Source organism: Drosophila nasuta, chromosome 3 (genome assembly GCF_023558535.2).
Source record: "Drosophila nasuta strain 15112-1781.00 chromosome 3, ASM2355853v1, whole genome shotgun sequence".
NCBI classification, from domain to species: Eukaryota; Metazoa; Arthropoda; class Insecta; order Diptera; family Drosophilidae; genus Drosophila; species Drosophila nasuta.
Window position 1 is genome coordinate 32,844,423 of NC_083457.1, and position 234,368 is coordinate 33,078,790.

The window sequence follows — 234,368 nt, forward strand, 5'->3', positions numbered from 1 at the left end:
TGCGGAACAACTCAATACATACTTAAAAAAAATATGATTCGGTTTGCGTATTAATGTATTTCTTAAATCATACTAAATTGGCATATTACAAAGTAAAATTATTTTATTTTTAATTTGATTTACAATTTACGAATCTGTCTATTTCTATTTGATTTTATTATCAATGATAAAAAGCATACAATTCTAACAAATTTTCAAAATCACGGCTGTTTCTTTAAAAGCTCTGTCAACTGCAGCCATTATAGGTATTTATTTGACCTTCGGTATATTTAAAGAATAATCTGCAACGCATTTAAAATTTTCGTTAATTGACCAAGTGCAGCGACACGGTAAATTCCGCTGAAAAACAAAATGCATTTATTCGGCAGAAGATGACAAATGTTATCAAGGGAAAGGGCAATAGATCAGCACGCGAAGTGACAATAAATTTGTATTAAAACGCAAAAGAAATAAACATAATTAAATTAAGCAAAATGAGACAAATCAAGAATAAAGCATAAAGATTAAAGAACATTACAATCTGTAGCAAGAAAGAGGCGAATGACAAACAACGCGCACAAGCAATTGCTACAGAAAGAGGGAGAGAAAGAGAGAGAGAGAGAGAGAGAGAGACAGAGGGAGATGCACACAGACAACAATTTATTAATTATAGTTGTGGAGTGTTCACTTGTATAATAATAATAAAAAAGGGCCACTCGTCAGCGCTGCTGGGTCAAGTTCAAGGACAAGCAAAGCGACGACGACGACAACGTATGGAAATGAATGGGAATTCGAATGAAGGAAGGGGAAAGTGCGGGGCATGTAAGTGCTCCAATGAATGGACGGCTGTGTGTATGAGTCTGTGTCTCATTCTCTGTGTGTGTTTGTAATGTAGGGCCGCTGCTCTCATAATAACCATATGGAGTAGATTATGTGCCGATTCGTGTTGAAGTAATCGCCACTGATTGATTTCGCTTTTCGCCGCTTATCAGCCGCTTCCTTTGCGCTGCGCCCGCGCCCTTTTGTAGATCATTGGGTCACAAACACACACACACACAGGCTTTTTGCGATGGCCCTCAACATCGATTTACCGCTTACAACTGGAACACACACACTTGTACACAAACAACTGATCGCTCTTGAGGATGATGCCACAGACAAAAGAGAAGATGCATCTTCGGCCTGCTCTGCCCACTTTCAAGCATGCAACAATGTAAAGAGGAAGGCAACAAGGCAAAATGAATTTGCAGCTCGTGTTAATCAAGCGAAACACTCGCATCAACACGATTACGACTACAGAGACTTTGCAAGTGCGAGTGTGAGTGCGAGTATGAGTGTGAGTGCGAGTACGAGTACTCGCTTTTATGCTCGATGCACTCAGACTGCGTGGAGCTGATTGTGAGTAGTTGTAGTTGCTGAGCACCCTGCAATAACATTTGATGGGTAAGTTGACACATCAAACTTTAAATATTTTTATAGAAATTATCAATAATAATCTTATATATACTTAAACATTTAATTTAAACATTATTGAACTGACAAGTATTTTTCTATTTATTATCACTTTATCATTATTTGTCATTAGAAATTCTTAGCTCTATCGATCAATCGATAATCACACTATTCATTTCTTTTGAAAAATACTTAGTACTTAAAAACTCAATACATATTTTGTAAACCAATGAAATATTACTTTTAACTGATAACATTATCCATAACTTTAAAAAAAATTGAATGAAATATGTTATACATTTTATCGATCACGATCGCTGTTATCGATTGCTAACAGATACTACATTACCTAGTCAATAGTAAACAATGCGAATTGAAAAGATCCATAAGATAATAATAGATCATTTTAAATCTCAGCTATACTTCAACAAATGAGTGAAATATGTTATACATTTTATCGATCATGATCATTGTTATCGATTGCCATCAATCGAACAAATACTACATAACCTAGTCAAAGCTTAGTAAATAATGCGAATTGAAAAGATCGATAAGATAATAATAGATCATTTTAAATCTCAGCTATACTTCAACAAATGAGAATCGCAGAGAAGGGCGTCGGTTGATCGTCTTAACCCTTTTGCTCGCTTCATTCTCTCCTCTCCAAATGGAGCATTCTTGCTTGTTATCAATTGTTGTTGTTATTGCATTTAAGTGCAGCTTGTTAATGCTCATTAAATGTTAAGGGAACGCAGTGCCTGAAGCTGCTGAGACGGCAAAAGGGAGGCACTGAGACTGAGACAGAGACTGGGAGTGAGCTGCATCCAGAGGCAGTTCCCCCAATTGCAATTGCTCTGTTGTGTTGTGTTCTGTTCTGTCCGAGAGATGCAGCAACTCGATGCAAAAAAAACTCGATCCAAGTCTTACGCTTTAGTCCATAAAATGAAGTGAGCCGAAAGTGTCGCGGCGGGCGCGTTGAGAAAGAGTCGGATAGCCCTCATTTACATATATAAACATAAACTCTGAGAGTCTCTCTCTCTCAGTCTCTCAGTCTTATGCATTCTCTCTGCGAAGAGTTGAGAAAAGTGATGGAAAAAAAGAGAGAAAAAGTTCTAAGCCCCAAAGGTGGAAACTTGTCGTAAAATGAAAATTCAAATGAAAATCTTGGAAACACAAACCACAAGGCATAGAACGTTGGCGTCCTCCACAGCGCGTGAAAAACCTGTTCGTTGAAAAAGAGGCTTGTTGTTGTTTGTTTATTGTTGTTATTCTGTGTGCGAGTGTGTGTGCGTGTGTGTGTATGTGTGTGGAGCATCCAGAGCTAATTGAAAAGAAGTATAAACAGTGTTTTTTTGTGTTGCCTTTGATTGACTGACCAACCGAGCCCAGATTGAGACCGAAACCGAAACAAGACAAGATCAGTTCAGATGAGCTGAGTTGAGTGTGGAGTGAAGCGCAGGGCGAGGGGAGACACTGCCGCAGCAGGCAGGCAGTCTGGTATGGCATAATTGTGGGATCTTCAAGAACAACAACAGTCGAGAGAGTTAATTAATAATGCAAAGCCCATGCGCTTGCATTCACACACTCATTCATTCATTCACTTGCTCACTCGCTCACTCATTCACTCGCTCATTCATTCAGTCAGGAAGGCAGGCAGTAGGCAGGCAAGTCAGTCAGTCAGTCAGTCAGGCATTCAGTTATTCAGTCGCTGGGACATAATCATAGAGGAATCTTAACTTTGTTGTCGTTTCTACCAGTTTGTTATTGTTGATGTCGATCTCACTGATCGACAGGATACATGGCCAGATGTGGTCATAACACAAGCGTGTGAGCTACTTAGAAGTCAATGAATCTAGATCTAACACAAAAATGGAAAAACTATTGAATGCATAATTAAGGTTAAGCCATAAACTGAATCCTTTCTCAGCTTATGCCTTAAGCGGATGGAACTGAAATTGAAATCGAATAGATGTGATGTTAGGAGACTTTCTATGTTAGTACAACTTTTTCTTATAGGAAATGTTGCTATAAGTGCATTATTAAATTGTGCTTACATTAGTTAGCTAACTGCCTTTTAATATCAATTTTCTTTCATGTATAAATTAATAATATTAAAAAAAATACTCTTTTTAATTGATCTGTTTACTGTTCCCCTCTTTTTTTTAAGAGATCTTTCCTAACTTTATTATTACTTAAAAGCACAATCAATTATTCTTACTCATACTATACTTTATTCATTTTATATTTATGTTCCATTAACACAACACTCTACATCTTCTAATAGGCATATTAAATATTGTTCTTACATTATAAATCGATCTTCATCTAGTAATATTACATTTACCTTGCTTAAAATCTTTTTATTTTAAACTTTTATTTAAAGTAAACTGTTTACTATTTCCCTCTATTAGTTTGTAGATCTTTCCATCTTTCCTATCTTTATTACCATTTAAGCATACCATGCTTTATTCATAGTACTAAATACTTTTAGTACTTGTGTTCTATTAGCAGAACTCCCCACATACATATAAACAATATGAATGCAACCCTTAACTCTAGCTGATCCGATCTGATCTGCTCTATTAAATAATACCACGCACTTAATTCGCAGTACACAAGTTGTACATATAAATAAACGCATGCAAGAATCGCGTAGATCGTGTGACTTAAAACAACAACCACAACTTCCAACTCAAATTCGCATTAATTTAAAACTCAATCAAGGCAATTAGCGCGCACACTCGTCTCACTCTCTCCATCTCTCCATCTCTCTCAATCAACAGCTCCCTATACATATTTCATACACGATCCCTTCCTTCACCTTGCCCTCATTCTCCATCTCCTGCTACTCCCCCTCCTCTTCCATCTATTGCTCACGCAACAAATCACAGTGAGAAGCGACACTAGGCGGCAACATTGTTGCTGCAGGTCGGTCAGACGCTCAGCACAGCTGATTCGATGTGCCTAGACGAACCAGTTATGCAGTAGTCGTAGTCGTAATTGTAGTTGTAGTCGTAGTCGAAGTTGTTGTAGTAGTCCAACCTACCTCACGCCAAGCGAAGCCAAGCCAAGCAAACTGTGAGAGGCCCCTCTCACACGCTGCCACGCATTGAGGTAGTTGCTGTAGATTGTTGTCGTTGTTGTTGTTGTTGCTTCTGTCGTCATGTTGCATAAATGCTCCTCGCTCGATGTAAACATTTCAATAAGCCACCAACAACAATAGCAACAAATCGCCTTGGGGCCCATTGTTTCTTGGCAAACTTTCATTGAGATTTTATATGCAAAAAAAAAACACAACACGAAGAATAAAACGAAACAAATCCAACACACACACACACTTACACACACATACGCAGCAAGCAAGCAGGCAGTCGGAGGCGCACTTGTTGTTGTTGTCCTCTTATCAGCGGGAGAGCAAATAGGAAAAGAGAGCAGAGCACAAAACGAGACCAAGAGCACGAGAGAGCGCAAGTGCGTGACTATGACTGTGTGTGTGTGTGAGAGAGCGTGCGTGAGTTGCTCAGCATGTGTGTGAGAGAGCGCAGTTTAGGCATGGATGATGCTATCATATCATGCGGCATCGCCTGCCGGGAGACCAGACCCCACACACACACACACACACACACAGACACAGGCAAACAAGTGCACACGCAAAGAACCTTACCTTACTCACACAAAACGGATTCGAACAGCTGGTCGGACGATCGTTTGATTGCACGATCGACACGATCGATTCGATTCGTAGCCACTTGTTGCATCTGTTATGGTTGTTGTTGTTCCTCTTGTTGTTGTTGTTACTGTTGCTGCTTGCTTATTAAATCAGAGTTGAAGAGTTGCTCGCGTTCGCTTTACCGACGCGCTCAAAAACGATCGTTCATCGTCGTTTCTGTCGTCGTAGTCGTCGTCGTTGGCGTCGTCGTTGGCGTCGTCGTGGACTGTGGGCTCAACATTGTATTCCCATTCATATTCAGTCAGTCTTTGACTAAGCGTCGCAGTTGTCATCGCAGCGGGCACTGTGGTAGTTACTCTTGCTTACTGATATTCATATTCCGTCGTCAGTTGTGTGTTAGTTCCTCCGGTTTTTGGTTTCGATTTCGATTTCGATTTGGACAACAAGAGAATAAAAAACGCTAGAAGCTACTCACATCATATGTAATTTCTATCAAACGGATACGGATGCGGTTTTTGATTACACCACGATCATACTAGCAAATGCTGGCAGTCGGCAATTACGAACCTCCATTCATCCATCCATCTTTCAGACGAGTGCAAAAGTGCAATGTCTGGTCGTGATTATAAATGTTTAGCATAGCATTCTATTGTTTTCGGTACCATGACGACTAACAACAACAACAATATCAACAACAACAAGAGCAGCTGATTCTGATTAGAACCGCAGAAGAAGATGCAGCAGTAAATAAAGCTTTAACAACAAATATTATCAATGTGCAATATAGCTAAAATATTTATAAAATATTCTAGAAAAAAGAAATAATCAATAAGTAATACATAATTTCGATTAAATTAAACGCCGGTTAGTGATAATAGCTGTTATATCTCAATACATAAATGCAGTGCAATGTTCTCTATATAAATAATTGAAAATAAGTGAATTAATTTAGTGAAAATATAATGCCTGAAGTGCGAGCTGAAAGTCCACAGACTTAGCAACGATAAAAACAAAAATACTAAGGAATTCACCAAGTAATAAATAAATTAAATAAGGTGAGTTTAACGAAAAAGCTTTTCAAAATATAATAATGAAATAAAGAATTAAATGAGAATATGTTTTAATGTGTCAAGGTCGATTTATTTTTATACATTAGAAAATTGGGTTTCGATTTCAGTTTCTAGATCGGTTTTATAAAAGTTGTTGAAGCAGTAAAATATTTCTTAAGTATTTATTTTCCTTTTGTGTATACCTTTTCTTCTACTCATTTTTATGGCGAATCCAATGTTAAATTTTATACTTTTCGCATTAAATTCAAGATCTTAAAGATTTGCGCTTGAACACCCCACGCTTGGAGGCAGTCAATCACAAAATGCAGCACAATTGTAATTAAATGTACGCAACTTCAAAATGAAATCAGCAAATAATTACAAGTACATATTATATATTTTTTTTTTTTTTTGTTGTTGTATATACATAAATGTATTTATTTTTATTGTACTTTGGCAAACAAACGCATTAAATTGCAATTAGCTTCTTAGCTCTTCTCACGGCTGCTGCTCTTGTTTATCGGCTCTGTGTGTGAGTGTGTGTGTGTGTGTGTGTAGTGTGTGAGTGTAAGCTCATTTTTTTATTTATTTATTAATTTTGTATTCATTATTATTAATCAGACAGCAGCACGCGGACTTTAAGAGTTTGCAGCTCTTACAATGTGAGAAATGCATAATAAATACATCAGTATTAACATCAAGAAGCTGTACTTGAAGATACCCTGCAATAGAATTTACAGAAATATTCAAAACATTATACTTAAAGATACCTTTTATTATATACTATAACTGAAATATTATAATTATATTCAAAATATCATACTTCAAGATACTCTGCAAATGAATAAACTAAAATATTTAAAATATATTCATAAATATTCTAGTTAAAGATACCGTGCAACAGAATTAACTAAAATATTAAAACTATATTAAAAATGTCGTTCTTAAATAAACGATAAATAGAGATCTTCAATTTTTTTTCATAAATATTAGACTTAAAGATACCATGTAACTGCAGTAGTTTTGAATATTAAAATTCTATTTAGAATGTTGTACTTAAAGACATTTTGAAATCGATAAACAGAAATATTCAATAATGTTATACTTAAAGATACCCTGTAACTGGATAAACAGAGATATGCGAATTCCCCTGCGTTTTATGATTATTTTGTGTATTATAATTCCCTTTTGTTATCAATTATATTCGCCTCAAGTTCATTATCATCATTAAAAGGCAAAAACTCCCATCAGCTGTGAGCACACAACACGCACACACACACTCACACACAACACACACACTCACACATTGCGTAATTGACACCCGCCTCGTGTTGTTGTTATTCTGATTTGTAATAAACGCAAATAAATGAGTGTAAATTTTTAACATTTTCAAAGTGAATGTCAGACATTATGTTTTTTTTTTAAATTTTTCAATTTTTGTTTCATTTTTTTTTGGGTCTTTGGTATTTTGACCGTACATTGACCACTCGTTTTGTATTATTTATTCTTTTTTTTTTTTGCTTTTGAGGCGATGATACATTTTCGTTTATCGGCACGATTATTGTGCTCTGCTCTGAACTGGGTTTCGAGAATGAAATATGAGGTGCATACACTCCCATTTCCATTCATTCATCGTGTTTATTTATAGTTGACATGATCGTTTTAAATGTCAATAATTAATCGGTGTTTAACTTGCATTTTGAATTCTGCTAAACTTTCTTGTGTTGAATTTCAGTAGCTCTTAATAGCATTCATTTATCAGAGATTAGCTTACTGAACTTTGCTTGAATTCACAGTCATTTAACGCTGAGTTTATAATCTATAATATCAATGAAACAGACTAAACATGAGCTTATGATATTTTACTTAAAATCAGAATTGTGCTTGGATTAAGTTTATTAGAGTGGATTTGAATGAACTTTTGTTTTCCATTTTTAAACTGTAACATATGAATCGCCATACAAGATGATATATCTATTCTGCCTTTAAAAATGAAATATAGAAATAATAATACAAATCAACAACTCGATACATAAATATTCCGCCTGAAATATGAAAAAGAAATATGGAAAGAAATCCGTCACACTAAAATTCCAAAGAAAGAAAATAGAATATTTCTATATTCAAATATTTCATTACATTGTTTTTTTTTAATACTTAAATACATTATCTCATTTCATTATTACCTTAAGTACTTTAAAATTCCAAAGAAAGAAAATAGGAAATTTCTATATTAAAATATTTCATTACATTGTTTTTTTTTTGTATACTTAAATACAATATCTCATTCCATTATTACCTGAAGTACTTTGCAGATATCAATCTTAAAGAATGCTTAAATCAATTTAATTTATTTCTTCAACAGTCTTCTTCAATATCATGTTCTTATTATGTTATACTTTAATGCTTGCCATTCCTCCAGTTGTCTTCTACTTTCATTTATAGAACTGTTAATTTCTACCATAGTTTTGGGTTTGGTTCTTTAAATCGCTTTTGTGAGAAGAATTTTGAAAACGAATTAATACTGCCTACTCATTGTTATTCAATGAATGAATCTATAATGATCTCAAGACGATAATCTTTTCTATAGGCAATCCTCAGGCACTCAAAAGTTCTTTCACTTTTCTTCTCTATTGCCTTTCTAACGAGTCTTCAGCGTGTGTGTTGATGCCGGCTATTGAATAACTTAGGCCAAAAAAAAAGTAAAGAAGAAAACAGACGAAGCTTGTTTGGTCATGGACAGAGCCGGCTTTGGCGCTTTAGCTTTAGCTTTGGCTGTGGCTCTTCTGCAAAAATCTAATGCGAAATTTCTCTATTACCATTCGAAAGCAATGAGTAGGAGGAGTAATGCAAAGAGAGAGAGGAGAGGGTGGCAGTTGTTTGGTAGTTGGCAGTTTGTGGTTATCTCACGCGCGTCGTTGGCCGTACATTGAACTTGGCCAAACGTTGCTTGGAGCTTAACTAATGGGCTGAGATCTCGCTGGCTCGCTGCTCGTATCTTTCTCTCTTGCTTTCTGTATCTTTCTCTGCAGCCATCCATCTATCTATTCATGGAACAGCTGACAAATGCTATGCGCGAAAAAAAAAAAAATAGTAAAAAAAAATATTGTTAGCCCGCTGGCTCTTAGCTTGTTGCCTCTCGGCTCGGCTTGAGGCTTGGCCGTGACCATGAAGCCATCGCCATCGACATCGGTTGGTTCGGTTGGGTTCCGTTGCGTGTGCAATGTTATATGGTCGGGTCGGTAGTGACATAATCTGCTGATGTTAAGCGTTCTACGCTTTGAGCTGAGTGAGGTTTCTTCTTCTGTAACTGCGCAGCGGATCGCGTGGCTTTTATTATTTCTGTTTGTGTATTTCTGTATTTTTTTGTTTAATTTCTTACTTATTTTCGACTTGGCTTGGCTTGGCTTTGATTTGCATAAAGGTGAAAAATGTGCCAATAAAAATAGCCGAGAATATTGTATGCTCAAAACTGTATGTAAATTCTGATGAAAACACAAACTTGTTTATTTCGCAAAATAAACAACAACAACAACAAGAACAAATCGGCTAATTGGTAGAACATTTTCTGCCTGTATTTATTTAAATCATATCATATCAATTTATTTCTTTTTTTTTTGTTTTGTGTCACATTTTGTTGGCTGCCGTCTTTTAGCAAACGTTGTATAAGTGCAATATGAAGGAAGACGATTTTTTTTTATTACTTTATTTGGTTGGTTTTATTTTATTGTGCTGAATATTTTTATGTAGGTGTCAACATTATTTTGGCCAGTTGCAGTTGCACTTGGACTTGGACTGCCTGACGCCACAGAAGGAATTAGTTCAATGCGATTGAATTTTGCTTATTGAAGTACTTTTGGTTGGACTTATTTTGGGAAAGCATTAATCAAAAGCTGTAAACTAAAACCAAATAATGCAGAAGAAAGTTGAAAAATGATCAACGAATTAATCGCAGGAAAATAAACAAATGCGTTTACAATTCGCGTGCAGCTCAGAGTGAGGCGTGCGCCTCGCACAGTGGTTCGAGAGCTAATGAAAATGTATGAAATTAGTATTCCAATTAGAAAACAATCCATTAATAAAAAGATTATATAAATTTATGATCAATTAACAGAATGTGAAACGAAATATATACATTGATTTTATTTTAATTATTTTCTTTGAATATTTTTGCATAAATTTCATGAATAGGACAAAATTATACATTTTAGCTATGCAAAAATTCCATTAATATTTAAAATCGAGCTCAACTCAAAGCTGTTTCTACAAAGTTGTATTGTTTTCTACGTTCTTTTCTAAATTTAGCACAATCCGAAATGTATGCGAATTTATTTCCAGTTTTAAACACAAAATTATTAATAGAAAAACTTGTATCCGTGTTTCCTAATTCGTATTATATTCTTCCACACTTATATAAATATATTTTTTGATTATAATCATAAAATACGAAAATATTCAATCAATGCGTCGATATCTTGAGGGCATATCTTGAAAATGATTAATGTTCTAAGAGCTCAACATAGATGATATAAACCTTATTTGTCCAGACCACACATGGCAACGACGCAATCGTATCGTGTATATCAAATAAGACCACACGATCATGATGAGGTAGCAGCCCAAAAATTTATTTGCAAAGAAATTAAGATAACACAAAAAGTGTGTGATGTTTTTTTTTTTTTGGGGAATATCTACGTGACATTGCGCTATTCCTTAATGTCGTGTTGAACACATGTAGCCTTGTATATTTTATTTTTTTATAGAGGAGGGTCTCTTGTTCGTTATGTGATAGGCTTGTTTGCAAAAAGTGGAAACACAAGAAATTGAAATCATAGCCAGTTCAGCACTTCCTTCTTTGCTGTTAATCACTTCCTCATCTCTTGGAGCGACGCGTGCGCCGTTCTAAGCGCTTCTCACTTTTCCAAAGCAGCCATGAAGCGAAGCGAAGAACAAAAATATAAAATGAAAAAAAAAAAACTCGCTTTTAATAAGAATTCTTGCGAATTCTTCTCAGCAAACTCTGCGGTTGCCGGCACCGTGATTAATATGCAGATACAACATCGACTAGAAGATCTCTTTCAGTTGGTTTTGTCGCCGCGCGTTAGAGCCGCGTTAGAAGCCCAAGTCCAAGTCCAAGTCCAAGTCTCTGGAAACCAAACTGAGAAACCGGCTCTGGAAACCAGCCTCAGGCCAAACCGAAGAAAGCATCTTCGTGTAGAATGCGACATTAGAAAGCATATTATGTAATTTATTATTATGTAAATCGAGACGATGGGAAAGTTTTTTTCTAAACTCTCAGTTATTTCATTTTTTTTTTCTGTCTCGTCTCGTCTCGTCTCTCCACTTCTACTTCTTGCGCTTTTTGTTTTGGTTTAGAATTTCACAATTTCTAGAAATTTATTGGGCTAATGCGCATATAAGTATTCCACTTTTTTGTATTTATTTATTTTTGTTTTTTTTTTATGTTTTTGTGGTTTCTGTTTATCACATCGTAGTTTATGGCAGTTTCGGGAAATGACGCTTCAGAAATTCGCTGTTTCGCCTATTAAGCGCCAATACTCGAATTCGGTTGTTTTGCCATTCAATAAATAACATATATACACAGACATGCAAATATAGCTCGACTCTTATATAATACAAGATAAACGTGAAATTAGAATAAATTGTTTAACGATTGCTCGATAATTGCAAATCCGTGAAAGCAATGATAATCTGGATTTTAACAACAGCAAAAAGTTAAAGTATATTTATAAAGTTATTTTATACATAATTATAATTGACTTTGGTAGTGTGAAAGATTTAGTATAAATTGCCATGTGTGGTATTTATATTTCTAAATGTTTAATGTATTACAAATAGAACAGTTTAAAAGAATAATTGAAATGGGTTGAAATCGATTAAATTAAAATAGTATAAATTATCATATTTAGTATTTCATTTTCGAAATGTTTAAGACCTTTACTCAAAGAACTTATTAAAAAGATTTATTTTTTAAGAAGTATTTTAATTGGTTTTAAAACACTTAGTATATATTTGTATTACTTTATGTATTTAATTACTAGTATTTAAATATACCATAAACAGTATAAATATTCCATATACTATATATAAATAAATATTAAGTATAATGTCTCTATTCTATATTCTTTAAAGACTCATAAAAATAAATTTGATACCCATTATATGTATTTTGACTATGACAACAATCAATTTTCGCCATATGTTAGGCAATCTATATGACCTTCAACTTGCCCGATATTGAGTAATTGCCAGAGCAATTTAAAACACATTTCGCATTATCAACCTACATTTTATACTCTTTGGCTGTCTAGTTTCTTTTTTTTTGGCAAGTCACAGTGGAGTAGACGAATTTTGTATTTTGGGCAACCTTGAACTGTATCGTTGTTGTGTTTATCTTATCTGAACAAATACGTACTATATATATATTTCACATAAAGCTCGCTAATTTTCATAAAGACATTTGCCATTGTTCTGTCACAAGAAAAGATTCTACTAAAAACCAAACACTAAAACCAAAAAAATCGTAGCAACAACAAAAACTTGTTTGTTATCTCCAACGCAATTACAAAGCGAAATCAATGATTAGCAAATTCGATTGGCGATTTTGGAAAAAAATATAAAATTTGAAGTTGCATTTGATAAACGAAACTGGGAGAGTTTAGATCAGAGACCGGTTTGGGTTCGCATTTTCGATTTTTGGTCTAGTTTCGATTACGTTATTGAGGTCTGTTCATGACTCCAATTAAAGGCCTACAAAAAAAGATTTGCATAAAAGCTTTTAAAACACGATAAGCAACTACTACTGTACAGAACTAACCTCCCTCGCTCTCGCTCTCTCGTTCTAAAGTTCTAATGCTGTCTCTTTCTAGCGTCCAATGGTAATGGCCGTGATACTGTTGCTCGCCCTGGCACTTTTAGTCGGTTGCTATTGCGCGATTCACAGGCAAAAGATCAGTGCAATCTATCTGAAGCCATTGCTGAAGAATACTCCATTCGAGGACGTCTATCATGCCACGCCCATCGAGCAGCGCAAGCGTCGCGGCATCTGGGATATACCCGGACCACAGCGAATACCCTTTTTTGGGCACCAAGTGGATATTTTTCGTCTTCTTTCGACGCTACAAAATGACCAAACTGCACGAAGTCTACGCAGGTGAAAGACGCTCAACACTCGAAGGAATCCATCATCAATCTATGTTTACTTCTCTATACAGATCTGAATCAACAGTATGGCGACATTGTGCTGGAAGTCATGCCCTCCAATGTTCCCATCGTGCATCTGTATAAGCGCGAGGATCTCGAGAAGGTGCTCAAGTATCCCAGCAAATATCCATTCCGACCGCCCACCGAGATCATTGTGATGTACCGCCAATCTCGGCCAGATCGTTATGCCAGCGTTGGCATCGTCAACGAGCAGGGTCCGATGTGGCAGCGGTTGCGCTCCTCGCTCACCTCCAGCATCACCTCGCCCCGCATCCTACAGAACTTTCTGCCCGCCCTCAATGCCGTCTGTGATGATTTCGTTGAGCTGCTTCGCGCTAGACGCGATCCCCACACGAATGTGGTGCCCAACTTTGAGGAGCTGGCCAATCTGATGGGACTCGAGGCGGTCTGCACTTTGATGCTGGGCCGCCGCATGGGTTTCCTGGCGGCAAATGCCAAACAGCCGGAGAAGATCAGTCAGCTGGCGGCGGCTGTTAAACAGCTGTTCATCTCGCAGCGGGATTCGTATTATGGCCTGGGATTGTGGAAATACTTTCCCACCAAAACGTATCGGGACTTTGCCCGTGCCGAGGACTTGATCTATGAGTAGGTATAAGCTATAAGGTGCAGTCTATCAATTGCCTAGCATTCCCTAGCTAATGCTCTGTTTTAGTGTCATCTCCGAGATCATTGATAATGAACTGGAGGAGCATCGAAAGTCTGCTGCCTGTGAGGATGAAGATTCCGCGGGCTTGCGAAGCGTCTTCCTCAACATTCTAGAGCTGAAGGACTTGGATATTCGTGACAAAAAGTCCGCGATCATAGACTTTATTGCAGCGGGTATTGAGACGGTAAGTCCGCTAATTGTTTTTGAATAATAAACGATTTTTTTATATATTTGAAACGCTTTATTCGAAACGCATTAAACGTTTCCAATTGAGTCTGAATGGACTTTTAACATATTCCTTTTTAGTTTTTATTAAGAACGATTGAAAAGTCTTTTAAGTCTAAAGAGAGTGAAACGATAACTTTTCCCTTTCCTTTTTAGAGCTATCCGTAAACGTGATTAGTATTAGGTTCATCAATTGCATAAGCTTTCGCAATTCCTTTTTGTGCTATATTCTTAAACGTTTTATTCTTCATCTCCTTTTCTAGCTAGCGAACACGCTGCTATTTGTGCTGAGCTCCGTGACAGGGGAACCTTCGTCCATGCCCCGCATTCTCAGTGAGTTTCTTGAGTATCGCGACACCAATATCCTGCAGGATGCGCTGACCAATGCCACATACACAAAGGCCTGCATACAGGAATCGTACAGACTGCGACCCACGGCTTTCTGTTTGGCACGCATCCTGGAAGAGGACATGGAGCTGTCCGGCTATTCACTGAATGCGGGCGTGAGTATAGAATGGTATTCATTCCCTATTCGAATAGTTTCTGATTTGTTCGCTCTGCTTTTGACAGACTGTGGTGCTCTGTCAGAATATGATCGCGTGTCACAAAGACAGCAACTTTCAAGAGGCCAAACAGTTTACTCCGGAGCGTTGGATCGATCCTGGCACGGGAAATTTTACAGTCAACGTGGACAGTGCCAGCATTGTGGTGCCCTTCGGGGTGGGACGACGAACGTGTCCTGGCAAGCGATTCGTCGAAATGGAAGTCGTCCTGCTGCTGGCCAAGGTAAGTCCTCTAAGATCTCCGTATATTTAAATTATTAATCCATTTTTGATGTGCAGCTTGTGCTGGCATTCGAAGTCAGTTTTGTGGAGCCGCTGCAAACGGAATTCGAGTTTTTGTTGGCACCCAAAACACCATTGAGTTTGGTGCTAAAAGATCGCGAATTGTAAAATATCCTCCTCGCAGTTTAATGTATCTAATACAAAGCCAGAAGGTAAACAAACTAATGCTGTATATACGAGAAGGTAGAGATAATAGAATTGTACACTATTTGGGTATAAACGCTTGCAAATAAGAGAAGGTTTAAACGGGTTATTACAAGTTAGAAAAACACTGAATAAAACATGCGTATGGGTTTTTTTCTTTGAGAGAAAATTGTCAAAATACAATATTAAACATATTCAGAAGTCTGTTGAAATAGATAAGTTAAGATATCTTTTATAATAGACTTACAATAACGTTTTTCTCCAAGTCATTTGTTAAATGCGCCGAAAAGTATGCTTTAAAAATTATAACTTGTTTTAGTGTTTTTGAAATTACTTCTAATTGGTAATAATCAACCGCTTAATAAATCTATTTAAAATTTCTAATTGACAAGCGTTTGTAAACAATTAATATTACATATCGTGTGGGAAGCGGGAGATTATATGGAACCCAGAAATTAAACTAAATTTAAAATAAAACCAATCTGTATATATGCAAAATAATTAGCTTGTAGCTGCCGTATGATTGATGATGCATTTAATTGTTCAAATGCAATTTGCATTATGTTGTTGTAATTATTACTATTTTTATTATTATTGTTAATCTTAAGTAGCGGCAATTATTTGTGTGCGTGTAAACGGAAAGACTGTGTTTAAGTTTTGTTGTTTAAACGATGTAAAACTAATCCCATAATTTTGTATGATACAAAAGACAAACTAATTCATAATGCTCTGTACAGTTAACAATTTATTATATTTATTCAAGTTTTTCTATTATCTTAGTTTATTATCTGTGTATATTTTTTGTTAAATGAAAAAGAAAACAAAACAAGAGTTAAAAACGATAAAAGAGAGAAAATGAAAATAAAGCAATGCTTTTGAACTGTGTTCCCAATTGTTGTATTATTTATTATTATATTTATATCTTAATTATTAATTAATTCCAATTCAAGAGTTTCTGATTTGAATTCCTTGGGCTATTTCCAATTTCCCTTCTCAAAATATCCCTCGCTTCTTGGGTACATTTTATTTGGTGAGGGAATTTCCCTCATTTTAGTTTGGTTTACAACCTCTTGGTTAGTGCTTTAGCAACCGTAACACCCTGTGCGGGTTGTGTCTTGACTAATTACTGAACCAGTTTGCCTACAGTGACGTCCAATCAAACTACCAAACGACAAGTCGAAAACAATTTCTTAAAAATATTTATAACAATTTGCTCGCTACATTTATGGATATTTGCAATTAGTGAATGTGTTAATGAGTTATTCGCAACTTTTGTTTAATATTTGAGCTATTTATTTAGCAGTTATTGGTTGTGCAAACAGCTTGAAAAACACTTGGCTCGATTTAGGTTTTTAAACATGTTTTAAACGCTCTCTTCTCAGCCAGTCTCTCTCACTCAGCAGCTAGTTCTCTCTCTATTGCGCTCTTTAGCTGTGGGCTTGGGCTGGTTGGCGGGCTTGGACCTCAACAGTTTGAGTTTTGGATACGTTACAACAGTTGACGTTGGCTTCTTGTCGGTTTCAGTTTCGAAGTTTTCCGATTGAAAACCTGAATAAAAAATTAATACAAAAATTTAGCGCGCTTGAAAAATCTGACTCTATCTGTGTCTGTATTTGTATTTGTGTCGGTGTCTCGAAGAGTCTCTCCGTCGTAGTGTGTGTGTGTGTGTGTAAAAAATACTAAAAACTAACGCAAATTGGCTGCACTTTTCTGCACTTCTAATAAAGTACGTGTGTAGTATTAGCCATGTAGGCAAATGCAAAACGATGATGATGATGATGATGTTGTAACTAAAAACCTGTTTATAACCAGTCAGCAAAAGCGAAACCATCTCATAGAATTATTATACAAAAAAAATTGAGTTTGTTATCACCCAAATGCATCTTATACAATGAGTTAATTTCGACGCTGATCTCAAGTTTACTCACCAAAGATCGTCGCTCTCGCACAAGCCCCACCCGAAAAAAAAATAACTGACAACACACAACTGAAAACTGAAAACTAATTGTCGTCGGAGTACAGTAGCAACAATAAGAGCGTAACATATTGTCGACTACATATGTTTTTCATTTCTGTTAGACTTGCTAATTATGCACAATTTACACTTACTAACACATATTGTTTATTTGATCTAATGATTCACAGCGAATTTCACTCGCAACACAAAACTGGGAAATCAATTTGGGAGGCAATAAATTCAGCAAAATACAAAGTGACGGGGGAATTAAAAAACAATTGTTCACAAAATTGGCAACTATTTGGGAAAACAATCTGAAATTATGATAATTGCGATTATTGTATTTTGAAAGCTAGCTGAAGCTGTTAATGGCTGGTAGTTTTACAGTAATTATATAGCAATTGTCTGTAAATTGAGGCAACGCTTGTGTATTTCAAAATGTCCCAAAAAGACGGGTTTGAAAAGTGACTTAAACAATTTAGAAAACTTTTATAGAACACAACAATATTTGAAAAGTTATAGACTAGTTAAAAATGCATTAAATAATAGTATTATTTATACATATACTAAAATTAGCAGCTGAATTGCAAAATGTAAAAAATACATTTATCAGCTTGGACATTTTGTGTGATTTTAAAAAAGGTATTTTCAAAGGGTTCAATAAATAGTGGGGGAAATTTTTAGTTGCTCATAGAAAAGCAAGCAGAAGAATATCTTTTTTTGAAATTCCTGATTTTTCGAAATAAATTACCAATAAAAATACTATCGACTAATACAAATGGCATGAAATGCTGAAACCGCCAAAAATAAATAGAAATACTATTTGTGCTTTTATAGTCGTAAATCGCGTTTAGTTGGCCAACTGACACTGACCTTCAGCTCTAGCTTTGTCATTGAATTGTCCAACCCGTCGTCACCCCCCCACAACCAAAGGTGGAGAGTGGAGAGTGGGGGCTTCCTAGGCAACAACCCCAGCTGTTGGTATCAAATTGCATGACCAGAACGAAGCTACCCACATGGCGCAAGCCTTCGCCTTCGTCTTCGTCAGGTACTCGTTGAGGGTGTGGGTCCAAATGAGGTCAACAAACAAGCGCGTTGGGAAAAATCGCAAAAAACGTTGTTACTCAGTTGACAGCGGCGCAAAAGGGCCAAGCACACCAGGTACAGTCAGTAGGCGCCTGTGTGAGCCGCCCCTTTTGTCCACAGCCACATCCACACACGCACACACAGTCGTATTCCAAGCCCAAGCCAGTTTACCAGTTGTGCATATCAATGCAACGCGGAGGGGGGAGTGGAGGGGGGAAAGGGGGCGTAAATATTGCGCTGTAAAACGAGTTTTGTTATGTTTTTCAATGAGCCAAGCAGCGGCAGCATCAGAGATGCTGATGTGTTTCTTAAGCTCTATTTGCAGCTGCAGCAGCCGGAAATGATCAACTAGATTTAATTAAATTAAGCTAATTAAGCGAGAGTGTGCGAGACAGAGAGGGAAAGAGAGAGAGAGAAGGCGCACATGTGCTGAAATAATCACAACAGTCAGGAGAATTAAACGTTTTGTGGTCGCTGTAAGAATGGCAGAGCAAAACAAAACAGCAAAGAACAACAACAATAACAAGTTGGACATCAACACAACATCAGCATAACTGGCGAGTCGATGACCCATTGCGAGCAGTTAGTGAGACGAGACCACAGCACCACAGACCAGTTATAGGGCTGCCTGCCCCTTGCCCTGGCCCTTTGCCAAAGATCTCCTTCCTGCCCCGAAAGCGAAACGAGGTTAAAGCACAGTGCCGGCCAAACTATTAGGCAGAGTGCACTGCATAAATATGCAGAGAGAGCGAATGAGAGCGTGTAAGTTTTGTGGTTGCGCGAGCGCAAAACAGGTGTGGCTCGCTCTCTCGCGCATTTGTTCTCGCTCTCTCTCCGTCTTACTCTCCCTCTCACTCTCGCTCGCTCACGCTAAAGTTTTCTCACAGTTCTCAAAACCCGTTCAACTGGTCATGCTGTTTGTTTACATTTTTTCGTGGTTGTTTTGTTTTCTTTTTTTTTTTTGAAGCGTATTTATTTATTTTTTTTTTTGTAGGCTTTCTTCTAAATTGTTTTGGTTTAGTCAAAAAAAAAAGAAAGAGAAAAACGTGAAATATTTGTTGGCAACAACTTTAAAGCTGTTGTCGTGCCCCGTTTTGAGTCGAGTGCCACTTTTTGAGTACTCGCATAAGTAACTGACTTTACCACAATTCCCCAGATTTTATCGCCTTGTTGTGTAGCCCAAATAGTTAACATATTACGTACTTCTAAAAAGTTTGGCTTTATGAGATTTGAAGTAGCACAGTTTATAAAAAATACTCAATAAATAACTTTCATTTGTGGGCAATAAGCAGAAATTGCTGAACTTGAAATTCTTTGCCAATATACCCATTTTTTTGTGATATAGGAAATGATGGCAACATTTTATGAAAGCGGAGTTTTAATAAAATATTATTTATTTCAATCAAATCTAAATTCTATCGAAAGATAACTCCTAATACCTTTTATTATTTTTACGATAAAATAGGAAAAATGAATTCAAATATACAAATATTCAAATATAAAGCTTTTTCGAAAATAATTAAAGATAATTAAAGGGTTTTGCGAATAAATTATCATAAATAAATATAATATAGAATTTGCTGTAATTAAGTGCATTGTTATCGAGTAATTATCATAAATGAATTTAACATTGAATTTACATTAATAAAGTCCATTGTTATTGACTAATTTCATTGGGCAAATATTTCAAATTAAGCAATACTAGTAGAAAATACAAATTTAATTAAGCAATAATAGTAGAGAACACTATTTGCATATCGCATAAAATTTATTAGTTATCGTTGGGTAAAATTAAAAAATATTTTCCATATTTGAGAGATATTTGAAGTGCACTTTCAGAAAATACAAAAAAATATTTTAGCTTGATTTCTTCAAATCAAATTTCGTCAACTTTTCGTTTAGGGTATTCCGCAAATCAGAACATCGATCGCTTGGCCACTTCGCTGTTTACTTCTTCATAATTGCCGCAAACACGCAACAGTTAAGCACCCTTTGGGAGTTTCAGACCCCAGACACTAAAATGTGTATTAGCTAAAGCTAACAACAAAAGGGCGTCACATGCTATCTCGCTTACATATTCGCTCTCTCTCTCTTTTGCACTCACTCGCTCGTTCGGAGGGAAAGTCTTATGTTGTTCTGCTGCTTTGCAGTCTGCATTTTAATTGCTTGTGAGCAATGCCAGCGGAGGTTACGTGGGTTAACTATGTAACCTCCCCCTAAAGACCACTCCTCCTCCCCGCCCGACCACTTCTCACTTTGATGGTATTTTATTATTGTACGCTCTGTAATGCAATTAGCCCTAATCAATGAGAGGCGACTCCAATGGCGCATGAATAATATGAATGGGCGAGTGAATAATGTAAAGAGAATTATGAATATGATGGTAGAATAACAAATACAATGAAAGTTTGAATCGGACGGTTAGTATTGTTGTGATTATTGGATGACCTGTAATTACAAACACGTCACAGAATTACAAACAACTAAGAAAGCCACATTCGAGTGTGCTCGACTGTGAGATACGCGCTACGTATTATTTCTAAAGTCTACTGAATGTACCACATAAATGCTCAAAATATACTGAATATCATATTTGGTATATCCATGAAGTATATAGAGGTCAAAATATACCAGATTATGAGCCAAAGCAGCTAAGACCCTAAATTCGCGACTCAAGCTTCAAATATTCGCTTGATATTCGATTTTTGTCGATTAACGGGGGCGGAGGTAGGCGTGACAAAAATGTAAAAGACAAACATTACAAGTGGTGTCAACAACAAATTTTAGCTCTATCTCTTATAGTATCTGAGATCTAGGTGTTCAAAGGAACGGACAGACAGACAGACGGACACACATCTCTTCTGATCAAGAATATATGTATATACTTTATAAGGTCGGAAATGCCTGCTTCTTTTATAATACCCTTCTTCCTCTTGGTAGCTAGTATAATAAGAGACTATTCGAATAGGTTTATCGAATGGATAGCGACAGCTGTTGACAGATTTGATCAGCAATCATTTGGAATGCCAGACAGGGAAGTTTAGCACCCACACCCAACGTTTTTATGTTCGTGATATCATCAGACCCTTAGATACTCGAAGTACCTCAAAAACGACAATCAATTAGATGCCCATTTAGAAGTTATGTGGGAAGCGAGCGCCGGCAAACAATTGACACAAATTCCTCAGCACGCTCCACTGCGCACTCGAGCTAATGAGTATAACGAATAACCCAGAGACAAATATGGCTAATAAACCCCAGAGACCGAGACAGAATCAAAAAAAAAAAAAGAAAATAGTAGCAGAATCAAACATAATATTTAACTCAAGGCAAATGTTTCATTGACAGGCAACTGCCCCGAAAATAGACAATAAGACCAAAGATAAATCGAGCAACAATATGAGTTACTTGCGATCTATAGGTACTTTGTGATTACTCTATAAATGGAGCATTTTGTCTGACTGGTCGACTTGCATTCAATTGACCGTATCATTAATTAATTGTCATGTTCCCATTCTTCGCAGAAATCTCACGCGTTGAAATGTCGCCAGCGGATGACAACTCCTTTGCCACAACAAATGGCAGCAAGAAGGCAACCTACACGCTCATCTGCGTCAAAGTCGTCGAACTGGTGAGTCACAAATATTCATACAACTCTCAAAGCTAATGCTAATTGTTAAAGCATCTCACAGGAAATTAACAAATAGTTGAAGCAGCTAACATAAGAACTGAACTTCAAATTCGTTAGAAAAAAGTCAAATACAATATTTCAAACCAAATAACTAGAGAACAACATAAATAAACAAATAGCGAATGAGTATGGCGTAATTCTGTTGAGCAAAATCTACATATATTATATATTATTATGCAGAAATGTGATAAACGCAAATGTCAGTTGAATTGAGAGAGTGAGAGAAGTTGAGAAGACAAAAGCAGTTATTTCATAGCACGAGAGGAATTTTAATTTTATGCTAATTTTTGTCAATACTGCAAAGAAAAATGTTAATACATTTGTAGCAACAAAACAGCATTTGTGTAATTAAATATATTTAGCATCCATGAGCTAAGCAAAAATTGAAATATGACATAAATTAGACGAGAAACGGGAGAGTAATGCATATACAAAATAAATAAAAAATGCAACACATTAAAAGTAATGAAAAAAAGAACAAAATAAATAAAACCAAAATAACCCAAAGAAGCAACAATAATATAAACAAGTTAGACAAGGAAGTCCAGTAAATTATTCTCGTACAGTAGAACTACGGTAGAGTTGACACACATATAAATATATCAAGTATACGTATATCAAGAAATGGTAGGAAAGATATGTATTAAAATATTAAGTATACGACTACTAATAAATAGTAGCAGACAAATATTAAGTATACGAAGATAACACTAATCGCTTATCGCAGCTATCATTGGGAAATATTATTTTCTCTTTATTTGTCAAAGAATATTAATAAATTCCCAATAAATCTAAAAACTTAATATTGGATAGTTAAGGGTAAAATAAACGATTTATATTTTTTAATTGATATTTAATAGATTTATTTAATAATTCGAAAAAGTTTCACTTAAGAATTTAATGGAGAAATGGAATTTTAAAAAGAAAGTACACACATATGTATATTATCATAGTAATTTCAATAATTTCTCTTACTTACAGTGCCTGCTAATATGTTGTCTCGGCCTAATCGATGAACCGGCGACCAACTCGCATTTGCGTGTCTTCATCACGCCTCGGGTGATGGCGCTTTGCTACGTGACCTTCGGTGCTTTGGTGATCCACACGGGCATTTATCTGATCATGGCGATCTTTGGTGACTTGTGAGTAACCTATACATGTGAAAGATAGTTGCTAAACTCAATTTAATAAACATTTCATTTAATAGAACGCCTTGGCGCACTTCGGTGTTGTGGGCTCTGGTTGGATTCGTCCTCTACATTGCTGTGACTGCGCTGCTGTTCCGTGACTGGAGCACCACCAAGGATCGCAATTACTGGCACCCGAATATGCATCGTCTGGATCTGGTTATGGCGTCCGCATCCATTTCACTGGTCACCGGTTTGGTCTTCCTGCTCGATGTTCTTCTGACCGTTCGCTTTGGGGTGCATGGCGATCTCGAATGACATGATCGAGGACTGTTCCAGGCATTGACCTAGTTTGTGTGACTTTGTAATATTTACAGAGCAAATAGTTGATAAGCAACCTCCCTGCCTCCCTGCTAATTGTAACAAATTGTTCAGAAGCACATATGAAAGTAGTATATCATAAAAACAAAAAACATAAAAAAACATCATAATTGCCATCATTGAAATTGAAAATGTACAAAAATCGAATTGTAGGAAATTTTTTGGAGAATGAAGAAGCGTCGCTTAAAGTCCCTGTTTCTGTTTAAGAATACGAATCACTATAACGTTTTTTTTATCTAACACTTAACATAAGATTTACACCGAATATTTTTGTAACGAATGAAATAAAATTTTCACTAAATTAAATACGAAGAAATCGAGACTAACAAATTTATTCATTAGCAAAATTTTGAATTACAAATATTTCGTGTTTGTTGTTTAGTCACATTGTAACTATTGTATCTCTATCTCACTACAATCAGAAACTGTAAATGTTTAACTTGATCTTAAAACGATCATTATAATTTAAAGGTTGCTCCAACGTTTTCGACAGAGCGAAGAAAAAACGCACACTTAACTCACAAGTTCAAAAACAATATTTACAAAGAGCAACAAAAAAAATATGTACTTAATAGTTAATAACATTTTCGAGTTATTGTCCAACTCTAAAAGAGATTTTCCAATCATTTAATGGCAATGGTAAAATGTTTCTCAATGTCCTGATCGGTCTCAATCATTTTCAGGCTATGAAACGTATCCTTAATATAGTTTTTGCAAGCATCGCCATTGCCTAGAAAGGGGAAAATAAAGTTGATTATCATTTTGAATTGCAAATTCTGGTGAAATTCAATCTTACCCAGACTGCCGTCGCAAATGCGTTGTGTAATCAGCTTAGCGAGCGCCTTGAACAACTCTTTGGTTGCTATTTTGCGCTTGTAATAGGGATTGAGCCACTGCACCACAGATTTACTCACATCGTTCTTTTGCTGATTGGCATTCGACTTGTCCTTGCCGTGTTCCCGCGAAGACTTCTCTTTATTCTGATCTCTTGAAGACCTTTCCGTGTTGTGATCTCTTGAAGTTTTGTCTTTGTTATGTTCGGCTACAGAAATTTCTTTGTTGTGTTCTCGAGGTGGTTTCTCTTTGCTGTGCTCTGGTGGACTCTTCTCCTTTCTGTGGTCAGATTGTGACTTTTCTCTGCGGTGCTCCGACTGTGATTTTTCTTTGTTGTGTTCACTAGAAGATTTTTCTTTACTGTGTTCAGATAAAGGCTTATCTTTAGTGTGTTCCCTTGAAGACTTTTCATTGCTGCGATCTCTTGAAGACTTGTCTTTGTTGTCTTCTGACCTTGATTTTTCTCCCCTGTGTTCTGAAGAAGATTTGTGTTTACTATGCTCTTTGCTGTGCTCCGATTTGTCCTCTTTTACTCTCTTTTCTTCCGATTTTTCCTCCCTTAACCTCTTTTTCTCTAGCATCTGTCGAGCTGTCATAAAGCCACCTGAAAGTGTTCTATCCACTTTATCTTCGTCACCCTCTTGTGTTCCATTCATTAGGCCAGAAAGTTTCTTTTCCTTTTGCTCCAACATTTGACGCGCTGTTGTGAAACCAATGGCATCAATGCTGTGCTCTTCATCGACCTCCATTGGGTCTTCTTTGGCAAACATCAATTTGCTGGTTGTGGACTTTGCTGGCTGCTTTTGTGTCTCCGGCTCCAAATGCGAAACACGTGTCTTGCGATGCGTATCGTAACTGCCGTCGCCATTTGACATTAGTCTGTATTTTCTTTCGCCAAACTCGAGCTCCATTTGCGCCTCCTTTTCCAGTTCAGCTTCCTGCTGAAGTTGCGCTTCATGTTCTTGGACCTCCCTCTCCAACTGCGCTTCCTGCTCCAGCTGTGCCTCCTTCTCTAGTTCGAATTCCTTTTCCATCTGCTCCTCTTCAGTGAGTTCTGGTTCTTCTTCACTTGGTTCTGTTTTGACATTCACTGGCTCATTTTCTGTTGTCTCTGTTGGTTCTGTTTTCACTGGCAGCAGTTGGCCAGTAGTCTCATCTTCCGGATCCTCTTTAATCTCTTGTTTCACTTTGGTAAAGAAACTGGCAATTGAGGTTTGTTTGCTCTGCTCCTGCTTAAAACCCTTGCGTTCACGCAACGCTTTTGGTGGCTCTTTCAAGGACTGCGGTTTCTGCTCCTCCAGCTCCTTGAGTTTGCGCTCAAAATAAGCCACGCTGCCTCCCGTCCAAGCGCCTTTTGCACTCGTCTCCGGTCGTGGCACATAGTCGAGTATCAGCGGCATTAGCGTCTCCTTGGCAGTTTGTTGTTTGATGATAGCCAGCTGCAAAAGTAGTAAGTTGTTAACAAAATGTGTAGAGTAAATATTCTGCTATTCACTCACCTGCTTGGCCATTGCATGTCTGTACATGTTGACCACGCGCTGCTTCTGGAACACCTCGTACTCCATATCCACGCCCATGGCTTCGTAGTCATTGTGTCTCAGCGAGCTGCGTGGCTGCTGATCAGGTATCTTCTCGCACTTCTTCACATTCGCTTTGAGTGCATCGATCATCGCATCTAGATACTTTTCGCGTTGCGTTTGATGCAATCCAGCGATTTTGGTTTCTGTGGATTGAGCCTGACGCACTCGCGAAATCTGTGTACTTGTCTCCTGCTCCAGCTGTCGAGCAGCGCTGATTTGTTTGCGCAGCTTAAACTGCTGGCGTATAAAGTCCTCGGCATCTTTTTTGGCACGTTTCGATTGCGAGGCGTGACTTTCCCCACGGCTATCCGAATCGTCGCTGGCGTACTCTTGGGCAGCACGCTTGGTGCCTGCGCGTCCTCCTGAAGGGTAGAGAAAATCATTTATTAGTGAAATAATATATAAAGTAAGAATCGATCTTACCTTCATATAAGTCCGCACAATCCTGCAGCGACACCTCCGACTTAAAGGTGGCATCCATGCACAAACGCTGAAACATCTCCAGCGCCTTCTGCGCCTGCTTAGGTCGCTTGCACACATCGCACTGAGCTGTGCAAGCAGGCGCCGGGTCACCAAAGTAATCAGCAAACAGCTTGTGGCGACAACGCGTCTGCTCGCAGAAATCCACAATGCGCTCGAACTGCTTCAGAGCACGTTCCGTGAGCAGCTCCCGATCTCCACGTCCACGAGCACGCTGAGCATCATTCTGCAGCAGAAAGCGTATGGAGCGCACATCCTCCCGTCCATAGTAGAGACGGCAGAACGAAGGCAGGCCATCGCGTCCAGCGCGACCAGATTCCTGATAATAGGCGGCCACATTCTGGGGCACATCCCAATGGATGACGAAGCGTACGCTGGCCTTGTCTACGCCCATGCCAAAGCTGTTGGTGGCACAAATTATGGGCTTCTCCCCACGCATCCAAGCCTCCTGGACTTCAGTTCGTTCAGCTGTCTTCAGCCCAGCATGATAGGCGACCGCTGCCACGCCTTGTTTGGACACGCCCACAGCTACGCGCTCCACCTGCTCTCGAGTGCGACAGTAGATGATGCCACAGCCACGTTGTGGTTTAGGCAGCGATTTGAACTCCTCGGCATTGCCCAAACAATGCTGGGCAAACTCTGCCAAGTGCTGGAAGTCATCCTCAATGGAGTTCTTATACACAATGTCGTAGTACAGATTCGAGCGGAAGCTGGGGGTGCAGAATTGCGCCACAGGCTGGCGCAGATGAAGCTGTTTGTAGATGTCCTCGCGCACCTCCTTGGATGCAGTGGCTGTCAACGCCAGCCAAACGACATCCGGGTACTTGGACCGCAGCTCACCTAGCTTTAGATAGTCGGGTCGAAAGTCATGACCCCATTGAGAGACGCAATGCGCCTCATCGACAGCAAAGTACGCTAGCTTCTTGTGCTTGTAGAGCGAATGGAGGAGCTCCTGAAAGAACTTTGTGGCCGCCTGCTCGGGTGTGATGTAGAGGAATTTGATGTTGGTCTTGATAGCACGCAGATCCATGATGACGCGTTCACGTTCCTTGCTGCTCATCTTGGAATTAAGTGAATCCGCCTGCACCTTGATCTTGGACAAATGATCGATCTGATCTTTGATCAACGCCAAAAGTGGCGAGAAAACAATTGTTAATTGATTTTCGCACATTAGGCCGGGCAATTGGAAGCACAACGATTTGCCCGATCCTGTAGGCATGGACACATACACATCCTGTTTTTCTGTAAGGTAAAGCATAGTTAAATATCTCATTGATATTGCTTGCCCTCTGCTTACTTTTTACGGCGCATTTTATGGCCTGCTCCTGCAGCTGTGATTTGAAGCACTTGTGGCCAAAATGTTTTCCTAGCGCCTCAACTATAGAACTTTTATCCGTCATTGCGTGATTGACACTTGACACTGATTAAACTTAACAATAACACATCGTACAAAAAGTTGTAGTAAAAATGTTGCGTATTTTTCTCGAGTAAAGAATGCCGCCAAAAACAGCTGCTATAGCGATGGTAGAAGCGACTTTAACGGTCCGATTGTCAGATTGCAACATCATGTGCTACAAACAGCTGATTGGCAATCGATTAAGGTAACAGAACCTATCGATAATTACTCACGACTGTTACCCAATTTTAAAACTAACATTGCCGCCAAAGACAGCAAGTCTTACTTTTTTGAAGTAAACGGACATATTCCTACATTATGAAAGCAATTATGATTGCGAGTGCTAATAATTGCCTAAAAATATCATAAGCCAATTTATAATTCCGTGAGGGTATATGATAAATATTTTCATTAGCAACAGATGGATAGACTGCTGCTGTTAACTTTAGCATTGATAACGTTTTTTAAAAGGTGGAATAAAATGTAAAGCAAACACATATAAAAAACTAGTCTGGCTTTTATGCCAATATTAGCCGTTTAAATCGTATCTAGGAATATTTGGTACTATTAATTACCTTGATAAGATTTATTTCCAATTGTGACGTCACAGGCAGCGCTCTGTTAAAAATCGTATGTAAAATATGAGTTCTGTTATCAATCTGTTAGCGGATTATTGCCTTAACAGAACGTTAAAACTTCGAAACTCTTTGCTGTTAGTCATATTTCCGCGCTCGATTCGTACGCACGTTCTCTCCGCGTTGCGTTTCGCTTCGTCTTCGTTTTCGTCGTGTGTGTTGCGCGACTACGATTGCGATTGCGAGTGTGTTTGTGCGTGTATATTTGATGCGTAACGTATACGTTCATTATTGTTGATTTTTAAATATACGATTTGTAAACGAAACCAAAGATCATATGGCCTGCACCTGCACCAGCGACAGCCAATCATAAAATGCACATTAAAAACAACAAAAGTAGCAACAACAACAACAACAGCAGCACGCAAGTGCAATGCCGGCAAAAACAAAGTAACGCATAAAGTTGTCTGTGTGTAAGTTTTATGCTTACGTCTGTCTCGCTCTCCCTTTCGCGTTGGCCAAAAAAATATTTACCGTAACACGCAAAGCAAAGTGCAAGAAAATCACCAATAACAACAACATCAACACGAGAAGCAAGCAAAAGCCGGTAAACGCCACAAAAGTCGTATTCTTTGTCTGCGCCCGTGTGTGTGCGTGCGTGAGTGTGTGCGCAAATTTATTCGTGTGTTTTGCGATTGTGACAAACGTTTGTAACAATAATAATATTCAATAATAGTAACAACCACCACAACAACAACACAGCGAACATGTTCTCCAAACAAGTTCACACAGAGCTTCTGCCCTGGCGAAGAAGAGTAACAGCGACAGCTACAGTAACAGCAACAAATGCCGCCCAACTTGTGATATTTAATAGTCTGTTGTTCGTGTTGTTGTCACTAACGGCACCAACAACAACACATGCTCACCCCCAGCCCCAGCCACAAGAGGGCGCTGCCTCATTAGCCGGTGCTCAAATTGCGGCCTTGGCTGCCCCTGGACCAGTCGCCGGACCAGCTCCCTCTAGCGGCTCATCGATCATCGATCAATTCAGCCCCAATTGCACCGCTGTGACACACATCTTTCAAGCGCGTGGCATCGATGCCAATGAAATACCGCAAAAGCCCAGCAATGGTGAGTACAATAAGAATGGTCAGTGCGTACAATTTTATGCAGACAGGGTGCATAAGACCATGGGCACCCTGTAGCAAAAAAAAGATGGTTAATCTTTAAAAAAAAATAACTGATTAGACTTGATGAAATTAACTTTATATTGAAAACAAGAATATTAATAACTAATCGTCATACACATGTCAGGAGGCTGAAGTATTAGAAATTATGACGAAAACTAAAAGAGCTCAGAAAAGAATATATAAGGCCCAATTTTGATTATTGTTTTTTTTTCACAATTTTTAAATTAATATATTTTTTTTATATTCTTTATTTATTTACAATCTATCTATCTAAAGATAATAAGTAAATTATATAACAAATAGAATGACAGAAAACTTTTAATTTTTGACGAGATTTTTTAAATTAATATGTCACTTATTTTAATTACTATAAGTAATGCATTTTTTGCGAGATTAAATAGGTATTTTTATTTCCGAAATCTTAGTCATATTCTACGAAATTCAATCAGTGTTCTTGCAACCCCAGGAATCTGAAACATTTGGGCACCATTTCATATATTTTCACGATTAAGAAATTAATATGTCATTCACTTTAATTACACAAAGCACTGTATATTTTGGTAGATTAAATAAGTATTTTCGATAGCTCGAAATTGTATTCATATTCCACAAAATCGAATTCAATTCATTGAATTCACCCAGAGTTCTTGCGTCCTCAGGGAACCGCAACATGTGGGCACCGCTCGGTCTAGAACACTGCCGGTTGTACGTCAATTTGCTTATCAATAGAGCTTATCGTATAAATAGCATTCTCGACTCCACTACGCCACACGCAGCCTCACAAGTAACCTAGTTCCATACCTGGTAAATAGAATTTGGTTGGGCAACACAACAGAACACAACAGTTGTCGATATTAAAGAGGCAAGAAATTCTCAGCTTTATCTAAACGCTGGCGCTTATCAGCAGAAGGCAGCACAAGACGACGACGAAGAAGAAGAGCAAAAGACGAAGAAGAAGCAGAGAAGAAGCAATAAAATTTATGACTCACGCAACACTCGGCCAACAAAAAGAGGCTGCAACTATTTATTTGGCTAACTTATCTAACCAAGAAACAAAGAAATGAAAGACAAAGACAAAGCATTCAGACAACGACTGCGAGTGCAAGAGAGAAAGGTTCACAAGGGCCGACAAGAATGAGAGAAAAAAAGGCAAATCCAGAGCTGGACTGAAGTGGACTGCATTGGATTGGGATTGGAGTGCATAATTTAAACGATTTCAATGACACCTTGATTAATATCAAGCCCGAAACAACTGCCTCGGGAGTATACCTGTTGTGATCCCGCTCCCCGTTTCGCTCGCACTCACTCTTTCTATCTCTGTCCCGTTCTAGCTGCATTTCCATGAAATTATGAACGAAACGCAACGCAACGCGTTGCATTTGACCAAAAGATAAAGAAACATTCGAACATCGCAGGGAAGAGAGAAGAAAAAAAAAACAAGTAAGCAAGCTAATATGGATTTTGCTCAGCTGTCAGATACCTGCTAAATCGTTTTCGGGATTGCCCAATAAAATTGGCCATAAATAACGTTCAATTTAATTATCGAATAATAATACCATAAATATTATAATTGCCAAATTTAAGAAACAAATTTGATATGAGTTGAATTTTTATTGCCAAATTTTGGTTCTCAGCTGATAATGTATGTATTATCTATGTACGTATTATTTATGGAATCAAAGTTAATAAATTGCATTTATTACTTGCCTTATTAGTTGGGTATAATACCCTTCTATCTTATGGACAGCGGGTATCAAAAAAACCAATCAAGCAACGTTGAAAACCAAAAATAAACAACGCCAGGTAAAGAGCAAGGAGAGTGAGAAGCGATATAGAGACAGAGAGTGAGAGAGAGAAAGAGTGCAAGGGGAGCAGCGGTAGGGCTAACGCAAAGGGAAGACAAGCAAAAGGCAGAGGCTGCAACAGTTTACCTGAAAACAAATCAAATAAACGTAAAATCCAAAGCGAGCTACACAACTGAGAGAATGAAGGAGAACGAAACAAAGAGAGCGATCGTGAGAGTGAGACAGAGACAGCGACAGCGACAGAGAGTGAGTTGAGGCTGGCCAACTTATTGCAATTAAGCGTGATTAATTCAGGCTTTATACAAATTAACTAAAATCTACAAAAGGAGCTCACGTCCCAACGTAACCAACATACAACTTGGCCTAGGCCCAAGCGACAGCAACAGTAACAACAACAGCATTGAGAACAACAACTGCTGTTGGTCAGTGTGTAAAAGCGGTGTGACAACATTTTTTGCCTTCTGCGCTCCGAAACAGATTTCTTTGATTTCGTTGTTGTTGTTGTTGTGCCAAAGGAATTTTTTGAGAGACTTTTCGTTTGTGGCTTCTGCTGGGACTGGTCTTGAAACTGGTACCCTTTTTTTTTGTGAACCATGGGAGCGCAGCACAGGAGAGAAGAGTGCGAGAGTGAGAGAGAGTCATCGCCGTAACGAAGGGGTGGGAGAGCGAAAGGGGAAGGGAGCAAGCGATGAGCAGTCGACGCATGCGCCAATCTCGCTGACTGGACAGTGGAACCATCCAGCGACGCGCACTGCTGAAGGAAGCAAGCATGAAGCGGGGGGGAAAGAGAGTGGGGGGAAGAACGTCTGTCTGTTCCTGCTCTGCTGTAAAGTTATTTAGAGTTGGCATTTTTATGCGTCTGAATTGGGCATTTTAATATTGGGAAATGATTTGTAACATTGTAACAATATGTAGATTTTTCCTCAAATATTATTAACATAAAGGTTAAATAGACCCCATTTCCTTTTTTTAAGTAAAGGGTCTAAGAATGGAAAATTTGATGCATTGTTGCTTAGTATTTCTTATTCCAAAATGAAATTAATGCACTATGAAAAATTGAAAAATTTCTTAAGTTAGCTAGCCATTACCTGAATTGTTTTATATTAATTTATGATACCCATAATCTTCAATCAATATCTTAGCTACACAACTTGGTTTTCTATATCTGCAATATCTTAAATTGTAATCTTTAGTTAACAATCTCAATTAAATTTCATTTTTGTCTGCTCCTTTATTTAAAAATTTGGCATCAGCAAGGGTATCAAGTATTCACCTACTTTGAGATGAAAGCGGATCTTTCTTGGTGTTTTATTTTGTTATATCGCTTCGTTCGTTTTCAAGTTGATTTGCGTGGAATTTTATTTCCTTCTCTGCAGTGTTTGTGTTTGCTGCTGATGGCGTTGTTGTTATTGTTGCTGTTGTTGTTGCCTTTATTGTATTGCGTTGGAGTTGCAAGCATGAATCATGTTGTGTGAGAGGATGAAAGGATGGGAGTGTGAGTGGTGTTTTCTTTGTCTGCTCGAGAGATTCTTGTCGAGTTATTAAATTACACATTTGCTAAGAGCAGACAAAGCAACTGAAATCAATACTCGAATTTGTTTACTTCGCAACATTTAATATATACATTTAAGGAGAGGAGACAAGTCAATAAAGCGTATGTGTTCTCGTAGTTAATGCAATTTAAGCAGCTCATTTCGGGCAACACTTGGCAAAAGCGATTCCCAGGGCATGCCTAACATTCCCAGAGCTGCTTCATTGAGCAGCAGTTGCAACAACAGCAGAGGCAGCTGCATAACACCTTCCCTTCCGTGTGCCCAAAATCGCTGGCATCATCAACAGCAGCAGCAGCAACGGCAACAACAACTGCCACTTAAACGCTTCATTAAAGTTGCACTTCCTGTGCGCCGAGGTCCAAGGTACAAGACGGTGCCCCAAACAACATCAAAAAGCTTTGTGCAACCTCCTCTTGCCTCGGTCTCTGCCTCTGCCTCGGCTGCCGTTGTTGCTGCTGATGTTGCCTCAGCTCATTGTGGCACTTAGTTCAAATTGTTTGCACAATTTAAGCAGTTCACAAAACATTAAATCGTTAAAAAGAGCAGGAGAGAGCGAAAGAGGTAGTAGCATGTGTGTTAGAGCGAGAGGGGGCAAGTGTGGCAGGCAGGCATAAAATCTTCACTCACACGTACAACATTCTCACAGTCAGAGATACAAAATCAAACACGGCCTGAGACCAAGCAACACATCGCTGCTTGCCTGCCCCATGGACACTGCGCTTCCTCTCTCTCTCCCACTCTCTCTAGCTGTCTCTTTCACTCTGACTGCTGGGCCGAAGGAAATTTACAGCGCCGCTGATTTTTCGTTTGCTGCTGCGGCTGCTCCACTTAGCCGCCGACTGCGGGAACTGCGGTGTTGCATCCGTCCTCCAATGCTGTTGGTGTGTTGCTGTTGCTGTTGCCAGGGCCAAGCCGAGCAACCGCACGACTATTAATCATTTTCCAGCGACCAAAACTAAATGGCCCTCTCATTCACCTCATGCCACATCTGTACTTCTCTCTCTCTCTCTCGATCTCTGAATCTCTATCTGTTGGGCTTTTTTTTTGGGGCCCTTTTTGCATTGTCGTTGTTGCGGCTGTTGGCTGCTGGCCGCATTCTTCAGCTCAGCTCAGTTCAGAGTGTGTTGCACGGGGCCACAGCCTATGCGGCACTATATCATCATTATGCGAAATAATTCCTAAAGTTGTTGCATTGTTGACCATTGTGAGATTTGGCTGGTGTTTTGTGATCCTTCCTTCAGTCGCTCAGTCGTTTTCCTGCTTTCCTGTTTCCTTGCACTCGACATGAGAACGCCGTCAGCCAAGAATTTTGTGGGCTTAGAGCGTGGCTTAAATCACTTGATGGCCTGCTGACTCCACCATCAAAGCGCAACGCTTTAATCGACTTTAAGCGTGTTGCAATACAATTAGATAAGTGCTAAGAAAACAGGTGGTAAATAGTTGCGTAATATGTTATGGATATAATACGATAATTCAATATAGAGTTTTGCAGATAGATAATCTGATATTATTTGTTTAAAATATTGAAGATTATTATCCAAAACAATGTAAAGCCTTTGTAAATTCCATTTATTAGAAACTCGCACTTTGTAAACTTACTTGAGTAGAATATTAAAAAATAATAGTTTGCCCAGCACTAAAAAATAATTGTGTTTGCACATATTGAATATTTCGCCTTGTGAACAATCTGCACTTAAAAAAAAACTTGCTAAAATCAAGAATAATGTATTGAACCAAGATTGTATGATATCTAAATTGAACTAAGAAGGTTTAATCTCAAATCAAGATCGAAATTCTACAAAAACTCCAGATTGATTAATCTTCAAATTAAATATAATAATCTTGTTTGGAGAAAGGAAAAATCTCGGATGAAGAAAATCTTAAATCAAGATTTGCAATCAACTTTTCAATCTTCATGTTTTCTTTCTGTGTACTCATAAATCACGCATTAGTTTTTGTAATTAAATTTTTTATTATAGTTATCAAATTATATTTACCCATTCTGTTTTTGAGTTATGTAACAATAGCTTATACGTAATGTTGTTAGAAACTCTTCCATCTTTTTAGCTTTTAATTTATTTCTAACATAGTTTGCAACATAATTTATGAGTTACATTTATGTGTTCCCTTGCTAAACTTCTACTAACGATAGTTGTATAGACATTCTGTCAGAATATCTTAAAACTTTGGCAGCATAACTTTTTCATAACTTTGCGCAACATAATTTTCCGCATGCTTTGCAGACACACATTATGGTGGCATAAATTGTTGGGCTTGGGCTTGCCGCGCACTGCTTTTTCTTGCAACACTGTTGCACGTTGCAGTCGTTGATGGCTCAGGCCGCGTCCTTTGTTTAGATGTCATAACAATGGTGGGCTCCAGACCAAGACCAGGCCACACCCCCTTTTGGGACGCAACTAACTCTCACTCACCCTCTTCAGTCATCTAGTTGTTGTTGTTGCAAGTTGGGCGAGAGTTGCAAGTTGCAAGTTGTTGCTTTCTTGGCATTTGGCAAGACGCAAAACGCAAGTCTCTCAAGACTTAACCCCGACATGCTCATTATGTAAATGCTATGGCGCCCGTTCAAAAACCCGCCCGCTCCCCGCCCCGTAGTGCTTCACTACAAAGCTCCCCATCTATGTATTTTGCGTAGACTCGGACTATTATTATCTAGAGTCGGCATACAACTTTGTTGTTGTTGTTTTTGTTGTTGTCGCTTGTTTGTTTGCACGATTTAATGCTTCATTTGCCTGAAGTTCCATTTGGTGGTAAAGTGGACAGCAGAGGAGGCGAGGCGGGGAGTGGACGACTTGAAGTACTGCGGCGCTTAACTGCTTTCAAGTATGCCTAACAAGGCACTAGATGGAGAGTGGAGTGTGGAGAGGGCAGAGTGGAGAGCGGAGAGTGGAGTGTGGAGAAGTGGAAGCAAATAGTCTAGTCTAAGCTCATAACTACTTAATTATCAGTGTGGACCAACGCTTCTGGGCAGCCTTCCCTCTCTCTCTGACTCCCTTCTATATCGTTCTCTCTCTTCTCACTCACTCAGTCTAATGCTCTTTTGCTTATTAATAAACATGTAAAATGTAATTGTTATTTGGAGCTGCCGTTTTGGGGCGTGGATAATTGCCATGTTGTGTGGATGGGGAGCACATTATGAAATTGCCCAAAAACGACGAGACGACTACATAATCTCTCTCTCTGTGGCAGAGCGTGAGAAAATGCCAAGATGCTCTACCGCTCTCCCTCTCTCTTCCTCTCTCTTTCTCTGCTCTTTCAAATGCAACAATTAAAATGCATTTTATGCGCATAAAACATGAAACATGGACATGGAATCCAGGCGACCGCCCAACCGCCACTTCACCTCACCTCAGCTCACCTCATCTTTATTTCTCGATCCTTGCATGTTTCGGAGGTGTTAAGGCAAGCAACCAAATTGGTATGCTGGTAAACGAAACCACCGCAAGACTGGGCAAAGAGATCGAGATGAAGTTTGAAGCGCAGAGAGGCTGCCCAAATCGGCAAAACGCCGGCATCCCGCAACAGTCCATATATGAAAGTCACTGCAAATACGCTGCCCGGTTCGGAATGAAGGAATGCGCCAGCTTCCAGCTACAGAGCGCAGCTCTAGAAAGAGAACTTGTTTAAGGAGCTGTGGCTGCTGTTGTTGCTGTTGTTGCTGCTTCTGCTGACGCTACAGAAAATTTTTACATTTCAGACGTTGAGACCACACAGACCTCAGCGAGCAACAACACAACTTGAAACAACTTTGGACATTGGGACAATGGTCAACTCCTGTGTTTCATTTTGGTATCTGTGGCAAGTGGCCACGCTTGACCTTTTTGCTGTTGCTGCTGCTGCCGCTGCTGCTCTCACACTGGGCAACATCAACACAACACACGCGGGCCCTTGAGAAATATGCCGACCGTGTAGGTTCTTTATGGTCATCGTCTGCCAACTCGTATCTCCATCTCCTTCACAGACGTAGTCTCAGTCTCAGTCTGTCTGCCTTGATCCGTTTGGCTCGTAACTATTTTTGGGCTCCGACACTTGTGCCCTGGGTCTGGGTCGAGTCTGTGTGGCAATTAAGTCGTTGCTCAACCGGCTCGAGGAGATCTCTCTCTCTCAGTTTCAGTCACAGTCTTTGGTCTCTGTTCTGGTTTTCAGTTTTGCGCATGGCGTCTACTCAGCATGATTCATTCTTAGAACTTCACTGCCAACTTCGAAGACGACGACGCTGACGAGGCTGCTTTGTTGTCATCTTTTGTTTTGATAGCGCACGCGGTTTTCTTTCTTATTTCTTTATTTCAGTTTTTTGTGGTCTTCTCTCTAAAAAGGTTAAGAAATACTTTTGTCCACAGCGGAGAGATCTGTCAGCGTCATCTACTAATTGTACAATATTGCGAAATTTAACAGTTGAGGGTGTGAACCGAGACAAGTTTCGGGCTATGTAGTTTTTTTTTTTGTTGGCCAATTTATTACAATCGGGCAACTGATCTACATGATTATGCATGAATCACCAGCTACCGCTTTACGTTGAGGATAACCGAGCATAAGCGATGGGAGTGTCCCTAGATGTTCTGAGAAGCCAGCTGAGATTTATATCTTAACTGGACAAGGATCACAAAAAATCACTTTTTAAGTGTCTGTGAATGATCTGAGAAATTTATTTAAAAAAGACGCACAAGTTGTTTACCTGTTGGATAAACGGAGTGTGATCTTTTAAGATTAGAAAATAATACAGAGATCATTGATCTTATAAATGTTTCTATGTTTATTTATTAAGATGATATTAGTTGATTACCAGAAGATCATTGATCAACTTTACTTGAGAGATCGGCAACGATCATTCTCTAGGACGGATATCTCTTGATTTTTTTGTGGCAGAGAGTTTCCTAAGAATGTTCTCTACAACACAGCTTGTAATTATTCTTCTCAATGTCTCCTCCCTCACTTAGTTTCTCAAATATTAAGTTTTCCTTTCACATACGCAGACGATCGTTAAACAATTCCCTTAATTCCCAATCGCAACTTTCCTCATACTGCTTCAACTTAATAAAAAGTGAAGTTGTAGATTTCCTCGACTGCTTGAGGATCATCATAATCATGTTGATCATCTTCGGTGCCATGACGATCCGCATTAAACGAGTTGCACTCGAAAGCTTACGAAGAATCACTTGTCTCGCTCTTTAATGCAATTCAATGTGATCACTTTTGCTTATTGCCAAGAACTACTCACTCATACTCATCCACATCCATTGCATTGATGGCACTCCTGACTTTATAGACATTTCAGACATCAGACATCCCTCTCTCCTACTATATATAGAGAGAGAGATGTGGTGTCTGTTGCATGTTCTTGCCCCACTTGGTCACAGCAACTTGAGGCTTTGGACACAGTTCTTTCCTGCCTTACCAGTTGCCCCCAGAGCAAACAAATTTGATGCCGCTGCTGCTGTTGCTGTTGCTGTGTTGCTGAGGAGATTTCCCAAGATGTAAGCTGCTGACCAATCGGCCACTTAAATGAGCTGAATGTTGCGATGAGTGGACTGAAGCTGAGTTCCGAGTTTTGTCTGCCTTTTGGTTATTTTGCTTGGCCGTGAGCATGACGAATGTTAAATTGCTGAAGTGCTGGGGCAACAAATCAGTAACTGCAGCAACGCCTCATCAGCACAGCAGAGGGAGACGAGAGTGACTCAAAAGACTGACTGTAGTTGGAACATTGGTACGACCTCGCGTTGATTTAATTAGGTCACATGAAAGATTTGTTAATTTACGCCACCTACTTTGATGGCGCGTTTCTTGATAAGCTCCGCACGCCAGGGAATGTCTTCGACTTGCCCCCAACCCCAACTCCAACCTCTTCCCATCCCATCCAGCTTGGCCCCAGAGTGTAATTAATGCATAGCATATCTGTGCGATACGTGCGTAGCTAAAAGTTCATTAAAGGCCGCGGCAAAAGTCTTATCCCAACTCACCCATCAAAGGTCGTTTGACACAGTCAAGTGTCTTGCTCTGGATGTGGGATAAGGGTATAGGAAATACGGGTTTCTCTCTCTACAAAACTATGTGATGGGAATGGAATGATGAGCCTTGGGCCTAAGCCTCTCAGTTAAAATAAAATTGCAATTGCTTTGCTCGGGTTTCAATTTTCTACAGTTCGTTAAGGACACACACACACACACAAGGCTTAAGCCTTAGGCGCGGGGAAGCGTTCATGCAAATCTCGCGATTAACCTTGGCCATTTGTTTTGGCCTAATCTGGCAAATAATGGTTTTCAATTAGTTTGCCACGGTCCAGTTTCACTTTCTCTAATAGGCAGCTGCTGTTTTTCTTTTTATTTTCATTTTCATTTTATTCTTCCTTTTGTTGCTGCCAACATTTACTCAAGTGGAAAAGCAGCTCAGCTTGAGCACCGAAAATTGAGCTCTATTTGTTATCAGTTTGAATAGAAAACAACAAACTCTTAGAGGAAAAACTCTTGACCTTACTCTAGCTATAAAGCCAATTTTGGGTATGTGTGTGTGTGAAATGCGTAGCTGGCCACAGGCTATTAAATTTAAGTGACAATTTCGTTTGGCAGCACATTAAATCTACATAAAATAAAGCAAACATGAAAATTAATTTTTATAAATAATGTGAATATCTCTCGCTGGTTGGGAAAAAAAATTGAAAAGCCCACACAGAGAGGAACAAACAAAAGAAAAAAACAAATGACACAAGTGCCAAAGCGTCAGTTGGTCATAAATTTGTGGGTTTTATGAGCCAGGCTACCGGAAAGCCGACAAACCCAACAAAACCCCAAACAAAATAACGAAGAAAAAAAATTCAATAAGCAAGAGAGCAAAAGGCTGAAAGAGCTCAAAATGTCGCTGGTCGACATCATCCAAACGATGATGTGCGGATAATAAAATGAAAACTAATTTTGACAAGCGACTGCGACAAGGTAAATTTCAAATAAAATAGCCAACATAGAAAAAGCAACAACAACAACAACGACGATGAGAATAGATGAAATCAAATGCGTAGAAGTCAAGAGCGATAAATTGAACAGACAACAACCCACACGATGCAGGGCGCTTAGAGAGCATAACCATGTGGATGTCTATGATATGAATGTGGATACTGATATGAGTGTGGATATGAATATGTGGATGTGGATATGGATGCTGATGTGAATATGTCGTTGTCGTCGTCGTCGTCGTTGTCTTCGTTGTCGGTAGCTCAAACGATGCCACAACAAGTTTTAGACTTTTTGGTTTTTTGTGATTTTTTGGACTTGCTGCCCACGCAGATGGAACTGGAAATGGCATAATGCGAACGAGGCGGCAACAGAGATCTCTGTTAAGCTTTTATGGCGGCGTCTGGGAAGCGCCAATCATAATCAAGCCATAAATTTGAATCTTATAATCATCTGATGACTTTAAAGGCTTCCTGACACTGACAACAACAGATGAGACCGTCTGCTCAATCGCGTGTGCTGTCGTTTATGAGCTCATAGCTTAAAGAGTCCTTAGACTCTTTTAATGGGCGCGCTTCTTTAATGTCAGTCCATTAGAAGAGCTCTATTTTGTTATTTCGTTGCTGGCTAGGCTTATAAATCAGCTAATAGTTAAAGATACAAGATTATTTTTAATCAAATTAAGCTCATAGTTTAACGAGCTATTATTGTGAATTATTGAGTCCATAAAAACATTGAGTCTTTTGAGTAATTGGTTTTCTAATTCAAGTTCTTTCAACACTACTTTCTTAGCTTTCTTATTACTGCAGTAATGGGTTATTAGGAAACTCTATTGTTAAAAGTATTTGTACATAAAAGTCTCTGACATTTCTGTTACCTTTTTGTAATGTTCAAAATACATATTTCTTTTATAACGCAACTAAAAAAGATATGTATATATAAACGTTGCTTTATCTGATTAATTAAGCTTTTATTTAAATATCTCAGACGTGTTTGTAATGAAGATATAAACTTGTGTGCATCTCATTATTTTAAGTAACTTTGCCATATAATTGTTGTTTCTACATTATCCAATATTAAATCTTTTTTAAACTCCGCTGACTTCATTTAAAAATTAAAATCTATACTGTTTGGTATTTTTACAGTACCTACAAGAATGTTTTTCTCTGCTGAAACTGTATATATTCTGTAATCTTCTGACTCGCATTCTATTTTCTTGAGATTCAACTTTTTTAAGTACTGGTTTAATCGATTAGATTTAAAGCTCTTTAATTTGCATAATTGCCTTTCCGCAATGTCTGTTAAAGATTTCTTTTCTCTAAATTAAAGAACGGCATTAGTTTCGGCTAACCTTTCTCCATTTTTGCATTCTAAACTGAATAGCAACTTGAGCTGTGCCAACAACAGAGCCATTTATCTGTCTGCCTTTTCAGTTTGTTGTATCCCAAGCATGGGTTTTAATAAACTTTCAATTGAGTCTATGCCAAATCCAATAAGCAATCGAACACATAAATAACCATTGAGACGACAGAGAACTCCAGACGCAGCTGGCAAATAAAGACATTTCCGGCATATTTGGATGCTGTGAGAAACAGAGAGAGAAAGAGACAGAGAGAGAGACAGAGACAGTCAGAGAAGTCTTGGCCAAACAGGGAAATTAGCCAGACAAATAGAAAAGTTGCTGACAAATGGTTAACAATTACAATGCAAAGGGATATTGAATCGATAGATAAAAGACAAAAACCAAAAAAAAACAGACGAAGAAAATTGAAAGCAACGTCAGGGAAATTGTCCTTGCGCAGATCCACACGTAATCTGAAACCGAAAAGTAAATGTAATGATAGTTTGTCTGTCTCGGTGTGTGTGTGTGTGTGTCTATGTGTGTGTTCAGTATCAGATGTCTGTCTATCAGAGACAAATCCCGTACGATTGTGTTTGTATCTCATGGATACTTGTATGTACATGTTGTTGTCGTCTATCGCATTTTTATCAGCTGTTTGTATTTGTTTTGTCTTTGCACTTGCAACATTTGCCGAGTTCATTGAAATCGAGTGAAAAGGAACCTACAAAAAACGAAAAAAAAAGAAGGAACGTCAGTCAGTTCAGTCAGGAACCGGGACGGGGGAAAGGAAGAAAATCTCTTTTCTCTCCTTTTCACCCCAAACGCCGCTTTGTACTTTTGCCGACTGTTTGCCAACCGTTCTTTACCTCAGCACTCTGTGCCTGTGCCTCTGCCTGTCTATGCTTGTCCATATCCTGTCTCGTTCTCTGTACCTGTTTCACAGTTGAGTGGACCCAACTGGCCTCAACACAACTCGAGACGCGTCGGCCCAGGTCGTAGTCAGAGTCGGAGTCGGAGTTGAAGTCGTAGTTGTTGCCAGGAGTGTCGGGGTCGGTTGTGTGTTATGTTGGATTCTTTATGGCCGGCATACATACCACACTTCTCTTCTTCTTCTATACCATACATACATTTGTACATACATATCTTTTGTCGGCATCAGCGTAGTAACTCATTTCATTCATGGCCGTAAATTGTGCAACGCAAATTCTATGCAAAAGTCTTAAAGCCCGCTAACTATTTGCAATGCTATATAGCTTTGGCACTTTAATAATAAAGCCCAAACGCAAAGAAAGAAAAGCAAAACAGAATTCCCCAAAAAGTAAATTAAAAAGTATACATAATTTTTAAGTAAACTACAGACACTCACGATCGATGGAACGACGCAGATCGTTCTGATCGTCTGATCGTCCAATCGCACTTTAACTGCACTTGAGGCCTTTGATGGCTCACCCAAGTGGAATCTCATCTCGCCATTGGAATTGAGGCGAATTTATGTGTTTCATTAAAACCGTTATGAGACGCGTGTTTCATAGCCATTAAGCCAAGGCGCTCGACCGCTGAGAATCGCCGAGAAGAGCTGAGGAATACTGTACAATGCCCAAAATTTAATAATGAGCATCGTTCGAGGCACAAGGCTTCACAAGGCTCTTGGGTTTGAGTGGAATGGCATGTTCCAGATTTCAGGCCAGGCATTTTTTCAGCACTCGTTTTTTTTTTTTTTCTCCTCTCTTTTTTTGTGGTGGCCTGTTGAAAGGCGTCTTGGACAATGCTAAATGCTGGCGATTTGTGCTCCACTTTTTGGAGTAAATTGCCAGAGATTTGTAAGATTTTTCGCTACAGCGGAGAAATCAGAAGAGTGGAATTTTCGAAAAGGACGTTCGGGGTGCTGAAAACTTATAAAAGGCGACCAAAAAATATAAAACAAATTGGCTTATATAACGTAATTAAATACGAGTTGCAAACGAAATATTATATTGCTGATGGAAAGGGAAGTTATGAAAACTTGAAATGTTATTGAAAGAGTTGAATGAAATTGTATGAAAATATTTTGAAATATGGAGCAAAGAAAGTTGGAGGCGGTAGTTGAATTTTATTAAATTAATTTTAGAATTATATAAATATAGAATGAAATAATTATTTATAAAATATGCAGCTAATAACTAAGCAACATTTAGTTGCATTAAAAGTTAACAAGTCTCAGAGAATCCTTAGACAAAATTTCTCATGTGAACAAAAGTGCAGCTTAAGTGGAAGAGCAACATCAAAGTGCATAAACAGCCGGTAATCTGTCTGCTTCAATGTCTGACTGCATTTGCAGTTGTAGTTGTAGCTTTACCCCCAATCCTGAACTCACTCGCACCTCAAGAGTCAAAAGGCAACTTCAACGAAATTCACAGACAAACCCAAAGCAACAGAGAGTTGGAGGAGCACTTGGTAGGGTGTTGCGGTAAGGAAATGTAAATCCCATGTGTATGCTTGCCATGTATACGAGTGTGTGTGTGTGTATGTGCACAACACCTTTTACCAAGAAACAACAACAATTACAGCAGTCATCACCTTTGGTGGTTTCAGTTCTTGTCGGCGCCTTCTGAACCTGCAACAAGACTCAACAACGTCGCCGTCGTCGAAAGGTCTACAAACTACCTAAGCAGCCCAAAAGTGCAACGAAGGCAAGAAGCCTTCTTCTACCACATGCGTATGAGATGGCAATAGTGTGTGAACGAGATAGTCATATCGAAACTGTTGTTTATTATCTTATGGCTTGGAAGTTATAAAACAAAGCGTCAATTGACTGCCAGGCTCTTGGTGCCCTGATGCAATCATCTTGCTAAAGTATGACTGTCTTGCCATGTCTCTTGAGTCGGTCTCTCTGAAATTTACATTACTGTTTACACACACACACATATGTATAGAGAGTACAGCTCCTGTCTGTAGAAGCCGCTAAAAAGCAAAGAGTAGAAGGCGGCGGAGGAGCTGCTAATAGAGGAAGTGCAAAGGGGCAAAGAAAACCGATAAACTGCGTGATGTATAAATTATTTTGTGGGTACCAATGAACACAACACGTGAGTTAAATATGAGATAAGTTTTGAGTAAGAAATCAGCAAAAACACAAACCTTATAAAAAAAAACTCAAAAGTTACCAACATTCCATTCAAAACAAAACCGAAAACCGAACAAAACAAAAAAGCTCTTCAAACCACAAAAGATTATCGAAGATCTTTAGTCAAAGACCCAAAACATAGCAACAATAGAAAGTAAGCAGTGAATAGAATGAATACAAACTAAAAAGAAAAAGAATCAAACAGCTTCCCAATGTCTTACGAGTATACTGAGTGTTTATGATATGTGGCTTTTATAACCTCAATTTAAAACAATTTTCTTTTGCTCTCTTTACAGGTAAGTCTCCCAGATTGCGTCCATTTAACGTAACGTACAGAGTAAGTTGTTTTTTCGTTGTTGTTGTTGTTGTTGAGTGTTTTCCATTTCCTGTTCTCCATCCTCTCTGCCATTAGCAAATCAAATAAATATTTTGGCCTGCGGTTGAATGGAGGAGACTCCTCATAACAATTACCCGACCCGCAACTGGCCACGTCGGCGGCGTCTGCAAATTAATAATAATCAAGCCAAATTACACAATGACACGCACTTGAAGTCTGAGTTGAGTCGAGTTGAGTTGAGACGCGTCTTCGGGGTCTTGAAGACTCGTGCGAGTGCTCGACTATCAATTAGGCACATCTTTCAATCAAAAAAACGACTCTGAAAACAAAAAGCAACTCTCGAGAGATTTGTCTGTCTGTCCGTCCGTCGGTCTCACAAAGAATTAGCGCTAATAATTAGAGACGCGACTTGAGGACTTGGAACTTTGGTCTATAGATAAATATCAAACAATTATTATTATCATCGTACGCCAACGCTTCACACGATCTCTTCAAGTGATCTTGCCTGTGTTTTGTCTCCTGTCAAGTGCATAACAATCATAATAATTTATAATTTTGTTTCTCATTTGTTTTTTTATAACACAACTCGTCGAACTTCATTTCGGGACAGGTGTTGGCCACTTTTTCATCCACTTTTGTTGCGTACTTTGTTGCGCCCCATAAAACTTCACTCTCTGGAGTTGGAGTTGGAGATGGAGATGGAGCTGGAGAGTCTTCCATCTAATGACGTCTTAAAATTTATGTTAATCTGCCGCTTGTTGCATGTCATGCCGCAAATGTCGCTTAATTATGAGGATCGAGGCAGCTTGTGCTACCCTCAACTTCGCCCTTCTGCTTCGCTTCTACGAGTACTAATCATAATCAGTTTTGAGTTTCGTTATTTCTTTTTTTTCTTTCATGTTTTTTATTATTTATAGCACTCTTGATAGTTTCTTGGCTGGGCTCCTTTTTTTTGCGCGTGGCATGTGGAAAATGTTAATTAAATTGTAATTTATGAGACTGCAGATAAGTTAGTTCAGCAAATGAGTCAGGGAAGGCTGCTGATGAGGGAATTTCTCAGCAATTGGTGGCAGGAAAATGAGCTAGAAGCTCTACTTAATTAATAGAGAATCACTTGCTGAGATACTTTTTAAGACAGTTAAGTACTTGATTCATGCTTGCCTGTAATGATCTCTGAATCAGTTCTAGTTGACAAATAGGTAGCTTTTCCGATAAACTTCATTTATTTACTCAGTTGTTGAAAGAGAATTATATAGATTACAAGCTTAACAAGTGGTCTACACTCATAACTACGAGAACACCTTGATAAGATTGAATGATTAGTCATTGAGTTCTTTGACTTCTTCGTAATTTCTTTTGCAATAAATTTCACCGAAAATGTCGAGCAACATTCCTTTCCCACGTACCACATCTTGGACACAAATATTTTGGCGGTGTGGAACTCCAAGCAGCAATTATGTTGCTAATTTGTCATTTTTGGTTTTTTTGATTTTTGTTTTTTTTTTTCTTTTTATTTGCCCTCGGAGCGTGTCATGACTTTCCATTCATTAACAAATTATGCAATAAATGCAATCAAACAGCAGCTCGAGCTAACGATCTGCCAATATAAAACTTGTTCTCTCCCCTCCCTCGAACTTGAGTTCGCAAACTCACATAAAAAGAAAAAAGCTCGATCTCATCCCATTTTAATTTCAAGGCAATCCTTATTTCTTGGTTCATTTTGTGTTTTATTGTAAGAGCTGCGATGTTGCTCCTCCTCAGAACAGCTGCCACTCGCACTTAATTAAGAACTTCATTTAGCACCTCTTTGGAGTCGTCTCTTGATCGGAAGCCGGTTTTTCGGTGCCCTGGCATTCTGGAATTTAATCGCGCTTTGCATATCGCCAGCGACGTCGTCTCTGAATCAATATTTTGCTTTCTCACGCTATGCTGCGGAGTAGGAGTCACAGTTGGAGCTGAAGTTGGAGACGGAGACGGGAGGCGGGAGTCGGTGAGTCGCCTCTGGAATGCAGAACAGAGCACTGTCGGTGCCACAGTTGGCAACAATTTTGCCTGATTGCACCAGCTTTTTGGTCCAAAAGGCAGCCTCTGTTCGCAGCTCAAGCTAAATGGTATCACATGTCGACGATGGAGTTGTCGTCGTCGTTCCCTCCGTCGACTGCGTTGCAGTCGTTAGCTTGCTATTCGAGTGCATTTGCATGGCAACTTCATTTTTAGCCGCCTCTTATGCCACTTTGACTTTGCATATACCCTGTAGGCGCTACAAGAAATTATCATTAGGCAGCTACAAATTGAATCAATTAGGATTATCATATAGTTATACGAGCCTTATACTCTATAAACTGCTTAGGGCATTGAAAGGAAATTAATTGAATGTGTAATTTCAACAGAGTGCATTGAGAAATAAACATTAAAAAGTATACAAGGATTTTCTATTGATAATTCTATCAATCGAGTGCATAATCCATAAAAATGTATAAAGAAATATTCTAAAGATTTGCTATTGACAATTCAATCTTAGAACTCACATGAATGTCTTACGATATATTGTTTATTTTCTATTTTGCATTAAGTTCTTAATATTAATGATGTTAATTTAATGTTTTAATATTCTTGAGATTTTCTTGAAACTTGAACTCACAACTTCTATTTTCAATTCGAATTAAATGCAACTATTACAAAATGCCTGAATGACTATGAAATATAGTAATAGTCACTTAGCCACTTCTTCATAATTATTTCCAATTTGTGTTAGGGAATCTAGTGTTCGTCTACGCCTAGTCTAGCATTCCTTTCTTTAGCTTCCTTTCAAGCAGCTGCCGCCGTGGCAGTCAGGCTGCATTTGATGATAAATAGGCGCAAAGGTAAAAAAGCCAAAACGTGAATGCGAATTTCGTATGGCTGGAGAGTTGGCGTTTTGCTTTTGCTTTTTAGCTTTGCCTTTGGCTTTTCGCTTTGGCCATGTCTGCCATACAATTCTCAATGGTTGCCCCCAGGGGAGTGGGCTTTGGGGTTGCTGTGTTTAGGCAGGTGAGCTGAGCTGAGCTCGAGCTCGAGCCTCGAGCCTACGGCAACAACAAACTGCGGCAACAGCAGCGGAACTTGTGCGCTGCTTTCAAGTGCAATCCCAAGGAGGCAGCATTCAAGTGCCGCCTCGCTTGACTTTGCAAACGGCTTGCTTGGCCTCTTGTTCTTGTTCTTCTCCAGTTTTTTTTCTTATATTTTTTTTGTTTTATGCGCTGGCATGTTTGTTTGTCAACCTACACCAACAACAACGGGCCAAAGCAACGCTCCGCGACAGCAGCTGTTGCCGGCAAACATTTGCCCAAAGTTTGGGAAGAGGGGCGAATAGATGGGTGTTTTGGGGAGGCAGCAACTGTCGCCAGGAGTCAGCAGTTGCAGTCAGTCAACAGCCAGAAGGCAGCGCAATGGAAGCAGCAGAAACAACAACAGCAGCAGGCGCAGGCGCTGGCACATGGCAATATTTCATTACCCACGGCTGACACTGAGACACTGAGAGCTGCGACTTGCACTTGGTCTGGTCTGGTCTGGTGTGCGACTCCTGCTTGCTGCCTCTTCATATTTCGTATTTTTTTTTTTATTTCTGCATTCCCCTTTGTGCTGGCATTTGAGGCATGCCATGAGCACCCGTTCTAGACGCACTGCTCCGCTCTCCCTGTCTCTGTGACTGTCTACCCTAGGCCACATTATCTACCTTGGCCATAAAGATAGAATGGTTGCGTGTGCGTATGTGTGTGTGTGTTTGTGCAACGCACACAGCTCGTTGAATGCGCTACTTGGTGGGCAGTAACTTGCTAGAATTGTAACTGTGTAGGATATGCCACTGATAGTGGATAGCGCGTTACATGGCTTGTAAATGCCCACAGAGATCTATTGCTCACTCTCCCAGATAGCTGGAGTAGTCTACAAATACTTGAAAGCTATGCTTAATCTCGCCATGAACTCGCTAATCAATTGAACTTTTATTGTGCTGATATTTTGTTTGTGATATTTACAGGAAGTTGTACTAAAAGAAATGAGTGTAAAACGGTCTTTATGTTCTGTTTGATAATAATATAAATTGTTTATTAAGGCAACTATATTTACTACTGGTGGAAAAAGTAATCTTTTTATTGTAATACTTTTTTTCCTAGGCATATATGCAATTTCTTTTATGTTGCATTTATTATTTGCAATCAATTTTGCATCTATTCCGTATTTCAATTTACAGAACTTTATTGCTATAATTAGTATTTTGTTTTTCGATTTTAAATTCAGTATATCCTTAATTTTAGTTCATTTGATTATTGTAATTTTAGTATACTCTTTTTGATTTTAGTTTCCTTTTATTCTTGTTTTACTTTAGCATAGTTGAGTCACGCCATTTCCGTTTTTATAATTCTTCCATTCATTTCAAGTGTTACCAGTCTTTTTGCTAAAACTTAGCATTCTCTTACTTACGCCTCTCTCTGCAATTCTCATAGAGTTGCCTTTTAGTATTTCGCAGGCAGCGTATTAAGGCTTCGACTAGGCTTTGCAGCAGGTTAATCGTATCTGCAGCTGTCTATCTATGAGTATGTTGTACTTTGTGTTGTCGTCAGACAGCGGCAGGTGGTCACGGTGCAGTGTTGAATTCCCTCTCTTCCCCTCATCCAGAATACCTTTTGCCACTCGCAAATAATTTCCATACCATCGCGGCGACAATAAAAACGAGAAACATGCCAAGTTTTTTATATGTTCGCTCACTTTTTTTTTTTTGCTTTACGCGCATCTGCAAATTAAAAACGCATTTTATTTTATACTATGTTGTACTCGTATGATGCCGGCAATGGGAGCCTTTGGCTTTTACAATGGCACCACACACAAAGTCTACTACACTCGCTGTTGCCACAGTGCAACACACAAAGTTGGGTGACAGATGTTGTAGTCGCACTCACTTCTATATATCATACATTCATACATATATAACTTTATGCAACATATGCTAGCATGTTCGCATTTTTTCTTTCTATGCGTAATTATTGTGAAATTTGTTACAAAGTTTTCTTGTCGTCTGCTCGCTACGTGTGTGTAGCTACACTTTAGACTTAATTGTTAGCTGTAGGATACATAACAACAGCAACAACAACAGCGACAACAATAACCACAAACACACTCGACACAAGAACAACAAGAGCGAAAAGAGCGAAGAGAAAGAGGAGCCCTGTTGAAATCAAAGCTTTGATGCCGACACGACAACGACAACGTTGAGTATATGACCAAGCCTGATGGTGATGATGATTATGATTATGGGTAGTGGATGGTGATGATGATGATGATGACAGGTAGCAGAGTGTTTAATTTATGTCTTTTTAAGCACTTGCCTCGCCAGTGTTGCATAGACAACGCAGCAACCAGAGCCTCCGGAATTCCAAACGAACAAATCTTCACTCGGGAATGCAACTTTTTTAAATTGCAGCTTTTGTGTGCAACAATATTTATTAAGTCATTTTCATCCTGGAAGCGAATAATATATAATGACTTAATCGCTACTTTATATACGTACTATATGCTTCTAACTATAAATCTTGTAGTCCAAAGGGCGCCAATTGATTAAAGCTTTCACTGCAATTGAGAGCATAGATTGCTTTGTATCTTTGCATCTTTTTTTTGGGTGCGACAGGCGCCTCGCCGGCCCAAGTGTATCTCAAGTGCTTTCCCTTCAGCATTTAACTCGCTGTGACAACTTGTTTATCAGCAGCACGAACTCGAAACTCTCCCAAAAAAAACTCCAAAAGTCTGTTATCTGATGACAAACAGAGATCTGTAACCCAAATCAGGGCAAAGTTGTTGAGACTTCCGTAGAACAACGTACAGAAACCATTCGATGATTTATGTGTACAGCTAATTGGGGAATATTTCAAGTTAATTCCCCACCCCCTTGAGGTCTCTGTGCCACTTTCCCTTTTTTGTTGTACTGTTTTTTTTTACTTTCTGTGTGATCGATTTGTACAAACAAAGAGATAACAATATAATATATATAATTGATTAAATGCAGTATGACAGTATGGCTCGAATAATTCATTGGAATTTCCACACACGTTTCTCCATTCAAGAACTACTACACAAACTACTCCATATACCAAAACGAAACGAAACGAAACGAAGCGAACACAGACCGCACACAGATTAGATTACTGCAAATTGACACATTTTCTGTTGTCTTTACTGGCCCCGGACTGTCAATCAGCGAACCAAAGGCTCTTTCTCTCGTGTCTCTGACTCTCTGGAATAATTGTCGCATGGGGCGCAGCTCTTGAGTTTGATTCGTTGCGCTGCATTTTTCGGGGCACATTAGCTGCGGCGAATGGAACAAATACTCTTAAGTAGTATCCGCAGCCACACGCTTCACATCTCATTCTCATTCACCCGATTTTTTTTTTTGTTATTTTTTCTCACTCTCAATACTCTCATTATGCGTTACGCATTATCCTTTGAGGCCATTGTTATGGTTTTAGCAACGCCTCTTCCTGGTAACCCGAACTACCTTTTCCAACATTCCTTTTTTTTGTGTTACAGATTTCTGTGATTAGCACACACCTTTTCTCTCTCCCCCCAGCTGGCCGGCTTTTCATCAGCATATTGCATGATTAGGACTAATAATAATCTGTGTGCGCCTGTTAATGGTTTTGGATTAGTTGGCGTTGTTTCTCCTTTTCTCGTTTCTCCCACGTTTCGTTAACTCTACTATTTTTGGGGCAGCAGCGGAAATGAAATATATATGAAAAATGCTTTTAACAGCGATATGATAGACATTTGATTAATGCTTGTTAGATGGAGCAGGATAGCTTAATGGTTATATAGATTGCACAAATATAAAGTGGATTTGCTTGTAACCTTGTTAAGAGTGAAACTAGGTCACAGATGAGGATGTAAAAAAGGGAAGCTAAAGAATATATTTATATCCAGTTTAAGCTGCAAATCGAATGCAAACTGCAGCCACACAGCTGCGAAAAGTATCTTTGAATCGTATCGAGCTGTGAATCTCGCGTTGTGCTAATTGCAAAAAATCAGCTGTACATGGCTAAGTACTCATCATATTGTACAGCGTTTGATTGTACACTTTATTTATAGCACACACAAATGATCGCTAAAATGCAAAAATCATCAGTGTGTGATGACAGCTTCGCCAACAAACCGAAGGTCAACTGAGCAAAATCAGTTGTGTGTGAATTGATCGCTCAAATGTTGTTGTGTACCCTTTTTTTGCTAGACGAGACTTTACTTACAATTAAATTGTTTACAAATATATTTATAAGAAGTGGTTTTTTCTCGTTGGATCGTAGATCAACACCCACACGGGGCACAGCTGTTTCCCTGTTTATTGAACTCGAAGAAATTATTTGCCGCCCTGTTGATATCTCAAAAAGTGTTAATGAATTAATTACCTATCTATGTCTATGTCTATGCGCAAATAAATTATTGAGAAATATGCACAACAATACGTGAAGAAGAGCAACAAATACTTTTTGGAGAAATATGTATAAAAAACAGCTCTGAACTGAACTCTGTTTACATTTGACTGACTGCGCAGCGACTCATCTCGTGAAGAACAAAGAGTTTTTATTTGATTTTATAATTGTCGACACAGAATTTATTTCTATCAAGCGGCTACAAAAAGTGTTAATGGTTTTAATCGGATCTTAAAGATCTCTGGGGTTCGGCAATGTTCTGTTAATAACACACACAAACACAAACACACACACACGTGTAAATTTGCCAAGTCATATCCTAAAGCATCATTGGCTGTTATTAGTGCGACGGCGATGATCTTATCAGTGAACTTGGCCCCAGTTTGTAGACCAGACTCTCTGCTCTGCACTGAATTGGTCTTCGAGTCGGAGTCGGAGTCTGATCTGGTCTTGGCTGAGACTCAGGGTGAATCTGAGGCTGCTCTTCGTTTCATCTACAACTTAATTTTTGTTTTTGGTTGCTTGCTCTTGCTCTCTCGCTGTGTGAATTCCACTCTGAATAGCCCATTGATTGTGCTACAAAATAGTTGTCTATCATCCAATCACGTCCGGTATTTGTTTCCAGTTCTATCTTTTGTCTGTCGTTGGTAGCCTGCAAATTAGACTCGTTTTTAATGGCTTTTCAATTGAGGCATAAACTTGTTTATTTATTGCCTACGTTTTCAGTCTGTCTTCTATGTTTGTTTTCTGCTTCGATTTTTGTTGTTGTCGAGCATAGATTTTGGGTGACATTTTTATCGTGAGAGAGTTGAAATACATATTTATGCTGTATATTGATCGATGATCAGCTCGATGAGCTTGCAAAATGAGCGTCAAGCTGAGGATTACATGGTTAAATACTTGTGAGATACTCTGAATGGAATTTTAAAACGGAAATTGTGAATGAATCTAACAAAGGAATTTTCATTTAAGTTTCACGAAAATGTGCTAGAAACATAATTGGAATAAATGAATATGCTTTATTATTAAATATTCATATATAATGCTTGTATATTTTGAGATTGGCTTCTGAATTATTTTTCAAAAAATATCTTGCATATTTATGAAAATATTTTTGCCGTAGCTGGTTTCTCACACTATTCATAAAATATTTCAAAAATATAGCCTCATTCTCTCAGCAACTGGTGAAATATTCTTGGAAAATATCTTGCATAAATAGAAATATCTGCTGCAAGTTTTTTCCTGTAAATTGCCATTACTCATTTTCCTAGAGAACCACCGCAAAGTGCTGCTGCTGCTGTAATAGGCATTGGCCCTAGCACATGTTTCGCATATTTGTGCCTATTAAACACTGCACTGCAGGCTTAATAAACTAACACCCAGGCAATCCATTGGCAACGCCTCGAAGAGTCAGAGAGCGCGAGAGAGATGGAGCCTAATTAGACTGCCAGCACGTACTGCAATCCAAACAGTGAAACACGTCAATGGACGATGGCGATGTGGATGTCGATGGCGATCTATTGCCCCCACATGCATGTCCAGCAACGCCCAGATGCAGTCATAATTGCCCCAAAGCCTGGAACGGATCTCTACACTCCATGTTCTCAGTTCTGGTTGTGGGCTTTCGATCTGTGGCTATTTTATAATACCAACACGTTCAAACGTCAATTAAATAAATACAAGATACCAAAGCGTTGTAAACGCCCCAAAAGCCAAGCCACAGATCTCGTCGCCTGGCAACACACACAATATAGAGATGAAGAGAAGGAGGAGGAGAAGAAGTTGCAGCTAGTGCACAAGTTCGAGTTCGAGTCTGCAGTCGAGGTAGACACCCAAGCAAAAGATTCATTCAGGCTGAACGATTCATAAATTCACGTTGCACGTTGCACGTTGCTGGGCCAAGAAGGAATGCGCTGCTGGCTCAAGTTATTTTTGGCCTAGAACGAACTCGTCTTCCCACCGCACAGTCCGGTTGTGTTGCCTCTTCACTCGTTATTGCAAATATTTTAATGGCTGCTTCCTGTGGTCAAGCACTCCACTCTCTAGTTCTCTCTCTCTCTCTCGTTCTCACTCAATATTTTCGTTGCAAAGATCTTCTCTAAACTCAATATGCCGTTAATTGGTTGAATAGCATCATCATTATCATCATCATCGTTTGATTGAGGAGGATGTCATCCAGCGCAGTCGAGGGGGAAGAAATTAATCAAAGTGCTAGGCACCAACCACAAGTGCCCACTCCTCGAGTAATCTTTCTTATTTGCGCACTCAATTAGTGAGTGGCGAGGGGGATCTTCTTCCTCTTCTTCTTTTGCAAGTCTTTGTTCTTCTTCCTCCACTTCTTGGCACAGCTTGTTTATTTGGTTTGGCCAGAACCAAGAAACGTTGCAAGCATCTCAACAACGTTCACGTTCCCATCATGAATTTGTGGGCCGTCTGTTTTGGTCGTCTCTCTCTCTCTCTCTCTCTCTCTCTCTCTTTCTCTCTCGTGTATTTGCGCATTTTCTTATTTCTGTAAAATGATAAATTAACGTTTTGGCCCCGCCTTTGCCGCCCACTTTGGCCTAATGTCCGGAACGCGTTCATTGATTTTATTTTCATCGATTTTCTACGTTTCATCTCTTCAAATCTCTCGAGCTTATTAATTGTTTATACGCTCACTAATGAATTTTTAATGTTTTCTCTGTTTGTATTTCTTATTTCCCCCGTATTCGACATTTGTTCAATTTATGCAAATTAATTTGACACAATTTGTTAAACTTTGATTTGCCTTGTTGACGTCACAAAATGTTCAAATTTTCAGACTACAAATTATTGTAATTAAAAAGGTTAATGGATATCCCAAAATTTGAATATTTCAAGCTGATTTATCTTTTAAAAAAACTGCAATACATTAAAAATTGGCTATGGATTTGCAAAGATAGGTAATTAAATTTAATTATATGCTTTGGTTCTCCTAAGTTAAATAATTACATTTTATTATATGGTCTTCTACTATTCTATAGTAATTACTGACCTCATGTAACTCGACTTCTAGCAGTGCCATCTTTGTGAATTTAGGTTTATAATAAATAACGACCTTCTATGTATATTTATAAATAACTGACCCTATACAATATTCTGACCTCTTGTAACTCGGCTGCTGTCACTCTCATTTGATTGCCGCTACTTTTCCTCGTTTCCACTTGAGCTATAATTGTTGCATGTTGTGAAATTTAAGCTAAATGTGGAAATTTTGGTAGCTGGTAGGCAAGTGCAATCTCTTCATTTCGTTGTAGACGGGCACGATTCAATTGAAATCAATTGGCTTTGATTGAAATCGACAACACGAAGCAGCTGCCCCCAACTGACTCCCTGACTCGAATGACTCTCTCTCTCTCTATAGCTGCTAATTAAAGCCTAAACACTGGCAATTTTCTAGTAATGCGCTATAAGAAAATGCTGCCTGCGCAAACTAACAATTTATCAGCAATAAATTTGCGTGTACACAGTGGCAACGCTTTATGCATGTAACGCACGAACGGGGACAACACCAATAACAACAATAAAAGCAACAATGAGGCTGCCTTGTTAAATGGCAAGTGGCAAGTAGCAAGTAGCGATTGGCGAGTGGCGAGTGGGAAGTAGACATCAACAACACAACACAAAGAAATGGCAATTGGTATTGTAGCTGGCATGTTGTCTGCCACAAGTATCTTTGACTTCGCGAACTGCATTTTAATTTAAATAAATAACGCTGCTCAAGAAGAGCTTTATGAAGAGGCGTCTCCAGACAATTGCTAAAACATTTCTCTTAATTTGCAAGTTGTCAACGAGAATATGAAAGAAAAAGTTGCCACAGCGTAATGAGAAATAATGCAATTCTGTAAAAATAAATGCATAATTTATCACTATTAATAGAGTGAGGTTGAAGGTGCTTTTTATACTAGTAATAATTGCGCGATGTTGGCATATTATAAATTGTAAATGGCGGAGAGTGCTTAAAATAATAAATAGAAAGTGATTTTTTTATTTCTCTTACCCAACTTTAAACAAGTAAAAAACATACAATTTAGTGTGCTTGAATAAAAGCAAAACAGTGCGGTATTATTCCTAAAATATACCAAATTAATATACTGCAAAATTACTGAAAAATGTCAAAGACGATATTTTCAGTATATTGTTAAAGTTTTGGATTCAAAATATACCACAAAGTGCAAAAAAAATACCAGATTGTCACTAAAATCTTAGGTCCTGTATTTAGTAGACGTACAAAAGTATTTCTTAAATAACTTCTACAAGTGGGTATAAAAAGTACATATAGCTAAATTCTAAAGTGTAAACTCATAAATGGAAAGTACTTATCATGAGAACTACAACACGATTTTATTCTTCTTAGTGTAATTTTCTACAAAATATGTACATAAAGTGTATAAATTATTAGAGCAGCTGTTGATGCCACAATTAAAGCATCTCTTTCCCTTTGCCCCATTGGGGGGTCGCTGCTGTGAATGCAATGAAGCCATTCACCGGGACACATTTGTACATTGGCTACATTAAATTTATTAATAATTTTTACTACGAAACACACACAGTGCGTGGATAATTAATTAAATCAATAATCGATCGTAGCCAAGCGAGCAGCACAACAAAGGCGAGCAGAGGGGTTGAGCAGAGACACACAACAGAATGATATTTTTGAAATCCATGTGGACATAATCAAGCGAAAATTCCAACAAAATTAACACACGCTGTGAAAAACGCTGCGCTTGAAAAACAGGTAGACGACGACGACGACGACGACAAATTAGGCAACGCTTGAGAAAAGAGCAGCAAAGGGACAAAGTGTGCAGATGGAGAGAGAGATGGAGATGGAGAGACACAGACAGGCAGCAGGTAGACAGGATTTCGGTTAGTTGGGAATCGTCGCTAATGTTGCGTGCGACATAATCCTGTTAGAGACGCGTGAATGAGAAGCCCAAAAATACAAAAAATGAAAAATGTACAACCCAAAATAGCCGAGAAAATATGATAATAATAATAACAAACTGCGAAGTGGAGTCGTGGGCAAACGTGGCGTATGCGCAACTTTTGCATGTGACAACATAATTTGTGGGATTGGCTTGCCAATGATGATGATTATTAATCATATTTTTTTCTTGTTGGTTGTTGACTGTATTGAGTGTGTGTGTGTGTTGTTTGCCGATGAAAAGGTTTTTTTTTGTTGTCATCTCGTGACAGACTATCGACCATTGGCCATTTGGCCGGTCAGCATATTTAATGAGGTTTATTTAGGCAAATTAACAGCAGAGAAAGAGCATCGGCATTGGAGTCGCTTAATGGCCTTTATTTGACATTTTATGGCCATTGAATGGCATATTAGGCATTCGAATTAAAATTGGAATTTGAATTGATATTCTCTCTCTTCATTTTATTTTTTCGCTCGCATGTCAAAAGTCAGAGCAACTTCGACACAATTTTTTTTTACAACACTTAAAAAGCCATCTCGTTGTAATCTTTATGGCATTGCAACAGCAACAGCAACAACAACAAACAGACATGATGACATTCACGAGCTGCCCAATTATATTTACACCGAACTGAGACCTTTTGATCGTCGTCGCCCACGCGTCAAACATAAATATGATTATAGCATGAGAATGCTGCTCTGTAGATGATAGCTGAAACTGAAGTCTTTGCTCTGCCATCATTTATAAATTATATTTAATGGCGAGTGCACTAAACTAAATAAATTGTTGCCGACTTAATAACATAATTTCTAGCATTCAACAAGTGGGCGTCGCTGAAAATTTAAACGATTTATAGCCCAGATGGAAAGATAGAGACAAAGAGAGAGAGAGAGACACTCATAGAGAGGTGCTGTACTTTGAAGCGTTGTAAGTTGACAGATGAAATTTGTAAGGCAACCACAAGTGGGACAGACTGGAAACTGTCAGCTGCATTAATCTATTGTGGTTTATGGCCTCCTCGCTGCAGATGTGCGGATGATCCCAACGAATTGGGGTTGAATGAATCATTAGCCAAAGGCAAATGCAAATGCTTCATGCTGTCAAATTCTCAGCTGTTCTGCTAAAATTTCGTTTGGAGACAGTTCAAATGTTGTCTGACGAATTTTGATATTTTAAAAGGGCAAAGAGTTGCCATATGATATAAATTTAAGAGTTTAGTTATCAAAAATACAAACAGTGCTGAAAAGATTTTTATCTTACTATATATATTATATGGTTTTATATTTAAATAGTTTTCATATTTCCTACCTTTATATTCTTTTGAAAATGTTCTTCTCTTATTAAATATGAAATATTTTATCTTTTCCAATATAATCAATAGATTCCCGTCACTCAATTTTCACGCTGTTAAACTCTCGTTCTCTCAGAGAACTTTGCGCAGTGAGACTTTCCATTTATAGAGCCATTAAATGCGGGGTTAACAAGCCACCGAAAAGCCAGTGAAGCGTACGAACTGCGAGCTATAAGTTGCAAAAGATACAATATCTTTGCACACATACTGTCAATTGCAAATGGCAGACTGGAAACCGCAGCCAGACGCAGGCATTGTTAGGCCACATTATTTAAACCGTTTTTTTTTTTTTCTCTCTGATTTTTTTTGCTATATTGATTGCAATTTTTCGCCGTTTACTTGTCATTTGACTTCGATTTTCTCATCGCTGTGTTTTCTTCATTTTACAGACGATTAATTTCAGAGACAGTCAGAGAGAGAGAGAGAGAGAGATGCAAAAAAATGCTCGTAAATTTATGAAATTAATTCATTTTAAGTAACAGACAATTTCCCTGAGAGATGCCTGCACTGATGAGTTTTCTGGCTTTTCCATTCATAATTTTTATTTTCGTTTTTGTTACAAAATTGTTTTGCGGTTGGCAGCAATTTTTTGGATAGAGAAACCCCCCAGGAGAAAAGAAGAGGAGGAGGAAGAGATTTCGCCTGCTCTCGCATGGCAAATTGAGGAAATCTCTGCTTTTATGGCTTTTGCGGTTGCCAATGCGGTTGCAAAGGGTTTCGTTTACTGCGCTGCGGTTGCGAATGCTGCTCTGGGTGAGCGCTGAGCTGAGCTGATGTGAAGCTTACGCAGATACAGACTCGAGCCTAAAGCTGAGCCTCGAGCTGAGGCTGAGGCCGCCACTGTAAATGGCCTAAATGCTTTTTATGGCCAAGTACAAGCACATTTTTCAATTGTCGTCGCCGTCAACTTAATTGGGCCAGAGAATTAAATAAAAAATGCTGCTCATGTTGCATGCTGACTGACCAAGAGAGTTGACAGCAACACGTCGTCGTCGTCGTCGACGTCGTCCTCTCCGACAGCAGCAGTCGCCCTCTCTCTCTCTCTCTCTCTCGCTCTCTGTGCAAAAATACAGAAAAAAAAAGAAGTCCATAACACGGGAACGTGCTTTGAATAACTCGACTGCGATTTTTTATTGTGGCTGGTTGTGTTTTTCACCATTCGCCGCTGTAAATCTCTGTCGCGCGTTTTATCTCGCGTCCAAAATCGAATTTAAATCCGAGCTGCCAACAGACACAACTTGTTTCGATGGCTTTCGATCTGGCTAAGCGGCGCTTTTGATTGCCCACCTCTTCTCCTTCTTTATATACATTTTTTCCTACTTATTTGCTTCTTCTTCGATGGCCCGCTGTCTTTCAATTTGATTTGTTTGATGGCGTGAACATTTTTGTTGTACTACAAGTTTTATGAGCTGCAAAAATGCTCATTTGATTTCTCATTGCATTTTATTTCATTTTCGGGGTTTTTCTTTTATTTTTGTATCTCAAAAGTTGGCTGCTATTTTATAAACTTTTGGCGAAAACATTGCTAGAATATTAAGCTGCAAATGCCAGACAGCTTTTTGTTGTATCCAAAACAGATGGCCAAAGGATGCCACTGGCATTTGTGATTGATTAGACGATGATAAAGTTGTTAAAGTCAAGGATACTTTAGCTTTGCTGAAGCACTTGCAAAAGATTCTTTTTGTAAGTTCGAGCAGCTCTTGTGCATTTTAATTAGATGCGAAGCGTTGATTGGAATATAAAAACTTACTGAATGTGGCTAATAACTGACTTAAAAGAGTGTCTAAAAATTAAGGTAGTAAATTATTAAAGTGCTTTAACAGCACTTAATACAAATGCTAAATTTGTATGCTCTAAATTGTGAACTATTTAAATTGGAGACTTGATCTTAACTGCTGCAAGATAAACTTAAATTGCCAGTTAACTGTTTAGCTACTTAAACATAAGCAACAGCAAAGCAATTTAGCTATTTGCCTATCAGATTCATTCAATTAATCACTTGATCAATCAGATCTGACCCATTTGCGAACACGACTTTTGCCAACTGCTCCAATTAACAACAATTCGAGCAGCTAGAAAAATAATGGCCATTCTGGCCGAGACATTGAGCGCTTTTGTACACATTACATGACTTACATTGCGCATACGAACCGTTGGCCATTGTGTGTGTGTGTGTGTTTGTGTGTAAACAAAACAAAGTCGCGAATGTAAACAGCAAACAGGTTAACAGCAAAACTGACGATCAGCCGATTGGACACGTTCTGCATGCTCTCTCTCTCCCTCTTTCTCTCTTACTCCCCCCGTCTCAAATACCATTAATCAATTTTTATTGTTTAATTAATTTCGCTTGAATGAATACGGCGCACAGAGTTGGAGCTTGAAGCGAATCAAGGGGCAAACAAGCGAGAAAGAGAGAAAAACAAAAAACAAACAAATCGCCAAAAATAGCTACGAAAATGGCATTAGAAACATTTGCGATACGATATCAAAGGAATCAAACCGCATTATGTTGTCATTTCTTCACTTGACAATTATTTTTTCTTGGCGTTATTTATGTGCAATTCATATTCATAATTCATAAATCGTTTGCTGGCTTCACATGATTTGTCATGGTCATGAATTGTTCCAGATGTGTGATTTAATTAAGTCGCCTTGACTGGTTGGCTGAGTAAACAAATCGTATAAAAGAAATGCTATTTTAATAATAAATGAACTAATGTTATATTAATTAATTGCAAGTTTATTCAATGGATTATTTATGGATTATACTGATGTATGTAGATTAGAAAGATAGCAGATGTTTCCGTCAGCAATCTTTATTTATTTTTTGGGATTTGTTATGTCGACACTGTCAAAAGGGGGGCATGTAGGAAATACATCTAGAATAAAAGTCAGCTGCAGTTTTCCCAGCTAAGGCTAATTACGCCTCATAAATATATAGTAACAACCGAGCTACACATGGCAACAACAAAACAACAACAACATTTTGTGTAGTCGCCTGCTGGGCTATTTTAGTAATCATTCTTTCTCTGTCTGTCTGGATGAATTTTCGCACATTTGCGCATTGAAAATTGAAAAGAAAGACCGACAGACAAGGAAAATGCGCTGATTGCCAGATTTATGCATCTCCGAGGGGGGTAGAAGGTGAGGGAAAGAATAGAAAGATAGGGGCCAAATCGCAGACAGCTTGGCAACAACAAATGAAACAAATGTGAATGGTGTGGAGAGGGGGGGAGGAGGAGGCAACGCCAAAGTTCGCAGCATTCGTCACTTCATCATGCAAAAAGCCTCAACTCGCGAGTCGCTTGAGTCGACCCCGGGACCAGGAAGGATCCAAACAACAACTCGAACATCAACTCCTAACTCTTCGCTGGCGTTGTGTTTACATGAAACGTGTTGGCAGCGTAAACATTTGTTTCTCTTTACCCTCTCCCTTCCCCTCCCCGTCCCCGCCTCGCCCATCTTTTTGCCTCTTTGCAGTCGAGTAATTTTAATTACGCCTAAAAGAGCCGCCTGTACGTGTAGAAAGCAAAAGAAGCAGAAGAAAAAATAAGTAGAAAGAAAGAAAAGCAGCCAAACCAAAGCAAAGCAAACTCAACTCAACTCCAAGTCAACTCCAACTGTGCCGCCTCCCTCTGCATTTGGCATTTATGCAACGACCTGGCACGACACGTAATTACACACAGCACAGTTGACGGGGGGGAAGGGGTGTTGACGCAGGGGGTGGTGGCAGGCTGGACAGAAGGTGGAGCATGCTAAATGTTGCATGCACCCGAAGCACATTAACAGCGAACGCCTTCCACAGTTGCCAGCAACAACAGCAGCAGCAGCTCACTCAACTCGAGTTTGTTCAGCTGCCACCAGAAATGCATATCGAAATGGCAAAAAAAAAAAAAACCATAAATAAAACAAAAAACGTCTCCTACATAGAGAAGAACATTACCTGACTGCAATGATTTACCTCCATATTAAGCCACAATGCCTTACGATGCTTAATTCTAAAATAAATACTTAAATGTTGATTCTATTAGCTTCGAGATCGAGTTTATATCTCTGTTTATTCAGCTGTGAGCATCAGAATGCAAAAAATCACGCAAAGATATTTTCATTAATTGTTGTTTCAACTGAAACTTGCAGGTAAACAGCATTTATTTACTTTATTAGTTAGTTTCTAGTCGTGCGTTATGGAAAATATTTTTATAGACATTCCTTAAGATTGGCAACATTCCAACGCAATGACAGATTGAAGAAGTTTTTGGTATCAATATTCGAACACAATAGCAAACTACATCAATATAAGTTTATTAAGTGAGAAACTTTATTCATTTAAACTTAAATTTTGAGTTTGAAAGAATAAAAACTTAACAAACTTGAGAAACAATTTATATGTTTATAATATGAGGATATTACCCTAAAATATACCGAAAAAAAGTATCATACAATTTATACAAATTTCTAAAATACTATATACTATATTGAATACTAAAACATGCCTTCCAAAGATTTCATTTAAAATGTTTTTCTGAATGATTTTTGCGCAAAGAAAATCTGCTGAAAATGTCGGAATAAAAAGTACAGCAATATTGAATAACTAATTGTGGGCTGGTGAGCTCGCAACGCTTAAAATGTATTTATAGACTTCTTTCTAATGTTGTTCTCCCACTTCTTGGTTGGCTCCTCCAGACAATATTGTTGCTGTTGTTGTGGTTGTAGTTGTTGTTTTTGCTTTCGCGCGTGCTTCCTGTGCTCGATGTTATTTTAAGTATCAATTAGTATGAATATAAACCAACTAATGCTTAGTACTAGGTGGATATTGGGTAAGGCTTCCGCTCAACTGAACCAGACAGCGGGAGGTCCAAGGGCTGTAAAATTAATTAAGTGCCAAATACAAGTGCGTTAGTTGCGGAGTTGTAGCTTTATCTTTGCTGCTTGCAACACTTGACGACAGCGGGTGGCAATTGAGTTATGTGTTGGCAATTGGAATCCACATGCAGTCCCGCCTGATCTTCGATTAATGTGCAACAACTGCAATTGTTTGTGTTAGATGTATGTCCAACAAACAATTGCTAAATTCTCCTCTATTCCTATGATGGACGAAGGGCCCAAAAAGATTTGACCCAATTCAAGCGCAACTGTTGCCTCAGCTGTTGCCACCCATTAAAAATTTTCAATTTACAGATTTACGGGCGAATTAAAAACACTTTTTTTGTAATTTCTCTTTTTTTACACTTTATAAAAGCCTATGGGCAATGAATTTGCGAACCCAAAAACAGACCCAACCCAACCCCTGACACCATAACTATATTCCCAACATCCAGGGGGTGGTTGCGACTCGCTGCGACTCAAACGGGCTCTCGGTTTTGCTGTGCGCCTAATTAAAACTCATTACCATAAGCATAAAGTTGAGCAAGGAACTTTTAAGCACAACAACAACAACAACAACAACCACAACAACAAAACGGGAAAATGGAAAATGAAAAAGCAAGCAGTGCACAGGCGGAAATTGAAGTTAAATGAAACGAGCTCTGGGAGCTCGAGGCAAAATGCTCACAGGTTGCTTAAACCTTTTTTTGCCCTGCAAATGCTTCATCTTGGCTTAGCCAAAGTTTATTTAATGCAATTTCCCAGCCAGACAGGCAGGCGAAGAGTAGAGGGATAGGGACTGGAGAACGAAAATGGTTCTTGTTGTTGCCCGTGTCAACCATTTTGTTTGCGTTGGCCCCGCACTACCCCCGCCCACTGTCCACAACACAAAGTCGCAACGCATAGTGCAACCCCAGTCGAAAGTGAAAGCTTTTGCTTTTGACGCGTGCATCGACCCCTTTCTATGTCTCTCTCCTTTTTGCTCTCTCGCTCGTCGCATGTTACACATACTCTCTCGCTCTCTCTCTCTGTCTCTCTTTCAATGTGAGTTTGCCGGCTGTCTGGCTATTCATTTCCCTTTTGCACTGAGCTGTTTTTTCGGCCACGTGTGCAACAGTTGCTGCCCTGCTGTTCATTGCTGTGCGCCTGCTAAAGCTGCCGCGTCGCATTTTTGTGCCAAGCCAAAAAAGGACGAAGCGATGAGTGAGATTTTGCCACTTCGCTTGCTCTCACTCGCTCTCTGGCCATTGAAACTCGACTCAAAAGTAAAGTTTTGCTCTTCGTCGCAAAGGGGGAAGAGGACAAAACGCAACTTTTGTTTTGCTGCATGTGTGTGTGTGTGTGTGTATGTTTTTTTTGGGAGCGGTGGCGCTTTTAGTTCTTTCTGGCCTTTGCTTTTGTCTCGTGTTGCAGTGTTGTTTTTGCTTTTTGTTTTTATTTGCTTTGGCTTTTCACTCGCAAACTGTGTTTCAAAATTTTTGCCCGTTTGCGCTTTTATCTCCAAGTGGAGCGCATAGAATGATAGAAAGCAATAGAGAGAGAGAGAGAGAGAGAGAGATTTAGCGACAGAGAAATAGAGCACGCGAGTGTGTTGGGGAATTTGAAGAGTTTGAATGGGAAAACTTTTTTGCTCTTATGTTGGAAATGGGACAGTTGGGCAAATAAATTCGTTGAAAAGTTTCAAGCATAAATAAGTACGTATTATTTATATTAAATGAAAAGTTTTCATGAAAAAGTTTGCATAATTAACTTATAACTATTTTTCACAACATATCGATAATCAACTTAGCATATATATTAAGTAAATATCTTTTAACTCACTAAGTTTGAGGAATAGATTATTACTATAGTTGGTTGACTAGCTATATAATATTATATCATATATATTTATTATATTATATTATATCATATTATGTAAATACACAACTACACTTATGAACAAGTGTTCAACTTTCAGAAGTATTGATGACGTTATAATAAAACTTAACCGATTATTTAAATCTAGTCAAATGTTTTCTCGTTAACATATTACCTTTTCTTATAACATTAGTGCTATATTTATATTCATATTATTCTTAATATTCGCTTGAATTATTTTCGTTGTAAAAGATTTAATGCAAGAACTAAAGTAATTATATTCAAATTAATGAGTTTCAAAAAGTTAAACACAATTCTTTGCCATCTCCCCATGGTAACGGTGTTGCTCTTTTTTTGCCATGCCAACGTCGCACATTTTTGTTGGTTGCATTTTGGTGTCAAGCACCCTGTTGAGTGTCAGGCTAAGGGCTGCTTCAGAATTTCAAGGGTTTGTGCATCAGCGTAATAGTACTTACTACTTCTGCTTATCACATTTCTCAGGGACAACATCCGAATAAACTTAAGGCCTAACTCTCTGACAGCCAAACTAACCGTAGACACCTGCTAGACACTCTGACTGCCCAGCACAGTCACCACCCCAACCGTTGTGTGTGTTCTTCCCACACTTTCGAGTTTCTCTCTTCCTCTCATTCTCTGTTATCTATTTTGGAGAAGCGTTGCTAAACTTTCGCACCCTTTTAACATTTGCTTGGCGTCGTCGTCTGTTGCCTTAAGGGTGGTTGCCGGCTGTGGCTGTGACTGTGGCGTGTGCTGTATGGTCGCCACAGGAGTCGTTTGTTGATCGTTACAGTAAATCATTTGAAATGAATTTCGCTCCACTGCCTTTCACTTGGGCTTGGGCTTGGGGTACGCACCCCGTGCCGGCTTAGTTGGGCCACGGCAACTAAGTAAATAGCGTGTGTTTTCCACAGAAGAACATGTGAGACCCAGAAGGGTGGGTGGTACTTTAGTTGCTTGGGTGGTTGGGTGCCCTCTACTGCTGTTAGAGAAATTGCCTGACGTCCGTCTGTCTGTCCGTCCGTCCGTTCGTTCGCCTGCTTACATTTTATCAAAAAACCCAGAAGCAAGCTGGAGTTTTCTATTAGACAACAGGGTGCTTTTTGCGTAGAGTCAGCGTAAAAAAACCAAAACCAAAAAGAAAAAAAAAGAAAAAGTAGCATATCGGTAAGTTAAGGTCATTTATTATGTTCATGACACCTTCCTTCCATCTCGCCCGGCTGGCAACATTTGTTGTAACAACCACCCGCCCGCCCTTCTATTGTTGTCTGTGGAGAAATTATGTAGCAATTCATAAAAATGGCAAGCGAGGGAACTTTAAGACTCCCTTCCTCATTCATACTAATGTTATTTTAACATAGATTTTACGCCACGCTTTATCGATTCTCTATGTGGTTGGGTTTATGCTATGTGTGCGGACACTTAATGGGTTTCCTTACATCGCATAAATCCTTTTCTATGTCCTTAGTTATTGTCACTAGGCTGTAGAGCATGCCTCCTCTATTGTTGATGTTGTTGTATCACTTCATCAACTGGCAACTCGATTTCAATTAACTTGGCTATCAAATCTCTTGGCTAAACCGCATTATCCATGCCAGTCACACACACAAAATAACACTGAGAGCTTAGAGACACTGGCTGTGGCAATTAATGTTGCCACAATTGTTGCCGTTGGTAACGAGGCAATTTAGATAAGCAAAAAGGCTTCGCTCGAGTTTGCCAGCAAACAACAATTTCGTTGTACGCGCCACACTTAGTTCATATCTTGTGCAACATAACAATTAGTACAGCTCATAAAAACCCAACGAAACGATGAGAATCATGAGTTCCAGCTCTGTTTGTCAGACATCGTTCTGTTTACAAATTTTGTGCACTAAAGTAGCTAAATTTATATTAGAAATAAACAAAATATACACACAGACTCCAAAATGCATTCGTCTCTCGTCTATGCACTCTGCACTCTGCAGATGATGCATTTAACTGGGCAACACAAATTTATGAGGCCCCAAAACAAGTCAAGTACGAGTTGGCAGCTACAGCAAGAAATACAAATTGTATTAGACACTAAACCAAATCGATTCACCCAAAAATTTCTATTACAAATATTCATCTGCAATGCTTTTTACACTCACTGAAAGTATGACTAAATTGTGAGTTGAAATGTTGCATAGATTAGATGCATTTTTTAAGAGTTTAATATTGAATGTTTACTTTTAGAATGTATATTTATTATTCAAGTATAAACATCAACCTCTATTTCTATGATTCGGAAAATCAGAAAAAGTTCCAACATACAAAATTTACAAATGATTTCGAAAAACTTTTATAATCACCTCAATTATTAACCAAATTCTTTACAAATTGTAATAATTATTATTGACGCAAATCAAAACTATAATCCATAAGAGTATTTCCATGTTCGGTAATTTCGTAATACCTCTAAAAATCTTGATTCTTGTTTGCTTTCAATTAGTGTTGGAACTTTTCGATTGTATGCAACGCTCGTCTGCCCATTCATGAGAATTGTCTAAATAAACAAAAATGCTGGGCCATAAAACACCCAAAAAGAAATGCCAGACGCATTCAGTAGTGGGAGTTTGTTATTTGGGGAGACTTCAGGAATGGGGAATGGGGAATGGGGGCAATATACCATGATTATATCGTTGCATGGAACTAATGCATAATTTTTCTCGCTTTTTTAAATAGTTTTCCTCGCATTTGCGCCTCAACTACCTGATCGACTATAAAAAAAAAACAAAAAACAACAACACAACAACAAGTAAACGTGTTAAATGTTTGCGTAAATATGCCCGGAAAACATTTGAGAATCTCAAAAGGGGGCTGGGGAGAATGCCACGCCCGTATCCGTGAGTTCGTTCAGGTTCGGGTTACGGTTACGGTTACTCGTTATGCCATTATGGCGGTAGCAAACGCTTCGTTTGTTTTCTTGTGAAAAAAAAGAAAACAAAATAGAAAATCAGACAGAGAGAGAGAGAGAAAAGGTGACTTGACCAGCCTTTGGTTTTGGGTTTTTGGTTACCATGTCAAGTGGCAACGTCGAGTCAAAGTGCCACTGCAACAGCCGCGGCAGCAGCAGCAGTGGCAAGTTCCAATTCTTGGAATGTTCATCAACTGCTATTTGTAGTACCTTCTGGTTAGTTGACTGACCAGCAAACAAATGAAACGCATCCAAGCAACAGCCATCAACAGTGGCTCTCTAATGCCCAAGCAAACACACAAACCGAACAGCGAACACAAAACGCGGCAATTCATCGTATTGGAATTTGTGACTATTGATGCGGGCACTAATCAACAAACAGATTCCAGACTCTAGACAGCAGACAGCAGACAGCACACAGTGTAGAGAGCAGACAGTAAACTCCAGTGGCGCTCTATGGTGGTCCTGATGTGCTCCAAAAGATTACGGAACCAGCACATTTCTGAGCTCATTAGATCAGCAGCATGCGATCATTTACATATCGGCAAATTGTCGACTAAATTATCATCTTTCGAATCTTTTCTCACTTTGTGTAAACAAAATCAACTACTTAGCAGCATTTGCTTCTCTTCCAGCTTTTATTGTTATTACATTAACATATGAAATGTGCAGTTGATAGTTTATTTAGGACTAAATGTAACGATAATTTTGACTTCTCTTATAATCTAAATTATTGTTATAATCTAATTATAGTTTAGTTGAAAACTACAAAACTTTTTTAATTTGTGTATCTGTATTATATAATATCAGTTATAAAATTGTCTCTGTATTATATCACAATGAATGACGTATTTCTCAGTGGTTTAAATATTTAATTATTTATTTGTAAATTTAACTTTTTAAAAAGTTTCCGACATTAAGTTACTTTTATTATTATTTGAATCTGATTAATGAAATGAAATCCTAACAAATATATAGCTGTACAATATTTATTGAAAACTGTTTGATTATGTTAACATGTATTATATTACAAAACAAATATTCATAAAAATATAAATAGAACTTGATGTCTAATCGATAAATTATTTCATGTTTAACACATATGTATAAGACTTGCGATATGATTAAAGGAAATTTATAAGAATTATATCCAAGTTTTAATCGTCTCTGGACACTTTGAAATGCTGTTTTGATTTATATATTAAACACATTATACAATTTAAATTAAATTCTGAAATAAACTGTCTAAACATCAACATCTTCCCTTACTTAATAGTACGTCAATACCAAAAAGAAATTGTTCATTTATTTTCATAATCTGAAACTAAATTGTTGTGCTTAAATTAGAGTGGATAAATAAATAATTTCATTAATTTTTCCTGCGCTAAAGGCATTGAAATTTATCTTCGACTTACATTCCACAACTTAAATAAAAATCTACTGTCTAATTCTTGAATACTACTGTCTATTATCTACCTATAGTTAATGGCATGTCAATCTATTACCCATTTAACCAATCTGTCCATCTCTAATTACAGAACGCGTGCTACGCTACTGCGAGTCGCCATCGGTGGGCACCTGCTGCACCTACAACATGGAGACGCGGATGGCGGGACAGTCGCGGCAACAGCTCGAATGGCACACAAAGGAGCAGATAACCAAAATGTCTGGTCTGCTGGGCAGCAAGGCAACCAAATTTAATGGTAAGTTACAAAAGCAGAAATATCCCTCAACAGCCACTTGAAACTGCCAACAGAAGGCGCTACCAAAAGAAAACGCAACTCTAATTGCATGTAGACAGCTCACAGATTAGAGATTTGTTAACGATATTGCGGGTGTCAAGTAGTTCTCGTTCTGGTTTGATGTCAATGGTGATCATACGGGCTTCGGGTTACATGGCGACGGAGCAGAGAACACGGAGTGAAACTGCCACCAACTGACGCAATGTCAAGTGGCATGTGGCATGTGGAATGTGGAATGTGGCATGCACTAACTAACTATGCGGATGTTTGAGTTTTGAGACATTTTGTGCAGCGGATGCTGCAAGAGCGACATCAACTGCAACGACAAACAGTTGCCACAAATATTCTCTCTAAACATTTAGCAGCCGGATGTGCGCCATTTCAATAAAAAAGTTGAGAAAAATTGTGGTTACATTTTCCATTTCATTGCGTTTGTGGTCTTTTCTTTGCAGATATTTTCCGCAAATTGCTGCAGGAATCGAAGGGACAATTTCATACGATGTTTATGCGCACATATGGCGTCATCTATCAACAGCATTCGTATGTGTTTTCGGATCTATTCAACGAACTGGAGAACTATTATGCTCGCGGTCGCGTCGATCTCTTGGAGGTGATGGACAAGTTCTTTAGCACGCTCTATCAAAAGATGTTCACGGTGCTGAATGCACAGTACGCGTTTGACGAAAAGTGAGTAACCATAACAACAACAAACGAGTACTCATACTCATACTTGTATTCGTATAATGGGTAATCGAAACCCCTGGCAAAAGCACACACAATATTCAGGCCTCCGCTTGACAGATTTGATTTGGAGCTACAGACGTGTGAAACCGCAAAGTGTCGAGCGTCGAATGGTTGACTGACTGCTGCCGCCCTGACTTGACTGAATGGGGCAAAGCTTTGATGAAACTTTGACTGCTTGACTCGCGCGCTCTCTCTCTCCCCCTCTTTTCCCCTCTCTGCCCTTCTAACTCAGTCTGTACTCTAGAGTTGGTGTGCAATTTCATATAGGTTGGAATTGCCCTATTGTTTTTGCTGCTTTATTTGTTTGTTTGCTTCACTCACTCGCTTTGGTTGGTTGTTGCCTGCGGTTGAAACGCTTAACAGGAAAATGGGGAAATTAAGCAAAGTTTGCTCAACGAATTTTAAATGCTCTTAGCTAAATAATTTCAACTTCTACCTTCAGCAAGCTTAATAGAAAACAAATCTGAAAGGAGAGGAAATTGCATTCCTTATTGCAACAGCGTCAGCTAAATTCCTAAGAATTATTCAACAACAGAGCAACAAATACGAAGCTGCGTTGTAAAGTTAAACTGCAAAGCAAATTGTTGGAGGATTAATTCCATTGCTATGAAATCATAAAGCAAACAAAGTTGAAGATGCAAAATGCAAGTGAAATAGTGTTATGGGTTTCGAAATATTTCTGTCGTTGAAGTTCTGGTATTTCAATAAATCGCTCAACTATTTGAATAGTAGATATAACTCCAGCAGATTTTATTCTAAGAGAAGCTGAAATAGTATAATACAATATTATTCCTTCAATTGCTTTAATTTATTATTAAAATCAAATTGTCTAGTAATTAAAAACTGTATTAATTTGGTTTAAAACCTAAAGTTAATTTATCGAAGATTTATTTTAAATATACACTTTTTGATGTGAACATTAACTAAACTAATCTGCAAGTTTGAAACTAACCCGCTACTAATTTCAAACAAAATATACCGAAGGCTATACCAGGTATATCGATCGTTATATACATATATTGTTAGCAAAAAGTTACCCTTTAGGTACCGGGTATAGAGTACAAAAAAGACCTACATTCACCTATTTAGACTCTTCAGCTCTTCAACGCCCACTTCAGATTAAATCAGCAAATCAAACAAATCAACAAATTTCTGCCCAATGTTACCTACGTAATTTGCTTGTGCATATACCCATGCCCACAACATACTGAGTATGTGCGTCGTATCCACTTTGCGGCAGTTCCTGCGTCAGCTGCTCGCATTTCCTGCAGCACCAAAATAGCGCCCACTTGGCTCATTGCCCCTGTAAAACCAAAGCCAAAGCCAAAGCCTGGTTGAGAACTGGCTTCAATTGTTACGCGCGCCTGGCCAAATGGCACTTTGGCTCCAGCTCCAAGTATTTTTGCAGCTTTGCTTTGGCGGCACAGTCCGAGTGCCAACCCCATCCTTGGTGAGCTTCGGCTCGTGTTACCCACGCGCTTTCCAATTGCTGTTGTTGTTGTTGTTGTTAGTGCTGCCTGCAATTCGTTTTTATTGTCATCGTTTTAGTTTTTGTCGTACGTGCTTTGGCACGTTGTCCATTTATTGCCACAACGCTGACGATGACGATGGCGAGGCGTAATTGCCGCCACTTGCTGCCCGCTATACCCGATAGTCATAGCACAGCAGGGTATAACAATTTAGTCATAAGCAGCAACGCAGCTTCAACTCTGTAGATATGAAGCCATGGTCATCTATTCGATAGTTTCATGGGTAAACAACTACATCTAAAAATTTAAGTCTAAATTTGGAACTAAAATTTCACAATTAGTTCAATTTGCTTAATTAAATTAACTTAAATTAGAAGCGTGAACTTATACCTGACAACAAGCTGAGTTAATAGTTATAAATGGATAATAAATGAACTTAGAAATTATTTATGAAAAACTAGCTTAAATTAATAAGAGAAAATAACAAAATAAATAAAAATGAAACTAGAAAAAAAGCATACATTAAAAGAATATTTTAGTATGATATATAAAAATCATTAACCTTTATGGCAAACTCCTTTTCTTTTTGACATCACTAAAATCTGTTAGCAGGTATTTAACCGTAGAGCATTCTCAACTGTCGCTTTCTTATGATATTTGTTATTTGCTGTTGTCGTCGGGGGGTCGACGAGTCACTGCTTCAAATGGAGTGTGCTGCACTTAATGAAGGGGCAGCTTCAGCAGTTGGAGAGAGTTGAGCATGTGAACTTCAACGGGTGTTAGAAACAGACAATTCTACTGATTGTCCAAAAGTTTAATGAACTTATTGGTGATCCAAGCCAAATGGTAGATTGACTTTGAAACTTCTCGGACTGCCCCGAGCTCTTTAGGAATGTCGTTGGCAGCAATCATCTAATCCAGCCTCTTGAGTCCAAGTAATTTCTAAATACACTCCTGCCCAAAATTATACGACACCTCTAAATATTTTGTATCGGCGGTTGTGGCAGAATGGGAAAACGAAACAGATCAAAACAAAGTATGAGGAATGATAGCACAAAGAGTAATGCACAAAATGAGATATTGTTGACTCTGTTTGGATCTCCCGTTTTCAAGTAACGGTAAAAAAATCACACACGCTTCAATTTTAGTTAGGCTGCACGTGTATCAAAACTATACGACACATTTCGATTTTTGCTCCTGGAGAGAAAAATTTGGTGGGAATTTAATTTTTTTATAGTTTTATGAAACATTTAATAAGTTTAAAATAATATGCCGCATGGTTGCATATTAAATTAAGAAGAAAATGGAGGAAATAAAGCTAATAACGATGTTGTCTTCAATATAAGCCAAATATCGAAGATGTTGGGTTAAAAATGATGTGTGATCACCAAATTTGTATGTGATATGGATGCCTACGGTTTTAAACGTAGCTCCGGCAGAAAACCCAAACAGTTTGATAGTGATAAACGATGCACATTAAAAAAATCGACCAATTCATTTGCATCATACTCCTCCCTTGCTGCTTGTTTAAGTAATCCTGAGTCTCAGTTGACTATCTGGCGAACCTCCAAACCTCGGATAATATTGTAAGAGGAGTTTTAAGAAAGACTTAGTACTTAAAACACCAAAAAAAATTACGACTTAAAAAAAAAATTGAAGATAAACTGGTTACTCGGTATGGAAATTCACCTTCATTTTGTTTATGAAGATTTTATCAATATTTCCCACTAAGATAATTTTTCTGATGAGAAAATATGTAATCTGAATGGCCCAGATGGGTTTCGACATTATTGGCGAGATTTGCATAGAGATCCCGTTATGTGTTCAAGGCGCAATTTCCGAGGTGGATCCGCAATGGCTTGGAGAGCCCGCCATGCGTCTGAAACGCATTATCTGTGCTTCACAAGCTCACGAATGAATATAAAAAAGTATTAGAGAATCGTCTTCTACCTTTTTTGGAACATAACGAGGAAAAAAATGTTGTTTTTATGTGGGATAAGGCATTTATTCATAAATGCAAAGCAACGCAACGGGGTTTTAAGGAGCATTACATTACATTTAGAATTGCCCAGCCTACTTTCCTGGCCTTAACCCAATATAAAACAGATGGAGTATCTGAGCCAGTCGAATTTATGCCGACAACAGTAAATTTGAGACCGTCGATAGTTTCAAACGTAAGATTTTGATGCAATGGTCTTTCCCAGGCCAAATAATTAAAAAAAAATTAAAAAATTCATTGTCTAAAAGAATTTTTGAACTAAAAAAAGATCAAAATGCTGTTATTAACTAATAATCTTTAATAATTAATCAAAAAATAAATAAAATATTGACTTTGCACAGAAATATTGAAATGTGTCGTATAGTTTTGATACACGTGCAGCCTAGCTAAAATTGAAGCATGTGTGCTTTTTTTACCGTTACTTGAAAACGGGAGATCCAAACAGAGTCAACAATATCTCATTTTGTGCATTACTCTTTGTGCTATCATTCCTCATACTTTGTTTTGATCTGTTTCGTTTTCCCATTCTGCCACAAGCGCCGAAACAAAAAATTTAGAGGTGTCGTATAATTTTGGGCAGGAGTGTAGCTTCAGCTGCGAGCTCACTTTGACTTGGACATTCTATGGCCTGCTGACCAACTGGTTGCAGCCTTACAAGTGCAACAACATCAGCAGCTGCTGTACTCCAATAGGTGCAACAGGCAGCATGCAACATGCAGCATACTGCGAGTGGAAGACGAGTCGCTGACTAGTTTTATGATTTTTCCTCGAGTCGTTCAGCTTATTGCCTTTAACAAGCAACGATTTCCTGCCCACGCCAAAACAATTGTTCATATATTTTATTCTTCTTCTCGCTTCTATCTTGCAGATACATGCAATGCGTCAGCCAGCATATGAAGGAACTGAAACCATTCGGCGATGTGCCCGACAAGCTATCCGTGCAAATCAAACGCTCCTTTGTGGCAACACGCACCTATGGCCAAGCTCTGGCCACCGCTGCCGATGTCTCTAAGCGCATTCTAGCTGTAAGTAAAGCTGGCTTAAAGTTGGTTATATATTTCAGTATAATATTTGTAATATCTCTTTGTAGATTCGTCTCAATCCCGATTGCACAAGCGCCTTGACCAAGATGCAGCATTGCGGCGCCTGCAAAGGCTACACGGAGAAACCTTGCACTAATTACTGTGTGAATGTGATTAAGGGATGTTTACACTATCTGCATGAGTTTGACACCGAGTGGGAGAACTTTGCCTTGGCCATGGACAAGGTGGCGGAACGTATGCTGGGCTCTTTCAACATTGTCATGGTTGTCGAGCCCATCAATATCAAAATCTCCGAGGCCATCATGAACTTCCAGGTGAGTGCGTTTAGCATAATTCACATCAATTCTGTTGCTTAACTCGTTTCACAAACAGCTGCTGTATTTATTTTTTTTTAATACCCTGGGACCATAAACTGAATAGTCTAATCCGATTCTCAAATCTTTATTCGAAGTTAATCGCATAGCCAACAAAAAAAAGGCACCTTTGGTTCACGTTCAACTTGCATCAAATTATATTTTATTATTATTTCGTGAGCACCTATAAAATATCTATAAACAACGCTTCACTAATAATTAAAAAGATATAAACTGAGGAATCTCTTCAATGTTAACTATATTTATATTAATTTAAAAATATTTATCAAACATCGAATGACAAATTCATAGAAACTTTTTTTCAATATTATATATATGGTACTATATCGAATATATAGGGTAAAAACAGATAGGATAGATGCACACTTGGCTCCCTCGTTTTTGGCTTTGTTTCTAGTTTTGTTCTGCTCATTGATTTTAGTTTATGCTTCTGAGTTATAAATTATATCATAAAGCTGTCAACGGTCCGTGGGGACTTATGCTCAAACTCATTTGAATAGCTGACTAACCCGATCGCACAAAGTTAGGGGAAAACCGTTTAAAAGTGCCATTTGATTCGTTTCAGAATTTAGAATAGAATTTTGTCTATTTTGCATTCCTTAGTTTCGTCTGAGCAAACAACAAACTACTAAAAAATTGATTAATAATCTTGTGGTTTCGGTTGTTGTAATTTTTTGGCACAAATATTATGCCTATAATATTTACAAATAACTTATTGATTTTTGATTACAACAATATTTAAAAAAGAATCAATTCTCCCAACTGATACGCTCCAACAACTATTTGTTGTTCTTTTATTTGTGTTGAACTTGTTTATTGTTTACCATAGTTTCTTTTAATAAATTCTGTGTTTTGTTTGCCATTTTAACGATTTATTTGCACAACATTTGGTTCCCATATGAATTTAATTTATATTTCCATTTAAAATTTATACATTTCTACTTTGTTGTGTGCGTGTGTGTGAGTTGTTGTAGCTGCTGTTGTTGCTGTTGTTAGAGTGCGGCATTTGGCTTTTAATGTGTTTATTTGCGTGCTCTTTTTTGTGTTTTTGCAGTCGGCCTCATAAAAGGGTAGAGAGACCGAAAGCAAAATAGTTTTTAATTTAATTCTTATTAGTTTCTTGACTTTTGCCAGTTTATTTTTATCAAATCAGAGATTGCACAGAGAGGAAGAGAGAGCAAGAGAGAGAGAGAGAGAGAGCGGTAGAGGGAGAAGGAGAAGAGGAGAGCTTAGCTACTACAGTTAGTTGCGCTAAATACATTGGGATAGGCCCAAATAAGCGTGTCAAAGCGGCGGCCGCTTTGAAGTGCCAGCCCTAAACTTAAAGCCCCGAACTCCGAACCATGCCGAACCTTAACACGACCCCCCAAACTGTAAATGGTAGTCGGAACAGTTCGTGTCAACAGCCCAACACACTGCAGATAAAGAGTTGCTGATAAAAACAGAGCAGAGCAGTCAGACGCTGACACAGGCAAACAATTTATGAAGGTGTCTCGCTCTCACTCGAACAGATCACTAAGCTAAGGTTGCTTAAGTGCTTGCGACTGCTGTTTTTTTATTATTCTGTTGTTGTTTTTGTTGTAGCGCATTTCCTATCAAACCGCGGCTTATCTTTTTATTATTTATTGGCTATTAATAGATGTCGTTGAGGTTGAGGTTGTGCAGCAGTCGGATAAAATCGGTTAACTGATTCATTACAATTAAATATCTACTGTTTTTTATTTGCTATTTAATGTTCAGTGACTGATTTGAAATTACGCCGCTGTACGCGCTAGTTTAGCTTGCAGTGGTTAAACTGCTTACAAGCAGTGTTCTTGTATACTGTATGCGTAAAAGCAGTGCAACTGTTCCCCCAATGCATTCCAAGCAGTTCGAATAATTCAAATTCAAACTATATTTGTAACAACTAATTTTAAATTGCAATATCCTTTAACGTATTTCCTTCTCTTTAATTTCAGGATTCTGGCCAAGATATTACGAATCGCGTCTTCCAGGGCTGTGGTCGTCCCACTTTGCGACGTGCCAAGCGCTCGGCTGATCCCAAGTTAATGTTGGCTATGCAAGAATTACATGCAGAGAGCACTCCAGAGGCGGATACATTGGACATCGATGCCACCTTGGATGAGGCGATTGTATTGCGTGAACGACGTGCCGCAGATCCTGGCTCGCAAGAGTCCACATCGCCGCAATCACAGGAACAAGGTGCCACTCAGTCTGGCAATGGCAACGGAAATGGAAATGGAAACGGCGGTGGCAACAGGAGGCAACAGCAGCGTCGCAAGCAGCAACGGCGCAAGCAACAGCAGCAGAATCGCAATGACAACGACGATGACGACGGTGAAGGCATGGGTGGCAGTCGGGAACCCATTCTGGACAAGATTGTGCGTGATATCCGTCAGCGTGTGAAGGACTACAAGAAGTTCTGGTCGAATCTGCCGCACTCCATCTGCAGCAACGAAGACATCGCTGCCTCCTCTGATGTGGATGGCATGTGCTGGAATGGGCACACCATCGACAGGTAAGCGGAGATCAGCTGCAATGCCAGGCATAGCTTAATCAACACTCTTTTGTCTCTTCTTAGATATATGCACTCGGTGACTACAGAGCATGGTTCGAATCCGGAGTTCAGCGGCAATCCAGCGAGCACACGTCAAACAGCTCAAATGTCAACACAGCTGTTCCACCTGAAAAATGCGATCAATCATCTGCGCAATGCGTATAACGGTCAAGATGTGGACTGGAGTGAGCAAGGTAAGGCGATTAAAACTATATTTAAAAAATAAATCACAAATGCAAATTAATCTATTGCAGAGGAACCGTATATGGGCAGCGGCGCTGGCTCTGGTTCGGGTTCCGAGGACGACGAAGACGACGACGAAGGCTCTGGCCTGGGTCCCTTCGAGCCAAATGTCAAGACCGACGGAGAGCATCCATCGGTGCGCGTGGATTCCGAGAACGATGACGATGAGGATACACATCCGGCGGTGACCACGCACACGTCTCGACCCAATGTGGATGACAAGAATCCGCTACTGCATAACACGCATGTGACACACGATCACAACGATTTGGATGAGTCGCATAATACTAACGACGATGATGACAACGATAACGATGAGGATGTCGATGATGGAATGCACCACTCGTCGACAGATGGCGCTACGCGCACCTCCAGTGCACCTGAGAAGATGTCACTGCGACGGGCGCTTGTCGTCTACTTGCTGCCACTTTATATGGCGTGGTTCGGTGGCGTTTGCGCCGATTTGCTGTGATTATTCTACTAGAGCTGCTACGCACAACGATAAAAACAATTAAATACACAAAAAAAAAAGAAATGAAAAGGAAATGAAACGATGGAAGCGAGCTAGCTAGCGAACAAGTGCAGTCGAGGTGGATCATCATATCATGCCACGCCACGTAACGCCGCCCTCCCGCCCCGTCCGCTGCACGCCCCCTGTCCACAAAACTCTCAGTCATTCAATCCATGAAACAAAAATGTTATTAGAACCGAGTATATACGAAATGCAAGTCCAAAATTTTCTAAAAACTTTTGTCAAAGCAATTGAAAACAAAAACAAAATGATAAGCAATCAAACGGATGGCGACAAACCAAGTCAACGCCTTCAATTATATAATCGATCAAATATATATATATATATATATATATATATATATATATATATATAAATATGTGTAAAATCGATTCAATTCTTATTTGAAGTCGCTGTTGAGCATTAAGAACTGTCGAATTCGATGTAAGGAATACGTAACAAGAACCCAATTTAGCGATTAAGTTAAGTTCAGCACCCTAAGTTGTAAGTGCGAAATTTGTAAGATATAAGCGAATGTGAATGTGAGTGCGAGTGTGTGGGTGAATGTGAATGTGAGTGCCTGTTCATTGTGATCGTTTAGCAAAAATTAACTACGAGTATAAACATTTTAGCCCGTAAACTAAGCAAACTTAGATTTGTATCATATATACATACATATATATATAAACATATATAATTTATATATGCATTCAAAAATATATAGATATATACTTTATATACATACATATACGTAAAAGTTGCCAGAATATTTAATTAACAATTAACAATCAATAACAGCATAAACAGCAATAACTAATTTCTAACTATACTAAACTGTAATTTAGTAACATAGTTGAAGCATTTTTAAAATCGATCAACTAATGCTCCAGCAGCATTTGATCGCTAAGCCAACACATACATAAGTATATTGATATAAATATATTATATATTTGTTGGTTCATCGATTCGCACTTTTGCGACCTCGATCGGTTTTAAACTAACCGCATTTTTCAACTAGGCTGATAAAGCGTAATTACTATATATGTATATTTATTTTTTATGATTTTTAATATATGTATTATTTTTATGTGTATGTATTCAAAACAAATACAACAAGTAACATTGAAGAAAACAAAACGAAACATTCAAATCTTTCTTTGGAGCTCTTCTTTCAAACAGGTTTAAAATTTGCTAAGTTACACATACAAACTGTTTGTGGGTTATGGTATTTTATAAATATTTCTATCGTTCCCTCTCAGCGGAAACAGAGCTTTACTTTTTCTATGATTGAGCTATTTATTCCCCAACCTCAACAAATAAGTTGAAGTGCTTATTTATAATTCAATCATCAAGTATAAAAGCAGTGCTTCATACTAAAAAATTCCGTATTGTATATTTTATTCTCAAGCGGAAGTAACGACAGCTGAAAGATGTATTTTGCAATATTAAAAGTATTATTTATCATAGTATTATTTGAATCAACGAAAGGTAAGAAGAAAAAGTACGTTTATTTCAATAACTAAACATATTTTTATAGGATTTAATACTAATATCACAACTGGATTGGAAATTCCATCGGATTTTCATGCAAAAATAGAACCTTTTGAAAAAATTGGTTCAAGTTTTTACTTTATCGAAAGTGAAAAGCCTCTAGATTGGTTCTCTGCAGCGAGTAAATGTCATACTATGGGCGGGCATCTTGCTAATTTACGGACTCTTGAAGACTTGACAGCTTTATCAAATAAGATAGGACGGCCAACATATTGGGTGGACTTGACTGCATTACCAACTAATAAAACATTTGTATCAATCACAACAGGCGAACCCAAAGGCAAATATCCAAGGTGGGCTAAAGGTGAACCAAATAATGCCCTGAAAAATGAATTTTGTGGCCAAGTTTTTGTAAGCGATGGAAGTATTGTTCTTAATGACCACCCATGTGCTCTAGAATATTTATTTATATGCGAATCAAGTATTCCCAGATTCATTAAAATTCTAACTTGGTAATTGAAAAAGAGATGTACGTTTGGAATATTTTGATTGACTACAAAACTTCGTATATACTTTCACTGGTGATTGATTAAATAAAATTAAAATGTTCATAAGAACTAGTATGATAATCCGTTGTTTTTATTTTTTTTTTATAAAAATAAATTATATACTTTGTTTTTGAAAATAAAGTAAGTGTATCATTTGAACCTATGGAAAGAAATATTCATGGGGTAGAATGTTGTATTGTTCAGTGGCGAGATCGAGGCTCAACAACAGCAATCATAAAGTGAATTTATAATAAAATTATGATAATTTCATGATAGAATTCTTTTTACTATTTTTAATGAAAGTGTGAAGTAGGAAATATTCGGAATACTATAGTATATATAGTATAGTATGAATATAGTATTCATTATAACAGTCCATGTTTTATTTAATTTATGATATTCAAATTTGACCTATTTAATACTTATGCATATACAATCAATATTAATTCAATATGTGGTTCCGTGTTATGTTTTTTCTGAGGTTACGTTATTTATTCCCCAACCGCAATATGTAAAATTATAATTTAATCTCTGCCTATATAAGAGAGCTCTGTGTGAAAGCTTTTCGCATTGTATGTTTTATTTGGAAGGGAAAAGAACAACTGCTGAAGGATGTATTTTTTCATATTTAAAGTATTATTTATCGTAGTACTGCTTGAAACAACAAAAGGTAAGAAGGCAAAATTCGTTTATTTCCCTCACTAAACATTTTTTTTAGGTTTTAATACTACTATATTAAATGGATTTAATATTCCATCGGATTTTTATGCGAAAATTGAACCTTTTCAGAAAATAGGTTCAAAATATTATTACATCGAAAATGAAAATCGCATAAACTGGTTTAAAGCGGTTATTAAATGTCATACTATGGGCGGACATCTTGCCAATTTGCAAACTCTAGAGGAAGTGACAGCCTTGCAGCATAAGATTGGATCCTGGATGTACTGGGTGGACTTAATTGAACTACCAGGAAAAAAAGTGTATCATTCATTCACAACTGGAGATCCCAAGGGCGAATATCCAAATTGGGCTACAAATCAACCAACTCACTCCCACGGACCCGAATACTGCGGCCGTATTCATTTATCCGACAAAAGCGTTGAACTTTATGATAGCCCATGTACAGAAGAATTCTTATTTATTTGCGAATCAAATCTTCCCTCATACATAGAAGTTGTGACTTGGTAATTTTAAAATCTAGTAAATAAATGACTTTACTTTTATCAAAACTGATTTTATTCATTATATTTTAGCTATTTAAAAATATATATTATATAAACATATAAAAAGGTATATAATTATCTTCATCTATTGTAAGCATTCTGATTATGAAATACTATTGTTTTATTTTGAACAAATACTAGGTGGAGTTAAATGCCATAATTGATTTCAGAGATTTCATTGCAGCTCAATCATTTCGTCGTCTTTTTTTTAATGTATGATTTTTTGATTGACTGATTTTAAAAATGCAAAATGTACATAAACCCGATTTTTACCAGCGACATTCATAATAATCACAGAGAGTGTGCTTTGCAGTCTTTGCTGAGTTGTTTATATACAAATTTGGTTAGGTGCTCCCTTATGTGTTGAATACAATTCGTTAGGTATAAATTCGGTTTCTATAAATGCGTCAGGTGCTGTTGCCAATGTTTCAATCAGCACTTCATCAAACGAAATCTCCAGCAGCGGATGCTGCAGTGCATCGAGAGTCTACAATGGAAATTCAATCAATCAATCAGTTAAAATAACCATTTAATGACGTTTTCTTACCTCCTGCACATCAAGGTCCAAAATAGTGTTATACACGTGAAGCGTCAGAGGCGAATTGAGACTCAGGAACACTCCATCTATAAGTTTCTTGCTTTCCTCCAAGAAATTTGGTTCCAAATCGTTGAACGATATGCTGACTTCCTTCAAAGAATTGCAAGCGTCGACCATATTCCAGAAATCGCTGGCAGAGAAGGATTCGCTAATCTGCATTAAGTGCAATGACTCCAAATGTTTCAGTTGAGAGCAAATGAGCATTAGCTGACAATTATCGATATCATCATCCAGCATGACCAGACGTCGAAGATTCTTGAAGCGAACAATATACGAGCTGACATTGGGAAAGAACCAGAAACATGCTCTAAATATCAGAGATGTCACTCGATATTCTTGTTCCAATGCCCTCAAATTACGCATATAGTTTTCGTAATATTCTCGGGTGTATAAAGTTAATCGATAGAAATTTGGCAAATTTAGCAAACTCCGCAACATATCGAACTTCAAATTGAAATCATGAATGACAAACTCTTTCAATGTTGTGCATCTATGGACAAGTGAAAGGTCATCCAACTGGGAGCTAAAGAATGGAAATAGCGACAGTCTACGCAACGGCATCTTGGCAAAAATGCGATCCAGCACTGGTGCATTCAATGAAGTGGAATTCAATGTTAGCTCCTGCACGCGTTTAAAGTTCCAGATGCCATGGCCACCACTCATGTCCTTAATGTTGAGTTCGGTGACATTGGGAAATATTTGAGCGAGCAGCAATGTAGTCTGGTCGAAACTGTGCACACACCAAACATGGCAGTCTAAGCTGTGCAGTTGCTGAAAGTCGTAGATCTTCCAAGATGGCAGCAATAGTTCTAGTTCAGCGCCGCGTAGAATTAGTTTCTTCAGTGATTTACTGGCTAACTGCAGATAGCAGTGCATTCGTTGCGGCTTCTTTTTGAACACTTGCAGAACGTCCTCGTCCACTTTTGCCTTGGCCGTGCATTGCCAGCTCTTTTTTACAATGTTCTCAAAGTACTGGCATGTGCACATTAACGATAATTGATCTCTTAGGGTTAGATACCTTACAATATTTATCCACTCATCATCATGGAGTTGGTCAACCATTTTAGTATATTAAAACAAAAGGAGTTACAAATTTTACTATCAGCTGTTATTTACTGTTTTGAGTAAATGGCTGGTTTCTCAGCCACAGGGTGTTTTATTAACACTGCTAACCGAAATGTTATACTCAAATGATGCTGTTGCTTAGCCGTTTAAACTTTCTTCGTCTGTTACACTTAAATTGGAATTCAAACATTTATTGTAATCAGCAAATGCATAGAACACAGACTGAAAATTCAATTAATGCAATTTTCAACTTATTTTTGGCGTTTAATCACATTTATAGTTTTTCTAAAGACAGCTCCGTGTAAAATACGGCCACTTACTTGCTCGCTGCAAAAAGCAGATAATTTTTCGTGGTTCCTGACAATCAACTTGTAGCACTGCTTGCTGGTAGACAACAACAGGGTGTTTCATTATACTCCAATGGTGCTGTTACTTCTGTGTTCAACAGATACATTCAAGTTGTTCAAATACTTATTGCAATTTAACTATTTATAAATATTTTTATTAATTTGAGCTAAATTTATAAACTATCACACTGTTTAAAAAGTCGATTCAATCAAATCTATAAGGTGATACAACACCAATTGAAATTTACATATCTATTAGCTTTAATTGAGTGCACCCTAAAAAATACATTTTTTTTTCATTTAAAAAAAAGCAGTATGATGTTTTTGGGTTCTTGGATATGGCTGCCCTGGGGTGTATTGAACGAGTGTGGGGTAGCATAATGTACGTTATGTGTACGAGAATGTGACAATCGAGGGTTGCTGATAAAAAATGGGGAAGTACATACATATTCATACATACATACATATGTGTATATATGATGGGCATTCGAACAATTGAAAACTCTAAACTCACACTACTAAGAATTCCCTTTAACATATTTGCTGGACATTTTTTTTGTGATAAGCTTTTTCCCTAATTTTTGTAAAATTGGAAATCAATTTGCTGAAAAAGTAACATTTCAGATTATGCTGTTTATTATTTCGATTATTCAATTTTATTTAAGACAAAGTCAAATGCCTCAATTTTCACTGCTCCAATCTTCCCTACTTGTTAATAAAGTAAACACTTTTCAATAAGAATATATGTGTATATATCTATACATTTATATGTTATCGTATATATTTACAAGCAATTTATTTCATTCTTTCAATGAATTTAAGAGCGATAAACTAAATATAAATGCTAAATAGAGTTACAACTTCATTAAGGTGTATTACAATTTAAAGGTCGTAAACTATAAATTCTACCGTGTTTAGCTTAAACTTATGACAAACAATAATATTCAATATTTCATGGTGCGCAGATAACATCACACAACTGTAGAAAGTGTCAATATAAAGGAATTACTAAGAACGAAATTAAATTTACATTTGATATTTTCATTTTTGATTTTGATAAAATTATAATAAACTTATGAGACTATACGAAGTAGCAGGTTGAAGACCACAACATAAGATGTATATGCAATGTGCACATCCAACCTATGGCTCGAATGATTGGATTGCGGACAGACAGAAAAATGCAATATGCAATATGAGAACTTTCTTAACGTAACATAACAACTTAAGCATATCGTTATTGATAAAAATTAACAACTCATTGAGTTTATTGCAGCATTGTTGTATACAATAATACATTTTCAAGCAAGTCCAAGCTCCAGTTCCATAGTTTATTATTATTGTTGGTCATAACTACTGCATGACTTCGCGGAAGCGTTTTTGTCGTTCCAAACTCTCGACCTCAGCCCAACAATTGCGCATGTTTCGGAACAACTAAAAGTACACGATAGAATTTATGTTAATTGAATACAATAAAAATATAGGGAAAACACCAGAGCACCCACCTCATCAATCCAGTTGTGTTCTGCCAGCAGATCGTTTAGTATTTCCGTTGAGGTCTTGTCCGGAAATTGTTGTTGCTGTTCAGTCACACGCTGTGAGCAATTGATAAACAGATTGAACTTTTCGTGCGCAATCTTGTGGAAAAGATCTGCACGTGCGGCACAGATACGACACAATACAATATCCTAAAAGTAAATTATTTTAAGCATTCCTAGGTTCACAAGTAATTTTATATTACTCTTACTTTTTCGTAGACAATTCGCGCATCTGCAGATATAGTTTGCATAGTGTTTGGATTATAGGGTTCACCAAAAAGTAAGAAACGAACAGCAATTCCGGGTTGATGACAGCCAGCGCAATTCTTTTGTGTTAGATTGTTTTGCACCCATTCCGAGAAAACATGACACTTCGGCCATGTCTCAATAGACGAAATAATGCTTCGTGTCCACGGAGTGATGGCCAATAATTTTCGCTTGCAGTTCTCCATGATGTTGTCTATGACGCGCACGCTACCTAAGAAGTAATCATCTGAAAAATAAAGAAGTTAATTAAACGTTTGCATATAAGTATTAAATCTCAATAAGTAACTTACCCTTTTCACGGGTTATCTCGGAGAAAAAGCTGGGATCAAGCGCTTGCGATATCATTGTTTGTATATAGATTTCAAAATTATCGCGATAAGACAGATAATCCTCCATAATCTTCTCAATAAACTGCTCGGTATCATCAGCCAATAACTCCGAGCGCATAAACTCAACAATAGTCTCCGTGTGAGATTGCAGCTGAATGCGTACAGGTGCTTTGAGGTAGAGTTTCTTCGTTTCCAGATTCCACGAAGCGTACTGCAAGTTGTACATGTTAATAAACGTTGTATTTTAAATCTGAAGCTTATACCACTTTTACCTTGGACATGTTGCGATAGAAAGTTTTACCGTTCTGTCGAAATGGCTCGTACTTTTGCAGGATGCATTTGGAGTCCACCTGCCAAATTGTTGGCCAATCGTTGACCAAATCAGAGCGCAAGACAATAAAGTCACCAGTCTGAGCAAGAGTGAAAAGAGAGTTTATAGTTTGTTGTTAATTGATAAATAAAGGCTGCACCCACTTTAAAGTTTTCTGCTGTCACTGCAGCTCCCGCTGTTGGATTGCCATAGCTGATTGCATCGGCGCCACCCTGCAGATCCTGTTGCGTATTATAGCCATCGGTAGCGACTTGCAGTTGCTGCTGCTGTTGTTGTTGCTGGTGATGATGCAGCTCTTGTTGTAGCGGCTGCTGCTGCTGTGGGACCTGTAGCTGATGTTGCAAGTGCACAGTTTGCTGACAATAGTTGTTCTTGCGTGGTGTGCCCTTGGTGCGTCGTGCCGCTTTTCGCTTGCCATAGCCCTTGCCGTCATCGCTCTGTTTTGAGTGAGTGAAAGTGAAAGAGTGAAAGAACAAACGAACGATCGAGAGGAGTGTGCGATGCACTTACGTCTTCCTCCTGCGGCGTCCAAACAGGATCAGTGTCCGAGTCGGTGAACTCCTCGGGCTCAACCACGGCACCACCCTCCCCAATAGCAGACGTATTCAAAAGAAGTGCGTGCATGCTGCTTTCCTTGGCCTTGCGGGAGCATTGCTCCCGACGTGGCGGCATATTCAAGGGGTCTGTGGAGAGCACAAAACTGGATTAGCAACAACATCAACATCAACAACAACAACAAGCAAGGTGAATGTGATCGATCACAGCACACATACGTCGAACGCAGCACAACAACAATTACGTCCATCATCAACACAACATGGACATCATCATCATCATCCTCAACCCAATTTTGCCATCGTCAATGGCGTTTACCGAGGAGCCAGCGCCAAAGCTGGAACTGTAGCTGGAGCTGGGGACTGAGCTGAAGAAGCCGCGCTCACAATGAAGTAGTAAATAATAAAAATACACGTTTTTATTTTTTGATGATTTTTTCATTTTTAAATTAATAATATTTGTTCTCGTTATTCCATCTCAAAAATACTTATACTTTCTTTACTTTTGTTTTTTTTGCTCATGCGTTTCGTCTTTATAACAATGTTTTAAAAGTTAAGTTTATGTATTCGGTTTTTACATATGCACAGTGTCCGATGGATGCGTCAAGTAAGTTCTAGTCCTAGTTCTAATTCTAGATCGAGTAGAGTCTAGTCAAGTCAAGTCATCGTCATATATTCAGGTTCATTCGTCAGTTGGTTGTCTGCAGTCGAGATGTCATTTAAATGTATTTGTATGGGATGCGTTTGAACGCGGCTAATGCTGCCATGGCCAAAGCAGATTGATAAAATGAGGATTGGTTGTGGCAGCTGCGGCAGCAGCTTGTGACGCCACGCCACTTATCGCTGCCGTGTTGATGCCTCTGGATGCCGATGGCGGTGTTGGCGTTATCGGCGTTACAGCGTCGCCGCCGCCTGTTGTGTTGTGATGGTGGTTGTTGTTGTTGTTGTTGTAATTGTTGTTGCATGGCGTTGCAGTAGTAGGAGTAGTAGTTGCGATAGTAGAGTGCTTATTGGAATTATGCTGTTGGTCAAGTAACATACCTTGACTGCCGCCACCGCCGCCGCCTCCGCTCCCGCTACCCAACTGCTGTGCACAATGCTGCTGCTGCTGTTGTTGTTGTTGCTGCTGTTGCACAAAATGCTGTTGCGCCGCCTCCTGTTGCTGCTGAGCGTATGGCCGAAACGATGCTGTCGTCTGATGATCAGCGGCAGGATGCTGGATGACAGAGGTAGTTGTTGATTCAGCGGCAGCCGCCGCAGCAGCTGCCGCTGCCACCATTTGTGCATGCGGCCTCTTCTTCGGCAGTATTTGAGTTTGTGAGAGTATTTTAATGCGATGCCCATCATCGCCCACCAAACCGGCCAAATTGTGCACAATCTGATTGTTGTCTGGCGTTGCGGCACCCGACGTTGATGTCTGCGACGTGGGCACATCATCACCAGAGCCGCTCTTTCCTTTGCGTTTGTATGGAGCACGTGGATAGTTTAGTTTACGCGATGGCTTCACAACGGGCGGCGGATCATCGTCACGTTCACCTTGCAGAAACTTTAAATAGCTGTCCATGAATTGCGTTTTCTTCTCGCCAATTGAGGTGCCCACACTGACGGGTTTCGGTGCGGCGGGACTGTACGCACCGGACGCTCCACTGGAGGATGCACAATGCGCGGCGGCTGATGACGACGACACTGGCGTTAGACCATTATTGCTGCACTCATTCGCTATGGAGGAAGGCGGCTCTGGTGAGGGTGTTTTATTGGGATTACGTATGCCAAAGTTGGTGTTATTCGTTGACGAGTTGGTGCCACGACCATTCGTGGTCAACGAGTTGGCATAGCCCTGTTTGGGCGCACTATTCGCATCGGCCAGAAAGTCCAGCTCCTCCTCAATGTTTGGCACAATCACTTTGTTGATTGCATCGGCGTTGGCATCTGAACTCGTTCCCTCATCATCTTGCTGCTGCACCGACTCCAGTTTATCCTGCTGATGTTGCTGTTGTTGTTGCTGCTGCTGTTGTTGTTGGTGCTGCTGATGCTGCAACTGTTGCGCATACACCTGTTGTTGCTGCTGTTGTGTGTACACCTGCTGCTGTTGTTGTTGCTGTTGCTGCTGTTGTTGTTGCTGCTGCTGTTGTTGTTGCATACACGCCGTATACTGCGATGCAATTGGCTGCGGAAATGCCGGATAGTATTGCGCCAGCTGTGTGAGATGCGATTGCGCCTGCGATGATTGCAAATGTGCCGGCTGTGGCAGATGCTGCTGCTGTTGTTGCTGCTGCTGCTGCGTGGACTGTTGCTGCGGCTGACTATGCTGCGGATATGTGGGTATGTTGATGGTTGTTGCCGGCGACACAGACGCCGCATTGTTCTCCGTTTTCAGCGGCGTATTCCACTTGCTGTTGAAGTCATAATACGTATTTTGCTGCTGCTGTTGCTGCTGCTGATTGTGCTGTTGTTGCTGTTGCAACTGATGGTGTTGCGACTCCTGCGGACTTCGCACAGTGCTGTATTCGCTGCTGGCAATCAACGTTTTCTTAGGCTGCCGTTTCCTTGGCGTCTTCGCCGGCTTAGGCGGTGGTTTCACATCCTCCTGCAATGGAGAAACAAATGAAGACAAATGCATCGATTAGCAAACAAATATTTCAAGCTGTTTGCTTCAGAATTTTACATAAATTTGCAATGTTATATCAGTTTCTTGGTGGGACATTTCTACTTAGCAAATACCATTTACAAAACGTCAACAGCAACCTGGACAAAAGGTACAAGGAACAACAAGGACACACTGCACACACTTTAGCTTGAACTTCACTTCAACAAAACTTTCAACGTCACGTCACAGTTTCAAATGGACCACAAGATTTATGCCAAACACAAATATGTTTTAAACAATATTACAACACAAATTCGAACAATATACAAATAAAAGTATTCGCTCTTCAAATCAAAATGAAATCAAAATGAAATCAAAATCAAAACAGTAAAATGGAAAAATGTTATAGAAATTAGCACCGTCACCAAATAGAACGAGTACTTACTTTAACAATATATAGAGGAAAACTATTAGAAAAATCGCATTAACTATGGAATTAGCATAAAACTAAATAGAATTAAAAATAACCGAACTAGCCAAATTATTGCATATTTTTTTTTTTTTGGAAACCAAACAGAGAACAACATAAAAGCCAAAACAAATCAGAGCAAAGAACAATTTATAAACAGAAACGGAAACAAAGCCAAACAAATTGAACAAACGATAGAAAGCGAAAAAAAAGGAACGTAATCGAAAATGAATATACATACAAATAAAATACAAACCTTTGGCACTGTTTGAATCTGTGACGTTAAGCTGCTCGTTGTCCCCGGCGACAATATCATATTGGCCACCACATGTTGTCGACGCGCTTGCGGCGAGCTGCCACCATGTTGTTGCTGCTGCTGCTGCTGTTGTTGCAGTTGCAACTGATGTTGCTCCTGTGCTGCAGCTGCAGCCTGTGCCTGTTTCAATGACTCCACATCAATGACACTTGGCTGATAAAATGTTTGCTTGATCTCCAGGCCTGGCGGCAGATTAAACACGAGATTCTCACTGGTATCGCCGCCAGCAGCAGCAGCAGCCTCATTGCCATAGGCATCGAGGTGTCGATGCTCTTGCTTCACATGCAACTGCAGCACACTCTTAATCTCATCCTGTCCCCCGCCGTCCTCTGGCTTTGTCCAGCAATGCTGCTGCACTTGCAACTGTTGCTGCTGCTGCTGTTGTTGTTGCTGCTGTTGCTGTTGCAACGTGCTTTGTATCACAGATGAATAGGCCACCGTTGTGGGCGCTGCAGACGAACCAGCGCCTGCCACATTCATTATAGTACGTCGCGCCACTGGCGATCCCGCTGAGGCAGCCGTTGCTGCTGCTGCCGCCGCCGCCGCTGCTGCTGCCGTCGAGGATGCCGATGCTGCCGATGTCGTTGTGGTTTTGTAGACAATGACATGTGGTGTGCCAGCCACATCGACAGTGTTTAAATTCGTTATGGGTGATCCATCCGCTGAGCTAAGCGCTGGACTTGCGTATTGTGCCGCATAAGCGGGACTCACATTCTGCTGTTCGATGTGTATCGATTGCGGATCCTTGCGTGTCAACTTCACTTTCTGTCCATCCATTGTGTAGTACGTTTCCGTCTCTGCCATTTCGTGTTGCAACTGTTGCTGCTGCTGTTGTTGTTGCTGCTGTTGCTGTTGTTGTTGCAATTGGGTCAAGTAAATTAGTTCGTTGTACGCTTCGATTTGAGCCTTTGCATCTTGTGCGTTTTCTTGCTTGATTTGCTACAGAAGATTTTTGTTTGTGTTGCATTTGAAGAAGAGCGAGCAGCGCCAAGTTGCAAGTTGCAATTGCAATTTGTTGGTTTTTGGTGGCCGATACAAATTTTGTGTGTTTGTGGATTGGTATTTGGTTTTTTGTTTGTACATAGATTTGATGGAAACGGAAATTGTTTGTGTCGCATATTTGATTTACAATATTTACATAATACAGGTGTTAGCGATTTGATTTGAGGCCAAGAGTACAAAGGGGTAAGAGGCAAATAGTGACCGAAGGAAGCGTCCAAAAAAGGGGCCCAGAAAATACTCGAATTCAGTGTTATAATTGGGTGACATCTTCGTAAGATTTTGCTTTTAGTGATTAGTATTTGTTGTAAGCCAAGTGTTTGTTATATTCTATACATCTATTCTATAAAGCACTTAGTACCGAAAATGCCACCAATAAATAGAAGAAATTTCATAGATTGTTTTAACTGAGCCCCCCATTTGAAAGTTCCCCAGATCTCCACCCAACTGCGACTCTTTTTTTGTTGTTAAATTGGCTTTGCAACTATTGAATTTATGTTGTTGTTATTTGTTGTATACTCACCACTTTGTCAGCGACCAGATTCAGTTGCTGCTGCTGTTGTTGCGCCTGTTGCTGCTGCTGCTGCATGGCAAGGAACGTATTGGACAGCATATTCGGTGTATTCCACGTCAGCGACGTTGATGTCAAAGCCACCGTCGTTGGCGAGGGCGACGCTCCACTCGATGATGAGTTCTCGCCATAATAGTTGGATGCCACCACATTATTCGCTGCCGCTGCGGCAGCTGCTGCCGATGATACGGCTGCCACAGCTGCTTGGTTTTGAAACGAGCTCAGCTGCTTGTCCAGTGTGCTGGGCAACTGCAGCTGTTGCAGCTGGCGATGTGGCGTTTGCACCGTCGTGGAGGCATAATGCGCCGGCTTCGGTTGCACACTGGCAGCGGCTGCATGATGATAGATCTGCTGGAATACTGGATTATAGCTGCCAATGGGCGAGGGTGGCACAAAGCTGCCGCCGCTCGCTGCAGCCGCATTAAAGCTGGCTAAGCTAGCGGCTGTGATGGTGGCCAGATGCGGATGCTGGAAATCCTCGGCTGTGCCTGCTGTACTGCCGGCCGAACCGGGCACAATGCGGTTATAAGCGTATGACCAGTGACTGGAGTTGGGATCCATGTGATGGCGGCGGCGTCGTCGTCGTCGTGTTTAAGCTGCAAAAACAGGTTTGTTATTATTGCAATTTTGTTGTGGGAGCATAAAAGGCGGGCATGCTCTTCTTTTCTCCCTTCTCCCTAATATGCAATCATACACACACACACAATTGTATTCATTTTTTTTTTTTGCTTTCGCTAGACCAATCAAAAAAGGCGCAAGTAATTCAATGTGGCTGCAGTCGGAGTTTCAAAAATATTGAAGAGTGAGGATGCAGCCCTTGCACACAATACACGTACATTTGTACGCATGGATGTATGTATGTATTTATGTTTGTATGCATGCACCTACACTTGCTCACATACAATAGCCACACACATTCATACATACAAAAGTGAATTATGCCGCGCACAATTTTGCATGGTATGGGAAGACTGTATTATGCTTTGGCCAGTCCATCTGTATATTTTTCGATGCTGCTGCTGGTATCCATTTCACTTATTCGATTAATTGTTGTAATGCATTTAGATATGTACATGTTTTTTTGTTTTTGTTGTGTGCATGCGTACATGTTTTGCACATCATTCAGCCATCAGTTTATATTTTCTTAAAACACTTTTAACATGCATATACATACATATACGAATGTATGTATATAAGTATGCATGTACATACATACAAGCATACATGTGTGCGTACGTTTAGATAGATAGTCACTAACAAGCAACTCTTGGGCGTTTTACTGCTTCATTGGATTCACACTGCGTGGAAACATGTTTTTAATTCGCTTCGATTGTGCACTTGTCAATTTACCATGCAAATTTTATGTAAACTTTTTTGGAAAACTTCTATAATTTGGCTGCATAACTTTTTTGTGGGTGAAACAATCTCCAAAATGGCCGCTCAAGTACAAACGAACCATTGACTCATTTGAACAATGCACACGTGAATCGGTTCACGGAAATCCGTGTGCTTCTGTTGAACATTATTATGTTTGTCTGTTGGTGTTAAGGTGTTTTTTTTGCAATTATTGGTGGTGATTTCCTGTAGTTTTTAATTTGCTTGGTAAGTTGAACTATTTGGTTTCACGCGATTAATTTATGACCTTATCTAAATCTGTCTGCAACAACGAGCCACAAATGTATATATTTATGTTTATACCAACACACTTATAAACATATAAATATAATGCTATTTATCCAGTATTGTAAAATGTAATACAAACGAGCATAAGGTTTTTGAACTATAATATAAGTATAATTGTTATATATTTACCGCTTGGGGCATATATTTGAAATGTATTTGTGGGCGCTCTGTCATTTATTTTTAAATTTTAACTACTCGGATATGTGCACCTTTTGCAAATTTTGAATAAGAATCAAAACAGCGTTGCCGTACGTTACAAAAACTATATTACATATTGAACATTGACAACATATCGTTACATTACGATAGTCGGGGTATTTCTCATTTAAATATTAAAATTTAAAAAAAAATGTATACAAATATTAATTAGTTACGTAGTTTATTTAAACTGAAATGTTCGACACGTACACTAGCTAATAACCAATTTGAACTAGATTAATGAACGAATAAACGAACAATAATTCGTTAACATTAATCGAACTACCAAATGAAATCGTTTTCAGTGAACCAGTTCTACATGAAACGACACAACTCTACTCATTAACAAAAAAACGTAGATTAAAACTGAAAAAAAAACAATATTATTCCTGTTGTATATAGTGACGCACAATAAAATTTAAATTAATTTAACTTGTGTAATAAAGAAAAAATAAGGTATGTATTATTGTATAATTCTATGCGTTGTGTAAAATTAATTTTAGTTGAATTTACACATACGTGTAAGTGACAAATACGCCCATTAACTGTAACTACCATATACGCACGTATGTGTGTGTGTATGATATTTTGTAGAGAACAACATGGATTTTGCTGACGATTTTGCACCCAAAGAAGAGGTCGACCCAGCAGCAGACTTTTTGGCACGCGAGCAGTCCGTTCTGGGAGATCTCGAGGCCGAAATAACGGGAGGATCAGCCACAAATGCCGCAGCTGCAGTGGCAACTGACGATGGTCTTCTCGGTGCTGAGCTTGGCAGTGAATTGTCTGCCAATGTTGGAGGCGGTCTGGAATCCTCGACCGGCAGCTTTGAAGTGATTGGCAGCGAATCAAACGAACCTGTTGGCATCTCGGGGCCACCGCCATCGCGCGAAGAGCCGGAGAAAATCAAAAAGTGGCGTGAAGAACAGAAACAGCGCCTCGAGGAGAAAGATCTCGAAGAGGAACGCAAGAAGGAGGAGTTGCGCCAACAGTCGAAGAAGGAACTGGACGATTGGCTGCGACAGATTGAAGAATCGATCTCAAAAACTAAACTGTCGTCACGAAATGCCGAGATTCAAGCCGCCTCCCTGGAGAATGGCGCTATTGAGCCGGGCACCGAGTGGGAACACATTGCCAAGCTCTGCGATTTCAATCCTAAGGTGAACAAAGCGGGCAAAGATGTCTCACGTATGCGTTCCATTTATCTGCATCTGAAGCAGAATCCAATTCAAGTGCAGAAGGGAGCCTAAACTATAATGACAATGAATGGATTGGTCAACTGTGAATTAGGCTTGCTCCTAATAAAACATATTGATTTGTTTTGATTTGGATGAATTTGAATTCTATAAATACAATTGCTATAAATTCCAATTATATTACATATGTATTAATAACTATATATTATATTTGCTGATTGAATTGTTTATGATTTCACACACATATTTCATAGATAATAAAGAGGCATTCAGACATATACATTTCCTTCGTGTTTCTCTTAATTTTCTTTGATTTTCATTGGAAGATTGCATTAAATGTTTCACTCATTATTTTCAGTATAATGTCCGAGAATGATAAGGAGTTGACAGAGGCGACTGAGAGTCTGAAGACGCTTCACATAGCCAAGCGACAGGATTACTTGCAGTGGGATGATTACTTTATGGCCACTGCAATTCTCTCTGCCAAACGAAGCAAGGATCCCGTCACTCAAGTTGGGGCATGCATCGTGGATAAACACAATCGCATCGTAGCAATTGGTTACAATGGCTTTCCGCGCGACTGCAGCGATGATATATTCCCCTGGACAAAGAATGCTGACGACGCGCTGGAGAACAAGAAACTGTATGTGGTGCATGCCGAGGCGAATGCAATCCTCAATAGCAACAGTACCAGTTTGGTTGGCACTCGACTCTATACGACGCTCTTTCCGTGCAACGAGTGCACTAAGCTGATCATTCAATCGGGTATTCGCAGTATATTCTACATATCCGACAAGTATGCTGAGAAATCCGTTTATCAAGCCTCTAAGCGAATGCTCAATTCTGTCGGCATCAGCTATCGACAGCATGTCCCAGTTAAAAAACAGATTGTTATTGACTTTGATGATATACTTAACGAGTAATAACTAATGGTGGCTGTAACTTCAGACTTGACAAAGTTACTCATAACTTAAAACATTTTATAATGTGTTCTTTGTGCTGTTACTTAAACTTAGTAAATCTGTCTTAAACTATATGTAAATTAATCAATTGAAGAGAAGAGCTTGACTCTGTGTGAACAACAAATACCAAATTAAATTCGTTTTGTTTTTACTACACATCCGTCGAGTCCACGTTGTCTTCGGTTTTCTTTGGCGAGTCCGATAGACGTGGCGAGAGATCTCGCAACTTGACAACGTTGCCCACAGAAACTGCATTGGCCGCCTCACTAATCGAGTAGCCAATATCCGCAGGAGTTCCCTCCGGATAACCCAAATAATAGTCGGCAATGCGACCCGCCTCACGCAGTCCGCTCAAGTAAGCGCCATGAACCGTGGCCGGATAGTTGCGTATTGTGTGCTCGCCCGCAAAGAAGAGTCGTGGCAGTTCTTCGGGTTCCTTGCTGGAATGTGGCTCTTGGCTCTTTGGTGGTATAACTGGCGCGGCAAGCAGATCGTAATCACTGCCCGAGGATCCCACCGAAACATAGCTGTATGAGCCTCGTGCCCATTGGTCGCTGCGCCAGCGCGTGACAACTGTCTCCTTGGGCTGCGGCACCGAAGTGTTGCCATAAATGTTCTTCAGCACGGACATGCAACGCCCCACAATGATGTCATCCGTCACACTCTCTACAATGTTGGCTGCCATGCCTGCAACAAGAGCCAGCAAAACGGGCGTCGAGCTGATGCTCCAAAACAGAAACATTTCGCCTGACAATCGCATTTGTATTTAGTTATAAAGTAACAGCGAAAAATTCATAGAAGAATTGTACTCACCACGACTGGCTGTGGTGCTGCCCACATGGCCAAAGAGATTCGCATTGGGATCCCAGAAGATGCGATCGAAGCAGAGCACCACTTTATTGAGATTACCAAAGCCCAAACGGCGTATCGCCTGTTGCTTCCAATCGGGCAGCGGAGGATCGAATTTCACAGTGTTGGCATGCGGTTGGGACTCTTCATTCGAGATGGCCACCTTGAGCACACCCAGGGTGAGTGTGCAGACAGCAAGATCCGCTTTGTAGGTGACTTCTGGTGTGCAAGTCTTTAGATTCTCAGCCACAATCTCAACTCCTTTGTTGCTGTACTTGATTTCTTTGACGGCACTATTGAGACGTATGTCAATATTTTCGGTTAAAGCCACCGGCACACAAGAGTAGCCGTTGCGCACTGTGGTGTGATGCCCAATGAACTCAAAGTCGTCGTCTTGGTCCCAATGCTTGAGGGATAGATTGTCCAGGCGTGTGGCATTGGCAAACTCGAGGTTGGCAAAGTGCCAGTCGAGTATTAGGCGATCGCGAGATGACAAATACACTTGGCTGCAATTAAATAATACAAAATAGCAATAATTACAGCATAATGTCGATAATTGCATCCTTATATATCTTTAATATAAATCATACTGTGAATTATTTACTTACCTGGGTTGATTTTGTTCAATCTCTTGCAATTGCAGCTCGAGTTTTTGACCCTGTGCACGCAGCTCATCCTCGACTTTCTGGCTATCCTCTAGTTTGATCTGATTGATGCGTAAGTTGTACTCCTGTTGCGCATAGCTGGATTCATTTTGCCCGCTCTTCGGGAGCCGCTGCTTGACTAGCGCCTGGTAATCAGCCTTCAGCTTGGCAATGCTCTGAATGATGGCCTTAAGTCGCTTGCGATGTTCAATGATCTTGTTCTGGGCAGCGATAATCTCGTGCATATGCGAAGCGCGTTTCTCCTGCACCGCTTTGTCCTGCATGTTGATGATCCACTCGAGGGCATCACCCAGCGATACAGGATTATTGCCCGCATAGTTAAAGTCCAGACGATGCGACAAATAACTGGCAGACTCGAGCAAACGATTGAATTCACGCTCAATCACATCATCCTTCTCCTTAGGCACCGGTTTGCCATCGGGTCCATAAAGCGGACACGTTTGCTGTATGGGCACCAGATCCATGCCAATCTGTTTACTCAATATGGTCATTGGATTCCCATAAACACCAGTGACCACCATCGCACCTAGATCAGCGATATAGCTATTCTTCCGAAACGTAGCAATGCGTCCGCCAACTCGATCTCGTGCCTCCAGCACAACGACCTCCATGCCAAACTGTTGGAGTTGCTGGCCAACTGCGAGTCCTGAGATGCCCGCACCAATCACAATGACTTTACCCAGCTTCTTGCTGGGAATGGGCAGCTGTCGCTTGAAGATGCCAAAGTTTATGAAGCCATGACGTTCGAGGAATGAATGAACACGTCTAACTAATGTCGGTTCACTGTCGAAAGGCGGCGGCAAACATTTGAGGGCATTGTCGAAGGTCAACTGCAGTTTGGGATTGTCCACCCACATGTGCAGTAAACTGTTGCGTATGTTGAGGAACACACGATGCCCCAAGATACCAGAGCGACTGATATCGGGGAAACAGGCCTCCTCATTGGGCGTCATCTTGCTGAAGGGCAGACGAGATTGAAACACGGCGCCCTCTTGACCCGAAAGCACTGTTGGTGTACCGGCGTCGCGAGACTCACCAATGTTGGCACTGCCACCATTTGTGGCATCCCGTTGGACGCTGCTACGGGTGCTTGCGCTGCTGCTACCTGCTGCCGTCTGTCCGGTATTTTCCGATTTCCGCGAACGATGTTCACTCGCCATCTGGTGACGCTTCTCGGTTAATCCCGCACTGCTACCTGAGGACACTGAATTCGATTTTTCGTCGGCAGACGCTGTTTTATGGGTGCTTGTGTAGTCGACCTTGGGTTTGTTGCGTCGACTGGTGCGTCGCTCGTCTCCCGTTGCCGTTGGCGTGTCGTTGGAGTCGTCATCGAATTTACTTTGTGTTTTTGCTGGAGCAGCAGTTGGAGCGTTGTTGCTACGCTTAGGCGACGGTTCGCCATCGGAATCATCACTAATTAATGTCACATACTCGATGGGTTCACCCACCTTGCCGGCATTATTTGCATTTGAGGCAACGCCGCTGTTATTGATACTGGGCTGAGTAGGCTTCATTTTCACTTGGATATAACGTCTAAACAAACTCACACGTACAGTTTATAATAACAAGCTTCGTTATTTTCAACCAAATCACATTTCCATTTAATGTCACCACTCCAAGCAACAGAGTTTTCACTTGTTTTGTATTTGTTGTTATTGCTTCGTTAATATTTTGTATACTGTCTGAGGACTCTCAGCAACCAGGCAAACTGTTGACAGTAGTGTGACCGCACTCTAATTGCAAAATATACTATTTTACGTTAAAAAAAATGGTGGTTTCGATTTATCGTCGGCTTAATCGATACATTTGCGGTTTGTAAAAAATCGATTTTGTTTTCTTTTTACCTAGGATTTGGATTTTTTAATTTGAAATTAACTATAAATCTTATTTGTGTAGAGTTTTATAATTGTTTTTATTGGCGAATGTTGTTATGTACAAAATCAAATGTTGTAGTAATTTATAATTATGTTTCGCTTATTTCATAGAAAAACTGTGATCTAGGGAATATACATAGTAGCTAGTTTTAGCTTTGAGTAGGCAATACATTACCTAGGTCACCCTGTGCTTAGGTGTTTTTGTTGCCTATCGATTATCGATGCTTAAATAAAAACGGTTGCTATCAATCGAGTACAATCAATAAAAGCCTGTGATCTTAATCAATTTGAGGTAAACAAAATAAAACGAAATTAAATATGCTGTAAGTACTTGACAGTTGTTTTTACGAATATTAGTTGATTATAGATGAGTGGAAAGCATTTGACTAGACAGTTTTTATCTTATATTTTATTTATATGCTAGATAAATGAATTCAATATGTTCACAGATTAAAGTGCATGCATTTGTGTTTATTGCTCAATCAACATTTGACATAGAATAAACTCGGCTTTTTCTTCTAATCGCGACCATCACAGCAGCCGTCGTAGATAATTCTGCTAGTACAGGCCTGAGATGGCTCGTGGAAAAAGTAATCCCAGTCGCAAGTGCGTTCCTCTGTCGCTACGCCATCCACACAACGAATAAAGTTGTGGCAATTGTTCGAGCTGCTCGCCACAAGCATTGTGCCCCGACCATCGCAGCGATTGTATGTGCACACCACTTCAGTGGCAATATTGCATTTCTTGGCGGCGTCATCATAGAACAGACCCTCCGGGCACTGGCTCCACACGGGGTCAACGTCATGTACCGTACCATAGTTGCCACAGTAGAAGTAGCCACGACAGGTGGCACCATCTGCGACATAGCCTGTGATGGGCGTTGAGCTTGAAAGCGACGTCTTTAGACACACATTCGTCTTGGAGTGCGCCGTGCAAGAGACTAAGTACTTGGCCTTACAGGATGCGCTTTCGACATCAAAGTACTGCGTACTGCTGCAAGTTGAAAGCGAATGCGAGCCACTCTTGCACTCGTAGTACTGATTGCAATCGTTCTCCTGGCGGAACTTGGTTTTATCCGGCACCAGATAACAAATGTTGGCCACATCCACGCATAGCGAATCGACGCCATATTGACACATCTGGTTGGCCTCATCGAAGTGCAGAGAGCCCTCGCAATGGCCAGCCAAACTCTTGCCATTGTCACAGTAGAAATAGTTCTGACAATCTGTTGGATCGGCCACCCAAAGGCCATTCAAGCCCTCACAGAGATTGCCACAGTAAACACTATTAGCTGCTGTGGCGGCCTCACACTTCCCGGAGCTGGCATTGAAGACCAGATCATTGCTGCACTTCTTCATTGTGCCCGCAGAGTTGATGCACTCAATGTACTCACTGCAGCTGCCGGGCTTGCGGACCAAAGTGCCATTCTTGAAGAGACGACACAGCTCCTCATAATTGCTCACTGCTCCAGACGATGGCTGGACAAGGCAGACGATAGCCAGCAGGAATATGGCGATAGTCGATCTTGAGAGCACTGTAATAAATTCGAAATACATTTTAATTGCAATCGCATCAGACTCCAGCTGTGTGTTTGTTTAGCTCACTTTTAAATTGAGTTTGGAAATTCCTGCAATTGGTTTTTTGCGCCTTGTCGATTAATAAATTATTGTATTAGATTTTGATGTAGCTGTTCGAGCTGATTGGCTTGAACTAAATGGAGACTCGTGCTTGCCAAGCAATTTATATTTAGTTGGGGTGGAATGTTTTGGCGTAATACTGATTAACTGATTTAGCAACAAATTAGGGAGTAACATACTTTATATATGTTCGGCTTGTTCCAAATCTTATCTTCTCACAACTAAAGAAAAAAGTCAGCACTGATGTTGTGACCATGAAGAGAGGAGTTCTTCTAGTTGTTGCTCTCTCTTTAAAAGTTGTGAATCGAATTCTTATCATAAATTTCAACTTACGCACACAATATGACAATTCACAATATGACAATTCATGAAATCTCCACATTGTCATAGTATAGCTTGTAGATTGTTAATTAAATAAATAAGTAGGTGATATTTACTGCCTGCCTCGCCATATCAGTAGTCAACCAGCTGATGCTTATTCATACTCATAAATCTTCTACCAAAAAATATTGATAAACTGTTTGAAAGCGGCTAAATCTATTGTTTAAATTAGCTTCATACTTGATTGTTGTGGTAGCTTGAAACGAACGTCATATTTATAGAAGCTGTCTAATTATTTATGGCAGCAAATTGCTTCAAGTGAGAGTGTTTTGACGCCCGATAAGAAAGCCAGCAATTATGAAGTGATTAAATGTCAGTTTGAGGCAGCAAATTAAGATTATGCGCAGCAGTATCTGAAGGAAGCATCAGACACAAAACATATTTCTAGGAGATGTAAAAATTTAAATAAATTATCTTTATGTCTTACATTCATGATAGCTTAAATGTTGCTATTTTAAGTTCAACTAATTAATGAGTCTTAATCTTATACAAAATTCAGCATTTGGTATATTTTTACAGTATTGTTGTGGTATTTTAATTTAGTATATTTTAATCGCACTGTTTTGATTTTATTCAAAAGGGGTATCTCATAGTGGAGCACACTCACCTTATTGTGTATTTATTTAAATTTGGTAATTTCATAAAAAGTAGTATCTGCAAGTCGATCACTCTTCGATCACATTCATTTCCGTTTCAGCTGTGTTGACTTCAAAAGCTTTTTAGGTTAATTACCTTAGTGCGTAATGCTAATGTCAGCAGGCGCCTAAAAGTATGCAACGATTTTGTTATTGCCGCCTTTTGTGTTGTGACGGGAACCTTCATTAATGTAGATACGAGAACGGTAGCAAAACGTGTCGCCGGAAATGGCGGGGCTCACACCTGAAGTTGCTGACAAGCCAAGATACGATTAGTTGAACAATTGCGCAGATAGCGCGCATGGAGCGATCCATTCAAGTCAGTTCAGTTCTTGGAATGCCCAAGAATTAAATGCCAATTACGGAAGGTGTGAAACAGAAAAATTACCGAAGAAGGTATTTTGGTAAAGATATCAGCTAAATAGATTTTGGCCATTCAAAAGTTGAAGCAGCGAAGATAATGTCTGTATTAATCGGACATTCTACAAAAATAGCTTAACATTAATCAAAGGTGCTTCTTGCTATGATATCATTCTGAGAATTACGCTTAAATAGCAGTTAAGCATGTCATGAGTTTCAGTTATAGCTGAAACTTTGCAAACAAAGCCAAGGAGACGGTAAAGAATGCTAGGTGAGATCGATGCTTATAATCATTCTGAGTAAAACGCGCCAATGCTTGGAAAATCTATCTAAAATTTTTTTAATTACCGCATTCGCGATGTGTTTCGGTTTATCTGCAAAGGTTACAAACAGTGTTAATTAAATGATAGGGCTTTAGGCGTCTTGTGGAAGGCGGTATATAAGGTACAACATAGAATGTAGGGGTTTAGTACTCAAGTGGTGTGCTTCCATAGCATACAAAGCTCGCTAATAGAATCAATCAAATCGCAGTCGAAGTAGAAGTAATGGCAGGTAGGATACAAACTAACTGGAAATGGATAACACAACCCTACAATAATTCCTCTCTCTCCTTTTTTGCAGCTTTCCACTCGAAGATTTCAGCTCTCGCGGGCATCTGCCTGCTGCTCGCACTGCAGGCGCATGCGTACACAATGAGTGACATGTGCGCACAAATGTCGAGCGATGGATACGTTGGCAACCCCACCAATTGCAGCAAATGGGGCTACTGTAAGGGCCAGGTACTGGTCGGCGAGGGCGCTTGCGCCTCCGGTTTAGTGTACGAATCGAAGACCGCCACTTGCCAGTACAACACGAAGGTGGCATGCTCGACCAGCATGACAGAGACATGCAAGGTGTTGAAGACGCCCGTCTATCTGGCCGATCCCAATGATTGTCAGAGCTACTCGTACTGCTTTGGCAATGGTACCGCGTTGACAGGCAAGTGTCCTGCTGGTCAAACTTATGCCGCCAGCACCACTTCGTGCGTGTGGGGTCCCGCCTGTCAGCAGGACAGCATTTGCCGCTTCATGAAGAACAACATCTATGTGGGCGATCCGACCACTTGCGGCAACTATATAGCTTGCGTCGACGGCTACGGCACCTCCTCCACATGTGGCACCAACGAGGCTGGTGCGACCCTCTACTACAACAAAGCCACCGGCAACTGTCAGCCAACCAATCCATGCAGCAGCAGCGGCGGCGACACCAGCACCGGCACTGGCACTGTCACTCCGGCTCCGATCAACACAAGCGGTTGCCCCGCTTTATCCACAAGCTCGACTAGCAGCACCAGCTCTACCGAATCTACCGCAACCGAAGCCGATGCTGACGATACCACCACCTCTGACGACACTGATGAGACCACCGAATCCTCGAGCACAGTCAAGTATGTGGCCGACAATACAACGTGCTACGGCTTCTACAGTTGCCTGGAGAGTTCCTATGGCAAATGGGGTGCATGTCCATATGGCACTGAATTCGATGCCACCGCGCAGAAGTGCGTCTCACCCGCCGCCATTGTCTGCACATTCGATCGTTGCGCCAACACCAATATGACCTATGCTGCTGTGCCGAACACAAATTGCAACCAATACACTTACTGTCCGAATGGCTCCGTTGGCACTTGCCCCACCGGTTATCTGTACTTCGATGAGCGCTATGGCAAGTGTGTGCCCACGAAACCAGCCACCGCAATTTGTGGCGCCACCACCGCATAAAGTCGGATGTAATTTTGTTGTAGCCCTCAGAGAGAATTGTAGTCGCATAATAAAAGCAAAAAAGCATTAAGTCACAAACGAATTCATTTGCAAAGACAAATCGAAGCCAAACATCTGTGAAGTTCTTTTTCAATGATTAGCAAACATTACGCATACGCAGTATTTAACACATCGAGTAAATAACGTACATAGCAAACATTACGCATACGCCGCATATAACGTATACGCAGCGTTGCAGTCCAAAGTACCTCAATCCATTTGATCTTTGATTTTTACTTATCAGCTATAACTATTCCTACCACTGACTAGAATTAACAATTTTGCACTACTTGCAGCAAGGTAAACATTGCGTATACGTCACGTTGCTCAGTTTCTTTTTTTCCCAAGAAATGCAAAAAGTCAATGAGTTCTTTTCGTCTGAAACAAGAGGCATGTCAATGAGTTGGTACAATTCAAAGAAGCAAACAATTCATTCAAGTCAATGCCGTGCTACACAGCGACAACATGATCAAATTTTTGCCTATCAGCAACGTTTTTTCGGTTTCGGTTTTTGGTTGCGTAGATGCCACCGACATGCCGACATGCGATTGCCGTGTAATTTACATGCTATCTGATGGCATTGCTATCAATCGCACACACACAATTGATAACACACACACACACATATCACATATCACAAAAAGGCAGCTGGGAGAGATGTCAATATCGATGTTGATGTCGATGTTGATGTTGATATTCGGTGACGATAGCGACATGAATGTGTTCCTTAGAGCTGTGCATTTTTAACAAAATTGTTTTTTGTTCATTTTCAATGGAATTGGAATGGTTTGCATATTTAAGCAGGCGCCACACGGTGGCAGCGCATCAGTCAAACTCGTGGAGCTGTACGCAACGGACAACGATTTAAAGGATCTAACCATATCACAACTACGATCAAACGGCATCAAAAGCACTTTTCAAGCATGCAAGCAGGTAAATGCCTTCCATCAATCACAATCAATGAATCATCCTCGAATCGATCTAATCGCTTTCTTTCTCTGTTCATCGACAGTTCGTGGAGTCCTGATTGGGCTTGTCCTGGCGCTCGTGGGCGCCGCCAATGCCGGCAGCATGATTGCTGATTTCCCGTATTTGACGGTGCGCGAGATGTGCGATTTGTTGCCCTCGGTGACGAGTTTCTTGCGTCCCAACACCTGCAACTATTGGGTGCGCTGTGCGTCGCAAGACGACAGCCTGGAGGAGGGCACATGTGCCGATGGCTTGAACTTCAACCGCAACACAGGACGTTGCGTCATGGCTGCCAATGTGGCGTGTCCCTATGCCGATCAACTGAACAGCACCACAAGCGTTGTCAACAAGTGCGCCAACGAGACGGACGGCACTTTCCTTGCCGATGACAGCAGCAGCAACTGCCAGGGTTACATTCTGTGCAAATCACGTCGCGAAGTCAAGTCCAACTGTCCCAACGAATTGCTCTTCAATCCCCTCTCACGCTCTTGCGTCTATTCCAATCAATACACTTGCCCCACCGCTGGCAAGGTGACCAAATCGCCTGCTTGCCTCTCGCTGTCCAACGCCACTCGTCTGGCCAATGAGGAGCATTGCAACAAGTATTACATCTGCTTGAATGACGTTCTCCACGAACGCGAGTGTGACAATCAAATGGCCTACGATGTTGCTTTGGGTCGTTGCGTCCCAGCGTTGAATGCCACCTGCTATGCCACCGCTAAGTTGCCACCCCCAGAGAACACATTCTGCCTGACAAATGGCACCGCGCGTCGCGGCTACTTTGCCGACGAGGAGTCCTGCAGTCGTTACTACATCTGCGGTGCACCCACCAATGGCAAGCACGACACCAATCCACAGCATCTGCAGTGCAGCCCCGGCATGTTCTTTGACGAGGAGAAACTCTCGTGTCGCGATCGCCTCAACGTTCGCTGTCTGCTCGATCGTTGCGCCGATACCAGCCTCAGCTATGTGAATGTGGCTGGTGATTGCCAGACCTACGCTCGCTGCTCCGGTGGCGCCACCGTTGGCACTGGACGTTGCCCCAACGACTACTACTTCGATGAGCGCAGCCAGGGCTGCACTCCCGTCAACCACAACTATGTCGCTTGTGCTGCATGATCCTTCTACGTCCCCTAACAGAACAGGAGAGAAGATGAGCGCATAGGGAGAGGAAAAGCAACAAAAAAAGATAAAACACTTTTGGTTACATCACAAAATTGAAAAATTGTATTTAATTAAAACTGCATACGAAATATGGTGGAAGTCATTAAAGGCAAAGCAACAGTCTTTTTATTTAACAAAGAATTTATTTTACTAGGTTGAAATCGACCATATTATTCTAATTGTAATTACTTACATTTGAATTCAAGAAATCTATAAAAATCAGTATTCTAAATTGAAAATTGTAATCCGTTAAATTTGCAAAATATGACGGAAGTTATTTTTATTGAAAACATAATTTATTTGAGCAGCCAGAAATGTTGTATTTAAATTGAAAACTTAAGAAAGCTAAAATAACTATATTCTTTATAATTCCTTAAAATTTGGTTTTTATGAGATAGAAATTTTTGAACTGTACTTTCTTACTTGTTTATATTAAATCACAAACATATTTGAATAGACAGAAAAATACCTAATTGGCGATTTAAATTATTAAACCTCTTTGACCAGAAATATAATATTATATTTTCTTTTTATTTTGTCGAACATATTAGTTGAGCATACGGGAATTCCGTTTGACTTCAAATATAGTATAAGTAAGTCATAAATTCAATAATATACAATTTATTCCCAACCTATTGACATGATTTTACATTTTCCATTCATTGCCATAAGTTATATTTAGCACATAGAGAAGTATTTTTATCATGCAACATTTGAAGTTGCATAACTTTCAACATAGATAATTTAGAGACGGGAGTGTTCTAAGTAGTTCTTATACCTTTTTTTTAATTGAGTGAAATGCGCAGTTAATACCCTCGAAGTAATTGAAGCAGTAATTATTGGACGCGAAATTGCAAAAAGGAAAGAATAAATGAAGATAAAAAGATAAAAATTAAAATGAAAATGACTAAGAGAATATAAAAAATCACAATCTGAATAGTCGATGCCAACACTTTGTCATTAATTAATATGTTGTTTTAATTTTTTTTATCTTAAAAAAATGGAAATTGATTATCAAAAGTTTTCCTTTACCATTTAATAGTTCTGAAGTTTATAGCTAATAATAAGGAATTTCCATTAATAAATGTTAGCTCGCAGTAAGAGGCAACCATTAGTCAAGCTATCAAAATTCTCGAAAATTCTCAACATGTTCAAAATGGCAATCGTAATGTGTTTTGAAAATTTAATGGAAATGTTCATCAGATAAGTGCGAGCGGCGATAACAAATTTACACCCCAAGGTATATTTTCTTTCTACTTTTTTGGCAGTTGTTTAATGATGACAGCAACTCAGAAGTTGAGTACTTCACAAAACCTCTTCAACATCTTCACCGCAACCCGCAGCTTGTCTTGTCTGTTGTTCTGTCTTGGCATTGGTAGATAGATACTCGTTCTTGACACCTACTAATAGCAGTTAACTGAACAAGTACCAGTGAGTTATCAGTGTTCATACGGCGAGCATAGGTCGCCTTTTGTGTTTTCGATTATTTATCATATTTGTCGAGGAACCAGCGTCATCCTCAAGCAAGCCGACTTCGTCTGTCGTTAGCTTCTAGTTCTGGCGTCCAGTATTTATTTTTTGTCGGATGCAGCGAGTTCTCGTAGCCTTTGTTCCTCATAGTTATCAGTTCTCTTTTATTGATCACACGTGTCTGTCTCACGCCACATTTAAATCGAGAAATAGAGAGAGGGAGCCAGAAGAGAAGAGTGACCACACATAGCAACGCATAAGAAGTCGCACAAAGTCTCAGTTCTTAAACAGGATCTACCAACACAGCCAATGGTCACACCTTAAACAAACAAACAAACAAACATACCACTGGATTACATTTCCTCCGACATATTTATTACCTAATTATTTTCTACTTTCTTATGCTATATTCTATGGTGGTGTCTTTGACTTCCTTGGCACAAGCAGCATACGAGATGATCTCACTCGTGCAGCGTTGTGTCAGCTCATCGAAATACGGTTGGTCAGCGGGACAAATGCCTATGCCGATGGTGACTCCATCTTGACAGATGGAGTAGCCACGACATCCATCATCCGACACGTTAGCCAGCTCCACATGCGACTGTCCACGATTGACACAACGATCGTAGCTGCAATGCAACTTCTCTTGGGGCACACACGAGCCTTGCTGTGCAGCATTGAAGAAACGTCCTTCCGAGCATGTGCCGGCCAGCAGCAGCATTTCTCCTGCGTCGTTCTCATGGCAATAATAATACCCGTTGCAAGTCTTGCCATCGGACACAAAGATGTCTGACTGAGGACATGTCTCGTCATCTGCAATTTGGGGCGGAGGTTCGGTGTGTGAACACTGCACATTCTGTGGGTATTCGCATTTGCTCTGGGCAGCATCAAAGTAAAAGGTGTCGCTGCAGGTGTCGATAATCACATTGCCCCTCCAGCACATTTGCCAGCCATTGCAGTTGCTGCTGTCCTTCATGAACACACCATCGGGCAGTATGTTGCAAATGCTATTCGGATCCATGCCAATTGTGCATGGATAATCCCTGATGCAGGTCTCCAGTCCGGGATTATAGTTATAACCCGCTCGGCATTCACCCAGCGTCGCTTGTCCCTCTCTGCAGTAATAGTAACCGTTGCAGGAATAAGGATCAGCCGCGAAACCAGTTTCGATTGCCGCACACGGATTGCTGGAGATGCACTTGACCTCATCGGCAGGCAAGCAGCTTTGGCTCTCTCGCTCATAGAAGTATCCTTCGTCGCAGCTACCGCTAATCGGTGATCCATTGAGACACTCTATCCACGTGTCGCAGGCTCGCGGATCCTTCATTTTGATGCCATCCATAACTAGGCTACATATTGATTCCGGATCGAATGCGCAATTTACACTTTGGAAAGCAATCAGCGCGAAGCTCAATAATACGCAGTTTAATCGAATCGCAGCTGTGGAGAAAATATTATTAGTTATCATAACAAAAGGCACTTCAATAATAATCGTTCTATTAATAAAAAAAACATTATTGAACTCAAGATTATCTTAATCTTAAGAGTACATTAAATTATTGAATTTAAATGTAATTTAATAATCTTTAATTTTGTTTCTTTTATTTAGTAGCACATGGCTTAAAATATATTATTTTAGAATACAAATTTACATAATGTTATACCTTTTTAAAATTCTACAAATTATTTAAAAACTATTTACTTACTCATTTTTATTAAACAACAGCAAACTAAAAGACTTTACTTCGACTAAGTGAGCAGAAAGACTGGCGCTTATTGAATAACACTCGACAAATTTATTTTGTTATATACTTAATCATATATATTCTCAGGCGGTTGGATAATAAATTTTCGAGCATTAAAAGCGGACTGAAAATGCCGCAAATTGTTAAAATTAGACACATATTCACACGAGTATCTCAACTTAATACCGTATTGGCCATAAATTAAGTGACGAATATCACAAGTAGATAACTGCGATTCTCAAATCGTTTATAAATATGTATTACAAAAGTCAAGATAGTTGGACAATAATGAGGACAGCAAATTGCGACTGATAACTGAATGTGCGTTGCTTTAATTTTGATTGGCTAACTAACATATTTATCATGTTGTGCGTAGAGAAATTTTTTAATAATTTTAAAACAAAGTGTGTTAAGTGTGTTATCACTTTTAAAGATTATTATTATTGTTTGTTATTATGATAACTATTGGAAGTAAGCTCACGTGATTATCAATTACTAAAAAAGTATAAAGTGAAACTTCCTATAGAGGTCACCTTTTTTAAGCGGACAACACAAGGAAGTTATTGTTATGAAGTTTTCAAAAGATTAAAGAATGTAGAAACGAATGCCCAAGAGCACACATATTATATATTAGAGAGCAATAAGCTTCCGTCAATCTATTTTGAACTTTTTCTAAAATGCAAAAATAGTACAAAATAAATTAGAATATACTCACATAAATACGAACTATAATGTAATTAAGAATTATCCTGAGATCCTTTCGCTGAATTAGTACTGACTTTATTTAAATTTAACCATCGTTAAATCTTCAAATTCGCTTAAGAAATTGCGTAGCGTATGGAGTAGCGCATGACGACTGAAAGTATGCAATGTTTTTCGTTCGCCATTTTACATGATTCATGTTAGAAAATTGTTGGTACTTCATCTTCATTTTTATCGCAGATATCGTACAAGTATAAAATCTGCGCGACTTTTGATAAGTGGTGCAAAATATGTTTTCATGTTTCAATTATTGTAGGCATAACTTAATGAAATGTGCTGCACCCAATTTGAGTTCGAGGGATTGGCCAGACTATAAATAAAGCGCATACTCCTCGAGGCGAAATAGTAAAAAATTTTCCCCAACGCTAAAAACAATCGCAATAAAGTGAGAGAATTCACATGGAAATACGCGTCCATTTCGCATTGCTAGTGGGCATCTGTTTGGGCGCGGCCCAGCCAGTGGAGGAGGCTGTGAACATTGAAATCGCCGATCTGAGTCATGTGAGTTATACAATACGATGCTCCAAGATCACGAGGCTTACAAAGCTTGATATTACAGCTTTGTACTGGGCGTACTGAAGACAACTTGGTACCGCATCCTTACGATTGCAATGCATATTTTGCCTGCTCGACGGTGCCTGAACTTTTTTACTGCGACCAAGGATTGATATTCGACGCCAATCGATTGGAGTGCGATGTGCCCGAGCGTGCTCTTTGCAATGCCAAGGAGGCACAGCAGTTGAGCACGAGCAGCCCGAACAGTGGTTATCTAGATGGTGGCAAACAATCGCAGATGGATGTCAATTGGTGGGAGCACAAGCCACATCCCATCTTTGTGGCCGTCGATGTGGCCACTGGCCTGGCGGTTAGTCCCATGGACAAATACGATCCGAAGCATGTGGAGTGTCGTCACTTTGGTGCCTACTTCTTGCCACATCCCAGCAATTGCCAGATGTACTTCATTTGCGCCTACGGCCATTTGCATCGCCATCAGTGTGGCTTAGGCACGCTGTGGAACTACAAGAGCTCCGAGTGTCAGCTGAGCGCGAGTGCTGAGTGCTATGGCCACAACAGCTTGCAGCCGGGCAAGCAAACCGAGGTGACAACGAGCACAACGCCTGGCCAGGTGACTGTCTGCTATATTGTGAGCACCAGCACCAGCTTGTCGGGTAGCAACAGCAGTAGCAACAACAGCAGCAGCATCAACTTCCCTAACATCTTCTCAAGCAGCAGCAGCAGCAGCTTGCCCAGCAGCAGCAGCGAGTCAACCACAACTACCGTGACTGCTCCATCGCCTCCGCGTGCCCCACAGAACGCTCTTACCTGCCCATCGGAGCGTCAGAGTTATCTGCCTCATGCAGGCGACTGCAGCAAGTATTATATTTGCATTGCCGGCATGCCAGTGTTGACCTCCTGCCCCAAGGGTCTGTTCTGGGATCAGAAGTCAGGCTACTGCGACCAAGCCAAAAATGTCAAGTGCTTTCAGAATGAGTAAATAAATGGGTGTTTACTGAATTTAACATAACTTGAATGTTTACTTGAATGCATATCAATAAAATGGTTTTTTCTTTACAAAAGTGTTGACATTTTAATTCGCTCCCATAGTTGGCGACGTCTTTGAGTTGCTTCCGCAGTCTCCGGCTCCGGTGTCTTCTGCTGCCACTTAAAGTCCGTGATACTGGCCTTTAAACGCTGCCAATATGAGGGCAAACTTGCTTCGGTTTGTTTTTCATTCTCTAATCCCTTGGAAAAGCCAATTTCACAAAGTAAAATTAACACCAAACACAAACTTATCACTTTAGTTGCACTCATGTTTCTGGAGTCAGTGATAAAAATCTAATGGTTTTGTCAAAGTCGTGTTGCTATTTAATCTGAATAGGCATTATTCTTATAGCCTCGTCAACTGTCTTATCAATTGGATAAGTTTTTGTATCACTTGCAATTGCTTAACAATTCATGATTAGATATCATACTTGAATTTCATGCAAGCTCCGCACAAACTGATTTCTGTTCTGTTGCTGTTAATGTGGTCTGACGAAAGCTGAATGATATGGCTTCAAACTACACTCTGTTAGCATATACACAAGTTTAACAGAACTCTGTTACTAGCATAAAGCTGTAAAGTAAATGACATGTTATACCATGAATAGCCGCCATTTTGAAATGAACGCTGGAAACGGAAGTTGATAAGTCAAATGGAGAAGATGTGAGCTTCTTCTAGCTTCATTATAATTAGAATTGGTCTTTAAAAAATAATTGTAGTGATTTTCTTAAAGGACTGGGTTCGAAAATAAAAGAATGTTGAAATTAAACTTTATTCAATGGTTCGTCTTCGGCTTAGTCGCTCTGGCTCATCTCATTGCAATTTTTATTTATTTCAATAAAATGATAATAATGAACTTCCGGTATAAGCAATATTCTTGCGTTTTGATTTACGCAACGCATTGCATTCGAATTATTGCTTAAGGAGATTATTTTTTGGAAACTTTGAAATTTACTGCCGTTTCTTTTAATTAACTTTTTTAATAGAATTCTTGAAATTGTATTCATTGTAAAATAAAACAATTTGTATCGTTTTCCTCATTTAATCAATAAATTCTTTAACATTTTATTTTGTACTTACATTAAATATTTACTGGTGTAAATAAAGCTATTTTTTTATTACATTTATTACTAAGTATTAATTATTGTACTTCATTACAGTAGATACACATGCATGCAAGTAAGAATATTGCGTTTAGAATTGGGATGGGTACGTGACTTCGTGGTTTTTCCGTGACACGAGCACGCACGACTCGAAGAACTATGCCCAAGTTGTTAGCTGTAATTGTAATTTTATATATATGTAGATTGTAATCAATCGGACAGACAAATTAAACTAGATCTAAAACACTACACAAACTGTTTTTCTGCTAAATGAAAATTTAAATTCTTCGTGAATAATATTCCGTGAATAATATTGTTCCGAAAATAGTATAGTGTTGAGTCGTGCGTGTCGTGGGTTCAAAGCATTTATCGTGCGAGTCTGAAGCTTGTGATTCGTGGCGAGCAGTGTTGAAAAATGCCAAATGCGAAACGCGACCATCTCTCTTCCTTTTGAAATCTCCATCGTGTGTTGGTTTTTAGTTTTATTTTTCTTTTTCTTTTTGCGCTTTCTGATATAACAGAACACTACAGTTTATATTGGAAATATATGTATGTTTATGTATATGTCTGTATACTTAAAATACATTCTCAATTGCACGCTTAATAATACTGTGGGAGTAGCTATGTATATTAATCCAGAATATGTGTAAATATTTAAAATATGCTTTCACTGTAAATACAATTTAACTGTTCATGACTACAACATAATATATATATATATATATAAGTATATACTTATGTAATTATTAATCATTTCATTTGTACACTAACGATAAAAACAATTATATTTGTAGCTTAAGTGTAATTAAGAACGTATGTCACATGTTGTCTTCGTTTTCTTTTTTTTAATGTATAAAACTAATTATACCGAGTAACAACTAATACAATTTCACATTACAATGTTGAATTTCCATATCTTTGCTTTACTTTTTTAATTATAGTCTACGCTAGACAGCAATCTTACTGTTGCACTATTGGATCGTTGATTATTATTATTTCCTTTTGTTTTGATTAAGTAATAAGTAGTGTAGTTAATATGATAGATAGGTATAATTAAATTAGCCAGAAAATAACCACGATTATTGGGTAATATTAATGGCAGGAAGAGCGGTAATCATTCCTTAGGCACTAGATGTCTATCGGTAAACAACTATTCAACTAACAGAGACAAATCATTTTGAATTGATTAGTAACATCATCATTAACATTATTAGACTTGCTTAAAGCCATATTATGTAAGCTATCACATATTTGAAATAATTGTAATGTCCGCAATTAAAGTGAATGTATGCAACAGGATTATTTTGGGCAGAAGCATGAACTGCATGTGGAACAAATTAATTAGAGTTCGCCGAAGTATTGGAAAGAATACCTGCCCCCCTTTGGATACAATCATTCTAGTGCTGCAAAACTATCGATTGTGGATAACGATTAACTCTGACTATCGCCATACTATTGATTAATTTAAAATGATTTCAAATGCATGCAGTTAAAAGTTAAATTTAGAATAAAATATTTCTGTAATTTAATAGTGTAATATTTAATAGTTAATAAAACTATATACGTTAAATACTATTGATACTATGTATGGATAGTTTTGCAGGACAAATTTAAGTTGAATAGATTATTGTGTTTAAGCATAGTTAAGTACATATTTAGTGGTGGCTCTATTTCTATGTCTATGTCTTTGTTTAACTAAAAACGAGAGTGCTTAAATGGAAGATCCCCTCTGTCTAGGTCTACACTAAAACCCAACTACAGCACTACATATAATCATATTTACTTTTTCTTTTTTTGTAACTTTGTTGTTGTCTCTTGTTGCGCTTTTAAAATAGTTATACTACAAATAATTAAAAACTGTCCAACAGTAAACTAAATTTCACATTTCAAATGGCAAATAGTATATGGAGAAATCTTTATATATGTTATATGGTAGTCTGATATGGCCGCTTATTTAAGAACTTTTCAAGTTGAATTCAAATAGTATTCAGACGAACTCGATGATCGATCGATTGATGTGGTCAACGTAGTATATGGTATAATCAATATATAACTGCTATCTTATCATATATATATTGTATGTATATATACATATTAATGTAACATATTATAAATGTTGGTTATGTGTATGGCATATTTGTTCATTGATTTTGAAAATGTGTGTTTGCTGTCAATGTCTTTTTCTTTATTTGGAAGAGTACCATTCGTATAGCTTCTAAGAATTGTTTTGTTTTTGTTTTCATTATATCGATTTCTAGATATGTATGTAGACTTGGATAGACAATGGGAATGGGGAGCACATATGTATATAGAATATAGTTTTGTTTTTTCTTGGAATGTAAGTTATAATATGTATGTATGTATGTAGGTGTATATATACTTCGTATTTGTATCTTATTTTGGACCCAAAAAGTGTATTCTATTCTCTTCACTGTTCACTGTGTTTAGCTAAAGCTTTTGCATTGCATTGATGATATATTGAAATTGTAAAATTGTTAAACGTCTGTTTCATTGCTTGGGTGTCGCTGGAGACTTTGCAACGGCGTCTGATGGGAGATCTGCTTCTGGAGCAGCGGCGGGCCACCGACACTTGGACCACCGATTGCCTCATAGCCTTGGGCGGTGCTGCCGGGCGAGTTGTGGTGCGATCGCGGACTGGGCGGTGTGGGCGTGGCGGGTATCTGATGCCAGTTAATACTGTTCTGAGAAGTAATATTGCGTGTCTTCAGCAGGGGTGGGTTCTTCGTTGACGTCGAGAAGGCCATGCCACGTCGCAGAGGCACTCTACAGATACACAGATACACACACACACACACGCGTACACACGCACAGTTTAGTTATCGATAGTATCGATAGACGATAGTCGGATGAATGGACATTGAAGATTGAATTACATACACAATGCGGGGTAGATGGAACAGTTAATTCGCATTCAATGCAAGCGAGTATGGTCTAGTCGAGTGTGCTCGACCTGCAGATACCCTGTACCCAGCTGATGATGTACACCACGATTCACACACACACACGAGAACAGGACACCAACACATACAAAACGTCACACACACACACACACACATAAGCAGCCAGTTTATGAAGGGAATGAGGGAAAGAAAAGAATATTTATGGAATATGGAAGAATTCAACTCAAACCTTTAGCTAACGAAATATGTTTTCTTTAGCAATGAGCATTCCTATAATCAGTCGGACAGACACACGGACTCTCCAGAGTACAGGGTATTTGTTGCACCCCCTAATTCGACGCTGCTGACTCACCTAGTTGGGCTCGGTGGCGGATACGAAATGCCGCGGTGACTGGGCGATAACAATAAGTTGCCCGAGTGACTAGTTGTTGTGCCCGGCACAAGCAAGGTGTTGTTACTATAAATATGGGTTAAAGTTAGCGGCAAACAACAGACGATATTGACAATCGTGAAGGACTACAACAGAACCACAAAGAAGCAAACTCAAGTACAAATTGTGAGAGATCAGCTAAACTTTTTGTTTATCAGTGGATTAAGAAATCAAAAAGGAAACGAACAGTCGGAAGCATGTACGAACATTAAAGCAGATGATCGAATATATATATGTATCTATGTACTTTGTATGCGAATGACAGCGCTACGATTAAAGTATTTTATCAAAAAAAAAAAATATATATATATAGTGTATTGTAAAATGTTTGATTGCTTCACAAATAACAAAACTTAGTACAAGTATTTTTAAATAATGCTAACTATCGATATAAATATGCAGTTCTTAATGATACGAGTGTACAGTATATATAAATATATATAGTTGATGTATATATGGACGGTCGTGACGACGTATACAGATAGAGATTAATGACTGACGACTGAAGGATTCCCAATCGCATGATTATAATGATGAGTTGTAGTTGTTGTTGTTGTTGTTTTTTCTAGATGAGTATGTGAATGGACTTGACATGCTCGCTAGCGATACTTACGTCTGACTGTGCGGTATGCTCAAGTTGGGCAGACTCTGGCCCAAATGGTTGACGGGCTGCACGGACAGCGTGTTGTTTGACGTAGAGGAAATTGTGCCAATCTTTGGCTTGGGCAAACCAGCAAACAAATGCTGTTTACCCTTCGATGGCTGCCCATGATTAGCTGCAAAGGGAATTGTGATTAATATCGACAATTGAATAACATATGATTATAGAAATGAGTGACTTAATGTTGGGAAATACAATTGATTTGCAAATAAAAATATATATATAATATAAGTTGTCAAAAATTGAATACAATTCAATTAATTCAAGTTTGAATTGGCAATATTTTTGAGCTAATGAAAGATAGATTTTAATCGATTGAATATTATTAATAAACGTTTGTCTTCTATTATTTAAAAACTCTATCAAATTGAGTCGAATGTTGATTTTACTTAAGAAATTATTGCTTCATTACTCTCTACAGAAAATGTTGTCATCTTTTGTGAATTGAATTATGTTACTAAACTTTTGTTTTCTTTTTAAAAGATTATGTGAATTGTTAAGGTTGCCAACATGCTTTTATCTTCTTAATAATAATAATATTGTATCCAAAATTGAATCGAATGTTTGCAATTTAGAAATATTTTCGATCAATAGAACTTTATTCTCATACTCAATTCGAATTCAATTTATACACACAATTCAATTTGTTATTTATGACTGGCTTACCCATCAAACTGAATCCATCATCGCTGGAGAGGGAGTTGGTCTTCTCAAAGTCGACGGAAATGTTGCGTGAATCGTTCCACTCGACGCTGCCGCTGTGACTGTTGTTGGCACTGGACACATGACTGCACATGGACGAATTGATGGGCGACTTGCGCACACCCAGCGAATCGCCAGTGGCCGCACTCGCTGCACTGCCTCCAAAGCGGAAGCTATCACCGCCATTGCCGCTAATGCCGCGCTTCAGTCTTTGATAGATGGTCTTGGCCCGCCAAAGGGCATCGTACCAGTTCTTGGCCTCCGTGCACTGCAGCGTAAACGCTGTGGTCGCCACATGGAACTCATTGAGATACACACAATTGAGCGTATTATTGGGCGCGAGATGCACAATCAAATGATCCGTTAAATATGGCTGTCGAATAACCTTAAGAGCGCCCAATCCCTTGCGGGCAATCGTTTTGCACACGAGCAATATGTCGGTCAGCAGAAAACAGTGCACATCACTCTTGCTGACGTTGTCCTTGAACTTGTGATCGCCCTCCATGAACAGATGACGCACCTGATAGGCGGGACAGCCTCGCATCGGAGCGCACAAATCAAACATCTGGCTGTGCTGCTTGATCAGCTTGTCCAGCACCTCGTTGTTGGTGTCCTGTTAGAAGTGAAGTTATTACTATCCGATAAATTGATCTATTTTATAATCACTTACCACCACTTCGTAGGATTCAATGCGCGCCATGACGCCTTTGAGGCGTTCGCTCTCCTGTCGCATGGTCAGATGATTGTTCACACTGCCCACAAAATTCTCCACACTGTGTATCATAATATCCATCACCTCGATCTCCTCCACATCGTCCATTTGCTTACGAATGGCAGTCAGCAGTAAACTGTATTTGGTCAGACGCTGCATGGGACGCACCACAATGTCGGCCAGGCGCAGACGATTGCACATCTTCTGGGACTCACACCAAGCCAAATAAGCGGTGAATAGAGCATTGTTTTGGTTCAGCTCCTTGCAGTAAAACTGGCACGTGCTCTGCTCTGCACAGTAGACCTAAGAAAAGAGCATTAAATGTTAATTTAGTTGCAGAGAATAAGTTCTAATCCTTGCACATATTTTCAGATGATTAAAGCAGCTGAAGTGATTAATCAGTTTCGAATCTATTAATAACAAAGTTCTTTAAGTACTTTATAGAGATTGTGGCATAGAAAATTTAAATTTCTGATGTGTCCCTTTGTTAAAAATATGCTGCCTTATTTGGTCAGCAATTACTTTTTATAGAAGCACATTATTTAATGTAAATTTTTTTTAAAAATGTAAATATTTTTTATTAGAGTTTTTTGAAAATAAAATTCTATAAGTAGTTTCTAAAGAATGTTTCCCTTTGTCAAAAATATATTGCTTTATTTGATCAGTGATTACTTTTTAAATAAGCACATTTTTTTAAAAAAAAAGTTTTCAAAATTTCAATATTTTCCACATTTAAGGAAAGTAAAACTTTTCTGCAAACGTCGCTACTCACTTTGTAGGGCGCAAATGTGGAGGCAAACGTTATGAAGCCCTCCTGGAAGAAGGCACACTTCAGTGGCTCTCGTGTCCGCACGCTGTGCGCCACCATTGGATACAGCCAGAGTGTCCAGAACTTGATGTTTGCCTCGCAAACAGAACGTATGTTGGAAAACAACCGATGCTGATCGACCTCAATCAGCAGGCGTTCCTCTTGCACCGCCTCCAAGCAGGCCAGAAAGAGCTGTAACCAATTAATGTGTTTATTAAATGTTTCTTAAACTTTAATAAGCTCGAGCTTACATCTGTCACAGTTTGCAATGCGTGTATGTAGTAAACCTCAGTGGTGACCAGTTCCCAGATGGCAGTTTGTATCTTAATCTCGCTATCACTCATCGCATCGCTGTCAACAAAATCCCGCCATGTTTTGTCCATATTCTGCAAATAGTCCAACGAATCCGAGAGCGTTGCATGCTCAAAGCCCAAAGCATCGGGACGCTGTGGCACACCATTCTTGGCAAAGTTGTTCAGCAGCTCATACAGTTGACTCTGCTGTGGATTTTTGATGCCAAATATGGAAGACCAACGCTGCTTAATCTGTTTGCCCGTCGATTCACTAGTCTCCTCTGTCGAGGCGGAGGAGAGCAGACGCGGTGGACGTTGACGAGAACCCTGCGGAAGAGAATGAGATATGGGATTAGTTTCAGTTGTGTTGTGTAGTAACAAATTGGGAACTTAAGTAACCAGCAGTCGATACTCGTTATCCAATAACAAGTTTAAACTGTGTAGCACATATTACTTTGGTTTGATGGCTGACTCTTAAGTATATTATCATAATGAAAAGTTTTATGAAATATTTAGAATGTTGATGTTTCCATTTCGAAAGGAAAATAAGTTTAAAGTGCGTGTATCAAAAATAGAGTTGTTTATTTTGAGTTATTTTATATAGATACACTTATGATAAGGAAGTTGACTAAGTATTAACAAGTTTAAACTGTGCAGCGTTTTTTGCACTATCTTGAAAGACTCACAAGGTTATTATCTTAATGTAAAGTTTTATGAAACGAAAATAACATTGTTTCGATTTCTAAGGTCCAAAATAAAAAATTATAAAATAAATTTGAAGAGCGTGCATCAAAAAATAGAAGTATATTTGATGTTATGATATGAAGAAAAGAGTTCACTCTACAGTCGACGCTTTGCACTTTAGAAAATTATTTCTTAAATGACTTTTAAGATTATTATCATAATGAAATGTTTTATTATGTATTCATAATACTATTGTTCCAATTTCAAAGGGTGAAAAGAAGAAATTCTAAAATAAGAGTGAGGTGCGTGCATCGAAAATAAGTATTGTTCCCAAATTTAGAAACCCAAGCTCTTGGAGTCTCTGAATAACAAAAGAACTGACAGCTTCGACAGCTCATCTGTACACTCTGCTTTCTTTTCTCAGAAATGCTTTACCTCCTACAACAATTTGTAGTTGGCTCTAAGTTATTGCCACCCTTCCACACTCTGGATACAAAAGAATACTCACAAATGAAGCTGCTTTCTGCAGAGTCTTGCGACTGTTGTCACGCTCGGTGACCACCAGATGATGTCCAGCCAAGCTCTCTACGTCGGTGTGCTCGTCCAGTAAACTACTCGCTGCACCTGTCAAGGAATACGAGATGAACTCAAATAAATCGAACTAAATGAATATATTTAGCCTAGAAAACCAACCCGTGTCCAGGTGACTGAGGCTGGGATTGCTGTCGGTGACCGTGATCTGGGAGAAGCTCAGGTTCCGTCTGTCCAATGCCTGTCTAAGTGCATGCCTGCGAATGGAAGGAGAAATGCTTAATCAAAGTGCCATATTATTTCAGTTGGCGCACTTTTCAATTACTTACTGCAGAGTTCTGCCCTTGATCGCGGGGATGAATTCCTCGTCGGGCAACTGCGGTGTTTCCAGGCAAAAGGATACCGAAAAGTATTCCGCACTCGATGCCTATTGATATATTTTTGTGCAAACAATAAATAATAATCATAATCATAAACGTAATCGTAATCGTAATCGTAATCATAATCATATGGTTACACACCGGTTTCTCGTGGGTCGAGGAGGAGGAGGACGCCAGCAGCCGCTGCTGTTGCTGCTGGTGTTGCTGTTGGTGGCCAAAGGAATCGAGAGGCGGTATCAGAGTCCCGGGGGCAGTCGTCGTCGTCGTTGTCGTTGTGGGTGCGGCTGCTTCGTGATGGCATGGCACCACCGTGTCGAGGCCATCCAAGTGGGTGAGACTTTTTGATTTCAGCTGAAATGAAATAAATTACAAAACTACCATGTGAGTCATGCTCGCTTTACTGGGGCAACAGCAACGACGTCGACTCCAATATTGATTCACACGCGCATTCAATCGCAATTTGAATTTATTCATAGTCAATGCGCATATACTAATCTCATTAGCATACATAAATAAATTATTATTAAACGTCAAACATCTGTTTAAAATGGGCATCAAATTAATATCGATCAAATGCAAAGCAAAACAACAAAAACAAAAAAATAACCAACTAGGCATAAATTAACATAATCGCCATGTTTTCGGCCATGTAAGTTTAGGGGTTGCTTGTGTGTCCTTTTTTTTGGCCGATTAAAGAGCTGCTTTGACCACAGCTTGTGGCTTTAAGCTTTGTGCAATAAATACAAAATGTATGTAAATAATAATTATTATAAATAAATTGTGAACAGAGAATATTTCTACACATTTAACAAATTAAAGTACTTAATTTTTTAAAGGTAAATTGACCAAGTACGAAAGCTGCAGTCGAGTGTGCTCGAATAAACGCATTGTAGTGCGGTATTAATTTTAAAATATACCGCAAAAGTACTAAAATATACCAAATGCTATTTTAAAAAATGCCATAGAGTGCAAAATATACCAGATTGTCAGACAAAGAAACTAAGTAGGCATTTCTTCCCACACAAAAGTATGTTTTAAATAACTTCTGCAATTTTGATCTGATTGCAATATATAGTTTATATTATACATCTTCTGTCAGTTACATAGCGTTTTACTCTATGGGTAAGGGTTATAATTAAGGCTTTCAGTTTTGTACCATAAATACGAATTGTGCATAAAGAATAAATATAATAAATTGACCCTAAAACAGAAATTAAAGTAACAATTTGCGAAATTAAATCAGAACCTAAATTTCAATACTAAGAGAAATTTCCTACAGCTCTTGAAAATTCTATTTTTTCCTACAAAAACTGACTAACACATATATTTATTTAACAATAATAGTGTTCTGAGAATGAATTGAGAGTGCTCTGTAATGCAATAAGAAGCACACAAGTTACTTGTGCCTGCATTTAAGTGCACTTCGAATAGTTTGAAGTGGCGGAAAAGTCGACAGCATGCTGATAACCAAAGAGAAATGGGTAGCAAATGGGAAATGGGCAGGTGATTAAAAATGAATCGATCCAAAAAGTAGGGAGGTGAGGAACGCACATAAAAATTAATTAATGATGAAACTAAAGAGGTAATTACCACTAATAGGCAACTAATTGCTCGTACATCAACTGAGAAACTTTATAAATAAAATGAAATGAAACAAAAGTAATGTATAAATTGAAAAGGTCTTTATTTTCACATTACGCACACAGTGAGAAAAATACATTCAAAAAATAAGAATATATTTTTTTTTAATTTAAGAATTTTAGATTCTTAAGAATGCAACTTAAAACAAAATTAAAATATAAATTTCTTTAATAAATTTAAAAGGTTCTTAATATCAGAAAGTTACGTTCTAGAAATATCTTAATAAAATGAAATAAAAACATAAGTCTTAAACACTTTTTTCCAAATTAAATTACAAATGTTCATCCTAAATATAAATCATTGATTCTCTGAGTTTAGCACTGAGAACCAAATAAAAATAGGTATTTAAATTGTATTCTATAAATCTATCTTATTAGATTTTGAATGGAAACAAAATACAAAGCATATACAAAATATGAAATTAAACATAAATAGCAAATTTTAAACTTGATTTTCAAATGCATTCCTGCATGTAGATCACTTTTTCTCTGAGTGTAACACAGATGGGAACTGCAGCAAATACTTACTTGAAGTTTGCTCGTGGGTGGCGAGACAACTAGACAGATTTTCATGGTAGCACGTAGAAACTCATCACGTTTGGTCCTCAGATCTGCGGGCACGGCAATGGGCGAAGTGGCCGTGGGCAGAAATGGATTCAGAGTGTGCACCAGCACCGTGGAGCTGAGACTGTCCGTCGTGGGTGAACTGGACATCGCCACACGTTGTTGCGAATGCAGCTGATGCTGCTGCTGCTGCTGCTGTTGATGATGATGAAGAGGATGTTGATGGGAATGTGTTTGCTGTTGTCCTGCTGAATTGTGCTCCTTGTGCTGCAGCAGCCGCGTGGGAGAGTTCAAGCTGAAGAGCTTGCGCCTGTGCCGCCCCGGCGTTGACGACGAACTCGACGCTGGACTGGGCGTGGGTCCTTGTGGTCCTGCCTCGCTGTATGTGGACTCCTGTGAGCCGGCTCGACTGTAGCTGGGCGTCGGCATTTGAGTGGAACGCTGCAGTTCCTCGGGCTGCTCTTGGAGATCATCCTGCTCGTAGGTGCTGTGATAGGTGCGTGCGGTAATCTCGGGCAAAAACGGATTGTTGGGCGACGTCAGCGTGTACTGATAATATGCTCCAGCATCGCTGCTCTCCACGGGCAGCGTGCCATCCACATCTGTGTCATAGTTGGCCGTCTCCTCGGGAAACGAAGAAGTGTTCAGATCGTGCGAGACAACATGCGTGCCGAGTTGTTCCCATTCCCCCGACGACGAATTGTAAGAGGAGGCAGTGAAGCCATCGTTCGAGTGTCCCTGAAAGCTGCGAGTGCTCTCATTGCTGCTCTTGAACAGAAAGTTCTGCAGCCGCGTGATGCGCACCGAGCTGCTCTCGCTGGTCAAACTGCAGCTGCGACTGGCTGTCGCAGGAGCAGCAGATGCTGCTGCTGATGTGGAGGAAGCTGCAGCAACAGTTGGGGCTGCTGCTGCTGTTGGAATACTGCTTTGAGTCAGTGTGGCAGAGTTAGCGGGCGCTTCGTTGCGTCGCTTGAGCAGCTGCTCGGGCAGCTCGCTGCTCAGCTCGCCGCCCATCTCGAAGCTCTGCTGACAGGACCAATAATAGATGTTCGACTGCGATCCGAGATCGTAGCAGCTGCTGCTCTCGAGCGAGCTGCTCGAGTTCGTGTTGGTGGCAACGCTGCTCAGATGCTCGTAGGCAAACTCGGGCGGCGTGCACTCGTCGGGACTGTCGAGCAGCAACGCCGTATTAATGTGTCCTCCACCTCCAACTCCTCCCAATCCTAATCCCAGGCCAGGCAACTGCACCTGACTGGCGACGACCACAGCCGGTCGTTTCTTATTGTCTTGGCTGTCCTCACGCTTCAGCTCCAGCGGACTGCGCTCGCGATGGCGAAAGGATCGTCGCAGTCGCTCGGCGAGTTTCGATTGCTTGTGTGGCGGCTTCTCTTTGGGCTTCTCCTTGGCGTGTCCCAGGAGCTGCACTTTGTCAGTCTTTGTGTCTTTGCGTGTCTCCTCCAGCAGTTTCTCGTGCATTGTCCACTCGAACTCGAGCACGTCCAGCTGCTGCTTCCTGTGTTTGCTGTTGTGGTTGTGGTGTTTGGCAACAATTCTCGCTATTGTCTGTTGGGGTCCCTCTTCTCTATTATTGGCTAATACGATCTGCAGTTCGGCCAGACTGCCACCCATTACGTTTGTCCCTCCACCCGCAACCAAAAGTTCAGTTCTATAATTCCCCCTGCCTTGGTCGGATATCTTTAAAAAGTGTTAATTTCCCGCCCCGCCAAATAACAATCAATTATTTCTTAACATTTCCTGTTTCCTTCCCGCTTCACAACTACTTTTCGTTGTACAAACATTTCCTAATCAATTTACTTTGATTATATTCGTTGATTTCAGCTGTAATTGGAGAGCAGATGTGAAATACTTATTTAGATTTGGTACGCTGAAAATTTTCTAACTCAAAAATATTTCAGAAATGGATTCTTGCTTCGTTTGAATCTAAACTATTCAAATTAATTTTTATGTTGCATATCTGGCATAATTATCTAGATCTAAATTAAAACACATATATAGAATCTTAGCAACATTTCCAAGAATCTAAAATATTTTAATTAATTAATTTTACGGATTTTCTTCAACATTATAAATTGCTGCGATCTAAATTGAAATTCGGAAATTTAAATCTAAAATGTCTTTGACCCATTTTCAAGTTGAGTTTGTAATGGATTGAAACGAACATAAACTACATATTAAACATTGAAAATAAAGTGAGAATCATTTCATAATTATTGAATTTTATTAAACTGACTTTGCCTAAGTTCGCTTTAAAACACTTTTGCCAAAATGTTCCTGAAAGTTTTTATTTAAAACTCTTTCGTTTTCAATACAAAAACTGTTGAAAATATTTCTTATCATTAATTTACTCAGTTAATCTGACTCATTTATAATAAGAAGAATTAATGCTAACGTCTGCAACTATAGCTTTATATCACTTTCCTATGTAGGAACATAATTTACAATCGTTCTGAACTGTAATTTCCTTTTATTCAGTACGCTCTTCACATCAATTGAGCGTAATTCACAACATACTCACCTCATCCGGGTCGTAAGTGAAGTGTAACTAAAGTGCTTGGGGTTTTCCTTATTTCCTTGTAAGATTTAAACACGTTTTCGCTTTTCTTTTCTTTTCACACATTTACGTTTGAGAAATTGTTTTCCGCTTTGATTTTTTCGTTGATTTTCTTAAGTCACACATTGCGAAGCTTTATATAATGCCAACCGACAACAAAAATACGTTTGCTATATGCATTGTAACTCGCACTCTTGGTACAGGTGTTAATAGGGGTAAATAGGCGCTATAGGGAATGAACCTTTATGTGAAATATGGATATAAATTACACAAGTTAATATCAAAAGAAAACAAGTACGAGAACTACAGTCGAGTATGCTCGACTACTAAATATCCGCTACACAGTAACAATAAAAGCAAAACATTGCGGTATTATTCTTAAAAAGTACCGAATAAATATACCAAAAATACAAAAATATACTGAATGGTGTATTTGGCGCATGGAACAAAAACCATAGAATAGAATTCTAAAAATATACTGAATGCTATATTTAGTATATGGTACTTTAGTATATGGTGCATAGAGTTTATAATATACCAGAGTGTCATCTATTATTACTTATATAACTTCTTCAATTTATATTTTAGGAATCGTAATCCTTAGACTGTAGAATATATTTATTTATAGAGTCGGATATGCCTCCTATTGCCTGTTACAAACATTTCCATGATAATACAAATAGATGCAATTGCTAAGATCCAACAAGATACAATTGAAGATTAAACTACTTCCACTTTTCATCCATAGAACTAAATCACTCTAGCGGCATAAGGAAGAGGCATAACTATCCAATTTGCTGCTGCTACAAAAATACACGCTTCAATTAGAGAGCGAAAAATAATACGAGTGTGCCAAAAAAAAAAAGAGAAAGCATTCCAATTGTATTATTTTTATACGTTGGCGCAGTCAGCACTTTGTGCACCCTTGTGACAATATTTATACAAAAAACTATATTCAAATAAAAAACCGAGAGAGAGAGAGAGAAAGCTCAACAACTAAGTAATATCGTTAGTGAATGGCACTTCTCGCTTTACAAATTGTCCTTGATACCGAATTGAAATGCCATCAGACGAGCTGGGCAAAGTTTTCATAAAAATAAAAATGAAATAATAAAATCAATTATTCACAAAAATAAAAAAAAAAGGATGGCCATTGAGACCATCTGCCAGCTGGACGAATGGCCAAATGGATGGACGAATGGATGGATGGCCAAGCGAAAATTCCAAAACGGATTATAACCATTTCAGAAGGGGCTTCTCTTCTCACATTTCTAGCCAGGCCAAGCTGATGTCATTTCGGCTGAAAACATTTCGCACATTTTTCAAACTATTGATTTGTATTGGCTGTGGAAGGAGATGAGGGAAGGGAACAGAGAATAGAGAATAGGAATAGGAATAGTAGAGCATTGTGGGTGTGCCTATGGCCAGAAGGAATCTAGTTAAGAACTCCATGGACTATAAATGCAATTAGCAGCTCTCAGTTTGATTTATAGTTAAAGAACGAAGGAAGCCAACACACAACGAACCTTTGGCCTGCCTGTTGGCACCTCACTTGATTTAACTACGATTTGACCTCATTGCACTATCGTTTATTACCCACCACGTATGTAAGACACAACAAGCAGCTAACTAACCCATTTATCCAAGAACATTTTCTATCTACAACAAAAAAACAAAAAAAAAAAGGAAGGAAGGGAAAAAAGTTGCTCTTTTTCTTTGTTGCGGTTCAGCTGGAACGAAGAACTGAAAACTCTGTAAGGTTGCTTCGAAATCGATTTAAATGTTTTGTTTGCGTGTTTCGCGAATTACCGACGTTACTCTTACCATTACATTGAGGTAAGGCCTAAAGGTAAGACTGTGTGTGTGTGTGTGTGTGTGTGTGCAGTCGACTCTTTATTGTGTCCTAGATAGAACAGCTAAGAACAGCTCTAGTCAATATTGCTCGGTTAGGAAACACCATCAACCCACATAGAGTGTACTATACTCTTCCTCATCCCTCTCTCCTCTCTCTCTCTCGCTCCTCTTCATCATCGCCGTAGCACATGCAGCAGTACTAACATATTCATTTCACTTGTGCACACATATCCTCAACTCGACTCTACTCGACTCGACTATTCGCGTATCGTATAAACACAATCAACGAGCACATTGCAAAACCCAACTGAACCGAACCGAATTCAACCGGCATTGGCCGTGTTCTTTTTTTTATGGCCATAAAAAACGGAGTCGCTGGCGATCTAATCAAACGCCACACACATAACATCGCCAAACAGGCAAATATTTATTGCTGAGAATTGTGCTACGACTTCTTTTTCGCTAGTTGCACTGTTCGTAAAACTTAATTATCGATTAAAGTTTTATGACCAAGTTGCAAAATAACAATTCCTTATTGCCAGCAAACTATTCTATTCTAACAGCATATAAATTTATAGTATTTTATATTCAATAGTATTCGTTTTAATGTATATGCAGTATATATATAGAAAATATAGCAATTGGTAAATTTTATTAGAAATAGAAAATTCATATTCTCATAAATATACGCATAAATATTAATTTTCGATTCTTAAGAAATTAAAATACGCATAAGTATAAGCATAAGTAATAATTTGTTATTCCTAAGTATTTTTTTCGGTATTGTATATTTGAATATACCTAAGAATAGAAACTTAATATACATATAAATTTTCTATTCTTAAGTTTTTCCTCGGTATTTATACTAAATATATGGTATATTGTACCATACTTAAGAATAGAAAATTTATATTAATGCGTATATAAATTTTGTATTCTTAAGTAAATATACCGCACAAATTTTTAAGAATAGAAAATTAGTATTTATGCCTATTTAGAAATTTAATATTTATGCGTATATTAATTTTCTATTCTTAAGTATTTTTTTTCGGTATATTAAGTATAATATCGCTTTTGCTTTGTTATGTTGAAATTGAGTAACGGATATTTCACAGTAGAGACCACTCAATTGTAGCTTTCTAACTAATTGGTTATTGCAATTCACGTTGCAACTTTTCTAAAATTGTTTTTATTATAATCAAGGGTAAATTCTTCAAAAATGAAATTAAATATATTATACTTATATATTTAATGTATATAAAAAGAATTCAACTTATGTTAACTTGTTTGTTTGATGCCAAATCATGATAGATTCAACACACTATACATAAAAGAAGTCTTTGGCGGTCTTCATTTTATTGTCTTGATAAACTGCCATGAAATTTATTGCTCAGTTGCTCTTTGTGAAACATTGTTAACTATCACTTTGGTTTAGTTTAAAGAACTTGCTGCGGTTCAACTCGCAGCAAATGTTGAACAAGATCTAAGGTTGAGATAAAGTTTGATACAAAATTTATGATTTTAGCAAATTATTTATATTATATATCGATGATATCTTGGCGAACTCTTGACTTTGATTTTGCCCTGATGCCACCCAACATCCCACATCGAACATCGAACATCGAGCAGAGAACAAAGAGTTACCTGTTACAAGTTACCTTCAGTTCAGTTCAGTTGGTTAACAATCAGGCGATGTAACCATGGAGACAATCAGATAAATATGACAAGTTTGTGACAGTAAATTGGAGTACAATAAATCAAACTAATCAAATTATTGTTTACAGATTTGACTCGTGAGAGAGAACTACTATATTATGCCATGTATAATTGAGGAGCTGTCATCTAAGTAATTCAATTTCGGCACACACGCATAAAGGAGAAGAATCTTTTCTTGAAGATGTTATTGATGATTTATTGTCTCATCATACGACGAGGATGGAGGAAGAGGAAAAGGAAGATGATTTTCCTCTGTGTGTTCTGTGTGTGTGTGTGCCTTGCATCTTGGCTTTTTGTCTTACGTCATTGGAGGTAACTCACGGTGACTTTGCCGCAATGCCAAGCAAGGTTAGGGTCCCCTGTATGTGTCATCATTATCGCCCTCGCCTCACGTGGCAAACACAAGCCAGCCAGCCGGGGCAGCAACCATCATCATCATCCCCCCTCCTCTCCTCTAGGCAGCCCACCTGCACCTCCTACCTCCCACTTGCTGCTGTTGCTGATGATGGCGCCTCCAAGCCTTGCCTCGTGTTGTTGCCGTTGTTGCGTTGCCAATACCAAAAAACCAAAATCGATCGTTGTGGTTACTTTTCGTGAAATGCCATATATATTTTTTTCGCATTCACTTTTACTACTACTATGTATAGCTATAGCTAGCTGTGTGTGTTTTCCCTCGTTCGTTCCTTCTTCCTTTCGTCTGATATTGTTGTAATACAAATTTACGTAAGTCTATGAAGCTCCTTACTCCGTCTAGAAAATATTATACACGCAAATTCGGTTTTCGGCTTCAGCTTCAGCTTCGGCCGTTGTCCAATATTGCCTGCCTTTTGTTTGCCAATTTTTATGAGCTTTCCTCACTGCTTTCCCTCCCACATTCTCCCTCCAACTTTCTGCGTGCGTATATAAATACATTTAAAGTTTAAGGAGCTGCAATAAAACAACAACTTGTAGCATTATAATTAATGACAAATTGCAGGTGCGCGTTAACATAATGAATACACGCTGCTTTCATTCTTTTAAAATGGTTCGCGTTGATTCGCCATGATTAATGGCTTTCTCACCTGAGCATTCATGAATGAATGAATGAATGCGGCGACGGAAACTTGCGACTCAAAGGAACCCGAAAACTAGATTTTCAGATGCGTGCATCTGTCAGTTCTTAAAGTGCTATTATCAAAATGAAATTGAAAGCTAAAAAACATTCAAGTCATTTTAATAAATTCCTCGCACTCATAAATAACATTACAAATACTCGTACTCAAGCTTTTGTTTGTTGTTAACAAAACCAAGGCGCAACAACAACAACAACAACAACATCATGAAAAAAAAGATGAAAATAATAATAATAATAAAGAAAGAAATGAGAAATATACCTCAACGACGACGGCGGCGGCGTCGGCAATGTTTCTCAAATTTAATTTGATTTATGACTTTTGCCCCAAAACATAAAACCCAAGGACAAAACGAAATATTTGCCAGCCGCTCTCGGCTATACGGGAATGTATAGTATAATATTATATGTTAGTACACATGGGGGCAAGAACTGTGTTCTGTGTTCTCTGTGCTGAGCTGAGCTGAAATCGAGAGCCGGATATGTCTTCGTGATACTTATTTTTATTTGCTTCATTCTTATCAGGAGGCCATATGACTGCCACAAACTCTGGCACTCTGACTGACTCTGCCACACAGCCACAGCTACAGCCACAGCCACATGCTGACGTCATCCGGAGCTCCAAAAGATGTTTCTTAGCTATTTCAATATTACACAGAAATTTGAAAGCACAAGGTAGCCAGCCAGCCACATGAAGAGGGTCTACCTGCCTGCCATGTAGTGGACCTCTTACAGGCTCCAAAAATTTATTAGCATCTTAAAAGTTCTGACAGCCCAGCAAGCAAAGAGCTTCCCAGCGAGTGCGAGCGAGATGGCGCTAATTGTCGTCGTTACACGTTGAGAAAAATTCAAATCGGTTTACTCAGAGTTCATCATCTGAATTGTTTTATGACAATCCATTTAAGAAACCGCGTTTAAAGATTTTTTTGTTCTCAAAATATTTTAGTAATATGTTACTTTGAATCATTTATTTGTGTATTTTTAACTCTTGATAAGAGTTCTTAAAATTATTCTTTAATTTTTTTCCTAACATATGTTATTTTTTTCTGGGAACCAAAACTTTTTTAAATCTCGTTTTCATTGGAATTTTTGCACATGTAATTTTATAAAAATAAACTTCAGAGTGTAATTTATATTTATGGATAATGTATTTTTTCATAAGAATAATTTATTAATAAATTGTTCTTTTTTTTCCTGAACGTTAAAAGTTTTTTTTTGTTTTTATTGTTGAACATAACTATTGTAAAAATACATTTCAGAAATAAGTTTAGATTCATGTGTGCTATATTTATTTCTTTGGAAGATTTAAATAACAAGTGATATACTTATCACTGAAATATAATCCTAAGTAACTTAAGTATTGCAATTTCTTAAAGTGATTATATTCGTCTCGATTTTCAATTATTTAATTATTCGCACAGTGTCGCATTAAAGGATATATGCTGCCTGAGTAAGTTCCTATAGCTATGATTATGATTCTACGAATTTGACAAATAGACAAACCGCTTGAATCCTCTTTAGCATAGACTAAAGCTTATTTTCGTAAATATCCGACTTAATATTGTAGCCCACAAAACAGAGAAAGAGCAAGAGAGGGAAAGAGGGGAAGCAGGGGGAGTGAGAGAGAGAGGGAGAGAGAGTTGGCATACCGGCATAAGCGTTACAGAAGGACAATCGAAATCATGAGTGCATTCATCTGTGATAATACTCGTATAAGTCGATGACAATTCCGTTTGCCATTTCCTTTTCGGGGCCAACTCACACGTAGTTACAGACGGACAGATAGAACAACTGAGCGAGAGACTGACAGAGAGGGAGATAATGTCAGAATTCAATTAAATTCACTTGCACATGCACACACACAAACACACACACATACACAGAGTAAAACACAAGCACACCACACACACACACACTCGCACTCACACTCACACTAAAGCAGGGACATCAGACGTAATCAGGTGTTTCCACTACTCTTCACATTATGCGCGTTAATGTGATAAGATGATGATGCATCACATTTGTATTCGTTTGCACTTTGTTGATTGTTATTTGTTAATGTTTACGGTTATGTTTACTTATGCACTTTGCACAAACACAAAAACAACAAGATAAACCACACACACAACACCAACATAAACAACGACAACAACAATCGAGTTAAGTTTTATATACATTCGTATGTATGCGTGTGTGTATATGAAACTTTGCGTGATGCGATTCGTTCGCTTCGTAATTGTGCAGTCCTGCTCCAGGGACGCGTCACAGACGTGCACACAGTCCTCTTTTGTCGTCCGGACAGCGAGACGGTTCACAGCGAACTGAATACGTCTGAGGACGCGCTGCTTCGTTTAAAGGACGAGGACATCGCGAATGGCAATGAAAGCGCAAAATCTGAGAAGGAAAACATGATACACTACTAGGATAATGGCAACCACAAACAGTTCAAGAGAGCGCACACAAGCGGCATTCTCTATCCACTTGCCAGTCGCGCTCGCTCTCTTAAGAGTTGGCTCTGCATTTCCCAGGGATGAAGTAGCAGCTGAGATAACAGCTTTGAAGGAATTTACAAGAATGATACATTTTAAAATAAATTTAAAATTGCATCTTAGGGAAATACTTTTTTTGTATTTGTGATTCCTATTTAAAACATTTCATTACAAACATCTTATTTTATATTTAAACCACTTTTTTCATTTAAAGTATATATGTATTTTTAAATTTTTAAGAAAAATGGTGTATTGTGTTATTTTTCCGATTTGAATAAATATATTCTATAAACATGTTCTTCACATTATTTTTTAAATTTATTATTTATTTTATATTTCAGAATTATTTTCGTATTTCTAATTATTTAAATCCTAATATTTTAATCCACTTTTTATTTGTTGCCTATACAATCTAATACGTATACGAATTAATCATACCTCTTGTTCTCGTTTGCCCAACTTAAAATATTTATAGAATAACATGTGAAAATAGCTTTATTCAATGAATTCATTCACAAAGCAATCAACAATCGCAACACTTATTAAGCACACCTTTTCATTTACATTTGGGCACACGTGCATGCATACATAAGTAATTTGCTTAAGAGAACATTTTTTTGATACTGTTTACTTTCTCTTCACTTCGTTACGCACACCGCACGTAGCTGTTGTTGTGCTAGGCTCATAGTCAAACGTAAATACGCCTGTTTGCTCTTAGCAACGCTCTCGCACTCTCTGTGTGTCTGTGTGCGTCTCTCTCACGCGGTCTTGGTTGTGTGCGAAGCTTTTGAGAGCGTACTGCGATAAGCCATATGTAAACAAACCTTACTTTCATTCACAGAAACAACAACGAATATTGTCACACACAAAAAAATTATGCCAAAATACGACTGTGTGTGTGGGTATGTAACGTGGTAAGTATATATGTGTGTATGAGGTTGTAATATGTACATACATATATCTATATAAAAGCTCGAGCGACTCGCATGTGCTATCAAAGGCGGTTGTGCTGACTCATTCTGTCGTCAAAGCAAATCACGGTTTACGATTCATGAGCGCGACAGCATGTAAAATACATACAAGTGTGTATGCAGCTAAGTTTGTATGTGTGCATAGGCATGTAAATGAAAAGGTAAACAAAAGGTAAGAGAAGCGAGAAGGCATCCCCAAGACTCATTTAGTATGTATGCATGCGGTATTCGATCCATAAAAACAGGCAATACTATTTATGAAATCAAATTTTCTATCTACAACAAATTTGTTTATAAATTCGTATACTTTCGCTCAAATCCAAATATTTACAATTATTTAATGGCTCAATCGAGCACATCAAACACATTTGCGACTTTATTATTATTATGTATTATTTAACGATCGAATACTACTATTTCACAGCCCATTAAAAGCAAGCAGTGTGTGCAGGGTATTTTCGTAGCGAGCAATCATGCATATTAACTTGTACAGTAAATATACACATCTCATATCTAGTCGACTACGTGAGTGTATGTGTGTGTGTAACGTATGCAAACATCAAATATGTACATAATGTACATATAGTCGTACATACATAGTTTAGTTTTTGGGCTGCGTGACAAATGCTTGGCCCCATGAACTCGCATAGTCGTTCACAAGCTGGCTGTTCTGGCACGCCTTGAAAGCTTCCAAAGTCGTCCGCTCTGTCAATGTTTACTGTTGCTTTTAGCTAAGAGGGGGGTTTAGTGCGTAATATGTTAACCCTTTTTTTCAAACTTTGAGAGCATAATATACCAACAGCTGGCATCTATTTTAAAGAAAAGGAAAGTTTTGAAAATGATTTATAAATTTAAAGTACTTTCTGCATATGACATGCTCTCGACATTGCCGGAAATTAGTCAGCAATGTTTTAATGCACCCTCGTATATGGGGGATTAAGCTACTACAACTCCCCGCTAGCGTTGCAGTATTGACATCGACTTGCAGTGATTCATCGTACACAAAGTCAGCAGCCGCAAAGTCACATACACATACTTTATATACATACATACATATACGTACTTGCAGTTGATACATTGTGTGTAGTATTGTTTGCGATTCCAAAATTAAAGTCGGCACTTTGCTTTGCTTGACTTGCATGCATTTGATTGAGCGCCAGCTGGTGTAGCGGCGACAGCTTTGGCAATTATTTGCTACACTTATTGACAATTGGTTTAAATGACTGGGAGCGAAGCTAATGACAGAGGAGTTATAAATAGCAGCTGCTTGGTAGTTAGAAGATTCTCTTTCTCTTTCCATTGGAAGAAAACTGCTTGCTTGCACTGCTTAACGGTATGCATGTTTTGCCCTTGAATCATAACACATACTTAGTAATTGCCTTGCTCGTTATGATAAAAATGACTATAAGCAATTAAGTGACTTGCTTACAGAATATTAATTGAAAAGGGCAACCTTCTAATCCTATTCATTACACTCATAAATAAAAATGAATTATAATGAGGAAATCAAATTAGTATTCAATACAAATTCTAGCACACTGCTTGCACTGCAATATATTTGCATATAAAGTGCACTGTTAGCACTTTGCTTGCACTGCTTGCAACTAATTTAATCTTGATGAGCATAATGAAGAGCCTCACTTTAATATTGAATTGATTTCGAAATACATGTACATGTGCACAAATATTTGCGTGTATAAATGAAGTGGCAAGTCTGTATTTGTGCTGGTAAATAAACATAAATTGAAATGGCTATAATGAAGTGCACTGCTTGTGGTGTCTATAAATACACATTTGCATAAATATTTGTATGTAAATAATTAAGTGCCCACTCCAAGCAGTGCGAAACTCGACGCGACTTATTATTATTATTATTATTTTTGTATCAAGAAACAAGCGGCGCCGTCGATGTTGGCGATGATGTTGTAGATGGTGACGTAATGAGAAGCGTTTCCTGCACATTCAGACTCGATTCGACATCGGGTTTTGTGTTGTGGGGCTATGATTCATGCCCCCATAAAGCGCGCCGTATGCTTATAGCTCAGTTCGCTTCGTATGCATGCGTATGAGTGTGTGTGTGTGTATGTGTTGCTCTGTGTGTGTAGAGGAACCACAAAAGAGACAAACCTAAGCAAAGGCCGATAATTGGCTGGCAGTGAGATAAGCGTGGCGACCGTTACAATTCGAAATGCGATAAGCGACGCATGCGCAACGCCAACACTAATTACAATGCATGTGAGCGAAAGAGAGAGATAGATAGAGTGTGTCGCACTTTTTCAGTGTAACCCATTTCGAAACGACACCTGTTATCGCGCATACCTGCGAGGCAGCTACAGTTATCTTATCTACTATCGGTTATCGGTGCTTATCGCGTACGCTGTTTGCGCTGCGATTGCAAAAGCTACAAATTCTATTTGACTTATTTTTTTCCAAAGTTGCCTTCAGTTTTAGGCGTTCACTTGAGACGGCGACAACGTAACGAATACGAAAACGAATACAGAACAAAAAAAAGAATAGCGATCAATCCGAGTGTGAAACAATTCAATAAAACAGCATCGCAATGGTATCTGTGGAGACAATTGGTTCGATCTTCATCAAAGCGCTTAAGCTGGTATGTTTTTTGCGATTCGCCCAGCAAGATTCAATTTTCACGAATAATGAAAAGTGTACTAATGTGATGTGTTGAGCAATACGGCTCGAAAGATAACGTTTTGCTTTTCTTATCACTGTGCGCGTATTAGTAATATTACTCATACGCACTGAAAGCACCAGTATTTTTTTTTTAGTGTGTGAGGGTCGCATAGTCAAAGCTTTCCAAGGGCGGGGCTAGCAAAGAGTGTTTTCATTACAACAACAGCATGATTCACACTAAAGAATTTCGTATCCCAATATTGTAGATCATCAATTTGGTCGTCATCATACTCTATCGTTGGGGAGATGGCGGAGAATTCTTGGGCATTGGCGGCACCTGGAACTTGAATGAAGAGAAAAGCGCCGATGCGGAAATCGTTGCCTCCGGCGTCATGGTTGGTTTCTTCATCTACACCGCTTGCCACACGATTGCCTTTGCCTTTGGCACCACCAAGCACAAGGGGTAAGCAAATAGTTTATAATCACTTCCCAGAATCAATTTAAATGCAATCTCTCACTCGCCTATCTCTAGGGAACTCTGTGACACCATCATGAATGTGGTGGGCACCTTCATGTGGATCGCTGTCGGTGGAGTTGCTTTGCACTACTGGAAGGGTTACATGTCCGACGAGGGATTCCTGTATGTGAACTCTGAGCGACAGGTGGGCATTGCCATGGGATCGTTGTGCGTCATCGAGGGAGCACTTTATCTCCTCGACACTGTGCTCGCCTGCATACACTACTCCAAGGGCGACACCGACTACACACAGTAGTTAATTAATATCCCAAATATACATATATAGAGAGAGAGTAACGAGGATGAAGCATGGACATTACTTTTGAAGCGCCTTTCTTTAGCCATTAAGGCAGCTAACGAATAACTGACAATTTTACTACACTTTTTCAGTTAATTCTAAGTGCAAATTAGTTTGTAACCCACACACACATACACACATACCAATTAAGCCAATTGTGCATCAATTTTCTTACTTACTTCTTACATTTACCATTTAACGAGCGTTTACTGTACATCATAATTAATTCATTCTGTTTGGCTTTTAACATTTTTCCAAATATAAACTGTTAAGATCCAACACACACAAAAACCACAAAACTGTTATCAATATTTTATAGGAGAAACAATTAATCGTCACTCGGCTACAGTAATAACTGCATAAGTGAGTCATTAGCTTACGTTTCACAGGAAACGAAATTGGTCATTGCATTACAGTTATTTAGTCATTTACGATATCGAGCAAGTCTCATAGGCGTTATGGATCTAATGTGTAATGCTCTCTGACTAAACTGAGCAGCTGAATTTTCATAAACTTCACCCACAATGGGCAAGTTTTCAACAAAAGTGAGTTGTCAGTTTTCAAATTGTAATTTATAGTAGTTCAAATTTGTTAAATACTCCACTGTCAAGAATTAATTCATATTGGCCTTTATAGTATGACCTTATCTACTTTTTATCATGTCAATTGAATTCAACAAAATATCATTTTATTACTCTTAACGTATTTAATTTTAGAGAAAAAAAGGTTTAAAGTAATTCCCAACATCAGTGTTGTGATATGAAACAATTAATATCTAATTTTCTGAACAGTTTTTAAAATTTATGCTTCTAGTTGTCCCATACAACAAAGTTACGTTTTTAATAAACTGCTTGAAATGTTGTTAAAGTTCATCGAAGTAAAATTGTTTTTAACTCAAATTAAAGAATATTGATATTGATTTACTTTTAAGGGAATCATGTCTTCAAAATCAAATATTTTCTTCAATTATCATTGAAATTTTAAATTTAATAAAACTATTTGTAATTGCATTTCTCGCGCAAACTTTGTACGCAACCTATGACCATAAAATTGAACTAACTAAACCAGGTCATGGTTATGGTTATCATGGTTATCCATGACTTTATTATCCAATTTGTAAATATCAAAGCTACTATTGGAGCATCTTCAAAATGAATAACTATAGTTCTGAATTTAGTTTTTTTTTTTGGCATTCCTAAGCACTTATCAAAGTAAATTATTACTATTTAGAATTAAATTTCCAGTGATTGCAATACTGGAAAAAAGACCAGTTTCTAAAATTAAGAAAATTCGTCTTCAAAATTTTGTTCTTAAAATAAGACCACTTTAAGAACAAATTCAAAACATTAATCTGAAAAATGCCCAATTCTTACAATAAGACCAAAAAAAAAAAACTAAATTTAGGTTACAAAATTCTGTAATCCATCGAAATTTCTATAAAGTTTTTAGCTGGCTTTGAGTGTTTTCGTTCATAGCTCAGTTAGTGAAGCTGTCGCGAAACATTCTTCAACTAGGTTCAACTGGGTTCATAAATATTTCGTTAACAAACAACTGAACGCGAAATGAAAATAGTAAAAATGGTAAAATAATAGATGATAAATAAACTCTATTGTTAAAAGAAAGCGGTTCGCGGTTCAATAAATTTTCAATTCTTATCTGCTGATTGTAAAGCAATAATAATAACAGAAACCATTGGGAATTCGTATTTTATATAGCTAATTAATAAAAAGGTCCAAGTCTAATTCTAGACTTTCTTTAATAAGTAATAACTCACCTGTTTTTGGGGTTTCCCGGCGCTGTCGACGCAATCCTGAGGACCACGCTTGAGGCTATTTGCACGAGTCACGGGCTGAGCACACAGAGCACAGCGACGACTCGCCGAACCATCCTCAAGATTGAGAGCATCGAAGAGCAGAGGTTGATCCTGAATGTAAGAATTCCGAGAGCGTTGATTCAACAACTCAAGAGTGCGGGAATCGAGACTCTCTCGGTAGACATTCTGTCGCCTGTCGAGATTGTGCTCGTAGTCAGTGTCCAGATTGTAGAAACTGTGGCTGCTGTTGCGGGACGACGTGGAGATCTGTCGCTGGACCAAGGAGCTGGTGCTCCGCTTGCGACGCATGACGACAGTTTTGGGCGTGCTCTCCTGGGTGGAACAGATGGAAGTGGGCGTGTGGGGGGAGGCGAGGGGGGAATGGGTGGCGGGCAGAGGGAGCTTGGGCAGATGCGAGGGCGGCGTCTGCTCGGCGAGACTCATGATGGACGCTTGGCGCTCCAGCTGCTTCTCGTAGCCGTTGAACTTGTCGTAGTCGATGAAGGACATGTTGGCATAGCTCACCATGTTGTCGATGGCCTGCAACGACTGCAGCGATGCGCTCCACTTGGGATTCATCTTGTCCTTCTTCTTATCGCTGCTCGAGCTGTTGCTGCTGCCACCAATGCCACCTGCTCCCCCTCCTCCTCCACCACCGTCGCCTTTTCCTCCCGTGAGTCCACTGAACGTGCTCTTAAAGGAGGCAATCAACGTGCTCGAGCGTCGCTTCTGGAAGTTCAGCTGCGGATTGTAGGCCAACTCGCTGGGCGTCAACGACACCAACGATGGCTTACGCACCATCGGCGACTCCGCCTCCGATTCCTCCAGCGGCGTCGAGGTCGATGGCTGCGCCGACTGTCGCCTCACCGGAGTCTTTATGGAACTTGCCGTGTCAGCTCTGCGTCGGAGGATGGGCGAACAATCCTCGTTGGCCAGCGAATTCTTGCGTGGCGAGGTGGGAGAGAGTGGATCACCGGATTTCTCTGCCTCCTCGGAGAGCTGTTCCAGTTGGGGTTCAATGAAGCTGCGTCGATTGGGACGACGCAGAAGAATCATTGAGCGACTGCGCGTGAAAGCAAATGGCGTTTTGTCCTTGTGCTCGTCCTTGAAGTCGTCGTGACGTGCCAGATTCTCCTTGCTTCCTGTGATGTGATTGATGAAGCGCGACAACTTGCCACGAATGCTATTCGAACGCTCCATCTTGAGGGGCAGCTGCTCGCCAGCTAATTGTTGTTGTTGTTGTTGTTGTTGCTGCAACGAAGCGCGCCGCTCGGCGTCGTATTGCTCTCGGAATTTTTGGGTAATGTTTGTCGATTGCGATGTTGTTGTTGTTGTTGTCTGTCCTGTTGTTGTTGTTCCTGTTGTTGTTGCAGACACTGCGTTGTGGTTGTTGTTGCTGTTGTTGTTATTTTGCACCATGCTGCTATTATTATGATTATGATTATTATTATTGCTGCTGCTGTTGTTATTGTTATTGTTATGGCTAATATTATTGTTATTATTATTATTGTTATTGTTGTTGTTGTTATTGTTGTTGCGAGTGTTGGGCTTCGCTTCGTCTGTTTTTGTTGCTGCTTTCGCACTTTTCGCTATTCCATTAACTAGTTGTTGTTGCTGCTGTTGTTGTTGTTGTTGCTTCTGCTTTTTATTGTTTATCTTTTGTAGCTTTTTCTGTCCCTTTGCAGCACTTTTCGCCTCTTTGCTGGAATTCATTTTGTTGCCAATTATCTGCAAAGAACCAAAGAGAGAGAAAACATTAGTGTTGAGTATTTTTCATTGAACATAAAAGAGAGCGTAGTTTCCCACTCTCTCTCTCTCTCTCTCTCTCTCGTTCTCTCACGCGCGATATCTCTTATCTACGGTTGGCTATAAATTGACATTCCAATGTCCATAGTAGCTCGCCTTATAGCATATGTGTGTGGATAATGATATCTCATTTGGCGACTTGTCTAAAGTCACCTAGATACGCGTTTCATTTCGTTTTATTTTGTCGTCGTCGTCTGCTCACTTTACTTCGATATGTACCAGGTAATACCCTCTGGCCAAAAATAACCCCCACTTTTCTTTTGCCAACTAAATGAACTGCAAGAGACAGTAGGGTAGACTCAAAAATACCCTCTCTATGTTAGACTTTGCTTATCTATCTATTTTCAGGATGATTTTAGTAAAATTAAGTATTTTGATCACAAAGTTCTTGAGAAGAATATGCGAACATATAAACACATAGATTTTATTCTACTGATGGCGATAAAATATTAAAAAATGTTGAATATGGGTAAATCCATGGCGAAATTTGTCCCGCGCGAGACTTTTTGCAGTGCACTGCAGTGAAAATAACATAAGCTGAAACAATTTTAAAAATAAGTGAATGTTATTCTTAAAGCTTTAGATAAGCACTATATTTAGAGCTAAGATTGATTTTAGGAACTTGTTTTGTTTTACGATAAAATATATAAAATCGTTCATTTTTTGGTTGTGCGTACGAATTGGTTAATTTTTGCAATTATCACAACAGAAAACAAAACAGAAAGAAAATTCCAAAATTAAAGTACTTATCTAGAGCTATAAAAATAAACTTTTTTTATTTTTAAAATTGTTTCAGTTTATGTTATATTCAATGTAAAGAGTCTCGCACGGGACAAATTCCGTCATGGAATTACCCATATGCTATAATTGTGTTAAACTGAAACCAACAATTATGATTTTCATTGTTTTTTATTTTAAGAATACACTTAAGATTTATATTCTTATGATATGAGTTTTAGCCTGAATGAGATTTCCCCTAAAATGTGCTTAATGCTGTACTAGTTTAACTACATAACAAATAAAAATAAAAACACCTAAGATCAAAAAAATTGAATAGGAATCATATTTTTCAGCAAAAATCAAAGTAATAAAAAAATCTTAAAGCCTCTCAGAGCACTTAATATTATGATACAAAATAGTAAGAGAAAAAGAATCTGAAATATATTATTTTTCTTCAAAAAAGATTATAATATTCTAAAATTTTTAAATTACTTCAAATATATAATATAAATTATAATAAATGATTTCCTGGTTTTAATCAATATTACTATAAACAGCGCTTTGAAACATTTTACAATAAATAAAAAAGTGGATGTTAAGCTGAACTTTAATTCCATGTTAAAGACGATCTTTAGTAACAGGTTTGACATCGATACACTATGCAAATGTTTATTAATTGAGCAACAGTAAAACTAGTAATACCTTTATTATTCGTAATTTTCTTTACTTAATATCTATCGTTCTTAGAAATTGTTGAATACTAAATGAATCACAAATGAATAATAACTGAAATTAATTAATGGCAAACTCTGACTAAGATTATTATCAATAGAAACGCAAAGAGAAGTATACTAAATAAAATATTTTTCATGGTAAATCTTCCTTTGACTATCAAGATAATTATACCCATTTCTTGGCCATATTTAATAAGTACGTGGTATCAAAGTGCACAATCAATGTGAGTGAGCAAACTGCGAAGCTCTAGAGTCAATAGTTTGATAAATACTATATTCTATATATAGGAAAGTAAATGTACTTTGTAAATTGTGTACGAATGTTTTTGTCAGTCCATGTAAGATTACAAAGGTATACTAATTAAAGATAGTTTGATTCTATTAACAATTAAACAAACTTAGTTTTTGTTGATTTTGCTAATCTTGTATTCTATTAAACGTATTATTATAGCGAAACATTTTTTATATTTGCTTTGCAAATTTTTAATGTGTAACTGGAAGACATTAAACTTTGCATAGTCATAATTTCCAGACAATATAAAGTCATTTACTGCTTTTTAATGTGTCTACTGTGGAGTTAGAAGCGAAACCCATTTGATAAAGCACTACAACAAGCATAAAGATAAATTGCAGATGGAGAAAGAGAAAGAGAGAGTCAGAGAGATAGAGACAGAGAGAGAGTTGATAGCAGTTGAGACGGCTTCTGGATCAGTTTCCGTTATTTTAAAAGGATCGCTTGGGGTTTTTAAGACCCTCGGGAATAGCGTTCGGGGTTTCACTCGCAACGCAGTTGCAAAACTGTCGATAAGAGTTTTTGGAGGTGGAAGAAAGGGAGGAAGAGACGAGGCAATGATAGAAGGCAAAAACGAGTGATGGAGTGTGGCATGACAGGGACAAGAGTGAGCACAAAGAGTCATACAGTGGTTGTTATCTGAAACAACGGTTTCCAACTAAGTTTAAAAACAACAGTTAACTGCGTGATAAGATTTCAGCGCAACAAACTCTATAGTATACAAAGGGGAATCATAGACAAAAATGCACTTGTCTAGGCAATATGCTATTTTTGTCAACTGCTCAAAATACGAAAATACGAAATCATAGTTACTTGACGGCCGGAACATGTTGACACTACAGATACCCTGTAATCAGGGCAAATAATACAAAACTAATTCGTGCATCTGTAGCAGCTTTTAATCGCCAACTCACTGATAAAAGAAAAGACCTTAGTTTTGCATAAAAGTTGATAACTAATGTCGCACCGTTTAAACGACTAAAACACTTTACAGTCAGCTATAATAAATATCATACACTTGACTAAGATTCACCAAAACTGATCTGTACATATAACGCTTTAATATGTATAAATATTGATAGGTATTATCTTTTTCATCGATTTAATAGCGTATCTAGAAAAAACTATTTGAAAATGTATTAATGTCTAAAGTCTATAGAAATATCGTAAGTTCTTTATAGATTGCATATATTACAGCTAACTATAAGAAATATAAAAAAACATATAGTGTAATTTATAAATGTATAATATCTAACTTGTTAAAAAAAACAACCAAAGAATATTTTGGGTTTTTTATAATCCTTAACGATTACATTGCAATCAATAAAAGTAATAATATAAAGTGATTCGTAGTTAAACTTTTTGGTACGACTGTGATATCCATTGTTGCGCTATAATATTGTTATGATATTAGTTTATTTTGCATTCTTTTCATGTTTGTTTGTGCTTTGAATTAACATTTTGCTGCCGACACTGAAGCAGCAGAGAGTCATGGTCAATTTCGAGACTGATCAATGAGCAAACTAAACTTTGTAACACGCACATAAAGCCCAGGCAGGAATCGCTCTTTGAATTTAATGTACACACATACACAACACACACTCGCACACACACGCAAGTACTACATATATAATGTACTTGATTAGCATTGGAGCTTTGTTGACTCTGAACGGCGTAGATGTAAAATAAAGTCGCAAATAGCACTTTACTTATAATACTTAATAAACTCACACATACGTAGCTACGTTTCGCACATAGGTATTTTTCAAAATTTTGCGTTCTACGCACACATACATATGCGTACTCGCACACATACATATTTACAATTTTGCATGGCTACTTGCGCAACTTGACAACCAGCTGACAGTCGAGCGCGCGTTCTCTCTCTCCCCATAGCTCTCTACACACAAACTTATACTCCAAAACTGCTGCTGTTGCTGCTGCTCTCCCGCTTGCGCTCTTTTTTCAGTGACAACGCAACAGAAGAAGAAGCACGCTCATCATCCATTCCCCACTCCTCGCTTCGCATTTTTTATTCGTTTATATTATAAACTTAATGTTGTATATACATACATATATGCATGCATATGTGTGAATTTATGTATAATTTATCTACACACACCATTTCGCATTTTGGCAATTAAACATTTCAGTTTTAATTCAAATTGGAAGTTTTGCTTATTGGACTTACATATTTATCGAAATGATTACATACAACATGCGTATGTCTGCATTTAACATATGTTTGTATTTATTTGGCATTCACATTCACTTATGTATTTACATACACTGTATGTACATATATGTATGTTTGTTTTGTAATTATGTAGATGAAACTGTGCTCAAATTTGTCATCACTTTGCCGGTTGCCTTTTCTCAAATACCGAAACGCGACGCGTGCATCGACTGCTTAAGTTAAGCTAAAGCAGCAGTATCTTTGTTCACCTTAACAACCGGCGTGTTGTTGGGATTTTAGATTTTTTGATTTCATTTATCACCTGGGCACCTTCACTACGACACACTCCGCAAATTTGTGAATAAAAAATATAAAGAAAACTTTGCTCGATGCACTTTTTTAACCGATTTCAGTTCGAAAAGCGAGCAAAACAACGTCCGCAACAACGCACAACCAAAGAACGAACTCCGCGCGCGCGGGTGACTAGCGGTTAACTGATCGAAAGGCGTTCCATACAGCTGGTGGCATGGTAAATGAAAGCGACAAGGTGACGCATTGCGCATGCCCGTAAGAGCAATCAAAATAGTGAAGTCACAAATGTATTTTCAGTAGCGTAAGTTTAAAACTCAAGAAGAAAAACTTGCATTACTATTGAGGTATTATCTTATCTAAAAATGTAATAAATATTTTATTGTTTTATTTATTGTTGATGTAGCCCTGGTAAGATTTGTTAACGACCTCCTACTAGCTGAAACTCAAAATATACCAAAATTAAAAGCTGCCAACGGCTGCAGCGATAAATAGTTGTGCATAATTAGACAACACTAGAATACTGATCAACACAAACAGTGTGACCAGTTATTATCTATGTTGTTTGGCATAACCGTCATTTGGAATAGATTATTTGATAATAAAACAACATAAACATGTTCGTTCCTTGTTTTGATAAATAGCTACAACAAAATATAAATGGTAAGTATGGGCATAAGTATACCTCCATCAATTAGTGTAAAATATAAAAATCTATGAAATGCATATAATTTAAGCCGCGGTTGGCGATAGAAAACAACAATTAATCGAGACGTCTCCACTTGCTCTCTGGATTGTATGTGTTTGTGTGTGTGCAATCTTGATTAGATTGTGCATACATTTTAAATTCAATTGAAATCTATCAGCTACAAACATTTCGATTGCGTTTAATCAGCAGCAAGACAGCAAAGTGATTAGCGATGGCCTCCGCAATGAAGCCAGTGTTGTGTGTCGGCTGCACAGTTATCGACTTTGTCACCATTAGCGCCAGCTTCCCCAAGGAGGACACCGATGAACGCTGCCTCGATGGCAATTGGCAGCGTGGAGGGAATGCCTCCAATGTCTGCACTGTGCTCCGATTACTCGGGCTCAAGGTCGATTTCTTTGGCGTGCTAAGTAAATCGGATGGATTTCGTGTACTGCTCGATGATTTGCAGCGACGTCAAATTGGTGTCCAACACTGTCCCATGTCGGAGAAGGATCCGCCCTTCTCGTCGGTGATCATTGCCCAAGACACGGGATCGCGCACCATTGTGCACTGCAACAAAAACTATCCGTATGTGACGTGGGAAGACTTTCGGAAGATCGATCTCAATGAATATGGCTGGGTGCACTTTGAGGCACGTCATCCCAAGGAAACTATCAAGATGATCGAAACCGTGCGACAGCATAATGCGCTTCATGACACTAATATCAAGATCTCGTTGGATTTTGAAACATTATATGAGAAGAATCTGAAGCTCTGTCTGTCGTGTGATTACGTTGTCTTCTCCAAAGATTTGGCCAGTCGCCAAGGCTGGGAGACGGCATGCTCCGCCTGCTCGCACTTGGTCAGCGCCTTAACACCCAGCAGCGTCAACATTATTTGTCCCTGGGGCAAGGAAGGCGCAAGCTGTGTCGACTCTTTCCACAACTACAGCGATGTGCCCGCCCATGAGCCGGATTCAGTTGTGGACACGCTGGGAGCTGGGGACAGCTTCATGGCTGGCTTCATCTATGCCACGTATGTAAGCCAGAAAAATCTCCCTGATGCTGTTGACTTTGCCAATCGTGTAGCGGGACACAAGATCAGCGACTATGGCTACGATCACATAGCCCAGATTCAGAAAGACCAAGTTTAAACCATCGAACATAAAATTAATAACTACTGTGTAGAAAAAGCTTTAAACAAAATAATTTAAGTATGGGAAACTACACAGAACAGTTTTTAAGTTGTGGTCTAAGCATTCCAATTGAGATTTCTAATATTTCAACTACAAAAGGATCATATCTAAATCTTTGCTTGTGCAATATCCTAAAGATTTTAAAGAGATAACAATATGAAAAAATAGAATAATTTACAAGAGAATCAACAAATTGAAGCTATATGTATCGGAATTTGACATATTCAACTAACGTATATCGTGTTCGTATATAAAAATCTCGAAGAATGAATGCGTATAGTAATTTATCAATTAATAGTTTTGCCAATTTTTGTTTTTTAATTATTTGTAAATATTGTTATGAAATAAAATTTTGGAAGAACCATTCAAAAGAGTCGGCAAATTTAACAAATTTTTTAGATTGCTAACGGCATTAAAGATCACTAATTCTGAAGATCTGTTTTGTTGATGTGAAATGTCAGTTTTAAATATCTTCTGCACTTCAATAATGTAATAATAAGATTATTAAGCATCGAAGTTCATTTGTCCTCCGTATATATAAGTAAATCCATTTGTGCTGATTTATATATTGCCGTTGCTTTTAGGATTGCTCAAAACTATAGCAATGCAACGCGTTAAATTTGCTAATATATGATCATAAAGCTTTACGAAACATGAAAGCCAATATATAATAGAATTATCAACATAATGCAGCTATAAATTATATGTATAATAGTATGTATTGTTGTTGTATTGTAGATGGGTTCGATATATCCACTCTGCAACTCGTAGCTTATAAATTTTCCGAAAATGTACAAGTCAGTGTCTAGATCTGATGTGTCGAGTGTCTGGTGTCTGTAGCAACTATGTATAATAATAACTAGAATCTATGTGAATTTGGTAAAGTCTGCACGCTGATCGTCAATGTCCGAGGACGAAGCGATGCCGCCGCCGCTGGAAGTGTTGCCGCTTTGCTGCTGTTTGCTTTGTTGCTGCTTGACTTGTTGTTCAATTAGCTGGAAAATAGGGAAGTCAGTAATAGAAGAATTGTATAAATTTGCTATCAATCCTCACCTGAGATCGCAAGCGCTTCAATTTGCGCAACCTTTCCAACCAGTTCGAGGCGTATGGATTCTTCTTCTGCACGCTCTGATAGACCAGTGAGGCAAGCTGCAAGAAGAGATTGAGAATGAGTTTGGGAGTTGCATTTGTTAAACAAATTTAAGACTTACATTGGCATGAAGTGCCATCTGGCGGGCGAGCAAAGGCGCACTGCGATCGGAAACGATGCGAGGCTCTGGATGGCAGACAAATTTGGAGATCTCGGAACGCGCTTTCACATAAACCCGATTGGAGTTGAGCTCCAGTGGCTCAACAATGACGCAGGCGTAGTTAAAGTGGCCCTGCAAATAAAAGGAATATATTTAAATGCCATCGAAGCATTTGAGAAGTGAACATCTTACCGATATGGTGGTCAGATTGTACTCCTCGCCGCTCTCGTTGTAAATGATTTTGACGAAATCGTTGCCAATGTGCTTCTTCTTTTCGTTGCAATTGGGATCATCCTGTAGATTCGTGGGCATCAACGTGGCCACATGGAAGGTGACCTGCAAAAGCAATGAAAGATCAACAATAAAAACGAATTCTTCGTGCTTGAAATAACTTTCACTTCACCTGCAGTATATCATCCTTCCAGATGTAGGCAAATTTGCCATCGGCTCCACTCTTGTCCAGACCAATAAACAGATTGTTCGCCTCGGCATCTTTGAGGCTAACCAAGGTGCCAATGCTGCGCAAAAAGTCCACATAGCGTGTGCTGCCGTGAGAGTTACGCAAGATTTCCACCTCGTTGTTGCACTGATTGGGACCCACATAGAGCACACCGATCTTGTGCGTCTCGAAAGGCGGCACAAGATCGAGCAGCGACAATGCGCTGGATTGCTCGGGTCCTACCTTCAGCGGCGTCTCGGTGACTTCCAGCTGCCCGGTGCTGTAGAGTTGCAGGAACACAAAACTGGGATTCATGCACAGCTTGGCGCTTATCGGTGGTTTGGTCGCGCCAAAGCTCCGAAAGCTGCTGACAGCCGGCGCCGGTGGACGCGCTTTCCCATTGTTCACCTCACGCACCACAGAAATGGTCTTCGATCGGCCACGCATCATATCTCCGCCTCCATTATTGTAATCGCCATCGTTGTTGCCGCCACTGCTGTTGGATTTGGCCAATCCCAGCGAGGCATTGACATAGCTCGTCAACTTTGCGGCCACGGGAGCAAGCGTCTGCTTGGCAGCGCTGACTGCCGCCGGCGCAGCGGCCGCTGGCGTCGCCACTTGGCCAGGTGAGAGCGGTGGCTTGCCCAGCTTGAGCGACGATGCCGAGGCGGAGGTCTGCACCTGTGCCACCTGGCTGCTTACATCATCTGCCGAGTGCTGCTTGGGTGGCAAAGTGCCCGCTCCCGCTCCAGCTGCGGCAGCTGGTTGCAAGCCTTGTGCCTGGGGTGGAGTGGAGCCGGCAATCTCTTCGGGTATTGCCTCACAGCTGACGCGCATATCTTTGGTGCTGTACTGCACGTTCTTCTTCTTGGCTCCCGTGGCGGGCAGTTGTGGCTCCTGCTCGTGAAGCACCATCTCCGGCTCCAGCACGCCACCCATACTGGATAAGGGAGCCGGTTTGGCTGCGAGGATTGCCTGGCGCCAACTGGAACTCATCTCGGGACTGGAGTTGACGCGTCGCACAGGATTGCGAGCACGACTCTGGGCATCGCCAAAGGCCAACACATCGTCATCTGCCTCGCCATCGCTCACCGAACCGCTCAGTGCTGCATCCTTGCCCCGTTTGCCCGCCATGCGAGCCATGGGTATATCGATGGCAGCTGTGCCGCCGATGCCGCTGTTGCTGGCAATGCTCACCGAGTGGTGGATCTCCTCCTGGCGTTGCAGAGCACGCGCCTTGGCCATCATGCGTTTACGCATCTCGCTAGCAGTTGGCGTGATCTGATCCAGTTCCTCTACTGGCTCTTGGCGAGCTGCCTGCTGCTGTTGCTCCTTCTGTAGCTGCTGCTGTTGCTCCTTTTGTAGCTGCAACTGCTGCTGTTCCTGCTGTTGTTGTTGCTGCAACAGCTCCTGTTGCGGCTGCATCAGATTGTCGGGCCCAAAGACGCCGCCATGCGACGTGGGCAGAAACATGGATACCATGCTGTTGAACGGCAGATCCTGGCCAAAGCAATCGCTCGTTATGGGATTCTGTATGCGTGTGATCCACGAAATGTTGCCCGTCGGCCGCCTTATGTAAATCTCCGCCCAGCCAGTGCAGGAACGCACACACACCGGCTGCTGCACAAAGGAGCCTTGAATTGAGCCACCTCCAGGACCCATGCTGGCTGTGGACAACGACATCGAGTTGCCCAGCAGCGATGTGTTGCTACCTGTGTGTGAACCCTCGACCAGATTGCTGGCCTCCGGATTGGAACCGCGTCGTGAGTACGTGTCCAGCGATGCTGTTGAACTGTTCGAGATCTGCCGATGCGGATGCGCACCCGAATTGGAGGCCGATGACGATGAGGTTTGCTCTGTGCTGCCCGCGCTCTCGTTACCGCTGCTGTGCTGCAGACTCAGCTTCGTGTAGCGTCGCTCCTGCTCCGGCGACAGCGTTGGTTGTCCCGCTCCATCGTTAAGGTTCTTTGAGTTGAGACTGATGCTGGGCGCTTTGCCCAGCTGCGTGCAACGCTCGCAGAGTCCGTTGCGGGTGGGACCCGAGGGACAGCCCGAGGTGGTGATGGTGATTAGATTGTGACCCACCAACCACGTCTGCGAGACGCCATCCTTCAGCAGATAATCAATTGCCGGCAAGCTAAGGAAATTGTAGTTGGTTAATAGCATTATTAGATGAATTAGTAATAGGTTTTTAAATATTAAGAGCAGACGATTTAACTAGATATATTCAGAAACGTTTAAACAATAGGTAAAATGTTTAAACATGGTAAAATTATTTGACGAGACTCGATTCTGCTACCGGTCTTTTGATCTAAGCTCTTCCTCTCTGTAAATCTACCTCTTAAGGTCATCCGCTCTCCGGTCTAAGCTAACCTCAGGCGTTTCTGTCATTAAAACTTAATTTTTCTCAATCAAAACAATTAAGTTAAATATGAACAGTTTAACCTCCATCATTTCGACTTCATTAAGTAGGGAAGATGTCACTACATAAATAACGAATTTCCGATAATTTGCAAAAAATATTGTTTTAGTTCAACGCATTACAAGTCTTATTTTTAAATTTTGCTAATTATATGCCTTACTAACAGTACTTTGTTAAAATGTGTAAATATTTTTAGTACATTATGTAAATATTTTCAATAAAAATATTCTACTTATTCAAAATAATGTTAATTAGATCTATTTACTTACCGCTTAGGCAACGCGGGGCATGGCGAGAACGTGTGACGCTCCAGAAAATCGAAGCAAGTCTCGGCGAGCTCAGCGTGAAAGGTGCGCAAACTGTTGTTCATCAGTGGACGCATCTCAGAGTCATTTCTGGTCGCTGCACTGTTTCGGCTGCCACGCTCTGTTAAGCTGGTGCTGCGCTTGCGATTCGATGAATCCTCATTCACGTTGAGCGAGTTGATGTTCACAATATCATTGTACAACATTTGTGCATTCGATTGCATCGACTGTTAAAGGCAAACAAAAATTTGTTAAATAAGAGAAAACATTGACTGCTAAACTGCAACTTACCGATTTGATGTAGCCCACAAAGTTGCGACGCTGCTCGAGCTTGCACTTGAGAAACCAGCCGGCGATGACGTGATGCGCCAACGACACGGTGTAATGATCATAGCGATGCGGTTTGGTGTAAGTCAACGACAAAGCAAACACGTACATATTCTGCTTTGGGGTGAAGTTGGAGAAGAGATGATTCGACAGATGGATCAGCACTGGAGGTGGGAAAAGAAATGATTAAGTATGCGATCGCAGTTTTGTCATTAAAAATAGAAGATATCTTAAGCGGTATAGGAGATTGAGTATATCAAAAATATGCTTCTAGTCAATCAAATTAATTATCAAGTGAGCATTAAATACCACAAGCATTTTTGCCTAGGTCTGTAAGGTACATTGTGAGAGGCGTTCTATTGAAAATTGAAATAAACTCGAGCTGTACTCTTAAGTAGAAAATCTTGGCATCAACTTTTAAGTGCTGTCAGCTATAGACGCTAAGATTCGAAAGGATATCATTAAATGTATTAGTGGATATACACATGCTTCTAATAGGGTTAGTAAATTTTGCTCTTGCCTGAAGCTTCCCCTATTTCACGACCACAAGTTATTAATATTCAATTCAAATATCCACTACTTACGTGATAGGAACTCCAGAACGGGTATAGCCACTGTGTTGGTGTCGGACATGCGGCTCATCTGGAGTAGCACATCGGGCAGGGTGCGCATCAAAGCGTCGGGCATCTCGAGCATCAGAATGGTGAGCGTGTTGATGCACACACTGGCCGAGTAGGTGCCCGTGAGGATGCGTGACTTGAGAGCGGCAATGATCTTGTTGTGATGCGTCGACTGCATGCACTCGTAGTAGATGACCAGCGAGGCGATTGCCTGAAGAACAAGAGCATCAAACTCGTCGGTGGGTCGCTTGAACTTATTGGTGCTGCTCGAGTTGATTTTGAACAAAGTTTTGGCCAGCTCTTCGATGTCGTTGCCCTGAATCAATGCCTTGTTCTGCAGCACCTTGGGCAGCTCCTTGATGACCAGCTGAAAGACCTGATAGTCCGTGTCCTGTTCGAGACAGCGCACAATCAATTTGCAGGCGCGACGTATGGAAATGGTTGTGGTTTGTGTTTGTGGTGGCAAGGCGGAATCGATGCCCAGATAATGACTGAACTTGACCACGTCGCTATTGCCCTCCGGATAGCCAATGTGATAGGAGGAATTGGCTCTCGCCTTCAGCATCCAGTTGAAAATCTGCAAGGCAACAAGTGAATTAGGTGACAATTATTGTAACAGCTTCACTTCACTTACCTTCAAGCGCACTATGCTCGCTTGCTCAAAGACCTTGGGTCGATCGTAGTGCAATTCCAAGTGATCCATGAGTATATTGAATATCTTGATGGCATGCGCAGCTGGCAGACGATGTAGCTTGACCACAAACACCTCAATCAAACCGCTGACTGCGGCCACAATGTCTCCAATCTCCGTCTCGCTCTTCACAATGACACTGTTGCCCAACTCCGAGGGCAAACCCTCAGACGCAACCTGTCGCATGTGCTCGAAGGGTCGATTGATGAGGGTCTCCAGTATGTCGAGCAGTTCCATGCATCGCTTGGTGTCGCAATGCACCGCAAAGTTGCACAACGCACGCGCCACAGCCATACGCACTTGGGCACTCGGCTCTTGATGAATTTGCGCCAGCTGCGTGACAACGACTCTATCGAGTATTTCCTCTTCGTAGCCGGAGCGATTCTGGTTCATGATCTGCACCAGCGACTCAATGGTCTTGATGCGCACATTCACATTGGACATGCGATAATATCGCCGCACAAATTGCGTCAGAGTCTGCAGCCATTCGGGTCGTGTGGCAGTCACACGACGTGTGCGATACTCGATCAAGCCCAGCACCGAGGCCTCCGAGCGACGCTCGGCAACGCGTTCGATCAAGTCATAGATGCGATCCACATTGCCAAGAATGGGCGCACGTTCGTCCTGCAGCAGCTTCTCAATGCAGTCGATGTTCTCGTGGAAGTTCTTCTGCAGATGAGCCAAGCTATCGTTGTTAACACCAGAGCGTTCTGAAAAGGAAATTGAAGTTAATTAGGGATACAGATCTTGCTTTGTTGTTAACTTAGATCATTAAATTATAATGAATTAATTTGCGGTGTTTAAAAATAATCCCTAAATACGGCATTTAAGATGGTTATAGTAATAATTAAAAGATTACATGAAATGTTGACAGCAAGAGTGTAAGTACATTTACTTACCGTAATACTCAATGTTATCTACGATGGCCGACATAATATCACAGATGAGATCCCAAATGATCTCCGACAGCTTGTGCTTGGTGATCACCATGCGCACGCTGAGAATCACCTCGTATGTTACTATCACCTGGCGACTCTCTAAAGCCTAAATAATTAATTGAATTAGCAAAGTAAAGTCGAATCTAGAAACTTTAAAAAAAACTTACGTTGAGGAAACCTTTAAGCACATTGGTCGCATAATTCATGGGCGACACTTGGAAGATCATGTTCGAGCCAAAGATGTTGATGTTGAGATGAAAGACGGCGCCACGCAGCAACTGTCCATCGCTGTATTGCAAGCGATCGTTGAGTATGCAGCACATCAGTTTCATGGAATCAAATCCCAGCTGAGTGCCCAACAGGTTCTTCATGATCTGTAAAACAACAGAAAACCAAATCAAGTTAGCATTATTTTTTATACAAACATTTTTAAACAGTTTAGGCCATGAAAAAGCAAATTATTAAAGAGTTCATAACGATAAAGAAGGTGCGTCGCCTGCCCCCCAAAGAGCCACCAGCTGAACCGCCTATGCCACGGCGTGTGCTCGTCGTGGGTCGCTGCACGCTAGACATGATTACGGTCTGCGATGATCATCCCTCGCCAGGAGTAACGCAACGCACCGAAGAAGGTTTCTGGCGTCTTGGTGGCCATGCGGCCAACACATGTTGTGTGCTGCGACGTCTGGGCACCGAATGCGAATTCCTTGGCCAGTTGAGCAGCATTGGCGCCTTCGAGCATCTGTTGTCCAGCTTCCATGCCATGGGCATTGATATCTCGAGCTGTCCGCGCACCGCTCACGATCCTCCGCATCAGAGTATTGTTGTGGTGCGTGGCCAGGAGACACGCACCACCGTGGAGTACTCAAAGCGCAAACATGAGCTGACCTTTCAGCAATTCGTTGGTGCCGTCGACTATCGGAAATACTCATGGATACACTTTGAGGCGCGCAATCCACGCGAGACTCTCCGCATGATGCAAGCGGTGCGCGATTACAATGCACGCAACGAGGATGCAAACATCATAGTCTCGGTGAATTTGGCCAATAAGCGTCCACTTGGACTCCTGCTAGCCAACATGGCAGACTATGTGATCGTGCACCATGGCTTCTTGAAGCTCTATGGTTATATGAATGGACGTGAAGCTGTTTGGGCGGTGCGAGAACGTCTGCTGGTGATGCGCAAGCGTTGGCTGGCTAAACAACCAAAGATTACACCCAGTCCCAATCCAGATGAGCCGCTGCTGGACCCTGATTGCGCGCCTCCAGTGCTCAAACAACCAACAATTATCTATGAGAACTACGAGGAAGGCGCCAGTTGCTTGATGGCCGACGATAGATACTTCAAGGTGGGCGGACAGCAGCCACAAAAGATTGAGGACACTATCGGCGAGCACGACACGTTTGTGGGCGCCTTCATCTATGCACTGCAGGAGATCAAGCTGTCGTTGCGCGATGCGTTGGAGTATGGAACGCGTGCAACGAGCCATAAGATTGCACAGTTTGGTTTCGATTGCTTGCGCTGCATGCCCAAGGATCTAATCAGCTGCTACTATGCATGACACAGCAGAATAAATCCAATTAATAAGCCAACTTACCTTATAGGATGCATGACAGTATCGCACATGGTTCACAGTCCAGCACAATGTGACAATGCATTGATGCAGCGTCTCGCTGGGAAAGATAGTGTAGCCAATTACCAACTCCAGAATGGTCAAGCACTGAAGCCCAATGTCATCGTCCGGCTCAGTGTAGCTCAATTTGCAGGCATTCCTGCAATAGGCCGTTTAGTAAATGACTTTTAAATGATAAGTAATCAATCACTTACTCTACAATTCCCACAAGAATGTCTTTGTCTAGATGTGCTGCATTGAATTTGATCAGATTGATCAGCATGTCCAGATAGGGGGACAGCTGATGGGCCTCTTTCACATCGGGCATCCAATGCAGCATGAATTTGCCAATCTATAAATCAAATTGTGAATTAATATTGCATTAAAAGTAGCTCAGCATCATCTGCGTTACCTTCTCCTCGAAGTTGGTGATGTCTTTACCGTTCTCGGTGAGCGTGATCAGCAGCTTGAGCAGATGCCGCAGATCCTCGCGGGCTTCGTGATTCTGTATGACCAAAAAGAACTTTTCTCGCATCAGCGTAAGGCTCTTGTATTGTGTGTGTATGAGGCGCTTGTAGAAGCTCAAGGCAATTTGTCGCGTTTCCGCCGGTTTATTGGGCACAATCAGATCATTGGTCAAATGCCACAGCTTGGTAATCGATGTCTGCAAAATGTTTTGTTTACATTTGATTGTCCCCCTCTCACTGCCTCTCTTACTCACCTCGTCCAAGTTGATGTTGTGCAAATGCTGATCGCCCAGTTCTTTGAGCATTTTGCAACGTTGCGCTATTGGTTGCTCTGGTCGCAGTTCAATCTCGAATTCTGGTCGCAAGGTGCGCTCTCCCGCTGCCCCTGTTTTGAGACAATTGCAATAATAAACATTTTTCATTATACTTGCTTGACTTGGTTATTTTTTTTGTTGTTTGTTACCTGCGGGTTTTGTTGTCTTTAGAAACATTTTGAACTTGGATTTATCCTTGGAGCTCATCATTTGGTCGTTTTCGTTATTGTTTTCGTTGTACTTGACGTTGTAACAGTAATTAGGCAGATATCTTTAATACTAATGCAGAACCTTTTGTTTCAATTGAAATAACAAAAAAATAATTGAAAATAAGCAATTTGGGCTGGTAAATTAACCAGCGGCTCTCACAGTAGCGGTATTCCTTGCTTCTCGTCGTTGTGATAACGACATCGATAGCTCTATCGATAACTTTGAATTATTTTGCTTATCAATATGTTTATTTAGTTATTTATAATAATTTCCAAATTTAGAAAACAATTTATTAAAAATTGTTCATTATTGTTACCATTTCTAGCCAAGGACCAAGCACGTTTAATGTTTATCAAAGGAAGAAACTGTAACCAGGGCTACAAGTAGTTCATTTGCTCCTTGAGCGAGATATTAACGGTATTTTAATACTGCGAAGTGAATGCGAAATTGGTTACAAAATGTAATTTCATTCATGCTTCCTGCAATTTAAAATTCGACATTTTTATATTAATCTTCTCTCTTATAAAGGTTGAACACATTTATAATTTAGTATTCAAATAATGGCGCCTTTTTCCATGCTTCCGCATGTTATGGTATAATTATAATCGCAAGATTAGCATATTTCGGTATAAGATTTGTGGTCACACTGATTGAAATCTTTCGGAGCGTCTCAAAAAGTTGGATTGAAAAGCGTAAAAGAAAATTAAAAGCGCCATACACAACAAAGATTTTTGCATTAAACGCACCACCCGTCTAAAAAGTACTGTTCGTTAGTCGCCGTCTACTCAAAATTGCATAACGCCAATTGTGGTTAATTTGCTACACACACTATTGGGAAAAACGCAAACGGCGTACATGTGTTCTTAATTGCACTAAAAGAAGGAAAACAACAGTTACTTGTCATTTCATTTTTTTTGACGCATCAAAGAAGGCTAAACAAAGGTGAGTGAGATCAATTTTGAGCATATATATTTTCACATATTCGTCGTAAATATATTTAAATGTACATAGATATTATGTGTGCATAGTGCTATAATTTGTGTAAGTAATAAATATGGTCACAATATTTGCACATCAAATTAATACGATTATATTTACGCGTTCACACTATGTGTACATGCATGTCTGTATGTGTGCAAGTTGGCGCAAGTATTTCTGCATCTGTGTGTGTACTCACACGGACGCTATACGTACGTGTGTGTGCATGTGTGTGAGGTTGACGAAATGCAGCTTTATATGGCCGGTTTTTATCGTATTAAAAAAACTGCTGTTATCGCTCTACATCTTCCAATTGGCGATTTTATTTTCTTGTCTATTAATTATTGTGTCTTAGGCCACCATGAGTTCCACTGAGGAAAACAGTCCAGCAACAACGCCACAGGAGAACGAGCCGACTGGCGATCAGACTAACCCACGGGATTTGGAAAAGATCGAGGAGGAGAAGCTCAAGTCGAAATATCCAACTGGTATGCGTGTGCCTGGTGGACATTCTGCATTCCTTCAAAAACGATTGCAAAAGGGCGTAAGTAGTGCTTTTGAATTGAATGCAATTTGATGAAATGCTTTAATCAAATATGTCTTTAGCAAAAATTCTTTGATTCTGGCGACTATCAAATGGCCAAACAGAAAGGTGGCGGCGTGAAACAGGTGTTTGCCAATAAGGTAACCACCGGTGAGGCGATCCCAACTCCAGAAACGGTGCCTGCTCGCAAAACGTCGATTATACAACCATGCAACAAGTTCTCAACGGCGAGTTAAGCAACAACTTTCATTTGGCGTCGAAACAAAAGCGTCTCACATTCAATCGACGCCTTTCCAAATGCTCTTTACCTAATACATATATAGTCTACTATTTGCTAGATCGGCTGATCTGTGTGTGCACTATGCCGTTTTGCGCTGGCGCTCATTTTGCCGAAATGTTAACATGTCATTCAAGTCTTTTTTTTACTCATATTTGATTTTGATTTCGATGTTTGATTAAATCTCAGTTATATACAGCTATTTACCTAAACAAAACAAGAAAAAATTAACAATTAACTTTAATGTATAATCCTTTAGCATGCTCTAATATATATATCTAATTGCGCCGATATACTATATACCTAGCTTATTATATGCAGTCAATCTCAAAAGAACGTTTAATGTATCATATATAGCACACTTGAATCAGCACATCACTATGCAAAAAAAAAAAAAAAGCGAGAAGTTCTATTTAACCCTGATCGTATGTAGTCGTAAGTTAATTGAAATCATAATAAAATTAAGCTGATACCAGTTCGTATAATTCAAACATTTTGAAAAATTGCCTTTATAGCAGTGTTCTGAATATAATTTTTATGAAATTAAAAGAAATTCACCGAGAGTAAACCATTAAAGAATGCTGACTATAAATTAACACATTGGTTTTTAATTCAATAATTTATCAGAATTTTGAATATTAAGTCTGTGTCTTCAGCTCAGAAATTCAACGATCAACAGAAAGAAAGCATACATAAGTGCTGAAGAGGCTAAAGTCAAATAACAAGTTGTTTGTATACAAGTATTAAATGTTCGAAAACTATTTTAATAATAAAAGTAATTTTATGTATATTCATGAAGTAGGAACAAACTCATTAATGGTTTCGGTTATGTTTCCAGTGTAAGCACGCAACAGCTGATTTGGTGTTGTGCAGTCCTGGAACAAAACCGTTGTTTTAAATATCTTATTACATTTTTGTGTAAGCCCTGGTAATGCATTCCCTTGTAGCCCTAATCGCTATGTCAAATCGACAAGTCTTCCATTATTGTCATAGTTAAGCAAATAATTTGTTTGTTTTTTCAGAGGTAATTAATATGTGAGGGAAAATTCAATATTCAAATAAATTCAAATCGTTCGCGCTTAGTTCTTATCTTGGTATATTTTTGCCCTGTAAAATGGTGAATTTGCGTAATACGACTGTGGTCACATTGTTGTTAGGAAGTTTATTTATTGCATCCACTAAGTGTAGGGATTAGGATAAACCCACACACACACACTATAATTAGTTTGAATGGCTGCATCGTTTGTTTGCAACCACAGCATCTTCAAACTAATCAGTAAGTTAGCTGAATTGCAGTTGCAAGATGAACGGGCCGAAAGTCAAGAACCAGATGCAAATCTGCTGCTGCCTGCAACAGCTGAAGTTTCCAGGCGTCGCGCACAAATCTACGAAGTTTTGCTGCGCGGGAACGCAAAAAGTTATTTTTGTGACAAACTGGATGAATTGCCGCAGTGCAGCAAGCTTTTGAATGACCAGAGTGGTTATTTTGATGCTGAACTGATAACCGATATTACCCATTGCCTGCAAAACATATCCTTTGAGGCAAATGGCGGAAGAAGAAGAGCTCAACTGCTGCTCCTACGATTGGAACGGGCTGGCAGAAATACGTTTGAATCGCAAGTCTTGCTACCGGAGCCATTGCGCTTGAAAAGGACATTTCACAGCGGGCGTCAAGAGTTATATCAGTCGCTCTGCTTTCAGCCTACGGTATTTCGATCCATTCCCCGCAGCACCAAATACCGTACGCCTCGTCTGCTAATCGAGAATGGCAGCAACTCGTATTTTACGCTACGGTCAGCAGGAAAACCTATCGAGAATTGCCTGGAACAAAATCCTTACTGTTCTGCTTGGCGTGAAAGCGTCGCGCGCTTCAAGGAATCCAAGACACTCTCGACTCCATTGCGATATAAGTTGCCGCTTCCGGCTAAGCCCAAGGAAACAATTAAGAAGAAAATCAAGCAAATTACACGACGCCCTGAGAAACATTTTTTCTCGGATTTGAGTCTGTGTAACGAAATTAATTGGCATCGGGATCGAAGTACTAAAGTGTATTTTATTGAGCTGCCCCTCTTGATCGATCACTTAAAAAAGGTTTCAGGTGAGCTTAAGCTTTCTTGTACCTTTAATTTGATTCTTTATATGCTGATCTTTGTTTAACCTTAGTTGGACTGCAATCGGAAACATTTTTGTTGACACCCGATGGTTATTTTTTTCTGCGTCCGCATAGAACAGTGAAAACTCTGCTCCCGAATGTATTGGCTGACTATGCACAGCCTTTTCTGGATGCTGGTCGTGCCTATCTGCGACTCTGCTTTCGTACCCAGTGGGACCTGGATTACGAACAGATAGAGCGTCCCATGAACCGGGTAAGCCAGCGCAAATTGTACAGTTTATGCTCTAAAGAGAGAAAAACTAAAATAATAAATCAAAAGTGGACCTTTTAGTAAGAATCTGAATGATGTAATTAAGATACAAATTATTTTTTACAGACAATGCGCCATGCAATTATTGCTCTTATGTCGAATAGTCGAACGTTTTTGCTCTCGCAGCCAGCCAAGAATTTATCCGAACTGCTCCATAGTGCCACTCCCACCATGCGATTGTTGCAACAAATTGATCAAATGTTTCAGAACGAACCCTCTGGTAAGTCGTGAATATGAACGATATGTTTGTTTGAATTTGAATTATACTTAATTTCCTAGCAAATATTGCAAATGGTGCTACTGGTGCCAGCCTGTTGAGCGTAGTTTGGTCCGAGATTGATGCCTGCGTCAACATACAGTACCTGCAAATATTAATGTACCTGCTGAGATTGATCTGTGAGACATACTATCGTCAGTTGCAGCGTTGGCTCTATGAGGGTGAACTCGATGAGCCATTCAACGAGCTATTTATTAGCTCCACAAAAGGCTTGGACGAGCAGAGCAAAGAGTTCTTCGATAAGGGTTTCAAAGTGCATAGCAATATGGTTCCCGGATTTCTTGCGGGCAATGAGCAGGCCATTGTTCAGTGTGGCAAGTATAGTCGACTACTAAAACGCTACAATGCTCAGGTGAGTTAACAGAATATGCAGAAAATCAGCTAAATCATAATGTAATTGTCTTTTCACAGAATGCACTTTTCAGATGGAAACCTCCCAACTTGTCCGTGTGTTTGACGGAAGAGCAATTGACAAATATGCAAAACAAGTTAAAGTTCCACTATAAATGCTTTCTGGAAAGCATCACGCCATTCAGCATGCAAAGCATGCTCGAGGAGCGCACTCTACACAGCCATCGTTTTGGCAATCGCATGTGGAGCTGCACCCAAGAGCGTATTGCGGACTGGGAGGAGAATCAGCGGGAGTTGCTGTCAAAAGCGAACGAGGGCAAACAACGTCGTTATGCGGAGTTCAACAATGAGCGAAAGGAGGAGGAAGAGTCGCGTTTAGAGCAACGACGCCAGGAGATTGTTGCAGAGCTCATGCTTCGCGAGAAATGTGAGCAGCAGAATGAAGTGCGGCTGCAACGCGAGAAATTGGCGTTGGAGAAGCAAATTGCAACCTTGCAACAAATTATACAGCCATCTTCGGTCAATGTTGTTGAAGTCAGTCCGGATGGAAGTTCTAGCAGTGGACGCAGCTTCGTTTCCTGCTGTGAGGAACTTTCCTCGGAAGCCAAAACTGCTGAAGATCTTGCTATAGAGGAGGATTCAAAGGAAGAACTCGAGGCAACAGAATCGCAAGAAAAAGGAGAAACGGGACCAGCAGATGAGCAGAACTCTAATGTGCTATTCACAAAAGAAAATCCGAATTGTCAAGAATCAGCTACAGAAAAGAAAGATCTCGAGGATAAAGAAGTCTCTCAGTTACCCATGAATCTCGAGCCATCAGATGTGCAGAATTCTAATGCGTTGGTCACGGAAATCGATCGGAATCGCCAGCGCAATATATCCTCGGGCCAGTTTCTGGAAAGCCAGACGCAAGTGGAGCTGCGTCAGAACACAGCCACTCAAGGGCTGACGGATGCGGAAAGCAATCGATTGCGAGTGCTTAACTGCACAGATGTGACGGCTCAAGTACCTGCAGATGAGACAACTAAAAAGAAGGTTTTAACAGATGCTGAAAGCAATCGCCTGAGAGTGCTCAACTGCACGGAATTGACGGCTCAGCTGCCCACAGATGTCAATATGAATGTTGAGGACTTAAGCGAATTGCAGCGCAATCGGCAGCGAATGCTGCATCATCAGCACTTTGACACTTTAAATGGCGTAACTCTTAGAGAGAATAAAACCGTGCTGCATGTAGAAAAGGACTCAGAGAGTAATCTTAAATTGCACTTGCCATTGGAGCCTCACAAGCTGTTTGTGGAGCCTACTTTAGACACAGCAACGCCTATGTCAACCACATCGGATATCGAGATTGAGCTATGTATACCAAAAGAAACGATTGATGCGGCCAACAACAATGTCAATGCAGCAGTCGAATGTAAGGATGTTGAGGAGCGTCGAGATGATGATTCAAAAATATGCGAGATGACGCCGAAAAAGTTGCCGAAGAACCCGGAAATGACAAGGAAAGCTTTTAACTGGAGTAAACCTGTTTTCCAGCTTCATCATAACGAGCTTTCAAGTCAATCTTGGCGCTTTCAATTGCCCAAAGAGCATAATCCTTTTCTGATCAAGCGATATGTGGAGCAGTCGATATTGTTGCCGTTGGATACCCATTTGTCGCTGCTACGCAACGAAGTGCTGCGCATCTTCGATGACCTCAATGTGTATGAGCATTTTTGCCAGCTGCGAAACTATTTCTTCTTGCTGGATGGGGAGTTTGGCACAGCGCTGGTTGGCGGCATTCTGGAACGCATTGAAGCGGGCATGGAACCGCGAAGTTTATGCCAAAAGGGCACACTTGATATGATTTTGAAGAATGCTCTTGGCCGAAGTGCAACTGAAGCTACAGGTGCGGCAGCTGTGTTCGTTGAGAATCTCACTTTGATATGCTCAAACATTCCGGAATCTTTTGATCTGATGAATATAGATGTGATGTCCATATTCACTTTGGATTGCAAAGCTGATTGGCCACTCAATTTGGTCATAAGCGTAGAGACTATGCAAAAGTATACACATATCTTCTCGTATTTGCTGAAGCTGCGTCATGTCAGCTTTATGCTTGAACGTACCTATCAACATCTCCAGGAGTTGTCCAAGCTCCACGGCAAGGCAATTCACATGGCACCACAATATCGTCACTTGCAATTGGTTCGTCGCAAGCTGTCGCATTTTGTACTCACATTGCAAAATCATTTGGAGACGAATGCACTGCAGGGCACTTGGCGAACCTTTAACGATAAACTCCGCAAAGTGGAAACTGTCGAGGAATTATATCAACGTCACGTCGAATATGTAAAACAAATTGTTTTCATCTCTCTGCTGAACCGACAAAGCGCAAAGTTTCGAAATACAATTGACAGTATTCTAGTGATTGTTTTACGATTTTGCAAGTGAGTTGCAATTGCACATCTAATTAATTTTAATTTTTATTATTACTATTTTCTTTTGTTTCAGGATCCTGCACTCAAAATCATTTGTCTTGGACCAAAATCAAGAATTTATTCATCCGCGTTATAAGCGTTTAGTATTTGAAGAAACCGAGTTTGAAAAGTTTATGCTTTATGTTATTTATCTAGGCAATAAGATTGATGCGTCTGGATATAACGAGAAAATTGTTGAGCTCATAAGTATTATCAATTTTAATAATTATTATAATATAACAAATGGCCCAAAATCAAATTAATTAAAATGTTAAGTAAATGCTTAGATAAACAAATGCTTATTGTATAAATAAATCATGTGCTAAATAATAAAAATACACCTATATTGAAAACTCAAGGTACAATTTCATAATTTGGAGCTCTTGTTTTATATATTCTCCTGTGGTGAGCACTGTTTGGATTTCACCTTGATAAACCGAATATAAATATACCAAAATATATGGAAAAATGAAAAATATACCTAATATTAAAAAAGGGAACTAAAAAAAGTGTATTTTGGAAATGTAGTTTACGGTCACACTCCGGCACGTTGTTGAAGATTAGTCACTTGCATTTTATTTTTAGTTTACAAGATATTTATTTAAAGAGGAGTACTTCCAAGTATTTAATAATAATTTTTAGTAGTGCTACCCTAAATAGAATAAACTCATAAAAATGCAGGTAAGCGGCGCGCACGTGTTCTTAGTTTTATTTATGTCAATATCAAATGGCAATGCATAAACGGCATTTCCATATTTGGTCAAAACTCGAAGCTCCCCAACAATGAAAATGTGGGTGCAGCAAATGTTGAATGAAAATTGAAGCAAATGCTTTTCATTGTTGTAGGATCCCAATGAAGATACTGAGTGGAATGATGTGCTGCGCGCAAAGGGAATCATTGGACCGAAACAAAAGGAGGCCGAGATCACAGAAGATCAGATCCAAGCGTTAATGGATGATGCCATCCAGCGACGCACAGATCTGCCACCCCAGGAGGGACAACGCGATAAGAAGATCGATGACATGTCACTGGATGAACTGGACGAGCTGGAAGATTCCGAGGATGAAGCTGTGCTAGAGCAGTATCGGCAACGTCGCATAGCTGAGATGCGCGCCACAGCGGAGAAGGCGAGATTTGGCAGTGTGCGAGAGATCTCCGGCCAGGAATATGTCAATGAGGTGACAAAGGCGGGCGAAGGCATCTGGGCGGTGCTGCATCTGTATGCCAATGGTGTTCCACTTTGTGCCCTCATCCATCATCATATGCAAAACCTTGCCGTGCGCTACCCACAAACGAAATTCATGCGCTCCGTGGCAACGACGTGCATACCAAACTTTCCAGAGAAGAACCTGCCCACCATATTCATCTACTACGAGGGAGCGCTGCGCAAGCAGTTTATTGGTCCGCTCGAGCTGCGTGGCGAGAAATTGACGGTGGAGGAGCTGGAATTTATGCTGGGCCAGGTGGGTGCTGTACCCACCCAAATTAAGGAGGATCCACGACCACAAATCAGGGATAAAATGCTGGCAGATTTGGAAGATAAGAGTGCGGACTTTTATTAACTAATGAGCGTCAACTAACTCAATTGTCATGCATCTATTCATATAATTTTTAAATTTCTTATTTAATATCGTCTCTAGTACAATGGAGACGACGTGTTGTGCATTTGTTAACAAAATAAAATCCATTTCATTTGTTTTTTCTACCTGAATTCCAACACTTCCCTCACTTATGTGGCTTGTTACTGTTTGCCAACGTCTTTGCCAATCCCTTTGGCTTGCCCCGAAAGATGTTCGGATCAATAATGTTGTACGGATGCTCGCAAGCGGGATTTATTATGCGTCCACGCCGCAGCTCGTGTTTCTCGAGTAGATGCGGTGCGAGCAGCAAGAACAGTTGCTCCGTCCACGAGGGCAGGCCGAAGCTGGAAAAGCAGAGCTCCCAATAAGGCAGACCCAAATGTGCAATGGCCATGCGCAAATATTCGCTAAATGTTTCGGCCAAAAACTGCCAGCTCAGCGTGTTCAGCTCCAGTAAATAAAATCTCGGATTGTTCGAGTTTGTTGACTCGTAAAACATGCAGACCTAGATAATGAGACATTACGAATGATTCATAATTAATACTGGGAAAGTGGGAAGCTCACCTTGGCCACCTCATTGATGTTGTTGATCTCAAAGATTTTCGTCTTTGGCATTATGATGGGCGGTGCATTGTCGCTCTTATCCTTGGGTGCGGTACTCGAAGTGGCCGCCGTGGTGGTAGAAGATGTCGAGTTGCTCACCGAGTGCGTGTTCTCGATGTTCTCACGCAAAAGCGTCACCTGCAGCAGGTGGGGAAAGTGTATATAACCCACACGACGAATATCGCTAGCTGGCAAAATTAGTTAGTACTAACTTCTCTGATATATAAAGAAGTTACTCACGCGCATATTGATAGCTCCAGTTGAGAACGAAGCCATCGGTGGACAAATAGAACTTCTTCATGTCCTCTGGAAGATAAACACAATGTCGCTGCTCCCAGTTGACTACCTGACATAGATTTAGCGGCTGACGGCGCTCCAAATTGACATTACAGACTCGCGGCACATTTGCTTTAAAAGAAAAGAGTTAAGATAAATAAGTTTGTATGGAATATGATTGCTGGCAAGACTCACATAGGGTTTTGATCAAACCTAACGTTAAATTTTCATAGAACGCATCTTCTGGAGAAAGTTTCTTGTTCATGTTGATTTTCAATTTATTCTCAATTTTTCGAAAATGTGAAATTCTGCTAAACACTAACTTGATGAAGTAAACAATGAGGCCCTGGCTTTGGTTGTTTTGGTAACGGAAGCCACATACTCATCGAAACCCTTTACATCAACTCGAAGAAGAGCTGTTGATATAAATTATGTGCATGATATAATAAACGTAAATATGACAACCTGAACAAAATCCAAAACAATAACTCTCATGCTCTCATATAATTAATAACAACTACTTGTTGATTTTAATCATTCAAAAAGGAACTGTTCCCACCAGAAGGATGAGAACACCCTCTGCCTCTTACCAGCACTGCTTTACACAACTGCTTGCAAGCAGTTGCATCCCCACTTTCAACACAATGCTTTAATGAAATTTGGTTTTCTCAATAAATAACTGCCAAGCTTTATTTACTTAAAATCATATTTATTTACATTAATATTGATCAGGTAAATTTGTGTTTAAGCTTAAAGTAATTGAAATAGTAATAGTAACAGTTGACGAGTAAATAATAAATTCAAAGACTTCATAATAATTGCAATCGTAGTCATAGGTGCTATGGAGAAAAAGGAGACCATAGACTTGGGTCTTCTATTCTCATCTGTTAGCTTGCTGATTGTTGGGTATATCGCTCTCGGCCTCCTCCTCGTGTCAGGAAACTTCCCACACGGTTGACTCCACCGAACGTCGCGGTCGAGCTGCAACCTCCACATGGGCATCTAATCCATCGCTTAAGCGACTGAAGCGACGTGCCCAACTTCCACGCGATGTTGTTTGACTGCCGGCCAACGATTGACGATTGGTGGCATCTCGGAATAGACTGGCAATATCCTGATTGTCTCCCTGGGCACGCTTGATGCCATGATGATATTTCGCCTCCTTGGCCAGCAGCTGTTCGCGTTGCATTTGCGTTTTTACCTCGGACGGCACATCGGGTATGATGAACTGCATGATACCAGTAAGAACAAATACCACATGCTCAAAGACAACCACAAAAGCGAGACGAGCAGCGAAAACATGCCAATAATGTGGACTAAGTCCATAGGGTTCATAGTCCTTGGGTCCATTGCTGCAAGCAAAAGTTAATTGAAGTTATCCATATACGATATTTATGTGCATATTACAACTTACCGATAGCCACGATATTGACAGGTATCCGGATCACGTTCACTGCTCGTTGCTCCCCATTCTTCCTTGTAATCGGACGTATTGAATATGGATAGCGAGTGCTCGATGTATCCAGCCAGAGTATGCGATTCCGAGTAAACAAATTTGTAGACGGTACGTGGTATGAAATCACTTGTGTAGGCGATCACAAAGGCATTGGAGACCACAGCCGTATACGTAATAATTCGTAATATGCCATACCAGGCGCCAATATCCTCCACTCGTTCTGCCAAAGGTCGTCTGGCCTGTGTGACCATCTTGTAGGCATCCAAACGTATTTCGGCCACATTGTTGAGCAGCGCAAAGAGAGGAGCAAGGGGGAAGGCGGCCACGAATAGCGTGACAAATCCATATTGTAGAACTGCAATTTTCACAATTAATATTTTTAATTGAAGTAATTCAGTTAATGCATTCATTACTCACTCATTTCGAGGTATTCATCAAAGAGCGCCAAGCGTCCGGGATCTTGCATGTGATAATCCTGCTCCCAGGCCATGTGCAGATGCGACTCGTCTATTGTGGCCTGCAATTGAATTGCAACAATTTATTATCCATTGGAAAACTTTATATTTGATATAAATCTAGTTGATTTGTCTTTTTAATGCATACCTGTTTGTGCTTGCGCTGACGCCACCAGTTCCAGAACTTTGGAAACAAATACTCCATGAAGTTGTTCCAGCACTGTTTGCCCACCATAATGATGGCCTGTAACAAATTAGATTAATTAAAGTTGTTGGGTGAAGTTTGCAGGAAAATATAATTTAAGCAAATAATAAATTAAGATCAGTTTATGGAAATTGAATTGAAATACATAGTAAATAAAATGAATGCTTAAGAAAATTCCCTTATATTAGACAAATGCAACAGAAAATGTAACAGTTTTATTAAGGCTGTAATGTATTCTGCTTTCTTTCCTTCTAAAGCCCGTATTAAATGGACTGCTTGTCGAATTATACAAAGTAAGCAAGCAGTTATCCGTTTTCGTAATTTTGAATGCCTCTCAAGGAAGTTGAATTTGTATCTCCTGTCTAAAATTCGTTGACTATGTTTTGCGGGAAAGGTATAAAATATATAAAAATAAACTTACCAATTGTATACAGAGCTCAGACAAGCAGCCCGCCGGATCACAAATGTCGTTTTTCAGTCGGAAAAACTCGCTTCGTCGAGCCTGATCATCGCCAGGATAATCGAAGAAGCGACCCTTAAAGAAGGCTATGTAGATGAGGGACGAATAAAAGTTCATAAACTCAAAGAAGAATATCTTGAATGTATATGAATCCTCGTATTCAGTGTGAGTGCGTGGATTCTCCAGGTTCGTTAGCTTAATTGCCATGCGGTGGTAAATCTGCCAAAAATAAATAATTAATAAATTAAATTCTTAAATACTATATATAAAAAAGAAACTCACTCGTGTAAGTATCATGATGACCACCAAATTGATCAACGCAGCGGTAACAGTAGTAAACAGTTTGGCATGCTCCTTGACAAAGAAACCGCCGCCACCGTAGATGACTGAGACCAAGGAGATGCGGTAGATGATGGTACCCAACACGGCAGAGAGCACAACAGAGATCTGAGGAGAAATCGGTAGCTTAAGTAATAAAAAAACTACGTATGTATTTTGATTCATTACCATAAAGAGCACTGCGCTGCCTGTGATGACGAAACGTATGGCTCGACTCCAGGTGGACATGTAGGGTTCCTTTTCTCGGGTCACTGGATTCATTCGGAATGTGGTGGCATTGGTTTCAAACTCGGGTCGATTTTCCTCATCCATTTCAACATTATGTAGATCCCATTCCCAAACTAGAACAGATTGCTTACGCTTCCATAGTTCCAGAAATGTAGTAGCTAAAAATTAGCATGATTTATATATAATAAGATTTGCACTTAGAATGGAAATATTACATTTCGGGAAATGATTACGAAAATCAAAAGGAAAAACTCAGAATTCAATCACATTGGGATTATTATTTTGTGTAACTAAATTCTTGGTTATTCGTTTAAACTTGTAGTATTATATTAAACTCCTTTTAATATTCTCCCAATATTTATTATTTCTAGTTGTTTTATTCTTTTGGAAGAAAGAGAGATAGTCTTTGACCTCTTTCAACCCTGTATCCCTATAATTTTCTATATATATTATAGCACAATATACTTACCCCAAAAGCTCATAAAGATGGCAAAGAATACTGTGGAGGGATTGTCAAAGAGATAAGTCAGTCGCGAGAAGAGGCACGATTCGGAGAGTCTTTGGTAGCTGCACGCCTTGTCGCACAGTGGGCAGAGTGTGATGTTGCCTGTGCCGTACTCATTGCATATCTCCTTGCTGGGCGTATTATCCTCCGATTCGAGTGTGGCCAGGCCATAGATAAAACAGAGTGTGCCCACAACAGCCGGATACACCAGCATCTCTGTGTAGAAGCCCAGCCAGCAGAAGTATAATGCAATCTTATCGCCAAAATATTTGCGCACTAGGCACAATGGTTGCTTTTTGTACCACTGTGAAGGGTGTGCCCAGGTCTGATAGAGCACACGGCGATCTAATGATACACCACTCGAGTGTGGACGATCATAGCGACCCTCGTGCAGAGGAAAGCAACCCAGATAGGTGCCGTCGTTGAGCAGTCTGCGAATGCCACTGCGATCACTTTCATCGTACGGAGTGCGAATCAGCACTTGCATCACCATGAGCGAGCGCTGGGCACTGGTGTAAGCTGTAGCGCGATCCTTGACAATGAATCTAAATGGTGGAAATTATATTTAAATACAGATTGAGGTTTAGATTCAGGAGGATAACTCACTGTTCTTCTGGATTGCCATTGGCTGTGGCCGCCTTGAAGGTTGTTTCGCCTTCCAGCAGACTGTGGTCGAGCTGTATCTTTTTAGTCAAGCGCTGCCAGACATCTTTCCAATACTGCACATTGCGCATGACCACATTGTCCTCATCCTAAAACGAGAAAGAAGGCTTATTATACCATTCCATCCTTAGGAAATTTCCTGTATTCTTACCCACGATGGCTTCACCGAAATGGTGATGAAGCGCTTGATGGGAAACTTGAGATTCATGACCTCGGCGAGTCGAGTCTCCAGTCGCCAGGGCAAATGAATTTTCAAAAAGAACGTCTTCTCGTTGAACGACTGCGATTTGTCCTCCAGCTCCACCTCGAGTCCCTCCTTCACAAGATTGTCCATGAAACAGCGTCGAATGTCGCGTCGCCGTGCCTCCGCCTCGGTCATGACACCCAAGTCCTCCTCCTCCCAGGCCAGCACCATGTCCACCTTGCGACGTCCATCGCGAAATAGCAGCGACTCCGGATCGAGTCCTTCGCGATCCTGTTTGCTGATGCGTCGTTCATCGTTACCATCTCCAGTCAGGCTGTTGCTTTTGCTAGCCTTTCGACTGCTCATATAGCTGCCGGCAATGCTGCTCTCCTCTGTGGAGGGTTTGCGCTCCGCGGGCATTAATTGTCGATAGCCAAACTGATCGTTCATCACATTCGAATGCGAGGAGTCGACTACCTCATACGATTGATTAACCTTATCATCTGCTATCGACTTACGAGCCACCAGCACAGGACTGAGATTTAGGCCCAAAGTGCGTCGCATGGCTGTGCCGGGTATGTCCTCGTCGTGACTGCCAACGATCTTGGGCCCAAAGGCCTGTGTGGGACTTGGCTCCGCCGATTCGGTTTCCAGGTGTGTGGGCAACGGCACGGCCATTGAGTTGCTCTTCTGATAGTAGGAGCCATTGCTGCCCCGCATCATCGATGAGTTCAGCCATTTCTCGGTGTACGAAGCGGACGCAGCGTTACCGCTCAATGGAATAGTCCTCACTTGGGCCTTAGGCGAGACTGGACGACTGCCGGCAATGGGCGTGCTGTCGGGTTGGCGCTCTGCCTCCAGAAAACTGTAGATATTATCCACAGTGACGCTAGTCGCCATTGGACGAAGCTTGAGATCTAGATCATTCAAGGGGCTCTCCTGTGAATAATATGTAATAAATATAAAGTACTTCCAGCATCTAAGTTCTGTTCAACTTACAGCATAACCCACTAGACGACCTGCCACTATGCCACTGTCCTGGCTGAGTCTTCGCGGTCTTTGCTTGGGCACGCTGTTGCGTATCATGCGTTCACTTTTCGCAGGACTCGAGACGACTTCTCGACGCGTTGTGGGTGTCGAGTTGTGGCGTGGATTACGTAGTATGGGCACAGACAGAAATCCTGTTGAAAAAGAGCGCTTAACTTGTTGCCAGTTAAATGAGAAGAGGTGAGACGACTTACTGGGAAACTGAAAGACGGTCTCTTCGACAGTTCTTTCGCTCTCAGCCGCCGTACTGCCGATGAGATCTTCGCGAGAACTGGCTTCCGTTACGGGTGAAGTGCTTTCATCCTCAACGCTATCGATACGTATTTGAAACACATTCGATTTGCCACTCGGCACCTCGAAGTGACTGCTCATTTTATGTCCAGCACTTTGTTGGCAATGCCGTCACAGCGCACACCGTGCGTAGAGACTACGAAAATAAGAATAAAGCTGATAATTTGTAGAGTTCGACAGTGAAATAATGTCATATGCATAAGTTCGGGTCATACCAAATTTCTATTTATTATTATTACTTTTTTTTTGATCAAACTACTTTATAATTTGACCTACAATTTAGCGCGCGCGGTAGTAAAACACCTGTCGCCGTACCCATAATTAAATATGTATTTCCATTTCCATTTTGACGTTGCATATGATCTACTATCTACCATCAACCATCTACTCTCTACCAATAGTGCGATTACTCATCCTCAGGCGACACGCATTCCGTTGCGTGTGGTAAGTTACTTTAAATAAACCCTCAAAAGTCAACAATTTGGGGGCGAATATGATTTTGGAACTCTCATGCATAATATAAATCGAGCATAAGCATACAATTGACGTGTGAACATAAAATTACCTCTAATACGTAGTCGATGACCGACCGACTGAATGACACAAACAATTCCGTCATTTAGCATTTATTATCTACTCGTTGAAATTGAACTCACAAACTATGCCCTTCATACATATTTCCACTAATTCCCTCGTGTTTCTCAAATTGAAAACAACACACAATAGCACAATATATTAAAGGAATTACCTTTACTACTCGTCTATGTAAATGCCACTAAATATGTATATATGCATAGGTAATTTAATGTATACATAGACAATTTACACAGGACTCACTATTTTGTTTTTGTGGTTGAAGGTTTCTAACAAACAAATAATTAATGCATGGTAAATGACAAGTAATGAACAATACAAATATAAATATTAAAAAGGAAAATAAATAAAATTTGGGTAGGAAATAATTGATTACAAATATAGAATACAAAATTATAAATGAAAAAAAAAATATAATAACAGCAAATATTTATTTGTAAATACTAAATTGTATATAATAAATAGAAAGAGAGCTAAAGATATCAAATTAGAAGTTAAATAAAAAGAAAATAGAAAAGAAGTAGACAAAATAAGTATATATATTTATAATTATAATGTATAAATATAACATGTGACTGTAAATAACAAAGAAGTCACAAAAAAATATTACTCCCCCATCAACAACTTTTTACTCGCATTGGGTTGTTGGCGCCATCTAGCGTGCGTAGGCTGCAAGATACGCACGTCATTACGTATACGTTAAAGACTGTGCGGATGTTCAGCATATTGATTATGCGCATTGCGGTGCTTAAGATTGAATGTTTGTTAAAACTGGATGAATAAGGGCATCTCGTGGCCGAGGAGTGCTTAAAGGGCACTTGATTGTTAATAAAAACGTTACAGTTAGAGTATTTATACATTGGACAAACACGAGATATGTATTTATAGTGTTCTATGTGTGTACAATTGTCTCGTCATGGCTGTGAATGGGTTTGCCTCACGCATAGGACAATGTGTGGAAGGCTCGACGAGGGATGGAGGGAGGTAGGTAGGTACAATTTTTATGACCTCATATGTCCATATGATAAAGTTCATTAGTTCAAAAGACATGTAATTGGATCGATAAATGTAAATAAATAAACTTGTTGCTTAGCTTCTTGACACTTTCGCCTGTTCTGTGCTTTTTGTGTCGGTGGACGTCAATAGTCAAGGATAACCGAGGGGTGTGAGTATGTCCTTTTTTTTGTGTTTCACTAACCCAATTCCCAAAGTTTTATTATTCCCACAATTGAATAAAAAATCGAATGCGACCCAATTATAATATTCACATTAGGATAATAACCAAAGACGAGTTAAAACGGATGCAATTGTACCTGTCTTGGAGTTGCTAAATGCGTTCCTCAGTGGTGTTGAGGTTGCTTTTGGTTGTTTGCTCTTTCTTGTTATAGTCCTTGTGGTTGCTTTTGTTGTTGGCGGTTGGAGCTTGTCAGTTGTGCAAAGTCCCATGCCATAGAAGCAATCACAGCAATTGAAGGTTTATTGATTCCACGTTGTCATTTTTCAAGTTCTATATTAATAATCGATTATTGATTCCCAAGCGCGTTATTCAAATGCCTTTTTATCCGTTAATAATTTCTTTTCTCATACACACAGACACACACATTGCATTTGAATTTTATTCAATTGTTGTGATTTCGTATTGATTTTAAATGCCTTCAATCATTGTCTCTTCATTATCGTTAAGAATTGTTTCTATTCTATTTAATGCTATTCTATTCAGTCTCGCTCACTCGCTCGCTCGCGTGTCCATTATTAGTTATTAACACGTCGACTTGCTATATAATGGAGACCTGGGAGCTTTCGACCGATTTGTTGAAGCACTCGCACACGAATGACCAACTACGAGTACTTGCAACAGTCACAGTCCGCAGTCACAGTCAGAGTAGCTGTCGCAGTCGCAATCGCAGGCACAGGCACAGGCACAATCGCAGGAGGACATGTTAGCCACTGTGCTCTGGACAGCTTGTCACTGTCCTTTATTCTATTTTGAATTGTGACGACCCCCCACAGGTCTCTGACTGCTGACGCAAATGCCTCCTTGCCGCCTTTGGTGCCTTTATCGCCTTGCCGTTGTAGGACATTTGTGAGTATCCAATAGATAATCAAAGTAGTTTATTATATTCATGTGTTGCTCTCTCTCACCTGGTTCCCCCCCCCCCAAAAATATACAAGAATGAAAGAACTAGAGCGTACAACCTTTTGCTGTGGGTGCTAATGCGTGGTCTAGTGGGTCTTGACATTTAATAGACGGAAATTCTAAACGCAATATGAAAATATTATTGAACAGTGTACAATCTGGGCCACAGTTTTAAAAAAAGGGTTAGTGACATTTGTTTCTTTTGTTTCGTTTTAATTAGAGATTCTTGGATTTGCATTTGTGTTACTAGGAAATTGATTGTTGGCTATTATGATAATAGAAATAGAATAGAAATTGAAAAAATCAGTACTTTTCACCACTTTTGAATCTTTTGATCGGCTGGACCATATAGTATATACATACATATGTACATATGAAATTTGGAACGAAACGTCTGTACCTGATATAACCTTCGGTACCACTACCGAGATTTGCTTTACAGATTTTTGCAAACGTATTGTTATTAAACAAAACATCTACCTATAGCGTGTTAAGTATTGTCTATAAACACAAAACACAGACTGATCGCGAACATGTTTTTTATAGCGTGAATGTGTCTGTGTGTAGTCACGCAAACAGAAACGTTGGCGTATGTTTGCAACCGTTTAATTTTTCTATATTGGGGTGGTCTACCAAAACTGTTCCTGGTCAAAGGATTGCTCCCATTTTTCAACATATTTAATTTTACTTTACCTCAAGTTAGCTTCGACGTATCTGAGAGGTTGAAGTAAATGCACTGTAGTCTAACGTCTGTTGGCTTATCACTTTGAACTTAAATTATCCCAAGTTCTCTCATCAGTAACTTCTTAAATAGCACACGGGCTTGGCTCTGTTAACAGCTTCGTGTTATTACCATGACTGTCTCGGTTAATAAGCTTAGTGCTGTTAGCATGCTTAACTCTGTTAATCGCTTGAGCTGCTTGCTCTCTCTAGCAAGCAGTTAACCTTCTTTATATTGGTCGGCACGATCAACGTCAGAAATAAAACTTTAAAATTTAAAAATTAGAATTTTTCACTGATCATTCCGTAAAAGTCTGGGGAAGTAAATCCAACTTTAAATTAAATTATTAATATTTTTGAGTATTTTATATCTTTATTGTATCCATCACCATTAAAATGTTTAATTGAGACTAACATCAAGAATTTAGTTAACATTTTAAATTCAACTGCTTATAATTCTAAGTATTTTTTTGTAATATTTTTATTTTATCCATCACCATTAAAAAAATGTTTTTATTTAGACCATCACCAATTAAGTAGTTAAGTTAAAGAATTCCCCAAGCGTGATTACTTTAGATTGCAGTATAAATAGTTGAAAGATCAAATCGATGGCTCATCGATCTTGGGCTTTGCCACCTCGTTGGTATTGCCGTTGCATTGCTGCAGCACATCCAGCTGGCAAGTGTTGGTGACCCTGTTGAAATAGTGACCCGGCTCGCACTCTGCCTCGATCTTCTGGCCATGCACACAAACAAAGTAGCCACGGCAATTTTGCGAGTCTCTGGCCAGCTGTCCATGCTTGCCATTGCAGACGCCAACACGTTCGCCGTTCTCCATCAAACAGGTGCCATCATTTTGACGACAGATGCCAAGCAAACTGTCATAGCTCTCGCCATTGCGACAACGCTGTGAGCTGGGTTCATTCTCCTCACAACTGATGTAGCGACGACAATCTCCCGGCTCCGCAATGGATGAACCTTCGCCAATATATTCGCAGAGCTGCACAAAATCTGTGGGTGCATCGTTGCATTGGTCCCAAGAATGCGACTCCTTCACGGGCAGCTCCTGCTCTGTAATTAACGCTGACTTTAGCTCTAGCTGCACATCCTTGTCCTCTTCCAAGGTGACTTCAATGGGCTGACACTGTTGCAGTGTGGCATTGAAAAAGTAGCCGCTATAGCAGCGATCGCAGCGCAATTTATTCGCAATGCAAATAAAGAAATTGTTGCAATTCGATGTGTCCGGCATAATGAAGCCATGTTTACCCTCGCAGATCAGCGGATTCGGCGGCTGCTGTCGCTCGCTGTTGGAGTTAGAGTCAGGCACATAAGGACAAACGCCATCGGCAGGCAGACAAAGCAGTTGCTCGGCATCAAAGTACGAGCCCAGCGCGCAGTGTTGGCTCAAAGCAATACCGCCAGCACAAATGTAATACTTGGTGCAGTCACGATAGTCAGGCACATAGCTGCCATCCTGCAGAGTATCGCAGCTGTAGACGGCGCTGCTGTTTAACTTGTCATCTAGCTGGCCATGCAGGCACTCCACTTCCGACTCGAGCTGTTTGACACAGCTGCCCAGCGTGGCATTGAAGCGTTGCTGCTCTTCGCATTGCACCGAGATGGCCAAGCCACGCACGCAAACATAGTAGAGATTGCAGTAGAGCTTGTGCGGCAGCTGGGCGCCATGTTGCAGTCCAGTGCAGAGACCCAAGCTCGTCTCCGAGTCGGACATCGGTTGCTGCTTGCACTGTCCCAGATCAAGGCGGCATTGCAGCTGTGCGCCATCGAAGTATTGTCCCTTGGGGCAGTAGAGCAGCTGCGTCGTTGTATTGGAGCAGTTGTAGTAGGCGCGACAATTCTGCAGATGTGGTATCAATGCGCCGTTTGTTTTGTTACTGCAAATCGTGGCGAGCTGCCGGCAGCTGCCATCGTTGGGGCGACAATAGCTGCGAGCGGCATCGAAAAAGCTGCCGTTGGCGCAGTTTTGTTGCAGCGCCGGTTGCTGTTGCAGACAGATGTAGAAGCGAGTGCAGTCATCGGGATGCGGCACACTCGTGCCATCAGACTGACCCACACAGTTGTTCGTCGAGTAATCCTTTTCCTTTACCTGCAGCTGACACTTGTCCTGCGATTGACATTTGCCCAATTCAACGTCAAAGCTTTGACCACGCAAGCAACTAACTACTTGCCACTCATCGGCCACACAGTAGTAAAACAACTGACTACAATTGACGGGCATCGCTCGCAGCTCGCCGGGATTGCAGGCGCGTCGTAGGCCATTGCCCTGGCAGCTGCCATCGCTTGGCATGCAGCCCAGTTGCGGTTCAAACTGTTCCCAGCTGTGGCAAGTGCCGCTCAGCCATTTGCCTGCCACACACAACTCAAACGAGCGACAGCTGCCAGCGATGCCGCGTCGCTGACCATCCTCCAAGCAGGTTGCATTGCGAGACAGCTCACATTGATTGGCATCGTTGGGCAGACAGTAGTTGTGCTGCCGACTGAAGTACATGCCCAGTGGACATGATTGCAGCCACCATTCGTTCTCGGTGCACATCAAAAACGTGGAGCAACTGCCTGCAGCAGGACGCACTGCAAGATGTCGACAGCTTGTGGAGATTGCAGTTCGATTGAGCCAGCCACAAAAGTCGTCGCCCTCGTAGACGGGCATGGGCAGGCAAGTGTTCACATGCGTGGCGTAGTAATGACGGCGTGGACAGCTGCGCAGGCGCCATCTGCCAGCATTGCAGCGGAAGTACTGCAGGCAGCTACTCTTCCCACTTCGACTGGGAATGGATTCAGATTCACTACGCAAATCACACACAGGCAGTCCAGGCACTCGAGCATAGTTGCAAACCATGTCGTCACGGGGTTCTAGACAACGCTGTTGCTCCGGGTTGTAGTAGCGTTCGTCAGAGCAAGTGCGACGTCGCCAATTGCCATCCACGCAGATCTCGTACTGGGAACAGTTTGAGGGCAGCGAACGTTTCTCATTTACTTCGCAGGCGAACTGTAAAGAAGAAAAATTTAACACAAATCTGAATTAGAAGAGTTTATAATAATATAATTTAGCTTCAATTAGGTCTGTTGTTTTGTTGTTCTTGCTATGATATTATACGTCTTTAGCTTTAGCTTTAAAAAAACGTCTGCTCATGAATTTAATATTTTAGAAATGATAGAATTTATAATGTGATTAAGGAGAAAATAGTTAAGACAAATGTAGACTTCATGACTTTAACTTTTAAGACGCAGATTTCGTATTTGGTTTACAAAATCGAAGAAACACAAGAAATTGTTATGAATTTAATCGAATTTCATGGATATATGACAAATCTAGAGTCTGACTAGCAGAGACACTCAGTTTTCACTGTCACAGTTTACTTATATATCAGAAGGAAGATAAAATTGATGAAGCTATGATATGAACTTCAGCTTGAGGTCATTAATTTTTGCAACAAACATTTTGATTTTAATTAGACAAATAATTATTCTACTCTTTAAATGAAGTGAAAGAGTTTTTTGTCTATGGAATTTAAAAAAAAACAAGTGCAATATAAATGATTAAACATTAATGTTGGAAATGAATTGAAATAAAAGATCGCAGATTTGAGTAAGTAAACAGTATAGTATATATTTGGAGCAAGCGGAATTTCTCATAATATCTCACATAACAACTACAGACAAATAACAAGCATAAGTATAAACGATTAGATAAGTAGGATAGATAGATGTATATATGTAGTAGAGTAGATAGGTAAGTAGGTCTACAGGGTGCAGGTCATTGAACGAAGTCGTAGGTCGTGGGTGGGTCGTTTACAGTGTACATGGCTTAGACTAGTTTCTGGAAGAAACGCTTTAGCAGTGAAATCGATCTTACTTTTTCCTCCGGCTCAACGGATCTCTTCTGCACACTATGTTCGCTGCTCAGGCACATTTCTAGCTTGCGATCGAACAGCTTGCCCTCCACGCATCTGTGGTAGGTGACAATCTCTTCCTTGCCATCGCAGGAGCAGAAGCCCACGGTGTCGTTCTTGGCAGCGAAGGGCTCGAACTGCACGCGATTGCGGCACTCGCGAGGATCACAGGCAGCCACCGTGGCAGTCATTTCATCCACGCAAACACCCAGAACATCATCGAAGACATGTCCAGCCGAGCAGTGGTAATAGATGGGTGTAATATCGCAGGCACAGAAACCTCTGGTGGTGTTCTTGGCTGCAAATGCCTCGAATGGAATGCGGGAGCGACACTGCATGGCATCGCAGGCATCGACCAAACAGACGCCAAGGCTGGCATCGTACATGTGACCGTTGGAGCAGGTCTTGTAGGTGACACTATCATTGGACTCGCAGAAGCAATAGCCATACTCAGTGTCAGCGGCAGCAAAAGTGGCGAATTCCACTAAGCTGCGGCATTGATTCACATCGCAGGAGATGTCTTGATTGAGGGCTTTGGCTGATGGCAGACAAATCTCAAAGGTGACATCAAATTCCTTGCCATCGGGACAAGGTTCATAGATGTTGACACCCTGGAGACACAGACAGAAACCAAACGTGGTGTTTAGTGCCGCAAACACGGTATCGTCCGGAAGACTGGCACATTTGTTTGCTTCACAGACGCATTCAGAAGCCTGAATAAAAATATATTATTAAATATTACATAATTAAAGTATACGCGCGTTTAAGTGCTTACTGCTTGAAGAATGCAAATGCCCTCTTCGGCATCAAAGACCTTGCCGACTGGACAGTTGTCCAAGATGCCGATGCCACCCTTGCAGTAGCAGAAACTGGTGTCGTCATCGTTGTTGGAGGGGTAAGGCTCAAACTCAGCAAGGCAGCTGCATTTGTCCTGGTCGCAGTCACAACTTGGCACCTTTTTGAGGATATCGTGATTATTAAAGTTTTTTCTACAGTTTTGCTTGTATCATTGTTGAACTCACCAATACATCAAGGCATATGCCATAAGTTATGTCGTACTCCTTGCCATCTGGGCAAGGTCTGTAAATTGGTAGACCGTCCATGCAGTAGCAGAAGCCATCGGTGCCATTATCTGCCGGATACGTTTCATATTCCTCCAGTAAGTCGCATTGTGACTCGTCGCAGACAACGGGACCCTACAAAGAATAGCCGGTAGTATATCATAAAACTGTTCCCAGTTTGTTAAACTCTTTTAAGTCGTACCGTAGGTTCCAAACAAATCAATAGTTCATCATCGAATTCTTTGCCATCCGGACATTTCTCGTACACTGCACAATAATCCTTGCAATAGCAGAAGCCACTGGTATCTCCCGGTACGCCAAAGGTATCATTTTCTTCCAGTGTGTTGCAAAGTGTGGCATCACACTGATTGCACTCGCATTCCACATCAGGCTAAAAGTTCATTAGAAATTGCTTATTAACTGTTACAACAAAATATACTGTGTTGTCTTTGTTACATAGGAAGTGAGGCAGATGCCCAAGTCGGCATCATATGTCTTGTTCGCTGGGCAATCCTTATACGAGGCCACCTCATCCACGCACAGACAGAAACCAGTATCTGTGTCCAGAGCAGGGAAAGTCAGATCGTCCTCCTTGCCAATGCAATAGTCGCGACAGCATCGGGGCTGGAAATTAAATTGCAAAAAGCATTTGATAAGCATTATAATAGTTTAAATGTCTGTCCTATTCGTGATCTAAATAATTTAAAGATTTTTTTTTTAATTTCACAAAAAGGGAGATTTTTTTCCAGTTGGGAAAAAACTTAATTGTAATAAGAAATTTAATTTATACTACAAAATCTTTGCACCTCAATTCTCAATTTTTGGAGTTGATTGTCTACTTACATCGGGAATTACAGCTGGAATGCAAATGAGCAAAGAGCTGCTGAAGGTGTAGCCAATGGGACAGGGCACAGGAACTGGTTCGCCAGCGCGGCACAGACAAAAGCTGTTGGGATCATCGTAGTTGACCAGGGGGGAGTATTCGGGTTCATCGACGCAGCCCTGAGGATCACAAGGACCCGTCTGCAAATAAATATACACAAAAACTGTAATCAATTGGAATGAGGATTAAATAGAAAGCCTTACGAAGGTGCAAATAGCTACGTCAGCATCAAAGTAATAGCCCTCGGGGCAGTTACGCAAGTAGCCACCATCTTCCTCGCACAGACAGAAGGTAGAATTGTCATTGTTCAGGGAAGGATAAGCCTCATCTAGCGAGCTCGAGGTGCACTGCGTCTGATCACAAGCGCACTGAAAGTCAAGTAAAATAGTAAGTAAAGCAGCCAGTGAGCTTACTGAAAGATAGCTTACGCTGGGCACAGGCAGACATATCAAATACGTAGGATCCAGAGCAGTGTTTGCGGGACACGTATGTATCGTAGCTTCATTATTCAAGCATATGTAGAACTTGGTATCTTCGCCAGCAATGGGATAAACAGTACCATCAACGGCATCAGCACAAAGTGTTGCATTGCAAGATACTGTGGTCGAGCATTTTTGTGTGGCAGTATCGTAGGCCTGCTTGGCGGGACAGTCGACCACCTGTGGGACACCATCAGTGCACTGATAGTATTTATTGCAGATGGGATGGGCAACGTTTCCGGTGCCACAGGTGCAGGGATTGATGCATACTCCAGTTACATCGATCTCACATGCATCGCCCGTGAACCATTCACCAGATGGGCAAGTTGTTTCGATAGCAGCACCGTTGGAGCAGGTGAAATAGGAAGTGCAGTCAGAAGGATTGGTGATGAGATAACCGTTGGGTTTGTTGGCACACGGCCAGCAAGTGCCATCAGCATCGGGCACACAGACGCCATCACAGCTGCTAAAGACGTTGCCAGGACCACAACTGCCATCGACGAGCTGTTGATCCACACAGATTTGATACTTGTCGCAGTCAGTGGGATGTGGCACAATACTGCCTTCAGCAATGTCGCCGGGACAAGTGCAGTTGTTAAGCTCTTCCTCCACGCTCCGCTTGCTGCGCAATCCCTTCATCATCCTGTTCTCAGGACAATTCTTGTTGTCTACGTCCGCGACGCAAGCCTTGAGCGTAACATTGAAGTAAGTATCAGGCAGGCAGGACTCTTCTCTCCAGCTGCCGGCAATGCAAGCAAAGTACGTGTAGCAGTTTTCTGCCTGGTGCGTAGGATCACTTGCGTTGCACTCGAATGTCACCGTTGTGGGAATGGGTTCACTTGACGGGATCACTGTAGATTGCGTTGTGGTTTCAGTGCTTTCGCATTGCGGGCACACATGTTCCGTATCTTCCACACAGCTGCCACAGTCCGGCTGGAAGTAATAGCCAGTGTCGCAGGTTTGAGATTCCCAAACGCCATCCTCGCAAACATAATACTTGTTACAGTTCTGAGCATCGACAGCCACATCGCCTTCCTCGCAGTCGGGCAACCAGCTCTCTGGGCACTCATCACCCTCCACGGGCATGCAAACGTTCAAAACCTTATTGAAGTAATTACCCCTCAGGCAATCGCCTGGCAGCAACACGCCATCCTTGCAGGCATAGTACAGACGGCAGTTGTCCTCGTTGGGTGTCAGCTCGCCATTGGGTATATCGCCTTCACAATTGCAGCCTGTTGACGGTGTTTCCGTTGTGGGTGTTTCAGGCGTCGTTGTAGTTGTATTCTTGTCAGGACAAGTGCCAGGAACACAGTTCGGACCGGAAATATCAAAGTACGAGCCATCAGAGCAATATTGTTTTGTAGCCGTTTCCTTGTTGCAAATATAAAAGATCTGACAATCGTCATTGTCAGCCACAGCTGAGCCATCGGGCTTGTCAATGCAAAAGTTCTCCCAGCAATGGGTATTACCCTCATCGGTGACACACTCTGCCAATGTAACATCAAAGTACGAACCGCTGTCACAGCTCTGCACGGTGGCCTCCTGATCATTGCAGAGATAGTAGTGGGCACAGGCGGTGGTGCTGGGCTCCACTGTGCCATCGGGGTGATCGATGCAAATATTTTGCCAGCAGACTGTATCGGTATCGGGCCAGCAAGCGGCGAGCGTGGTGTTGAAGTAGCTGCCAGAATCACAGTATTGAGGATAGGCCAACTGCTGGTTGCAGACATAGAACTGGCTACAGTAGTCAGCATTGGGCAGATAGGCGCCATTCACCTCATCGGCACAGACATTGGTCACCTGGAGCACAAAATTACAAATAACCAAATGAATCCTTTCTCATACTTAGTCCTTAACTTACCTCAGCCAACGGTGCGGCCAGGGAGAGTTTGCAGAGACCACGTCCGGCTGTGGCGCATTTGCCAGTCTTAGGATTGTATTCCTTGCCAACAGGACAGGTTATGGCCTTGGCAACATTTTTGTTGGAGCAGCGGTAGTAACTAGCACAATCGGTGGGATTGGGCCAATGTGATGCTAGGCCACGGATTTTGCGATAGATGCATTCAGGATCGGCGGCTCCGGTTAGGGATGCCAATGCGGTGACTATAGCCACAGCAAGCAGAGTAACTGTAATGTAAGTAGGTTTAAGATAAAAATGATACTTATAGATGTTCCTTTGGCTGACCTTTCATTTCTGTGCGTGCTCTAATATTCCACGGCTATTGCTATAGTTGTACTCCGCGATTTTAGCGAAATATCACAGGCTTTTTATACATTTGTTTACCTAGGCATAAAACGATGCTAACATTAGATTGTGCTTATCAGTCTCAGCATCGATCGATTCGCTGTTAGTTATCAGACCATTTTAATGTTTGACATGCTTTTTTAATTGAGTTGTGCGCTTTTGCATGAATTCCGGGAAGACAAAAATCTGGCAACGAATATTTTGAGACGCACCCATTAAGTTGTATTTGCACCAATTATGAATGAGTGCGACACTGAATGTCAAGTGCATTCATGATAATATTCATAGTATTGCGTGATAAAAGTTGTAAATTGAAGATCAATTGCACATTACCACATCACATGGCCGTATCTCGTTGTATTGATGTTGCTAAAAGTAATCACATCTCCAAATAAAAAAGATTTTGCACTTGGCGTACTTATTGTTTTTAAGTTTTATAATAAAATATAGAATCTTTCCCTAGAAGTATAAAGTACAATATTATGGTATGCAACATTTTTTTTTTATTTTTCGCTCAACTAAGCTTTTAATAACAACAAACTTTAAATTAATTCCTGGCCTTAGTTCAATTCGGAATTCTTCAGGCACAAGTAGTGCCACAACTATTGTCCTTAGAATCCCAAAGGAGATCTGATGGACAAGTTTTTATATAACCCTTGTCATCTTCGCAGTTGATGAACTGACGACAATCATAGGGATAGGGCAAATACTCCACGCCAGGATGGTTCTTGCACATAGTGTCTGCATCAACGTAAACTTCCGTAGTTGATGTTGTGGAAAGAGTTGTTCCCGTAGTGACATCACTGTTCACTGGAGATTCGGTAGGATTTGAAGGGGAATCAGTTGAGCTGGGAGAGTCCGTTGGACTTGGAGAATCAGTTGGGCTGGGAGAGCCCGTTGGACTTGGTGAATCAGTTGGGCTTGGAGAATTCGTTGGGCTAGGAGAGTCCGTTGGATTTGGAGAATCAGTTGGGCTGGGAGAGTCCGTTGGACTTGGAGAATCAGTTGGGCTTGGAGAATTCGTTGGGCTGGGAGAGTCCGTTGGACTTGGAGAATCAGTTGGGCTGGGAGAGTCCGTTGGACTTGGAGAACCAGTTGGGCTTGGAGAATTCGTTGGGCTGGGAGAGTCCGTTGGGATTGGAGAATCAGTTGGGCTTGGAGAATCCGTTGGACTTGGTGGAGAATCAGTTGGGTTGGTTGAGTCTGTTGTGTTTGGAGCATCAGTTGGGCTTGGAGAATCTGTGGGGCTTGGAGAATCCGTTGGACTTGGAGGAGAATCGGTTGGACTTGAAGTAGGGTCAGTTGGGTTGGGGGAATCCGTCGAGCTTGAAGAATCTGTAGGGCTTGTAGAATCCGTAGGACTTGGAGGAGAATCAGTTGGGTTAGGAGCATCAGTTGGGCTTGGAGGAGAATCTGTTGGACTTGGAGAATCTGTGGGACTTGAAGTAGAGCCAGTTGGATTCGAGGAATCCGTCGGGTTTGGAGTATCCGTAGGGTTTGTAGAATCCGTAGGATTTGGAGGAGAATCTGTGGGGTTTGGAGAATCGGTTGGACTTGGAGGAGAATCAGTTGGGTTTGGGGAATCTGTTGTATTTGGGGAATCTGTTGTGTTTGGAGAATCAGTTGGGTTTGGGGAATCCGTCGAGATTGGAGAATCTGTTGGGTTAGGAGAATCAGTTGGGCTTGGGGGAGAATCAGTTGGGTTTGGAGAATCGGTTGGGTTTGGAGAATCGGTTGGACTTGGAGGAGAATCTGTGGGGTTTGGAGAATCTGTTGGACTTGGAGTAGAATCTGTAGGGTTTGGCGAATCCGTTGGACTTGGAGAAGAATCAGTTGGGTTTGGGGAATTCGTTGAGTTTGGAGAATCAGTTGAGTTAGGGGAATCCGTCGGGTTTGGATAATCCGTTGTGCTTGGGGAATCGGTTGGGCTTGGAGGCGAATTAGTTGGGTTGGGAGAGTCTGTTGGGTTTGGAGAATCGGTAGGACTTGGAGGAGAATCTGTTGGGTTTGGCGAATCCGTTGGACTTGGAGGAGAATCAGTTGGGCTTGGGGAATCCGTTGGGTTTGGAGAATCCGTTGTGTTTGGAGAATCAGTTGGGCTTGGCGGCGAATCAGTTGGGTTGGGAGAGTCTGTTGGGTTTGGAGAATCGGTTGGACTTGGAGAAGAATCTGTGGGGTTTGGAGAATCCGTTGGACTAGGAGGAGTGTCAGTTGGATTGGGGGAATCCGTCGGGTTTGGAGAATCAGTTGGGTTAGGAGAATCCGTCGGGTTTGGAGAATCGGTCGGGCTTGGAGAATCCGTCGGGCTTGGAGAATCCGTCGGGTTTGGAGAATCCGTTGTGTTTGGAGAATCAGTTGGGTTGGGAGAGTCTGTTGGGTTTGGAGAATCGGTTGGACTTGGAGGAGAATCTGTGGGGTTTGGAGAATCCGTTGGACTAGGAGGAGTGTCAGTTGGATTGGGGGAATCCGTAGGGCTTGGAGAATCGGTTGGGTGTGGAGAATCAGTTGGGCTTGTTGGGTCTGTGGGTATCGTTGGCGGGCTTTCAGTCGTTGGCTTATCCGTTTTTTCCGTTGTGGGTGATACGGTCGTGGGACTTGGTACAACACATCGTCGCTTGGCACTTAAGGCCGTAACCAGCAGTATTAACTCCAGGCATATTATCAGACTGAAGACCACTGTAATATATAGAGAAGTATCTTTAAATTGCACTTCATATATTTCAGTTGAATTAAATTTCTTTTACAAAACGCACATTTCATTCTGCTCTTTGAACCAGCGAAATGTCGGAACTAAAGTAATAGTTGCCTCGTCTCTTATTTATATCATTTAAAAATGCATCGGAGTTTTTATCGAAATCTAATTAGCATAAAACATGCAAGATGCCAATATATTTATCTTATCTTGAGAATAAATTTGTTTAATGATAAATTTTCAATTAAAATGTAGACGTAATTGGAAACCTACGTAATTGTAACTACTAATCAAGTGGAAGTTTAATGCTTAACTTTCCGTAATACATTTTCAGTCAGCCTTAAAGTATGCAATTATTGAAAAAAGTAGTTAAATAGTTTTTGAGTGAAAACTTGAGTGTTTTTTAAGCAGAGAGTTTCATTGATATATTGCGATTTTTCTTTAGTATATAATACATAATAAGTTTTTTATGTTTATTTTGTAAAAGATGAAATGAAAAAGTAAAAAAAAGTAGCTTTTATTTAAAGCATGTTTATTAAGTATTCACTTTTTGTTATTCAATTAATCATTGTGTTAGACACAGATTTTGTCGCAAGTAAGAAGCTCGGAGTTCCAATAAAGATGCTTAGGACAGATTTTCACAAAAGGAATGTAATCACATTGTATAAATCGACTGCAATCCCCTGGATATGGTATGAACATGCCTAATTGATTTGCACATAGTTTAACCAGATCATCTTCGGGGCGATTGTCGAATGGTGGTTCAGGGTTTATTGATGAACAGCTGGAATAATTTATATTATCACAACGCTGCAATGTAGAACTCCAGTAAGTATTGGATGGACATCTTAAAACTGTTTTTTGGTAATAACGATTGCAGTCGCCAGGAAAAGGCAAATACGTAGATTCACTAATCGGTTTGGAAGGATAACTCGGTGCAGAACCACTAAACAGTGTGGACGGATAAGTCGAGTACGTTGATCCAATTAACGGTATGGAGTTATACTGCGAGTACTTAGCACCAATTAACGGGGTGGAAGTAGACGGCCAGTACGTAGAATCACTTAACGGTGTAGAGGAGCAATTTACAATATATATTGCAATGCATACAATCAAACATATTTTGAAAAACACTATAAAATATAGATGTTATTATTATATTATATTTTATATTATTATTAAAATTTAATAATATAAAGTAACTCACTCTTGGCGGAAGCAGCACAAATGCAGATTATGCTGAAATGTTGTTAGGTTTTATAAAGACTCAGGAAGAAAAATTCCGTTTAACATAATAACGTAAATAAATCATATTTATAGATAATGCCTTTCACTTAAGAATAATTCAAATATTTATGTTAGTACTTATAAAGATAACATATTACAGATCAAAGCAATATAAGTATTAAATAAACATTCAGCTTAAAGATTTTATAGATATCTTTGAAAATTCTTGGAATTATGTATTTGACTTGTGAAGTCGATAAGCTGACATTGAAAATGTATATTTTATGTTTTAATAGCACTTGACAATGCGATTTATGTTTTCACATTTACGCTTGGTATAGATAAGAAATGATATAAAAAGGCGATGAGAATACTAAGAGCATGGAGTATTTTCTCTGAACTGATCGAATCATAAGTAGGTGAATTGAAATTGCAAATTTGATCATATTAAGAATTAATTCATTTCAGTGCTGAAGTTTTTCTGGTCAACTTTACTGCTCGTAGTTGCACTTGCCTCTTGTAGCTATGGCAATATCTATGGATTCGTGAGTAAAAGCAGTTTTATAACTACTTTATCTATATATCATTATTTTTAACAGCGTGTCGAAGCTGAACCACCCATTCAGATGTCGCAATGCCCGGCCTACGATGATCCTAATCACCTTGTGATGTTAAGCTACCCGAATAATTGTCGCAAGTATTATACTTGTCTGAAAGGTCTGGCCCATGCTCATCAGTGTCCTGAAAATTATTATTGGAGTCAGCTAACTTATCGTTGTGACTTTAAACAGTACTCGAATTGCGAACAGACCTACGAGTATCCAACACTAGTCCAAGAAATTGAGCAGTACAGTCCTTATCCAGGCGACTGTAATCTCTACTATGAGAATCGAATTCTTCGTTGTCCCGTTAACTATCATTGGAATGCACAGACACAACGCTGCGATCTGCCACAATTTGCGGGCTGCGCTGCGCCAACTCCTCAATATCCAACATGGAACCCAATTACTCCAGCAATTGTGCCAACTGCCGCTACGCCACCTACTGTGATACCTTTCCCTAATGAATCGACTGTCCCGATTGATCCCGCATATTATTGTAGCAATACTGGCCAAGGCAACTATCTGCCATATCCGGGAGATTGCCACAAGTTCATCTACTGCGGTCCCATTGCAACTGTGCTCTATTGCCCTGAGGGATTGTTCTGGAATCGTAATACACAATCGTGTGATTTAAGTACTGTGGGTTGTTAACTACTTACATTGATTGATCATTTAATAATTGCATAATAAAGGCATCAAAAAAGTCTAGTAATTGTTTTTTAATTCACTTTTATTTTAATAAGGACGCATTTTTTTACAATTTTTTTTGTCTTAAACTGGCATAGAAATTGCAAAAAAAGTTAAATTCTTGATTTAATGTTGTAAAAATTTATGTTGGTCTTTGGTTTTTTTTTAAACAAATTTGTTAATTAAGGGCAGTAAGTTTCTCATTATAAAGTGAAGCAGATAAAATATGTGTATGTTAAGTGTTATCTTTAACTATGTTTTTTAAATAGTTATGGTTCAATAGCTGTGCAGTTGGCAATCCAAGGAGCCATGCAGCGTTCAAGTTGGGCGCTGAACTCTTGACCCACGACACAATCGAGTATCACTGGGTTAGGGTAATCGCATCTGACGAATTTGGTACAGTCATACGGATAAGGCACTAGTTTTCCCACAGGAACATCCGCGCAGGGATCGATTGGAGCAGATGTGGTTGTTGTTGTAGTAGAAGTTGTAGTAGGAATTGTGGTGGATGTTGTTGTTGATAAAGTAGTTGTTATGGTTGTTGTCGGAGTTGTGGATTCGGTAATTGTTGTTGGCGTATCTGTGGTTGGTGCTTGGCTAATAGTCGTTGGCGAAACTGTGGTTTGTGTTTCGGTTGTTGTTGTTGGTGGAACTGTGGTCGGTGTTGTTAACGTTGTTGTTGAGTTATATTCACGACAGGCATCTGGCGATGCACTGGCACTACAATTACCAGTTGCTGGATCGTAATACTCTGCGCTATTGCAGACGCCCATCATGTAGACATTATCATTGATGCATTGTATGAACCAAGCACAGTTATCTGGATATGGTAAGGTGCCTCCATTGCTGTTTTCGCAGATCGAAGGTGTAGTAGAGCCTGGCGTTGTATATTCCGGCGTCTGCGTTGCTGGGCAGTCACTTAGCTCCCAATCCACGCATTGCTGAAGATTCTCGCTGAAGTAGTAGCCGGGAGTGCAGTAAAATGCATAGGGAATTGGCTCCACACACACAACATATTTGCTGCAGTTGTCGGGATAGGACACATATTCCCCATTTTTCAATCCACCACAAATATCTTCAGGAAGCGGCAACTCTGTGGTGGTCGTAGTTGTAGTAGTAGACTGCACTGTGCTAGGACTTAAAGTACTTGTCTGCTCGGTTGTGCTTGTGGGCGATGTTGCTGTGTTAATATCCTCGGTACATGCTGTTGGCGATACATTTGGTCCACAGTTGCTAGTTAGAGGATCAAACCAGGTGTTGTAAATGCAATTAACTATAGCTCCTTGGTCATTACCCAAGCACACTACATATTTTTGACAATCGGGTGGATATGGATATGACACTCCAATTTCTTCATCAACACAAAGTTCGTTTGGACTGAGTGTTGTTGTGGAAGTGGTACTGGTTGTTTGGGATTCAAGGCATGCTGTTGGCGAAACGTTTGGTCCACAATTTCCATTCTTCGGATCGTACCACGATCCCACGGGACAATTGGCAATATAAGATAGATCGTTACCCAAACATAAAATGTATTGATTGCAATCAATCTCACTTGGAAAAGAGACTCCTTGTGTTTGATTGAGACATGGATTAGTTTCCCGGTTGGCTTTTAAAACACTTGGCCTGGCATTACATTCCACCGATTCGGGAGTATCACAAATCTGTAGTTTTCTATTGAAGACCATATCCGCTGAACAGTACTGGACCTTGATTGCAGCATCACAACATGATACGTAGGCATTGCATTTATAATTGTCAACCAATTGATATTCACAATTCATCCTAGTTGCGGACTTAAGCCCAAAACTATATCCATCTACAGACATTATAATTCCATGTGTCACTAATATTGTAATCACAAAAGACCAATTTCCAGTGTGATCTGAAAAAATATGAAACGTTAAAAAATATAAAAAAAAGTAGGAGTTTTAAATAGTTAGATAAATTTGAATTAATGAACTAAATGTTAAATTAAATATCCTTTTATTATCTTTCATCATCTTTTGAAAAAAATTAAAGAATTTAGTTTATAATAAAGTGTGTTGAGAGTCCTTTTACCAAACAATATACCATATATAAGCAATTAGGTTCCGGAATGTTAGTCAAGTTGTAATACATTTCCGATCCTATAAGAATAAACAATGAAATACCAAATAAATTTGTTTGCCTTCTCTAGGCGCATGCATGCTTTATTTAAAGTTCTACATTAAAAGTTAAGTTCGTTTTCCGTAGTCGTTTTCCAATAAGGCTGTGCTTGGTGTCTAGATCGTGTGGATGTTTAGGACTGAACGCATCCGGTATTCTCTGGCAGATCACAGATGCCCTTCTGTCCGTTGAAGTATCTGTCACCGCAGCTAACCTTCAGGGCCCGCTGGTGACGGCAAATGTAGTAGTCATTGCAACGCTCCGGTGAAGCCATTAGGAAACCATCGGGTTTACCAACGCATACGATTTGGATATGAATGTCACTGGATGTGCTTGTGGCTCCCTTAGTCATCTGAGCTAGTTGTGCCACCTCTGGGAGTGGGCGAAAGTTGGGGCGAAGGCGAGTGGGCTGACGATTCTTATGCGATGCGCTCGCAACATTAGATCCCGATGCACAAGGGGCCTGAGTAGTTACTTCGCATGGTGTTGTTGCTGCTGATGTTGAAACGCAGGGAGTTGTTGCTGCTGGTGTTGAAACGCAGGGAGTTGTTGCTTCTGGTGTTGAGACGCAGGGAGTTGTGACTGGTGCTAAAGTGGTTGTTGTTGAGGAACTGCATGTTGTTGTCGTAGTTGTTGTTGCTTTGGTCGTGGTGGTGGTTGTAGTTGATGAACTGCACGTTGTTGTCGTTGTTGTTGTTGCTTTGGTCGTGGTGGTGGTTGTTGTTGATGAACTGCACGTTGTTGTCGTAGTTGTTGTTGTGGTGGTAGTGGTAGTAGTTGTCGTTGTGGTGGTTGTAGTTGATGAACTGCAAGTTGTTGTAGTCGTAGTTGTTGTTGTGGTGGTAGTGGTAGTAGTTGTCGTCGTGGTGGTTGTTGTTGTTGTTGTGGTTGTAGTTGATGAACTGCAAGTTGTTGTAGTCGTAGTTGTTGTTGTGGTCGTGGTGGTGGTGGTTGTTGTTGTCGTAGTTGTAGTCGTAGTAGTTGTCGTTGTAGTGGTTGTAGTCGATGTTGATGGGCTACATGTTGTTGTAGTCGTGGTTGTTGTAGTAGTAGTTGTAGTCGTGGTGGTTGTTGTAGTGGTGGTTGTTGTAGTGGTTGTTGTTGTTGTGGTGGTTGTTGTAGTGGTTGTTGTTGTTGTGGTCGTAGTCGATGTTGATGTACTACATGTGGTAGTTGTCGTTGTAGTGGTTGTTGTTGTAGTTGTCGTTGTAGTGGTTGTTGTTGTTGTTGTAGTGGTTGTTGTTGTGGTAGTTGTGGTGGTTGTAGTCGTTGTAGTTGTGGTGGTTGTAGTCGTGGTTGTTGTCGTTGTAGTGGTTGTTGTTGTGGTGGTGGTAGTTGTAGTCGTAGTTGATGTTGATGTGCTACATGTTGTTGTAGTCGTGGTAGTGGTAGTTGTAGTCGTTGTTGTTGTGGTAGTTGTGGTTGTTGTTGTGGTAGTTGTCGTTGTGGTCGTGGTAGTTGTAGTTGTGCTGGTTGTTGTAGTTGTGGTGGTCGTTGTAGTTGTTGTGGTCGTTGTAGTTGTGGTGGTCGTTGTAGTAGATGTGGAAGTGTTACACGCTGTTGTAGTCGTGGTCGTTGTCGTTGTGGTAGTTGTCGTTGTGGTTGTAGTTGTGGTGGTTGTTGTTGTGGTGGTTGTTGTGGTAGTTGTTGTTGTCGTAGTTGTTGTTGTCGTTGTTGTGGTAGTTGTTGTGGTAGTTGTTGTGGTAGTTGTTGTGGTAGTTGTTGTGGTGGTTGTTGTGGTTGTCGTTGTTGTTGTCGTGGTGGTTGTTGTTGTCGTGGTCGTTGTAGTCGATGTTGATGTGCTACATGTTGTCGTTGTTGTGGTCGTTGTGGTAGTTGTTGTAGTAGTTGATGTGGTAGTTGTTGTGGTAGTTGTTGTGGTAGTTGTTGTTGTGGTAGTTGTTGTGGTAGTTGTTGTGGTAGTTGTTGTGGTAGTTGTTGTTGTGGTAGTTGTTGTCGTGGTAGTGGTGGTTGTCGTTGTCGTGGTTGTTGTTGTCGTGGTTGTTGTTGTAGTCGTAGTAGATGTTGATGTGCTACATGTTGTCGTTGTTGTGGTCGTTGTTGTTGTAGTGGTCGTGGTCGTAGTCGTGGTGGTTGTTGTTGTAGTTGTGGTGGTAGTTGTTGTGGTAGTTGTTGTTGTGGTAGTTGTTGTGGTAGTTGTTGTGGTAGTTGTTGTTGTGGTAGTTGTTGTTGTCGTTGTTGTGGTAGTGGTGGTTGTTGTTGTCGTGGTAGTTGTGGTTGTTGTTGTCGTGGTTGTTGTTGTCGTGGTAGTGGTGGTTGTTGTTGTCGTGGTCGTTGTAGTAGACGTTGATGTGCTACATGTTGTTGTTGTTGTGGTCGTTGTGGTCGTCGTGGTGGTGGTAGTTGTTGTTGTCGTTGTTGTGGTAGTTGTTGTTGTCGTTGTTGTGGTAGTTGTTGTTGTCGTTGTTGTTGTCGTGGTCGTTGTTGTAGTGGTTGTTGTTGTTGTTGTGGTAGTGGTGGTAGTTGTTGTCGTGGTTGTTGTTGTAGTCGTAGTAGTTGTTGATGTGCTACATGTTGTTGTAGTTGTGGTCGTTGTTGTTGTAGTGGTCGTGGTCGTAGTCGTGGTGGTTGTTGTTGTAGTTGTGGTGGTTGTAGTCGTGGTTGTTGTCGTTGTAGTTGTGGTGGTTGTGGTGGTTGTAGTCGTGGTTGTTGTTGTTGTAGTTGTGGTGGTTGTAGTCGTGGTTGTTGTCGTCGTAGTTGTAGTTGTGGTGGTTGTTGTTGTGGTAGTGGTGGTTGTTGTTGTCGTCGATGTTGATGTGCTACATGTTGTTGTTGTCGTGGTAGTCGTTGTTGTAGTAGTGGTTGTCGTGGTAGTCGTTGTTGTGGTGGTTGTGGTTGTTGTGGTTGTTGTGGTTGTTGTGGTTGTTGTGGTTGTTGTGGTTGTTGTGGTTGTGGTGGTTGTAGTCGTGGTTGTTGTTGTTGTAGTTGTGGTGGTTGTAGTCGTGGTTGTTGTCGTCGTAGTTGTAGTTGTGGTGGTTGTTGTTGTGGTAGTGGTGGTTGTTGTTGTCGTCGATGTTGATGTGCTACATGTTGTTGTTGTCGTGGTAGTCGTTGTTGTAGTTGTGGTTGTCGTGGTAGTCGTTGTTGTGGTGGTTGTGGTTGTTGTGGTTGTTGTGGTTGTTGTGGTTGTTGTGGTTGATGTGGTTGTTGTGGTTGTGGTGGTTGTTGTGGTAGTTGTGGTTGTAGTGGTTGTTGTTGTGGTAGTTGTGGTTGTGGTAGTTGTGGTTGTGGTGGTTGTTGTTGTGGTGGTTGTTGTTGTTGGTGTTGTATCTTTGTCGCATGGAGTTTCGCCAGAAGGCGTTGTTGTTGGGGGAGTTGTTGTGGGAGTTGTAGGTGTAGCAACACCGGTACATGGTGGACGGGTTGTAACACATGGTGGTGTCGTTGTAGCTCCTGCACATGGAGTGTCTGCAGACTTATGCTGTGGAGATTCGTCTACAGACTTGGTTTCAGTGCAGCCCGGATTGTAGTCAACGCAACTTCTTGTCTTAAAGTCGTAGTATTTGGGGCAAGAGTATTCCGTTGCTTGTCCATTTTGGCACTCGAAGAATTTGGAACAGCTGCCTGGCACTAAAGCTCGAATGCCATTGGCATTACCGCGACAAAACACCTGCTGATATTGTCGGCTCTCGAAGCTTGCACCAAGTATACTAGTGGCAGACACGGCCAAAAGTAGTATGGTAAAGACTGAAACATAATAGAAGTATTAGATTAGGTTATTCCAACGGTCTGATGTGGATCCGGGCGTTTACCATATACGTTTCGCATAGCTGTGGATAGTTTGCTGAAGTTCAAAGTATATATTTGAAGGTTTCCTGGTGCTGCACAGCAATGAGTGGAGTTCGAGCTCCCTCCTGTGTTTTATATACTGTGCAAAAATCTATCGAAGATGCTAAAAATAATATTTGCCAAATGGCTGTCTCATTAGCAAAGTAGCCTACAGCCTCAATTCTTATCAAATCGATATCGAGATCTTTATCATACTTACTATTTATAAAACGGGAGCACATTTCTGTCCGTCTGCTATTCCAATACTCTATTCATCAATACTTCGTAGATATTATATCCAAGCATCAAACACAATCTCGCGCACACTACCAAAATAAGTTTTACAACGCTTATCTTGATTCACATTATGGATTTTATTTTTCTTATAATTTCGAACATTATTTTAAAAAACACGTTAGGGTATTTTCACGTCTGGAACACTCACTGAATGCACGACTTTAATTTTATTGCATAGCATTTAATTATATTTGGGTATATCATGTAGCATTTCATACTCGTCTACAGACTTGTTTGCCATCATGACATGCAATAAGCCAAAGTGAAAAGTGAAATAAAAATGCATTTATCAATTAATTCGTCTGAAATTTCACCATTTGCCATTAACATTGTTAAACACGTGCGAAACTAAAAGCAGTAAGGAAATTTGGCTGTGCAAGATTCCAGACTCGCAATCTTATTATAGATTGTATAGAAGAAAATATAAGAACACCAACAACACATTAAAAGAAAATAATTAATAAAATGAATGCAAAATAACTTAAATTTTACTGTATGAATTGACATATGACGGATGAAAAGAATATTGAAATTAACAACTCACCTTTCATGTTTGCTCTTTTAATGTATTTAGATTTTAATAGTTAGTTTGTAATTTTACAAAAATGTAATACATTTAAATTCACCACACAATTTTTTTATTTTGCAATTTGTTTTCCGTATTTCACGTATATTCCTCGAAGATACTAAAGTGACTAATGGATCGAAATTTAGCAACTTCTTAGTTCAGTAATATCGTGTCAATGTCTATGAAACTTCTAGTGGTAGTAAATAATAGCGGATACATTATCGATAAGATATTGCGTGAAATTCATTCAACAGTGTGTTGTTAATTAAAGATTATCTGAACTCCAAGTAAAAGAATTTTGTTGTTAGCTTTTAGTGATGTTTTAAAAAGAAAAGATAATAATGACTTGTAATTGGTATTTGTTCTTTAGCATAAACTTGGTTGATTAATTTGTAAAAAACTTAAATATAAAAACATAATTATCAAATTTTTCAATTATAAAGAAACTAGTATAAAAAAGATACTTTTTTTTTCTCATGATCTAAATTTTCTCGAATCGATTCTAAAAAGTGGCCTACTTTTGGTCAGAACTGCGATATTCTAAAATCAAGTGCATACTTTTAGGACTATTTAGAATCTCTATAGATAAAAAGGAGACCGTATATTTTGAATACCCTTAACTAAACAGCAAATTTTACAAAGGTTATTGATTTTGTCGTAGAGAATTTTTCATGAAGATAACTTAGAAACTTCATAAAAATAATATGACTACTAAAAGTGAATTATTAATATAAGATTAATCACAGATTTGCTTGAGTGAGATTATAAGATAAATTGATTTTAAGAAATTATTTAGATATGTTTTTATGAAATATAGTAGTTTTTTTGGTTTTATACGAAAGTACTCGTAAGTCATTCACCATCTAGATATGAAATATGTTATGTTACATCCGTAGTTTATCAATGGAGGTTGTTATCAATTCAACGTAAAATCGAAATCAAGTAACAAGTACGCAAGTCACAAGTCAAACTTGGAATTGCCATTGATTTCTATCGGTGCTTGTACATTTTACACTTTGTACATATTGGCACTTCATGCAAATTTTCCATTTGAATTCAGTCTATAAAATAAAAGTGCGAATCGAACAAAGATCCAGTTCATTCACCAACATGATCGCAACAAGTGACATGAGGTCTCTTCTGGCAATTTGGATAATTCTTCTACTAAATAAGACCACTATTGCCCAGGTAAGTGAAAGCGACCTTTGCTCATCAACTAAATAATAATCATTCATTTCATTCAAGAATGGCTTTATGTTTCCAACCTCTGTCTGTGACGGCAAAGATGGCCGATTGTTTCCAATGTTTGGATCGTGCCAGTCGTACTATATTTGCAATAATGGCATGGCCATAGTTGGAACATGCGATGAGAAAAGTCGATTCAACCCAACCACATTGCATTGCGATGACGCCAATAAAGTGCAGTGTGCCTATGACGAGGCAAATAATAGCTATGATGATAACGATGAGGACGAAGATGATGATGACATATCTGAATCAACTAGCGTTGAGGTAAAAGAAACTACGACCACCAGACGTCCACCACCTAAACAAACGAAGCCCATAACCACGCCAGTTCCATTTATAAAACCAAACAAGGACTTTGAGCAAACGACAGATCGATTATGTTTGGGTAAAAAGAACGGCGTAAGCCTGATCAAAGAAGGATCGTGCAGCGAGTACTATGTGTGCAAGGCGAAACGTCCTCATTTGCGCCATTGTCCAGCCGATCAACACTTCAGTTCGTCGCGCCAAATCTGCATGAATGCTGAAGATGCCAAGTGCGCCTTTAATCAGCAAATTGTCCATCATGATACTCCGGCAATCACAGCAGGTCTGTGCTCTGAGTCCAGGCAGGATTCTCTGGTACCTCATCGCGAGGATTGTGGCAAGTTTTTGCTATGTAGCAACATGATGTTCCTAGTAATGGATTGTCCCATGGGATTGCACTTTAATGCCGAAGCTAAACGATGCGATTATCCAAAGGTCGCACAGTGCGCAACGCAGAAAGTGCAAAGTAAAACAAAGAAAAGTGCAAAAAAAAGTTTAAGCAAGCGAAAGCAGAAGAGAAATACGTTGTAACTAAATATGTTAACTACTATATATCCATAATATAAATTGTAAGCGCATTTAAATATTTTAGATATTTTTATATTGGCATCTAAGAAAATAGTTCAATTGCTATGATCATTTATTAATGATAAATTTAAGAACAGGGTGCATCTTCTCTTAACTAGGCATCTTGATGAGAAAACCCACAATGACAATGATAAACAAACACATTTCAATGACAAGGTTAAGCCAATTATAATTTAAATGTAAATCACTATATAAAATTCGATCTCTGAAATTTTCAGTTGCTGGTGCTTCAAATGAAAATCATCATGAAACATATATTTACTATATAATACCAAATTAAACAAGTAGGAAAGCTACAGTCGAGTGTACTCGACTGTGAGATACCCGCTACCCATTTTGAATAAAAGAAATATATTTTGCGGTATTATTCTCAAAATACACCAAATATACAGCAAATATACTGAAAATATACCAAATTGAATATGTGGTATATCGATATAGTGCCACATTCAAAATATAACACAGACGGCACAATATACATACCAGATTGTAAGCCAAAGCAACTAGCTCTATCTCTTATAGTCTCTGAGATCCAGTGTTTCATACGGACGGACAGACAGACGGACATGGCTATATCGTCTCGGCTGTTGACGCTGATCAAGAATGCTATACTTTATAGGGTCGGAGATGCCTCCTTCTACCTGTTACATACATTTCCTGCCGGCACAAAGTTATAATACCCTTCTACCCTATGGGTAGCGGGTATAAATATAACATGGGATATATTTGGTATATTTATATAGTTCTTCGCTTAAAATATACCATATGATGCAAAATATACCAGATTTTCAGCCAACGCAAGTAAGACCCGCAGTAAGTACGCGATTTTTCCCATAGAAAATAATAATAGTGAATAACTTAGGCATTTTTAATCAGATCGCAACCAAATCAGGAATAATGAAATTAATTATTGTATTTACGAAAAATCTCTGTCTATCTCTATCTATATTATTATTAGATATTATAGATCTAGGTGTTCATACGGACAGATGCTGATCAAAAATATATTGACTTTATAGGGTCGGAGATGCTTCCTTATTACCTCAACCTCCTAATGCTTACCGTTTGTCCAGTGTGTTGAGAGTTCAGTCAGAGAGTAAGTTATAAAGAATATGTTCATTTAATAACATCAGTGACTTTTTCTTTATTATGTTGGGATATTTGAGATATCGATCAAATTATGTAAGCTACCTATCTACCGTGTGAGATATGCGTTGATAGTTAAGTTTGTATGAACAAATTTTTAGACACGTTTTCTTAATAAAAACTCAATTTAAGTGCAGCTTCATATATCCTATTTTTATTAAAGGAACTTAACAATCCACATTTGTGGGCCAGTCACAAACTTTGAGCTTCTGGTTAAACACAAGACCGGCGTTGCACTTGAAGTTGATCGCGCACTCGCACTGGCAGACGATATAGGAACTGCTGCATGCATCCTCATCAGCCAACATAGTGCCATCGGACTGGCCAACACAACGACCCTTGCTCTCGCAGTAAGTGCCCGAAGGACCTGCAGTGGGACCACTTGGAGGTTCCGAGCCATCCTCACACTGCACATTCTCGGGATAATCGCACTCCTTGGTGACATTGTTGAACTGCAGATTATTGGGGCATCTCATCTCAAATTTGTTGCCATAGAGACAGTGTACGAATGCGGAACAGTTGTTGTCCACAGGGCCCAACCAATCATTGGGCTGATCACAGCACTCGGGATCGCAGACCTTAGGAACGCAAACACCATCTGTATCCACAACACACGCCAACAGATCAGCATTAAAGTAGCTCTGAGATGCACACAGTCTTGCGACCCACGCGTTGTTCACGCACTGCAAGTAACCAGCACAGTTGGCTTCATTCGCCTTAAGTGCACCCTCGTCACACACCGGAGATGGTGTAGGATTGCATTGTCCTTCATCCTTCTGGCATTGTTTGTCGGCAGCATTCCAGTAAAGTCCTGATCCGCAGAGTTGAGCCACGTATTGACCGTTGGTGCAGTTATAGAAACCGGCGCAGTTCTCGGTATTTTCCTTAACATCTCCCTCGACACATTCCTTGGGTACGCAAACACCATCGCTATCCACCACACACGCCAAAAGATATTTGTCGAAGTAGTTACCAGTTCCACACTCTTTAGTCACCCACGAATTGTTGGTGCACTGCAAGTAACCAGCACAGTTGGCGTCATCGACCTCAAGAGAGCCCTCGACACACTCGGGAGATGGTGTAGGATTACATTGTCCTTCATCCTTCTGGCACTGCTTGTCGGCAACATTCCAGTAAAGTCCTGATCCGCAGAGTTGAGCCACGTATTGACCGTTGGTGCAGTTGTAGAAACCAGCGCAGTTCTCGGTATTTTCCTTAACATCTCCGTCGACACATTCCTTGGGTACGCAAACACCATCGCTATCCACCACACACGCCAAAAGATATTTGTCGAAGTAGTTACCAGTTCCACACTCTTTAGTCACCCACGAATTGTTGGTGCACTGCAAGTAACCAGCACAGTTGGCGTCATCGACCTCAAGAGAGCCCTCGACACACTCGGGAGATGGTGTAGGATTACATTGTCCTTCATCCTTCTGGCACTGCTTGTCGGCAACATTCCAGTAAAGTCCTGATCCGCAGAGTTGAGCCACGTATTGACCGTTGGTGCAGTTGTAGAAACCAGCGCAGTTCTCGGTATTTTCCTTAACATCTCCGTCGACACATTCCTTGGGTACGCAAACACCATCGCTATCCACCACACACGCCAAAAGATATTTGTCGAAGTAGTTACCAGTTCCACACTCTTTAGTCACCCACGAATTGTTGGTGCACTGCAAGTAACCAGCACAGTTGGTGTCATCGACCTTAAGAGATCCCTCGACACACACTGGAGATGGTGTGGGATTGCATTGTCCTTCATCCTTCTGACACTGCTTGTCTTCGGCATTCCAGTAAAGTCCTGATGCGCAGAATTGCGCAACGTATTTGCCATTGGTGCAGTTGTAGTAACCAGTGCAGTTCGCGCTATTCACCTTAAGATCTCCATCGGCACAGACACAAACACCGTCGCTATCGATGACACACGTCAGCAGTTCTTTATCGAAGTAGCTTTGAGCCGCGCAGTCTTTGTTCACCCAGGAATTATTAATACACTGCAAGTAACCAGCACAGTTGTCGTCATCGACCTTAAGTGCACCTTCTTCACACACGGGAGATGGGGTGCCAACGCATTGTCCTTCGTCCTTTTCGCACTCCTGAATCGTGTTGTTCCAGTAGAGTCCTGATCCGCAAAGTTGGAACACAAATTTACCGTTGGTGCACTTGTAGAAACCAGAGCAATTGGAAGGATTCACGACAACAGTGCCATCCTCACAATCGGGACCTTGCGGGCCATTGCATTCGCCATTGTCGACGACACAGTCCTTGGCTTCCACACTCCAGTAGAGCCCTGCGCCACAAAGCTGTGGCACATATGTGCCATTGATACAGCTATAATAGCCAGCGCAATTGTCTTCATTTTCCTTAACATCGCCATCTTCACACTCTGAGCCGCCATTGCATTGACCCTCATCCTTCTGACACTCCTTAGCCTGGACGTTCCAGTATTTACCAGCATTACACAGATGCCCAACCCATTGGCCATTGGTGCAGTTGTAGTAGCCAGCGCAGTTGGCCTCATTCTCCTTGACCTCGCCATCTAAGCAGACTGGCGGCGGTGTTGTGCCAACGCATTGACCTTCATCCAGCTGGCATTCGTGCGCGGCTGAGTTCCAGTACTCTCCACTGGGACAAGGCTCGGACTGATACTTGCCATTTACACAGATCTTGAAGTTGCTGCAGTTGTTGGCATCGGTGATAATATCACCCTCGATGCAGGTTTGGCCATTGCAGTTGCACTCACCATTGTCGATTTCACATTGACCTGCACCGGCATTCCAATATTCACCGCTGGGACAGGACATCGGCTTGAATTTGCCCGTGCAGCAAACGAAGTACTTGGTGCAATCATCGGGATCCAGCTTAACATCTCCGGGTTCACAGCAATCTTCAGCTGTCGCACGAGTGGCCAACGAGATGGCAATCAGCAGGAAGGAGGCTGCAACAGGAAGTGTTTCACAATGAAGAATTGTTGTTTTGTATTCTTAAATAGAGGATGGCCTCACCCAGGTTGAACTTGCTATTGTGTAGCATTTTTGCGCGTGTTGAACGACGACGTATTCCTTCGATGGAAGATTCGCCTACTGAGTTCTCTCGCATCTTGTATCGGCTTTTATATTTTCCGGCAATTAATATAATGAAATGTTTCTGTTCTTTTGGGTCGGATGCAAGGCATAGCGATAAAGAGGACTCCACTACTCACTGATAATATCAGGAATATATAGTAAGTATAGTTGAACACGCTATCGATGCTCGCAAATAGAAAGTTTAAATCTGATAAAAAAAAAGGCATGGAATAACATAAATAAATAATTTCTTCATGTTTCTGCTCAATGGAGGTGTGCAACATTTTGCTATCTAAACGATCCGAACATTTTTCTAAGGTCACCGAAGACAACAACCACAAACTGGAAATTCAGGTGATAAAACCTGTACACACAAATTGAAAGTGTTCCTAAGGGAGTGTGCTTGATAAGAAAAACTCGTGCTGCTCGTGACTTCAGATTCTTCTCCAAAAATAACTTTCAAAAAGCACGTTTATTTGGAAGTCTAGTTACTATTTTTAAAGCTTTTAAATGAACTAAGAGTAAGCTCAGAAAACTTTGATAACACATCTTTCAACGTTTTCATCAAAAAGATTTCTAACGCAATATAAAAGTCATAAAACATGACTTAAGCTTTAATGTTAAGTCTTTTAAATGGTCAATATAAATATGCATAATTTAAAATTCTGTGCTTTTATGGTAATACTTTAAAAGCTTTTAATATTGCTTTTGATAATCCTTTTCAAGACGTTAAGACTGGATTTAAATTTGGAAGTTCTGAGTCGTAGTACACGGATTCCCGAGGGAAGATTGGAACATTTAAGCTGACAATGTTTCTTATTTAAAATAATATCTGCATATGTGCTTAGCGCTCGCCTAATCACGTCCTCTAAATAAAAGTAGCATTTCTGTTAAATTCACTATAGCATCAAAATGAATATTTATTATAGCATTTTACAAGTGTTCTTTTTTAACACAAACTCAACAAGTTTAGGCAACACAAATACCTTCACTGTCGATCACACAGGCCTTGATTGAGGTATCGAAATAAGTTCCAGTGGCGCATTTCTGATTCACAATCTGTCCATTCACACACTGATAGTAGGCTGCACAATTCTGGGGATCCACCTGGAGTTCATCACCGCTGCAGGTGCCAGGACAACATTGTCCATTGTTCTGCTCACAGGTACCCGCATTCCAATAGTTTCCACTGGGACAGGACTGGGAAACGAGGACTCCACCAGAGCAAACGTAGTACTGGGTGCAATCGAGGGGGTTCGCTTGGGTTGCTCCTTCCTGACAGCAGTTGGCAGTCAGGGTTTCGGTGATCTGCCAGCACAGGAGACACATCAGGAGGACTGAATAACGAATTTTATATAAATTACTGTTTAATTTTTAAATGTTGTGTTTTTAAAAGGATTCGAAATCTACCATTTTGATATTTCTTTTGCAGGTACATTTTGTGTTGTAATTTCTTAGATTCTCAGATGCTTACTAACGATGTTTCTCTAATTTGCACCTTTTATATTTTCCAGCAATCAGAGTAATGAGATGTTTTTATCTGATATTGGATCTGATAATTTAACATTACATGTTGTATTTATCGCAACTAGAGCATGACTTTCAAAAAACTGTAACTTTTAACTATTATTAATTGTCAAAAATGATGCTGTGCCATGACTTTGAAAATTTTTGAAATCAATAATTTTATTGCCAAAATTTGTTTATTGGTAGTATCAAAATCTTAAATGAAATTCAATAGCATATGCATTTTCTTTTAACCCTTTAGTGATCTACGTTGTAAATAGCAAATTGTCGTTACAATATAAAACAAACGAATTATGCTGTTTGATATCTATAGGTCTCTTTTTTATCTATTTATCTTGATTTTTTGTCTAGGCTACTGTTTTCCTATCTAAGTTTTAACATTGAAAAGTGTTGTATTATTAGAATTATATTTATGTATATGTATTTTTATTTATCATGTAACTTTTACTACGACCTCAAAGAAATTTTTATTCACCGAAATTTAATTTGCCTCATGTCTTATCTTAACTATTGTTGCATGTCTTATCTTAAAATCCTATAAATATTTTTAAAAATATACGTAAAATAAGCGGAGATAAATAATAAATAATTATTAAAAAAAAAAAATATATATATATTTTACAACATACATTCATAATTTATGTTAAATCAAAAATAGTTGAGAAATATTAAAAAAAAACACATAAGAAAACAGCAATTTCATTACGCATTGTAGTTTTATTAAGGAAAACATCCAACTTTACAAGGTACAATTGACCTTATTGGCATAGTTACAGGTCTTAAGCGTCTGATCCCAGTAGAGATCACCAGAGCACTGCATCTCAACCTCGCACTCGCACTGACAGACAATATAGCCACTGCAGCTGGTCAAGGAGGGGAAAAATACGCCCTCTCGTTCACCGAGACAACGACCATTGCTCTCACAGGAAATACCGGAGGGTCCAGCAGTGGGTCCCGACGGTGGGGTATAGGGCCACTCGCAGTCCACATTCTGCGGATAATCGCAGAGCTCTTTCACAGAATAATAGAGCAAATTGTTGGGACAAGATTGTTCTACGGCACAATTGAAGTTGCACTTGTAAAACTTGTTGCAAACACCCTCAATGGGGAAAAGAGCGCCTTCCGTTTGGTTCTGACACACGGTGGCATCATTATCGCATACAACTTCCGGTACATAACCTTCGGGATAATCGCACTGATCGGAGGTTGCATTGTAGACCAAACCATCGGGGCAGATAACATTCGCCGTAGCAGAAGAAGAGCGATCCCAATCACAAACCTGCGCTTCCTCATTGAACTTTGTGTTTTCATCACAGGGCATTGCAATTGGACATTGACACTGGCAGACAAAGTAACCATTTGTCTCGTTATTGGCAAACATGCGGCCATCGCGTTGACCGGCACAAACACTCTGATCAGTGCAAGTCGTGCCAGAGGGTCCGGCGATTTCGCCGCCAGTTGCATCCTCAGTGTCGTTGGGCTCACACTCCACATTCCAGAAGTAGTCGCACATCTCGGTGTCAGGATTAAAGTATAGGCCACTGGGACATGGCTGTTCGTAGCTACAGCCGTGACTACATTGCAAATAGCTGGTGCAGACGCCATCAATGGGCACTCGGGCGCCATCCAATTCATTGGCACAATTGGGACGCTTGTCGCTGCAATAGGAGGGCACTATGGGGCTGCTAGTGGATGAGCCACTTGGAGTAGTTGAGTCTGTGGTAGGTCTTGAGGTAGTTGAGTCTGTGGTTGGTCTTGAGGCAGTCGAATCTGTGGTGGGTCTTGAGGTAGAACCTGTGCTAGAAGTAGTTGAATCTGTTGTAGGTCTAGAGGTAGTTGAATCTGTTGTAGGTCTAGAAGTGGAGTCTGTGTTAGGAGCTCCTGTGGTGTCCTCTCCCTCATCGAAGGTGCTGTCGGTGTTGTCTGCGGGTGTTGTCTCCGTGTTGACTGTAGTCTCCTCCACAGGCAGACAAGGAGTTGTGGCCTCGATCAGATCACTTGCCTGACACTCATCAGCACAGCAACTACACACACAATCCTCATCACTGTCGGCATTGGCATAAAGCGAGAGTCCACTGCAGTCTGCACGCCATTGGAAATCACATTCACCTATCTTGTGATTGAAGTGGAGGCCACGTGGACAACTGCGTATGGCGGCAATTTCGCGATCCGAGCAAAGCACATAGCGCTTGCAATCGAGGGGCAAAGGTAAACGAGTGCCATCGTCTTCAAAGGCACAAATATCCGTCCAATCGGCAGCCTGTGCACTCAGCACACAGACTAAAGATATGAAGACTGTAACGAATAAGAAATGCTATAGTATAAGAGTATTCTTTTATTACTTTATTACTTACCGATTCCCTTTAGTTGGCTCATTGCTTCAACTTACTTGGAGCAGCTTCTAATTGTACTGAACCTCCTGACAGGCAACTGCGGAGCATTTATGGAAGTGGAAAAATTGGCATACGCATATGTAGACATTCGTGAATGAAATCAGTAGTCAATCTTTTGATAATACCAATAAACTTATTTATCTCTTGATTAATTCGCTCTCTTGCATGTTATCGAAGCTGCTGCCTGTGTGAGTAATTACGCGCTTGTTACGGATTGCGGCGCTCCCTTATCAAACGGAACGGACGTGTTTGCACCGCACCGAACCATATTTTATGTTGTTCTCTCTGCACGCTTGATAACGCATCGTTTGGATTGCAAATATTGATATCAACTCGTCAATGAAATGGAAAACATTTCAAAATTCGCAGAACTATTAGCGCCACCATAAACAAACAAGTTTTGCAAATTCTCGCTTTGAATTTTTATTAATCAATGCCAAGTGCATTTCCATCTTTTTGCTTAATTGCTCTGAGGGTAAATAAATAATTTTGCATATATTAATGTATATACAATTCGACATTATCTTATCAATCACTTCTTTGTTTCAATAATTCAAAACCTTGGCCAAAAGTATGCCACATAATATTTTGTTTGTATTTTCTTCACTCTCATATCAAACACTTCAGCTTATTCATCTTTTGTAAAGCATACTTACTCCTACCTAAAAATGTTGTGGATGCATAAGCCTCTCATAAAATGAAAATTTTTTAGAAAATTATAAATACTTTTGCCATACAACAAACAATTTATATTTTGTAACTTTCCAGCATTTTGTAATTCTGGATTCAGCTCATCAAAAGTATTTTGAAACATTTAATCTTTGACTTAGTAATTTTACATGGCAAAAAGTAATGCTTCGGTCAGATGTTAACTGTTTTGTTTGACAATCAAATTTACATTTCGGCATATTTTATTGTTTATTTGGTTAATTCTAACTAAAATACCGTGCTGTTTTGGTTCTATTGAAACGGGTGGCAATTATCTCACTTGCATCTTTCTAACAAGTTTTTTTTTACTTTAAATATAATTGCTTATTTTTAAACTATTGATATACTAAATATTTATGAAGTCTCCAGAAATATTCCGTTGTGAAATAAATAATAATGGGTTTTTAGTAATGACTTTTAACATACTAAATGTCGGCAAAATAATTTTAGTATCGGTCGTTATAAAAAAACAGATTGGTAAACAGATCGAGTAAAATATAATGTTATGATTGGAAAACGCCAGCCATTGGGGGTAGTACGATAATTGCTAGAAAAAAATTCCGTGTCAATGATAATGTACGTCACTTGTTGCGTATCATGCATCGGTCTCAGCTGGTCGCTGATCAGACGGTCTATCAGTCGGCCAGTCAGCTCGCAGAGCTGTAAATATTGATATAGTATACGATATCAAAGAGCCAATCGAATAACAGTATGCGAGTAGGTGACGCTTCTGCAATTGCGAGACAAAAGGTGCCTAGAAATGGTGTCAGATCGGATGTCAGCTGATGGCAGAAAGTCAAGAAATGGTTTAACTATTTACATATATTCATGGCAGACAATGAACATGGATAGTTTGCCCCCAGGTACTGTTATGTTTGAAAAGAAGTGCGGTGACTGGCTTCCTGCTGTGGAGCGCGTTAGATGGGATCCGCTGGAAACTGAAACCAAAACAATTCTAATTATTTAATAAAGCAAAAACAAAAAGAAAAGAGAGACTACAACTAAAAGATGGCAAGCGAGGTACGCTTGAATTAAATTACACAAACACAAACACAACACACAGCCTTAAACGATGAAAAGAAGTGCAACAAATGTAGGCAATGCCAAAGCTTTTGGACTTGGGCTAGACAGTTGGGAGATTGATCCATGGCAGGCTTATGGGTATTCATTACATGGTAACTATCTCCCTCTCAGTCTCTCTGTGTGTATGTGTGAGGGTGTGGTAGGGAAAAGCGAGTACGAACAACGACAGAAATACGAGTTGATCGACAATCTCTCACATATGCACGACAACGACGACGACAACGATGTCGAGTCCATTGTAAAAATCTTCTCAGGTGTAACAGGTTTCTCAGATTTAAGCAGAGCAGAGCCATGTGCTCCACACAGTCGTCTCTGACTCTCGCCTCGTTATCAGTCGTAATCGTGATCGCAATCGCTCGCGTATTCCAAAGGAGTATTCACACAAATTATAAATCAAATGCCATATGCACCATCCAGTTCAAATTGAAGAACTGAGATCGATTGGTGCATAGATATATCGCCAAAAAAAATTCACATTTTATTACAATTCTAGCACCATTCGAAATCAGTGCTTTTTATTGGAACCGATCAGCGGTGCATCAACACAACAAAAAGCAAAAAGAGTTTATAAAGTGTTGAAATAAAAGTGTAAAATATTGTTATCAATTCTGTGTCATTCAACTGCGTTTCAAGTTTTTTCATCAGCATGCAAATTAAGTGCAAATATTGGCTGGAACTGTCGACCGCGATCATGGCTGAAGCCTCTCAAGTGCCGCAAAAAAGGTTTCGCATTCCGGTTTGTCTAGGGCTCGTCAGTTAACAAATCAATTAGAAATCATTTTATTATAAATACTGTGGAGATTTACCAGAAGTAAAGCATAGTAAAAAAAATACTGCAATTCATTCAACAATGATTAAAATATAAAAAAAAGTTGTATATACAGTAGATTAATTGATAAGGTGAGGAATGAATGAATAGAAATATTTTAAACTGGCTTTCAGTCATGCAATTCAAGTTTAATAGCATACTTAATATATTGTAGTTTGTTCAAGCAGTTTTATTATAGAATGATTTACATTTTACATAGATAGTTTAGAAGTATTAATTAAATAAGCTTCAGAAGTGAATTTCAATAAATATAATAAATAATATAACATTAACATACAAAATATAATTACCTTAAACTAATATTATACAACATAATAAATGATGAATTATAAATTACAAAAAAAAAGAATATTAAAATACTTGTTCTTTTTAAAAATACATAATTAAAGTACAAATTTTAATCAAAAATGTAAACTAGTGTAAACACAATTTCTGTACATTCAGTAAAAACAAAACTCAGTTTCTGGAAGTCACGAAATATGTCGTCTATATGTGAAATTCAAAGTTCCCTTTAATGAATCAGCAGAATAAAACCCCAGGAAGAGGTCAATGTTTGTTTCTAAGGTTGGATCTCTTGTCTGTGGAATAGAAATGTCCGAAATCTTATCGCCAATAAAAATTAATAAGCCATTGATAATTTACACCTGTTGTTATGAGTGTGGCTAATTTAAAAATAATTATCGTCCTGTTATCATATTTTCGGTAACATAAATCTTCCTGAAAATCGCATTAATAAATAAACACAAAAATGTGTGTAAGAGAAGACTAGAAAAATATGCCAAATTCCAATTGAATCAGAATAGTCGAAGCAACGATCGACGATCAAGGCCATAAAAATGAAAATCCTAATCTTAACATTATTTGTACAATCTGCCTTAAAAGTAAAAAATAAACAAGACAAGAATGCATCAACGCAATGAGCTTTGGCAAGAGGCAATAATGCTGTGTTTATTTTAGGGAAGGGGTTCGACTTTTTGCTGCTCTGCTGCTACTGGTTCTGTGCGTCTATTCTACCTGATAGCAATACAATAATATAATCTGACATTCCGAAATCTTATCTGCAGTGAAATAGTAATTGCTTTCTTAATATATGCCTCTGACATTATGGAAGTTCCAGCACTTTTGCGATGTTGTCCAGCCGTATAAATGCCAAATTCGCATTTCGCCGTCAGTTAGTATAGTTTTCATCGACCGTCAAGAAACAGTTCACAAAAAATATGCAAGGTCTGAAAGTGAAAGTGAAGTGAAAGTTGGAAAGAAGTTTTAACAATTTTTAAATATTTTGCAGTTTTGCTCGCATTGCTCGCATTTGCTGCGCTTTTGGAGCTAAGCAGCCAAACAGAGTATGTCGGAATAAGCGAGGATATTTGTCGCCTCTTTCCGGATGGCACGAAGCTGCGGCAGCCGGGATACTGTGATCGGTGGATTGTTTGCAAGGACTTCAAGAGCACCACCGGCGGCACCTGCACAGCGCCACAAGTCTTCAATTTGAATAAGGGAGCTTGTCAAGCTTCACTGGAAAAGTCAGATACTTACTGTGATTCACCTTGTTCTTCAAAGACTAGTGGATACGTGGGCGACACCTTCAACTGCGCCAATTGGTATTACTGTGATAAGGCTAACACTTTAAGCAGTGGCATATGCCCATACAGCATGCACTTTGATCAGAATCAACAGATGTGCGTCTATCCCAAGGATGCCATGTGCACTGCCCAATTTGAACTGGTTCAAGTTGTACCAGCGAAGACCAACATCAAGGACGAAAGCAACTGCGATAAGTATCTGACAGCCAGTGCTGGTAAGCTCACTACGGTCAACTGTACCACAGACCTCTACTACGATGTCTACACGGGAGCGTGCATCAAAAAGTCGCTTGTGCAATGCGCGAAGCATCCGTTGCCCACTGAGGTTTGTGGCAACAAGAAGCTGGCGATCCGCAACAAATTTGTCGCCGATGGAGCCACCTGCCGTGGCTATTTCTATTGCCATGATCTCGGCTCTGGTGTCCCGGATCCCTCACCCCTCTGGCAACAATGTCCAGTCGCGTATTTCTTCAACGAGGAGCGCAGCATATGCGAAGAACGTGCCCAACGCAAGTGCGTTGAGGATCGCTGCGATGGTCGCGACGATGGCTTCGAAGTGGCTGAAGTTCCCGGCTGCCAGCATTACATTAAGTGTGTGAATGGTGCCCAGTCAGGTGATATTTTGGAGTGCGATGATGGCACGTACTTCGATGCACTGGCTCAAAAGTGCACCACTGTAAAACAGACCTATGGCGCTTGCAGCGAATAACACTTCGCCCAGCCCAAAAGTATGCAATAGAAATATATAAAATTGATGTCTCTCGAAAATTGTTTCTGCAATTAACTTCACATATCACCCCGATTAAAAAGTAAAAAGAAACATTGAAGAAAATATATATAAATTTAGTTAATATCTCAAGAAAATTATTTGAATGTACATTATTTGGCAGTCCGTTTAATAAGAGCAATAAAAATTTAAAATCACCGTAACATTTGAAATATTGAAAGCAAAAGAAAGCTTTGAATTGAATAGCATGATAATAAAGCATGATGACTAACTTCTCTTTCAAAAACACAATTAACCTAATGTTAATATGTGTATTACGATTTGTAGAGAGCTGTGCATCAATTCGATAAAACGAAACTTAAGGGGTTCAACTTTTTGTTGCTTTTCTTCTACTGGTTCTGTGCTGCTGTTTTAGCTGATAGCAAAACAATAATACAATGTGATATTCGGAAATCTTATCTCCATTGAAATAGTAATTGCTTTCTTAATATATGCCTCTGACATTATGGGAGTTTCAGCGCATTTTAGATGTTCTCCAGTTGTATAAATACCAGATACCCAATTTGCCGGCAGTTAGTTTGGTTTTTATTAACCAACAAGATACAGTTCATAAACAACTATGCAAGGTCTGTCTCGGAATTCTCAAGTGATAGTTTCAAAGCAGTGATAAATAATTAAAAATATTTTACAGTTTTGCTCGCTTTGCTGGCACTCGCTGCGCTTTTGCAGCTCAGTAGCCAAACTGAATACCTAGGAGTCAGTGAGGATATTTGTCGCCTCTTTCCGGATGGCACGAAACTACGTCAGCCGGGATACTGCGATCGGTGGATTGTTTGCAAGAACTTTAAAAGCACCGCAGGTGGCCTCTGTGTTGACGGACTACAATACAATTTATTAAGAAATGCTTGTTACAAATCTCTGGAAAAGTCAGATACTTATTGTGACGCGCCTTGTACTTCAAAAACTATTGGATACGTTGGCGACACCTTAAATTGTGCCAATTGGTATTATTGTAATAAGACGAGTCTTTTGGGCAGTGGTCAATGCGCCAACAACATGTACTTTGATCAGACTCAGCAGATGTGTGTCTATCCCAAGGATGCTGTTTGCAATGCAAAATTCGAACTGGTTCAAGTTGTGCCAGCGAAGACCAATATCAAGGATGAAGACAACTGCGATAAGTATCTGACTGCCAGTGCCGGTAAACTCACTCCGGTCAACTGTACTACGGGCCTCTACTATGATGTCAACACTGGAAAGTGCATCAAAAAATCGTTGGTGCAATGCGCGAAGATTCCGTTACCCGATGAGGTTTGTGGCAACAAAAAGCTTGCGAAGCGAGACAAATTTTCAGCCGATGGTGGCACCTGTCGAGGATACTTCTATTGCCATGATCTCGGTTCTGGTAAGCCGGATCCCGACCCTCTTTGGCAACAGTGTCCTGTGGAATATTTCTTCAACGAGGAGCGAAGTATGTGTGAAGAACGTGCCCAACGCAAGTGCGTTGAGGATCGCTGCGACGGTCGCGACGATGGTTTCGAAGTGGCCGAAGTTCCCGGCTGCCAGCATTACATTAAGTGTGTGAATGGTGCCCAATCTGGTAATACATTGCAGTGCGCTAACGGCATGTACTTCGATGCACAGGCTCAAAAGTGCACCACCGTAAAACAGACCTATGGCGCATGCAGCGAATAAAACTTTGTTCAGCCCAAAAGTATGCAATGAAAATATATTATATTTGTATTGCTAAAATTGTTTATCTCCTATATATAGAACTTACTATATATATGAATAAAAATGGAATTTCTATCTCAAATTATTTTATTTTTTTATTTATTTTACAATTGCAGTAAGGTTTTAGTCCGATTTCAAAGCCAATAGATACTATCTTATATATGATTTTCATGAACAATTTTTTTTAAAATATCACTGCAACTTTAAGCAATTAAACAACACTCCATTAAGCCAAATAAAAAATAAAATAACTCGGTGATTGGTAAAACAGAATTGGTCTCATGTAAATATCTGCTTTACTCTTTTTACACGAGACATCAATTTACAGCGCCGTGTTGTACTAACAAGCAGTGTTAGTTAACAGCGTCAAGCAGTTTCGCAATTAAGCTAGCTTTGTGTTACAAGCAGTGCTACTGCTTGTCCGTTGCTTTTTAAACCTTCTATGTAAAAACTTAGTTGTCGAAAATTCAATTATTCGCTTTTTAAAGTTATTTTTACATTTTTTCAACCTTTCAACTTAATCGAAATTTAACTATTCGTTTTAATATTACATTTCAGTAAAATTTATTTTGTTATTATTTTGTTTTGTAAAGTTTATCTTCTGACGAATTAATTTCTGTTTGGTATCGGATATAGCATTTACTTTCCGAGTTAGTTGCATTCCAGAGCTATGACTAAACTTGCTCCCTTATTTATTAATGGCCCAACCCGTCTGTCTAGCTGCCATTGCAATCTTGTGGAGTGCACTGCAGAACAGTGACAGCTGCCAGACGACACACGGTCCAACCCCCAATGCACTAAGGGGCGGCACAACTCCCAGTTTTGGGAGAGTAAAATACGCTGCATAGAACTCCAGTTTGCAGCCAGTCTGCAGGCTGTTTACAGTCTGCACAAATTTCCCTTTTTTCTATGTACTGACTTTCGCTATGGTTTTCATTTTAGACTTCGATGTGACATGAAAGCCAACCCAGAGACAAAAACACGACCAACAAAAAAAAAAAAGAAAATAAAACGAATAACCAACGTGGGAGTGTGTTAGTAAGACTAATTGACTTTGCTGATGCACTTCGAAAAATGATTCAATTTCGGTCTGGACACGATTTACATGTGTTCAACAAATATGCAATGCACAATTATTTTAAATTCCTTTTATTATAAGAATGTATGTGGAAGAATGTGTCTTAATTTATGCATTGCATATTCCAAATTGGAATTTCTATGCATTTATTTTATTTGTTTCTCCGAATACATATTAATAAAGACTCTAGTCACTAACTATTTTCAGTTTTATACGAATTATTATTGATTGACCAATAAATTACTTTTATTGTTATTTTATTTTATTTTTTAATGTAATTTATTATTATTTATTATTATTATTATTCTGGCTTACTGCATTAATGGCATATTTTTTACAGTTTTCAAAAGTAGACATTTTTTTTTTAATCATACAATAATCTTGAAATAATATTTTTATTTAAAGTTTAAAATCTTGCAGCAAGAATATTTTATTCTACATTAAAAAGAAAATTGCAAATTTTGATTTAACAAATTTTCGATCTTAAAAATAAAGAATTTTGTTTTTGTTTCTTAAAATGTTTTAAATTCCTTCCTTAAAAATTAGAACATAGTTTAGCTGTACTTAATCTTGGGTTTAAGCTCTAGTAACTGATATTAAAAAAATTTAATTAAATGTCCAAAAAAACACTCATTCTATTTTGTTTTTTATTTGATGCAATCTAAATTTTAGATTGCTTGATCCATTGACGTTTAAAATTTTCTAAATATTTTATATACATATATAAACTATAACATAACACAGATAACTACGCGTGTTATCTATTCTAAAGTATTAATAATATTTATTATTATGCTTATATTTCTCCAAAATATTTTCCTCTAAAGTACTCCAGATAGAATCATGTATAATTGTTCCCTGTCTATCACTTTTATCGTGTTTGAAATACTATTTCCTCGCCTTCGACATGGTCTGCTGTCTGGGTTAATATCAGATGCATGTCGCCTTTTGTTGGGACACTCAGACAACACCCCATGGGTTGTGCGCTCTTTGCTGTCGAGCTATTGAGTTGTTGGGGGTTGTCCTCTATCCGCTGTCCGCTATTCGTTGTCCGTTGTCCTTGTTGGCATTGTGGTTTATGGCTCGTCTCTAATGTCGAGTGTGTAGAGAGCACTGTTATTGGATTCTGTCTGGCTGAGGACCCATGTTTTGGGGTATAAAGCTATGCCCATCTATCAACAACAGTTATAACAAATATTTCGCTCTTATTGAGTATTTCATTTGTTTTTGTGTGTCGCGCGAATGTCGCGGAAAGTTCTAGAATAGAATCGCATAGAATAGCGTAGAGTAACGGTATCCACCCTCTTTGTTGGCTGAGATCTAAAATGTGCTGGGTTGATTTCACTGCTGCGCTGCGTCACGTTCGCTTGCCACTCTGCCACACTGCCGCATGCCACTTGCCACTTGCCACAGCAGTCGACTGCTGACTGCCCATTGCTGTCTGCCATTTTGGCTTTTCCTGTAGGAAGCTTGCATATTTTACGTGCTCCATCCACGTCGTTGTTGTTGTCCTTGTTGTTGTCCTCGTTCTCGTTCTCGTCCTCGTTGTTGTTGCTGCTGACGAGTATTTTGTCTGTCTGCGCTGTTTGCTTTGCTGCGTTGCTGTGTGTGCTGCTGCCCCAACTCTATGCATTTATCGATTGAAATGTGTCTCAGGCTGTGAAATACAGGTCATTGATCTGCTCGTGCCACGATTCGACCAAAATCCTTCTCGTTCTCGTTCTCGTTCTCTTTCTCTCTTTGTGCACTCAGCGACATTCGGGAAGAGACTCGACTGAAAGTTTGTGACAGCTTCCCCCCAAAAAATAAGTAAAGTGCTTGCAAGTCTTGCTGGCGAGTCTGAGTGAAGCCCCATTTTTAGGATAAGCATTTATTAGTTAAGCAGATATACGAATTAATTCCCTTTCCATTTTAATTGTCAGCCAGTCAGCCACCCGAAGAGGAGGAGGAGTGAGAGTTGAGCAGACGAGAGCAGTTGCTTCCTGACCGAACAAGGAAAACACCGGAAAATGGCGACGATAACGAAATTGTTTTCTAGCTTTGGGGTAGTGGGGCAGCCATACAGTGAAGACAGACGAAGGGAGGAGAGGAGGGATGAGGGAGGGAAGGGTGCACTTTATGCTGTTGGGCAAACTGTACCAAAAGTGTGCATGGCATTTTACCAAGGCAACGTGGCAACCACTAGACCAGGCCATATAGCCAGGCCCAGACTGTGGTAGAAAGAGAAACCAACTGCGACTTATGGCCCAGGATACGAGAACGAGTCGAGTTGAGGCGAATCGAGTCGAGGCGAGGCAAGGCGAGGCGAGTCGAGTCGAGTATGTTTGCCAAAGTTTCGCTGAGGGTTGCAATTCAGGCGGAAAATGAAAATTAAAATAAATGAAAAGAAAGAGACATACAATAAAAAAGTAAAAAAAAAAAACAAAATGAAATAAAATAGGAACAGAAGCAGAAATAATGCAGCGACGAGGACTGAACTGTTCTGGTTGTGGTTCAATGACCAATTGGCGGCGATGCTATCACGGCTCGACATGGCACGGCATGTGCTGTGTGCTGTGTTTGAATGGTCCACACCTTGCCGCACACTTGGCCGCATCGCATCGCTAATGCTGAAAAGCTAACGATGATTCTTCTGGTCAATGCAAGGTCGATGAACGCATTGCCCGCTGACCGCTTCCCGTTCCACGCTGCAAGTTGCACATTGCGAGTTGCAACTGATAAATCTGCTGCTAGCGATGCCCAGCCAATAGTTAACGTGTCAAAGCGAAACTTGTTTTGTTTTCCTTTCTATTTTTTTGTGGGTTTGGGGGAAAAACCACGCAGAGTGATTTGTGGCTTGATTTTCAATAAGCCAACGTTGCTCAAATCCATGGCAATTTCTATTGGTAGTTATTTATATGGATGGAAATGGGATTTAAGGGTATATGGTGTTGAAAATAGTAAATATACAGTTTATTTTATTTACATTTAATAGAATTTTAGTGATAAATCTGCAATACGATCAGATAATAAACAAAGTAGCTAGTAAAGTTTGTATTAACAGAGCAAGCAGTGCTAAATGTTTGGTAGACGCCTACTGCTTGCGCATGTATTATAATATAAGCAGTGCACAATCAAACATTACGATGACAAGCAGTTCATTACTCTAACGAGTGTATTATTAGAATTGAGTTCGCTTTTTAAATCAATACTTATTGTACAATAAACACACCAATTAAATATACAATTTTAAGTGACTCAAAATTAGAAATATAGTTTATTGTTGTATGATAAATAGGCGCGCTCCCGATGATGGAGGTGCATTCATTGCAGTTGGCATTCAAAGTGCGGACTACGCATGCGCTGCCAGGAGAGGCGACTCCGATGAGGATATTGGCCTTTTAGAGTTTACTCGTTAATGCCATAATCATGTGAAAGCGAGGCATGCTCCCAAAAGAGACGCCACCGTCATCGTTGTGTGTGGCATCGTCATAACGCCACTCTCACGTGAAATTCATGGACACCGCCTCTGGCATTGACAGCAGACTGTGCGCGGCATTGTGGCATTGGCCATGGCATTCAACATGCTAGCACATTCGTGTGTGTGTGTTTGTATGTATGTGTTCCGTATCGTAAGGACTTTCACAAGGACTTTCAGACTTATTCAAGTGATTGACATTGCGATCTGCAGCCGCAATTCGAAACAAACACGAGTCCTTGTTAGCTCATTTCTAAAGGTTATTTCAACCAAATGGAAATATTTATAAGCTTTATTAAGTTGTATTCCTAAAAATGGAGCAGCTAAGTTTAACTAAACTTGCATATGAAATAATTTGTTAATATTTGAATATTATATGCTGCCTTGTCTGTCAATTTTGTCATTACCCTTTCGACTTTCCATCACAGATATAAAAAGTTATAATAATACAAATACAATGCTCAAATTGGAGATACAAAAATCAATAGTAATATATCGAAGTACTCAAAGCTTTATTATATTAATTTTTTAAATTTATTAAATTGCATAGAAGCAACTACAAATTTTCGAAAATATATTAAATAACTAATGGATCTGTAAATTTCCAACAACTAAAAGACTCTTTATCCTTTATTGGCAAAATATTGCTTGCTACTTTCAGTCCAGTTGATCCTAATATTGACTCACGTTTTGATACAGTAACATCTGAATAATCTATAGTCATATTCCTTCTATATTTTTCAAAGCAATTAGCAAATATCGAATCGATTTTTGGGCAGTAATAATATTTTTTCTTTGTTTTCAAATTTCGTTTCTCCTTGGCCATTGTAATTTTACGCTTTGGTTCCGCTTTTTCTACCGCAATCTGAATTGAATTAGAGGTCTGACCATCCAGAGGTTCACTGAGTTGTAAATTATTATTATCGTCCAGTCCTGTCATCCCAAGTTTTGAAGAAGTTCTTGCTTTGGAGTTTTCAGAATTATTTATAGTTTTGATTTTCTTATATTTTTTAAAATAATAGGTAAAGAGCGAATCTATTTCTGCGGGGGAACATCTTTTCTTGTTAGCTTCAAAACTTCGTTTGTTTTTGTGCTTTGTGATTTCAAGCTTCGTATCCACATTATTTGATGATTTGATGATCAATGGAGAAAGCTCCATTGGTTTTGATTTTCGATTCTCGAGAACGATATTGAGTGGCAACTTATTGTTTGTATCTTCTATTACTTCGAAGTGTTCACGATTATTGGTTGTTTTCATGTTCTTGTATTCTTCAAAGTAACTGGTAAACAACGAATCTATTTCTGCGGGGGGAATATATTTTCTTTTTAGCCTCAATATTTCGCTTGTTTTTGCGATTCGTGATTTTAAGCTTTGATTCCACATTTTCCAAAACTTCCTCCATTGGTTTTGACTTCTGATCCTCGAGAAGAGCATTAAAAGGTAACATATTGGTTATATCCTCCGGTCCTGTATTTACTTCAGAGTTTACAGGATTATTGTTGATTTTCATGCTCCTGTATTCTTCAAAGTATCTGGAAAATAACGAATCTATTTCTGCGGGGGAACATCTTTTCGTTTTAGCTTCAATATTTCTTTTGCCCTTGCGATTTGTGTTTTTAAGCTTTGATTCCACATTTTTCGAAACTTCTTCCATTGGTTTTGATTTCTGATTCTTGAGAACGATATTGAGTGGCAACTTGTTTGTATCTTCTAATACTATGGTCTTACTATTTACTTCAAAGTGTTCACGATTAGTGATCGTTTTCATGTTCTTATATTGTTCAAAGTAGTAGGAAAACAACGAATCTATTTCTGCGGGGGAAAAACTTTTCTTTTTAGCTGTTGAATTTTGTTTCATTTTAGCGGCACGCTTAAGGTTCTAAATTGTAAATGGATGTATGGATTAATGTAACAATGAATCTTTTGGACTTACCCCATCTTGCTTTTGAGGAGTGATCCATGGAATTGCATTTGCTCCAGATGCAAATTGTAGGTTTTGTCGCAAGGCAAACGCCGAAGATCCAGTTCGCACCAAGATGCCCAAAAAAGTTAAATTGTCTAGGGACTGCCGAACAAGCGAATCTTTATCATGTTTGTAATACACCACATGATCGTTGATCTTCTTTTCGTTCACAAAACCACAATCAGAGTCAGTGTACTGAAGTTCAGCGATCGCCTTCATAACACCAACATTGATCTCGGTGGGTATACCGAAATTGTCCATAATGAAATCTATAGTTTTTGGAGTGTGTGCTTATGAGTTTAGTTATGACACTAAAATGTATTACAAATGTAACTTTGACTTGACTTTCAATTTGACTACTTGATTAATATACTTTGAAAGGAGAAGTGAAATTTAAATATTAAATGGAGTAGCAGAATAAAAAGGAGTTTCAATAAAAGTTGTATCACCATATCTATTAATTATAAAGTTGTTTATATTGACTGATGACTGATGTGAAGATGGCAAATCATAACACAACGAAGCTTCATTCCATGGCAATAATTTAAAGAAAACTCCGTTGATCATTATCGCTAAGAAGTGATATTCCATAAGTCATTAATGAACTATGTTATGTTAAATTATATAAATCAAGTTCTTATGTATACAGTAAATATGTATTTATATAAAAATGTATTTATATAAATATTTGAATATAATATTCGATCCCAGATTAATTTTGGCTCTATTACCTTCACGATCCTGTAAATAAATTAATCTGAGATCAAATATTATATTAAAATATTTATATAAATACTCATTATACCCGCTACCCATAGGGTAGAAGGGTATTATAACTTTGTGCCGGCAGGAAATGTATGTAACAGGTAGAAGGAGGCATCTCCGACCCTATAAAGTATATATATTCTTGATCAGCGTCAACAGCCGAGACGATCTAGCCATGTCCGTCTGTCCGTATGAAACACTGGATCTCAGAGACTATAAGAGATAGAGCTATAATTTTTTTTCGACAGCATTTGTTATGTTTGCACGCAGATCAAGTTTGTTTCAAATTTTTTCCACGCCCACTTCCGCCCCCGCAAATCAAAAAAAATCGAATAACAAGCGTAATTTTAAAGCTAGAGTTGCGAATTTTGGTATATACAATATTTACTATAGTAGTTATGATTCCTAAAAATTTGGTTGCGATCAGATAAAATTTGTTGAAGTTATTAAAGAAATACTTTTGTATGGGCAAAAACGCCTACTTACTAGGGGTCTTAGTTGCTTTGGCTAACAATCTGGTATATTGTGCCGTCTATGGTATATTTTGAATGCGGTATTATGTCTATATACCAAATATACCATATGGTATATTTTTAGTATTTTTGCAGTATATTCGGTATATTTTGGGAAAATGGGTAGCGGGTATCTCACAGTCGCGTACACTCGACTGTAGCTTTCTTACTTGTTTATATATCCTCTAGATTACTCTATCAGTGTTGTATATTTATGTTTATAGCAAAATTAAATTCTTATTATTATTAAATTCTTTGTCTGGGAAATTTCCAACCAAAATTCGTTCATCCGGAGACAATGTTCACAAATTGTACAAATGTATGATTATTTAAAAAATTAATAAAAATAATTTTAATATATTTAATGGAAAAATAGATGCCGAATAAAAGCAAAAACACTTTTTTATAATTAACTTAATTCCTATGTTAATGTCAACGTAATCACAAAACTAATTCAAGCAGTATTTTATTGTATTGCTAATTAGCGACAAGCAGTGCTGGCGCCATCTAGCGTTCATAGCCACCTGTTTTAATTACTGTATGAGTTTTAATGCTTTCATTCAAAGACTGCACAGAGTGGCTTCTTTTATATGATTGTTTAACTTGGTTTTTTTTTAATGTGCAATTCTTGTGCATTTCAATATGAAAATAAAATGCTGTAATCTGTTGACTGCTCACGGAGTTATCCGAGTGTAATTAGCGCACCTCCCGACCTCGCTGTCGGCAGATTCACTAAATGATAAAAAATGCATGACAATTAAAATGAAAATCAACGAAAAGCGAAAACTTTTCACACATACAGGACTACACTCACACCATACACTCATACATATACATATGCACAGACACACTCGCAAAGCTGACTGAATAGAACAATAACAGACTAACCTATTGTAAAATGGGCAGCATATATTTATTTATGTATGTATGTGTGTCTGCCTTGTTTGTGTATGTGTAAGTGTGTCTGTGTGTAAGCATGCATATGCATAGATACAGTCAGCATTTTCCAAAATGGCGTCTCAGGAACAACTCCTGCTGCTCCAACTCCCTCCCCCCTTCCACTTGCAGTCGCTCCCTCGCCCCCAACTCACATCATTCATGCATGCATCAAATTGAATGTATGTGTGTGTGTGTTTTTGTGTGTTTACAGACGGAGTATCAGCGACAGCGGCTTTGTCTGCTGCACAACTCCGGCAAAATGAAAAACAGCAAAACAGCAGAAAAACGCAGCGACAACGACAACGACGACAACGAGAGCCGTTTGCTGCCACAGTCGGTGGCATTGTGAGTGCAGGAGCGGAGCAGGTCAATGATACCAAAAGTTAACCCACACCAGCAAGCGTCTGCGTCGCACTTGAGCAATTTTCACAACAACAACGAACAACGAACAACACAAAACAGCAAAACCAACAACCAAAATAAAACAAAATGCAGAACCAGTTCGGACTGCGACAGCGACAGCGACAGAGACAGCGAACCAAGCCGCTCCCTTTGGGCAATTGCAAAAGGAAAAAACACCACCCACACCCACGGCCCACAACCCACAGCCCACAACTCACAACCCACATAATAATGCGCTGCAGTCGAAGCCAAAGCCAACGCCATCGGCAGCAGCAGCAGCGACAGCGACAGCGCCAGTGTCAAGTTTACGCCACTTCCACGCAAACACACACACACACATACAGACAGCGACGTCACACACACGTACATTGAAATGCACACAGACACTCCGCAACCTGGTCATGAACTCCATTTTCAATGGCAGCCATAGCATGCTCACTCTCTTCCTTCTCCGTTCCTCATTACGCCCCTCGTTGGCACAAAAGCTCTTTTATCTTTTGTATGTTTAATTTGTGCAGTGAAAATCGAGTCGAGCATAGAGAGAAATGCAAGAAGAACGACAAAACGCAAGAGAGAGAGTGAGGGAGCGAGAGAGACAGAGCGTGAGTGAGAGCGAGAGCGAGAAAGAGGTAGCGCGAAAGAAAGAGTAAAAAGCGAATGCGGCAACTGTCTACCTAGCAATCATATGCCCGCAGCTCCCTGACGCCCCCTCACTCACACACACACACACTATATTTCCCCTTTCCACTCTCTCTCTCTCTGTGTCTCTTCCTCCCGTTGACTCACACTAAAAGCTTCGCTTGGAGCGAAGCAACGACGCCTTATGCATCATTTATTGCCAAACGATTCTCGTATCTGTATCTCTTTATACATTGCGCTGCTTTTTCCTGTGCAGCAGCAGCAACATCAACAGCAGCAGTGACTGCGACAGCAACAGCAACAACATTGCACGCCACAACTTGAACAACGCGGTGAAGGTCATTGCTACCAAAATTGTGTCTCCCTTTTGTCCTACTCTACTCTCGGCGCGACTCGACTCGACTCGATTCGCATTGCCTCGCCTCGCTTCGTCTCTCTCTGTTCGCCTCTTTGCGCTACGTTTCGTTTCGAGTCGCATTCTCATTCTCATTCGCAATGCTACAGCCCAGAGCAACTATATATATACACTTGTGTTTGTGTGTAGATATACAAATATATATGCATTTATGTGTGTATGTTTTGTTGTGTGTGTTGTGTGCTATGCAACGCTAGTCGTCTATGCTCGCCGCTGTGGCATACACCACACATCCGCATCCACAACATTGCAACGCTTTGTGCTTGCTTTATTCGCTGCACTCTAAAAACATAGAGCATGGGTTAATGGCTGTCAGCGTTGCCAGATTACGTGGCGTTAACACCATTTTAGATCTTGCAAAAGCTTTTAGCAAATGGAGGTAATTTAAAGGAACTTATTGATGAGTTTGTTATTACAGTTGATTGGGGAATGTATTTAGATAATCAATGAGGAGTTGGTAACCATAATGAATATAATAATTAGAATGGCGTTGCCAGATGGCGGATTCTTAACGTAATTTTCGTTTGTTTTGATAATGGAAAAAGTTTTCAAAAAATGAAGCCAGAGTTTCCTTTATTGAAATTGATTGACGACTTTATTTAAAAAGTGTCCCAATTAGTTTCTAATCATTTATAGTATTTTTAAGATATTTTTGTATAAGTAAGTTACGTGAAGTAAAGATACGCAATTTTGAAAACCAATAATGTTATTATTGAATGCCATGCTCATATTCGAATAGTAAAGAATAGAATTTTGTAATTTTTGGACCTTGAAATTCTTAGCTAATCATATGAAAGATTTTCAGCTTTCAAAATAAATTTAAAAAGAGTTTTACTGCATTTCCATTGAATTTTTAAACTTTTTAAAAGAGAACTAATTATAATGATGAATGAATTCAGTTTAATGACTTCACTGCATTTCCAAGTCATTCTTTAGCAAACAGTCTACATTTATTATTTCACCATCGGAATAATTAGATCAATTAGTTAACAGCGTTGCCAGACCTATTTAAACTATATGACCTTAAGCTAAATTTATTAAATTTCAGTTGAAATGAAGCTGTTATGGTTATATATTATATCTGATTACAAAATGCCCTTGTATTGAGCAATAATTTGCTTAATTAATTTTACTATAAATTGAAAGTGTTGCCAGACTGCGAAATTTTACAGTAAAAGCTCAGCTAATTCTCTTGCCAAATGATAAAAAGGAAGAAGAGCCTCCTCAAAATGTAGTAGCAATGACTTCCATACCGAATGGCAGTCTATAAATGGGCTGTGATTAATGTGGCAACACTGGCAGCAGCCCTACAGCAAAATCTAGCCGACTGACGATTGCAAAAAAAGAAATGAAAGAAACACAAAACACAAAAGGAAAAAAAAAAACTCGTTCAGTGCTCGACCCGTTCCGCTCTTGTGGCAAAAGCAAACTGTGTCTGTGTCACTCAACCCACTAAACTTGCACACAATGCGATGACGAAGTCGAACTGTGGCACGTTCGTGTGGCAAGCTAGGCAATCGCCTTCCCAATTGGGTGTGTGTTCCTCTGTGTGTGTGCTTGAGTGTGTGAGCGTGTCTGTTGTTTAGTTGCATGCAACATTTTGCGCTGAGTGCTGTTTGCCTCTGCTGTCGTTGCTCTGTTCCCAGTTTAGTCTCTCTCTCGTTCTCACTCGCTCTCTCTCTGTCCCTTTTTGCTCGTTTTTTATGCCTCCGCCACTGCGAGTGCTTCTTCTGCGTTTTCGGCTTGCCCCGTTGTGGTGGCAGCTTGACGTTGCATGCATGCGCTATGCCTGGCTGTTGTTGCCACGTTGGGTTCAATGTCTGGTGGTTGACCTACCCGTACCACAGATTTTCCACAGGACGCATTTGCTTGCTGTGTGTGCACTTTTTTCTTTTTGCTTGCAGATCTATCTAGCTGCAACATGAAGCTGCCACTGCCACCACCTACATGCCACAGCATCAACGTCGCCATCGTCGTCGTCGTCATCTGTGTGACAAGTGAAAACTAAAACGAGTCGAGTTGTCGTCTTCGCACAAAGTAAAAGTTGTGCAACTGAGATAGTTAGTGGCAGGCAACTGTGGCAACTTGATTGCAACTCTCCGATGAGGCAACTGAAATTACACAATGATAGCAACAACAACAGCAACGTTTAAGCATTTTCCTTTTATGATTTACCATCAGATCTGTGGCATTTGATTGTTGCACACACACAATTCACGCTTCTCTCTCTCCTCTCTCTCTCTCTCGCACTTCTTCTTCTCATTGCATTCGATTAGAACTCATGCATGAGTACTCGAAGTTGTAGTTGTAGTAATCCAACCAACTGGTTTTCCACTTGTAATTTCACTCGCTTGGCAAGTTTTCACATTGCCTCACCTGGTGGCAAGAAAAGCCCAGCAAAACCGCACCACAAACTATTAGAAGATTCAAGGCTAAGGCTGCTAAAGTCTAAGGCTAAGGTCATTGCCATGCGCCGTCGCATAAGTATTCTCTCAGAGATACCCTCGGCTATGATTCACAAAGGGGTAGATGAGACTTAAAGTATGTGTGATAAAGGAAAAACTCACATTTTATTAAAGTATTTATATGTTTAACTTGATTTACTTGAATTCATAATTCGTTCTTTTTATAAACATTACCTTAATAAATAATATAGATAATTCAATCAAAGAACAAGTAAATGAATTTAATGGACTTTGGCCAAATTTATAATCATTTCAAGTCTCAAAATCCTTACAGGACATCTAAAAGTTGAGCAGGTTCTTTTGTAGTCGCTTATTCCACATAAATAACTTCTATCGATGCAAGGTATTTGAATGCAGCTTGAAAAACTCGTTTTTTTCCTCGCAATGCAACTCGAAGACAAAAGCCAATTATTTTTTACAGGCATTAGAGAAAGTTCTAGGTTCTTGGTTCTCGCTTTATGTTTCTAATGCTCGTCGTTCTGGGGAGGAGAAAGTACTTCGAGAAGAAAGTACTGAATTTGTTGTAGTACTTGTAAGTTGGCAAAGTGCAACTGTAACTGCAACTCTGGGTGAGTTACTTAGTCTGGTGACTCAGAGTTCTCCAGAATTTGCAACCCTCAACTTGAAGTTTGTAGACGAGCTTCGCTGGGTGGCAATTCCCAGGCTGTTGTTGTTGTTGTTGCTGCTGTTTTCATTGTTGCAATTCCTGTTTACCTCCTCCTGGCGACACGTGTCCAAACAACAGTTATCGGGACACGAATGACAAATTACCCTGCAGAGCTGACGCCACACGAACAACAAACTCACCAGAAACATTGCAGCTTGTGTGTCACTCACTCACTCACTCACTCACAGCTAGAAAGTCCCTCAAAACGTAAACAAATCGAAACAAGTTAACCAAAAAATGGGGTACAACAGAAAGTTTTGGCAAAAGGGGAGAAGGATACATGTAATTTGAATGTTATTTCCAGAAATCTTTCTCGATTTTTGAGCACTACATAAATGAATAAAATAAAAAAGAACGTAAATAATAATGATGTAAATATCATCAAGTTATCATAATACAAAATATTAATTATATGATGATAAAAACATTATAATATTTAAAAATTTGTCCTTTAAATTTATTTAATATGCTTACAAAATAGATAGAAATTGCATATTATACATGAATGTTGTACAAGAAAATGTTTAGAAAATGTTTACATACAACAAAATTATTATTATATATTAAAATTAGAAGAATTTCATATGACTTCTTTATTCCCTGCCTTTGGATATCAAAATGTCATATGAAGTTTGTATTAAATACATTCTGCTTTATTTTATACATTTTTACTTTATTTTCTTATGTTATCAACAATTTCTACAGACATATTCATATGACTTATTTATAAAATGGCTCCATAATTGAAGTTAATTATGTTTAAGTATTGTAGAAAAAATGATGCTTTATTTTATAAATTTGTACTTTGTTTTCCCATGTAATGATTCATTATTAAATTTTCTTCCTGTGTGTTATAAACTTACTATATTTAAATATTTACATTTGCATTATATTTTCCCATCTAATGATCCATAAAAAATGTACATAACAACAATTTCAAGAGAGTTTGGCAATTGCTTTTCGAAAATGTTGTTAATATGAACAAGTTTATTTATTATTTAACAAAACAAAAGTGAGAGGAAGAAAATCTACTTTAAATTAAGAGTTGAAAACTATCGATAGTGTTCACCATCGATATTCCAGGATAGCCAATTTTGAGCCATCGATAGTGACGATAGTGTCATCAATAGTTCTCCATTTCGATGATGTTACACATCCTTATTTGCAATTTAAATTCAGTGTATCTTAATCCTAAGCACAAGACAACCTAATAGCTTGTCTGCTGTTTATACATTTTAAATGAATTTTTAGTCTTACAATCATATTCAATAAAATAATTGAAGAAATATTGCCCGAGGATAGACTGCATTTTGTTTGATGTGAGACATTTTATTAAATACCCAAATCCGAATGATTGAAATTGGAAATATTTGTCATCTGCAAATCCGACAAAAATGTCAAATGCTCATGCTTTGCGTCTGGCACAAAAGGCAGCTTGAACTTTGAACTTGTGTTTAACCTGCCCTAATCGTCGTCATCAGGCACATGCACATCGACAGCGACATCGACAGCGACACCGACAGCGACGGGGACATCAGGTGTTGCAATGGACACAAAAGATTACTCATCCAATCCCAAAAGCGTATGATTCACAACGTGCTCGCATTCCTTTCCCCTCCCTATCACCCTCTGCTATCTTAGTGTACATAAAGCAGAGACCAATTCCCCATTGAATATGCATGTTCCCCATGCTGATGGACAACCATTTTCGGGAGGGAAGGCAAAGCCAAAAACCGGGCAACGTCACCGACTCCCTACAGCCGAGAGTCCCTAATGAGTCACTGACCGGGCACTGCTCCGTTTTCTGTGTGTGTGCTCGGCTTTTGCTCTGCTTTTTTGACTGTGCTTTTTCCGGGGGGTGTGCATAAATCCAACTGGCGTCGTCGCCTCTCGTTCTCTCCTCAGTTTGTCGGAGGTGTTAGGTGACTGACTTATAGCATACATTTGGGCTGAGGTGAATAAAAGCCACAAATCGGTTCAGTGCACGCACATTGACCTAATAATTGGCTTTAATGCGACTCGTCTTGCGGTAATTCCCCCAAAAAAATCCGAGCGTCTATCGCACCGTAAACATATTAAAAATTAATGAACACATTCCTGGCTCCAGGTTAAAAAGCAGGTTAATCACCATAAAAATGAACTTGCCGTCTGCTTGGTTGGGGAATTAGAAGCAACTCCGGTGCGACGCTGACCTTCGATTGCTGTAAGATGACTCTAAGATGGGGAGTTCATTTGAGATTAAAATACTTTTCTCATACTTAAAGGCAACATAGCAAGACGGTAAACTTGACAGGGAATTTATTCGTAGTATAATTGCGCCCCTTAACATACTAATTTGTAACTTATGTGAAGATTGAGTTGATTAACTTATGCGCAGCTCCATTGGGAAGTGAAATTATCGTCGAGGCTTCGTTAATTATTTAGTATACTTTATTTCTATAAGAAAACTCATACGGAATGATAGACAGATGACGATAAACTGAATGAGTTTTATTAGATTTCAATTTTTTACAACTTTAGAGATTGAATTTACATGAAATTGGCTTGCGTTCTTTTACTTTTCCTGTTTAGTTTTTTGATATTATACAATTTTGATAAATTAAATTAGGTTGCGTTTATTTACTTTAACTTTAACTGTTAACTTTCAGTTCCAAATCCAGAGCATAAATTAAGGTTCCAAATTAAGATTCTAAAACGATAATTCATAGATTTAATAGATTAATTTTAAGGATTTTTTTTCGTAGCCTACATTATTGTAGGAGACATATATTTTCTAAATTTTCTTGTACATTTTTCTTGTGTATTTTTAGTTAATGAAATTGGTTTGCGTTCTTTTACTTTTCCTGTTAATTTTTATTGAATAGTGTTTACCAATATTTGCAGATCGTAAAGTGCTAAGTTTAATCAAGATTCCAAAGCTATAATTCATGAAATATGGAAATAGAATTACCACCAGTTTACGAAATTGTATTGATTTTTTTACTATTGGAAGAAAACAATATATTTCAAAATATTTCAGAGCATGCGTATACTTAATGTTTGTTCAACTCAAAAATATAAAGCTCAGCTTATAACAAGCTGTATTCAGTTATGATGAATGTTTGCTAGTTTAAAATGCTTCGAGTATGTTCTACGTATTATCTATTTTGGGAAAATGCACCATTTGCTAACAAAACTACCATGATGAGCATGAAGAGTAGTTCAAGAGCATAAGCTATGCAAATAATTACGTATACGTAATTGTGTGCATATGGTAGGTAGATAAATAATAAATCAAATTGCCCAGAACTCAAACTGTGTTAACGAATATTTGCAGGAAATATAACAAATGCGAGAATTTCAAGGAAACACTGCGAGTGTGTGAAAGGTTAAAAAGGACAATGGGGTATTTGCTGTGATGGTCAAACCGCAGCTAGACAATTGCAATTGCAGTGACAACCCTGAAATTAATCCCGTCTGCCCAGCAGCCAAGCTCGTGCCCTTGCCCTTGCCTCTGACCATGTGCTTGCAGCATGCCCCTCCATGCCACCCATGCCCCCAAATCCCAAGCTCACGCCCTCTCAATGTCACTTGCAGAAACCGGCAGCCGGCAGTCGACAGTAGACAACGGACCTTGGCAATGATGAGAGGAGTCGCTGCAGCAGAGGAGAGCCGAAGCGGAGAATAGGGAGCAGCAAGTGGAGCCTAGTCCTGCTGCAAGGCTGCAGCTGCCACCCCGAGTAGAGTGTGCTGTTGGACTGTGCATACGGAAATGCGCATGCTTGTGTGTCCTTGCCCTTGGTAGTGGCAATGTGGCAGCGGCTATGCAAGGGTCTCTGCTCATAGTGCCCCTGAAAATTGTTAACCTTCGTGCAGCGCCGATGTACGAAGGACATACATACGTTGCAAATGTGCAACGTTGCAACAACATACACCAAACAGCATCGAACATGCGCGTTGCATTTTCTTCTCTCCGACCAAAAGGAAGAGAGTTGCAGAATCGAGTGAACCTCCTCACGCTCCCAAAAATAGTGTGGAAAAAGGGTGTCGTCTGGCTGCCCCTGCCCCACAAAAACGCAACACACAACATGAAACTGAAACAGGACGAAATTCAATGGCTCTGTCATTGCCAAAAGACCATGATATTTAACTAACGTCAGACTGTGAAGGTAAAAGTCGACAAAGTAAAAATGCGAAAACGAGGAGAGAAAACCTTACAATATCTGTGAATAGTAGTCTAACCTTACAACTACGAGTAGAGGTCGCCTGCAGGCAGGTTGGCCAAAGCAGGGAAAAAGCAAAACAATACAGTTATTATGGCAACTAAAAAGAAGCTCGGCAAGACATCGCTTGAGGGTTGCAACTCCAGACAGACAATCCACAGAATGTTTGGCATTAAATGTTGACCCACCCACTGAAGATTTTTGCAATTATATTCGTACATTTGTAATTTCTAAGCGACGACGTCGACAACAACGACAGAGACGACGACACAACTCCCGGAATTCTGTGCCAAACTTTGCAACCCCAAAAAAATATAAAGCACACATTCACTGCCATAAATAAGGACACAAAACTACACAGCTAGACGCAATTGAAACCAAGCGAAACAACTGCGAATCCTTTTAAAATTTGACAGTAGTAGAGAAGGAAATACCCTTTAATTGAAATAAAGAACGTATTTTAATATGTTTTTTAGAAGTTTCGTGTAATTTCAAATGACGTGTTCTTATGAAAATGTACACTTGATTATCTTAAAATCAATATAATAAAATGTTTTATAATAAAACTGTAGTTACTATTGTTGAAATTAAATGATTTTAAACTATTTTTGGAAGAAAACGCATATCAGTTTATTTATTTAACGACGTCTATAGAAAGTCAACATTAAAAAATACTTTATTATATTAAATTAAAGAAATGAAATCAACAAAGTAATAATATTATTATGAATGAATTTAAACATTGTTGTATCATACATGTACATATTAACAAAATCAAAAAAAAATAAAATTAAAAATGTATAAATCTTGTATTTTCTTAAAATATTTTAATTTTAAGGATATTTTTTATATTGTACGTATATAATGTATATAATGTTGTACGCTTTTAATAATATAAGATTTTAATTATTTTAAAGAGTATTCTGTAAAACTAAAAAAAGTAACAATAAGTATTGTTCTTATGAAATATATAATTCTTAAAAAAAGGATTTTCATAATTAGCTTTTTCAAAACAGAGTCAATATCCCAAAAGAAACGATTTTCTCTTCAAAGAATTATACTTTGCCCTCCAATGCCGATATTAAGTGGAATTATTGCCATTCCTCGTAAATTTGTCTTATTTGTCATACTCATTTTAATGCATTGTCTAAGGGGTATTATAACAGCGCTAATCTGCAGTCCAACACTTCCGTCGCCATCCCCGCAGTCGCAGTCGTCGTCGTCGTCGTCGTTGTCGTAGTTGCTGTCGTCGTCATCGGCTGCTTCTTGTTCATTGCACCCCCAACGTATTGTACATTGACTTCTCTGGGCTACGTTTTGTTTCCTGCATTCGCCGACAGCGGCAGCGACAGCGACGTCGCTACAATGCGCTGCTCTCACGCTCACGCTCTCGTTCTGGTTCTGGCTTCTGCTTCTGGGCGCTGTCCTCTCTCATGCTTTTACTCTCTCTCTCTCTCTTGCTGTCGTCGCTCTCTCTCGCGTTGGGTGTTGGTGAGCGACATTCCCATACCACGACCTACCTTACCCACACCCACAGTGTGCGCTTTCAGCTTCAGCTTTCTGCTTTGGGCTTTGGCCATTCTTCCATGCACAACTCCAGCCCAGTCGGACTAGAGTCTGATGGTGTCTGCTGTTATTGTTGTTGTTGTTGCTGGCAACGTTGACGTCGCAGTCGACGCTGCTGCACCAATTCGCAGTTCGTTTTCATATTGAAAGTAGAATTTTTCACTTTTGCAAATTTCTGTCTCGTTTCAGTCGCGTTAACGACGTCATGTCGCACGTTTGTTCTCCACTTGGTTTTGCTGCTCACAGATCTGTCAGACTAATGTCAGCTACAGCTTCAGCTTCAGCTCCAGATGCGCCACAAATCTTGTTTTTATGGTCGCCTCTCTTAGTCTGACGGTATACACATACAGCATAAATTAATAAACGATTAACTTTCATTTTGTGAATGTTGAGAACTTTCGGTCGAACGCGAGAAGAATTCTCCAAGTGAACAAATTATTTAATTGTGACTGTTAAAAATTAAAATATTCAACTAATTGGACATTTTAAAGTGTTAATGATCATTGTGATGTGTTACAAAGACTGTCTAACAAATGAAAATAAATATAATACATAAAACTGGGACTATTCACAAAGGAACTCTTTATCTTATATATGGTTCTGTAGAACTTTTCTATTTGCTTTTGATTTATGTAAAAAAAAAGTTGTCTTGGTCTTTGTTTACTTCTTTTAGTTTTTTTTTATTGTCTGCACTCGTCAATTTGACCTTTCACTCTCAGCATCACTTCACCCTTAACTAAATTAATCTGTCACGCCCCCAACTCGCCTTTGAACTCCTCCCACTAAATGCAAATAATTCATTCTTAAGTCTGTTTATAGTAGTAGTAGCTGTATATATGTCTGAATGTAGAGCTCATCTCATTAGGTTGTCTGTCCAAAATGTCTGACTCATTCCACCCCCCAACCATACATTTGCACAACTTTAAACTCCAGACATTGCAACCCTCATTAAGCCCCAAACCCCGACTGTCTGGCCGAAAACGGGGCTGCAACTCCAATTACCCACAAAGCCATCACTGCGCCTGTTCACCCCAATAACCCCATCACCCCAATCCCACTTTTATTTTTTACAGTGCGCTGCTCACTCAACTGTAGCGCCGCTGTAGACGCGCTGTTAAGTAACAGTGACACACAGCAATTGCAATCTGTTAACCTTGCCTTGGTATTGGTGAACTTGACTAAAACACGCGCTAGCCTAGCAGCGCTTTGCTCTTACGTTTTGCTCTCTCGCGCTCTCTTGCTTTTTGCTTGCTTTATGTTCTCTCTCGCTGTTCGTTCAAGTTCTTTTGCACACACTCACACATGCTAGTGTACTTGTGTGGATGGCGAGCAATGAGCATTCAGTGTTAAGGTCAATACATTTGTTGTGTTTTATTTCCACATGGCTGCGACTTCTACATATGTAGACTGCACATATGAGGTTGCATTTTGTTTGCTGATTAATTTGCTATTGAATGTTGTTGCACACACGCATACGCACACACACACATGTGTCACACATATTTTGATTGCGGCTTTTGTTTGGGGTCAAACTATTGCGGTGACTGTATCGATCTGCCGTTTGCGGAAGCTTTTTATTTGCCTTGAATTAGTTTTTACACTTTTGAATTTGACTCACTCAGCTATGCATCATTCTTGATATTTGAAACGTGGCTAGAGTACTGTTAAAGTATCCAAATTATTATGTTTATTATTATAAACCACAAATCTGTATAACGAAGGAAAGAATAATTTTCTGACCACTACAAAAATTAAATGTTGTCATTAGAATATTAGCTTATAAAATGGGTTTTTTGAGAATATCATTTTGATTATATTTTTAACTTTCGAATTATTCGAGATCCCATTTTGTAGGTCAGGTTACATATTTCCTGAACTTTTTTTGCACTTCTTAGAAATCGTTGTTTTCTCAGTTGATTTCATTGAAGCAAGAAAG

General features: G+C 39.7%; 34 protein-coding genes and 1 long non-coding RNA gene across 56 annotated transcripts; 18 read left to right on the forward strand and 17 right to left on the reverse strand.

The window, feature by feature from the left end:
* The first annotated feature begins 12,791 nt into the window (after positions 1–12,791).
* Positions 12,792–16,140, forward strand: LOC132791987 (ecdysone 20-monooxygenase). The gene is given in 8 exon segments (XM_060801165.1): positions 12,792–12,895; positions 13,041–13,253; positions 13,255–13,324; positions 13,386–13,980; positions 14,048–14,225; positions 14,530–14,769; positions 14,837–15,052; positions 15,109–16,140. Coding segments are annotated over 7 exon segments (1,617 nt in total). The 5' UTR covers positions 12,792–12,895; positions 13,041–13,046; the 3' UTR covers positions 15,220–16,140.
* A 615-nt stretch (positions 16,141–16,755) lies between these two features.
* Positions 16,756–23,803, forward strand: LOC132788551 (uncharacterized). Of its 2 annotated transcripts, XM_060796023.1 has the most exons (5): positions 16,775–16,860; positions 21,647–21,719; positions 21,823–21,929; positions 22,971–23,131; positions 23,197–23,803. In XM_060796023.1, the coding sequence occupies exons 2-5, from the start codon at positions 21,698–21,700 to the stop codon at positions 23,432–23,434; spliced, it is 528 nt and encodes a 175-aa protein (XP_060652006.1). In that variant the 5' UTR covers positions 16,775–16,860; positions 21,647–21,697; the 3' UTR covers positions 23,435–23,803. The 2 variants fall into 2 exon arrangements, with proteins under 2 accessions (XP_060652007.1, XP_060652006.1); XM_060796024.1 differs by lacking the exon at positions 21,647–21,719 and having other exon boundaries at positions 16,756–16,981.
* Positions 23,804–23,851: 48 nt separating this feature from the next.
* Positions 23,852–27,920, reverse strand: LOC132788549 (ATP-dependent DNA helicase Q5). Its single transcript, XM_060796021.1, has 5 exons — positions 27,689–27,920; positions 26,335–27,633; positions 25,831–26,273; positions 24,294–25,770; positions 23,852–24,227 (listed from the first exon to the last, which is right to left on the reverse strand). Exons 1-5 carry the CDS (start codon positions 27,789–27,791, stop codon positions 24,121–24,123), a joined length of 3,429 nt encoding a protein of 1,142 aa, XP_060652004.1. The 5' UTR covers positions 27,792–27,920; the 3' UTR covers positions 23,852–24,120.
* Positions 27,921–28,511: 591 nt separating this feature from the next.
* On the forward strand, positions 28,512–78,847 carry LOC132788550 (glypican-6). Its single transcript, XM_060796022.1, has 8 exons — positions 28,512–29,493; positions 69,611–69,775; positions 70,267–70,501; positions 74,895–75,051; positions 75,117–75,383; positions 77,402–77,961; positions 78,025–78,194; positions 78,255–78,847. The coding sequence occupies exons 1-8, from the start codon at positions 29,130–29,132 to the stop codon at positions 78,713–78,715; spliced, it is 2,379 nt and encodes a 792-aa protein (XP_060652005.1). The 5' UTR covers positions 28,512–29,129; the 3' UTR covers positions 78,716–78,847.
* Positions 44,207–45,173, forward strand: LOC132793573 (uncharacterized). Its single transcript, XR_009633129.1, has 3 exons — positions 44,207–44,273; positions 44,608–44,648; positions 44,724–45,173. It is a non-coding gene; the product is annotated as an uncharacterized LOC132793573 (long non-coding RNA).
* Positions 78,848–82,091: 3,244 nt separating the features above from the next.
* Positions 82,092–83,743, reverse strand: LOC132792324 (uncharacterized). Its single transcript, XM_060801629.1, has 2 exons — positions 82,564–83,743; positions 82,092–82,503 (listed from the first exon to the last, which is right to left on the reverse strand). The coding sequence occupies exons 1-2, from the start codon at positions 83,674–83,676 to the stop codon at positions 82,345–82,347; spliced, it is 1,272 nt and encodes a 423-aa protein (XP_060657612.1). The 5' UTR covers positions 83,677–83,743; the 3' UTR covers positions 82,092–82,344.
* Positions 83,744–84,833: 1,090 nt separating this feature from the next.
* LOC132793884 (putative uncharacterized protein DDB_G0271606) lies at positions 84,834–93,817 on the reverse strand. 9 transcript variants are annotated; one of them, XM_060804027.1, is made up of 12 exons: positions 93,338–93,426; positions 93,224–93,285; positions 91,940–92,583; positions 90,358–91,356; positions 88,087–89,632; positions 87,002–87,174; positions 86,635–86,928; positions 86,433–86,570; positions 86,122–86,371; positions 85,774–86,057; positions 85,532–85,714; positions 84,834–85,460 (listed from the first exon to the last, which is right to left on the reverse strand). In XM_060804027.1, exons 3-12 carry the CDS (start codon positions 92,546–92,548, stop codon positions 85,380–85,382), a joined length of 4,557 nt encoding a protein of 1,518 aa, XP_060660010.1. In that variant the 5' UTR covers positions 92,549–92,583; positions 93,224–93,285; positions 93,338–93,426; the 3' UTR covers positions 84,834–85,379. The 9 variants fall into 9 exon arrangements, with proteins under 9 accessions (XP_060660010.1, XP_060660011.1, XP_060660007.1 ...); XM_060804028.1 differs by lacking the exons at positions 93,224–93,285; positions 93,338–93,426 and adding an exon at positions 93,800–93,817; XM_060804024.1 differs by lacking the exon at positions 93,224–93,285 and having other exon boundaries at positions 93,338–93,456.
* On the forward strand, positions 93,480–95,987 carry LOC132793888 (probable deoxycytidylate deaminase). Its single transcript, XM_060804036.1, has 2 exons — positions 93,480–93,589; positions 95,423–95,987. Exon 2 carries the CDS (start codon positions 95,427–95,429, stop codon positions 95,985–95,987), a length of 561 nt encoding a protein of 186 aa, XP_060660019.1. The 5' UTR covers positions 93,480–93,589; positions 95,423–95,426.
* LOC132793887 (clathrin light chain) lies at positions 94,173–95,344 on the forward strand. The gene is made up of 2 exons (XM_060804035.1): positions 94,173–94,324; positions 94,463–95,344. Exon 2 carries the CDS (start codon positions 94,471–94,473, stop codon positions 95,116–95,118), a length of 648 nt encoding a protein of 215 aa, XP_060660018.1. The 5' UTR covers positions 94,173–94,324; positions 94,463–94,470; the 3' UTR covers positions 95,119–95,344.
* A 185-nt stretch (positions 95,988–96,172) lies between the features above and the next one.
* Positions 96,173–99,258, reverse strand: LOC132793886 (possible lysine-specific histone demethylase 1). The gene is made up of 3 exons (XM_060804033.1): positions 97,484–99,258; positions 96,840–97,381; positions 96,173–96,773 (listed from the first exon to the last, which is right to left on the reverse strand). The coding sequence occupies exons 1-3, from the start codon at positions 99,052–99,054 to the stop codon at positions 96,178–96,180; spliced, it is 2,709 nt and encodes a 902-aa protein (XP_060660016.1). The 5' UTR covers positions 99,055–99,258; the 3' UTR covers positions 96,173–96,177.
* Positions 99,259–99,840: 582 nt separating this feature from the next.
* LOC132790496 (peritrophin-44) lies at positions 99,841–101,161 on the reverse strand. Its single transcript, XM_060799038.1, has 2 exons — positions 101,019–101,161; positions 99,841–100,948 (listed from the first exon to the last, which is right to left on the reverse strand). Coding segments are annotated over exons 1-2 (1,017 nt in total). The 5' UTR covers positions 101,020–101,161; the 3' UTR covers positions 99,841–99,932.
* Positions 101,162–102,640: 1,479 nt separating this feature from the next.
* Positions 102,641–104,295, forward strand: LOC132793193 (peritrophin-44). Of its 2 annotated transcripts, none has more exons than XM_060802899.1 (2): positions 102,641–102,698; positions 103,049–104,295. In XM_060802899.1, exons 1-2 carry the CDS (start codon positions 102,692–102,694, stop codon positions 104,182–104,184), a joined length of 1,143 nt encoding a protein of 380 aa, XP_060658882.1. In that variant the 5' UTR covers positions 102,641–102,691; the 3' UTR covers positions 104,185–104,295. The 2 variants fall into 2 exon arrangements, with proteins under 2 accessions (XP_060658882.1, XP_060658881.1); XM_060802898.1 differs by lacking the exon at positions 102,641–102,698 and adding an exon at positions 102,869–102,979.
* Positions 104,296–105,035: 740 nt separating this feature from the next.
* LOC132790721 (peritrophin-44) lies at positions 105,036–106,490 on the forward strand. The gene is made up of 2 exons (XM_060799367.1): positions 105,036–105,156; positions 105,236–106,490. Exons 1-2 carry the CDS (start codon positions 105,147–105,149, stop codon positions 106,309–106,311), a joined length of 1,086 nt encoding a protein of 361 aa, XP_060655350.1. The 5' UTR covers positions 105,036–105,146; the 3' UTR covers positions 106,312–106,490.
* Positions 106,491–107,720: 1,230 nt separating this feature from the next.
* LOC132790454 (peritrophin-48) lies at positions 107,721–109,607 on the reverse strand. The gene is made up of 2 exons (XM_060798983.1): positions 109,533–109,607; positions 107,721–109,266 (listed from the first exon to the last, which is right to left on the reverse strand). Exons 1-2 carry the CDS (start codon positions 109,534–109,536, stop codon positions 108,218–108,220), a joined length of 1,053 nt encoding a protein of 350 aa, XP_060654966.1. The 5' UTR covers positions 109,537–109,607; the 3' UTR covers positions 107,721–108,217.
* A 1,084-nt stretch (positions 109,608–110,691) lies between these two features.
* LOC132790449 (uncharacterized) lies at positions 110,692–111,859 on the forward strand. Its single transcript, XM_060798979.1, has 2 exons — positions 110,692–110,834; positions 110,893–111,859. Exons 1-2 carry the CDS (start codon positions 110,733–110,735, stop codon positions 111,826–111,828), a joined length of 1,038 nt encoding a protein of 345 aa, XP_060654962.1. The 5' UTR covers positions 110,692–110,732; the 3' UTR covers positions 111,829–111,859.
* Positions 111,860–113,175: 1,316 nt separating this feature from the next.
* On the reverse strand, positions 113,176–145,505 carry LOC132790794 (pleckstrin homology domain-containing family G member 5). Of its 5 annotated transcripts, none has more exons than XM_060799489.1 (13): positions 145,021–145,505; positions 139,239–141,005; positions 121,243–121,452; positions 121,051–121,148; positions 120,884–120,978; positions 120,699–120,814; positions 119,465–119,833; positions 119,178–119,405; positions 118,364–118,708; positions 117,658–118,306; positions 116,944–117,106; positions 116,253–116,357; positions 113,176–115,763 (listed from the first exon to the last, which is right to left on the reverse strand). In XM_060799489.1, exons 2-13 carry the CDS (start codon positions 140,988–140,990, stop codon positions 115,475–115,477), a joined length of 4,419 nt encoding a protein of 1,472 aa, XP_060655472.1. In that variant the 5' UTR covers positions 140,991–141,005; positions 145,021–145,505; the 3' UTR covers positions 113,176–115,474. The 5 variants fall into 5 exon arrangements, with proteins under 5 accessions (XP_060655472.1, XP_060655473.1, XP_060655475.1 ...); XM_060799490.1 differs by lacking the exons at positions 139,239–141,005; positions 145,021–145,505 and adding exons at positions 123,270–125,144; positions 125,842–126,122; XM_060799492.1 differs by lacking the exon at positions 116,253–116,357.
* On the forward strand, positions 136,454–137,979 carry LOC132790797 (protein snakeskin). Its single transcript, XM_060799499.1, has 3 exons — positions 136,454–136,629; positions 136,916–137,112; positions 137,182–137,979. The coding sequence occupies exons 1-3, from the start codon at positions 136,579–136,581 to the stop codon at positions 137,420–137,422; spliced, it is 489 nt and encodes a 162-aa protein (XP_060655482.1). The 5' UTR covers positions 136,454–136,578; the 3' UTR covers positions 137,423–137,979.
* A 365-nt stretch (positions 145,506–145,870) lies between the features above and the next one.
* On the forward strand, positions 145,871–148,072 carry LOC132790796 (ketohexokinase). Of its 3 annotated transcripts, none has more exons than XM_060799496.1 (2): positions 145,871–145,977; positions 146,052–148,072. In XM_060799496.1, exon 2 carries the CDS (start codon positions 146,235–146,237, stop codon positions 147,153–147,155), a length of 921 nt encoding a protein of 306 aa, XP_060655479.1. In that variant the 5' UTR covers positions 145,871–145,977; positions 146,052–146,234; the 3' UTR covers positions 147,156–148,072. The 3 variants fall into 3 exon arrangements, with proteins under 3 accessions (XP_060655479.1, XP_060655480.1, XP_060655481.1); XM_060799497.1 differs by having other exon boundaries at positions 145,882–145,977; positions 146,210–148,072; XM_060799498.1 differs by having other exon boundaries at positions 145,894–145,977; positions 146,213–148,072.
* Positions 148,053–156,957, reverse strand: LOC132790793 (tuberin). Of its 2 annotated transcripts, XM_060799488.1 has the most exons (16): positions 156,729–156,957; positions 156,520–156,650; positions 156,211–156,462; positions 156,014–156,150; positions 155,784–155,958; positions 154,357–154,563; positions 154,151–154,295; positions 153,195–153,961; positions 152,525–153,137; positions 151,905–152,104; positions 151,578–151,840; positions 148,851–151,023; positions 148,640–148,783; positions 148,409–148,579; positions 148,251–148,346; positions 148,053–148,192 (listed from the first exon to the last, which is right to left on the reverse strand). In XM_060799488.1, exons 1-16 carry the CDS (start codon positions 156,787–156,789, stop codon positions 148,064–148,066), a joined length of 5,664 nt encoding a protein of 1,887 aa, XP_060655471.1. In that variant the 5' UTR covers positions 156,790–156,957; the 3' UTR covers positions 148,053–148,063. The 2 variants fall into 2 exon arrangements, with proteins under 2 accessions (XP_060655471.1, XP_060655470.1); XM_060799487.1 differs by having other exon boundaries at positions 156,211–156,650.
* A 466-nt stretch (positions 156,958–157,423) lies between these two features.
* Positions 157,424–159,184, forward strand: LOC132790798 (cAMP-regulated phosphoprotein 19). 2 transcript variants are annotated; one of them, XM_060799501.1, is made up of 3 exons: positions 157,424–157,731; positions 158,123–158,311; positions 158,374–159,184. In XM_060799501.1, exons 2-3 carry the CDS (start codon positions 158,129–158,131, stop codon positions 158,545–158,547), a joined length of 357 nt encoding a protein of 118 aa, XP_060655484.1. In that variant the 5' UTR covers positions 157,424–157,731; positions 158,123–158,128; the 3' UTR covers positions 158,548–159,184. The 2 variants fall into 2 exon arrangements, with proteins under 2 accessions (XP_060655484.1, XP_060655485.1); XM_060799502.1 differs by lacking the exon at positions 157,424–157,731 and adding an exon at positions 157,759–157,830.
* Positions 159,185–159,443: 259 nt separating this feature from the next.
* LOC132790795 (gamma-tubulin complex component 6) lies at positions 159,444–164,451 on the forward strand. The gene is made up of 6 exons (XM_060799495.1): positions 159,444–160,686; positions 160,752–160,954; positions 161,078–161,231; positions 161,291–161,640; positions 161,700–164,068; positions 164,133–164,451. The coding sequence occupies exons 1-6, from the start codon at positions 159,819–159,821 to the stop codon at positions 164,359–164,361; spliced, it is 4,173 nt and encodes a 1,390-aa protein (XP_060655478.1). The 5' UTR covers positions 159,444–159,818; the 3' UTR covers positions 164,362–164,451.
* Positions 164,452–164,628: 177 nt separating this feature from the next.
* Positions 164,629–166,092, forward strand: LOC132791085 (viral IAP-associated factor homolog). The gene is made up of 2 exons (XM_060799881.1): positions 164,629–164,779; positions 164,945–166,092. Exons 1-2 carry the CDS (start codon positions 164,774–164,776, stop codon positions 165,659–165,661), a joined length of 723 nt encoding a protein of 240 aa, XP_060655864.1. The 5' UTR covers positions 164,629–164,773; the 3' UTR covers positions 165,662–166,092.
* Positions 165,685–166,914, reverse strand: LOC132791084 (tubulin polyglutamylase complex subunit 2). Of its 2 annotated transcripts, none has more exons than XM_060799879.1 (4): positions 166,754–166,914; positions 166,523–166,690; positions 166,244–166,466; positions 165,685–166,184 (listed from the first exon to the last, which is right to left on the reverse strand). In XM_060799879.1, exons 2-4 carry the CDS (start codon positions 166,633–166,635, stop codon positions 165,825–165,827), a joined length of 696 nt encoding a protein of 231 aa, XP_060655862.1. In that variant the 5' UTR covers positions 166,636–166,690; positions 166,754–166,914; the 3' UTR covers positions 165,685–165,824. The 2 variants fall into 2 exon arrangements, with proteins under 2 accessions (XP_060655862.1, XP_060655861.1); XM_060799878.1 differs by having other exon boundaries at positions 166,244–166,470.
* A 524-nt stretch (positions 166,915–167,438) lies between these two features.
* LOC132788170 (anoctamin-4) lies at positions 167,439–174,713 on the reverse strand. Its single transcript, XM_060795502.1, is given in 13 exon segments — positions 167,439–167,910; positions 167,973–168,369; positions 168,432–168,531; positions 168,618–168,713; positions 169,096–169,353; positions 169,417–169,581; positions 169,642–169,859; positions 170,171–170,751; positions 170,813–170,958; positions 171,021–171,992; positions 172,053–172,234; positions 172,295–172,527; positions 174,299–174,713. Coding segments are annotated over 12 exon segments (3,765 nt in total). The 5' UTR covers positions 172,473–172,527; positions 174,299–174,713.
* Positions 174,714–176,378: 1,665 nt separating this feature from the next.
* LOC132788675 (uncharacterized) lies at positions 176,379–184,418 on the reverse strand. The gene is made up of 11 exons (XM_060796192.1): positions 184,361–184,418; positions 184,037–184,302; positions 182,125–183,975; positions 181,900–182,064; positions 181,657–181,836; positions 181,270–181,437; positions 181,016–181,204; positions 180,775–180,948; positions 180,528–180,707; positions 179,716–180,465; positions 176,379–178,848 (listed from the first exon to the last, which is right to left on the reverse strand). The coding sequence occupies exons 1-11, from the start codon at positions 184,365–184,367 to the stop codon at positions 176,443–176,445; spliced, it is 6,336 nt and encodes a 2,111-aa protein (XP_060652175.1). The 5' UTR covers positions 184,368–184,418; the 3' UTR covers positions 176,379–176,442.
* Positions 184,419–184,900: 482 nt separating this feature from the next.
* LOC132788671 (cell surface glycoprotein 1-like) lies at positions 184,901–187,240 on the reverse strand. The gene is made up of 2 exons (XM_060796188.1): positions 187,174–187,240; positions 184,901–187,096 (listed from the first exon to the last, which is right to left on the reverse strand). Exons 1-2 carry the CDS (start codon positions 187,178–187,180, stop codon positions 185,001–185,003), a joined length of 2,103 nt encoding a protein of 700 aa, XP_060652171.1. The 5' UTR covers positions 187,181–187,240; the 3' UTR covers positions 184,901–185,000.
* A 387-nt stretch (positions 187,241–187,627) lies between these two features.
* On the reverse strand, positions 187,628–188,138 carry LOC132788172 (uncharacterized; the record flags this gene model as incomplete). The annotated part of the gene is made up of 1 exon (XM_060795503.1): positions 187,628–188,138. A coding segment is annotated over one exon (453 nt), but the record flags the coding sequence as incomplete, so codon positions are not given.
* A 602-nt stretch (positions 188,139–188,740) lies between these two features.
* Positions 188,741–189,655, forward strand: LOC132788673 (peritrophin-1). The gene is made up of 3 exons (XM_060796190.1): positions 188,741–188,754; positions 188,808–188,884; positions 188,939–189,655. Coding segments are annotated over exons 1-3 (732 nt in total). The 5' UTR covers positions 188,741–188,753; the 3' UTR covers positions 189,593–189,655.
* A 242-nt stretch (positions 189,656–189,897) lies between these two features.
* LOC132788173 (mucin-2) lies at positions 189,898–191,313 on the reverse strand. The gene has a single exon (XM_060795504.1). The coding sequence runs from the start codon at positions 191,311–191,313 to the stop codon at positions 189,898–189,900; it is 1,416 nt and encodes a 471-aa protein (XP_060651487.1).
* A 453-nt stretch (positions 191,314–191,766) lies between these two features.
* LOC132788174 (uncharacterized) lies at positions 191,767–206,761 on the reverse strand. The gene is made up of 8 exons (XM_060795505.1): positions 206,659–206,761; positions 205,048–206,599; positions 203,764–204,140; positions 202,718–202,864; positions 199,885–202,650; positions 197,693–197,857; positions 195,547–195,648; positions 191,767–195,481 (listed from the first exon to the last, which is right to left on the reverse strand). Exons 1-8 carry the CDS (start codon positions 206,678–206,680, stop codon positions 191,907–191,909), a joined length of 8,706 nt encoding a protein of 2,901 aa, XP_060651488.1. The 5' UTR covers positions 206,681–206,761; the 3' UTR covers positions 191,767–191,906.
* On the forward strand, positions 197,537–198,572 carry LOC132788672 (probable endochitinase). Its single transcript, XM_060796189.1, has 2 exons — positions 197,537–197,615; positions 197,673–198,572. The coding sequence occupies exons 1-2, from the start codon at positions 197,538–197,540 to the stop codon at positions 198,507–198,509; spliced, it is 915 nt and encodes a 304-aa protein (XP_060652172.1). The 5' UTR covers position 197,537; the 3' UTR covers positions 198,510–198,572.
* On the reverse strand, positions 203,732–204,275 carry LOC132788674 (peritrophin-1-like). The gene is made up of 2 exons (XM_060796191.1): positions 204,188–204,275; positions 203,732–204,114 (listed from the first exon to the last, which is right to left on the reverse strand). Exons 1-2 carry the CDS (start codon positions 204,213–204,215, stop codon positions 203,747–203,749), a joined length of 396 nt encoding a protein of 131 aa, XP_060652174.1. The 5' UTR covers positions 204,216–204,275; the 3' UTR covers positions 203,732–203,746.
* Positions 206,762–209,687: 2,926 nt separating the features above from the next.
* On the forward strand, positions 209,688–211,889 carry LOC132792746 (peritrophin-44). The gene is made up of 2 exons (XM_060802203.1): positions 209,688–210,541; positions 210,606–211,889. Exons 1-2 carry the CDS (start codon positions 210,535–210,537, stop codon positions 211,607–211,609), a joined length of 1,011 nt encoding a protein of 336 aa, XP_060658186.1. The 5' UTR covers positions 209,688–210,534; the 3' UTR covers positions 211,610–211,889.
* Positions 211,890–212,209: 320 nt separating this feature from the next.
* LOC132791814 (peritrophin-48-like) lies at positions 212,210–213,396 on the forward strand. The gene is made up of 2 exons (XM_060800895.1): positions 212,210–212,253; positions 212,319–213,396. The coding sequence occupies exons 1-2, from the start codon at positions 212,247–212,249 to the stop codon at positions 213,320–213,322; spliced, it is 1,011 nt and encodes a 336-aa protein (XP_060656878.1). The 5' UTR covers positions 212,210–212,246; the 3' UTR covers positions 213,323–213,396.
* A 5,005-nt stretch (positions 213,397–218,401) lies between these two features.
* Positions 218,402–220,210, reverse strand: LOC132792927 (uncharacterized). 3 transcript variants are annotated; one of them, XM_060802465.1, is made up of 2 exons: positions 219,831–220,210; positions 218,402–219,709 (listed from the first exon to the last, which is right to left on the reverse strand). In XM_060802465.1, the coding sequence occupies exons 1-2, from the start codon at positions 220,119–220,121 to the stop codon at positions 219,704–219,706; spliced, it is 297 nt and encodes a 98-aa protein (XP_060658448.1). In that variant the 5' UTR covers positions 220,122–220,210; the 3' UTR covers positions 218,402–219,703. The 3 variants fall into 3 exon arrangements, with proteins under 3 accessions (XP_060658448.1, XP_060658446.1, XP_060658445.1); XM_060802463.1 differs by having other exon boundaries at positions 218,402–219,767; positions 219,831–220,200; XM_060802462.1 differs by having other exon boundaries at positions 218,404–219,776; positions 219,831–220,198.
* Positions 220,211–234,368: the final 14,158 nt, after the last annotated feature.

Excerpts from the sequence above, each read along its gene's own strand:
- LOC132788674 (XM_060796191.1), bottom strand. The coding sequence starts at position 204,215 with ATGTACCTGCAAAAGAAATATCAAAATG. Across the intron at positions 204,115-204,187 it reads GCAAAAGAAATATCAAAATG|TCCTCCTGATGTGTCTCCTG; the intron begins GTAGATTTCGAA and ends TTCGTTATTCAG.
- LOC132791084 (XM_060799878.1), bottom strand. The coding sequence starts at position 166,823 with ATGAACAAGAAACTTTCTCCAGAAGATGCGTTCTATGAAAATTTAACG. Across the intron at positions 166,691-166,753 it reads AGGTTTGATCAAAACCCTAT|CAAATGTGCCGCGAGTCTGT; the intron begins GTGAGTCTTGCC and ends TTTCTTTTAAAG. Across the intron at positions 166,185-166,243 it reads ACATCAATGAGGTGGCCAAG|GTCTGCATGTTTTACGAGTC; the intron begins GTGAGCTTCCCA and ends CTCATTATCTAG.
- LOC132790449 (XM_060798979.1), top strand. The coding sequence starts at position 110,733 with ATGGAAATACGCGTCCATTTCGCATTGCTAGTGGGCATCTGTTTGGGC. Across the intron at positions 110,835-110,892 it reads AAATCGCCGATCTGAGTCAT|CTTTGTACTGGGCGTACTGA; the intron begins GTGAGTTATACA and ends TTGATATTACAG.
- LOC132790796 (XM_060799496.1), top strand. The coding sequence starts at position 146,235 with ATGGCCTCCGCAATGAAGCCAGTGTTGTGTGTCGGCTGCACAGTTATC.
- LOC132792927 (XM_060802462.1), bottom strand. The coding sequence starts at position 220,121 with ATGGACAATTTCGGTATACCCACCGAGATCAATGTTGGTGTTATGAAG. Across the intron at positions 219,777-219,830 it reads CTCCTCAAAAGCAAGATGGG|AACCTTAAGCGTGCCGCTAA; the intron begins GTAAGTCCAAAA and ends TTTACAATTTAG.
- LOC132790795 (XM_060799495.1), top strand. The coding sequence starts at position 159,819 with ATGGCTGCATCGTTTGTTTGCAACCACAGCATCTTCAAACTAATCAGT. Across the intron at positions 160,687-160,751 it reads TCACTTAAAAAAGGTTTCAG|TTGGACTGCAATCGGAAACA; the intron begins GTGAGCTTAAGC and ends GTTTAACCTTAG. Across the intron at positions 160,955-161,077 it reads TAGAGCGTCCCATGAACCGG|ACAATGCGCCATGCAATTAT; the intron begins GTAAGCCAGCGC and ends TATTTTTTACAG.
- LOC132788673 (XM_060796190.1), top strand. Across the intron at positions 188,885-188,938 it reads ATGGCAATATCTATGGATTC|CGTGTCGAAGCTGAACCACC; the intron begins GTGAGTAAAAGC and ends TATTTTTAACAG.
- LOC132790793 (XM_060799487.1), bottom strand. The coding sequence starts at position 156,789 with ATGATGAGCTCCAAGGATAAATCCAAGTTCAAAATGTTTCTAAAGACA. Across the intron at positions 155,959-156,013 it reads ATTCTTGTGGGAATTGTAGA|GAATGCCTGCAAATTGAGCT; the intron begins GTAAGTGATTGA and ends GGCCTATTGCAG. Across the intron at positions 148,784-148,850 it reads GGAAGGATGATATACTGCAG|GTCACCTTCCATGTGGCCAC; the intron begins GTGAAGTGAAAG and ends TTGCTTTTGCAG.
- LOC132793886 (XM_060804033.1), bottom strand. The coding sequence starts at position 99,054 with ATGAAGCCTACTCAGCCCAGTATCAATAACAGCGGCGTTGCCTCAAAT. Across the intron at positions 97,382-97,483 it reads ATTGAACAAAATCAACCCAG|CCAAGTGTATTTGTCATCTC; the intron begins GTAAGTAAATAA and ends ATTTAATTGCAG. Across the intron at positions 96,774-96,839 it reads CAGCACCACAGCCAGTCGTG|GCGAAATGTTTCTGTTTTGG; the intron begins GTGAGTACAATT and ends TGCGATTGTCAG.
- LOC132788173 (XM_060795504.1), bottom strand. The coding sequence starts at position 191,313 with ATGGTCTTCAATAGAAAACTACAGATTTGTGATACTCCCGAATCGGTG.
- LOC132792324 (XM_060801629.1), bottom strand. The coding sequence starts at position 83,676 with ATGGTTGACCAACTCCATGATGATGAGTGGATAAATATTGTAAGGTAT. Across the intron at positions 82,504-82,563 it reads TGGACCTTGATGTGCAGGAG|ACTCTCGATGCACTGCAGCA; the intron begins GTAAGAAAACGT and ends TTTCCATTGTAG.
- LOC132788550 (XM_060796022.1), top strand. The coding sequence starts at position 29,130 with ATGTTCTCCAAACAAGTTCACACAGAGCTTCTGCCCTGGCGAAGAAGA. Across the intron at positions 70,502-74,894 it reads CAGTACGCGTTTGACGAAAA|ATACATGCAATGCGTCAGCC; the intron begins GTGAGTAACCAT and ends TCTATCTTGCAG. Across the intron at positions 75,384-77,401 it reads AGGCCATCATGAACTTCCAG|GATTCTGGCCAAGATATTAC; the intron begins GTGAGTGCGTTT and ends CTTTAATTTCAG.
- LOC132788672 (XM_060796189.1), top strand. The coding sequence starts at position 197,538 with ATGATCGCAACAAGTGACATGAGGTCTCTTCTGGCAATTTGGATAATT. Across the intron at positions 197,616-197,672 it reads ATAAGACCACTATTGCCCAG|AATGGCTTTATGTTTCCAAC; the intron begins GTAAGTGAAAGC and ends ATTTCATTCAAG.
- LOC132793887 (XM_060804035.1), top strand. The coding sequence starts at position 94,471 with ATGGATTTTGCTGACGATTTTGCACCCAAAGAAGAGGTCGACCCAGCA.
- LOC132788549 (XM_060796021.1), bottom strand. The coding sequence starts at position 27,791 with ATGACGGATAAAAGTTCTATAGTTGAGGCGCTAGGAAAACATTTTGGC. Across the intron at positions 26,274-26,334 it reads TTGTGCGGACTTATATGAAG|GAGGACGCGCAGGCACCAAG; the intron begins GTAAGATCGATT and ends TCTACCCTTCAG. Across the intron at positions 24,228-24,293 it reads CATTTGCGACGGCAGTCTGG|GCAATGGCGATGCTTGCAAA; the intron begins GTAAGATTGAAT and ends TCCCCTTTCTAG.
- LOC132793888 (XM_060804036.1), top strand. The coding sequence starts at position 95,427 with ATGTCCGAGAATGATAAGGAGTTGACAGAGGCGACTGAGAGTCTGAAG.
- LOC132788174 (XM_060795505.1), bottom strand. The coding sequence starts at position 206,680 with ATGAGCCAACTAAAGGGAATCG. Across the intron at positions 204,141-205,047 it reads AATAAGGTCAATTGTACCTT|TAATTTATATAAAATTCGTT; the intron begins GTAAAGTTGGAT and ends AAAATTAAACAG. Across the intron at positions 195,649-197,692 it reads CTTTGCCGTCACAGACAGAG|GAGGGAGCTCGAACTCCACT; the intron begins GTTGGAAACATA and ends TATAAAACACAG.
- LOC132793884 (XM_060804028.1), bottom strand. The coding sequence starts at position 92,548 with ATGGATCCCAACTCCAGTCACTGGTCATACGCTTATAACCGCATTGTG. Across the intron at positions 91,357-91,939 it reads ATCTGGTCGCTGACAAAGTG|CAAATCAAGCAAGAAAACGC; the intron begins GTGAGTATACAA and ends AATCTTCTGTAG. Across the intron at positions 87,175-88,086 it reads CGGCGGTGGCGGCAGTCAAG|ACCCCTTGAATATGCCGCCA; the intron begins GTATGTTACTTG and ends TGCTCTCCACAG.
- LOC132790798 (XM_060799501.1), top strand. The coding sequence starts at position 158,129 with ATGAGTTCCACTGAGGAAAACAGTCCAGCAACAACGCCACAGGAGAAC. Across the intron at positions 158,312-158,373 it reads AAAAACGATTGCAAAAGGGC|CAAAAATTCTTTGATTCTGG; the intron begins GTAAGTAGTGCT and ends ATATGTCTTTAG.
- LOC132788675 (XM_060796192.1), bottom strand. Across the intron at positions 183,976-184,036 it reads TGGCCGCACCGTTGGCTGAG|GTGACCAATGTCTGTGCCGA; the intron begins GTAAGTTAAGGA and ends TTTGTGCTCCAG. Across the intron at positions 181,837-181,899 it reads ACGTAGCTATTTGCACCTTC|ACGGGTCCTTGTGATCCTCA; the intron begins GTAAGGCTTTCT and ends ATTTATTTGCAG.
- LOC132788551 (XM_060796023.1), top strand. The coding sequence starts at position 21,698 with ATGAGTTACTTGCGATCTATAG. Across the intron at positions 21,720-21,822 it reads GAGTTACTTGCGATCTATAG|AAATCTCACGCGTTGAAATG; the intron begins GTACTTTGTGAT and ends CATTCTTCGCAG. Across the intron at positions 23,132-23,196 it reads ATGGCGATCTTTGGTGACTT|AACGCCTTGGCGCACTTCGG; the intron begins GTGAGTAACCTA and ends TTCATTTAATAG.
- LOC132790794 (XM_060799489.1), bottom strand. The coding sequence starts at position 140,990 with ATGAATTCCAGCAAAGAGGCGAAAAGTGCTGCAAAGGGACAGAAAAAG. Across the intron at positions 121,453-139,238 it reads CCGGGAAACCCCAAAAACAG|CTGAAATCAAAAAGTCTCAC; the intron begins GTGAGTTATTAC and ends ATTTCATTTCAG. Across the intron at positions 121,149-121,242 it reads CCTCGACCCACGAGAAACCG|GCATCGAGTGCGGAATACTT; the intron begins GTGTGTAACCAT and ends ATATATCAATAG.
- LOC132790797 (XM_060799499.1), top strand. The coding sequence starts at position 136,579 with ATGGTATCTGTGGAGACAATTGGTTCGATCTTCATCAAAGCGCTTAAG. Across the intron at positions 136,630-136,915 it reads TCATCAAAGCGCTTAAGCTG|ATCATCAATTTGGTCGTCAT; the intron begins GTATGTTTTTTG and ends CCAATATTGTAG. Across the intron at positions 137,113-137,181 it reads GGCACCACCAAGCACAAGGG|GGAACTCTGTGACACCATCA; the intron begins GTAAGCAAATAG and ends GCCTATCTCTAG.